At 42.6% G+C, this 288,358-nt stretch overlaps 4 protein-coding genes, 1 long non-coding RNA gene and 13 other non-coding genes across 20 annotated transcripts in view; 17 read left to right on the top strand and 1 right to left on the bottom strand.

Moving 5' to 3' along the window:
• The window catches only part of zgc:171572 (protein bicaudal D homolog 2), a 128,457-nt gene extending 91,310 nt beyond the window's left edge, over positions 1 to 37,147 (top strand). The window contains exons 3-10 of one of the 2 annotated variants that reach the window (XM_060931602.1): positions 2,868 to 3,020; positions 4,823 to 4,978; positions 6,061 to 6,360; positions 11,549 to 11,806; positions 12,000 to 12,749; positions 15,003 to 15,154; positions 31,721 to 31,958; positions 34,854 to 37,147. In XM_060931602.1, coding sequence (XP_060787585.1) covers positions 2,868 to 3,020; positions 4,823 to 4,978; positions 6,061 to 6,360; positions 11,549 to 11,806; positions 12,000 to 12,749; positions 15,003 to 15,154; positions 31,721 to 31,958; positions 34,854 to 34,856 — 2,010 coding nt within the window. In that variant the 3' untranslated portion in view covers positions 34,857 to 37,147. Of the gene's footprint in view, positions 1 to 2,867; positions 3,021 to 4,822; positions 4,979 to 6,060; positions 6,361 to 11,548; positions 11,807 to 11,999; positions 12,750 to 15,002; positions 15,155 to 31,720 lie in introns of both variants that reach the window. The other variant, XM_060931601.1, reaches the window with a different exon arrangement.
• A 6,683-nt stretch (positions 37,148 to 43,830) lies between these two features.
• On the top strand, positions 43,831 to 43,903 carry trnar-ucg (transfer RNA arginine (anticodon UCG)). The gene has a single exon. It is a non-coding gene; the product is annotated as a tRNA-Arg (tRNA).
• A 1,667-nt stretch (positions 43,904 to 45,570) lies between these two features.
• Positions 45,571 to 45,643, top strand: trnar-ucg (transfer RNA arginine (anticodon UCG)). The gene has a single exon. It is a non-coding gene; the product is annotated as a tRNA-Arg (tRNA).
• Positions 45,644 to 48,269: 2,626 nt separating this feature from the next.
• Positions 48,270 to 48,342, top strand: trnar-ucg (transfer RNA arginine (anticodon UCG)). The gene has a single exon. It is a non-coding gene; the product is annotated as a tRNA-Arg (tRNA).
• Positions 48,343 to 49,723: 1,381 nt separating this feature from the next.
• Positions 49,724 to 49,796, top strand: trnar-ucg (transfer RNA arginine (anticodon UCG)). The gene has a single exon. It is a non-coding gene; the product is annotated as a tRNA-Arg (tRNA).
• Positions 49,797 to 51,453: 1,657 nt separating this feature from the next.
• On the top strand, positions 51,454 to 51,526 carry trnar-ucg (transfer RNA arginine (anticodon UCG)). The gene has a single exon. It is a non-coding gene; the product is annotated as a tRNA-Arg (tRNA).
• Positions 51,527 to 54,913: 3,387 nt separating this feature from the next.
• trnar-ucg (transfer RNA arginine (anticodon UCG)) lies at positions 54,914 to 54,986 on the top strand. Its single transcript has one exon. It is a non-coding gene; the product is annotated as a tRNA-Arg (tRNA).
• A 3,387-nt stretch (positions 54,987 to 58,373) lies between these two features.
• trnar-ucg (transfer RNA arginine (anticodon UCG)) lies at positions 58,374 to 58,446 on the top strand. The gene has a single exon. It is a non-coding gene; the product is annotated as a tRNA-Arg (tRNA).
• A 1,381-nt stretch (positions 58,447 to 59,827) lies between these two features.
• On the top strand, positions 59,828 to 59,900 carry trnar-ucg (transfer RNA arginine (anticodon UCG)). The gene has a single exon. It is a non-coding gene; the product is annotated as a tRNA-Arg (tRNA).
• A 5,117-nt stretch (positions 59,901 to 65,017) lies between these two features.
• On the top strand, positions 65,018 to 65,090 carry trnar-ucg (transfer RNA arginine (anticodon UCG)). Its single transcript has one exon. It is a non-coding gene; the product is annotated as a tRNA-Arg (tRNA).
• Positions 65,091 to 68,298: 3,208 nt separating this feature from the next.
• trnaq-uug (transfer RNA glutamine (anticodon UUG)) lies at positions 68,299 to 68,371 on the top strand. Its single transcript has one exon. It is a non-coding gene; the product is annotated as a tRNA-Gln (tRNA).
• Positions 68,372 to 70,125: 1,754 nt separating this feature from the next.
• trnaq-uug (transfer RNA glutamine (anticodon UUG)) lies at positions 70,126 to 70,198 on the top strand. Its single transcript has one exon. It is a non-coding gene; the product is annotated as a tRNA-Gln (tRNA).
• Positions 70,199 to 71,675: 1,477 nt separating this feature from the next.
• Positions 71,676 to 71,748, top strand: trnar-ucg (transfer RNA arginine (anticodon UCG)). The gene has a single exon. It is a non-coding gene; the product is annotated as a tRNA-Arg (tRNA).
• Positions 71,749 to 73,502: 1,754 nt separating this feature from the next.
• On the top strand, positions 73,503 to 73,575 carry trnar-ucg (transfer RNA arginine (anticodon UCG)). The gene has a single exon. It is a non-coding gene; the product is annotated as a tRNA-Arg (tRNA).
• Positions 73,576 to 104,692: 31,117 nt separating this feature from the next.
• On the top strand, positions 104,693 to 226,315 carry fgd (faciogenital dysplasia). 2 transcript variants are annotated; one of them, XM_060931600.1, is made up of 19 exons: positions 104,693 to 104,949; positions 188,978 to 189,139; positions 197,182 to 197,362; positions 199,254 to 199,890; positions 203,330 to 203,425; positions 204,800 to 204,936; positions 205,539 to 205,695; positions 206,600 to 206,738; positions 207,735 to 207,793; positions 208,995 to 209,141; positions 210,540 to 210,599; positions 210,715 to 210,794; positions 210,895 to 210,925; positions 215,559 to 215,663; positions 216,140 to 216,190; positions 216,359 to 216,460; positions 217,089 to 217,223; positions 217,903 to 218,043; positions 225,150 to 226,315. In XM_060931600.1, exons 1-19 carry the CDS (start codon positions 104,901 to 104,903, stop codon positions 225,387 to 225,389), a joined length of 2,709 nt encoding a protein of 902 aa, XP_060787583.1. In that variant the 5' UTR covers positions 104,693 to 104,900; the 3' UTR covers positions 225,390 to 226,315. The 2 variants fall into 2 exon arrangements, with proteins under 2 accessions (XP_060787583.1, XP_060787582.1); XM_060931599.1 differs by having other exon boundaries at positions 210,507 to 210,599.
• Positions 226,316 to 234,863: 8,548 nt separating this feature from the next.
• LOC132892976 (sushi domain-containing protein 3) lies at positions 234,864 to 261,355 on the top strand. Its single transcript, XM_060931598.1, has 5 exons — positions 234,864 to 235,163; positions 243,375 to 243,563; positions 250,598 to 250,736; positions 257,378 to 257,506; positions 258,221 to 261,355. The coding sequence occupies exons 1-5, from the start codon at positions 235,106 to 235,108 to the stop codon at positions 258,309 to 258,311; spliced, it is 606 nt and encodes a 201-aa protein (XP_060787581.1). The 5' UTR covers positions 234,864 to 235,105; the 3' UTR covers positions 258,312 to 261,355.
• A 10,288-nt stretch (positions 261,356 to 271,643) lies between these two features.
• Positions 271,644 to 272,681, bottom strand: LOC132892472 (uncharacterized). Its single transcript, XR_009655433.1, has 2 exons — positions 272,266 to 272,681; positions 271,644 to 271,745 (listed from the first exon to the last, which is right to left on the bottom strand). It is a non-coding gene; the product is annotated as an uncharacterized LOC132892472 (long non-coding RNA).
• A 4,324-nt stretch (positions 272,682 to 277,005) lies between these two features.
• Positions 277,006 to 287,509, top strand: LOC132892471 (kinesin-like protein KIF2A). The gene is made up of 14 exons (XM_060930756.1): positions 277,006 to 277,107; positions 277,366 to 277,461; positions 277,581 to 277,635; positions 277,957 to 278,119; positions 278,228 to 278,318; positions 280,119 to 280,182; positions 280,322 to 280,413; positions 280,599 to 280,741; positions 280,884 to 281,088; positions 281,283 to 281,393; positions 281,487 to 281,554; positions 285,219 to 285,363; positions 285,579 to 285,720; positions 287,354 to 287,509. The coding sequence occupies exons 1-14, from the start codon at positions 277,012 to 277,014 to the stop codon at positions 287,437 to 287,439; spliced, it is 1,557 nt and encodes a 518-aa protein (XP_060786739.1). The 5' UTR covers positions 277,006 to 277,011; the 3' UTR covers positions 287,440 to 287,509.
• Positions 287,510 to 288,358: the final 849 nt, after the last annotated feature.

Genomic DNA, 288,358 nt, shown 5'->3' with positions numbered 1-288,358 from the left:
AATTTGTCCCCCCCCCCTTTGTTTTTTAATTCTTGCCCAGTCTTTCTCTTACCTGTAACCTTATTTGTAACAAGGCCAATAGAGTTTAATGAATTAGCTATGTAGTCTGTAATTAATCAGTTTGCATGCTTGAGAATCATATTTTATGGCTGTTATGCTCTTTCAAAGGCAATAACCTTGTAAAAAAATGTGTACTCTCCAAACAATTTGAGATCAGGGCAAATACAATGCTGCTGTTGCTGTACTATTGATTCTGGGCTAATGAGGCTAAGCTATTGAAACTGTTCCTAAAATAACTGAACAGGAATAAAGTGGGTTTTTTGTTTTGTTTTTGAAAAAGATCTTTTACATAGCTCTGTTCCCGTTATGGATTCAAGTAATCTGGGTTACCGTAAACCTATCATTTATATCTCATCTCATTATCTCTAGCCGCTTTATCCTTCTACAGGGTCGCAGGCAAGCTGGAGCCTATCCCAGCTGACTACGGGCGAAAGGCGGGGTACACCCTGGACAAGTCGCCAGGTCATCACAGGGCTGACACATAGACACAGACAACCATTCACACTCACGGTCAATTTAGAGTCACCAGTTAACCTAACCTGCATGTCTTTGGACTGTGGGGGAAACCGGAGCACCCGGAGGAAACCCACGCGGACAACATGCAAACTCCACACAGAAAGGCCCTCGCCGGCCCCGGGGCTCAAACCCAGGACCTTCTTGCTGTGAGGCGACAGCACTAACCACTACACCACCGTGCCGCCCTATCATTTATATGCTTAACATAATCAATAGCAATGGTTCATTCAAGCTTATTATTTATTCAGTTTGCTAGCAGAACCTGAAAAAAAAGAAAATGTCTTACATTCTTAGGCTAGACTGATATTCCCGTCTTTCAACAGTCTTTGCACTGTGAGTAATTATTCATTCTAAACCTCATAAATGTGAAAGGATTCTTGGTGCTCATGTGTTCAGCGACTCCTTGCAGAATGGCTGTCTCCAGATACTACCAGCTCTAATTCCGTCCCTGTTGAATTTGGAAGCCAATCATTGGTGGATTTACATGATGTCATGACAACTGTTTATTAGCAGGGATTGCAACAGCTGAGTAGAAAAGGGCAGGGTTACCTAGAACTTGAACTGATGTGTACCTTGGCGTTTGAAACGTCTGTGTATGATGCGAGAACGTATTCTAACGCATGCATATTCCCAAGATAAAGCGTTATATGCAGCAGCATGTTCCTCTCTGGGCTTCCTTTGGGTCCTCTCTGATGAGGAGGTGTGGTGGAGAAAAGACAGATGGAGAGTGGGATAAGGAAAAAGTGATAGCATGAGAAATTATGGCTTAAGATGGTCGATGATTGAAGATGGGCACTGGTGGCACACAAAAAGGGCAGGTCTGGAAAATGAAAGGTGAATATATCATAGCGGAAAGAATAAATGTGACCATAAAGTAATGCATCAGGGTCCAGACTGCAGTAGACCCAGGAAAATATTTTTGAGGACTCAACTGAAAAGTGACTATAACATAGTTGTTCATTGTAGCAACTTTAGTTTTCTATACATGGCTTTTATAACTGTAATTTTCACAGATGAGGAATAATTGTCACAGACTTTGATAGAATTTTCATTTCATTTACTCACTGCAGTCTGATTAGTGAAATGATGACTTAAAAAAAATGAATGAATCTCCTCTGAGTCTGGGGTGCTAGGCAAAAAGGGTAAGATGAAGCCCTCGTCTAAGGCCAAGTTTACATTAGACCGTATCTGTCTCGTTTTCTTCGCGGATGCACTGTCCGTTTACATTAAACCGCCTGGAAACGCCGGGAAACGGGAATCCACCAGGGTCCACGTATTCAATCTAGATCGTGTCTGGTCCGGTGCTTTGTAAACATTGAGAATACGCGGATACGCTGTGCTGAGCTCTAGCTGGCGTCGTCATTGGACAACGTCACTGTGACATCCACCTTCCTGATTCGCTGGCGTTGGTCATGTGACGCGACTGCTGAAAAACGGCGCGGACTTCCGCCTTGTATCACCTTTCATTAAAGAGTATAAAAGTATGAAAATACTGCAAATACTGATGCAAATACTGCCCATTGTGTAGTTATGATTGTCTTTAGGCTTGCCATCCTTCCACTTGCAAGTGGTAAGTGATATGCGCTGGGATCACACACACAGCGGCTCAGTCCCGAATCGTGGCTTGTGCACTTCACTCGCGCGCTCTGTGAGCTGCGCAGGCCCGGAGTGCGCACCCTCCAGAGGGCACTCGCTGTTCAGGGCGGAGTGATTTGGAGCGCAGGATGCCTGCGGAGCCGAGCGTATCCGTGTATTGGCGTTGCTGTGTGCACGCGAATCGTGTATTGGCGTTGCTGTGTGCACACTAATCGTTTTAAAAACGTTAATCTGATGATCCGCTGATACGGTCTAATGTAAACCCCACCTAAAACAGAACTTACTGCATTGAATAGGAGAGTCTTATTTATCGCCAAGGACTCCTCATTAATGGTAAAGCATTTAAAGGAAACAGTTGTTACCATTCAGTTCTATTAGTTGCTTATCCAGACCTTTTATGTAACTGGACCTTCACAAATTTTAGTTGAATAACCCTGTAATGCACTGTGCAGGTATATGTTTGTCATTCTGGATTTACTGATTTTATCCGCTTACTGATTTTCAAGTAATCACCATCTGTCTCCTGCTCTCATACACACATACATTGCTCATGTTGACCATCTGTATCAGTTTGGCCATCCAAGTGTGATCCTGAAATGTGTGGTTTCCATGACAACTGAAAATCACCCTCTTTCACTCTCTGCCACAAAAAAAAAAAAAAATCACTCAAACTATCTTTCATTTTTGCCCTGTAGAACAGTCAGGTGGTGGAGCTGCAGAGGTCCCGACTCCGTGATGACATCAAGGAGTACAAATTCCGCGAGGCTCGTCTGCTGCAGGACTACAGCGAATTGGAGGAGGAAAACATTGCGCTGCAGAAACATGTGTCTGTGCTCAAACAGAGCCAGGTAACCTTTATTTATTTATGTTTTTACTCAAGGCATCAATCTAATGAATGCACTAATGCAGGGCTTTTCAAAGTGTGGGGCGCGCCTCCCCTGGGGGGCGCCAGAGTTCTTCGGGGGGGTGCAACGTGAGGAAACATAAGCCAGAATAAGTTACTATTGCGGACATTTAGCGAACTTCAGCTAGCCTTTGCCAGAGACAAAATGGATCGATTTTTAGTACCTAAAGCTACAGTGAGTGAGGAGACAGAGTCTGGGCCAAGCAAAAAATCAGACCCTCCAGGATTTCACGATGTTGCGATTCAACCAATCCCCGCGAATTCAGGGCGGTGTTGCAATTATATCCAATCACCGCAACCTTCCCGCAAATTTGAATTGCAGCAGTCTTGAGGTGACGTCGACAAACTACCTTCCGCCTTACTTCCGTGTATACGTTCAAGAGAAGCAGCATGCGCGCAGTGTTGCCAGATTGGGCGGTTTTAAGTGCATTTTGGCGGATTTTGAACATATTTTGGGCTGGAAAATGTCAGCAGTATCTGGGAACACTGCATGTGCGAGACAATGTTTATGTAGGCTTAAATTCTGTTACTGAAAGTGTGTTATATTTACAGTGAAGGACTGTGTGCACTTTAAATTATTTTTTTACTTAATACAAGAAATTAATGGCTGCCAACATTTTTGCCAAAATGGTATTTTATTTTCCATTGTTTAGGCAGCTTCAGCATCATACTGTGAGATTCTGTTCAAATTGTTTTTTTTTCTTCTATGAAGCCTGAGCCATTTATTTTATTAGTTTATAATTATTGTTTAATTTAGTCTTCAGGAGAGACTGCCTGCACACAGTACTAGTATTAATAGTTTTTCTTCTTACATGAAAGCTGAGGCATTTATATTATATTTGAAGGTAACTTCATGTTGTGCTGTGAGGTTCTATGCACTTTAACTTTTGAACCAACAGGTGCATTTGGATAAGTAAAGCCTATTTTTCTGCATTTTTGTAGTCCTGGTAATCTTTTATATTGGTAAAGTTGTTTATAGGACCATTTCTCAGTGTCTGTTTTTTTAATCAATAGTTTTTCAGTAATAACTTAATATTTAACATATCACTCAATTTTAATCACAAAAAGAGAAAATCGCAACAGTTTCTAGCAACTTTCACTTCCTCCCGCAATGTAATCGCAACAAAAAACTAAAAAACACTGCAACTTTCATCGTAATTTTTTGGAAAACCCCGCAACGTCAGACATTTTAGCCTGCAACAATCACAAAAAAGGCCCGCAAAATCCTGGGGGGACTGGAAAAAGAAGGAAGTATGACCACGATTATTTAAAGTTTGGATTTTCATGGACTGGATCTGAAGATGCTCCACTGCCACAGTGTGTTGTCTGCCAAGAGGTGCTAGCTAACGATGCTATGAGATGTTTAAACTGTGTAAAACAAGATGTTTTAAAAAGAAAAGCACAGATGTTTAAAATGTGTAAAAAAAGATGTTTTAAAAAGCACAGATGTTTAAAATGTGTAAAAGAAAAAAATAAAAATGTGTACAACAACCATTTTTTTTTAAATACGAATGGAACATTAAGTGTAGCAACAACAAAAATTGTGAGGGGGGGCGCTGTTGTTTATTTGCTCTCTGAGGGGGGGCTCACTCTCCCACACTTTGAAAACCCCTGCACTAATGAATTGGCCATCACTGTGCATAAATCATTGAATTCATCTTGTCGTGAGTTATAATGGGTCATAAGAACATGTATAGGCTTCACCTCCACTAAAGTATCACAACTGTTTCACTTTTTGATTTGTAGGTGGAGTTTGAGGGCCTGAAGCATGAGATTCGTCGCCTGGAGGAGGACACGCAGTTCCTGAACAGCCAATTGGAGGATGCTATCCGTCTGAAGGAGATAGCCGAGAGACAGCTGGGAGAAGCTTTGGAAACCATCAAGACTGAGAGGGAGCAGAAGGCAGGAGCTGCAGCAGACACAACACACAAATATTAAAAAAAAAGCAATAAGATACAATACACTCTTATTTAGTTAAATTGCCATCTGAAACACATACATACCATGGCCATGCTGTCACTTCTTCACTATTACTTGATTACGCCTCATTCCTCCAGCATCTCAAGAGGATTCCTGTCAGTTCTAGTCCACTCTTTCGCTATCAGGGTGCAGTTCAGCTCAACGTCATAGCCTGTTTTGGTGTTCCACCTGCTGTTCCAAATAATCCCACAAGTTTTCAGTATCACACAGTATCACAGTATGTTGCTTCATTCTCATCAAGCCAGTCGCACAGATTTGGCTCTATACACCCCACAGTTGTCGCTGTGGAATGTGGGAGTGTCGGTGCTATGTTTTGCTTGGATTTACATTCATCCACCTTTTGACATTGTACATGAAGAGGCTGCTATTGGTGAATGCGGATAATTTTGTGTCATAGGCGCTTATATCAGGCGGCACAGTGGTGTAGTGGTTAGCGCTGTCGCCTCACAGCAAGAAGGTCCGGGTTCAAGCCCCGTAGCTGGCGAGGGCCTTTCTGTGCGGAGTTTGCAGGTGCTCCGGTTTCCCCCACAGTCCAAAGACATGCAGGTTAGGTTAACTGGTGACTCTAAATTGACCGTAGGTGTGAATGGTTGTCTGTGTCTATGTGTCAGCCCTGTGATGACCTGGCGACTTGTCCAGGGTGTACCCCGCCTTTCGCCCGTAGTCATCTGGGATAGGCTCCAGCTTGCCTGCGACCCTGTAGAACAGGATAAAGTGGCTAGAGATAATGAGATGAGGAGCTTATATCCAGCAACCAATACAGTTTTCAGTTCAACTCAGCATAGCATACTTTAAAGTAGTGGTCAAGTGTAGAATCAGGAATCTGTACTAAATTCTGCATGAATAAAAGTCTGTTTCTGGATTTCACCCGAATCTAATTTGATGCAGTCATTATTAATGTTTTAGATACGCTCATGTGAACTGATATATTTTCAAACATCTTGGTTGTACTGCTAAGTAAATTGCCTGTCATCACATATTGCGCATCTTATTTCTTGGTACAGGCGGCCATGAGGAAGGAACTGTCCCAGTACATGAACATTGGGGACTCCATGTACCACAATTCCTTGAGTATCTCTCTGGATGGGTTGAAATTCAGCGAAGATGTGATGATCGAGCCCAACAATGATGACCCCATCCACGGCTATGAAAATGGCTTTGACAAGATCCCGGATGCCGAAGATAACCGGATGTCTACGCCCAAAAAGGACCAGCTGTTCCGTCCAGCCCCCAGCCTTGTGGATGACTTGCTGAGTGAACTCAACATCTCTGAAATCCAGAAGCTTAAACAACAACTTGTGCAGGTATTACACAGCGCTGACCTGTGAGCAGACATCGCCAGACAAACATGATGTATGTTGTAATCTGTGTAGTGTGACGGTACACCAAATATATGGTGCTTCAGTCACTACATGTAATAATACACGCACCACTTCCCTTATCTGCACTTTTGCTTTCGAAATTAGTTTCATAATTTTTACGTCCAGTTTTAGAAGACGGCAAATTTAAATCAAGAATCATGATCAAAACAAGTCATCAGTGTTTCATTTAGCAGGAAGCCAGTGCACTTGTTACTGTGTCCTGAGTATGATAAATGCTCTGTTGTGATTGGGCTGACAGCTATGCTGATTAAATACTATTAGTAGAGCTTGAGCATAGCTGCCCTAGCCCCATACCTCTTTTGGTGCCGCGAACTCTGCCATCTGTCAGGAAACCAACCCATAAACTTCGACCTGGTAGGGCCATCTCCATGGAAACTGAGATGCATTGTGCGTGTTCATTGCAAGTGTGTGTGCATGTTTGTGACAGCAGCCTATTCTGAAAGCATTTTAAAGTTGTATCTTGCTCTCTGAGTACATTAAACTGCTGTCAGCCAGTACAGATGAATGATCAGCACAGTAGTAATGTGATTCTCATCCTTGGTATGCACTCGCTGTCCTTTCCCCAGAGCTCTCAGTCGCCCACCAACCAATCAATCTCGAAGATTTGAAACTAGCCGATTCAAGATGGCCACCGCTGGGAGAGTATAATAGCTCAGTCATTGAGTAGTGCGTGGCATGAGTTCCCATCTTGCCTGATGTATATTTGGGTCTCTCACACACACACATATATATATATATATATATACACAGTGGTGCTTGAAAGTTTGTGAACCCTTTAGAATTTTTTATGTTTCTGCATAAATATGACCTAAAACAACATCAGATTTTCATACAAGTCCTAAAAGTAGATAAAGAGAACCCAGTTAAATAAATGAGACAAAAATATTCTACTTGGTCATTTATTTATTGAGGAAAATGATCCAATATTACATATCTGTGAGTGGCAAAAGTATGTGAACCTCTAGGATTAGCAGTTAATTTGAAGGTGAAATTAGAGTCAGGTGTTTTCAATCAATGGGATGACAGTCAGGTGTGAGTGGGCAACCTATTTTATTTAAAGAACAGGGATCTATCAAAGTCTGATCTTCACAACACGTTTGTGGAAGTGTATCATGGCACGAACAAAGGAGATTTCTGAGGAGCTCAGAAAAAGCGTTGTTGATGCTCATCAGGCTTGAAAAGGTTATAAAACCATCTCTAAAGAGTTTGGACTCCACCAATCCACAGTCAGACAGATTGTGTACAAATGGAGGAAATTCAAGACCATTGTTACCCTCCCCAGGAGTGGTCGACCAACAAAGATCACTCCAAGAGCAAGGTGTGTAGTAGTCGGCAAGGCCACAAAGGACCCCAGGGTAACTTCTAAGCAACTGAAGGCCTCTCTCATATTGGCTAATGTTAATGTTCATGAGTCCATCATCAGGAGAACACTGAACAACAATGATGTGCATGGCAGGGTTGCAAGGAGTAAGCCACTGCTCTCCAAAAAGAACATTGCTGCTCATCTGCAGTTTGCTAAAGATCATGTGGACAAGCCAGAAGACTATTGGAAAAATGTTTTGTGGAGGGATGAGACCAAAATAGAAATTTTTGGTTTAAATGAGAAGCGTTATGTTTGGAGAAAGGAAAACACTGCATTCCAGCATAAGAACCTTTTCTCATCTGTGAAACATGGTGGTGGTAGTATCATGGTTTGGGCCTGTTTTGCTGCATCTGGGCCAGGACGGCTTGCCATCTCTATTGGAACAATGAATTCTGAATTATACCAGTGAATTCTACAGGAAAATGTCAGGACATCTGTCCATGAACTGAATCTCAAGAGAAGGTGGGTCATGCACTAAGACAACGACCCTAAGCACACAAGTCATTCTACCAAAAAATGGTTAAAGAAGAATAAAGTTAATGTTTTGGAATGGCCAAGTCAAAGTCCTGACCTTAATCCAATCAAAATGTTGTGGAAGGACCTGAAGCGAGCAGTTCATGTGAGGAAACCCACCAACATCTCAGAGTTGAAGCTGTTCTGTACGAAAGAAATGGGCTAAAATTCCTCCAAGCCGGTGTGCAGGACTGATCAATGGTTACCGGAAATGTTTAGTTGCAGTTATTGCTGCACAAGGGGGTCACACCAGATACTGAAAGCAAAGGTTCACATACTTTTGCCACTCACAGATATGTAATATTGGATCCTTTTCCTCAATAAATAAATGACCAAGTATAATATTTTTGTCTCATTTGTTTAACTGGGTTCTCTTTATCTACTTTTAGGACTTGTGTGAAAATCTGATGATGTTTTAGGTCACATTTATGCAGAAATATAGAAAATTCTAAAGGGTTCACAAACTTTCAAGCACCACTGTATATATATCCGCAGAAATATTAATTTAATCCAGACACTTAAGGCCTTTAGGGCAGATCATATTACCCCCTTGAATTATTAATGAAGGTGAGTGAGAACTTTGACGCTCAAGAATAAAACATGATCCTCTCTAAAATGGCTTCATGCTACATTTTATTCTGCTTGGTAGCCCAAGAGTCCCTACACACACACACACACACACACCATTGTGTGTAGGAGTGCACATTTTAATGCCACCAAAATCATAATCTCTATAGTATCAGAAAGGAAAAATACCAAACCAAAACTTTCTAAATGTTTTGGTTTCGATAAATGTTACGGCCAGAGAAAACTTATTCTTAGAATAGATACAGGTCTGAAGTGAATATCAGGTGAACAGAGCACTCCAATATACATGCAACCTTAGTACTTGTATAAGCATGTAGTAACAGAACCAGGCCTCAACGTTGCCACCTTGATATACTTCATATTTTCCTGGAAAATGAAAACCATTGAATCGAGCCATGAGCGGTTGTTGGCTTTTTGCATGTCCCAATTTTTTTTTTGGCCAAAATTTCCTCTGGGGGAAAAAAGCAATTGTCAGGTGAGTGCATGTAAATGCAAGTCAGGATGAGAGCGCAGTCATTTTGTAATTCCTCTGAGTCAGTTAAGGCTTTAAGGCAAAGAACTATACAGTACTGTGCAAAAGTCTTAGGCACATGTAAAGAAATGCAGTAGACCAAAAATGTCTTAAAAATAATGAAATGAAATGTTTCAACAAGAAAAAATACTGTAAACAGCAGGAAGCCATAATACGTGAAACAAAGTCAATATTCGGTGTGAGACGACCTTTTGCTTTAAAAAAATATAATAGTCTCAGGTACAGTGAGTGCAGTTTTATAAGGAAATGAGCTGTAGGTTTTACTGAGCATCTTGCAGAACCAGCCACAGTTCTTCTGGACACTTTGACTGTAAAAAATCTCATCTCATTATCTCTAGCCGCTGTATCCTTCTACAGGGTCGCAGGCAAGCTGGAGCCTATCCCAGCTGACTACGGGCAAAAGGCAGGGTACACCCTGGACAAGTCGCCAGGTCATCACAGGGCTGACACATAGACACAGACAACCATTCACACTCACATTCACACCTACGGTCAATTTAGAGTCACCAGTTAACCTAACCTGCATGTCTTTGGACTGTGGGGGGAAACCAGAGCACCTGGAGGAAACCCACGCGGAGAACATGCAAACTCCGCACAGAAAGGCCCTCGCCGGCCACGGGGCTCAAATCCGGACCTTCTTGCTGTGAGGCGACAGCGCTAACCACTACACCACCATGCCGCCACTGTAAAAAATGTAACTTGCAAAATTGTTGAGTGAAAAAAGGATTCTAAGTTGAATGAACAAATTTCCCTTCTAATTGTTCAAGTAACTAAAAAAAAATAGTTGAGACGCCTTTCCTTCGCCACAAGTTCATAGGAATTGGAAAATTAAGTTAAGTGAACTTGTATATTCAAGTGCTGATTGACGCCCCTTAACTGATGCCACTGCGCATGCGCACTTCACAAGTTCGAAAGTTTCAACGGTTGGGTGGAGTGAGAAGTCCGTGGAAACTGACACGAGACGTTATATAGGAGTATAGACTAAGCTTTCCTCAACAGAGGCCAGGGAATTCCCTCCTTGTATGTCGGTATTTGTTTCCGTTTGTGTAATAATAGGCAAAGTGAAGTAGAACTTAAGTGTTGAGAGGTTTGTGTTAACTAAAAAATGTAATGCGCACTAAATCATTGTAAAAAAAAAATAGTCAAGCCAACTTAAAAATGTAACGCAACCTGCTGTCAAAGGATTTTGAGTAAACTCAACTTAGAACCATGATGTGCCAACTTGCTCTTCTAAGTTAATTGGCATTATTATTTCAATTTATTTCAACTAAACAATTTGAATGCAAAGGCAAGTCAAGTCAACATAAAATACTCTTCTATGTGAACTTAAAAGGATAATTTGGGGCGTCATGGCTCAGGTACCATACCATAAATCCGGGACCCCGCATTCGATTCTGACCTAAGGTCATTTCGCGATCCCTCCCCTGCTCATCTTCTGTCTCTACACTGTCCTATCCAATAAAGGTGGAAAAAGTATCTTAAAAGAACAATTTAGGATAACTTAATGCTTTTTGTGCCAACTTGCTTTTCCAAGTTAATTGGAGTGATTATTTCAATTTATTTCAACATCACAATTTGAATGCACTGAACTTGCGAAATAAAGTAAGGTCAACATAAAATACTCATCTGTGTCGACTTAAAAGAGCAAGTCAGCACAACTATTTGGCCCGGAGTTGAGTTTACTCAAAATTCTTTGGCAGCAGGTTGCATTACATTTTTAAGTTGGCTTAACTAATTTTTTTTTTTACAGTGTGTCACACTCGCGTCTTCATTTTGCACCAAAACCCAATAGCCTTCATTATGTTTTCTTTTTTTTTTAATCTGAAAAGGGGTCTCTTATGTAATATACTGCTCAGATACAAACTTTTTTTCTGTAACATTTTGTGCTGGAAAATGACCTAACGTGGAATTCTAAAATGTTTTGTACCGATTCAATAATGTAGAAGTCATAAAATAGAAATCTATAACCGAGTTTGTATGAAAAAAAAAGGTTGCCTGAGACTTTTGCACAGAACTGTGTATTGCTGTATATCTTGATGTTTCATTTTTATCACGTGAAGCCAAAAAATTATTAAATATTCACCATTTGACCACATCTTGTCTTAATCGGTCAGGTGGAGCGGGAGAAGGTGACGTTGCTATCAACGCTGCAGGACTCACAAAAGCAGTTGGAGCAGGCCCACGGGGCTCTGTCAGAGGAGCATGAGAAGGTGAGCCGCCTCACTGAGAATCTGAATGCCATGCGCAAGCTTCACGCCAGCAAGGAGCGCCAGTCAGCCCTGGACAACGAGAAAGAACGTGACAGCAATGAGGACAGCGACTACTATGAGGTGGACATCAATGGGCCTGAGATCCTGGAGTGCAAGTACAAGGTGAGACTAGCGTTGAGTCCATTGTATATGTCGTTGGATGGTATTTGTTTTTGTCACACACTTCTGGACAAGCATGTATGGTTATGGGTACAGAATGAGGTTATGCTGTAGATATGAGTGGACACATTCCAATGGTAAAATGAGCAATATTCAAAAAAACATTAGTTTAACTTGGTACATTTGTAAATCCTAGGTTGCTGTTTCCGAGGCGGGTCACCTGAAAGAGGAACTGAAAACTCTGAAGTCTGAATACTCTGCTTGCCGATCGCAGCTTGAGGAGGAGCGTAGCCGATTGGAGAGCCAGGTGGCGTCACTCCGCTCTGAGCTGAGTACCCTGGAGTGCAGCAGCCGTGCAGAGCGTGAGCAGCTGGCACAGATGGAGAAAGAGTTACGCCGGGCCAGTGAAGCAGCCGGTGAGAGCCAGGGAAGTCTAAGCGTGGCACAAGACGAGCTGGCCACATTCAGTGAGGAGCTCGCCAACCTTTACCACCATGTTTGCATGTGCAACAATGAGACGCCCAGCCGTGTCATGCTTGACTTCTACCGTGAGGGCAAAGCCAACGCTGGCACCAATACCAACAATCGGGGCAGCCCTGAGGGTCGTGGCCGTCGTTCACCCATCCTCCTGACGCGTGGACTCTTCCCCACCCCCGAGGCAGAATCTCCATCCCCTGTCTCTTCCCCAGTGGCTGACCCACGCAAAGAGCCAATGAACATCTACAACTTAGTAGCCATCATCCGTGACCAGATCAGACACCTGCAACTGGCCGTAGACCGCAGCACAGAGCTGTCTCGTCAGCGCCTGGCTTCTGCCGAGCTTTGTCCCACTGCTGACCGTGACCACGAGGCCAATGTGGAAGAGATCCTGAAGCTCAAGTCTCTTCTCAGCACCAAAAGAGAGCAGATCGCCACCTTGAGAACTGTCCTTAAAGCCAACAAGCAGGTTAGTATTGTTGCTACTGCTCCTGATTTGAAGAATAACAGTTGAAATTGAGGTTTATTTTATGAACATAATCCTACTATTCAAATATTAGATGCGTTAAATGTGTGAATAATACTTTAGGATTTAGGAATGATAAAATGAGGGGTGTATTAAAAAATGAGGCACACCTGTTTGTCTGGTCAGCAGATTCCACATGGATCACAGCATCTTTATTGCTGACAGCTAAGCCCGCTGTTCTCTGTACTGTATAAAGATAAGAGCATTAGTGTATGTGCAGATCCTTCAGGGCAGTGTGGGTGTATGTGTCTGATTCTTTGAAGCTGCTAGGTGACCTTTGTTGTTCCATCACACAGCATGAAAGGTGATACGCAGAACCATGGCCTCACTTTCGTTTATAAATGCCTCGAGACCTCAAGAATGGCACAGGAATAGTTTTAAGCGTTAACAATAAATCTAATGTTGTAATTTTTACGATTAAAATGATTCATATAGGTAGCGGTCCGAGTGAATGACATTGACATCCGTAACATCACCGCAGGAAGGTTATCGGACTCATCGCCGTTTCCGCTATACTAAAACACAGAGCTGACTGCAACTCCGAGCCTCCATTTTGAGCTAATTTATCGCCATGCCACGCAGATGTGTTGCTGGCGGGTGCAGCAACACGACAGAAGGTGGATTTACGTTGCAGTCATGGCCCAAGAATGTTCAAACTGCAAAGATTTGGACGCGTTTTGCGAGAAGTTCACGGGCACATTGGGTGCCTACGAAGTGGTCTCTCCTCTGCTCTGCACATTTTACTGAGGACTCGTACGAGACCTCTGATCTGTTGAGGAGCGTTGGCTATAAGCCCGTATTGAAAGAGCGTGCAGTACCAACAATTAAATAAAACTACAAGAAAATTAAAGTATTTATTTAATTAATTAATTAATTAATTAATTAATTTTTTTTTAAAAAAAGGAAAGTAAGTTCAGTTGCACTGGTTCTCCCGGAGTGTGAGCCGAGGGTTGTTGGTAAAACCCGGGACGGAACAGGACGTGACATATTATCGCTCGGGCAATGACATCCCTGCAGTTGTTGCTAAAATCGGTGATGTCCCGTCCTGGGTTTTAGTAATTGCCTGAGCCGAGCAGTAATGGCGGAGTACTCAGTAATGGAGAAAATGGAGAAAGAGTGGAGCAGCCGTCTGATTTCTCTGCTGGATATTGCAGCCATCTTGCCCTTACGTGGAAGAAGCGAATGAACAGAGAACTGAACGAACAACTGAAAGTCAGATTGTTTCAAAAACAATTAGCCACAAGATCGAACTTCAAGAAACGAGAACACAGACGGGTAAGAAGCGACTCTCATTTGGATACAAAACAACAAAAACAACACGTTGTTTACCTGCATTTAGATTAATACATGTAACTTGTATTGTGTGTTTAATTTACCGGTATAAGATTAATTTGCTTCAGAATGTGATCGTCTCAGTTCATCTGATTATTTAATTAGCCTTTTACGTTTTATCAGTGAAAACGCATGCATGTACATGTATGTTGCAGAAGTTATAACACCCATCCTGTTTTAATGAGAGTCCACCCACAATCAGTGAAGTCAAATCAGTCTGAGTTGAGCAAGTCGGTAACAGTATTTCTTACTTTCACCATAAATTTTTGTTTATTTGACTTTGGTCTATAGCTGTCAAAGGCCTCAGCCTTAAAACCGGTTCCTGTGACGTGACACACTCGGGGCTGGCTGGCTCAGCGGGGCAGCTCGAATGCCAACTTTGCGGTTGATTTTAACTCTCAAAAATATTTTTTAATTCCCATTTATGCAGCATACAAGAGTCAAGGATGGAGATACTATCCACTCAGAAATGTATTTAAAAATAAAGGTTCTGCGTATCTGCTTTAAAAGTAGTTAGGCAGCTGGGTAGACATTTCAACATCATGTTCCAGGTTTACTGTAGTTAAATTTAAATTCTCATTAACAGCACGATGGTACTGCACAGCACTAATATTGACATCCTTTAAAGTACCCCAGCACTCACAGTATATATATTTTTAAGTCCTCTTTGGAGCAACTGTTTATTTAACAATTCTCTGTGTTCCCATAAAACAGAAATTTAAAAAGAGTTACATAAGAGCTCAGTTTGTGATGTCATCCAATGCTTGAATCATTCTGAATTGTTAGCTCAGCGTTGATTAGCTGATTTATTGCTTTGTAGATAGCCAGTTTGCCTTATCATATCCCCCTGTCCTTGTCCCTCAGACTGCTGAGGTAGCACTGGCCAACCTGAAGAGCAAATATGAGAACGAGAAGGCCATGGTGACTGAGACAATGATGAAGCTTCGCAACGAGCTCAAAGCCCTGAAAGAGGATGCTGCCACCTTCTCTTCCCTTCGAGCCATGTTTGCCACCCGGTAAGCACCGGCTTTCACTTACTGTTTCACCCAAAGTTTTGCACCTTCAATCTGTAGGCCGTGCCGAATCTTTACCAGCTACCTAAACATAATTTTTTAGATATGACAGTGTTTTCCTAAAGTAATCTGCAGTGAGAAGTGAGTTAGAACAAAAAACACAATTTTACTGAAACCAGAAATCCATCATTTAAGGACTGCATGTGACATCGCTTTACATGAGACATATAACACAAAAAATATGTAATTGACCAATGTGGTGCGGCTCATGAGACCAAGTGTTGGCCCACAATCAAGAGTATTAAAGTGCCATTCCACCATTGGATGTATTCTTTGGCATAAAATACAATATATTTTATGACAACATGACTAGACAGAGAAATCTTTTAGCTTCAAAATGATATATCAAACATAATTTTTTGACAACGACAAGTATATTAATTTTGCGACCAAAGTCACCTACCCTTTTAATTTCCGCGCGGTAGTGAAACGTGATGTCATCGGCAGGTTCCCCTTCTTGTGTACCACGTCACGTGTGACGTGGCACAGATTATCAGCAATGGCGGATAGAACGCGATTTCCACTTGTCGATTGCTGTGCCGATATTCACCATCGACCGTCTCCTTTGGGCATCACTTGCTATTTTCCTTCGCTTCTTTTCCGAAGCTGACAATCGCGTTCTATCCGCCATTGCTGATAATCTGTGCCACGTGGTACACAAGAAGGGGAACCTGCCGATGACATCACGTTTCACTACCGCGCGGAAATTAAAAGGGTAGGTGACTTTGGTCGCAAAATGAATATACTTGTCGTTGTCAAAAAATTATGTTTGAGATATCATTTTGAAGCTAAAAGATTTCTCTGTCTAGTCATGTTGTCATAAAATATATTGTATTTTATGCCAAAAAAATACATCCAATGGTGGAATGGCACTTTAACAAGAGGGCCATATGGTAAAAGACACAACTGTGTTTACATGTAAACATGTAAGGCTGGGCTTCTGGAGGCTTAAGATTAGATAGTGGGCTAAAAATTAGAGCCCTGTCACTGATCAGGCCATCAGTTAGAGATTGTGAGTAGCATATACGGTATGTAGGTAAATCTAAGTCATTTGTGTTTTGACTTTTATCACAAACCACTTGGATGCGGAAGTATTAACAGTAGTAAGATTTTGATGGAGACTCTGTGCCATCATGAGCAGAGTTGTCCTTTTTTTTTTTTAAAGATAACCATGTGATGCAGGATTTAGCTATAACCTTCCAATGTGTTGTGTGTGTATATATATATATATATATATATATATATATATGTATGAGTGATTCCACGCTTATGGGTACTGAAATGGGGACATGAACTTATTCACCTAAAACCATTTCTTTTTTTACCATCAGGTCACAAAACATGTAATCTTTAATGAATGATATGTTAAAAGATAACTTTAATTTTCTGAGATGTAATAAAAACATATTTATATGCCAAAGTCAAGCCTATGAGTTCCAAAATGATGTCTGTTACATTACTTCTGTTACGATTGTCCATCTCGCGTCTGTTACAAATTAATTACAGTCTAGCTATATACCATGTTAATCTTATTGAAAGAATGTGTATGTTTATTCTACTACACATGTTTATTAATTATATTTGCTAAAACATCACCTTCCTAAGGGTGGCACGGTGGTGTAGTGGTTAGCGCTGTCGCTTCACAGCAAGAAGGTCCTGGGTTCAAGCCCCGGGGCTGGCGAGGGCCTTTCTGTGTGGAGTTTGCATGTTCTCCCCGTGTCCACGTGGGTTTCCTCTGGGTGCTCCGGTTTCCCCCAAAGACATGCAGGTTAGGTTAACTGGTGACTCTAAATTGAGCGTATGTGTGAATGTGAGTGTGAATGGTTGTCTGTGTCTATGTGTCAGCCCTGTGATGACCTGGCGACTTGTCCAGGGTGTACCCCGCCTTTCGCCCGTAGTCAGCTGGGATAGGCTCCAGCTTGCCTGCGACCCTGTAGAAGGGTAAAGCGGCTAGAGATGATGAGATGAGATGAGATCACCTTCCTATGTTTCAAAAAGTAATTCTACATTGTTAAAATTGAGAATATATATGTCCACAACACTTCTGTTACGTTCTGACTTTGGCATATAAATATGTTTTTATTACATCTCAGAAAATTAAAGTTATCTTTTAACATATCATTCATTAACGATTACATGTTTTGTGACCTGATGGTAAAAAAAAGAAATGGTTTTAGGTGAATTTTTAAAAATAAGTTCATGTCCCCATTTCAGTACCCATAAGCATGGAATCACTCATATATATATATATATATATATATATATATATATATATAGTCCCACCCTTGGTTTTGGTCTGTCTGGCCTCCTTGTAACTCTCTTGAACATCTCTTGAAGTAATTCTATATCTGCACCTGATCAGAGACTGCTTCCAGCTGCCTTGTAACTTTATATCCATGTCCCTGCAGCAGTCCATTAACGTTGATGATCTAATAGGAGTTATCTTAGTGTAGGTGTTCCATGAAAAGAGTGGTGTGGTTGAAAAGGAGTCAGGATGTTTAGTCGTATTATTGCAATCTTACAGAACACGATGCTGTATTAATAGAACTATACTATAATTTGTGGTTGATATCAACCTTTTCCCCCAACCAACGGATGTTTTTCACTGGGAGGGAGATTAAATTTCAGTCGGTTATATTTCAGGAATGGAAAATGTTAAGAATATAGTTTATTACTGTTTTGGGTATTGTTCAGTGTTCCAGTTTGAGTAGATATGATTTATACGCAAATAGGGAAAATGTTTCCTCAAGGCACAGTCATCTATTTTGAGCACTGTTGTTATGCCAACCAACCAACACACAAAGATAGTCTGCAGAATCTGATATTGCTTTGTACCACAGGGCCAGGGTAGCTGCTGTTGCGAACCATTATCAGCCTGATAGGAAGTGTGGGGGAGAGAGAGAGAATGAGAATATGAAAAAGGTTTTTTTTTTTTTTTGGTGGATTGCAGTGTCTGATCAGATCACATTAGAAAGGAGGCGTCTATGCTGTCGTTAGAACTAGATGCAGACAAAGATTTAGACCCTGAAACCAAAACAGGCTTTACAGAGATCACAGAATTAATACATGTAACGCAGATACACACCTAAGAACATGCTTGCTGTATCAAAGCCGTGCCTCATCCATTTTCATCCCCCCAGTCCGTGTAATATTTTGTCGCTGTCAGTTCAAAACCTGCTATGTGACAATTTAGGTCAATTCTCAAGCATGATTTTTTTTTTTTTGCAATTTACGCTAATATAATGCTGCAATTAGCTATTTTGATGGATATTTAACTGACCAAGCTAATAATAGAACAACTTTTACTGGCTTCTCAGCTTGTTATTTCAGAGTTGTATTCAGTTTTTTACGTCTCCTGTAAAAAAGGAAAAACGTCACATAGCAGGTTTTGACCTGACAGCGACGATTTACAGGATAGGTTTCTCACAACCCCATCTGAGGTTTCGGTTAAAACACTGAACAGTAACGCCTCTGATTGGCTGGCTTTTGTGCATTTAATATTTGTGCTGGCCCAAAAGCGAGATGGCTTGTCTTGCTATGATTTTTAAGCAGAGCCCTGTTTCCCCATCATGTCTCTGTTTGGTAATATGTAATGTTCTAGAAATGGCTCGAGATACATTTAGCGATGCTTCATTCAGAGATGATAAGAGATCAGCGTGTGAGTTTCTGTTACTGTGGGGAGAAATAAATGGACAGTGAAGATTTTAAAGGTTTAGTATTTAAGAATGCGCATATTTGTGGATAGAGAGGAAAACAAAGGGAGAGGTGGGGGAAGAGAGAGAGAGTAAGTAAAAAAGCTTTCACAAAAAATACAACCCCTAGTGTAATTTGCATGATGTGCAGACATACTCTTTTGGCAATAAAACTCACATTAGTGTGTCCTTGTCGGTTTTTTTCCCCTTCTGACTTTCCTGTCTTTCTTTTTTCCATGTCACTATTAATCCACCTCAGTAGCGTGCCATTTCCCATGTTGCCTGAACAGCTGGGGGCTGTTTTATTTGTGTGCGCATTTAAATGTCCTCTAAACGTGCAGCTTCTTTCTGGCTGGCTTATATGCAGTGACCATGCCTCACAATAGGACTCCACCCACCCCCATGGTCCTCCAGAGCTCCACTTTATCGTCTTCTCCCACACATAGTTGTTTTTGTGCCCCCGTCCCCTTTTTCCCGGGAAAAAAGGTCTGCCCACCCCCATTTGAGCTTGTGCATCTTTTGAGCGAGCATTCTCAAGGGAAGACTGTGGCTAATGGAGCCTCACTGATCTTCATTGTCAGTCTGCATGTACGTCTGGGTCAGACTGAGAGCACACACCCCCTCGTGCGTACATGCATACAGACTCTGTTTCACTCACAAACAAGAGGCTGTACGCTTACGTCGTCTACACCAAAGCTGCAGTCCCGGGATCAAAGTTCATTCCCGTGGGAAATGATGGTGAAGCAGTCAGTCAATAAAGACCTGTGCAACCAATAGCACATCATCTTCGACAGAAACACTTGGTCATTGGGAGCAAGCCTGGAGCAGAATTATTCATTTATGGCTCATTCAATCTTCCAGATGTTACTGAGTATATCTACAATGTATAAAATATCCAAAGCCCAAAATGTCTCAGTTTATAAATTTGAACATCAGAAGCCTCAAACAGTCTTGAATCTGAATATATGTACACTAGAACTACAGATCTACGTCGTTTATATTGTACATTTTTACCTTTTATTAAAGGTCCCATGGCATGAAATTTTCACTTTCTGAGGTTTTTTAACGTTAAAATGAGTTCCTCTGACCTTCTTAAGTCACCCCAGTGGCTAGAAATTTCATAATGTGTAAACCAAACTATGCCCAACATTTGAGAATGGCGCGTCAAAACGGCGCGTTGATAAACTCTTCCCTTTACTACGTCAGCAAGGGAGATGATCCCCACGCCCCCCCTCTGGATTCCCACCCACTGTATGGATTGCCCGCCCAGTTGTAGTGAGGAGACCATAGAGGACACAGCAACATGGCATCACCTAAGCAAGCGAAACATGGAAATTGCGCTGTACTTGGATGTGACAACACAGAAAGGAGTCTGTTTTTACTGCCGACGGGAGAGCCCCTGAAGACGCAGTGGCTTAATTTTATTTACTCCAATAATACGCCGTCGAGTCTACCTAAGACGGTGTATGTTTGTCGGAAGCATTTTCCTGAGGAATGTTTCCACAACTTGGGACAGTACAGGGCAGGTTTTGCACATCAACTGTCACTGAAGCCTGGGTCCGTACCAAGCATCCTTGCCGCATCAGCAACAAACACCAAACAGGTAAGGTATAACTGTTAAGTCGTTTTGCCGTGTTTTAAAATCAGTGCCACGTTAGCCTTGCAATGGCTACATTAGCTGTGCAGCTAACCGCTTCCTGCAGTTAGCCAGGTACTCTGTACTACAAAACCAAAAAGCATGCAGCATGCTCTGTTATAATAGCCAATCAAAACAGTTTTTACAAAGACACCCACATTCTTTTTTTTAAGTCACTCGTTCATTTTATTTGTTTGTTTGTTCAGTAAAAACCCAAACATTTGTTGAATTTATTTTATTTCCTCGCGTCGCACCTTAATGACATCAGCGCGCGGTATTTTTCCCTTCGCGGTTTGTTCCTTCTCTCTCGCCATAGTAAGACACCCACATCCGCTTGTTCTGACCCACTGGAGGTAGCGTCACAGTGCTGTTAGCCAATCAGAGGTAACACGTTTACATGTCATGAATATTAATGATAAGACCCGCCCCCACCCTCTACCCTTCCCCGCCTCCTGCTTCTCATTAGCAAAACGACGCACTGGGAAAAGGGCTGAAATGGGGCTTTCTCCCAGGAGGCTATATCTACGTGCCGAGGGTTCATTTCGAGAAAGGCTGCGGATATAACATCCGGAAACCTCCACGAGCCTGTTTAAAGCATCAACAAACCACCATGCCATGGGACCTTTAAGGTCAAAAGTAAAATCAAATGTATAGCCGGAGCATATATTTAGGCATTAAATATAAGGTAAAAGTTTAAAGTTCACTTCAAACACTAATAAGACAATGCCAATAACAGAGCCTCATAAGCATGAAAACATTATTATACAACATTATTATTGTACAAGTATCCAACATTTAAATAATATTGGCTGGCTTTGAGTGGTCTATCAGATATATTCCATTCAGCTAGCATGATACTGAACTCGTCTTCGACTCGTTCAATATCATGCTAGCTGAATGGAATATATCTGATCAGCCATGAAAAAAAGCCAGCCAATATTATTATTATTATTATAATACATACACACACTCTTCATATCAGCATTCTCAAAGGCCAACTGTGACTTGATGCTGTTAGTGCAGCAGTCCAGTTCCCTTCTAGCCAGCGTAGCATTCAGCAGTAGCGTTAGTGAAGGCCAATGCGAGCTTACCCGCGACTCAGTGCTGTTAGCGCGACAGTCCAGTTCCCTTCTAGCCGGCGTAGCATTCAGCAGTAGCGTTAGTGAAGGCTTACGCGCGACTCAGTGCTGTTAGCGCGACAGTCCGGTTCCCTTCTAGCCGGCGTAGCATTCAGCAGTAGCGTTAGTGAAGGCTTACGCGCGACTCAGTGCTGTTAGCGCGACAGTCCAGTTCCCTTCTAGCCGGCATAGCATTCAGCAGTAGCGTTAGCGAAGGCCAACGCGAGCTTACCTGCGACTTGGTGCTGTTAGCACGGCAGTCCAGTTACCTTCTAGCCGGCGTAGTGTCGTGCTTGACAAAGGTGTCCCAAATCCCGAGCCCATGTGGTTCTATCAGCTATAGATGGATGACGGTTCTTGATGCAGTGCTGTCTGAGGGATCGGAGATCACGGGTGTTCAGCTCTCGGCTAGCACCCTTGCCCTTTACACCGAAATTCCTCCAGACTCCTTAAATCGTTTGATATGCACTGTAGCATGTGAAATATTCAAATCCCTTCATATATTTCTTTGATGAACACTGTTTTTAAACATTTTCAATAATTTTCTCACGCATTTGTTGACAAACTGGAGATTCTCGGTACATCTTTGCTCCTCAAAGACTAGGCCTTTGCTGGATACTGATTTTGTGCCAAATCATGATTACACTCACCTGTTGACATAAAAATCTATTTCTAATCACATCATTATTTGTTTTATCTCATTACTATCCCTAAAGTGCCCCGTCCCAACTGTTGCAGGCCTGAAAATTTCAGGCCTGCATGAAAATCCCTCACCTTTCGGCGAAGTTCGCCGTTTTGAAACCAAAATGGGTGACCTAAGTGAATCGTGTAGATCCAATGAGAAAAAAAAATTGGGGGGTTTGATATTGACCCAAAGGACAAGGAGGTCGCTTCGCACCCATAGACAGTTTGTGACGGTTTGCGCCTCCTCCTCCTGCTTTGATATTGACGCCATAGCGATGAGTACATCTCGCTGCGAAGGGCAAGCGGCATCATTTCGCGCCTCTTCTCCTGCTGGCCAGAGCGTGCACACATCAGTCAGAGTGCAGACCAGACCGCTGGAAGCTGGATTGAGTCATCGGACTGAATTTCCTACTTTTTGCTAACTTTCCTGATTTGCCATCAAAACAAACAAAACTTCCGGCTTGATTATGTCAGCATTCGAAAGAGGGTGCGCGCGTCTTTTGACAATCCCTGTGTCCAAAATTGCCCGCTACTCACTATATAGGGCACTGTATAGTGGAGACGCCATTTTGTAAAGCTGTCCGTGCTGAAATAAATCAAATTAAAAGTCTCAAATTTGATTTAATAAAAGACAGCAGCAAAGAAGAAAGTATTCAGCCTTGATTTAAAAAGAGCTGAAAGCTGCAGGTACTTCCATATCTCGGCAGGCTGAGTGGTATGCTGGGGCACCTCTTGCCAGCAGACCAGGATATCCAGAGGGAACTTGTGCAGTTCAGTGTTGACCTGACCATCCCCAGCTTCAAGGAGGGAGAGAGCATCGTGGAGTGGTGGGGTCATGTCTTCAACAAACCAGACAAGTACCCCTCCCTGGGTGCACTGGTTAAGTGTTGCCTCTCCATCTTTCATGGACCTAGAGTCGAGTCCTCATTTAGTCTGATGAATGATGTAATTGATCAAAGGAGTGGCAACATGAACGTGGAAACATTTAGTGCAATACAGACGGTCAAGTACACGCTGATGTCCAGGGGGAAGACAGCTATGCAGCTCTTTAGAAGGGAGGACGTGAAGTTTGGGGAAGTGGACAGAACATTGTGCAAGAACATTAACTCTGCAGCAGCCACATACAAACACCAGCAGAGGGTGAACAAGGAGGAAAAGCAGCAGCAGCAGAGCAAGTATGGCTCTCAAGCAACTTGCAGTGCTCAGCAAGCCAAGAAACAGACTGCTGAAGGAGAGAAGCGGGCAAGGCTGAAACATGTGGCAACTCGGCGAAAGCGGGCCATGGAGACACTGGTGGTCCAAGCAAATAAAAGGAAAAAATGATCACTATTCCTTGTGTGTTCTCCACTTTCTTTGTTCTATTATTCGCATTTTTTTCCAGGGCATAATTTCACTATAACTACATGTATTTGTACTGTATGTCCTTGTGCAAATGTCAATACAATATACTTAGTAAGGAGGCTATAATATTTATTCTGAGGGAGGACCCCCCCCAAACAAAATAAAACAACACCAGAGGCCACGTCACCATTTCGCGCACCCTTCTCACCTTTTTCACCCCGACCCGTTTTCATGCCTGTGAAATGCAGGAATGGGTGTGTATTAACAAATTAAATGAAGTTGATCAAACACAATGTGAAAAGTCTTGGGTTCATACTGTCTGAAATTAAATACAAGTCAAAGTAAATTTAGAAATCACTGCGTTTTTAATTCACATTTTTCATACCATCCCAACTTTTTCTGATTTGGGGTTGTACATGAAGATGCTCACCTTGACCTTTTGCAACGTACATAAGTACATGTTTTGTCATGCACAGTTCAGAGTGCGGGAGTAGCTGCTGAAACCGATTATTAAAGCTTGGTATATCATTGTAGGAATTTGGACACATCATGTTACCTGAAGCCAGAGATGGGGAGAAGTGAAGGAAAGTAAATTGGTAGACACGTGATAAAAATGGTGCAGTGCTAGCTGGGTATTTAGTAATTTTATTTAACAGTGGCGAACCGTTACTATTAGAGCTGGGACTTCAGCGCAGCCAAAACTTAGTCAGACACACCAAAACAGCAACAGGGCAAAGGATTTTGCAAGGGATTAGCAGCAGGCTGCCAGGTTTCTCCGTTGCGTGCCGTCGTCGATGTTGATTTTAAAAGTAACAAAGTAAATTACACAGGGAAATGAATACTTAAGTCTGAGTGAAAAATACTGTAGTGAGCGTGTGTGGAAGAAGAGTCTGGAGACAGAAATCGTAGTTTCTCAGTCGTTAGCCTGTGCTACTTGCTCTCGACTGGCTTGACTGCTTTATTAGCGTTCGCTAGCACTACTTAGGAACGCTACACTGGCTGGAAGGTGACTTCACTGCAGTGCTGATAGTGCTGATTCGTGGTTAAGCTAGCGTTGACCTTCAAGAAGGCCTAGGGTGATAAATTTTTGGTCCCTCCCACTATAAATCAAAATCTGATTGGTTAATTCATCTGTCACTTCGTACATAAACATACACTGCCGTGGCCTTCTGTCCCAGCAATGAAGTCCTAACCAATGAGTGAGCAGCTCGAAACTCTTCTCAGCCTAGACACAACAAACAAACAAAAAAATCTCATTGGATAACTCGATTTGAATGTTTTCAGGACATTAACCCTTTCATTTCTGAAGCAAATTTGATAGAAAATGAGGCCGAACTAAAATTGGAAGAGAATAATTATAATGAAATTATGAAAGAAACTAAATATAACATTTGAAATGATGATATGTTTGGGCCTTCTCTGAAGGTCTAGAAGGCCCTGACGGTTCCCCTCTGTTATTTAATATTAGTATTTTTGAATGCGGGGCGGCACGGTGGTGTAGTGGTTAGCGCTGTAGCCTCACAGCAAGAAGGTCCTGGGTTCGAGCCCCGGGGCCGGCGAGGGCCTTTCTGTGTGGAGTTTGCATGTTCTCCCCGTGTCCGCGTGGGTTTCCTCCGGGTGCTCCGGTTTCCCCCACAGTCCAAAGACATGCAGGTTAGGTTAACTGGTGACTCTAAATTGAGCGTAGGTGTGAATGTGAGTGTGAATGGTTGTCTGTGTCTATGTGTCAGCCCTGTGATGACCTGGCGACTTGTCCAGGGTGTACCCCGCCTTTCGCCCGTAGTCAGCTGGGATAGGCTCCAGCTTGCCTGCGACCCTGTAGAAGGATAAAGCGGCTAGAGATAATGAGATGAGATGAGATTTTTGAATGCAGTATTCCAGTAGAGGAAGAAGATGGAAGAGAATAATAAAGTCTGAGAGAGTGTGCTAAAGAAAGAGCCACATGCAGACTGCTTCAATTTTCACATGTCTGGCTACCACATACAGGGTGCAGTGAGTGTGTGTGTGAGAGAGAGAGAGAGAGAGAGAGTGAGTGTAGGCTGGTGCATACAGAGGAACAAAAACTAAGCATACAAAAATGAATTCCAAAAGGGAATTTGTATTCACTCAAGAGCTTCCCTGTTAATTTTCATCACCATCTCTGCTTCTCTTTGGCATTCTCTCTCTCTCTCTCTGTCTGTTTGAATGGAGAGTGTTGTATCACCCAATAGTTTCTCTCTTTATACATCATTGACCTTTTAGATTCTCCAGTAAAAATGGCCACTGCATATTTTAATATCACATGGTGTAGTACCGAGGTGAATATACATCACTAGGTGATCCATATTTTGTAGTGGATTTGCATACGTCTTATGTGTTGGTATGTTGTCCACCCCCTACAGCACTAGACACATTGTTCACAGAACCAGAATCAAAAATGAACTGTGGGAGTTTTGAGCATCTGAACAATAAGAGGAGTGTTTGCACTTCAAGAGCGCCATCTACTGTTGCACAAGTCATAATCGTGTCAGAAACACGCCCCACAAAGATAAGTGGTGAAACGTGTTTGTGATAGCGCGTATACCGTGGGGTCCAAAAGTGTGAGAGCACAAATGAAAATTAGCTTCTGTTTGGCATTCTTTTTTTAAAATGTAATAGAATCTTTTAAATATTTACGTGAATTTCAGAGTTTCTTAGGATTTGGTATGTCCCCTTTTTTGCTTTAATGACCGTGTACGCTTGAGTCATGTCAGATCAAATCCATCAGAGTGTCTTCTGAGCATGTGCTTCCATAGAAGAGATGAGACTCATGGAAAATCTGGCCTTTCGTACAAAGCAGGTAACATGGTCAATATCACAAATAGATTTATAGAGTGAAACTATAGTAAAAGGAATTTTCACTTTTTTTGTGGCTCGATAAACAAAGTCTAAAGATGCCGTCACATGTTTGACCGAAGATGTAAAGAATTAACATTATTGTCCTATTGTTTTTAGATATTTGAAGCTTTTTACCAATTTAAGCTGCTTTATACTGGGTATGTATAGGAGCCATACCTGGTTCCATTTGTTTAATCAATTGGCCTGAGCCTTCAAATAATTATTCTTGCGAGTTAGACACTTCATCCACTGACCATTTGATGCATATCGTACACTTTGCTGGCCATGACAAAATGTTGACAGTTACAGTCTCATTGGTTATTCATAACTCCAGATGTGCACATCTCAATGTACTGTTTATCAGTCCAAAGCAGAAACGAACAGCTGAACACCAACACAGTATTTATTTGCTGGTCATTACTGTGCCTTGGTGGTTCCAAGTTGTGATATCACCATTTCATTATTATCTCCCCTGCATTTCACATAAATACAGTCAAGTCAAGTCAACTTTATTGTCAAATGTGCTATACATGCTCGACATACAGCACAGATGAAATATCAGTCCTCTCTGACCCACGGTGCAAACAGGCAATGCAATAAATAAAAATAGAATAATTGAAAAAAGCAAACAACAAAATAAACAGTATAAACACTCTAGATAGGAACTAGACATAGACTAAACACTCAGACAATATAAACAGTGTAAACACTTGATGAGAACTACACACAGACTACGTTTACATGCACATCCAAATCGAGCTGCTGTCGGTAATCGAGCTGAAGGTCCCAGCAGGGGTGCCAGAGAAATCCAATCCTACATGCACACAATGAAATCGGGCTATTGTGTGAGGTGCATTGTGCACCTGAGCCACAGGTGGCGCTACACGCCCCATCGTGTTGGTACACTTCCGGTTGTCGTCATGAAGAAGAGCTATTCAAGAGTGTAAACAAAGTTATCAGTTCCGTGTTCTCCATTGCACGTTTTTCTCCCGTCCATGAATTTTAATATATTCAACTCCTTAAGCTGAATGAGCATGAACTCTGTCTCCTCATTGCTCCAGAAGTGCACGTTTCTGCTTGCCTGTGGCAGTGGGGGCGTGGTCAAGCGCCGGTCTGTGACAGGAGGGCGGAGCCAGGGAAGGTGAGTGGCAGAACGATGGTACACCTGACGGTAATTAACCTGTGTGTGTGTCTTCCCAGTAACCGCACCCTATTTAAGGAGGCAGAGGGGACAGCTCATCCCGGGACTAGAACACAGCGTGCGCGCGCGCTTCTCTCAAGAATAAAAGTAGGCTGTTAAACTGAAAAGTCTGACAATAAAAAGCCTATTAGTACCAGAAGCTTTGTCCTGCCGTCCTCTGTGCTCCACCCACACTTCAGAGAGCTCTACATTGCCATTTTCTCTTCTTCGTTTGTTCCTCCTGACCTCTTCTGCTGCTCGCTACTACTGTTGTCATGCCGACCGAGGCTGTTGTGTTTCCCGCTTGTGGTCTCGTCACTCGTCACTTCCGGAAGTAGCTCGACAACTAGCTCGATAGGGTATACATGCACAAAGTAGCTCGGCAGAAATCGCATAAACTAGGTCGTGTAGCTCGATTCCGAGAAATCAAGTTCGGTTCAATTTCAGCCGAATTAAGGTGTATACATGGCATTTTGAACTTCGATTTCAGTCGAGCAACGGCAGAAATTCGATTCTCTCTATGTGCATGTAAACGTAGTGACAGACTAAACACTCAAACAGACAATATAAACAGTATAAACACTCTAGATATGAACTAGACGTAGACTAAACACTCATATGTATATATACACACACACATAAATTGGTTCAAATAACCAAACAGTCAAGGGCACTTGAGGTATAGCAGGTAAACATGAAACATGAAATAAGCAGTATAAACAAACTCGCAGCTGTTAAGGTGAGGTAGTGCGGAATAGTGCAAATGAGCGAGGTAAAGTGAGATGTGCGGTCCCTGAGTTCAGTGTGTTAATGAATGATGAGATGTATGTATGTATGTGTGTGTGTGTGTGTGTGTTGGGGGGGAACTGTGAGGATGACATATCAGATGCTGAAGGGGGGGCAGGGGGGTGTGCGAACAGAATCTATGGCAGGGGGCAGAGGGGGGAGGAGAGGCAGAACAGGGAGGGAGTTGAGCCTCCTGACTGCCTGGTGAAAGAAACTGTCCTTGAGCCTGCTGGTTTTGGCCCGGAGACTCCGCAGTCTCCCCCCCGACGGCAGCAGACTGAAGAGGCTGTGAGATGGGTGGGTGGGGTCACCTGCAATCCTGATGGCTTTGCGGGTGAGGCGGGAGTTATAAATATCCATTAGAGAAGGGAGAGAGACACCAATGATCCTCTCAGCTGCTCTCACGATGTGCTGCAGAGACTTGCAGCAGGACATTCTCAGTCAAATAGTCTTACCTCATTGTTTTCCACATAGTGACTAAATCAGTCAGACTTTTAAGCAATAGCTAGAAGTCTGGCTTGCAAAATCAGCCATTAGCTTTTTGAAGACTGACCAAGTTCTACAGTCCGATGTGCTCCTGCAGCATTGCTGCCCCTTTGCAGAGAACACTGAACGTCCCTGAGGTAGGTACACTGAATCATTCCAAGCCCTTTCCTGGATGATATCTATTAAACACAGATGAGAATTGCAATCTGTATATAGATGCACTGTTTCATGCACCAGCATCTAACAGTTATTTTCTTTAATAAGAGGAATCATATTATCCCAGTTTTATCTTCCCTTCTTTAGTTCCAGTTAAATGTAGGATCCAGTATAATTTTATTGTTTGTCTTAAAGCCCTAAATGGACTGGCCCCCTCTTCCATTGCAGACAAGCTTGGTATACATCCTTCATCGAGACCTTTAAAGGGATCCTCCAGCAGATTTATTCTCAAACTTATTTCAAGTAAAAGTAGTCGCAGATTCCAAAAATCAAACTTTCATTTTCAGAGACCAAATATTTCTTAATTTCCCTGAGGGAACCCTCCCAAAGGGATCAATAAAGTTCTATCTAATCTAAACTAATCTAATCTAAATAGTGTTCGAGAAAAATGAGTTTTCTTTAAAATGCCAGATGGGCTTGACGTATGTGATGACATCAGGTAATGGTTGCTTAGAGCAACTCAGCTATTTATATTCTCTGTTTACATCGTAGCTTTGCTAGTTTTATAAGTACTTTACCAAATTTATCAGTTTATAAATAAGTATGCCTCATTTGTCATTGGTAGCTGCGATGATGGTGCAGCACTAGAATATTCTAGAGTGGTTGAATAGGCCAACTCCAGAGTGACAGTCCTTCCAGCTGCAAATGAAGCCTGATGCGTCTCTGGGAGCAGCCGCTCTAGCTTTCCTCTTCGCTCGTTTTGCAACGAGTTGGTTGTTCTTGTCATGCTCTGCCTTTTGCATGCCGTTTTTTGACCGCAGCCCTCCAGGCTTGACGCGAGTCTGACATGTTTTCCCAGTTATTTATATCGATTCCCGCCAGCTTCAAGTCTCTCTAACACAAATCTTTGAAGCGGAGGTGCGGTCTTTCAACTGGACGTGATCCTTCACGCAGTTCCCCATACAGAATATCCTTTGGAATGCGCCCTGGATCCATACGGCACACGTGACCTAGCCACCTGAGGCACCTCTGGCTATGCCTCATTGAGTAGTATATAAATGCCACAATGATGCTAAAAAGAAAGCACAAGCTGGAACTAGACTGCATTTCCACAGAGAAAATGCCAAGTGTGCTTGCTCAGCCGGAACAGAGGGTCACCGACAGAAACTGGATCAGACATGAGACTTCATGCTGCAAAATCTTTTTTCACATGCTCTACAGAAAGTGTGTGTAGTACCGTATGTGTGGCAAAGTTTCACCAACAGAAACTGGATCAGGCATGAGACTTCATGCTGCAAAATCTTTTTTTTTCCCCACACATGATCGACAGAAAGTGTGTGTGTAGTGTAGTGTGTGTGGCTGTGTGCTCTAAAATCTCTGTTTCAAACCATGCCACACACTCTCTGTTAATTTACCCAGCACCAGCTGTAGTTCATGTAAAAAAATGATTTTGGAGCGTGAAGTGTCATGTTGCACTGCGAGTTGAGCCATTTTAAACCGAGATTTTAAAGCATACAGCCACACACAACACACTCTTTCCCACACACAATTTTTGTAGCTCATGTGAAAAAAAAAAAGATTTTGCAGCACGAAGTCTCATATCTGATCTAGTTTGTGTCAGTGATATTTTGCCACATACAATACACACACACACTATCTGTAGATCATGTAACAAAGATTTTGCAGCATGAGGTCTCATGTCTGATACAGTTTCTGTCGGTGACACTCTGTTCCAGTTGAGCAAGCATACTTGGCATTTTCTCTGTGGAAATGCAGTCTAGTTCCAGCTTGCGCTTTCTCTTTAGCATCATTGTGGCCAGTGGTCGAGTTGTAAAATCAAACCAGGGGGGATGGTGAAATTTTTAGTTGCGTGTCGACCCATCGGTCGGTCCGTCGGTGGGAAACTGGTTTGCTTTTAGGAGGGTTTGCACACAACGTAGGTCTGTGGACCTTGTTCATTTACCAGACATGCAGTATTTTGTGCTGATAAAGTGTGTAGTACACACTGTGTACCCTTTTTATTGTTGTAAAAAACATAATACACTGGTATTTTACTGTAAAACACTATTTACTGTCGAACACTATTTGGTCTCCGAAAATGAAAGTTTGATTTTTGAAATCTGCGACTGCTTTTACTGAAAATAAGTTTGAGAATAAATCCGCTGGAGGATCCCTTTAAGTTCCACCACACTGCTACTGCTGGCTGTTCCTCAGTCTCAGCTGCAACAAAGGTGATGGTGCATTTGCCGTCTCTGCACGGAGGCGCTGGAACAGGCTACTGTTAGACATCAGACATGTTATTCTCTCGTGTCTTCTAAATCAAAGCACTAAATGTATTTTTATTTCATTGCTTTTGAGAATGGTTGAAACCATTTCGTGTGTGTGTGTGTATAATTCGTGTATGTATGTTCTTGTCTAAATCGTTCGAGAGTAGTAGCTTGTGGAAAATACTTGTTTATATATACCACTTTGGTCAGTGGATGTTATTTTAGATGGAGTCTATAAATAAAATTGAATGATTTACATCCATACTTACTCCACTTTCCCCTTCTTTCCCTCCCTCACTTTTGCTAGCTGTGACGAGTACGTCACTCAGCTGGACGAGATGCAGAGGCAGCTGGCAGCAGCTGAGGATGAGAAGAAGACCCTGAACTCACTCCTGCGCATGGCCATCCAGCAGAAGCTGGCCCTCACGCAGCGTCTAGAAGATCTCGAGTTCGACCATGAGCAGACGCGCCGGAGCGGAGCCAACAGCAAGACCAAGTCCGCCTCCTCCCGGGCCAAGGCCACTCACAACCCTGCACAGTCACATGTAAGTCCACCCCTCACTGCCACCTGCGGGGGTCGCGGCGAGTCCAACGGCCTCCTGGGAACACCGGTTGTGTTCTGCAGTGAAAAGTACAAGATCTACTGTGACTAAGTCTTACGTGGCATGTTTTAAACAGTGTACAAAGCCCCACTCATGTGCTTTCTCGCTCATTATTTGCTGTATGGTGTGTATCTTTATGCCTTATGGTAACGTGGCTACCAGTGTGATAGTAGCTAGGTGGAAGACGGCTAATATGACGGCTGCCATTCATGTGTTCTACAGAGGGCAGTTTGCTTCCTTCTGTACTTACGGTGCTGTATTTTAAGTGGCAGCTCCATATCTGAGCGTATGTTAGCGCGCATGTGGTTTTCCTGACCACTCGTAATGCAATGGCGTCGTGTCGTGGTTGTGACGTGTACCTAGCTGCCATCTGCACCTTGGTAGATATCCTTCCCCCTTTTTCCCTTTCTCGAACACATCCTTCCATCCTCTTATTCTTTCCCTCTCTCTCTCCTGCATCAGAAAAGCATTCTTCTAACCCAGCAGCCCGTTGTGTAATCAGGTGACTAATGTTTACATTGTATACATAGATAAACATGTTAATATGCAAATCCCCCACTTCTAACAGTAGGTGTTCTGAAGTGGGGAAAAAAGTGAAAGCAGAACAACGGGTTACTGAAAATTTAGGAGCGTTTTCGGCTCCATCTTGATCAATTGGAGGTGGGCAGAAGTGGGATGATGATGATGATGATATTATTATTATTTCAATTGGCAAGCTTTTGGCCAAGACCCAAATAGCTAATTGTTTGCCTGCAATTTGCTAGACACTTGGCTGCAAAAAAATGTGTATACTACATAGTGTCCTTGGTTCTGTCTCCACCTCGAGCACACGTATGAACAGGGCTCTACATGAGGGGATAATTATTACAGAGGAGCATTTCCTCTCTCTCCATAGATCCAGCCCCAAACCATGGAGAGAGTCCTTCATAGCCATAACACTGGAGCATAAAGGAGGAGAGGAAAATCAGCTCACGTCCTCAAATTCAAGTGCACTTCTGCTAGGGGACTCAGGTTCCATATTTTGCCACACAAAAAGGCAGATTCTGATCTGATTGGTGAAAAAAAAAAAAAAAACCAACACCTTTTGATTTGGTGATGATTCAACTCGATTCAACAAAAAGAGCACAACACACAAGGCACACTGGTTAGGATGCCAAATGATGAACAAAGAGTGACAACAAGCATCACCTTGGAAAAGTGCCTGTCTTTTGCTTTCTATTGGCAACTGTCCATTTCTCAGCGTAAAGCCCTGTCCCTTGTGTCTGAAAGCTAGTGATAATCTGTCATTATGCTGTCTCACCCCAGTGCTTGTGTGCAAGGGTATATTTGCATGTGTGTGCGAGTGGATCCTCTCGTAACGAACATCTTTCCCTTGCTTCTCCTACAGTAACACCATTCTCCTTGTAGATTGTCAGCAGCTTGCTCCCTCTGTCTCGCCGCTTTCCCTTTAAATACAACAAGAAAACCCCTTCCATAGCATTGTCATATCGTGATGCACACTGCGCTCGCATGAACTTCAGTAACGTGCTGGAGCTGCGTGTTCAGGAAACGCACGAGCCGTGTTTAGTGTTTTAGTTTGTGACGCACAAGCTGAATATTTCCACGGCATCATGTCACTTCAAGTAGTTTTGTAAAATAAAGCTTTAAAATAGCAAGCTAATGCTAGGGAAATAAAAAAAAAATAGTGTGGGGCTTGTAGTTATCTTAAACTTATGCCGGCGATGAAAACTTTTATTTATATATATATATATATATATATATATATATATATATATATATATATATATATATATATATATATATATAGCTTTATTAGCCTAAAAGCAGGGTTGAGGAAGGATGAGGAAAAGTAAAAATGATTTAGGTATTATATATTCATAAAAAAAATACTATTCAGGTAAAAACCTTCCCAGGCCAGCTTCCTTCTCACCAGAGGAAGTGTGTGTTGCGCGTGCGTGCGTGCGAGCATGTGTGTGTGTGTGTGTGCGCGCGCGAATGTGGAAGTGGTAAAGACCTCAGTCCTCAACTCTGCTTCTGCCTGTGCTGCATTTAAAGCCCTTGTTAGGCCTTTAGATAATGTACTGTATTAAAGAGACGCAAAGCTATCGCTCTCATCTTTCTCGCACACTCACATGAACACACAGCTTGGCTCTGACCACTCTTTTTTTTTTTGTTCCTTCATGCATCCTCTAAGCGACACGTGAAGGCTTCAGATGGGACTGTTAGACTTTTTAAAAGCTTTTACGATACAAGCAGAGAATGGATGGTTAGAAGTAAAAGGACAAAAATGGGAGAAACTGGTGGATTATTCTTTAAAACGTTCTAATTATTTTCTACACTCGCACCAATTATTCAGATTCTGTTTCTTGTCACATTTAACTTGATGTAGTATTCTGATTATTAATGATGTGCGATCAGTGTTTTGAGGCTGAGGAACTTCTTCCTTCAACTTTGGTACCATATTAAAACACACCCCTGGCTTCCTACTAACATGCATGTCACCTGGGAATCCACCTCAGTGCTGATTTATCATCATTCGAGGACACATTTGTAGGTGGAGTTTTAACAGGGGATGGGCGGGGTTTTATTACTTGTGAGCCAGTGGCTTTCCTGCGCTTGCTATTTTTCCGAACTAAGTCTGAGACTTTCTTATGTTAAAGTCTACAGCCGTCAGCGACAATTCATTTTCTGGTGACTAACCCGCTAATACTCTTGTAGTCAGACTTTTTCATTTGATCTCTGCACCGCTTGTGGGCATTTATTGAACATTCTGGCAGCATGCCTCTGATTTATTCAACTGCTCTAAAATTCATTATTTCTTTTGTTTTCATTTTGCAGTAAAGTTCAGCCCCTAGTTGAGCGGGACAGTCGCCATTCCATCATGCTGATAAATTCACTCTGCTTTTAGCCCAAAGGAAATCCACTGGAAGACCAAAATATCTGATTTTATCTTTTTTTTTTTAACAAATAATTATTTACGGTCTAATTCTTACAGGAAGCATTTGATAAATGATTATGAACTAAATTTAACATGGTTAAAATGGCATCATTACCATTTTATTTTAATATAATATATATATATAATTTTTTTTTTTTTTAGTTCAGTAGGAAGCCTGTGCTCACAGATAATTCAACTCCACCTATAAGAATTTATATTCTGGGTCACTCTAAATTGGAAAACAAAGAAAAGTGTTAAAGAAAAACGATTCTATAATGAGTAGTTATATTTTATTTTGTAAACTGTGCACTTTTATTATAGGTATATTGCTTTCATTATTAATCTAGGGTTAGGTTTGTAGTGCTTTGGTTTGTGAGTATGCTGTATACTGCACATATATTGACAGTAATAGTTTTATTTTTTTTTCATATATGCACTCTGTATGCAAAGAACACAGATCAACTCACATATCCAAAACTACTCACACTGCAAACCAGTCCTGTTGTATTCTGTGAAATGAATCCATGAGCATGTTATCACTTATATTTTTTATAATCACTCGATCATTTAAAATGTTATATCGTGGGGTTTTTTTTTTTTTTTGGACGTTTGTTCTACTGCCATATTTTAAAACAAAATCCCGGGTGGTCAGATGCTGGGCTTTTTTGTCTATTTATTATTCTTAGGAATAGTTCAAAGTGAACATGGAGAAACTTGATGATATTTTTGGCTTAACACAGTAAAGCGTGCTTCAGAAAGAACAAAATCCACAACCGACGGTGTGGATTTTTTCTTTTTTGGTCTTCTAGCACCGCTTTACTTAAGCTTTCTATGGATCACTGATTTCACGAATTCTCTGCAAGCGTAAAAATTAATTCCAAATTGGAATGATCTCATTCTCTCTTTATTTATCGTGCCAAGTCTCGGTACACTGTTTTACGTTTGATACGAGAAAAAAAAAAGAATGGAGATTAGAAAGAAGAGAATTGCTCCCACTTTCATGCCCTCCATTTGATTTTGATTTTTTTTTTGTTTGTTTAGTTTGTTTTGCTGTTTATTCTGACCAGGAGTGCCTTTCATTGTTTCAAGAGAGAATTATAGTTTAGGTTTCAGTTTTTGTAGTTGTTTCCCTCTCCTGAAGGTAAGAGGATTGACCAGGATTTCTTCCTTCAGAGGATGCTTAGAAGCAGCAATAAGTGCAAAAGACACACAATCAGTTTTGCGAGTGTGTGTTTTGTTAGACATTAGATAAATGAAATTGCAGGGAATTCTTGAGATCAGTGACCCTCTTAGCAAATTCAGGGGTTTTAGCAAAAGGTCTTTTTTTAAATCAAGTGATGGGAATCAGAATTAATCCTATTTGCCTCATAACGAACAAAAAATGACAGACACCACATATTTGTGTGATGTTTGCAGGTGGAGACTGGTGTATCTATAGCTTTGTTTGGTGAAGGTAACGTGGTATTGATAGTATTCTTGACAAATGAGTGAACTTGTGTCCTCTTTTTGTCCAATTTATGTTTGCTGTTTTTTTTTTTAAATCTTTTTTTTTGTTTTAACATATTCTTTAAGCATTGTAATTTCAGGAAACAGAAAACATTTTGCATCAACAAGCTTGAATAGTGCCATAAAAGTCACAATTGGTTTGTTGAGGCATAAAAAAAAAAACCCAATTAATGTTTGGGAAGTTAGGGAAAAAAAGGTCAATTAAGTGCAATTCAAACTGCTGATTTCAAAGCAAATGAGCTTTTCTGTTTGCTGGAAGCGATAGTGTTGTGTTATTCAGCAAGCTGATAACTTTATAGTCATATTGTGTTCAGTATTGATCCGCAAGGAGAGTTTGATACCTTGATATAAAATCATGACTTCATCCATATGTTGGTATTTATTTGAAATGTTTTACAGTACTGTTATCAGTAATGTGCATTATGATTGGTTAGTGGCGGAAAATGTCATATGCATGTAATTCTTCAGCTATGGAACTTTTACACAGAACGGAAAACAAACCACTTGAAACAGGTTCGAAAAGAAAAGGGGGGGTTAAATTGATAAAAGAAATGTGTTTAGCTATTAAGTGATGTATTACTGCTGAACTAACCCAGAAAAAGTGTTGTTTTGTTTTCCTGAGAGGGATACTCGTCTGTGTAAAGGTAGTCATGCTGGTTAAAAATCAATAAAAAGGACTAAAAATGTTGGTCAGTTTCCTGGGTTTATTTGCCTGTTTCCTGTTTATGGCTTTGAGCAATTCAGACTGCTATGATTTGATTCAAATTGGTGTCCATTATTCAAGCACCGCCCACCTTTTGTTTCCAGACTGAACAGGGGGTTCCCAGCGGCAGATGATGACCTCATCATCCATCTCTCTCTCTCTCTCTCTCTCTTGCATGCACACACACGCACATTCAAAAAAATGAAACACCCAAGTTTTCAATAATGGATTATACCAGAGCAATGGGAGCTCAGTCTCTTCCAGAAGTAGATGCACATTTCCCAGTTTCACTGGGTTTTAAGGAAAGAGGACATGAATATTTTCTGTAAAATGTGTTGGCAAATCCCATGTTATTTATTTATTTTTTAAATAGTGGCACGGTGGTGTAGTGGTTAGCATTGTCGCCTCACAGCAAGAAGGTGCTGGGTTCAAGCCCAGTGGCTAAGAGGACCTTTCTGTGTGGAGTTTGCATGTTCTTCCTGTGTCTGTGTGGGTTTCCTCCAGGTGTTCTGGTTTTCCCGACAGTCCAAAGACATGCGGGTTAGGCTAATTGGTGACTCTAAATTGACCGTGAGTGCGAATGGTTGTTTGTCTCTATGTGTTGGCCCTGCGATGACCTGGTGACTTGTCCAGGGTGTACCCCCCCTTGCCCATAGTCAGCTGGGATAGGCTCCAGCTTGCCTGCGACCCTGTAGGACAGCATAAGCAGCTACAGATAATGGATGGATGGACAGATAGTGGGGAGCTCTGCTAATCAAACAAAATGGCTGACAGAGCATTACTATGACTCATGCTAATAGTGTGCTGTGATTGGTCAACATGTGTTACCGTACTTTCACTGGAAGTCAGCAACATTCATTAATACTCATTACAGCACACTTTGTTTCTGTGGTGTAACATATGTCAAGGGTGCTTTTATGAGCAGGGCGCAGATGACTTTGCGTATGGCATTGGTATTTGAGGGCAGGACACAAGTTCTGGAGGGCAAGGAGTGGCACCCTGGTAAAATAGACTGGCTGGAACACTGCTGTATATAAACAAAGTATATTATACGATGCCATTCCTTGTCACTGGGGTGGCATCTTTAAGCCATTTTTTGTATGTACAATACTGTGTGCAAAAGTCTTAGGCAGATGCAATGAAATGCTGTAGCGCAATGAGGCCTTCAAAAATAATGGAATTAAATGTTTCTACATTTAAAATATACCATAAAGATCAGGAGGCAGTAATGCATGAAAAAAGTCAATGTTTGGTGTTACGACCCTTTGCTTAAAAAAATAAGAGTCTCGGGTACAGTTAGTGCAGTTTTATAAGGAACTGAGCTGTAAGTTTTACTGAGCATCTTACAGAATCAGCCACAGTTCTTCTGGAGACTTTGACTGTTACACTCCCTTCTTATTTTTTGCAGCAAAATCCAGCAGCCTTCGTTATGTATTTGTCTGAAAAGTGGTCTGCTTTGTAATATGTTGCTTTCTTGACTGACATCCAAACATTTTTATGTAACATTTAATTTTGTGCTGGAAAATTAATGTTTGGAAATCTAAGGTGTTTTTGTACTGGTTCCATAATGTAGAAGTCATAAAATAAAAGTCTATAACAAAGTTTGTACTAAAAACAATAAGGTGCCGAAGACTTTTGCACAGTGCTGTATCTTTTCCCTAGAAAGGTTAATTTAGTGTATCTTTAAAGCTTTACTCCAAAAAGTCCACATGCACGTTTCCAGATGTAAGACATACAAAGGTAAGATGAGCACACCAGCAACAAGGAAATGTACAGTTTAGTACCTTTTTCAGTGAGTATACAGGTTTGGCACCATTTCTAACACTGGTTTTATAGAGCCTTATTCATTTAAATTATCAATAGGTTTTAATTTTCACTCTTCATTAAAAGAATTTGATCACCCCTGTTTTGTGCTTGTCATCACTCTTTCTGCAGATTTGAAAAAACTTTATAGAGCAAATCCAACATCCATCCATTATCTGTAGCTGCTTATCCTGTTCTACAGGGTCGCAGGAGCCTATCCCAGCTGACTATGGGCAAGAGGCGGGGGCCACCCTGGACAAATCACCAGGTCATCACAGGGCTGACAAACAACCATTCACACTCAGTCAATTTAGAGCCACCAATTAGCCTAACCTGCATGTCTTTGGGGGAAAACCAGAGCAAACCCACACAGATCATGCAAACTCCCCACAGAAAGGCCCTTGCCAGCCACTGGGCTCGAACCTAGGACCTTCTTGCTGTGAGGCAACCGTGCAAAACACTACACCACCATGCCACCCCTTGAAGCCAAGAGTTATTTATTTATTTTTTTATTTTTGGACAATGATCCACACAGGAATGGTAGAGCAATTCTCTGACCTAAACGTCTTTGAAAATGTGTGGGGTGAGCGAAAGAGAAGCATGCACAAGAGGGGAGCTAGGACGTCTGATATCTGATGGAGATAAACTCTCCCCTATTCATAGATATGTTACTCTGTTGATATACTGTCATTTATGAGAATATGTAAAAATAATAATAACTGAGAAGTTCATATTTGTGCAGTAAAATGTGATAAATATCACCTTAAAATTATAACTGCAAACGGTGATGAGGGGCCAAGTAGCCCAGAAGGTCATAGTTGCCATGGAAACTTCATAATGTCATGGGCATGGCTATATGTACAGCAAGTTTCATGTCAAATGACCAAAAGATTTGCTGAAATATGAGCTCACTTCCTAGTTGGTGGCTTTGCTGCCAAATTTATTAGGCTGTAACTGATTGATTATTTTAAAAATTAAAAAAAATCCATCTCATAAGTAGTATGAGACTTTGTCTGAAGATCTCATTATCTCTAGCCGCTTTATCCTGTTCTACAGGCAAGCTGGAGCCTATCCCAGCTGATTACAGGCAAGGGGGGGCACACCCTGGACAAGTCACCAGGTCATCACAGGGCTGACACATAGACACAGACAACCATTCACACTCAATTTAGAGTCACCAGTTAACCTAACCTTCATGTCTTTGGGGGAAACCAGAGCACCCGGAGAGAACATGCAAACTCTGCACAGAAAGGCCCTCGCCAGCCACGGGGCTCAGCTCAGACCTTCTTGCTGCAAGGCGACGGCACTAACCACTACATCACCGTGCCACCTGTCTGAAGACCATCTGTGACAAATTTGGTGAAGCAAATTTTTAACCATTGATAAACTCCAACATGCGTACTGCATCAATTATACCCCATTTCCACTCTCAGTGAAAACCGTATATTTTCCATTATGTTGCAGTGGTATCCTGAGGGAATGAGAGTAAAATGACAAAGTTGAAACATTAATCTATCCCCGGTCGGTCTAGTAACATTTCTGGAAATCTTTTGTCATGGCTCCAGTGGGAATCAGAACCATCAGATTTATGTGTTGTGACCAGTCATGACATTGTTGGTGGTGACTGAAATGTAGTGAGATTGTGATGGCACTACTCATACTGTCTCAATGGAAAACAACCGGTGGCCAGCTCAAAACAACAAGCAGAAAACATCAGCAGATACAGTTGGAAAAACGTAGCCGCAGGGGATATGTTGCAAGATCAAAAGCAGATAGCCAAAACCACGGTTAGGAGCAAACCATATATAAAGCTTATTTCATTTGTAAACAACAAACAATGTAACATCAAGAACAGTAACTAGTGATGATTAATATACTGGAATAAAAGTTATATGAATGTGGTGTCTCTCTCATAAATAGGATTCTGACATTTGCAGAGGATATTTTTATCACAGTTGAGGAGATATCACAGAAACAATTACGCTACGTTCACACTGCAAGGCTTAATGCTCAATTCCGATTTTTTTTTTAAATCCGATTTTTTTGTGAGGTCATTCACATTAACAAATATATGCGACTTGTATGTGATCCTCAGTATGAATGAAAAGCGACCTAAAAGTGTTCCGCATGCGCATTGCAGGATACGACGACATCACACAGTGAGCATGGCCAGTGTTTACGGAAGTAAAACCGCCCGGTTGCGGTATGACCCATCCAATCTAGCTTGAATAGCTGTATCCCCCCAAATGGAAATCAGCTCCCTAACCTCTGCGTCCTTCCATTGAGAAGATTCAGAACCTTCACAGCCCGAAGCGTCCCTCGCATTGATGTCATATGCGCCATGTTGTTGTAACTTTTTTTGAGAGACCCGCCGCCTACTTCAGCGCAGAATAGTGACGTTTGTGGCTTGTTGATGACGTGTAAGTCGGATGAATGCGACCTGGCTGTTCAGACTGAAGTCGCATATGAAAAGAGCGGATAGGAATCGGAATTAGGACCACATATCCAAACGGCCTGGGTCGGATTTGAAAAAATCGGATCTGTGTTGTTCATATTGTCAATAAAAGATCGGATACAGGTCACATATGGGCGAAAAGATCGGATTTGAGTCACTTCAGCCTGCAGTGTGAACGTAGCCTTACAGATACTTTTAGTTCAAAGGTGCACCCAGACTTCTGTCTGACCCTGCTGTTCATTGGTGCTGGTTGCTCTGAGCTGGAAAAGCTGGTACTATCAAAGAAGAGTTGCATCCCAACCAACCTGAAGCCCATACAGTTTGGATATTGGCACCACAGACCACTGGATAGTACCATCTCCTTCACTCTTAACTTCACCCTGCTCTGGAACACAGACTGGGGAAGAACGCTTTTTCTGTTCAGAGACCACAGCTCAGCATTTAACACTTCATGAACAAAATGAAGTAGGGTCCTCAAAGATTCTATTTTTATGAACTGCATGTGAGTCGTAGCTTGCACAGACAGTCACAATGCATTGTATTAAAATAACTATTTTGAAGTAACTGGAAGATTGATTCTGGCATGAGACCTTCATTGTATTTTCCAAGTATAAATGACAATAAAACCGTGAAATGCATAAACCTGGCCCTGTAGTGAGCAGAAAGTGTGCCAGTGGTGTAATGGTATCCTCGAGTGGAGGATTGTGGATTCAATCCATGGCTCATCCTCACAGCTTGCATGTCTGTCTGCCAATTCCTGCACTGTCCTTTTGAAACTGTTTTGAAGTAACTGATTCTGGCAGAAGACCTTCCTTGAATTCTCTGAGTACGGATGACAATCAAACAAACAAAGTGGTCCTTAAACTCAGCAACGCTGTTGTTCCAAACAAAGTATTTATTAACCTCAGCAACCTGTGTGGTACCATCTGCTCCTGGGTGTCGGATTTCCTCACCCACCCTGAACCTCAACACAGGCGTGCGCCAAGGCTGCTGCCTCAGCCCCCTGCTGTCGAGTGTATTCACTCCTGCCTCTTCTGCGTAGCTCAGAGAGGACAGCCTAATAAAATTCTATGAGGATACCACGGACATAGGCCTCGGCAGTGGCTGCGACGGGAGCACCCACAGGAGGAAGTCTCAGGATCTGCCTTCACTGTCGCAACAAGAACAATCTCACCTTGATTGTCGACAAGACCGAGGAGCTCAGCATTGACCTTAAGAAAAGCAATGGCCATCCGTTCCCGGCTTGCCTGTCGAGCTGGTCAAAAGCCAGAGATTGCCGGGTTCCTCCCAAAAAACGGACTCGGCGAACCAGCAGCATACTCAGGAAGACACAGCGGCTTTCATGTTTGCGCTGACGATGGGCTCGTCCTCACGGCTTACACGTCTGTCTGCCGGTTCCTGCACTGTCCTTTGGAAACTGTTTTGAAGTAACTGGAAGTAACTGATTCTGGCATAAGACCTTCCTTGTACTCTCCGGGTACGGATGACAATCCAAAACCTGACGCACGTAAAATTGGCCCGGCAGGTGGCACAAAACGTGCCAGTGGTGTACGGTAATGGCATCATGCAAGGTTCCCAGTCTTGTCAGCCGGGTTAGATTCCCGGCAGGTGCAGGCGCTCGTGATCCTTTGCTTCCTTCCGGTCCGTGCTGTGACAACCGACCCGATTCCTCTGAATGTGGAGTCAGTCTGATGCTGTTGATGGATGACATAGGTGAAAAGGTCCTGAGATTTCAAGTGAAGACCGACAAAATGAAGTGGCCTCCTCCAAGATTCTATCTTTGTGAACTGCGTTTGAGTCGTACCTTGCACAGACTGTCGCGATGCCCTGCGTGCTTCCCAGTTCGTGCTGGAAAAAGTCTGAAGAATTGCTGCGAATGTAGACAATCGATCCGAGCCGTTCGTATGACAGTTTCTGTCACGAGCGAGCAAGAGAAGCCCGATTCCTCTGAATGTGGAGTCAGTCTGATGCTGTTGATGGATGACATAGGTGAAAAGGTCCTGAGATTTCAAGTGAAGACCGACAAAATGAAGTGGGCTCCTCCAAGATTCTACCTTTGTGAACTGTGTTTGAGTCGTACCTTGCACAGACTGTCGCGATGCATTGCGTGCTTCCCAGTTCATGCTGGAAAAAGTCTGAAGAATTGCTGTGAATGTAGACAATCAATCCGAGCCGTTCATATGACAGTTTCTGTCACGTGCGAGCAAGAGAAGCATCAAAGCATATGTAGAAACTAGCCTAAGTAAGGGATAATGCATCAGCCTCCAGACCAGCTTTCCAGGGTCCGTCAGCAAAATCGAGAGGGCAGCTGTGAATGTGGAGAATCAATCTGAAAGCATTCGCTCACGTGCGCAGCGCATGTGTGGGCATGAAAAGCATGTAAATGGACCAAGAAGCACAGCTGCATGCAGACCCAGTGGCCTAATGGATAAGGCATCAGCCTTCGGAGCTGAGGATTGTGGGTTCAAGTCCCCCCTGGGTCGATTGAAAGGAAGCTCGTCTCGCTGTACTTTAGTTCAAAAGCGCACCCAGACTTCTGCCTGACCCTGCTATTCTTTGTGGCTGGCCATTTCAGACAACGGCTGAAGCCCACGAGGTTTGCGTGTTGGCGCCACACATCAGTGAATGTCGCGGGAGAAGGCTTATGCTCTGCGTTCAACGCTCTCTTTTCTAAACAAAGTGGTCCTTAAACTCAGCAACGCTGTTGTTTCAAACAAAGTATTTATTAACCTCAGCAACCTGTGTGGTACCATCTGCTCCTGGGTGTCGGATTTCCTCACCCACCCTGAACCTCAACACAGGCGTGCGCCAAGGCTGCTGCCTCAGCCCCCTGCTGTCGAGTGTATTCACTCCTGCCTCTTCTGCGTAGCTCAGAGAGGACAGCCTAATAAAATTCTCTGAGGATACCACGGACATAGGCCTCGGCAGTGGCTGCGACGGGAGCACCCACAGGAGGAAGTCTCAGGATCTGCCTTCACTGTCGCAACAAGAACAATCTCACCTTGATTGTCGACAAGACCGAGGAGCTCAGCATTGACCTTAAGAAAAGCAATGGCCATCCGTTCCCGGCTTGCCTGTCGAGCTGGTCAAAAGCCAGAGATTGCCGGGTTCCTCCCAAAAAACGGACTCGGCGAACCAGCAGCATACTCAGGAAGACACAGCGGCTTTCATGTTTGCGCTGACGATGGGCTCGTCCTCACGGCTTGCACGTCTGTCTGCCGGTTCCTGCACTGTCCTTTGGAAACTGTTTTGAAGTAACCGGCAGGTGGCACAAAACGTGCCAGTGGTGTACGGTAATGGCATCATGCAAGGTTCCCAGTCTTGTCAGCCGGGTTAGATTCCCAGCAGGTGCAGGCGCTCGTGATCCTTTGCTTCCTTCCGGTCCGTGCTGTGACAACCGACCCGATTCCTCTGAATGTGGAGTCAGTCTGATGCTGTTGATGGATGACATAGGTGAAAAGGTCCTGAGATTTCAAGTGAAGACCGACGAAATGAAGTGGCCTCCTCCAATATTCTATCTTTGTGAACTGCGTTTGAGTCGTACCTTGCACAGACTGTCGCGATGCCCTGCGTGCTTCCCAGTTCGTGCTGGAAAAAGTCTGAAGAATTGCTGCGAATGTAGACAATCGATCCGAGCCGTTCGTATGACAGTTTCTGTCACGAGCGAGCAAGAGAAGCCCGATTCCTCTGAATGTGGAGTCAGTCTGATGCTGTTGATGGATGACATAGGTGAAAAGGTCCTGAGATTTCAAGTGAAGACCAACAAAATGAAGTGGCCTCCTCCAAGATTCTACCTTTGTGAACTGCGTTTGAGTCGTACCTTGCACAGACTGTCGCAATGCATTGCGTGCTTCCCAGTTCATGCTGGAAAAAGTCTGAAGAATTGCTGTGAATGTAGACAGTCAATCCGAGCCGTTCATATGACAGTTTCTGTCACGTGCGAGCAAGAGAAGCATCAAAGCATATGTAGAAACTAGCCTAAGTAAGGGATAATGCATCAGCCTCCAGACCAGCTTTCCAGGGTCCGTCAGCAAAATCGAAAGGGCAGCTGGGAATGTGGAGAATCAATCTGAAAGCATTCGCTCACGTGCGCAGCGCATGTGTGGGCATGAAAAGCATGTAAACGGACCAAGAAGCACAGCTGCATGCAGGCCCAGTGGCCTAATGGATAAGGCATCAGCCTTCGGAGCTGAGGATTGTGGGTTCAAGTCCCCCCTGGGTCAATTGAAAGGAAGCTTGTCTCGCTGTACTTTAGTTCAAAAGCGCACCCAGACTTCTGCCTGACCCTGCTGTTCTTTGTGGCTGGCCATTTCAGACAACGGCTGAAGCCCACGAGGTTTGCGTGTTGGCGCCACAGATCAGTGAATGTCGCGGGAGAAGGCTTATGCTCTGCGTTCAACGCTCTCTTTTCTAAACAAAGTGGTCCTTAAACTCAGCAACGCTGTTGTTCCAAACAAAGTATTTATTAACCTCAGCAACCTGTGTGGTACCATCTGCTCCTGGGTGTCGGATTTCCTCACCCACCCTGAACCTCAACACAGGCGTGCGCCAAGGCTGCTGCCTCAGCCCCCTGCTGTCGAGTGTATTCACTCCTGCCTCTTCTGCGTAGCTCAGAGAGGACAGCCTAATAAAATTCTCTGAGGATACCACGGACATAGGCCTCGGCAGTGGCTGCGACGGGAGCACCCACAGGAGGAAGTCTCAGGATCTGCCTTCACTGTCGCAACAAGAACAATCTCACCTTGATTGTCGACAAGACCGAGGAGCTCAGCATTGACCTTAAGAAAAGCAATGGCCATCCGTTCCCGGCTTGCCTGTCGAGCTGGTCAAAAGCCAGAGATTGCCGGGTTCCTCCCAAAAAACGGACTCGGCGAACCAGCAGCATACTCAGGAAGACACAGCGGCTTTCATGTTTGCGCTGACGATGGGCTCGTCCTCACGGCTTACACGTCTGTCTGCCGGTTCCTGCACTGTCCTTTGGAAACTGTTTTGAAGTAACTGGAAGTAACTGATTCTGGCATAAGACCTTCCTTGTACTCTCCGGGTACGGATGACAATCCAAAACCTGACGCACGTAAAATTGGCCCGGCAGGTGGCACAAAACGTGCCAGTGGTGTACGGTAATGGCATCATGCAAGGTTCCCAGTCTTGTCAGCCGGGTTAGATTCCCGGCAGGTGCAGGCGCTCGTGATCCTTTGCTTCCTTCCGGTCCGTGCTGTGACAACCGACCCGATTCCTCTGAATGTGGAGTCAGTCTGATGCTGTTGATGGATGACATAGGTGAAAAGGTCCTGAGATTTCAAGTGAAGACCGACAAAATGAAGTGGCCTCCTCCAAGATTCTATCTTTGTGAACTGCGTTTGAGTCGTACCTTGCACAGACTGTCGCGATGCCCTGCGTGCTTCCCAGTTCGTGCTGGAAAAAGTCTGAAGAATTGCTGCAAATGTAGACAATCGATCCGAGCCGTTCGTATGACAGTTTCTGTCACGAGCGAGCAAGAGAAGCCCGATTCCTCTGAATGTGGAGTCAGTCTGATGCTGTTGATGGATGACATAGGTGAAAAGGTCCTGAGATTTCAAGTGAAGACCGACAAAATGAAGTGGCCTCCTCCAAGATTCTATCTTTGTGAACTGCGTTTGAGTCGTACCTTGCACAGACTGTTGCGATGCCCTGCGTGCTTCCCAGTTCGTGCTGGAAAAAGTCTGAAGAATTGCTGTGAATGTAGACAATCGATCCGAGGCGTTCGTATGACAGTTTCTGTCACGAGCGAGCAAGAGAAGCCCGATTCCTCTGACGATGGGCTCGTCCTCACGGCTTGCACGTCTGTCTGCCGGTTCCTGCACTGTCCTTTGGAAACTGTTTTGAAGTAACTGGAAGTAACTGATTCTGGCATAAGACCTTCCTTGTACTCTCCGGGTACGGATGACAATCCAAAACCTGAAGCACGTAAAATTGGCCCGGCAGGTGGCACAAACCGTGCCAGTGGTGTACGGTAATGGCATCATGCAAGGTTCCCAGTCTTGTCAGGCGGGGTAGATTCCCGGCAGGTGCAGGCGCTCGTGATCCTTTGCTTCCTTCCGGTCCGTGCTGTGACAACCGACCCGATTCCTCTGAATGTGGAGTCAGTCTGATGCTGTTGATGGATGACATAGGTGAAAAGGTCCTGAGATTTCAAGTGAAGACCGACAAAATGAAGTGGCCTCCTCCAAGATTCTATCTTTGTGAACTGCGTTTGAGTCGTACCTTGCACAGACTGTCGCGATGCCCTGCGTGCTTCCCAGTTCGTGCTGGAAAAAGTCTGAAGAATTGCTGTGAATGTAGACAATCGATCCGAGCCGTTCGTATGACAGTTTCTGTCACGAGCGAGCAAGAGAAGCCCGATTCCTCTGAATGTGGAGTCAGTCTGATGCTGTTGATGGATGACATAGGTGAAAAGGTCCTGAGATTTCAAGTGAAGACCGACAAAATGAAGTGGCCTCCTCCAAGATTCTACCTTTGTGAACTGCGTTTGAGTCGTACCTTGCACAGACTGTCGCGATGCATTGCGTGCTTCCCAGTTCGTGCTGGAAAAAGTCTGAAGAATTGCTGTGAATGTAGACAATCAATCCGAGCCGTTCATATGACAGTTTCTGTCACGTGCAAGCAAGAGAAGCATCAAAGCATATTTAGAAACTAGCCTAAGTAAGGGATAATGCATCAGCCTCCAGACCAGCTTTCCAGGGTCCGTCAGCAAAATTGAGAGGGCAGCTGGGAATGTGGAGAATCAATCTGACAGCATTCGCTCATGTGCGCAGCGCATGTGTGGGCATGAAAAGCATATAAACGGACCAAGAAGCACAGCTGCATGCAGGCCCAGTGGCCTAATGGATAAGGCATCAGCCTTCGGAGCTGAGGATTGTGGGTTCAAGTCCCCCCTGGGTCAATTGAAAGGAAGCTCGTCTTGCTGTACTTTAGTTCAAAAGCGCACCCAGACTTCTGCCTGACCCTGCTGTTCTTTGGGGCTGGCCATTTCAGACACCCACGAGGTTTGCGTGTTGGCGCCACAGATCAGTGAATGTCGCGGGAGAAGGCTTATGCTCTGCGTTCAATGCTCTCTTTTCTAAACAAAGTGGTCCTTAAACTCAGCAACGCTGTTGTTCCAAACAAAGTATTTATTAACCTCAGCAACCTGTGTGGTACCATCTGCTCCTGGGTGTCGGATTTCCTCACCCACCCTGAACCTCAACACAGGCGTGCGCCAAGGCTGCTGCCTCAGCCCCCTGCTGTCGAGTGTATTCACTCCTGCCTCTTCTGCGTAGCTCAGAGAGGACAGCCTAATAAAATTCTCTGAGGATACCACGGACATAGGCCTCGGCAGTGGCTGCGACGGGAGCACCCACAGGAGGAAGTCTCAGGATCTGCCTTCACTGTCGCAACAAGAACAATCTCACCTTGATTGTCGACAAGACCGAGGAGCTCAGCATTGACCTTAAGAAAAGCAATGGCCATCCGTTCCCGGCTTGCCTGTCGAGCTGGTCAAAAGCCAGAGATTGCCGGGTTCCTCCCAAAAAACGGACTCGGCGAACCAGCAGCATACTCAGGAAGACACAGCGGCTTTCATGTTTGCGCTGACGATGGGCTCGTCCTCACGGCTTGCACGTCTGTCTGCCGGTTCCTGCACTGTCCTTTGGAAACTGTTTTGAAGTAACCGGCAGGTGGCACAAAATGTGCCAGTGGTGTACGGTAATGGCATCATGCAAGGTTCCCAGTCTTGTCAGCCGGGTTAGATTCCCAGCAGGTGCAGGCACTCGTGATCCTTTGCTTCCTTCCGGTCCGTGCTGTGACAACCGACCCGATTCCTCTGAATGTGGAGTCAGTCTGATGCTGTTGATGGATGACATAGGTGAAAAGGTCCTGAGATTTCAAGTGAAGACCGACAAAATGAAGTGGCCTCCTCCAAGATTCTATCTTTGTGAACTGCGTTTGAGTCGTACCTTGCACAGACTGTCGCAATGCATTGCGTGCTTCCCAGTTCATGCTGGAAAAAGTCTGAAGAATTGCTGTGAATGTAGACAGTCAATCCGAGCCGTTCATATGACAGGTTCTGTCACCTGCGAGCAAGAGAAGCATCAAAGCATATGTAGAAACTATCCTAAGTAAGGGATAATGCATCAGCCTCCAGACCAGCTTTCCAGGGTCCGTCAGCAAAATCGAGAGGGCAGCTGGGAATGTGGAGAATCAATCTGAAAGCATTCGCTCACGTGCGCAGCGCATGTGTGGGCATGAAAAGCATGTAAACGGACCAAGAAGCACAGCTGCATGCAGACCCAGTGGCCTAATGGATAAGGCATCAGCCTTCGGAGCTGAGGATTGTGGGTTCAAGTCCCCCCTGGGTCAATTGAAAGGAAGCTTGTCTTGCTGTACTTTAGTTCAAAAGCGCACCCAGACTTCTGCCTGACCCTGCTGTTCTTTGTGGCTGGCCATTTCAGACACCCACGAGGTTTGCGTGTTGGCGCCACAGATCAGTGAATGTCGCGGGAGAAGGCTTATGCTCTGCGTTCAACGCTCTCTTTTCTAAACAAAGTGGTCCTTAAACTCAGCAACGCTGTTGTTCCAAACAAAGTATTTATTAACCTCAGCAACCTGTGTGGTACCATCTGCTCCTGAGTGTCGGATTTCCTCACCCACCCTGAACCTCAACACAGGCGTGCGCCAAGGCTGCTGCCTCAGCCCCCTGCTGTCGAGTGTATTCACTCCTGCCTCTTCTGCGTAGCTCAGAGAGGACAGCCTAATAAAATTCTCTGAGGATACTACGGACATAGCCCTCGGCAGTGGCTGCGACGGGAGCACCCACAGGAGGAAGTCTCAGGATCTGCCTTCACTGTCGCAACAAGAACAATCTCACCTTGATTGTCGACAAGACCGAGGAGCTCAGCATTGACCTTAAGAAAAGCAATGGCCATCCGTTCCCGGCTTGCCTGTCGAGCTGGTCAAAAGCCAGAGATTGCCGGGTTCCTCCCAAAAAACGGACTCGGCGAACCAGCAGCATACTCAGGAAGACACAGCGGCTTTCATGTTTGCGCTGACGATGGGCTCGTCCTCACGGCTTGCACGTCTGTCTGCCGGTTCCTGCACTGTCCTTTGGAAACTGTTTTGAAGTAACCGGCAGGTGGCACAAAATTTGCCAGTGGTGTACGGTAATGGCATCATGCAAGGTTCCCAGTCTTGTCAGCCGGGTTAGATTCCCAGCAGGTGCAGGCGCTCGTGATCCTTTGCTTCCTTCCGGTCCGTGCTGTGACAACCGACCCGATTCCTCTGAATGTGGAGTCAGTCTGATGCTGTTGATGGATGACATAGGTGAAAAGGTCCTGAGATTTCAAGTGAAGACCGACGAAATGAAATGGCCTCCTCCAATATTCTATCTTTGTGAACTGCGTTTGAGTCGTACCTTGCACAGACTGTCGCGATGCCCTGCGTGCTTCCCAGTTCGTGCTGGAAAAAGTCTGAAGAATTGCTGTGAATGTAGACAATCGATCCGAGCCGTTCGTATGACAGTTTCTGTCACGAGCGAGCAAGAGAAGCCCGATTCCTCTGAATGTGGAGTCAGTCTGATGCTGTTGATGGATGACATAGGTGAAAAGGTCCTGAGATTTCAAGTGAAGACCGACAAAATGAAGTGGCCTCCTCCAAGATTCTATCTTTGTGAACTGCGTTTGAGTCGTACCTTGCACAGACTGTCGCAATGCATTGCGTGCTTCCCAGTTCATGCTGGAAAAAGTCTGAAGAATTGCTGTGAATGTAGACAGTCAATCCGAGCCGTTCATATGACAGGTTCTGTCACCTGCGAGCAAGAGAAGCATCAAAGCATATGTAGAAACTATCCTAAGTAAGGGATAATGCATCAGCCTCCAGACCAGCTTTCCAGGGTCCGTCAGCAAAATCGAGAGGGCAGCTGTGAATGTGGAGAATCAATCTGAAAGCATTCGCTCACGTGCGCAGCGCATGTGTGGGCATGAAAAGCATGTAAATGGACCAAGAAGCACGGCTGCATGCAGGCCCAGTGGCCTAATGGATAAGGCATCAGCCTTCGGAGCTGAGGATTGTGGGTTCAAGTCCCCCCTGGGTCAATTGAAAGGAAGCTCGTCTCGCTGTACTTTAGTTCAAAAGCGCACCCAGACTTCTGCCTGACCCTGCTGTTCTTTGTGGCTGGCCATTTCAGACACCCACGAGGTTTGCGTGTTGGCGCCACAGATCAGTGAATGTCGCGGTAGAAGGCTTATGCTCTGCGTTCAAGGCTGTCTTTTCTAAACAAAGTGGTCCTTAAACTCAGCAACGCTGTTGTTCCAAACAAAGTATTTATTAACCTCAGCAACCTGTGTGGTACCATCTGCTCCTGGGTGTCGGATTTCCTCACCCACCCTGAACCTCAACACAGGCGTGCGCCAAGGCTGCTGCCTCAGCCCCCTGCTGTCGAGTGTATTCACTCCTGCCTCTTCTGCGTAGCTCAGAGAGGACAGCCTAATAAAATTCTCTGAGGATACTACGGACATAGCCCACGGCAGTGGCTGCGACGGGAGCACCCACAGGAGGAAGTCTCAGGATCTGCCTTCACTGTCGCAACAAGAACAATCTCACCTTGATTGTCGACAAGACCGAGGAGCTCAGCATTGACCTTAAGAAAAGCAATGGCCATCCGTTCCCGGCTTGCCTGTCGAGCTGGTCAAAAGCCAGAGATTGCCGGGTTCCTCCCAAAAAACGGACTCGGCGAACCAGCAGCATACTCAGGAAGACACAGCGGCTTTCATGTTTGCGCTGACGATGGGCTCGTCCTCACGGCTTGCACGTCTGTCTGCCGGTTCCTGCACTGTCCTTTGGAAACTGTTTTGAAGTAACCGGCAGGTGGCACAAAATGTGCCAGTGGTGTACGGTAATGGCATCATGCAAGGTTCCCAGTCTTGTCAGCCGGGTTAGATTCCCAGCAGGTGCAGGCGCTCGTGATCCTTTGCTTCCTTCCGGTCCGTGCTGTGACAACCGACCCGATTCCTCTGAATGTGGAGTCAGTCTGATGCTGTTGATGGATGACATAGGTGAAAAGGTCCTGAGATTTCAAGTGAAGACCGACGAAATGAAATGGCCTCCTCCAATATTCTAGCTTTGTGAACTGCGTTTGAGTCGTACCTTGCACAGACTGTCGCGATGCCCTGCGTGCTTCCCAGTTCGTGCTGGAAAAAGTCTGAAGAATTGCTGTGAATGTAGACAATCGATCCGAGCAGTTCGTATGTCAGTTTCTGTCACGAGCGAGCAAGAGAAGCCCGATTCCTCTGAATGTGGAGTCAGTCTGATGCTGTTGATGGATGACATAGGTGAAAAGGTCCTGAGATTTCTAGTGAAGACCGACAAAATGAAGTGGCCTCCTCCAAGATTCTATCTTTGTGAACTGCGTTTGAGTCGTACCTTGCACAGACTGTCGCAATGCATTGCGTGCTTCCCAGTTCATGCTGGAAAAAGTCTGAAGAATTGCTGTGAATGTAGACAGTCAATCCGAGCCGTTCATATGACAGGTTCTGTCACCTGCGAGCAAGAGAAGCATCAAAGCATATGTAGAAACTATCCTAAGTAAGGGATAATGCATCAGCCTCCAGACCAGCTTTCCAGGGTCCGTCAGCAAAATCGAGAGGGCAGCTGTGAATGTGGAGAATCAATCTGAAAGCATTCGCTCACGTGCGCAGCGCATGTGTGGGCATGAAAAGCATGTAAACGGACCAAGAAGCACAGCTGCATGCAGACCCAGTGGCCTAATGGATAAGGCGTCAGCCTTTAGACCTGAGGATTGTGGGTTCAAGTCCCCCCTGGGTCAATTGAAAGGAAGCTTGTCTCGCTGTACTTTAGTTCAAAAGCGCACCCAGACTTCTGCCTGACCCTGCTGTTCTTTGTGGCTGGCCATTTCAGACACCCACGAGGTTTGCGTGTTGGCGCCACAGATCAGTGAATGTCGCGGGAGAAGGCTTATGCTCTGCGTTCAACGCTCTCTTTTCTAAACAAAGTGGTCCTTAAACTCAGCAACGCTGTTGTTCCAAACAAAGTATTTATTAACCTCAGCAACCTGTGTGGTACCATCTGCTCCTGAGTGTCGGATTTCCTCACCCACCCTGAACCTCAACACAGGCGTGCGCCAAGGCTGCTGCCTCAGCCCCCTGCTGTCGAGTGTATTCACTCCTGCCTCTTCTGCGTAGCTCAGAGAGGACAGCCTAATAAAATTCTCTGAGGATACTACGGACATAGCCCTCGGCAGTGGCTGCGACGGGAGCACCCACAGGAGGAAGTCTCAGGATCTGCCTTCACTGTCGCAACAAGAACAATCTCACCTTGATTGTCGACAAGACCGAGGAGCTCAGCATTGACCTTAAGAAAAGCAATGGCCATCCGTTCCCGGCTTGCCTGTCGAGCTGGTCAAAAGCCAGAGATTGCCGGGTTCCTCCCAAAAAACGGACTCGGGGAACCAGCAGCATACTCAGGAAGACACAGCGGCTTTCATGTTTGCGCTGACGATGGGCTCGTCCTCACTTCTTGCACGTCTGTCTGCCGGTTCCTGCACTGTCCTTTGGAAACTGTTTTGAAGTAACCGGCAGGTGGCACAAAATTTGCCAGTGGTGTACGGTAATGGCATCATGCAAGGTTCCCAGTCTTGTCAGCCGGGTTAGATTCCCAGCAGGTGCAGGCGCTCGTGATCCTTTGCTTCCTTCCGGTCCGTGCTGTGACAACCGACCCGATTCCTCTGAATGTGGAGTCAGTCTGATGCTGTTGATGGATGACATAGGTGAAAAGGTCCTGAGATTTCAAGTGAAGACCGACGAAATGAAATGGCCTCCTCCAATATTCTATCTTTGTGAACTGCGTTTGAGTCGTACCTTGCACAGACTGTCGCGATGCCCTGCGTGCTTCCCAGTTCGTGCTGGAAAAAGTCTGAAGAATTGCTGTGAATGTAGACAATCGATCCGAGCCGTTCGTATGACAGTTTCTGTCACGAGCGAGCAAGAGAAGCCCGATTCCTCTGAATGTGGAGTCAGTCTGATGCTGTTGATGGATGACATAGGTGAAAAGGTCCTGAGATTTCAAGTGAAGACCGACAAAATGAAGTGGCCTCCTCCAAGATTCTATCTTTGTGAACTGCGTTTGAGTCGTACCTTGCACAGACTGTCGCAATGCATTGCGTGCTTCCCAGTTCATGCTGGAAAAAGTCTGAAGAATTGCTGTGAATGTAGACAGTCAATCCGAGCCGTTCATATGACAGGTTCTGTCACCTGCGAGCAAGAGAAGCATCAAAGCATATGTAGAAACTATCCTAAGTAAGGGATAATGCATCAGCCTCCAGACCAGCTTTCCAGGGTCCGTCAGCAAAATCGAGAGGGCAGCTGTGAATGTGGAGAATCAATCTGAAAGCATTCGCTCACGTGCGCAGCGCATGTGTGGGCATGAAAAGCATGTAAATGGACCAAGAAGCACGGCTGCATGCAGGCCCAGTGGCCTAATGGATAAGGCATCAGCCTTCGGAGCTGAGGATTGTGGGTTCAAGTCCCCCCTGGGTCAATTGGAAGGAAGCTCGTCTCGCTGTACTTTAGTTCAAAAGCGCACCCAGACTTCTGCCTGACCCTGCTGTTCTTTGTGGCTGGCCATTTCAGACACCCACGAGGTTTGCGTGTTGGCGCCACAGATCAGTGAATGTCGCGGTAGAAGGCTTATGCTCTGCGTTCAAGGCTGTCTTTTCTAAACAAAGTGGTCCTTAAACTCAGCAACGCTGTTGTTCCAAACAAAGTATTTATTAACCTCAGCAACCTGTGTGGTACCATCTGCTCCTGAGTGTCGGATTTCCTCACCCACCCTGAACCTCAACACAGGCGTGCGCCAAGGCTGCTGCCTCAGCCCCCTGCTGTCGAGTGTATTCACTCCTGCCTCTTCTGCGTAGCTCAGAGAGGACAGCCTAATAAAATTCTCTGAGGATACTACGGACATAGCCCACGGCAGTGGCTGCGACGGGAGCACCCACAGGAGGAAGTCTCAGGATCTGCCTTCACTGTCGCAACAAGAACAATCTCACCTTGATTGTCGACAAGACCGAGGAGCTCAGCATTGACCTTAAGAAAAGCAATGGCCATCCGTTCCCGGCTTGCCTGTCGAGCTGGTCAAAAGCCAGAGATTGCCGGGTTCCTCCCAAAAAACGGACTCGGCGAACCAGCAGCATACTCAGGAAGACACAGCGGCTTTCATGTTTGCGCTGACGATGGGCTCGTCCTCACGGCTTGCACGTCTGTCTGCCGGTTCCTGCACTGTCCTTTGGAAACTGTTTTGAAGTAACCGGCAGGTGGCACAAAATGTGCCAGTGGTGTACGGTAATGGCATCATGCAAGGTTCCCAGTCTTGTCAGCCGGGTTAGATTCCCAGCAGGTGCAGGCGCTCGTGATCCTTTGCTTCCTTCCGGTCCGTGCTGTGACAACCGACCCGATTCCTCTGAATGTGGAGTCAGTCTGATGCTGTTGATGGATGACATAGGTGAAAAGGTCCTGAGATTTCAAGTGAAGACCGACGAAATGAAATGGCCTCCTCCAATATTCTAGCTTTGTGAACTGCGTTTGAGTCGTACCTTGCACAGACTGTCGCGATGCCCTGCGTGCTTCCCAGTTCGTGCTGGAAAAAGTCTGAAGAATTGCTGTGAATGTAGACAATCGATCCGAGTAGTTCGTATGTCAGTTTCTGTCACGAGCGAGCAAGAGAAGCCCGATTCCTCTGAATGTGGAGTCAGTCTGATGCTGTTGATGGATGACATAGGTGAAAAGGTCCTGAGATTTCTAGTGAAGACCGACAAAATGAAGTGGCCTCCTCCAAGATTCTATCTTTGTGAACTGCGTTTGAGTCGTACCTTGCACAGACTGTCGCAATGCATTGCGTGCTTCCCAGTTCATGCTGGAAAAAGTCTGAAGAATTGCTGTGAATGTAGACAGTCAATCCGAGCCGTTCATATGACAGGTTCTGTCACCTGCGAGCAAGAGAAGCATCAAAGCATATGTAGAAACTATCCTAAGTAAGGGATAATGCATCAGCCTCCAGACCAGCTTTCCAGGGTCCGTCAGCAAAATCGAGAGGGCAGCTGTGAATGTGGAGAATCAATCTGAAAGCATTCGCTCACGTGCGCAGCGCATGTGTGGGCATGAAAAGCATGTAAACGGACCAAGAAGCACAGCTGCATGCAGACCCAGTGGCCTAATGGATAAGGCATCAGCCTTCAGAGCTGAGGATTGTGGGTTCAAGTCCCCCCTGGGTCAATTAAAAGGAAGCTTGTCTCGCTGTACTTTAGTTCAAAAGCGCACCCAGACTTCTGCCTGACCCTGCTGTTCTTTGTGGCTGGCCATTTCAGACACCCACGAGGTTTGCGTGTTGGCGCCACAGATCAGTGAATGTCACGGGAGAAGGCTTATGCTCTGCGTTCAACGCTCTCTTTTCTAAACAAAGTGGTCCTTAAACTCAGCAACGCTGTTGTTCCAAACAAAGTATTTATTAACCTCAGCAACCTGTGTGGTACCATCTGCTCCTGAGTGTCGGATTTCCTCACCCACCCTGAACCTCAACACAGGCGTGCGCCAAGGCTGCTGCCTCAGCCCCCTGCTGTCGAGTGTATTCACTCCTGCCTCTTCTGCGTAGCTCAGAGAGGACAGCCTAATAAAATTCTCTGAGGATACTACGGACATAGCCCTCGGCAGTGGCTGCGACGGGAGCACCCACAGGAGGAAGTCTCAGGATCTGCCTTCACTGTCGCAACAAGAACAATCTCACCTTGATTGTCGACAAGACCGAGGAGCTCAGCATTGACCTTAAGAAAAGCAATGGCCATCCGTTCCCGGCTTGCCTGTCGAGCTGGTCAAAAGCCAGAGATTGCCGGGTTCCTCCCAAAAAACGGACTCGGCGAACCAGCAGCATACTCAGGAAGACACAGCGGCTTTCATGTTTGCGCTGACGATGGGCTCGTCCTCACGGCTTGCACGTCTGTCTGCCGGTTCCTGCACTGTCCTTTGGAAACTGTTTTGAAGTAACCGGCAGGTGGCACAAAATTTGCCAGTGGTGTACGGTAATGGCATCATGCAAGGTTCCCAGTCTTGTCAGCCGGGTTAGATTCCCAGCAGGTGCAGGCGCTCGTGATCCTTTGCTTCCTTCCGGTCCGTGCTGTGACAACCGACCCGATTCCTCTGAATGTGGAGTCAGTCTGATGCTGTTGATGGATGACATAGGTGAAAAGGTCCTGAGATTTCAAGTGAAGACCGACGAAATGAAATGGCCTCCTCCAATATTCTATCTTTGTGAACTGCGTTTGAGTCGTACCTTGCACAGACTGTCGCGATGCCCTGCGTGCTTCCCAGTTCGTGCTGGAAAAAGTCTGAAGAATTGCTGTGAATGTAGACAATCGATCCGAGCCGTTCGTATGACAGTTTCTGTCACGAGCGAGCAAGAGAAGCCCGATTCCTCTGAATGTGGAGTCAGTCTGATGCTGTTGATGGATGACATAGGTGAAAAGGTCCTGAGATTTCAAGTGAAGACCGACAAAATGAAGTGGCCTCCTCCAAGATTCTATCTTTGTGAACTGCGTTTGAGTCGTACCTTGCACAGACTGTCGCAATGCATTGCGTGCTTCCCAGTTCATGCTGGAAAAAGTCTGAAGAATTGCTGTGAATGTAGACAGTCAATCCGAGCCGTTCATATGACAGGTTCTGTCACCTGCGAGCAAGAGAAGCATCAAAGCATATGTAGAAACTATCCTAAGTAAGGGATAATGCATCAGCCTCCAGACCAGCTTTCCAGGGTCCGTCAGCAAAATCGAGAGGGCAGCTGGGAATGTGGAGAATCAATCTGAAAGCATTCGCTCACGTGCGCAGCGCATGTGTGGGCATGAAAAGCATGTAAACGGACCAAGAAGCACAGCTGCATGCAGACCCAGTGGCCTAATGGATAAGGCATCAGCCTTCGGAGCTGAGGATTGTGGGTTCAAGTCCCCCCTGGGTCAATTGAAAGGAAGCTTGTCTTGCTGTACTTTAGTTCAAAAGCGCACCCAGACTTCTGCCTGACCCTGCTGTTCTTTGTGGCTGGCCATTTCAGACACCCACGAGGTTTGCGTGTTGGCGCCACAGGTCAGTGAATGTCGCGGGAGAAGGCTTATGCTCTGCGTTCAACGCTCTCTTTTCTAAACAAAGTGGTCCTTAAACTCAGCAACGCTGTTGTTCCAAACAAAGTATTTATTAACCTCAGCAACCTGTGTGGTACCATCTGCTCCTGAGTGTCGGATTTCCTCACCCACCCTGAACCTCAACACAGGCGTGCGCCAAGGCTGCTGCCTCAGCCCCCTGCTGTCGAGTGTATTCACTCCTGCCTCTTCTGCGTAGCTCAGAGAGGACAGCCTAATAAAATTCTCTGAGGATACTACGGACATAGCCCTCGGCAGTGGCTGCGACGGGAGCACCCACAGGAGGAAGTCTCAGGATCTGCCTTCACTGTCGCAACAAGAACAATCTCACCTTGATTGTCGACAAGACCGAGGAGCTCAGCATTGACCTTAAGAAAAGCAATGGCCATCCGTTCCCGGCTTGCCTGTCGAGCTGGTCAAAAGCCAGAGATTGCCGGCTTCCTCCCAAAAAACGGACTCGGCGAACCAGCAGCATACTCAGGAAGACACAGCGGCTTTCATGTTTGCGCTGACGATGGGCTCGTCCTCACGGCTTGCACGTCTGTCTGCCGGTTCCTGCACTGTCCTTTGGAAACTGTTTTGAAGTAACCGGCAGGTGGCACAAAATGTGCCAGTGGTGTACGGTAATGGCATCATGCAAGGTTCCCAGTCTTGTCAGCCGGGTTAGATTCCCAGCAGGTGCAGGCGCTCGTGATCCTTTGCTTCCTTCCGGTCCGTGCTGTGACAACCGACCCGATTCCTCTGAATGTGGAGTCAGTCTGATGCTGTTGATGGATGACATAGGTGAAAAGGTCCTGAGATTTCAAGTGAAGAACGACGAAATGAAATGGCCTCCTCCAATATTCTATCTTTGTGAACTGCGTTTGAGTCGTACCTTGCACAGACTGTCGCGATGCCCTGCGTGCTTCCCAGTTCGTGCTGGAAAAAGTCTGAAGAATTGCTGTGAATGTAGACAATCAATCCGAGCCGTTCAGATGACAGTTTCTGTCACGTGCGAGCAAGAGAAGCATCAAAGCATATGTAGAAACTAGCCTAAGTAAGGGATAATGCATCAGCCTCCAGACCAGCTTTCCAGGGTCCGTCAGCAAAATCGAGAGGGCAGCTGTGAATGTGGAGAATCAATCTGAAAGCATTCGCTCACGTGCGCAGCGCATGTGTGGGCATGAAAAGCATGTAAATGGACCAAGAAGCACGGCTGCATGCAGGCCCAGTGGCCTAATGGATAAGGCATCAGCCTTCGGAGCTGAGGATTGTGGGTTCAAGTTCCCCCTGGGTCAATTGAAAGGAAGCTCGTCTCGCTGTACTTTAGTTCAAAAGCGCACCCAGACTTCTGCCTGACCCTGCTGTTCTTTGTGGCTGGCCATTTCAGACACCCACGAGGTTTGCGTGTTGGCGCCACAGATCAGTGAATGTCGCGGTAGAAGGCTTATGCTCTGCGTTCAAGGCTGTCTTTTCTAAACAAAGTGGTCCTTAAACTCAGCAACGCTGTTGTTCCAAACAAAGTATTTATTAACCTCAGCAACCTGTGTGGTACCATCTGCTCCTGGGTGTCGGATTTCCTCACCCACCCTGAACCTCAACACAGGCGTGCGCCAAGGCTGCTGCCTCAGCCCCCTGCTGTCGAGTGTATTCACTCCTGCCTCTTCTGCGTAGCTCAGAGAGGACAGCCTAATAAAATTCTCTGAGGATACTACGGACATAGCCCACGGCAGTGGCTGCGACGGGAGCACCCACAGGAGGAAGTCTCAGGATCTGCCTTCACTGTCGCAACAAGAACAATCTCACCTTGATTGTCGACAAGACCGAGGAGCTCAGCATTGACCTTAAGAAAAGCAATGGCCATCCGTTCCCGGCTTGCCTGTCGAGCTGGTCAAAAGCCAGAGATTGCCGGGTTCCTCCCAAAAAACGGACTCGGCGAACCAGCAGCATACTCAGGAAGACACAGCGGCTTTCATGTTTGCGCTGACGATGGGCTCGTCCTCACGGCTTGCACGTCTGTCTGCCGGTTCCTGCACTGTCCTTTGGAAACTGTTTTGAAGTAACCGGCAGGTGGCACAAAATGTGCCAGTGGTGTACGGTAATGGCATCATGCAAGGTTCCCAGTCTTGTCAGCCGGGTTAGATTCCCAGCAGGTGCAGGCGCTCGTGATCCTTTGCTTCCTTCCGGTCCGTGCTGTGACAACCGACCCGATTCCTCTGAATGTGGAGTCAGTCTGATGCTGTTGATGGATGACATAGGTGAAAAGGTCCTGAGATTTCAAGTGAAGACCGACGAAATGAAATGGCCTCCTCCAATATTCTAGCTTTGTGAACTGCGTTTGAGTCGTACCTTGCACAGACTGTCGCGATGCCCTGCGTGCTTCCCAGTTCGTGCTGGAAAAAGTCTGAAGAATTGCTGTGAATGTAGACAATCGATCCGAGCAGTTCGTATGTCAGTTTCTGTCACGAGCGAGCAAGAGAAGCCCGATTCCTCTGAATGTGGAGTCAGTCTGATGCTGTTGATGGATGACATAGGTGAAAAGGTCCTGAGATTTCTAGTGAAGACCGACAAAATGAAGTGGCCTCCTCCAAGATTCTATCTTTGTGAACTGCGTTTGAGTCGTACCTTGCACAGACTGTCGCAATGCATTGCGTGCTTCCCAGTTCATGCTGGAAAAAGTCTGAAGAATTGCTGTGAATGTAGACAGTCAATCCGAGCCGTTCATATGACAGGTTCTGTCACCTGCGAGCAAGAGAAGCATCAAAGCATATGTAGAAACTATCCTAAGTAAGGGATAATGCATCAGCCTCCAGACCAGCTTTCCAGGGTCCGTCAGCAAAATCGAGAGGGCAGCTGTGAATGTGGAGAATCAATCTGAAAGCATTCGCTCACGTGCGCAGCGCATGTGTGGGCATGAAAAGCATGTAAATGGACCAAGAAGCACAGCTGCATGCAGACCCAGTGGCCTAATGGATAAGGCATCAGCCTTCAGAGCTGAGGATTGTGGGTTCAAGTCCCCCCTGGGTCAATTGAAAGGAAGCTTGTCTCGCTGTACTTTAGTTCAAAAGCGCACCCAGACTTCTGCCTGACCCTGCTGTTCTTTGTGGCTGGCCATTTCAGACACCCACGAGGTTTGCGTGTTGGCGCCACAGATCAGTGAATGTCGCGGTAGAAGGCTTATGCTCTGCGTTCAAGGCTGTCTTTTCTAAACAAAGTGGTCCTTAAACTCAGCAACGCTGTTGTTCCAAACAAAGTATTTATTAACCTCAGCAACCTGTGTGGTACCATCTGCTCCTGGGTGTCGGATTTCCTCACCCACCCTGAACCTCAACACAGGCGTGCGCCAAGGCTGCTGCCTCAGCCCCCTGCTGTCGAGTGTATTCACTCCTGCCTCTTCTGCGTAGCTCAGAGAGGACAGCCTAATAAAATTCTCTGAGGATACTACGGACATAGCCCACGGCAGTGGCTGCGACGGGAGCACCCACAGGAGGAAGTCTCAGGATCTGCCTTCGCTGTCGCAACAAGAACAATCTCACCTTGATTGTCGACAAGACCGAGGAGCTCAGCATTGACCTTAAGAAAAGCAATGGCCATCCGTTCCCGGCTTGCCTGTCGAGCTGGTCAAAAGCCAGAGATTGCCGGCTTCCTCCCAAAAAACGGACTCGGCGAACCAGCAGCATACTCAGGAAGACACAGCGGCTTTCATGTTTGCGCTGACGATGGGCTCGTCCTCACGGCTTGCACGTCTGTCTGCCGGTTCCTGCACTGTCCTTTGGAAACTGTTTTGAAGTAACCGGCAGGTGGCACAAAATGTGCCAGTGGTGTACGGTAATGGCATCATGCAAGGTTCCCAGTCTTGTCAGCCGGGTTAGATTCCCAGCAGGTGCAGGCGCTCGTGATCCTTTGCTTCCTTCCGGTCCGTGCTGTGACAACCGACCCGATTCCTCTGAATGTGGAGTCAGTCTGATGCTGTTGATGGATGACATAGGTGAAAAGGTCCTGAGATTTCAAGTGAAGACCGACGAAATGAAATGGCCTCCTCCAATATTCTATCTTTGTGAACTGCGTTTGAGTCGTACCTTGCACAGACTGTCGCGATGCCCTGCGTGCTTCCCAGTTCGTGCTGGAAAAAGTCTGAAGAATTGCTGTGAATGTAGACAATCGATCCGAGCAGTTCGTATGTCAGTTTCTGTCACGAGCGAGCAAGAGAAGCCCGATTCCTCTGAATGTGGAGTCAGTCTGATGCTGTTGATGGATGACATAGGTGAAAAGGTCCTGAGATTTCTAGTGAAGACCGACAAAATGAAGTGGCCTCCTCCAAGATTCTATCTTTGTGAACTGCGTTTGAGTCGTACCTTGCACAGACTGTCGCAATGCATTGCGTGCTTCCCAGTTCATGCTGGAAAAAGTCTGAAGAATTGCTGTGAATGTAGACAGTCAATCCGAGCCGTTCATATGACAGGTTCTGTCACCTGCGAGCAAGAGAAGCATCAAAGCATATGTAGAAACTATCCTAAGTAAGGGATAATGCATCAGCCTCCAGACCAGCTTTCCAGGGTCCGTCAGCAAAATCGAGAGGGCAGCTGTGAATGTGGAGAATCAATCTGAAAGCATTCGCTCACGTGCGCAGCGCATGTGTGGGCATGAAAAGCATGTAAACGGACCAAGAAGCACAGCTGCATGCAGACCCAGTGGCCTAATGGATAAGGCATCAGCCTTCAGAGCTGAGGATTGTGGGTTCAAGTCCCCCCTGGGTCAATTAAAAGGAAGCTTGTCTCGCTGTACTTTAGTTCAAAAGCGCACCCAGACTTCTGCCTGACCCTGCTGTTCTTTGTGGCTGGCCATTTCAGACACCCACGAGGTTTGCGTGTTGGCGCCACAGATCAGTGAATGTCACGGGAGAAGGCTTATGCTCTGCGTTCAACGCTCTCTTTTCTAAACAAAGTGGTCCTTAAACTCAGCAACGCTGTTGTTCCAAACAAAGTATTTATTAACCTCAGCAACCTGTGTGGTACCATCTGCTCCTGAGTGTCGGATTTCCTCACCCACCCTGAACCTCAACACAGGCGTGCGCCAAGGCTGCTGCCTCAGCCCCCTGCTGTCGAGTGTATTCACTCCTGCCTCTTCTGCGTAGCTCAGAGAGGACAGCCTAATAAAATTCTCTGAGGATACTACGGACATAGCCCTCGGCAGTGGCTGCGACGGGAGCACCCACAGGAGGAAGTCTCAGGATCTGCCTTCACTGTCGCAACAAGAACAATCTCACCTTGATTGTCGACAAGACCGAGGAGCTCAGCATTGACCTTAAGAAAAGCAATGGCCATCCGTTCCCGGCTTGCCTGTCGAGCTGGTCAAAAGCCAGAGATTGCCGGGTTCCTCCCAAAAAACGGACTCGGCGAACCAGCAGCATACTCAGGAAGACACAGCGGCTTTCATGTTTGCGCTGACGATGGGCTCGTCCTCACGGCTTGCACGTCTGTCTGCCGGTTCCTGCACTGTCCTTTGGAAACTGTTTTGAAGTAACCGGCAGGTGGCACAAAATTTGCCAGTGGTGTACGGTAATGGCATCATGCAAGGTTCCCAGTCTTGTCAGCCGGGTTAGATTCCCAGCAGGTGCAGGCGCTCGTGATCCTTTGCTTCCTTCCGGTCCGTGCTGTGACAACCGACCCGATTCCTCTGAATGTGGAGTCAGTCTGATGCTGTTGATGGATGACATAGGTGAAAAGGTCCTGAGATTTCAAGTGAAGACCGACGAAATGAAATGGCCTCCTCCAATATTCTATCTTTGTGAACTGCGTTTGAGTCGTACCTTGCACAGACTGTCGCGATGCCCTGCGTGCTTCCCAGTTCGTGCTGGAAAAAGTCTGAAGAATTGCTGTGAATGTAGACAATCGATCCGAGCCGTTCGTATGACAGTTTCTGTCACGAGCGAGCAAGAGAAGCCCGATTCCTCTGAATGTGGAGTCAGTCTGATGCTGTTGATGGATGACATAGGTGAAAAGGTCCTGAGATTTCAAGTGAAGACCGACAAAATGAAGTGGCCTCCTCCAAGATTCTATCTTTGTGAACTGCGTTTGAGTCGTACCTTGCACAGACTGTCGCAATGCATTGCGTGCTTCCCAGTTCATGCTGGAAAAAGTCTGAAGAATTGCTGTGAATGTAGACAGTCAATCCGAGCCGTTCATATGACAGGTTCTGTCACCTGCGAGCAAGAGAAGCATCAAAGCATATGTAGAAACTATCCTAAGTAAGGGATAATGCATCAGCCTCCAGACCAGCTTTCCAGGGTCCGTCAGCAAAATCGAGAGGGCAGCTGGGAATGTGGAGAATCAATCTGAAAGCATTCGCTCACGTGCGCGGCGCATGTGTGGGCATGAAAAGCATGTAAACGGACCAAGAAGCACAGCTGCATGCAGACCCAGTGGCCTAATGGTTAAGGCATCAGCCTTCGGAGCTGAGGATTGTGGGTTCAAGTCCCCCCTGGGTCAATTGAAAGAAAGCTTGTCTTGCTGTACTTTAGTTCAAAAGCGCACCCAGACTTCTGCCTGACCCTGCTGTTCTTTGTGGCTGGCCATTTCAGACACCCACGAGGTTTGCGTGTTGGCGCCACAGGTCAGTGAATGTCGCGGGAGAAGGCTTATGCTCTGCGTTCAACGCTCTCTTTTCTAAACAAAGTGGTCCTTAAACTCAGCAACGCTGTTGTTCCAAACAAAGTATTTATTAACCTCAGCAACCTGTGTGGTACCATCTGCTCCTGAGTGTCGGATTTCCTCACCCACCCTGAACCTCAACACAGGCGTGCGCCAAGGCTGCTGCCTCAGCCCCCTGCTGTCGAGTGTATTCACTCCTGCCTCTTCTGCGTAGCTCAGAGAGGACAGCCTAATAAAATTCTCTGAGGATACTACGGACATAGCCCTCGGCAGTGGCTGCGACGGGAGCACCCACAGGAGGAAGTCTCAGGATCTGCCTTCACTGTCGCAACAAGAACAATCTCACCTTGATTGTCGACAAGACCGAGGAGCTCAGCATTGACCTTAAGAAAAGCAATGGCCATCCGTTCCCGGCTTGCCTGTCGAGCTGGTCAAAAGCCAGAGATTGCCGGCTTCCTCCCAAAAAACGGACTCGGCGAACCAGCAGCATACTCAGGAAGACACAGCGGCTTTCATGTTTGCGCTGACGATGGGCTCGTCCTCACGGCTTGCACGTCTGTCTGCCGGTTCCTGCACTGTCCTTTGGAAACTGTTTTGAAGTAACCGGCAGGTGGCACAAAATGTGCCAGTGGTGTACGGTAATGGCATCATGCAAGGTTCCCAGTCTTGTCAGCCGGGTTAGATTCCCAGCAGGTGCAGGCGCTCGTGATCCTTTGCTTCCTTCCGGTCCGTGCTGTGACAACCGACCCGATTCCTCTGAATGTGGAGTCAGTCTGATGCTGTTGATGGATGACATAGGTGAAAAGGTCCTGAGATTTTAAGTGAAGACCGACGAAATGAAATGGCCTCCTCCAATATTCTATCTTTGTGAACTGCGTTTGAGTCGTACCTTGCACAGACTGTCGCGATGCCCTGCGTGCTTCCCAGTTCGTGCTGGAAAAAGTCTGAAGAATTGCTGTGAATGTAGACAATCAATCCGAGCCGTTCAGATGACAGTTTCTGTCACGTGCGAGCAAGAGAAGCATCAAAGCATATGTAGAAACTAGCCTAAGTAAGGGATAATGCATCAGCCTCCAGACCAGCTTTCCAGGGTCCGTCAGCAAAATCGAGAGGGCAGCTGGGAATGTGGAGAATCAATCTGAAAGCATTCGCTCACGTGCGCAGCGCATGTGTGGGCATGAAAAGCATGTAAACGGACCAAGAAGCACGGCTGCATGCAGGCCCAGTGGCCTAATGGATAAGGCGTCAGCCTTCGGAGGTGAGAATTGTGGGTTCAAGTCCCCCCTGGGTCAATTGAAAGGAAGCTAGTCTCGCTGTACTTTAGTTCAAAAGTGCACCCAGACTTCTGCCTGACCCTGCTGTTCTTTGTGGCTGGCCATTTCAGACAACGGCTGAAGCCCACGAGGTTTGCGTGTTGGCGCCACAGATCAGTGAATGTCGCGGGAGAAGGCTTATGCTCTGCGTTCAACGCTCTCTTTTCTAAACAAAGTGGTCCTTAAACTCAGCAACGCTGTTGTTCCAAACAAAGCATTTATTAACCTCAGCAACCTGTGTGGTACCATCTGCTCCTGGGTGTCGGATTTCCTCACCCACCCTGAACCTCAACACAGGCGTGCACCAAGGCTGCTGCCTCAGCTCCCTGCTGTCGAGTGTATTCACTCCTGCCTCTTCTGCGTAGCTCAGAGAGGACAGCCTAATAAAATTCTCTGAGGATACCACGGACATAGGCCTCGGCAGTGGCTGCGACGGGAGCACCCACAGGAGGAAGTCTCAGGATCTGCCTTCACTGTTGCAACAAGAACAATCTCACCTTGATTGTCGACAAGACCGAGGAGCTCAGCATTGACCTTAAGAAAAGCAATGGCCATCCGTTCCCGGCTTGCCTGTCGAGCTGGTCAAAAGCCAGACATTGCCGGGTTCCTCCCAACAAACGGACTCGGCGATCCAGCAGCATACTCAGGAAGACACAGCGGCTTTCATGTTTGCGCTGACGATGGGCTCGTCCTCACGGCTTGCACGTCTGTCTGCCGGTTCCTGCACTGTCCTTTGGAAACTGTTTTGAAGTAACTGGAAGTAACTGATTCTGGCATAAGACCTTCCTTGTACTCTCCGGGTACGGATGACAATCCAAAACCTGAAGCACGTAAAATTGGCCCGGCAGGTGGCACAAAACGTGCCAGTGGTGTACGGTAATGGCATCATGCAAGGTTCCCAGTCTTGTCAGCCGGGTTAGATTCCCGGCAGGTGCAGGCGCTCGTGATCCTTTGCTTCCTTCCGGTCCGTGCTGTGACAACCTACCCGATTCCTCTGAATGTGGAGTCAGTCTGATGCTGTTGATGGATGACATAGGTGAAAAGGTCCTGAGATTTCAAGTGAAGACCGACGAAATGAAGTGGCCTCCTCCAAGATTCTATCTTTGTGAACTGCGTTTGAGTCGTACCTTGCACAGACTGTCGCGATGCCCTGCGTGCTTCCCAGTTCGTGCTGGAAAAAGTCTGAAGAATTGCTGTGAATGTAGACAATCGATCCGAGCCGTTCGTATGACAGTTTCTGTCACGAGCGAGCAAGAGAAGCCCGATTCCTCTGAATGTGGAGTCAGTCTGATGCTGTTGATGGATGACATAGGTGAAAAGGTCCTGAGATTTCAAGTGAAGACCGACAAAATGAAGTGGCCTCCTCCAAGATTCTACCTTTGTGAACTGCGTTTGAGTCGTACCTTGCACAGACTGTCGCGATGCATTGCGTGCTTCCCAGTTCGTGCTGGAAAAAGTCTGAAGAATTGCTGTGAATGTAGACAATCAATCCGAGCCGTTCAGATGACAGTTTCTGTCACGTGCGAGCAAGAGAAGCATCAAAGCATATGTAGAAACTAGCCTAAGTAAGGGATAATGCATCAGCCTCCAGACCAGCTTTCCAGGGTCCGTCAGCAAAATCGAGAGGGCAGCTGGGAATGTGGAGAATCAATCTGAAAGCATTCGCTCACGTGCGCAGCGCATGTGTGGGCATGAAAAGCATGTAAACGGACCAAGAAGCACAGCTGCAGGCAGGCCCTGTGGCCTAATGGATAAGGCATCAGCCTTTGGAGCTGAGGATTGTGGGTTCAAGTCCCCCCTGGGTCAATTGAAAGGAAGCTCGTCTCGCTGTACTTTAGTTCAAAAGCGCACCCAGACTTTTGCCTGACCCTTCTGTTCTTTGTGGCTGGCCATTTCAGACAACGGCTGAAGCCCACGAGGTTTGCGTATTGGCGCCACAGATCAGTGAATGTCGCGGGAGAAGGCTTATGTTCTGCGTTCAACGCTCTCTTTTCTAAACAAAGTGGTCCTTAAACTCAGCAACGCTGTTGTTCCAAACAAAGCATTTATTAACCTCAGCAACCTGTGTGGTACCATCTGCTCCTGGGTGTCGGATTTCCTCACCCACCCTGAACCTCAACACAGGCGTGCGCCAAGGCTGCTGCCTCAGCCCCCTGCTGTCGAGTGTATTCACTCCTGCCTCTTCTGCGTAGCTCAGAGAGGACAGCCTAATAAAATTCTCTGAGGATACCACGGACATAGGCCTCGGCAGTGGCTGCGACGGGAGCACCCACAGGAGGAAGTCTCAGGATCTGCCTTCACTGTCGCAACAAGAACAATCTCACCTTGATTGTCGACAAGACCGAGGAGCTCAGCATTGACCTTAAGAAAAGCAATGGCCATCCGTTCCCGGCTTGCCTGTCGAGCTGGTCAAAAGCCAGAGATTGCCGGGTTCCTCCCAAAAAACGGACTCGGCGAACCAGCAGCATACTCAGGAAGACACAGCGGGTTTCATGTTTGCGCTGACGATGGGCTCGTCCTCACGGCTTGCACGTCTGTCTGCCGGTTCCTGCACTGTCCTTTGGAAACTGTTTTGAAGTAACTGGAAGTAACTGATTCTGGCATAAGACCTTCCTTGTACTCTCCGGGTACGGATGACAATCCAAAAGCTGAAGCACGTAAAATTGGCCCGGCAGGTGGCACAAAACGTGCCAGTGGTGTACGGTAATGGCATCATGCAAGGTTCCCAGTCTTGTCAGCCGGGTTAGATTCCCGGCAGGTGCAGGCGCTCGTGATCCTTTGCTTCCTTCCGGTCCGTGCTGTGACAACCGACCCGATTCCTCTGAATGTGGAGTCAGTCTGATGCTGTTGATGGATGACATAGGTGAAAAGGTCCTGAGATTTCAAGTGAAGACCGACAAAATGAAGTGGCCTCCTCCAAGATTCTATCTTTGTGAACTGCGTTTGAGTCGTACCTTGCACAGACTGTCGCGATGCATTGCGTGCTTCCCAGTTCGTGCTGGAAAAAGTCTGAAGAATTGCTGTGAATGTAGACAATCAATCCGAGCCGTTCAGATGACAGTTTCTGTCACGAGCGAGCAAGAGAAGCCCGATTCCTCTGAATGTGGAGTCAGTCTGATGCTGTTGATGGATGACATAAGTGAAAAGGTCCTGAGATTTCAAGTGAAGACCGACAAAATGAAGTGGCCTCCTCCAAGATTCTACCTTTGTGAACTGCGTTTGAGTCGTACCTTGCACAGACTGTCGCGATGCATTGCGTGCTTCCCAGTTCGTGCTGGAAAAAGTCTGAAGAATTGCTGTGAATGTAGACAATCAATCCGAGCCGTTCAGATGACAGTTTCTGTCACGTGCGAGCAAGAGAAGCATCAAAGCATATGTAGAAACTAGCCTAAGTAAGGGATAATGCATCAGCCTCCAGACCAGCTTTCCAGGGTCCGTCAGCAAAATCGAGAGGGCAGCTGGGAATGTGGAGAATCAATCTGAAAGCATTCGCTCACGTGCGCAGTGCATGTGTGGGCATGAAAAGCATGTAAACGGACCAAGAAGCACAGCTGCAGGCGGGCCCAGTGGCCTAATGGATAAGGCATCAGCCTTTGTAGCTGAGGATTGTGGGTTCAAGTCCCCCCTGGGTCAATTGAAAGGAAGCTCGTCTCGCTGTACTTTAGTTCAAAAGCGCACCCAGACTTCTGCCTGACCCTGCTGTTCTTTGTGGCTGGCCATTTCAGACAACAGCTGAAGCCCACGAGGTTTGCGTGTTGGCGCCACAGATCAGTGAATGTCGCGGGAGAAGGCTTATGCTCTGCGTTCAACGCTCTCTTTTCTAAACAAAGTGGTCCTTAAACTCAGCAACGCTGTTGTTCCAAACAAAGTATTTATTAACCTCAGCAACCTGTGTGGTACCATCTGCTCCTGGGTGTCGGATTTCCTCACCCACCCTGAACCTCAACACAGGCGTGCGCCAAGGCTGCTGCCTCAGCCCCCTGCTGTCGAGTGTATTCACTCCTGCCTCTTCTGCGTAGCTCAGAGAGGACAGCCTAATAAAATTCTCTGAGGATACCACGGACATAGGCCTCGGCAGTGGCTGCGACGGGAGCACCCACAGGAGGAAGTGTCAGGATCTGCCTTCACTGTCGCAACAAGAACAATCTCACCTTGATTGTCGACAAGACCGAGGAGCTCAGCATTGACCTTAAGAAAAGCAATGGCCATCCGTTCCCGGCTTGCCTGTCGAGCTGGTCAAAAGCCAGAGATTGCCGGGTTCCTCCCAAAAACGGACTCGGCGAACCAGCAGCATACTCAGGAAGACACAGCGGGTTTCATGTTTGCGCTGACGATGGGCTCGTCCTCACGGCTTGCACGTCTGTCTGCCGGTTCCTGCACTGTCCTTTGGAAACTGTTTTGAAGTAACTGGAAGTAACTGATTCTGGCATAAGACCTTCCTTGTACTCTCCGGGTACGGATGACAATCCAAAACCTGAAGCACGTAAAATTGGCCCGGCAGGTGGCACAAAACGTGCCAGTGGTGTACGGTAATGGCATCATGCAAGGTTCCCAGTCTTGTCAGCCGGGTTAGATTCCCGGCAAGTGCAGGCGCTCGTGATCCTTTGCTTCCTTCCGGTCCGTGCTGTGACAACCGACCCGATTCCTCTGAATGTGGAGTCAGTCTGATGCTGTTGATGGATGACATAGGTGAAAAGGTCCTGAGATTTCAAGTGAAGACCGACAAAATGAAGTGGCCTCCTCCAAGATTCTACCTTTGTGAACTGCGTTTGAGTCGTACCTTGCACAGACTGTCGCGATGCATTGCGTGCTTCCCAGTTCGTGCTGGAAAAAGTCTGAAGAATTGCTGTGAATGTAGACAATCAATCCGAGCCGTTCAGATGACAGTTTCTGTCACGTGCGAGCAAGAGAAGCATCAAAGCATATGTAGAAACTAGCCTAAGTAAGGGATAATGCATCAGCCTCCAGACCAGCTTTCCAGGGTCCGTCAGCAAAATCGAGAGGGCAGCTGGGAATGTGGAGAATCAATCTGAAAGCATTCGCTCACGTGCGCAGCGCATGTGTGGGCATGAAAAGCATGTAAACGGACCAAGAAGCACAGCTGCAGGCAGGCCCAGTGGCCTAATGGATAAGGCATCAGCCTTCGGAGCTGAGGATTGTGGGTTCAAGTCCCCCCTGGGTCAATTGAAAGGAAGCTTGTCTCGCTGTACTTTAGTTCAAAAGCGCACCCAGACTTCTGCCTGACCCTGCTGTTCTTTGTGGGTGGCCATTTCAGACAACGGCTGAAGCCCACGAGGTTTGCGTGTTGGCGCCACAGATCAGTGAATGTCGCGGGAGAAGGCTTATGCTCTGCGTTCAACGCTCTCTTTTCTAAACAAAGTGGTCCTTAAACTCAGCAACGCTGTTGTTCCAAACAAAGTATTTATTAACCTCAGCAACTTGTGTGGTACCATCTGCTCCTGGGTGTCGGATTTCCTCACCCACCCTGAACCTCAACACAGGCGTGCGCCAAGGCTGCTGCCTCAGCCCCCTGCTGTCGAGTGTATTCACTCCTGCCTCTTCTGCGTAGCTCAGAGAGGACAGCCTAATAAAATTCTCTGAGGATACCACGGACATAGGCCTCGGCAGTGGCTGCGACGGGAGCACCCACAGGAGGAAGTCTCAGGATCTGCCTTCACTGTCGCAACAAGAACAATCTCACCTTGATTGTCGACAAGACCGAGGAGCTCAGCATTGACCTTAAGAAAAGCAATGGCCATCCGTTCCCGGCTTGCCTGTCGAGCTGGTCAAAAGCCAGAGATTGCCGGGTTCCTCCCAAAAAACGGACTCGGCGAACCAGCAGCATACTCAGGAAGACACAGCGGCTTTCATGTTTGCGCTGACGATGGGCTCGTCCTCACGGCTTGCACGTCTGTCTGCCGGTTCCTGCACTGTCCTTTGGAAACTGTTTTGAAGTAACTGGAAGTAACTGATTCTGGCATAAGACCTTCCTTGTACTCTCCGGGTACGGATGACAATCCAAAACCTGAAGCACGTAAAATTGGCCCGGCAGGTGGCACAAAACGTGCCAGTGGTGTACGGTAATGGCATCATGCAAGGTTCCCAGTCTTGTCAGCCGGGTTAGATTCCCGGCAGGTGCAGGCGCTCGTGATCCTTTGCTTCCTTCCGGTCCGTGCTGTGACAACCGACCCGATTCCTCTGAATGTGGAGTCAGTCTGATGCTGTTGATGGATGACATAGGTGAAAAGGTCCTGAGATTTCAAGTGAAGACCGACAAAATGAAGTGGCCTCCTCCAAGATTCTATCTTTGTGAACTGCGTTTGAGTCGTACCTTGCACAGACTGTCGCGATGCCCTGCGTGCTTCCCAGTTCGTGCTGGAAAAAGTCTGAAGAATTGCTGTGAATGTAGACAATCGATCCGAGCCGTTCGTATGACAGTTTCTGTCACGAGCGAGCAAGAGAAGCCCGATTCCTCTGAATGTGGAGTCAGTCTGATGCTGTTGATGGATGACATAGGTGAAAAGGTCCTGAGATTTCAAGTGAAGACCGACAAAATGAAGTGGCCTCCTCCAAGATTCTACCTTTGTGAACTGCGTTTGAGTCGTACCTTGCACAGACTGTCGCGATGCATTGCGTGCTTCCCAGTTCGTGCTGGAAAAAGTCTGAAGAATTGCTGTGAATGTAGACAATCAATCCGAGCCGTTCAGATGACAGTTTCTGTCACGTGCGAGCAAGAGAAGCATCAAAGCATATGTAGAAACTAGCCTAAGTAAGGGATAATGCATCAGCCTCCAGACCAGCTTTCCAGGGTCCGTCAGCAAAATCGAGAGGGCAGCTGGGAATGTGGAGAATCAATCTGAAAGCATTCGCTCACGTGCGCAGCGCATGTGTGGGCATGAAAAGCATGTAAACGGACCAAGAAGCACAGCTGCAGGCAGGCCCAGTGGCCTAATGGATAAGGCATCAGCCTTCGGAGCTGAGGATTGTGGGTTCAAGTCCCCCCTGGGTCAATTGAAAGGAAGCTTGTCTCGCTGTACTTTAGTTCAAAAGCGCACCCAGACTTCTGCCTGACCCTGCTGTTCTTTGTGGGTGGCCATTTCAGACAACGGCTGAAGCCCACGAGGTTTGCGTGTTGGCGCCACAGATCAGTGAATGTCGCGGGAGAAGGCTTATGCTCTGCGTTCAATGCTCTCTTTTCTAAACAAAGTGGTCCTTAAACTCAGCAACGCTGTTGTTCCAAACAAAGTATTTATTAACCTCAGCAACCTGTGTGGTACCATCTGCTCCTGGGTGTCGGATTTCCTCACCCACCCTGAACCTCAACACAGGCGTGCGCCAAGGCTGCTGCCTCAGCCCCCTGCTGTCGAGTGTATTCACTCCTGCCTCTTCTGCGTAGCTCAGAGAGGACAGCCTAATAAAATTCTCTGAGGATACCACGGACATAGGCCTCGGCAGTGGCTGCGACGGGAGCACCCACAGGAGGAAGTCTCAGGATCTGCCTTCACTGTCGCAACAAGAACAATCTCACCTTGATTGTCGACAAGACCGAGGAGCTCAGCGTGCTCCTCAACCTTAGGCGTGCTCCAAGTCTGCTGCATCAGTCCCCTGCTTTCAAGTGTATTCCCTCCTGCCTCTTCTGCGTATCTGTGAGACAACAGCCTTATAACATTCTCTGAGGATACCACGGACATATCCAACAGACAACATTGATGCTCATGTTCACATCACTGTCTATAAAGAAAGCACTACCTGATTGTCTTAGACTCCATTGCGGTGTTCGTTCCTTTTCCGTAATATACAAACAGTTATTTTGTGGATGTCATTTCATGAGAGAAATCACCAACAAGACAGTTATCAAAATCAGACATTAACACTAAATATACTTGCATTTATTTATTTAATTATTTGGGTTTTTTAAATTTTGTTACATAGTCAAGAGAGGTGGCAGATAACCGGATCCAGTGTAAATAGCTGCCGGAGCCAACGTCCGAGGTTCCGGAGCGTGCTCCGGCTTGCTCCCCCTCAAATTAAGCCCTGCTTCTGGGTCATCCTGCTACCCCATCTTGACTTGCTGAACAGGAACACTGGCCACAGGAGCGACCATTCGAGTACCTGCCAAGCTCCGTGTCCCCTGCTGATCCTTTGTCTAGATCTCGAATATGGCCTGGAAGCATTGCCCCTGCTCAACGGACAGCATGAGAAGTTCTTTGTGCTGGCATTGGAGGTCATTGATGAGTGTCTGAAAGAGCTACCTGACTGGTTTGGACTCCATGGTGGCATTTGTTCCTCAATCCCAGGTTTCAGAACCAGTGTAACCTTCCTGAGTTGGAGCAGTGAGGAACTGGGAACAGGCATGACAGACCAAGGTGCACTTTATTCTTTATGTTCACTTTTCAGTGAGACTGACACACATGCACACACACACATTGGGGAACACAGCTTTCTCTTTCATTACTGGCCATATGCAAGACACTTACAGTGGTGCTTGAAAGTTTGTGAACCCTTTAGAATTTTCTATATTTCTGCATAAATATGACCTAAAACATCATCAGATTTTCACACAAGTCCTAAAAGTAGATAAAGAGAACCCAGTTAAACAAATGAGACAAAAATATTATACTTGGTCATTTATTTATTGAGGAAAATGTTCCAATATTACATATCTGTGAGTGACAAAAGTATGTGAACCTTTGCTTTCAGTATCTGGTGTGACCCCCTTGTGCAGCAATAACTGCAACTAAACGTTTCCGGTAACTGTTGATCAGTCCTGCACACCGGCTTGGAGGAATTTTAGCCCATTCCTCCGTACAGAACAGCTTCAACTCTGGGATGTTGGTGGGTTTCCTCACATGAACTGCTCGCTTCAGGTCCTTCCACAAAATTTTGATTGGATTAAGGTCAGGACTTTGACTTGGTCATTCCAAAACATTAACTGTAATCTTCTTTAACCATTCTTTGGTAGAATGACTTGTGTGCTTAAGGTCGTTGTCTTGCTGCATGACCCAGCTTCTCTTAAGATTCAGTTCATGGACAGATGTCCTTACATTTTCCTTTAGAATTCACTGGTATAATTCAGAATTCATGGTTCCATCAATGATGGCAAGCCGTCCTGGCCCAGATGCAGCAAAACAGGCCCAAACCATGATACTACCACCACCATGTTTCACAGATGGGATATGGTTCTTATGCTGGAATGCAGTGTTTTCCTTTCTCCAAACATGAGGCTTCTCATTTCAACCAAAATGTTCTATTTTGGTCTCATCCTTCACAAAACATTTTTCCAATAGCTGTCTGGCTTGTCCACGTGATATTTAGCAAACTGCAGATGAGCAGCAATGTTGTTTTTGGAGAGCAGTGGCTTTCTCCTTGCAACCCTGCCATGCACACCATTGTTGTTCAGTGTTCTCCTGATGTTGGACTCATCTCATCTCATTATCTCTAGCCGCTTTATCCTTCTACAAGGTCGCAGGCAAGCTGGAGCCTATCCCAGCTGACTACGGGCGAAAGGCGGGGTACACCCTGGACAAGTCGCCAGGTCATCACAGGGCTGACACATAGACACAGACAACCATTCACACTCACATTCACACCTACGGTCAATTTAGAGTCACCAGTTAACCTAACCTGCATGTCTTTGGACTGTGGGGGAAACCGGAGCACCCAGAGGAAACCCACGCGGACACAGGGAGAACATGCAAACTCCACACAGAAAGGCCCTCGCCGGCCCCGGGGCTCGAACCCAGGACCTTCTTGCTGTGAGGCGACAGCGCTAACCACTACACCGATGGTGGACTCATGAACATTAATATTAACCAACGTGAGAGAGGCCTTCAGTTGCTTAGAAGTTACCCTGGGGTCCTTTGTGACCTCGCTGACTATTACACGCCTTGCTCTTGGAGTGATCTTTGTTGTTTGACCACTCCTGGGGAGGGTAACAATGGTCTTAAATTTCCTCCATTTGTACACATTCTGTCTGACTGTGGATTGGTGGAGTCCAAACTCTTTAGAGATTGTTTTGTAACCTTTTCCAGCCTGATGAGCATCAACAATGCTGTTTCTGAGGTCCTCAGAAATCTCCTTTGTTCGTACTATTATACACTTCCACAAACATGTGTTGTGAAGATCAGACTTTGATAGATCCCTGTTCTTTAAATAAAACAGGGTGCCCACTCACATCTGATTGTCATCCCATCAATTGAAATCACCTGACTCTAATTTCACCTTCAAATTAACTATTAATCCTAGAGGTTCACATACTTTTGCCACTCACAGATATGGAATATTGGATCATTTTCCTCAATAAATAAATGACCAAGTATAATATTTTTGTCTTATTTGTTTAACTGGGTCCTCTTTACCTACTTTTAGGACTTGCGTGACAATCTGATGTTGTTTTAGGTCATATTTATGCAGAAATATAGAAAATTCTAAAGGGTTCACAAACTTTCAAGCACCACTCTATGCCCCTTTTCCACCAAAGCAGTTCCAGGGCTGGTTCGGGGCCAGTGCTTAGTTTGGAACCGGGTTTTCTGTTTCCACTGACAATGAACTGGCTCTGGGGCCAGAAAAACTGGTTCCAGGCTAGCACCAACTCTTTGCTGGGCCAGAGGAAAGAACCGCTTATGTCAGCGGGGGGTGGGGGGGCAGAGTTGTTATGATCAACAACAATTGCAAGACCGCGAAAGGTCGCCATTTTTAAGCGACAAGAAGCAGCAGCTGTACAAACGCGAAGTCATCCATTATTGTTGTTGTTGCTTCTTCTTCTCTGTGTTGTTGCTGCTTCGATGTTCGCACCAAGGTTTATGCAAATGCAGCGACGTAACTAACGTATGCAGCGACGTAACTAACGTATACAGTGATGTAACTGACGTATACAGCGACGTAACTGACGTATACAGCGACGTAATGATGTGGCTCCCCTTAGCACCCTGAGCTATGGAAAAGCAAACTGGTTCTCAGCTGGCTCGCAAGTTGAACGAGTTGTGAACCAGCCCTGGAACGGATTTGGTGGAAAAGGGGTATCAGAGACACAATAGCTGTGGTGGCTGGTGCTAAAAAAATTTGGGGGGAGGGGGTGGGTGCACTATTGAGGCAGAGTTATTGTAGTTTTGAAATTTTCATTAGTTTTTTTATTACTGAGTCTTTTTTGATTTGGTTTTTCATTTCAGTCTAGTTTTAGGAGTGCATAAGTAGTTTTAGTTTGTTTTTTGCTTTTGAGGAATTAAGAGCTAATTTTAGTTGAGTTTTTATTTAGTTTGTGTTAAGAGATATTCACATTATGAGGTAAGCCATTTTTTTTTAAAGAAGCCAGAAAGGTAGAATGAAATAATGCATGCCATTAAATCTGATCTGCAAAACGCTTGTTTATTAAATGATCCCATATTATACACCTTCAAACCAATCAATAAACAAGACCATAATGTTGCGTAAGCACTGTCCAGACACACTGTAACAACAGCCTACAGAATGCCTGTCCCATTCTACAGCCAACAAGCAGTTAACCATGTGAAAGACATTGTGTAAATGCACAAATTAAAGTAACATTTTGAGTGAAGTGTTAATAACATAGTCCAAGTAAATTCTTGCTTGAGTACTGCTTACTGATCAGACTGAGTACATAGAAGCTGCCAGTCTTTAGATTTAAAAACAAGCACTATTTGAACATAAATTTTGCCCTCCTTTCCTTCTGGCCTGCAAATTTCTCAATGACTTTCTGGTTAAAGTTAGTCATCTTCGTCACCAGTCTCTTTTCCATTGATAGCATGGCCAATGCCGATCCTGAAGCCCTCATCTAACTGTTTAGCAGTGTTAAGCCTAACAAAGAAATTTAGCTTCAAAGAGTTAAGATGTCTGTGACTACTTTTGTGCCATTTGCACTTTTCAGTAAGGTGTTTAAGGTCCTGTACCCCCATCATTGTCCGCAATGTTTCGGTGCCAATGCTTTGAAAAAGCAAACAGGGAAAGCAATAAAGCACATTACTCAAAATGCATCCAGCTAGCCAGCTCTGTTTGTCATAACAAGAGCAGGAGAAGCCTCAAGTGTAAGTCCATCCTCGATTACCTGCCTGCTTCTTAATGTTTAATTTGGCCTGGTCCGGTCCAAGCTCCTTTCTTCTCTCTTTTTTTCTTTCAGTGTACGCTGTGTAAAAGGATGTTTCTGTAAATAAATAACAGAATTTTCTCTCAGTGGGCCCACTTGAACTTGCCATCTTGTTTAACCGCTGGTCTAATTAGGAGCAGTGAGCGACAGCCACAAGTATGAAGGTCCATAGAAAACTGTCCAATCACATGGAAAAAACTTTAAAAACAATTCCAGTTGGCTGCTAATAAAAGGAAGCATGTCGGGGCACACTTTGTTGCACCCCAGACCAAATCTTGAAGCCGCCAATTAAAACGCAGCCTCAGGTCACCTGCTCTGCAAAAGTTTGTGTAGCCTCATACACACTCATTTGGCCAGCGCCCTGGCAGGTGGAAGTATACAGGAAGTGTTTGTGTTCAAGTGTAGGTGGATACAGGGTGAAGTAGGATGAGTAAACAATTTTGATTAATAAATACCAATATGTTGTCTATATTCTCATCTCATTATCTCTAGCCACTTTATCCTGTTCTACAGGGTCGCAGGCAAGCTGGAGCCTATCCCAGCTGACTACAGGCGAAAGGCAGGGTACACCCTGGACAAGTCGCCAGGTCATCACAGGGCTGACACATAGACACAGACAACCATTCACACTCATATCTATGGTCAATTTAGAGTCACCAGTTAACCTAACCTGCATGTCTTTGGACCGTGGGGGAAACCGGAGCACCCGGAGGAAACCCACGCAGACATGGGGAGAACGTGCAAACTCCACACAGAAAGGCCCTCGCCGGCCACAGGGCTCAAACCCGGACCTTCTTGCTGTGAGGCGACAGCGCTAATACGAAGCTCCACCGTGCCACCTATCTGTATTCTAATGTGAAAAAAATATGGGTTTATGAGATTTGCAAATCATTGCATTCTGTTTTATTTACATTTTATACAGCATCCTAACTTTTTTGGAATTCGGGTTGTAGACAGCCAGTAATTAGACACAGGTGTAATTCATCACATGTAACCTGCTGTTTCAACCCAACCCCTCACTGTTTACAGCCGATGCTCGACTACACCCTCTCTCCCACATAAATGTATTAATATTATTATTATGTTTTTGTGGAATGGTCGTGGTCATCTAACTGAAACACTATAAACTACAATATTCATGCTATATTACTGCAGTGTGTCAGTCCTGCACGCCTTGGCGCATGCACCTGAAGGCATGCCTCAGGCTGCGCATGCCAAACGAGCTCCAGCACACACGCCATGAACAAGGTGCACCTGTCCTCTATCAATGAACTAAGTGTTGGGCTATTTAAGGACTGCGCTGTTGGTTATGCGACACGAAGTATTACGCCGCGTTCAGTGTGCATTACCGAGCCTTGTTTCCCGTTTTTGTGATCTTCCTGGTTCCTCGACTCTTGTTCCCGATTCTCATTTTGCCTCCGATATCCTGTTTGCGCCTTGATCAACCTTTTGCCTGTTTTCCTGTTTTTGACTTTGCCTGTCAATTTGGACTGTTTGCTGTTGTGTGTTTCCTGCACTTTGTATATAGATCGCACTGTATTATAATAAACACTTCTGCATTTACATCCGCCTCCTTCATGCATCTGACAGAATACTTCACCATACCATGGATGTAGCAGATTTTTTCCAATATGCTATCCCATGCCGCTTCCGGGTTTCCCCTGTCCCTGCCACTCTCCACGTATTTTCGTCAGAAGACTGACTGGAGTTCCCTGGCAGTCTACTATGGAATATATCACCCAAGGGGATTCAAGCTACAGTGTGATCTCTTCTATAAAAACCTCCAAGAGCCCAAGCCACCCAAACCCATCTGGATAAGCTTCATATTGACATTTATTTCTGGACGAGCACGCAGATGGGTTGACTATCTCATTCGGGTGGAACACCCGTGCCTTCGTAATTCTCAGACTTTCTTTGCCATGCTTGAGGTTAATTTTGTATCACTAGTAAAGGAGGAACCCCTTGAAAAATTTTGGGGAGGGGCAATCATGCCTGAGGCCAACCCAGCTGAGGAGGCTGGGACTCCAGAGCTCCCTCTTGTGGTCGACACAGTAGAGGAGGCTGATGCTCTAGAGCATCTCCTAAAGGCAACCACTCAAGTGGCTGACTCAGATAAGGAGGCAGTTATTCCAGAGCTCCCCCCAGTGGCTGATATAGAGACAGCAGAGGAGGCTGCCTCTTTTGAGCCGGTTCCTCAGCCAGTGCCTGCAGCTGTTCCTGTTTCCGTGCCTGCAGCTGTTCCTGTTCCAGCACCTGCTCCTGAGACAGAGGTGGAGCCAGAGTCAGAGCCAGCGCCTGCTCCTGAGCCAGAGATGGAGCCAGAGTTGGAGCCAGCACCTGCTCCCGAGCCAGAGTCAGAGTCAGGGCCAGCGCCTGCTCTCGAGCCAGAGTCTGAGCCAATGCCCGCTCCCGAGCCAGAGCCCACGCCGCAGCCAACATCAGAGCCTGCTCCAGAGCCTGTGCCACAGCCAGCGCCGCAGCCAGCATCAGAGCCCGCGCTGCAGCCAGTGCCGGGGCCCACTCCAGATCCAGTGCCTGCTCTAGATCCAGTTCCTGCTCCAGAGCCCTCTACGGAGCCAGTTCCTGCTCCAGAGCCCTCTACGGAGCCAGTTCCTGCTCCAGAGCCCTCTATGGAGCCAGTTCCTGCTCCAGAGCCCTCTACAGAGTCTGAGCCCAGTCCAGAGCCCTCTACGGAGTCTGAGCCCAGCCAAGAGCCTGAGCCATCTCCAGAGCCTGAGCTGTCTCCAGAGCCCAAGTCCAGTCCTGAAATTGAATCGTCTACAGAACCCGAGCCCAAGTCCTCATCGTCTACAGAGCTCAAACCCAAATCCAGTCCAGAGTCCATGTCGTCTTCAGAGCCCGAGTCCAGTCCAGAGTTCGTGTCAAGTCCCGAGGTCAAGCCTACTCCTAGCCTAGAACCCAAATCATGTCGAGAGCCTGAGCCTGAACCCCCACTGGGGCCAAGTATTATGGATTTTTGCTCCTGGAGGGAGCTCTTTGGGAGGGGATTCTGTCAGCCCTGCATGCCTTGGCACGTGCACCTGAAGGCACGCCACGGGCTGCGTGTGCCAAATGAGCTCCAGCATGCGCGCCGTGAACAAGGTGCACCTGTCCTCTATCAGTGAAAGAAGTGTTGGGCTACTTAAGGACTGCACTGATGGTAATGTGACGTGAAATATTACACCGTATTCAGTGTGCCTTACTGAGCCTTGTTTCCCATTTTTGTGATCTTCCTGGTTCCTCGACTCTTGTTCCCAATCTTGTTCTTGTTATCGTTTTGCCTCCGATATCCTGTTTATTCCTTGATCGACCTTTTGCCTGTTTTTGACTTTGCCTGTCAATTTGGACTGTTTGCTGCTGTGTGTGTTTCCTGCACTTTGTATGTAGATAGCACTGTATTATAATAAACACTTCTGTGTTTACATCCGCCTCCCTCACACACCTGACACAGTGCATGGTGATAATTTAAACAGCACACAGGCAAGATTTTTTATACAAATATTTGGAGATATGATTATTATTTTCGCTGTTTATCACAGTATATTAAATAATGAATATGGGCTCAAAGTGTTGACTTCGTACTTTAATTTTGGGATATTTACATCCAAATATGGTGATCAAAATAGGAAATACCATGTTTTTTATATGGGCTCACCCATTTTTAGGAACCAAGAGTAACTGCACAATTGGCTTCTCAGTCAGCTGTTCTATGGCATGGCCAGATGTGTGTTACTCCCTCATTGTTTCACTTACAAGTAAGCAGATAAAGGGTCTATATTTGATTTAAAGTGTTGCATTTGAAATCTGTTACTGTTAACTCTCAATATGAAGTCTAATACACTGTCACTGCCACTGATTACTCTGAAAAATCAAAACAAACAAGAAAGAGTCAACAAATAATGCAATAAAATAATAAACCATTGGTAAACCTCAAAAGCAGACTACATTAGAGTTTGCTATTTAAGAAAAAAAATTTTAAAAAGCTAGTACAGTTCTGGAATAACATCCTATAGACAGAGGAGACAAAAGACAGACAAGACAAAGTCAATTTGTACCAGAATGATCAGAGAAGAAGAATATGGAGAAGGTAAAAAACTGCTCATGATCCAAAGCATACCATCTCATCTTAATCATTATCACATATGGTTGCCAGTGAAACTGGTTCCCTTGTATTTACTGATGATGTGACTACTGACAAAACCAGCAGGATGAATTCTAAAAAGTGTATAGGGCTATGTTATCTTCGCACATTGAGTCAAATCTTTCAAAACTCATTGAACGGTGCTTCACAGTGCAGCTGGACAATGACCTGAATTATACTTTGAAAGCAATCAAAGATTTTTAAGGTAAAGAAATGGAATGTCCTGCACTGGCCAAGTCAGTCACATGACCTGAATCCAATTGAGCATTCATTCTACTCGTTAGATTAGATTAGATTAGATTAGATTAGATTAGATTAGATTAGATTCACTTTATTGATCCCACATTGGGGAAATTCACGTGTTAGAGTAGCAAGAAAATGCCATACAGATAACAAATAAAAACTGAAATAAAAATTAGACAAACAAAAGATTAAATACAGAGGACTATTTGCATTATCTACCTTGAAAAGTATAGAAATATTGCCTTACTGAGAGGCTCGGAAAAGAAATTTTGCATATTACAGGTAGACTCTGTGTGTAATATATATATTATATATACACACACACACACACACACACACACACATATATATAAATAAAAGTATGTAAAAATAATTTAAGACCTATATTATTGCACATAATAATTGCATCGATGAGGTAGAGGTAGTAGTGGTGAAGTAGTGCAAATAAAACCGACAAACAGGTTATTGGTGCTACATTACAAGTTGTGGGTGTTATACAGTCTGACAGCAGTAGGTATGAATGACCTGCGGTATCTCTCCTTCTTACACCGTGGGTGCAGTAGTCTACTACTAAAAGAGCTGCTTAAAGCCCCCACAGCCTCATATAGGGGGTTAGAGGGGTTATCCATGATTGATGTCAGCTTGGTTAACATCCTCCTCTCACCCACCTTCTCAATGGAGTCCAGAGGATAGTCCAAGACTGAGCCAGCCCTTCTGACCAGTTTATTAGGTTTCTTCCTGTCCCTCTCTGAACTTCCACAGCCCCAGCAGACCACAGTGTAGAAAATCGCTGATGCCACCACAGAGTCATAAAAAGTCCTAAGCAGTGTCCTGCACACACCAAAAGGCCTCAGTCTTCTCAACAGGTGGAGACGACTTTGGTGGAGACCTTCTTGTACAGGACATCTGTGTTGTTTGTCCAGTCCAGTTTGTTGTTGAGGTGAACACCCAGGTATTTGTACTCCTCCACGATCTCAATGTCCAAACCCTGGATGTTCACTGGTGCAATTTGAGGAGCCGTCCTTCTGAAATCAATCATCACCTCCTTTGTCTTGCTGGCGTTGATGCGCAGGTGGTTCAGTTCGCACCAGGCGACAAAGTTGTTGATGACCTCTCTGTACTCCAGATCGTCCCCCTCTGACACACGTCCAACGATGGCTGTATCATCAGAGAACTTCTGGAGGTGGCAGCTGTCCATGTTGTAGCTGAAGTCAGATGTGTAAAGTGTAAAGAGGAAAGGAGAGAGCACTGTACCCTGTGGAGCCCCCGTGCTGCAGACTACCACATCAGACACACAGTCGCGGAGCCTCACATACTGCGGCCTGTTAATGAGGCAGTCGATGATCCATGCAGCCAGGTGGCAGTTGACACCAGCTCCCTCCAGCTTCCCCCTAAGCAGTGATGGCTGGATTGTGTTGAAAGCACTGGAGAAGTCAAAGAACATGACTCTCACAGTGCTCCCAGTGCCCTCCAGGTGTAAAAGTGACCAGTGTAGCAGGTAGATGACAGCGTCATCTACACCAATGCCCAGTCGGTATGTGAACTGCAGGGGGTCCATCTCGCTGTTTAACAGGTGTCAGAGGTGGGAGAGAACAATCCTCTCCATGATCTTCATCAGGTGAGACGTTAAAGCTACTGGCCTAAAGTGGTTGAGCTCCCTGGGGTGCGCAGTCTTGGGAACTGGAACCACACATGATGTTTTCCACAGAAGTGGAATTCTCTCCAGACTGAGGCTCAGGTTGAAGATGTACAGAAGTATCCCACAGAGCTGATCTGCACAGTCCTTAAGCAGTCTGGAGTTGATACCATCAGGGCCAGCAGCTTTCCTCGTCTTGATCCTCCTCAGCTCCTTCAACAACTGATCAGCTGTTATGGAGAGGCGAGGGGTGTAGCCGAGGTGTGAGTCCTGTAGAGTGAGGTCAGGGGTGGAGTGTGTGGATTGGTCTGGCAGGGAGTGGAGGGGGGTGATGTGGTGTGAGGAGGGAGCTGTTGGTGTCAGAGGTATTATGAGGTGAGAGGGGTGGTGGTGGAGTGATATCACAGACAGGTCAAGACTATGGTGAGTGGGGGAGGGTGGGGTGGTACAGTCAAATCTGTTGAAAAAGAGATTCAACTCATTTGCCCAGTCCTGGACCCCAGAGACAGGGCCCCTCCCACTGTCCTTTGTGTGGCCAGAGATGGTTTTCAGGCCTCTCCATACCTCTCCGGTGTTGCTCCCCTTGAGGTGCTCCTCCAGCTTCCTCCTGTAGCTGTCCTTGCCTCTCCTTATCCCCCTCTTCAGCTCCCTCTGCACTCTCCTCATCTCCTCCTTGTTGCCAGATTTAAAAACCCTCTTCTTCTCGTTTAATAGGGCTTTTAGTTCAGAGGTCACCCAGGGTTTATTGTTGGGAAAACACCGCACCTTCTTGACTGACACAGTGTTTTCAACACAGAAATTAATGTAATCCGTGATGCAGGTTGTCAGGCTATCAATGTCATCCCCGTGAGGTTCACACAACACATCCCAGTCCGTGGTGTCAAAGCAGTCCCTCAGTCCCATACTGGTCTCCTCAGACCAGCTCCTTACATACCTCTTGGTGGGTGGTTGTTTATTCACCATATGTATGTATGTAGGGGACAAGTGAACCAGACTGTGGTCAGAACGGCCCAGTGGGGGGAGGGGTGATGAACTATATGCGTCCTTGGTGTTCACATACATTAAATCCAAAGTTCTATTGTCTCTGGTGTGGCATTTCACATACTGTACTGAGTGAAGGTTGGGAGAGTGGAGGACAGGGAAGCATGATTGAAGTCACCGGAGATTAGTAGCAGGGACTGGGGGTGCGATGTCTGAAGCTTTGACACTGTAGTGTGTAAGAGCTCACAGGCTGCAGCAGCATTGGCCACCGGGGGGATGTACACAGTTATTGCAATAACGTGCGAGAATTCCCTCGGGAGGTAATATGGCCGAATGCTAACCGCTAGCAGTTCAATGTTTTTACTGCAGTACTGCTCCTTTATCCTGATGTGCCCTGGGTTACACCATCTATCATTCACAAACATCGCTATACCCCCTCCTTTCCTCTTACCGCTCTCCTTGGCTTTCCTGTCTGCTCTCACGAGTTGAAATCCATCCAGAATGACGTGTGAGTCCGGTGAGAGTTCATTCAGCCAAGTCTCTGTGAAGCACATAAGGCTACACTCCCGGTACTCCCTCTGCAGCCTGGTTAGCGCCGTTAGCTCATCCATCTTATTAGGGAGAGAGCTTACATTTCCCATGATGACAGACGATATGCATGTTTTATACCATCTTTTCTTCTCCTGGCACTTCATTCCAGCTCTGCATCCCCTTCTCCTTAATTACGTGGGGATCACTGGTCTTTCCACGGGGAGTACCTTGGTGTTGCGCAGTGCTAACAGCTGCTCCCAAGTGTAAACAATGGAGCCGTGGCTGAAAGGGTCTGCTGATGCCGATTTAACTAGCCCCAGAAAGAAAAAGAGAAAAATACAAATGCAGTCTCACGAGTAGTACATACCTAGGTGCACACTTCCAACTGAGACTAGTGCAGAAATAAACTCGAAAAAAGTACAAAAACATACCAAAACACAAACACACTCGGAGCTACTGCAACTAGTTGCCACTCTTGCAGTGCCATCTTGTACCTTTAAAGGTAAAAGTTAAAGGTAAGGCTGAATGTGAAATGCCACAAGAACATACAGGAACTGAAACAGCTACAGTAAAGGCCTGACAGAGCATCACTAGAGAATAAACCCAGCCTCTGATGATGTCTGTGTGTTCCAGACTTCAGGCAGTCATTAACTGCGCAGGATTGGCTACCAAGTATTAAGAATGACAATTTAATTTATGATTGTTATTTTGTCCAATTGTCCAATATGCTAGTTTGTCCACATTATAAAAGGTGCTGTCATTCCTGTAACATTCACCCAATTTGCATGCAAATACCCTAAAATTAAACTGAGCGTATACACTTTGAGCTCATATACAGTGGTGCTTGAAAGTTTGTGAACCCTTTAGAATTTTCGATATTTCTGCATAAATATGACCTAAAACATCATCAAATTTTCACACAATTCCTAAAAGTAGATAAAGAGAACCCAGTTAAACAAATGAGACAAAAATATTATACTTGCTCATTTATTTATTGAGGAAAATGATCCAATATTACATATCTGTGAGTGGCAAAAATATGTGAATGTCTAGGATTAGCAGTTCATTTGAAGGTAAAATTAGAGCCAGGTGTTTTCAATCAATGGGATGACAATCAGGTGTGAGTGAGCACCCTGTTTTATTTAAAGAACAGAGATCTATCAAAGTCTGATCTTCACAACACGTTTGTGGAAGTGTATCATGGCACGAAAAAAGGAGATTTCTGAGGACCTCAGAAAAAGCGTTGTTGATGCTCATCAGGCTAGAAAAGGTTACAAAACCATCTCTAAAGAGTTCAGACTCCACCAATCCACAGTCAGACAGATTGTGTACAAACAGAGGAAATTCAAGACCATTGTTACCCTCCCCAGGAGTGGTCGACCAACAAAGATCACTCCAAGAGCAAGGTGTGTAATAGTTGGCGAGGTCGCAAAGGAACCCAGGGTAACTTCTAAGCAACTGAAGGCCTCTCTCACATTGGCTAATGTTAATGTTCATGAGTCCACCATCAGGAGAACACTGAACAACAATGGTGTGCATGGCAGGGTTGCAAGGAGAAAACCACTGCTCTCCAAAAAGAGCATTACTGCTCATCTGCAGTTTGCTAAAGATCACGTGGGCAAGCCAGAAGGCTATTGGAAAGATGTTTTGTGGATGGATGACACCAAAATAGAACTTTTTGTTTTAAATGAGAAGCGTTATGTTTGGAGAAAGGAAAACACTGCATTCCAGGATAAGAACCTTATCCCATCTGTGAAAGATGGTGGTGGTAGTATCATGGTTTGGCCTGTTTTGCTGCATCTGGGCCAGGACAGCTTGCCATCATTGATGGAACAAGGAATTCTGAATTATATCAGTGAATTCTAAAGGAAAAATATCAGGACATCTGTCCATGAACTCAATCTCAAGAGAAGGTGGGTCATGCAGCAAGACAATGACCCTAAGCACACAAGTCGTTCTACCAAGGAATGGCTAAAGAAGAATAAAGTTAATGTTTTGGAATGGCCAAGTCAAAGTCCTGACCTTAATCCAATCGAAATGTTGTGGAAGGACCTGAAGCGAGCAGTTCATGTGAGAAAACCCACCAACATCTCACAGTTGAAGCTTTTCTTTATGGAGGAATGGGCTAAAATTCCTCCAAGCCGGTGTGCAGGACTGATCAACAGTTACCAGAAACGTTTAGTTGCAGTTATTGCTGCACAAGGGGGTCACATCAGATACTGAAAGCAAAGGTTCATATACTTTTGCCATTCACAGATATGTAATATTGGATCATTTTCCTCAATAAGTAAATGACCAAGTGTAATATTTTTGTCTCATTTGTTTAACTGGGTTCTCTTTATCTACTTTTAGGACTTGTGTGAAAATCTGATGATGTTTTAGGTCATATTTATGCAGAAATATAGAAAATTCTAAAGGGTTCACAAACTTTTAAGCACCACTGTACGTTATTTAATTTCTCCAATAAACTGTACAAAACTGCTAAAATAACAAATTGGCCAATGTTTACATATGTATGGACCTGATTACATAAATGATTAGGTTCCCACACTGACTGATGCAGTCATGATCATATAGCCCTATTGAAGCATCAAATATGACCCAATTGTGGATGTGTTTCTTGTTTCACAAGCTTCTAATGGTTTCTAAATACTCCTCAAATTATAGAACAGTGAGGAGTGAGTCAATGAAGACAAATATTCTTTTTATATTTAAGTGTAGGTAATATACAAGCATTAAGGTATTATACTATCATTTCAATTATGATTGTTAAGATTTCTAATGTAAATGTTCCAGAATATACATTCAGTGTATTTTGGTAGCTCCTGAATCTGAGTTCAACAGATACACAAAACTCCCCAATTTTTTCTGCATTACATCATCTGTCTCACCCCTATAAAGAGCCCTTTGAGTTCTTTCCTGGCAGATCAGTGAACCTAAACTGTGCCTAGTGTCTTCTGCTGAAAAAGAATAAAATCAAAGGTTACTCTTCAGCACCTAAAGCTACCAAGCTGATCAGTTACAATACAGACACTTACTACATTATGGATTTGCTTGTGTGTGTGTGTGTGTGTGTGTGTGTGTGTGTGTGTGTAACACAAAAGACTTCTCTTTTCCAGTTTATCATATCATATGATGGTCAGCATACTTGGACCCTGAGGGCCTCTCAGAGTACACAATACACGCAGAACACCATTAAAACCCAAGAAATACAATAAAACCATTACAATAATTTCAGTAAATGTTGTTCTTAAAGCAGATTTTCAAATAGCTGCTCTGGACCATGTTTGGTGAAATCTGAAACAAAACAGCCAGATTGATATCCTCCTAGACCATTTTAATTTTATAGCAATAAATTGCAGAAAAAAATGCAAGAAGACAATGTAAATGAGGAAAACCCTGACCATATACACTATATGGCCAAACATTTATGGACACATGATCATCACACCCATACATGATTTCATTCCAGATTTAGTCCCTCTTTGCTGTTATAATAACTGCCACTCTTCTGGCAAGGCTTTCCACTTTCTAGATTTTGGAAGTGGCTGTGGGGGATTTGCCCATTCAGCCACAAAAGTGAGATCAGGCACTGATGTGGAGATAAGGAGGCCTGGGTCAGCATTCCAATTCATTCTAAAGGTGTTCAGTAGGGTTGAGGTCAGGGATCTTTCACGCCAACCTTTTACAAACCATGTCTTCATGAATGTCACTTTGTGCACAGGGGCACTGTCATGCTGGAACAGGTTTGGGCCCCTTAGTTCCAGTGAAAAGCAATTGTAATGCTACAGCATACAAAGACATCCTACACGTTTATGTTCTTCCTTTTTTTGTCGTTGTCCATCATTTCTGCAATGATGACGATTCCAGCATAGCAATTTGTATTAGCATCTATGAGAACGTTTATGGCTGATCAACCCAATCTTTACAAAACATACATGGCTGCAGATGGCAAAAACAAAAAAGAGATATCTGGTGGGGGTTGTAGTTTATGCTGGCGCTGCCAGTTGTGGCGAGCAAGCCTCTTTGCATATCACACTTCCCTGTGTTCCGCCTCAAAAACTGTGACACCTGAACTTACTGCATTATGCCCAAGCGCACAGTTGGTAGCCGTTTCTTCCCATGTTTGGTGGTCGAGCTTGCAAAGCTTTAGCTGGCACTTGATATTATAGCGCTTTCTCAGTCTGCCTTGAGTTCATTTGCCATTGCTAAGTTAGGAGTAGGCGGCACGGTGGTGTAGTGGTTAGCGCTGTCGCCTCTCAGCAAGAAGGTCCTGGGTTCGAGCCCCATGGCCGGCGAGGGCCTTTCTGTGTGGAGTTTGCATGTTCTCCCCGTGTCCGCGTGGGTTTCCTCCGGGTGCTCCGGTTTCCCCCACAGTCCAAAGACATGCAGGTTAGGTTAACTGGTGACTCTAAATTGACCGTAGGTGTGAATGTGAGTGTGAATGGTTGTCTGTGTCTATGTGTCAGCCCTGTGATGACCTGGCGACTTGTCCAGGGTGTACCCCGCCTTTCGCCTGTAGTCAGCTGGGATAGGCTCCAGCTTGCCTGCGACCCTGTAGAAGGATAAAGCGGCTAGAGATAATGAGATGAGAAGTTAGGAGTAGAAAACACACTTGGGTAGCCAATAGTTGGGCATGCAGATGAGGTGACCTGACCAGTAAAGTTGAGACTTTATAATCTTTGACTTGATACTGATAGAATTTGCGTGAGTTAGGACATCTACATCAAGTATGTGATCTTGCCAGCGAATGCCTGAGTACGCAAGTTGTGTTGGTGAAAGCATTCCAGATCCTTGATGTAGCTGCAGTAGGTGGTCCATGTTTCGCATCCATACAGTAGGGAACGATGACTGAGAACTGAGGGAACTGTGCCGAGAATGACTGCGTTATAAACCTTCAACTTGGTAGATCGTTTCAGTCCTCTCGTCAAAGACACGTTGTCAAGACACGTTGCTACATTGATTCTACTAGTAATCTCTTTATCAATTGTTGGACTGAACACTTCCCAAGTAGGTAAAGCTATGGTCGGCCTTCAGCCTTTCTCCATTGATGGTAATTGATGGCTTGTAATAAGGTTTACCTGGAGGGGGTTGATCCATAACCTTCTTTTTCAAGCTTGCTGTGAGCCTGAAGCAAGAGATAGCAGAAGAAAACTGCTCCACGAGCTGTTGCAGATCCTCTTTGCTGTGGGCCATGAGCACCATGTCGTTTTGCAAAGAGCAGTTCACAGATCAGCTCTTGCTTGACTTTGATGGGAGCCTGTAGCCAACAAAGGTTGAAGACCTTGCTATCAAGGTGGTACTTGATGTAAATCCCTTTGATGTTGTTTTCTTCTTGGGGGACATCCATAAGGATGGTGGTAAAGTATAGGCCAAACAGAAATGGGGCCAGAATGCAGCCTTGCTTTACCCCATTTATGATGGGAAAGGGGTCAGAGACATTGTCGTCAGAGATGATTCTTCCCGTCAGACCGCCATCCAGCTGTTTGATAAAGTTAACAACTTTGTCGGGGTAACCAAATTTCTTGAGCACCATCCAGAGAGTGTTTTCCTATCCACAGAATCAAACATCTTGGTAAGATCAATAAACACTGAGTACAGGCCTATGTACTGCTCACAGCACTTCTTCTGAAGCTGGCAGCAGAGAAAGATCATGTCGATTGTGCGATGGTCTGCCTGAAAACCACACTGAGACTCTGGTAGCACTGCATCTGCCAAGGTGTTGGTCAGCCTAGAGGAGAGGATTCTAGATAAGATCTTTCCTACCACAGAAAGCAAGCCAAGGAAGGCCTAGAATCACTGGGAACTCTGGTGAAGGAATCAGGTGCAGGGATATTTCTTCCTTGTGACCTTGAGACTGGAGAAGTTACTTGGGTGACTCTTCCATCACCTAAGGCTTGGCCATCCAGGGCAGACACAGACAGTGGGATTTCAAGAGGTGCAGTCGGGACATTGATACTTTGGGCGAAGTGAACATCCATAAAGTTTCCAGCCACCCCGGAGTCTAATAAGGCCTGACAAGAGTGGACGAACTCACCCCAGGAGATGGAGACCGGGATGTAGACTCCTTGGCCAGGGAGTTCAGGAGAGAGGGTAGGCCCCGTCACAACCCTCCCTCGGCTGGATGGGGCGGTCCTTTTCCCGAGAGCTCGGGACATGATGCTCAGAAATGGCCAGGCTTGTCACAGTAGATGCAGCACTTGTCCCTCCTTCTGCGCTCCCTCTCAGCTGCAGAGAGACGAGTACGGCCAACTTGCATGGGCTCTGGACAGTCACTGGAGGAGATAGACAGGCTCCAGGTCGAGGCAGGGAGGCCGGGGAAGCTCAGGACTCGGCGGCGCTCTCTAATCCTGTTGTCAAGACGAGTAGAATGTGAGATCAGAGTTTCGAGGTCACTTGAGCATCCGATAGAGGCCAGGCCGTCTTTGATAGGGTCAGACAAACCATGGTGAAAGGCTGAAACCAGGGCTGCTTCGTTCCATCCGCTGACAGCTGCGAGCGTCCGGAACGCGATGGCTTAGTCCGCGACGCTTCCTTCTTGCCGGATGGACATGAGCTTCCTGGCTGCATCTTTACTGGTGTCTGCCTGATCGAAGACACGAAGCATCTCATCTCATCTCATTATCTCTAGCCGCTTTATCCTTCTACAGGGTCGCAGGCAAGCTGGAGCCTATCCCAGCTGACTACGGGCGAAAGGCGGGGTACACCCTGGACAAGTCGCCAGGTCATCACAGGGCTGACACATAGACACAGACAACCATTCACACTCACACCTACAGTCAATTTAGAGTCACCAGTTAACCTAACCTGCATGTCTTTGGACTGTGGGGGAAACCGGAGCACCCGGAGGAAACCCACGCGGACACGGGGAGAACATGCAAACTCCACACAGAAAGGCCCTCGCCGGCCCCGGGGCTCGAACCCAGGACCTTCTTGCTGTGAGGCAACAGCGCTAACCACTACACCACTGTGCCGCCCGACAAGAAGCATCTCCTCCATAAACAACTTGAAATCAGAGCACTCAGGTCCCTGTCTCTGCCAAATGGCCGTTGCCCAAGCTCGTGCCTTACCAGCTAACAAGGTTATCACAAAGGGAATCTTGGCGATCCATAGTGTAGGTGGTAGGCTGAAGCTCAAAGGTGAGTTGGCACTGGGTAAGGAAGTCTCGGCACTCACCATCATACCTCTGTGGTGCAGGAAGGCTGGGTTCTCAAGGTGAAGGAGACAGCATGGTGGGAGGCACTGGAACAGGTGCAGATGGTGGAGCAGGAGCCAGATCAGGAGATGCAGGCAGAGGAGTCAGCTGTGCCAGGATTTTCCCAATTTGCTGAAGCAGTACCTCGTGGCAAGCAAGGGCCTCACAAGTGTTCGTCCACGGTTCGTCCACGAAGTGTGTTAAAGAAGCCATAATTCCCTGAAGGTTAGCCGGGTAGATGCCCCTGCTGAGTCGGTCATGACAGAGTCTTTCTGTTAGGGTTTTGCTGGGATTTGAACCCAGGTCGCTGGTGTGATAAACCAGCAAACCCCCACTAGGCCAATGACTCAAGTGCAGAGGCGTGAGGCAAAAGTAGAGTATCAAAAAACAGTTTATTTACACTATATACAATCCAATGGAAAAAACAAAAAGAAAATCCAAAAGCTCAGAAGATAAACCAAAATAAAAATATCCAAAGGTTAAATGTCCAAAAACAAAAGGAAAGGCAAAATGCTGAACGCTCAGAAGATCAAAAAGGTACAAAGTCCAAAAAAGCAAAAATATCAAAAACACAAGGGCACAGGCAAGATACGTAAGACAGCAGAAACTAGCACAAGACAGCATAGCATAAAGACTCCGTGACAAGGGAACAAACAGAGGGGTATTTATACACAAAACAATTAAGGAACAGGGCGGGGCAGGAAACAGGCAATCAAGACAAACACAAAACACAGTGGCGGCCTCTAGAGGCCAAAACAAACATGACAAGATAAACATAACAGCGGCCTCTGGAGGCCAAAACAGTCCCAGTCCTAACAATTCCTCTGTAATTATCACAGTCTGAACAACTGCCCTTCTTAAACAGGGTAACGATATTGGCATCTTTGAGGTCTTGGGGTATGTGCTCATTTTCCCAGATATTACAGATGAGACAGTGGAGACGACGGAGGCAGATTGGACCTCCGTGTTTCAGGATCTCAGTCGGGATACGATCGGGTCCAGGAGCATTGATTGCCGAGGCAACTTCCTGCTCCATCAGAACTGATGCAATATCCTGATGAATAGAGGACTGTGGAAGCTTATCCACTGCCTTAAACCACTGGTCAATTAGCGGTTTGCGGTCAAAGAGATTTTGAAAATGTTTGGCCCAGCGGCTGAGGATTTCCTTCCTGCCACAAATGAGAGTGCTGCTGATGTATTTTAGTGGAGCAACAGAACAACAGGGAGGTCCAAGTACTGCTTTAATGCCCTCATAGAAGTTATGCATGTTGTTGGAGTCGGCTGCAGCTTGGATATCGTCAGCCGTTTTCTCTCTCCGGGCATCCTCAATAGCGCAAAGCTTGGTTTGAGCTTCACTACGGAGCTGAGTGAAACACTGTTTCTTTTCAGGACAGTCCATATTATTTATCAAGTCATGGAGTCAAGTCGTTTCTCCTCTAAGATAGCCTGAATAGCAGAATCATTATCATCAAACCAACAGCACTTTGCAAAGCCAATGGTATTCACAGATATTTCATAGACTGTTTTGTGGAAGTCATTCCAATTGGTGTTGACATCATTCGGGATGTCAAGGCTTTCAGGCTGTGACAAAACTTCTGTGAGGCTATCAGCAAGTAGTTTCTTGTTCTCAATGTCTTTTAGGCTAGAGATGTTTAAGCGTTTTAACATTGATCTCTGCCTTTTCCAATGTACTGCAACATAAATGTTGAACTTTGAACAGATAAGTATGTGATCTGTCCAGCATTCAGTACCACTGTAGGCGTGTGTGATATTGATGTTTTGTATATCCCTCTGTCTGGTTATGATGTAACTGATCAGGTGCCACCGACCTGACCTCGGATGCTGCCAGAAGGTTTTATGTTTGGCAGGCAGTCTAAATATTTTATTAGTTATGGTAAGTTGATACTCAGAGCAGAAGCTTAAAAGCAGTAGGCCGTTGCTGTTGCATTTACCCATGCCATTGTTCTGAACAATTCCTGGCCACTGTCAGCATCAGTACCAATACGTGCATTAAAGTCACCTAGAAGATAGATTTTATCATCAGTAGGAATGTATTTGATGAGGACATCAAGGTCACCATAGAATTTCTCCTTTAATTCATTGGGGTTAGTCATAGTTAGAGCATAAGCAGATATGAACGTGGCAAGCCTGCCTTTTGCAAGTGGAAGGCAGCAGGTCATAAGGCATTCACTGATCCCCTGGGGCATCTCTGAGAGAGCCTTTACCAGGTTGTTCCTAATTGTGAAACCTACTAGTGTAGTCTATCTTCTTCACCTGGTTTACCCTTCCAACAAAAGTGCAGCCATTCCCCACTTCTGTGAGTTGACCTTTATCAGCAAGGCATGTTTCACTTAATGCAGCTATGTCAATGTCATATTTAGCTAGTTCGTGAGCAAATAAGGTAGTACATCATTCAAGATGTGCGTTCCAAGGATTGTCGACCAGCATGCAAATATTCCAGCTTGCCACCTTGAGTATTACTTTAAAATTCTTCTTGTAATTGTTATGATATCTGTTTCAGCCACTTAGAGAGACTATCTGCCAGCTGCGGCTGGCTGGCTGGAAACATTTTGGACAGGCAATGTTTGGGACACCTTTTCTAGTCCCCTCCCCAGATTGGGGTGACCAGTGCTATCCCTAAATAGGGCTGGTCAGTCAGCTGCCAGATTGTGGTGCTGTCCAGATTCACTTCTTGCTTGGACCGCCTGTGTCCCAAGACCGATCATGTCTGTCAGCTCCCAGCGTCGTCATTGCCTGATGATTCACTACTTGCCCATCACTTGAAATAACATGAAGTGTGATACGTTGCTGCAGTGATAGATGGTAGGTGTGATGCTGTAATGCTGGAAAAATGTGCGTGAAAGGATTACAGTGAGGCAGCCGGTGCACAGCGGCTGCTCTATACACTTGGCCAAGCAGACAATAGTTCTGATGGCAAGACATGTCGAGATGATCGGAAATGCAGGCTTGGTTGCAGTGGATGATTGAACCCCATTGATGCATCTGAGGGGAACACCGTTTAGGCAAACCACAATGCCCTGCTACTTGGCCCGAGACCAAAGCAGACTTGTAACAGGGAGGACCAGATGAGTCATGAATCTCTGGAGGTTTCTGTCAGAGACCTGACCCTTAGCCAGAGCTTCATTAGCTACCCAGCCACGAGGCCAAGAACCTCAGTTTGCACCATGAAGAGGTGAAGTTGGCTTGGCCTGAAAGAAGTGGTGAGACAGCAAAGGGTCTTATAGATGCACTGCTGCCTAGAGACCAAAGTCTCAAGTTGTGCTGTTCAGCCCCTTAAACCCTTGTGTTCTTCCAACTTTGTGCTGGCAGTTTGGGGAAGAACCACATATAGGAGTGATGGTCAGGTGTCCACATACTTTTGGCCATACATTGTATAAACAAAGTCATGACTGTAATCTAAAAATTTAAAAAAGGTCAGACAATTATTCTTTTCAGACATCAGTAATAAAAACATCAATGATTTCCATGGCCTATTTGTCCCTCAACTCCCTCAACACAGATGGGATTGTGTTTGTCTGTCAACGAATTCAATGATTGTGTATAATTTTTAAGAGGCATGAACATAAATATCAGACAGGCTAGACAAACCTCCTTGTCAAATAATGAAACTAAGTCACACTTAGTACCATAAAGTAAAAACCTAATTATTATGTCTCAATTAACTGACATGTACTGCAAAAGGAAAGTGTACAGTGCTTACAACCATCCACCTGCTGCAATGATGCCTTGCCATGAGCTGTTTAAAAAACAAACAAACAAACAAACAAACAAACAAACAAACAAACAAACAAGCAAACAAACAAACAAACAAAAACCTTCAGCTGTCTGGAAAGGGACAATCAGCAAATAGTTAATGCTCGGTGGCATCTTCCCAGAATGACTGAAAACTGGAGTGATTAAGGGCCTCTTAAAAAAAGTACAATTAGACCAATTTTAAACCGACAAAATTATACCCATTTGAAACCTCCCATTCATAGCCTTTCATAGAAATACTCAAACCAGCCAGTCTGGCACCAGCAACCATGCCACAGTCAAAATCTCTTTTGACCTGTATCTGCATGCACAATCATCCTGCTTAATGTGACAATGAAAGTTTTTTTTTTTTTTTAATTGTGTAGTTGGTTGGCCTCTTGAGTGAGAAAAACCTTCTTTATTAAAAGTTTGCTTGCAGTTTCTTATTAAAATGCTGTTATGTTGTTTTGAAATTGACAATATGATTTCAGTCTGGCTCTAGAGATAAAAAGTGGTTTGTTTATTTAAAACTGACCTACTAAGCCTGGAATTTAAAAAAAAGGTGCAACCTGCCTTTATACTAAGCAAGGAATATTAAATTTCATATCATTAAAATTCCCAAACCATTTTTGTACCATGTTATCATGATGTTGTGTATAAAAAGATGTCAATCATTTTTTGAACAATATTTAACCAAGGCATTGCATTCAGGGACTCCCTTTTGTTTCATCACTCCTATTGCTTTTCATATGTGATTTTTTTTTTACAGTCATCCATTATCTTCTCAGCCCTGTGATGACCTGGCGACTTGTCCAGGGTGTACCCCGCCTTTCGCCCGTAGTCAGCTGGGATAGGCTCCAGCTTGCCTGCGACCCTGTAGAAGGATAAAGCGGCTTGAGATAATGAGATGAGATGAGATTATCTTCTCAGTTCTGTAAAAGCACAACTAGACTGTTAATTAAAAATTTATAAAAATGTAATCAAATCATTAACTGATGAACAGAGAACACAACTATAAAAGTAAACTAAGTGCAAGCTTTCAGACAAGCAGTTCACTTGTATTTGGACATAGCTGTTATTATTATTTTTAAACTTTCTTGAGGCAAAAATTTTTATGTTCTGCATATCCGAGTGGAGTTTATTATGAGAGATTGATTAATACACCAACCAGATAATGTTAGGAAGAGGAGAACCCCCCAAAAATGGGCAACTAACCAAAGAAGAGAGTTAATTAACCAAGCTGTTATTGTGTGGTTTGAGTAATGATGTGTGTGCGGCACGTGGGGACTGAGCTGACAAAAAGCAGCAATGAGGCGTAACTAAATTAACCTCCTCCTGCCTCCAGGAAGACTTTGGCAGAACCCTCATAAACTATTCTGTTGACATTTGGTCAGCACCAACTATAGAATTTTGTTAAAGGGGCAGGTCTGGTTTGTAGGTTTCTACTCTTGGGAAGTACAACACTACATGGGAGGACCTACTGTGATAGTGAACACAGTAAAAGTTGGATGTGTGTGTGTGTGAGAGAGAGAGAGAGAGAGGCAAGAACTATCGTAATTTGGCTAAATTGTTAATTTAAAAGAGCTTGATAATATTCAGATATTTGTCTTTGGTGGACCTGGAGCCAGGCAGCATGGTGGTGTAGTGGTTAGCACTGTCACCTCACAGCAGGAAGGTTCTGGGTTTGAGCCCAGTGGCCAACGAGGGTCTTTCTGTGTGGAGTTTGCATGTTGTCCCTGTGTGGTACTCCAGTTTCCTCCACAGTGCAATGACATGCAGGTTAGGCTAATTGGCGGCTCTAAATTGACTGTAGATGTGAGTGAGAATGGTTGTTTGTCTGTATGTGTCAGCTTGGTGACTTGTCCAGGGTCTACCCTGTCTTTTGCCCATAGTCAACTTGGATAGGCTTCAGCTTACCCATGACACTGCACAGGATAAGCGGTTATGGATAATGGATGGATGGATCTGGAGCCAATCCTGGGAACACTGGACATGAAATGGGAATACACAGTGGATTTCCACTAGCCATTCCATCTCAGGACACACACACACACACATCTGGGGAAATTTAAAGTTGAAGGTTGCCAATCCACCTAGTAGTGTGTTTGGGGTGATGGGAAGAAACTGGAGGTCTCATAAAAACCCCACATGGGCACTGGGAGAACACACAGAACTCAACACAGACAGTAACCTGAGTTCAGGACTTTGTGCTGTGACATGACCATGCTACCCACTGCTAATGTGCCACCCTGGATAACATTTTAAAGAATATTAGTACAAAGGCAAAGGTGGTACTGTATATTGGGGTTCAGTAATTCCCTTTTCTCCATTTTCAATACAACCCCGATTCCAAAAAAGTTGGGACAAAGTACAAATTGTAAATAAAAACGGAATGCAATAATTTACAAATCTCAAAAACTGATATTGTATTCACAATAGAACATAGACAACATATCAAATGTTGAAAGTGAGACATTTTGAAATTTCATGCCAAATATTGGCTCATTTGAAATTTCATGACAGCAACACATCTCAAAAAAGTTGGGACAGGGGCAATAAGAGGCTGGAAAAGTTAAAGGTACAAAAAAGGAACAGCTGGAGGACCAAACTGCAACTCATTAGGTCAATTGGCAATAGGTCATTAACATGACTGGGTATAAAAAGAGCATCTTGGAGTGGCAGTGGCTCTCAGAAGTAAAGATGGGAAGAGGATCACCAATCCCCCTAATTCTGTGCCGACAAATAGTGGAGCAATATCAGAAAGGAGTTCGACAGTGTAAAATTGCAAAGAGTTTGAACATATCATCATCTACAGTGCATAATATCATCAAAAGATTCAGAGAATCTGGAAGAATCTCTGTGTGTAAGGGTAAAGGCCGGAAAACCATACTGGGTGCCCGTGATCTTCGGGCCCTTAGACGGCACTGCATCACATACAGGCATGCTTCTGTATTGGAAATCACAAAATGGGCTCAGGAATATTTCCAGAGAACATTATCTGTGAACACAATTCACCATGCCATCCGCCGTTGCCAGCTAAAACTCTATAATTCAAAGAAGAAGCTGTATCTAAACATGATCCAGAAGCGCAGACGTCTTTTCTGGGCCAAGGCTCATTTAAAATGGACTGTGGCAAAGTGGAAAACTGTTCTGTGGTCAGACGAATCAAAATTTGAAGTTCTTTATGGAAATCAGGGACGCCGTGTCATTCGGACTAAAGAGGAGAAGGACGACCCAAGTTGTTATCAGCGCTCAGTTCAGAAGCCTGCATCTCTGATGGTATGGGGTTGCATTAGTGCGTGTGGCATGGGCAGCTTGCACATCTGGAAAGACACCATCAATGCTGAAAGGTTCTAGAGCAACATATGCTCCCATCCAGACGACGTCTCTTTCAGGGAAGACCTTGCATTTTCCAACATGACAATGCCAAACCACATACTGCATCAATTACAGCATCATGGCTGCGTAGAAGAAGGGTCCGAGTACTGAACTGGCCAGCCTGCAGTCCAGAGCTTTCACCCATTTGGCACATCATAAAACAGAAGATACGACAAAAAAGACCTAAGACAGTTGAGAAACTAGAATCCTACATTAGACAAGAATGGGTTAACATTCCTATCCCTAAACTTGAGCAGCTTGTCTCCTCAGTCCCCAGACGTTTACAGACTGTTGTAAAGAGAAAAGGGGATGTCTCACAGTGGTAAACATGGCCTTGTCCCAACTTTTTTGAGATGTGTTGTTGTCATGAAATTTAAAATCACCTAATTTTTCTCTTTAAATGATACATTTTCTCAGTTTAAACATTTGATATGTCATCTATGTTCTATTCTGAATAAAATATGGAATTTTGAAACTTCCACATCATTGCATTCTGTTTTTATTTACAATTTGTACTTTGTCCCAACTTTTTTGGAATCGGGGTTGTATTATACTACTTTATTATCAGGGACTCCTGGCAACAGTGCAGTGATATTGTGATGGAACTACTTACACCTACATAATCGGACCAATTAATCTACAGCCTCACTGTGAAATGACCAGCGACAAATTCAAAACAACAAGGAAAGAAAACATCGGGAGGTATGGCTTGGGCTTTTCATAACAATATGGGCTTGGGCTTTTCATAACAATATAGACTTGTTGCCTTGTGAATTATATGTCATATCCAGTCTTGTGTGTTTTACACATCTTGTAGAGGTTTGTGTTCTGTAGTATCCTGTTAAAAACAGCCAGGTGGGAATACATGACACCTATTAATTTAGCGTTATAGAAGACTGAGTGGGCGGCATGGTGGTGTAGTGGTTAGCGCTGTCGCCTCACAGCAAGAAGGTCCGGGTTCGAGCCCCGTGGCTGGTGAGGGCCTTTCTGTGTGGAGTTTGCATGTTCTCCCCGTGTCCGCGTGGGTTTCCTCCGGGTGCTCCGGTTTCCCCCACAGTCCAAAGACATGCAGGTTAGGTTAACTGGTGACTCTAAATTGACCGTAGGTGTGAATGGTTGTCTGTGTCTATGTGTCAGCCCTGTGATGACTTGTCCAGGGTGTACCCTGCCTTTTGCCCGTAGTCAGCTGGGATAGGCTCCAGCTTGCCTGCGACCCTGTAGAACAGGATAAAGCGGCTAGAGATAATGAGATGAGATGAGAAGACTGAGTGGGAATGAAAATTTGTTATCTATCTATTTTTTGTTTATATTTTTTGTTATATTTTTAATGTAAAGCACTTTGAGCTGTGGTCTCTGTATGAAAAATGCTCTAGGAATAAAATTTATTACTATTACTATCCATCCATCCATTATCTGTAGCTGCTTATCCTGTTCTACAGGGTTGCAGGCAAGCTGGAGCCTATCCCAGCTGACTATGGGTGAGAGGCGGGGTACACCCTGGACAAGTCACCAGGTTATCACAGGGCTGACACAGAGACAAACAACCATTCACACCTATGGTTAGTTTAGAGCCACCAATTAGCCTAATCTGCATGTCTTTGGGGGAAAACCAGAGCACCCGGAGGAAACCTGGGCAGACACGCAAACTCCATACAGAAAGGCTCTCACTAGCCACTGGGCTCAAATCCAGGACCTTCTTGCTATGAGGCAACAGTGCTTACCACTGTGCCACCCTATTATCCATCCATCCATCCATCCATCCATTATCTGTAGCCGCTTATCCTGTACTACAGAGTCGTAGGCAAGCTGGCTATGGACGAGAGGCGGGGTACACCCTGGACAAGTCACCAGGTCATCGCAGGGCTGACACATAGACACAGACACAGACAACCATTCACACCTACAGTCAATTTACAGCCACCAATTAGCCTAACCTGCATGCCTTTGGACTGTGGGGGAAACCGGAGTGCCTGGAAGAAACCCACATGGACACAGGGAGAACATGCAAACTCCATACAGAAAGGCCCTCGTCAGCCGCTGGGCTCAAACCCAGAACCTTCTTGCTATGAGGCGACAGTGCTAACCACTACTCCACCGTGCTGCCCCTGCCCTATTATGCTTTTATCTGATAAATTAACCGGTTTCGTATATGATAGATCTAGGGGCTTAAACTATCCCTAGGTGTAAATGAAAGTGTGTGTGTCATTCCTGCCTTATGCCTAATGTTTCCAGGATAGGCACCACATTCACTGCAAGCCTGACCAGGACAAAGCAGTTACTGGATGAATAAATCTCATCTCATCTCATTATCTCTAGCCGCTTTATCCTGTTCTACAGGGTTGCAAGCAAGCTGGAGCCTATCCCAGCTGACGACAGGCGAAAGGCGGGGTACACCCTGGACAAGTCGCCAGGTCATCACAGGGCTGACACATAGACACAGACAACCATTCACACTCACATTCACACCTACGGTCAGTTTAGAGTCACCAGTTAACCTAACCTGCATGTCTTTGGACTGTGGGGGAAACCAGAGCACCTGGAGGAAACCCACACAGACATGGGGAGAACATGCAAACTCCACACAGAAAGGCCCTCGCTGGCCATGGGGCTGGAACCTGGACTTTCTTGCTGTGAGGTGACAGCGCTAACCACTACACCACTGTGCCGCCCCGGATGAATAAATCTCATTCTCATTATCTCTAGCCGCTTTATCCTGTTCTACAGGGTCGCAGGCAAGCTGGAGCCTATCCCAGCTGACTACGGGCAAAAGGCGGGGTACACCCTGGACAGGTCACCAGGTCATCACAGGGCCGACACATAGACACAGACAACCATTCACACTCACATTCACACCTACGGTCAGTTTAGAGTCACCAGTTAACCTAACCTGCATGTAATGAAAGTTCATTATGTCTACCTATTGAAACTATTCTTTAAATTCGTTTGTCTTAAATTCCTTGTCTTAAGAAACGAATTTAAAGAATACTAACCTGCATGTCTTTGGACTGTGGGGGAAACCGGAGCACCCGGAGGAAACCCACACAGACACGGGGAGAACATAATTTTATTCATTATATATATATATATATATATATATATATATATATATATATATATATGTATATACAGGGTGCGATTTGTCAAAAAACAGAAGGGGGATGTTTTTTTTTTAAATCATGAAACGTCACAAAATTAAGGTAACAATAGGCTAACAGCTCAGTAACATCCGATGATATCAAATGAATAACACTAAATGAAAACGAACACTAAACCAGAGATAGTAAATTCATCTTCCTATCTCTCTGACTAAATACACAAACACAACAAAGTTCGCATTGCTTGTCGCGTTGCTGTGATGTTTCTCTCCCTCCGGATTAAATGGACAGTGACTCGAAAATCACTAAAATACATGAATACTAAATGAACAGTTTGCTCTGATGGCGCAGTTCACATTGTGCGCAGCTTTCCGATTTAAACTGTTTTTTTTTCTCATCCTTATACTTCCTGTTTCATGGACTGTAACGGATTTGCTTATTTAGTAATTTTAATACAGAATTTACTTTGAAATTATAATCAGACACTCCAACGCCCCCCCTAAAAAAAAAAAAATCGGCCGTGAAAAAGGCCAAAAGGCGCGCTGTTTGCATCCCTGCGATACATTGATACATTGTAGATAATAACAATATCTTTGCGTTCTATAAGAACGCAAAGATATTGTTATTATCTACAATGTATCTATTTGCTGGGGATGTTCATGAACATCAAAGCTGCCACTTCGGGTCATTTTGAAAGTGAGTGCAATGTAGACCATAGAAAACTGTGTCACAACATGCCTGTCATGTCAACTTTTTTTTTTTGTTTGTTTGTTTTATTGACGGGGTTGTCCCCGAGGATTTTTTTTTTCAGCAGAGATAAAAACCAGAGGGGGGATGATCCCCCCCCAGCAAATCGCACCCAGTATATATATATATATATATATATATATATATATATATATATATATATATATATATATATATAATCAATATTTATTTATTTATTGTAAAATGTCACACACTTTAGGGTTCTGCAGATATTAATCAGCAATACAGTGATTCAGTCAGAGAGAGAGAGACAGGCAGACAGAAGTGGGAGGGATACAGTGAGAGAAGAAATCCCTCTACAGGAAACCGGACGGAGCTGGGGGAAAGAGTGAACGGATCAATGCACAAATTAAAGAAGGGAAAAAGAGGCTAAACTCTGGAAGCAGGTTTTGTGCTCCAGTCTATCGGGCCCAGTGTGTGTAGCAAATGGAGAAAGTAAACAGGAAAGTTTGGCGTTAATTCGACCCAGACTGAAATAGAGGTGGGAGACGTGTAATACATAGACTACTGTTTCATGATACAATTGAGTTTGGTTGGAAAGATGCAGGAAATCTCAACAGCCGGTGAGTGTTTTTGTTTGTTTACGGAATTTAGCAACATTTCTGCACGTGCGCATTACAGCCTGCCTTTACATGTCTTTGATGTATGCAGTCAGTCAGTCAGCTCGTGGTCATCTTTCTGCGATTTAAATTAAATTTACGCTGCTAAACTAAGCTAGGCTAGGCTAATAATGCACTAAAACTTTTGTAGTGAAGATCATGTTTTGTGTGGTTGTTGGAGTGAATGGTGTCGCCGGGGAAAGGCGCTTATTCATTAGTCAATGCAGGCTATGTGGGTTTGTTAAATTAGCTCTCTTCTGTAGCTCTCGGACAGCTTTTGTTTCATGAAAAACTTTTGTCTCGTGTCCATTTGTATAATTTTAGTCTCTATGTTGTTACAAATGAGCGTTTTGCCGTTAATAAAAGAGAAGTTGAGAAGAGACAAGGCCAGTAGAGAAGTGTGTGGTTGCTGTGGTGTTCTTTCACAACCAGTTTAGCATAAAACTGGACCATAGGCTAAAATTCTTCTGAAAGCTTGAACTGTGCAAACTGCTGCTGAGAATGCACAGTATTGTCCTCACAAATGGTCTTGCAGTCAGTTCCTTTCCCTCAAATCCAAGCTGGATGGCAAATAATTCGAACAGTTCTCAAGTTGAATTGGAGTCTAAAGTCATTGCACCTTCATCTCCAAAGTGAAGTTCAAGTCAAAGCTGCTACTTAAGCCTGGTCTGTTGAAATCCTGAATGGATGACCTAAATGCTTTAAATACAACATTTTGAAGAAATAAGACACTTTCTTCTACTTTGTTAATCATCCTTGGTCAAACTAGTTATGATTCATCAATAGAAAATACCGTATGTATATGGGTCCGTCTCAGAAACTGGTCTCTCATTTGGGACATGATGGTCAAAAAATAAATTTTCTAATTTTTCCTTTTTTTTTCTTTTGCATTTACCTAACACTCAGTGTTTCTTTTGTCATGTTTAATAAGAATAAAGATAGCATCTTGCTTTATCTGGCCTCCACTGTGGAAATTTTTTTTGATTACAATTCAAATTGATTTACAAATAAAATAACTACATCATGAAGCATTAAAGCCCCTCCTTCACAGATGAGTGAAAATATTGAATACATTTCCTCTTTTTGAGTGCTTGGGTTAAAAATGCCAAGTTATGATGACTGAATTGATTATTCACTTAAATATGAATAATATGATACATTTTGGGTATTTGATATGGCGAAATAGGACACAATGGAAAAATCAAGAACGCACCGGAAAGATGAGAAAAATGGCGGTGGTAAAAGAACGGTGACTGTACCGGATGAAGGTCGCGTGGGTCTCTGCTGCGGCGCACGAGCAACGGGACATCACTACCGCACCGGATGGAGCGGGGCGGGGCGAAATGACTGGCCATAGATTCTGTCAAAAGTTCGATCTAAATTGACCATGGTTGCAAAATATTGGCCAAAAATACACAAACACTACAAAATATGAAAGTAAGATGAAAAAGAAAAACATTCTCTTGCCTTATACTGCAAGACTAAAACAAAATAAAACTGTCAAAGCTCACCTTTTCAGTGATAACGTCCGAACAGATCACCCGCGTAACAGAAAGACCGCAAATGGAAGCACAATCAACTTCTAACTGTTGGAGTGGAAAATTCCATTCTACACATGCAAATTGTTAATGTGTGTCCTTCCCCGCACACAAATAACACGCTATGATGAAAAATAGACCACAACTCATTTTATAGCTCAGAAATTCATACAAGACCAGCTACCATCGTAACATATTCTAGACCTAACTTTCAGCTTTCATTTTAAAAAACAAAATCGCAGATTTATAACTAAATTTTTATATGGCGTAGTGATTTTAAGTTACTACTTTTGGTGAGGTAGTGACCTTGACCCTGAGGCTTTCCGTTTAGATCAAAACACATGATCGTATTGGTTTTGGGTATGCGGAAAATGGAGTTACAACGGTGATCAAATATTTTGCATGATGTTTTATTACGGTTATGATTCTGTGAGCGCACCAATCCTTAGGTGTATAAAGTTACAACTTAAAATACAATTGGTGATAACTGTAGACTTTTCAGTGGACTACAACCTTTTTAAGGGAATGCGATGTAGTCAACCATTTATCATGTCCCAGATCAAGCTGCCATTTTTCCACAAATTTGCAGAATTTTTGGCAAATTCTGAAGAGTATTCACATCAAAGATTTAGTTTTATCTGTATTATTTCTTTCTTCATTTTATTTTGATGATGATGATGATGCCCTTTATTGTCACTAGTCACATGTACCAGTGAAATTAGCCGTCAACCTGTCCGTACATATACAACATACAATTGACATAGGGTTGACAGGAAGACAGGGATAAAGATAAAAAGGAAACAAAACATGAGGAGAGATAAGGAAAAAAAGAACCCCCCCCCCCCCCCCCCCCCCCATTATGCTCCTGTCAGGAGTACAGTGTGGGAACATTTAAAAAACCTTTGCACATGCAGTCGGAGGAAAATGTTTGTACACCCTTTGGAATTTTTTACATTTCTGCCTAAATTGGTCATAAAACATCGCCTGAACTCTCTAGCAATCTTAAGAATGAACAAACAGTGTCTGCTTGAACTAAAACCACTCAAACAATTACATGTTATCATATTTTTATTGGCCATAAGATGGAAATATTGACAGGATAGGGAGGCATAAGTAAGTACACCCTTGGTGAAGGCTCATCCAAGAGCTAATTAGATGATTAAACAATTTGACTCAGGTGTGAGCCAACCTGATGTCCAATCACTGAGGTGTGTCGTAAGCTACCCACCCCACTGGAAAACCAGTTAAAAGGTGTGTTTTGATGAGAGGCATGTTCTGTGCATCATGCCTCGCTCAAAGGAGCTGTCTGAAGACTTAAGACCAGGGCTTTGAACCGGTTCAAGGAACGAAAACGAAAACCGGGAACTTTTTCTATTTCACATGGAACAGAAACGAAACCAGAAACTTTATTTTTTATGTTCCAGAACAGAAACGCTTATTAAAAATAATGGTAACCGGTTAATACCGGTTTTTATTTCGTTCCTCAAAGTTTCCGTAGCCTACAAATAAAAAAGTCATTCTTCTCCTGCGCAAGTTTCTATGACCCGCTGGGGTTCACTTCCTATGTGACGTTCGCTGACTGAATGGAGAGAGCGGGAAGGTGGACTACTATCACGTTTCCACGTGATAATAAGTGAGTAAGTGCATTACTGAGTGTCTGAGCAAAGAAGAGCCTGAACGTTGCAACCTCCCTATTGGCTGTTTGTAAAAATGTATCAATTGTTGCCCTTCCCACGGGAATCATCGCGGGCTCGAGAGACGAGACCTGACGAGTTAGTTCGTTGGTAGCAGAACAAAATGTCTGGACATAAATCGGGTTTTCAGAAAAGGAAAGAAAACAAACGGAGGGTCGAAAATACAAAAAAGGAGGCAGAAAATGCAAAACGAGTTTTAAGGTAGGACAAATGGTTACTTTTTAAGGCAGCCCGCTGTGGCTGCAGGCTTTCAGTTGTGTCATTGAATGGTTACTTTTCTGAGGCAGCCCGCCGTGGCTGCCTGCAGGCTTATTTATTATAGCCCATTTAGTTAAAATAGTTTATATAAAATGTTTATAGTTATGTGATGGTTGTCCTGATTTAGACTTTTTTTTTTTTTTTTGGGAGGGGGTTGCGTGATGTTGCACCCGGGTCCAGATTAGGGCAGAACCGGCCCTGGCTACATTTCAGGTGTAGTTTGTTTTATGTATGTATGTACTTGCATAGATGTGTACTTGGTCTTCCAATATGGCGCCTAACAAAATCTCGCGGCACGGTGACGTCATGCGGTAGCCCTCTATAGGGCCTGACTAGCCTTTGGTAACACACTAAACGAATTATCTTTCCTTTTTGGCACTTTTTCTGTTTGTGTAGATGGGAAGACATACTGAGAATCCAAATCGCCAACATTTGAAATAATAATTGTTTTGAATTATTTCTTGTCTTATTTAATGAAGGTTATAATAGAATTAGCCTACATTTGGCTTAAGCTGGATGAGACAGAGACATAATTTTATAGCCATTTGTTAAACAGCTGACAGGGAACGTAATTAACTGTTCCGGGAACGAAATTTTTTTGTTCTAACTGGTTCGGGAACGTCTATTTAATGGTGGAACCCAAAACCAGAAACGTTAAAATTCCGTTTCTGTTCGGAACGAACCAATAGGAAAAAAATTCTGGTTCAAAGCCCTGCTTAAGACACAAAATAATTGATTTGTATAAAGCTAAAAAGGGTTACAAAACCATCTCTAAGACCCTTGGTGTTCATGTGTCTACAATTAGAAAAATTGTGTATAAATGGAGACAATTTGGAACGGTTGTTACTCTGCCAAGGAGTGGCCGCCCTGTGACGATCACTCCAAAGGCACTGCAAGTCATCATAAATGAGGTAAAAAAGAATCCAAGAGTGTCCGCTGAAGACTTGAGGAAATCACTGAAACATGCAGACATCTCTGTGGACACATCTACTATAAGAAAGACACTGAACAAGAATGGGATTCATGGGAGAAGGCCACGGAGGAAGCCATTGCTGTCCAGAAAGAACATTTCTGCTCGTTTGGAGTTCGCGAAAAAGCATTTGGATGCTCCTCAGCGCCACTGGAAAAACATATTGTGGTCTGATGAAACCAAAGTTGAATTGTTTGGGGGGAACACACCACATCATGTGTGGAGGAAAGTCGGTACAGCACACCATCAGCAAAACCTCATCCCCACCGTCAAGTATGGCGGCGGTAGCATCATGGTGTGGGGGTGCTTTGGTGCCTCTGGGCCTGGACAACTGGCTATAATCAATGGGAAAATGAATTCTCAAGTATATCAAGATATTTTTGACAGATTGCCTCAGGTTTTTCTGCAAAAGTTGAAACTCAAAAGAGGATGGGTCCTGCAACAGGACAATGACCTTAATACTGAGAACGAGTTCAAACAGGTGCCATTAATACAGGTAACGAGTGGAGGACAGAGGAGCCTCTTAAAGTTGTTGTTACAGGTCTGTGAGAGCCAGAAATCTTGCTTGTTTGTAGGTGACCAAATACTTATTTTACCGAGGAATTTACCAATTAATTCATTAAAAATCCTACAATGTGATTTCCTGGATTCTTTCCCCCCATTCTGTCTCTCATAGTTGAAGTGTACCTACTGTATGATGAAAATTACAGGCCTCTCTCATCTTTTTAAGTGGGAGAACTTGCACAATTGGTGGCTGACTAAATACTTTTTGCCCCACTGTACAGTGTCTTCAGCACCCTATTTTTAGTACAAACTTTTTTTTATTATAGATTTTTGTATGACTTCTACATTACTGAGTCAGTACAAAACATTTTAGATTTCCAAGCATGAGTTTTCCAGTTTCCAAATGTTGCAGTAAATCAAGGATATTGCACAGTTACATGAAAATCTGAAGTTTATCTTCAAGTGGTGATCGTATTCATGAGTGAGTGAAGTGATCGTTCAGTAACATGCTGGCTGAATGGAATATATCTGATATACCACTCAAAGTTCTTTATATTATAAGAACACAAATGTATTAAAAAAATGCAAGTTAATCAAAAGAATTTTAACTTTGAACCGGTTTGCCATTTTGACAGTGGGTTTAGTCAGTGGGAAAACACTGGGAGAGACATCGTCGGAGTGAAATATCTGAAATTATTATACACGCGGGCCACTTTTTCCATGGAATAAAAACATGTATTCTATTCTCTTCTCGCGGTTTTATTGATGGCATGCAATATTGTTATCCTATCGCTTATCCTCCATGTATTACACCACTCTCCCCAATGGAGAATGGGTGCGCAATATTATTATATTACACGTTGTCAAGACAATACGATATCACACATCAGAGCTCATGCAAAGATCCGATGATGGCTTTTCTGCTACGCATGTGCACAATCATTTCTTTGTCGGCTGGAAAAGAGAGAAGACGAGGCTAATCCAGTGCTACTGCTAGGATTCGCTATGCTATAATTAAGCACTAAATAAATAAACTGAAGACTGAAACTAAAGATGCACTGAACACCCGAAAGGCTACCAAAACTTCATTATATGTCTTTCATGCATATTTACAAGAGAAAAACATACCAACGGATATCGAAAAACTGGAAGAGAGACATGTCGGAGATGTAAAACTTCCGTGATAGCAAGCAATTGTGACAATTTGTAAACAAACATGGCCGTGAGGTCTGCTTCATTAAAAGCGAAAGATTTAGAGAGAATTTTGAAATTGAAAGACACGCTGAATACCCGAAAGGCTACCAAAACTTCACTGGATATTCTTCATGCATATTTACAAGAGAAAAACATACCAACGGACATGGAAAAACTGGAAAAGAGAGCATTAGTGGAAATATTGTCAAAGTTCTACTTGGAGGTGAGGAAAAGTGGACTTTTACAAGAGGACTTCACTCAGCAAAGCCCTTTTGTTTTGAACAACTGCAATGTAACGATTAACTACGACCAAAAGTAACTTTGAACTTGAACTGTCAACCTGGATATGGCTTGTACAGAAGTTGGGTTGTTCAGGGTTTTTCGACTTGTACCATTTTTTATTGTTAGAACTTTGTACATTGGATTGACAGAAAATTGAATTACATTCGATTAGAATCAGCATTCACTACTGGTAAGTTACCCCCCTGTTCTTAACTTTTTGTAAAATCTATAATTGTTCCATCGAATGTGTATGAATAATAATTAATAATAATAATATTGGCTGGCTTATTTCGTGGTATATCAGATATTTTCCATTCAACAAACATGATATTGATCTCGTCTTCGACTCGTTCAGTATCATGCTAGCTGAAAGGAATATATCTGATATACCGCTCAAAACCAGCCAATAGTATTTAAATACGTCACTCAGGTCCCTGATATATTTCATATGAAAAATGTGAGTTTCTCAACACGAGAAGATAAACTTCATATCTTCAAGCCAATGTGTGATGTTCTTTTTATTATACAGACACATTCACAAACAAAAAGTACCTAAATTTATCAAAACAATTAATTGATTTCCTTGCAAGTGACACATAGAGATTTATGTTATGGTTTTGGATCTCCATGTCTCGGATGTAGCACGGATGAAAAATACGAGTGGTATATTTCCCAGTAAAACACTTGTTTCCATATAGAGCGGTGGCTACAATTATTGACACCTTAACGATCTTTTGGCCATTGCAAAAGTAGAAAAGACTTTCAATACATAAATTGTGCATGAACAGTTACTCAAACTTCCACTGGAAAAAAATGAGTTGATTCTCGATTACTTAGCGTATCAGATCACGTGACACCGTTCCACAAGTATTGACACCCAGTTGATTATTTATTAAAAAAAAAAAAAACAGTATGTGGTATTAAGTTAACAAAATATAGTTTTTATTTAAAATTTGTTTTACATAGACATTTGGTAAAAAATATATTTTAAATAAATATATTGGTGTCAGTGCACAAAACACTATTCCATTCAGAATTTTTTTTTTTTTTTGCAGTTTGTTGTAAATATCTACCACATATGAGTAGACATTTTATATTTTGGTTCAAAGACTGACATGCAACCTTTAACAAGTTACTCAAACTTCCACTGGAAAAAAACGAGTTGATTCTCAATTACTTGGCGTATCAGATCATGTTACACTGTTCCACAAGTATTGACACCCAGTTGATTATTTATAAAAAAAATAAATCGGTATGTGGTATTAAGTTAACAAAATATAGTTTTATTTAAAATTTGTTTTACAAAGACATTTGGTAAAAAATATATTTTATATAAATATATTGGTGTCAGTGCACAAAACACTATTCCATTCAGAATTTTTTTTTTTTTTTGCAGTTTGTTGTAAATATCTACCACATATGAGTAGACATTTTATATTTTGGTTCAAACACTGACATGCAACCTTTAACAAGTTACTCAAACTTCCACTGGAAAAAAACGAGTTGATTCTCAATTACTTAGCATATCAGATCACGTTACACTGTTCCACAAGTATTGACACCCAGTTCTCATCTCATCTCATCATCTCTAGCCGCTTTATCCTGTTCTACAGGGTCGCAGGCAAGCTGGAGCCTATCCCAGCTGACTACGGGCGAAAGGCGGGGTACACCCTGGACAAGTCGCCAGGTCATCACAGGGCTGACACATAGACAACCATTCACACTCACATTCACACCTACGGTCAATTTAGAGTCACCAGTTAACCTAACCTGCATGTCTTTGGACTGTGGGGGAAACCAGAGCACCCAGAGGAAACCCACGCGGACACGGGGAGAACATGCAAACTCCACACAGAAAGGCCCTTGCCGGCCACGGGGCTCGAACCCGGACCTTCTTGCTGTGAGGTGACCGCGCTAACCACTCCACCACCGTGCCGCCGACACCCAGTTGATTATTTATAAAAAAAAATAAATCGGTATGTGGTATTAAGTTAACAAAATATAGTTTTATTTAAAATTTGTTTTACATAGACATTTGGTAAAAATATTTTTTATATAAATATATTGATGTCAGTGCTTATGTAAATTAAGTAATTTGAATGTTTGTCAACAAATGAACTGATCATGTTTAATCTGTCAAAAAATCTTTTTGTTCCACTTTCTCCCCACTTTCTAAGTATTTTCGTAGATCACATTTTGTTAATCATTTGTCGTTGTTTTGTATTAATTTCTAGTTTTGTAGTTTATCAATGAACGTCAACAGGCAATTGACATTGTAACCACATGAAAATTCAGGTTAAAGGTTGCATGTCATTCTTTGAACCAAAATATAAAACGTCTACTTGTGGTAGATTTTTACAACAAACTGAAAAAAAAAAATTCTGAATGGAATAGAAAAATCTGAATATTTAAAGTATGTAATTTTTTTATATGCTTGGAATTTAATTCTGGTCTAATTCTATTTATTGCAATAGGATTCCAAATTATAAGCATTCCATTCTGTTATGAATCAGAAAAAAATTATTATAAATTACAGCACATTTATTTATTTATTTATTTATTTAAAAATACATCATCTGCTTCAACAGTGTTACAGAAAGATTGATCCATAAGAGTTGTGTCACTTAATTCCACAGGGTGTCGATAATGGTGGACACTGGTGAAAGTGATCACTATTATTGAAACATCACTTGACTTCTCAAACACGCGTTTGGATACAAAATGGCGACTGTCAAACGAAAGAGTAAGAAGCAAAGTAGGTGTCGACAAGGATATCATGAAATATCGGTGAATTTGATAAGTAACTGCATCATGCCCAGTGTTCCCAGGATAGCCTCCGGGTAATTCCACCCCAAATCACCAGATTTAGAAAAATGTTTGCCACTGACCATCTCAGTGTGCCCAATAAATAGTGTACAAAATTTTAGGCTTGTACCTTCATTAGTTTCTGAGATATAGGGGCTTAAAAAGGGGTGTGGCCCCAATTTCACTGTTAAAACGCGTGCTACAGAAAACGGACCAAACTTCCATAAGTCATTACTTTTAAACTATTCATGCAAGATACGTGAAATTTTCAAGGATTGTTCTTCAATGTCAGACGCCTTTAAATACTAAAATAGAAAGTTCACAGTTCAATATTTGCCAAGTTATGGCTTGCTGAAAATCATAAAGTGCTTTGGAGCAACTTTGACGCCCCATATCTCCACATTAAAGCACACCAGATCTTTCAAATTTTCTTATTTATTACTCATGTTATAGTACTCTTTAGGCAACTAGGTATGTGTTCAAAAGAAATCAAACAAACTTTCTGATTTATTAGGCTTTAAAAAAAAAAATTTGCGCCTATAATTCAAATGCATATTACAAATGTATGACAAGGTCTACCATAAAAACAATTATACCACTGGAAAGAGCTTGTTCTGATTAGCAAATGCACAAAATATGAAGTTGGTACCCTAAGCCAAACTATAAATATTAAGCTATCAAGTACGGCATGCTTTACGATAGACGGAAATGCTGTTTTAAGGCATATTACAATACAATTGCAAACCTACAGCGTAGGAAAAATAACAACCTTAAAAATACTTTATTTGAAGAGCTTAAACAGTGTACTGATTTGCTTTTCCACATCAGATGGAAGTTTATACTGCCTGCCAGTTGATGCAAGTGGGGCATCAATGATTTTCATGACATGCACCAGAGGGACCCAACAGTTATCCTCTCTCCTGGGCCAGCTGTCAGTCTGAGAGGGACCATGAGGATGCATAAATGTTACTTGTACATCTTGTTCCTCCTCTGATAATGCATGAATGTTGCCTATCCACCACTGTCTTTCATACAAACATACAACATATTTACCAGGAATTGTATCTGCCAGAGAGACTGCTGATTTAACAGGGGTTTTATGCATTACTTGTGGCCGATTCCCACTCATATCCACAATGAAGCTAGGACCACCTGACACCCTGCTGACCTGCAGCTGGTTGGACATGATTGGAACGAATGAGTGGTTGTCTCCTTTTCCAGGAATAGTAGCTGACCTTGAAAGTCTCGTCTCCAATGCTTTTTCACTCTCCATAACTTCCCCTGTACCAACCCAGATGAAATGGATGTTCTTGATATGTTTTTCTGCCCACAAAAACAGATCAGATGGGGTTAGTATGTGAACACTCGTGACTGCCTGTAAGCTAGCTCGAGCTGCTGACCGCTTTACAGTGCCTCCAATACCATCATAGGGTGATTTACCATGAGAAGTGGCAAAGAAATGCCATTCTGCCAAAAGTTCAAAATCATCTGCATGCTTTATTAGATTTGTGAAATTTTTATAGTTTTTGTATTGGGCTGCTGATCCGTCACTGAAGTAAATGACCTTTTTCAGCTGGGGATGTAAATGGCATACATATGGTAAAAGCTTTTTTAAGAATGCATGCACGGCCACTGTGTCATGCTTAAGGCAGTCACTTATTATGCAAATAGAGATGCATTTCGTTACTTTTGTACCATCTTCATTCTTTGCTCTAATGTACACTGCAAATGGATGAAGAGTGCATTGGCTGTTGTCCCAGTGGTATCCCTGGGCAGAATCCTGTACGCAGAATGAATAGTTTTCGGCAAAATCCAAAAGCACAATACATTCATCCGCTGACCGATTTTTTTTTTTTTTTTCCTTCAAATTCTTCAAATATCCACTCTGGTGTTTGGCAGTGAAATGCTGTTTTGCTAGTTTGTCTGCTAGTAGATTATATGCCTTAAAACAGCATTTCCGTCTATCATAAAGCATGCCGTACTTGATACCTTAATATTTATAGTTTGGTTTAGGGTACCAACTTCATATTTTGTGCATTTGCTAATCAAAACAAGCTCTTTCCAGTGGTATAATTGTTTTTATGGTAGACCTTGTCATACATTTGTAATATGCATTTGAATTATAGGCGCAAATTTTTTTTTTTTTATTTTAAAAGCCTAATAAATCAGAAAGTTTGATTTCTTTTGAACACATACCTAGTTGCCTAAAGAGTACTATAACATGAGTAATAAATAAGAAAATTTGAAAGATCTGGTGTGCTTTAATGTGGAGATATGGGGCGTCAAAGTTGCTCCAAAACACTTTTTTTTTTTTTTTTTTAAATGATTTTCAGCAAGCCATAACTTGGCAAATATTGAACTGTGAACTTTCTATTTTAGTATTTAAAGGCGTCTGACATTGAAGAACAATCCTTGAAAAGTTCATGTATCCTGCATGAATAGTTTAAAAGTAATGACTTATGGAAGTTTGGTCCGTTTTCTGTAGCACGCGTTTTAACAGTGAAATTGGGGCCACACCCCTTTTTAAGCCCCTATATCTCAGAAACTAATGAAGGTACAAGCCTAAAATTTTGTACACTATTTATTGGGCACACTGACAATATTTCAAGAAAGCATGAAGCAAATCTGAGATGGTCAGTGGCGAGGCCTCTGGTGATTTCACATGGATTGACCCCTCAGGTTTACGACAAAATGGTTTAAAATACATACAGTGCCAGTCAAAAGTTTTGTCACACTTGCTTATTACTATGAATGAGTGTGCCCAAACCTTTTAACTGGTACTGTATATACAATCAAAAAAGCATAGTCTTCCACAATAACCAGTACCCTAGCGAGACTCCATAGACCTTAGCAACTTTTCACATCCACTAAAATTCTTATGGGTAAAATCTTGTGTAGGGAGACATCATCTTCTGAAGAGAAAATGTGTTCTGATTTTTGTTTCATGTTTTTCTTGAAGTGCAGCAGCCTATAGTATACAGTAGTCCTGTTGTTTGAGTAATGAATATTTAATCATTTACATGGCCAAAGGGCTGCATGGCCAAATTGTAATCATGATCAAAATATTTGCCTTATTCAATTAAATTTGGGACTTCTATCTCTTATTAGATTTAGAGACGATTTCCTCACATTTTGATGGCTTTCAATAAAATTTATGCTTGGGGGAGGCTACCCAGGCTCTGTAAACAGGACTGAAACAAGTTATGCAAACTGCCCCTATTTAACCAATCAGCATACAGAGATATCTCTACATGTCTGTCCATTACTTGCCTGTAAATTCAGGAAGCTCCAATTCTTGGATTGGGCAGTGTGTGTGTGAATGTGTGTTGGTGGCTTGATTCTGAGAGTAAACAAACAGCTAGCTTAAGCTAACTGGACCAAATCCCTAAATATACCTTTAATCACATAACTGCAATATTTTTGACGCTAGTTGGCCAGTGGTGGATTTTAGAGTTTTTATTCAAACTGGCATACTGAGATATCAATTCATATGTGTTCACTGTCTGTCCTTACATTGGTGCGCATAAATCAGTAAAAATTTCAAGTTCAGATGACAGTCCGAGTATCATAGGCTCATGTCCAAGACAAGACTTGGTTCATAGTTAAGTGTTCAAATTAAAATCATGAAGACTTAAGGACTACGTTACCAGAAAAAAACACTTTTTTTTGAACTCCGTGTCTCAGTGTAGTTGAATGCTGGCTTTGTATTCATTCTTTGCTCTCAATGACTTAATCTGTATTCAGAAAGTGTTATGACTTGCATGATAACAGCTGCCCATGGCACTGATGATGATAGTGTTGGCAAAATTATGAATGATGAAATGATAAACTACGTCACATTTATATTCTTCTGATAGTCTTGTGGGTAATTTCAGTATTTTTCTAACACAAACAGACCAGCATTACTGACAGTAATAGCAAACTGATTGGACGTTGAAACTTTGAAGTAAACTAGCTAGGTCAGGTTCTTCTTTCGTCTTCTTAAATAATATATTTGTAAATTTTGGGAACAAAAACCCTGCTTGTGCTCAAATCAGCATCAGGTGTTTCCCATAATGACTGGGTCCCAAGTGCACGCACAACGCGCTCTGAAGGATCTCCAAATGTAAATGCACTTTTTAAGTCTCGGTGAAGGTTAAGCTGTGCCGTGCTGCTGTGTTGCTCATGTTCACTTCACTGTATAAGAATGAACACCTTGCTGTAGTTGTGAAATAATTTATTTTAATTTTTTTTTTATTCTTGCCATTGTGGAAATGAAGTGAGCATACCATTGGGTTTTTGACCTCTCCATTCGACACACAGTCCCACTGAATGTCCCCCCGCCTCGTTTTCCCTTCTATGTTTAGATATTTTTCTATTTTTCCCCCTGATGGTGAAGTACTTTTTGTAAATTAAAAAAAAAAAACCTGATATCTTTGCTTTGTTCAAAACGATTTGCACATCCAAAAACGCAGCAAAACCTTCCCATACTGATCAATAACAACTATCTAACTAACCTGTTAATTGAATGAAGCACTACAAGTGTACCCCCTGTCATGGTGGCGTAGTTACCGTTCCTATGGGGTCACGTGACGGTGCAAAGCCTTTACTGGCATTATCTTAACCAGCTTCATGAGGTAGTCACCTGGAATGCTTTTCAATTAACAGGTGTGCCTTGTCAAAAGATAATGGACTTTCTTGCCTTCTTAATGCATTTGAGATCATCAAACAGTACTTATTATACATACAGGCCACTTTTTCCATGGAATAAAAACATGTATTCTTTTCCCTTCTAGTGGGTTTATTGATGGCATGCAATATTATCGCTTATCCTACATGTATTACGCCACTCTCCCCAATGGAGAATGAGCATGCAATATTGTTACAATATTGCATGTTGTCAAGACAACACGATGTCGCATATCAGAGCTCATGCGAATATCCACTGACAACCTTTCTGCTGTGCATGCGCAGAATCGTTTCTTTGTCGGCCGGGAAAGAAAGATGATGAGGCTCATCCAGTGCTACTGCTAGGATTAAGTACTAAATAAATAAATAAACTGAAACTGAAGATGCGCTGAACACTCGAAAGGCTACCAAAACTTCATTATATATTTTTCGCGCATATTTACAAGAGAAAAACTTACCAACGGACATCGAAAAACTGGAAAAGAGATGTCAGAGATGTGAAACTTCCACACTAACGAGTGACTGTGACAATTTGTAAACAAACATGGCCACGAGGTTTGCTTCATTAAAAGTGAAAGATTTTGAGAGAATTTTGGCTGCCAGGTCACTCTGTTGTGTGTAGTTGTCGATTTTGAGTTTAAAAGTAACAAAGTAAATTATATAGGGAAAATAATAATATTTGGCTTGACTGCACTAACAGATTAGATTAGATAAAACTTTATTGATCCCTTTGGGCGGGTTCCCTCATTGGCCTTCGCTAACACTACACCAGCTTGAAGGTAGCTGGATTGCTGCGCTAACAGCACCTAGTTGCAGGTAAGCTAGCGTTGGCCTTTGAGAATGCTGATATGAAGAGCGTGTGTATGAATAATAATAATAATAATAATAATAATAATAATATTGGCTGGCTTTTTTCATGGTCTATCAGATATATTCCATTCAGTTAGCATGATATTGAACTTGTCTTTGACTCATTTTATTTAAATAGCAAATGATAAAAATACAGTAAATGGCCATATTCAACAACTGTAGTAATCCATATTGTCAAGAACCACTCAACTAAATAAAGAGAAATGACAATCCCTTGTTATTTTTAAGACATGTTAAGTTCCTCTTAATTAATAAACAAAGGAAAACCATTGAATTAGGTGTGTCCAAACTTTTTTTTTTTAAAGATTTTTTTGGGGGGCTTTTTCCACCTTTTATTGGATAGGACAGTGTAGAGGCAGGGGAGGGATCGGGAAATTACCTCGGGTCGGAATCGAACCCAGGTCCCCGGATTTATGGTATGGTGCCTTATCCACCTGAGCCACGACACCCCAAGGTGTGTCCAAACTTTTGACTGGTCCTGTATTTCAGAATACTTTGTCCAGTTCACATACTCACTCTGCACTCTCAGAAAACAAAGCAGGGGTACAACAGCTTGGCACTGGGGCAGTACCCTCTAAAGTACTTATTAGTACCATTTTATATACTGATTGGGAACATATACGTACTTTTGTGACCCTAAAAAGGTACATATGGTTACCTTGAAGTCCAATAATGAGCACTAGGGGTACATTAGTGTACACTGTACCTTGGGGGACAGAAATGGACTCCTACTATACCCCTATTTCTGACGGTGAGGTAAAATATTTAAACAATACCACAGTCTGTTTGGCATAAACAACACTTCTTCTATAATTTAACAAGAAACCAAAAATAATTAGCCTAGTTTAAAGCACGTCCACAGGAAAACAGGCCAAACCACACTACTTCAGGTTTAGAAGATTTACAATTAACTTGAAACATGCTGCATTGGCTTCATTACAATACAAGAAGTTTGTTCTTTTTGAAACTGAATTTGAACCCCAGTACATCAGGTTCACTAAAAGCATTTACTTTTAGAAACGAGCCTATAATTATGATAAAGCTTTACCACCGTATTTTGGGCCGATTCAGGTACTTTAGAGTAGAGCCCTGCACTCCCGCGGGAGTCCTGTGGGACCCGCCGCAAAGCAGTGCGGTGCGGGACAAATTTTGAAAGCTCATTGCGGGCGCGGGCGGGAGGGGGAGTGCACATTGCGGGCGAGGGCGGGAGAGGTGATGAGCTGCAGTCCCGCTAACTAAAAATGTGTTTAAAATAAAATTTATAAATTATTAATTTATGTCTATCATGTATAATTTGTGCTGGATATTTTATTTGGCATTAATAAAAACATTTTAAGATGCCTAAATTTGCGGATGTGGACTAATCTCACGTACGCTTCCAATTCCTCCGTGTTTGAGATCTCCGATCTTGGCAGAAGAGCAGAGCTCCTCTAGTGAAGCTCACAGTGCTTCAGAAGTAAGTGCTGCTTTAAAAAGAGGTACATTTACCGTTAAAAAGTCGAGTATTAGTCCTAAGTATTAAAAAGTATTTAAAAAAGTATTAAAAAGTATTAACTAGTATTAAAAAGGACTGTGTATCGCACAGATTTGTTCAATTTAAAGCTAGAAATAGACAGTGTATAATCTGAGGAGCTGGTTGTGGTTGCGCAGCACTTCATATGCGAGGAGAATGAAATTGTGGTTGGAATCATAACGCCACAGACTCGGAAGTGGGAGTGCGAGTGCGCAAAGCGAGAGCTGTCAATCAAAGCGAGAGCTGTCAATCATGAGCGCATGCAGCGCTTAACTTGGAATGTGTCAGCAGAATGTCAGAGTCTAAACAATAAACTTACAATAAATGAATGATTGGTCAGTGGAGAGCTCAGCTAAGCTCGGCATGTTTAATTCCCCAAGCTAATGACAAGAACTTTCGTGAGAAATAACGCAAACGTCTGCATCATGCGGGATTTGCGGGCGGGAGCGGGACAAAATATGGCGGGTGGGAGCGGGACTGAAAATCATAATTCTTTGCGGGAGCGGGCGGGAGCGGGACTGCACAATGCGGGAGTGGGACTGAAAATTCTGTCCCGCGCAGACCTCTACTTTAGAGCCTTGTTAGAATTGTACAAAATTTTACTTGACCTAATCCTTTTAGTTATTAAATAAACAAACCAATTACTGTGCCCTTGTCCTTGATACTTCTTTACTGCATTTTTTAAACAAAGAGGATTATTTAAAAAAAAAAAGTCTAAGTACACTATATGGTAAATGTTCGCGGACATCTGACCATCACATCACTATGTGCTTTCTGAACATCTCATTTCAGATTGTGTGGGACTGTAAATCCCAGCTTGTTGACTTGTAACAGGGTGTGTAATTCCCATGGGTAATAATGGTTCTTCATTAACAGTACGAGTGTACATACAAGCAGGAACTGATCATTTGGAATTGAGGCAGGGATGAATGACCAGAGTGCTAAGCTGCCAAAAGAACAGAGCTGTGTGTGTGTGTGGGGGGGATTTTTCTCTCTCTTTTTTTTCTTTTCTTTTCTTGTCTCCTATTCTGTCATTCTGCTCACAGCAACACAGCAGCAGTGGTATGAGAATCTTTTTTTTTTTTTTGTACTGATAAGCTTTGTTCAAGGGCACTCGCACAATTTTGTAACTGATTTATCGAAGGCCTGGGTAAATTTGTGAATCACTATTTGAAAATTGTATGAAATTGAACAAAATATCTATTTAGATTTTTTGTTTTTCGTTTGTTTAGAATATATTTTTAAACAAATAATTCAGCATGTCTAGAATGTTTGCTTCTGTTTTCTGATATGACATTGACATGCAAATTTTTTATGCTTCCGTAACTATCAGTGGCAACTGGGGTTTTTAAAATGGGGGAAGCACACGTGTCTGTTATTGAAGTGTACAGCGGTGCTTGAAAGTTTGTGAACCCTTTAGGATTTATCTATATTTCTGCATAAATATGACCTAAAACATCATCAGATTTTCACACAAGTCCTAAAAGTAGATAAAGAGAACCCAGTTAAACAAATGAGACAAAAATATTATACTTGGTCATTTATTTATTGAGGAAAATGATCCAATATTACGTATCTGTGAGTGGCAAAAGTATGTGAACCTTTGCTTTCAGTATCTGGTGTGACCCCCTTGTGCAGCAATAACTGCAACTAAACGTTTGCGGTAACTGTTGATCAGTCCTGCACACCGGCTTGGAGGAATTTTAGCCCATTCCTCCATACAGAACAGCTTCAACTCTGGGATGTTGGTGGGTTTCCTCACATGAACTGCTTGCTTCAGGTCCTTCCATGGCATTTCGATTGGATTAAGGTCAGGACTTGGCCGTTCCAAAACATTAACTTTATTCTTTTTTAACCATTCTTTGGTAGAAAGACTTGTGTACTTAGGGTCGTTGTCTTGCTGCATGACCCACCTTCTCTTGAGATTCAGTTCATGGACAGATGTCTTGACGTTTTCCTTTAGAATTTGCTGGTATAATTCAGAATTCATTGTTCCATCAATAATGGCAAGTCATCCTGGCCCAGATGCAGCAAAACAGGCCCAAACCATGATACTACCACCACCATGTTTCACAGATGGGATAAGGTTCTTATGCTGGAATGCAGCATTTTCCTTTCTCCAAACATAATGCTTCTCATTTAAACCAACAATTACAATTACAACAATTGTTAAGGAATTTATTGTTATATAAAAAGTACTTTACACATCTTTCAAAGAATTTATTTTATAATCATGACTTAATATACATGTATTTATCAAAAGTGAGGTGATGTTGGGTGCGGGAGGTTTTTGCATGACCCAATAAAAATAGTAGAAATTTTGAAAACACTTTCACAGTCATAACCCTAGTGTGCAGGGTGATGGTGTTTTCCGCCACACATAGCGCTTTGCATTTAGGTGAAAAAGTTCAACTTTGGTCTCATCTGACCAAAGCACCTTCTTCCACATGTTTGCCATGTCCCCTACATGGCTTCTGGCAAACTGCAAACGGGACTTCTTATGTCTGTCTTTCAACAATGGCTTTCTTCTTGACGCTCTTCCAAAAAGGCCAGATTTGTGGAGTGTACGACTTATAGTTGTCCTGTGCACAGATTCTCCCACCTGAGCTGTGGATTTCTGCAGCTCCTCCAGAGTGATCATGGGCCTCTTGGCTGCTTCTCTGACCAGTGCTCTCCTTGCTCGCTCTGTCAGTTTAGGTGGACGGCCATGTCTTGATAGGTTTGCAGTGCCATACTTTTTCCATTTTTGAATGATTGAACAGTGCTTCTTGAGATGTTCAGAACTTGGGATATTTTTTTTATAACCTAACCCTGCTTTAAACTTCTCCAGAACTTTATCCCTGACCTGTCTGGTGAGTTCTTTGGTCTTCATGATGCCGTTTGTTCTTCAGTGTTCTCTAACAAACCACTGAGGCTTTCACAGAACAACTGTATTTATGCTGAGAGTAAATTACACACAGTAGGACTCTGTTAACTAATTAGATGACTTCTGAAGGCAATTGATTGCACTGGATTGTATTTAGAGGTATCAGAGGACAGGGGGCTGAATACTAATGCACACCACATTTTTCAGATTTTTATTTGTTTAAAATTTTGAAGACCATTTATCATTTTTCGTTTCACTTCACAATTATGTGCTACTCTGTTGGTCCATCATATAAAATCTCAATAAAAAACTTTTAAGTTTGTGGTTGTAAGGTGGAAAAATGTGAAAAAGTTCAAGGGGTATGAATACTTTTTCAAGGCACTGTATGGGAGGAAACCAGAGCACCCAAAGGAAACCCGTGCAGGTACGAGAAGAACATGCAAACTTGACACAGAAAATCCCCAGTTGACTGGCAGGTTTGAAACTAGAACGTGCTTGCTGTGAGGCAACAGTGCTAACCACTGCACCATTGTGCTGCCCATAATGCAAATAATCAAACATAACTTTGTACTTACAACTTACTTATATTTATAATGCATATTGCAATACTTACATGCCTGTTATGTTCATTACTGTTTCAAAGATTTGCAGTTGGTTATGAGGTTCAGCTCCTTTTGATAGGACTTCTAATCATAATCATATGGAGAAGCCGTGTGTCCTGGCAGGACAAAAATGCATTGACAAAAAGCATACTGTGTTTAATAAACCTTTTGAGATTTTTTTTTTTTCCCCCCGTGGTGCAAAACACATGCCTGAAGCTCTCATTCACTCCCAGTGAAGCTGTGTGTCTGGGTTCCACCCAGAATTCTGTGTTGCAAGCCTGTTAACCAATGAACGTGAATCTTTTCTCCATTAAACACAGTGTACTTGAATCTGTCCTAGGATTCCAAAGAAAATGTGTGTCAATGGAGGCTTCAGTGGAGATTTTCATGCAGGCTGTGCTGTCTACCAAAAAACAGCATTAAATGAACAAATGGTGCAGTATTGCAGGGAGATATTTTATAATATATACAGGTAGTCGTCGACTTACGACTGCGTTTGGTTACGACTGACCGGTCGTAAACCGATCTGGTCATAAGTCGGCCTATGTTAAATGAACGTAAGTATATTGTAATGTGTAATGATATTGTAATCATCCTAGTCTTATTTTATCAACATTTTTCTTATTTCATTACCTTGGCTCATTATTTGGTTTAAGTCAGACACTGCATACTACAATACAATTCGTTTAATATGTGCAAAACAAAAAATACGAAATACAGGTGTGAAAAATAGAAAACATTTTAGTTTGAAACATACCAAGATACAAATGTAAAACATAGCAAAATACAAAACTTAGTGACCACTGGCATCACTGGTGCTTGGCTGTGGGTCGTCTACATCATCATCAGCTGGTGCAGTGCTCGGGCTACTGGGAGGATTTGCTCATTTCATAAACCAGGAGCTGGGGCGGAAACTGTTGTACGCGGCGAGAGGCTGGATGCTGGGCGCTGCCAGGAGCTGGGGTGGAAACTGTCGTACGCTCAGCTAGCTCAGCTGGGAAACACTTGCCAGTCATAACCAGACGGTCGTAAAGTCGATCGGTCGTAAGTTGCATAGGTTGTAAGTCGATGACTACCTGTGTGTGTGTGTGTGTGTGTATATATCCTCTTTATCCTTCTGCAGGGTCGCAGGCAAGCTGGAGCCTATCCCAGCTGACTACGGGCGAAAGGCAGGGTACACCCCGGACAAGTCGCCAGGTCATCACAGGGCTGACACAGACAAGCATTCACATTCACACCTACGGTCAATTTAGAGTCACCAGTTAACCTAACCTGCACGTCTTTGGACTGTGGGGGAAACCGGGGCACCCGGAGGAAACCCATGTGGACACGGGGAGAACATGCAAACTCCACACAGAAAGGCCCTCGCCGGCCCCGGGGCTCGAACCCAGGACCTTCTTGCTGTGAGGCAACAGCGCTAACCACTACACCACCGTGCTGCCCTATATATATTGCTAAAATATTGAATTTCACCACGAGTGATGCTGACAGTGTTTCTTCACATTATGCCTTTTTAAGGGTGGCTGTTTTTCCCTTGTAGTCTAAATGCAGTCCCCTGTGCTACCTATGTCGTATGAGTAATTCATCAAATAGGAAGTTTCCCATTTGAAAACTTTTTTTTTTTCTCTTCCTACACCGATCAGCCATGACTTTAAAACCACCTGCATAATATCGTGTAGGCCTTCCCCTTGTGCCATCAAAACAGCTCTTACCGAGGGGAGGTATGAACTCCACCATACCTCTGAAGGTATGTTGTGGTATCTGGCACCAAGACATTAGCAGCAGCTCCTTTAAGTCCTGCAAGTTGTGACGTGGGGCCTCCATGGATCAGACTTGTTTATCCAGCACATCCCACAGATGCTTGATCAGCTTGAAATCTTGGGAATTTGGAGGCCAACTCAACTTGTTGAACTCTTTGTTTCTCAAACCATTCCTGAACAAGTATTGCTATGTAGCAGGGTACATTATGCTGCTGAAAGATGTCACTGCCATTAGGGAATACCATTGCCATGAAGAGTTATACTTGTTCTGCAACAGTATTTAGGTAGGTGGTACGTGTTGGAATAAATTCCTCATGAATGCCAGGACCCAGGGTTTCCAAACAGAACATTACCCAGATCATCACGCTGCCTCGGCCATCTTGCTTTCTTCCTATAGTGCGTCCTGATGCCATCTCTTCCCCAAGTAAGCAATACTCAAGCACCCAGCTGTCTATATGATATAAAAGAAAATGTGATTCATCAAACTAGGCCACCTTCTTCCATCGCTCCCTGGTCTGGTTCTGATGCTCATGTGCCCATTGCAGATGCTTTCAGTGGCGGACAGGGGTCAGCATGGGCACTCTAACTGGTCTGCAGCTACACAGCAAGCTGTGATGTACTGTGTGTTCTGACACCTTTCTATCATATCTATCATTAACTTCTTCAGCAATTTGTGCTACAGTAGCTCTTCTGTGAGATTGGACCAGACAAGCTAGTCTTCACTCCCCACACATGCCAATGAGTTTGGTGCCCATAACCTTGTCATGGGTTCACTGGTTGTCCTCCTTTGGACTACTTTTAGTAGGTACCAATATTGGCATATCAGGAACACCCCAAAAGACCTGATGTTTTATTGTAAGAAAATCACTCTCATAGTGAACAGTTAACAGAAGAGAAGGGGGGGGGGGGAACAGGAAAAAAGAGCGGTCCCTTGATATAGAACTTGCTTTGGTGTCTGTGTGCGTGTCGGCAAAACTGAACTCAGACTTCAGAGAAAAGGAAATGAAATCCAGTTTCAACAGACCTTAACTTCATGGACTGACAAAAGTAATTTACCTGTGTGCGCATGCCTGCCTGTGCGCACTGTCTGGTGGAGTGTTTATATTAAGTGTTACTGTACTATAAACACTTGCTCTCCTTTTTAGAAATGAGAGACATGGAAAAATGGAAGAATAATGGATGTAGAGAATATGATGCAGTGTGTCATACAGTGAACAGAGGATAAATGCATCACTTTCTTTCTATTTGTTGCCCTGTATCTCCGTCCCATACACACTCAGACTTGCGTTCTCTTTTTCCTACACACACCACACACACACTCCATCTCTCCACCAGCCTACTAACCCCTTTCTCTTGACCTTAAGAATGAGTGTCTCTCTCTCGCTCTCTTTTTTTTTTTTTTTTTTAATTAATTGTTGTTGCTTTTTTTTCTGTCACTGTAGAATTGTGTTCATTCTTTCTGTGTCATATGAGTTCAGGCAGTGTGAGGAGACTCAACAGTTCAGTACCATTGCTTTTTGAGTTGGCCCCTGACCTGTGTGTGTGTGTGTGTGTGTGTGTGTCCTTTTTTGGAAGAATCATGTTTTTTCCCCTCGCTGAGTAGACGGAAGGAACAGAAGTTCTCTCCAGTGCTGCTGTCGACTGGACTTTTTGTCAGAGAGACAGTTTATGTGTATGCGAGTGTGACTGGAGAGAAACCAAGAGAAAGACACGGAGCAGCTAATTTCTTAAGAACACAAGTGGCCTATTCATATCACAGACACAAATTTATTATTTTATCATATGATAAAGAACAACCTTACTAAATAATAGACTTCAGTGTACTTGTCAGATGAAATGTCGGTGAAGTGTTTCTGCTTTTGCAAATTGATTTGTGATCAGCAACCTCATTGAACTTGTTCATGCAATTAACATTCAACTTGTATGTTCACATCTCCTCCCTCAGAAAGTGACCTTTCCCCTTAACATTGACTTCAGGAGTTGAATACACCTCATAAGAGGAGAATACACTTTTTTTTTTTTTTTTTTTTTTTTACTGAGGGCTAACATATGACCGACTGGTTAAAGAAGCCCTAATGAATAAAACAGGTTTGGGGCAAAATTCAAACTACAAGAGTTTAAATCAGTAATTTAAAACATTTTTCAATACAAATAACATTGCAGCTTTCCAGCTCACTTGCCTCTTTCTGTGCTGTTCACAGCCTCCCCCCCCCCCCCCCTCAGCTAACTGCTCAGAGAGGGAGATCACATAAATATTTGTGGGATAACAGTGTTCTAGTGTGCCACGTTATTCATTAACCATCTAGCTCTTTATCTTAAAAACACCACCTTCCCACTGCAGCCCCAGGCTAATCCACCCCACACCTCCTACCCAGAAAGAGTTAAAGAACTACTCCTTATGTCACCAACTTTGAAATCATTGACTCTTTCTTGGTATATTCCATGTATTTAGGCTAGCATTATGTGATCTTATTATTAAGCTTGAAATTAAATTCATGCTTTCAAGCTTTCTCTCTGCATTATTAGGAGAAATTCGCAGGTGCTAATACAATTAGAACGATTCTCTCACTCTCAGTATTACTAGTAATTTAATTAAATAATATTGGCTGGCTTTGAGTGGTCTGTCAGATATATTCCATTCAGTTAGCATGATATTGAACAAGTCTCTCTCTCACACACACACACACACACACACACACACACACTGAATTAATTTATTTATTTTTGAATTCTAATGCAGTTGGCATGAAATGAATATACACAAAGTATAGGGGCCTTAATACCTTTGCTAAGTACTTAGTGTGTTTTTTTGCATTTCGCTTTTCATACTGCTGTATGATCATTGTTCCATGGAGTAGAGAGCGTGATTCAGCAGGCTGTGAGGGGCAGATCTTGGATCATGTTCATTTAGCTTTGAAGCAGTGCTGTGGGGGTGAACTGTTTCCAGCCTGGTTACAGAACAACTGTTTAAACTCCACCGTGTTCTCCTGGCCTTAAGCTCTACTTGACCACAGCTGGTTTGGCAGTAATTATTTGGGCCAAGAAGTCGAACATGAGTGTATAACTAACACACGCACGCGCGCGCACACACACACACTGCATTCTCAGGTATTTTGTTTCATGTGTGTGAGCTAGCTTTGCTTTAGTTTTCTTTATTTTCATCTATTTATCCATCCATCTGTATTCTCTCCCTGCTCATTTTTATGGAGTACAGTCCCCCTCCCCTTCTTTCTCTCTCAACTTTCTGTAAACACTAAAATGCCTATTTCTAATGTACTGTACAGGCCCTGTGAAAAGTATTTATTTGAGCCATTGCTTTTTTATGGTCTAAGGAAAGTTATTGATCATGGGCAGTTTCAAGAAGTTAATTAGTGCAATTTTTTTTGCCTTCATAATGTGAGATCATCAAACAGGAAATGGTAAATAATACAGTAAATATTCGACAACTGTAGCAATCCATATCATGTAAAGAAAAATGACAGACCATCATTACATTACATTACATGATTAATTAAAAAAAACAAACAACGTTGAATTAGCTGTGTCCAAAATTGTAGCAAAATGTGAATCAAGGTTAGTACAGTGGTGTTTGTGAACCCTTTTGAATTTTCTATATTTCTGCATAAATATGACCTAAAACATCATCAGATTTTCACACAAGTCTTAAAAGTAGATAAAGAGAACCCAGGTAAACAAATGAGACAAAAATATTGTACTTGGTCATTTATTTATTGAGGAAAATGATCCAATATTACATATCTGTGAGTGGCAAAAGTATATGAACCTCTAGGATTAGCAGTTAATTTGAAGGTGAAAGTAGAGTCAGGTGTTTTCAATCAATGGGATGACAATCAGGTGTGAGTGGGCACCCTGTTTTATTTAAAGAACAGGGATCTATCAAAGTCTGATCTTCACAACACATCTTTGTGGAAGTGTATCATGGCACGAACAAAGGAGATTTCTGAGGAGCTCAGAAAAAGCGTTGTTGATGCTCATCAGGCTGGAAAAGGTTACAAAACCATCTCTAAAGAGTTTGGACTCCACCAATCAACAGTCAGACAGACTGTGTACAAATGAAGGAAATTGAAGACCATTGTTGTCCTTCCCAGGAGTGGTCGACCAACAAAGATCACTCCAAGAGCAAGGCGCGTAATAGTCGGCGAGGTCACAAAGGACCCCAGGGTAACTCCTAAGCAACTGAAGGCCTTTCTCACATTGGTTAATGTTCATGAGTCCACCATCAGGAGAATACTGAACAACAATTGTGTGCATGGCAGGGTTGCAAGGAGAAAGCCACTGCTCTCCAAAAAGAACATTGCTGCTCGTCTGCAGTTTGCTAAAGATCATGTGGACAAGCCAGAAGGCTATTGGAAAAAAATGTTTTGTGGATGGATGAGACCAAAATAGAACCTTTTGGTTTAAATTAGAAGTGTTATGTTTGGAGAAAGGAAAACGCTGCATTCCAGCATAAGTACCTTATCCCATCTGTGAAACACAGTGGTGGTAGTATTATGGGTTGGGCCTGTTTTGCTGCATCTGGGCCAGGATGGCTTACCATCATTGACGGAACAATGAATTCTGAATTATACCAACAAAATTTTTTTTTTAAAAATTAACTTTCTTTATTGGAAGCAATTTGACAGGCAACAAAATGACAGTGCAATGTGACAGAGAGAACTTCCAGTCTATCATTTTTTCCCATTCTTTTTATCCCTCCCGCAATCCCACCTCACCCAGAAGAGAACAGTTCTCAATGTAAATCCAGTGTCAACATGTAAACAATACAGAATATATACAACAAATACATAAATAAGGAAAATAATGAAATAAGTAAACGAAATAAAAATGTTTAAAAATAACAATGAAAAAAGAGAAAATAAATAAAAATAATAATAAGGGGGGGGTTCAATCGTCACAGTCAGGCAGAGATGTCAAAGATTCAATATAATTTAAGAGAGGTCTCCAAGTGGTTTCAAATGAGTTTAAGGAGCCATTGAGGGACAATCTAAGCTTTTCAAGTCTAATGGACAGTAACACCTCTTTCACCCACCTGCTATGAGCTGGAGGATGAGGGTGTTTCCAATTGAGGAGTATGAGTCGCCTGGCCAACAGAGTGGCAAAGGCAAGAACAGTCTGCACGACTTTAGAGGTAAAAGGCTGCAGGGAGACACCAAACAAAGCCAAGAGAGGTTCAGGAGAGATAGTAGTGTTGTATGCTGTGCTAAGGGTTTTGAAGATTTCAGACCAGAATGTGGCAAGCCTGGGACAGAACCAAAACATATGGGAATGGTCGGCTGGAGATTGTTTGCACCTATTACAGGAGTCAGTTACATAGCCTCAAATTAGTGTAGTGAGCTTTGTGTACAACTTTACACTGTAGGAGGCCATGCCTCGCACAGATTGAAGAGGAGTGAACCAACCGTAAAACTTGTTGCCAATAATCATCAGGCAGTGTGGTTCCAAGCTCTTGTTCCTAAGAATCCTTGGGACCAGACGCAGGGGTGTCAATAGTAGAATTGATAAGGCTGTAAATGCTAGAAATTAGTCGCTTTTGTTCAGGATCAAGAGCCAATAATGAGTCAACCAGAGTTTCCGTGGGACGACTAGGGAATTTGGGGTTCTGATTCTGAATAAAATACCTTGTCTGAAAAAACCGAAATAGATGGGATTTAGGCAAATCAAATTTCTTTGAGAGCTCAGAAAAGGACATAAAAGTCCCTTGGTTGTAAAGGTCCTTAAATTTAGTTATCCCTTTGTCAAACCAAGTCCGAAAGGTCAAATCAGTGCAAGAGGGCAGAAATAGGTGATTGTTTACAATGGGGGAGAGGTCTGAGGCCCTATGGAGGCCTAGGCTTTTCCTAATTTGAATCCAGATTCTAACAGAGTTAGCTACCACTGGGTTTGAGGTAAAGTTGGAGGCCATCAAAGGGAGCTGGGAACAAACCAGGGAATGAAGAGAGAGTTTAGAGGCTGTACGTTCCATCTCCACCCATGCAGGGCGCTCTTCATCTGCTGTGTTGGTAATCCAGTATAAAAGTTTATGAATATTACAGGACCATTAATAGTGTAAGAAATTGGGCATTGCTAAGCCACCAAGAGCCTTTGGGAGCTGTAGCACTGATTTTCTGATGTGTGGATTTTTATTGCCCCAAAGGAAGGAACTTTATTAATTGATCGAGTGATCTAAAAAAGACTTTTTAATAAGGATGGGGATATGTGAAAAAAGATATATTAGTCGGCCTGCCAAGACCCTAAAAAAAACTTTTGATGGCATTTTTTGTTAAAAGTTGGCAACCATGCCAGAAGTTATCAGCATGGACTAAGGTTTCAGAATCACCCGGTTGCCAACATGGAACTTGACCTTTTAAGGTGTAATATAGAGGTCAAAAGGTCAACCGAGGTCAAATATCAGGGTTTTTTTTAAATTTTGTGATGTGCTTTCATAAAATACAAATTGCTTGCCATAGATATTGGGTAATTAGTACCTGGGGGATAGGAATTTCAAATATATTGATGAATTATATGGATTAATATGTATATTTAGAATTTATATGGCCATCATTATTGTGGTATGAATAACACAAAACGTTTTCTACAGTGACTGAATAACAAGACTGTATGTCAACAGATTGTTTCTTTGTTCAAGGCAAGAATTCAAATTCAAATGTGATTACAGACTGAATATTTTTGTAGTATTTTCAGTTTTATGTATTTGTAGTAGTTGGGTAGCGTTGCACTTATTGTTGCTGTTATTACAAAAAGGTTGTCTCATCCTTATCATGTTCCATCCCTGCAGTGTTTAAACATCCATCTGCATCACAACCACATGCAGGTATACAGGGCTGTCCATTCTTCAGGCAACTGCAGGCATGTGTACGACACTTGGTTCTACAACCACATGTTATCAGTTCTAAGCAACTATGTGGAACTGGAGGCTTCCTTTGCCACACAGCCACCAAGTGTTGGTCTACCACTTTCCAACCACCTGTCTCCTCAGGGCTTTCATTAACATATACCTTATCAGACTGCAGCCATACCTTTGCCTGATGATTTACACGTGCAAGATGCAATGCCAATGCATCACTCGTTGGCGGTAACATGTCAATTGCTTTTTTGCCTTTCTGAAACAAGTCATGTCTAGCCCTGTCAATACCCGAAGATGAGCATGGTGCTTTGTACAGACGACACAAAAACTCCTCCACGTCTCCTTGAGGCCCATCCCGACCAACACCATGTAAAAGTTCTGGGTGTTGCAGATACACAGTCCAACATGACTTTTTCCCATGTCCAGCAAAGGAGGAGACAGTATCACAACCAGTTAGGGCATGGAAACCAAGTATATTTTCCACAATCTGTTGAGGTAGACTCTCAGTGATAAGGTGTACTGGGTAGCTGTCATGTTCCTTGGAAGTCCCACTCATCATCCACACCTTGCAGAAGGAGGACATCAGTATCACGGCTCTTCACAATGATGTTCTCGTAACCAGCATTAATTGCTTCCAGCATATGCAGGATAATACGTGTATCAGCCTCCTCATGGTTTGCCTGTAGACCAGGAATAATTGAGGTTTTTCACCCACGTGACCAAGTCATGTGATGCTGCCATTTTGGACGTCACGGCTCAAATCAGTTTGAATGCGAGGAAGGCGACAAACGATAAACATAAAAGAAAAAGGAGCGAGATGCAGAAAACACCTTCATTATCCAGTGACTTAGAGCATTTACAGGGCGAGCAGAGGGAGAGGTATTTGCAAAAATTGAGGTTAGCAGGCTTGGAGAACGACGTTTACCTGCTTCCACCAGGATTGTTCACTGATGTACGGAAGTACACGAAGCCCTCGTCTTTACCTGACTTCGGCCCACATGATCTGTATACCTATGTCGTTAAAAACCCATCGCCATACACAGGTATTGATCTGAAAGCGTATGAGTTTGGATGCCTATAAATATTTTGTGTCAGGCTGGGTTACATGCCTACATCAGCGGGTCGTCCCTGGAGCCGGTGGTCACCATCTTATTACAGCTAAGGTTTGTTCACATTTTCATTTACTTTCGGTCCTCAGGATAAACAAAATGTTATTAAATGTCATTGAAATAACTTCTTAGTCTGCTGAGACATGGCCCGTTATAAATTTGCTGTTACCAGGCAATGACCAAGAACTGTATTATTAGGGTCGGTGTAGTTGTAGCAGTGTACTAGCAGCTAGCTGTTAGCACTAGCTAATGTCAACAACAGTAGCTAGTATGTTACTGTAGCAATGTTTACGTTCAGTCATTTGGATGACTGTTAAAACCTTTCAGTCTCAAGTTTTTCCTTTACTGTATTTACTAGTTTACTGTAATTATGATCCGGCAGCTATTTACACCGGATCCAGTGTAAATAGCTGCTGGAGCCGACATCCGAGCTTGCCGGAGCTAGCGCGCTCGGGCAGGCTGGGAGCTAGCGCGCTCGGGCAGGCTGGGAGCTAGCGCGCTCGGGCAAGCTGGGACGTCGGCTCCGGCAGCTATTTACACTGGATCCGGTGTAAATAGCTGCCGGATCATAATTACAGTAAACTAGTAAATACAGTAAAGGAAAAACTTGAGACTGAAAGGTTTTAACAGTCATCCAAATGACTGAACGTAAACATTGCTACAGTAACATACTAGCTACTGTTGTTGACATTAGCTAGCTTGACCTTCAAAATGGCGGACACCGGGGCGTCACGTGACCCTGTGACGTCAGGTGAAAAACCTCAATTCCACATGTCGTGGAAAACCCACTGGGGGTGCTTCCACCAACAACAATCTCTTTGTTTGTCTCACTTGTTTTAGTGAGTCTGCCACTAAGGAACATTGCAAGGTCCTCCTTGTTCTCATCAAGTGCAATGAAGTTCTTCCAGACATGGGGAAGTTGAAGATCATCCCTATCTATCACCTATTTACCTTCAAATTTCACCTTAAATTTGAAATATGATTTTGGCAACCACTAGGTTCTGGAACCTTAGACTTTATTGATAACTTCTAGCATGGTTGCCAACATTTGAAAAAGAATTCCATGAATATAAGGCCCCTAAAAAAGACTAACCATAAAATGCATTGTTTTTGACCTTCAAATTTGACCTTAAAGGTCAAGTTCCATGTTGGCAACCGGGTGATTCTGAAACCTTAGTCCATGCTGCTAACTTCTAGCATGGTTGCCAACTTTTAACAAGACTTTGCCATCAAAAGTTTTTTTTTTTAAGCACTTTTGCTGCTGTTGGCTGGCCGACTATATAGAAACTTGGGTAAAACAACCATTTTAATTAAACTAACACGACCTATTAGGGATAGTGGGAGACCAGACCATCTGTCAAAGTCTAGTTTACAACTCTCAAGGAGAGGAGGAAAATTTTTTGGAGAAAAGTCGATTGATTGTAATATGCACCCCCAAATATTTAAATCCGTCTGTAGCATATTTGAAAGGGAAAAAAGACGCGGGTATATTTTTGGCCAGAGAATTGATGGGAAGACGTTCGCTCTTGTGGAGGTTAAGTTTATGACCTGAATAGGACCCAAATTTGTTGAAGATACGTACAACCGTGGGGAGAGAGGAAGCTGGATTAGACATGTATAAAAGGAGGTCATCGGCATACAACGATAATTTATGAACTTTCCCAGCTCTGGTGATGCCCTCAAACCCACCCTCCTGGCGCAGCCAGATGGCTAGAGGCTCAATAACTGTGGCAAATAAGAGGGGGGGGGAAAGAGGGCAGCCCTGTCTGGTTCCACAATGGAGGGGAAATGCGGCAGACTGGAGTCCGTTTGTGTAGACTGAGGTGACTGGGCTGGCGTAAAGCAATTTGATCCAAGATATAAATTCTGGATTGAAACCGAATTTCTGCAAAAAAAAAAAAGGAAGCTCCACTCTACCCTGTCGAAGGCCTTCTCCGCGTCTAGTGAGATAATCACTTCTGGAATGTTTGAACTAGGAGCACTAATGATATTTAGGAGCCTCCTTGTGTTATGAAATGAGTGCCTTCCAAGCATGAAACCCGTTTGATCAGTTGATATTATACTTGATAGGACCCGTTGTAGGCGTTGGGCTAGGATTTTTGACAGGATCTTTAGGTCAACATTTAAGAGGGAAATGGGCCTATAGACCACTTGCATGTGACGTCACAGCCGATCCAGATTGTAAACAGACACCATCTTGTCGGTCAAACGCCATATTTCCGCCATCGCAATTTACTGACACTGACTTTCGTTGTTTTTCGCCCAAATCTGCAAATATTACTGTGCCACAATGCCGGAGAGTTGTATGGCATATAATTACCCTTGTGGGAAATTGTGAGAGTGATGCAGTGCGTGTAGCAGCCGCAAGTGCAGGAGTTCCACTGAACTGTGTGAATGTGTGACTTGCCCTGATGCTACAAGCCTGTGTCTCTCTGAGAGGGAGCAGCCCCTTCCTCCTGTGTGTGTGTGTGTGTGTGTGTGTGTGTGTGTGTGTGTGTGTGAGAGCGAGCTGTGCTTAGAGACGCAGAAAGGCACACAGAAAGGACAGTATTTGCTCAGAGTGCACCCTCCAAACAACGGGGATTTACACGAAATTGGAAGGAGATATTCACAAAATTCTTTCACATTGAGTGCCACAAGGCTCTCTTGAACACGTTGATGTAATTTTTTTTTTGTCTGTAGTCTAAAAAATGAGGACGCTAGAGCGAGTTAAAAACGAGTGACTTTTTTCTGATTTTGCAGTACAAGCGCTGCCACGTTTATAATGGGAGTCTATGAGGAAGCGCGCCTGTCCTCTCCTTACTCTCAGGCTTCTCATTTAAAAATTGTAGGGGTAATCGATAAGGGTCACTAATCTGTAGGTCGTTTATTTTAGACATGTATCTAGTTATCTGTTCATTAGAAAAATGAGCCGTGTAGTCAGTTGGTTGAAATTGATCCATTTTGTATACGAGTGCAACAATATTCAGCTGTGTTGTTGACCGACAAGATGGCGGCTGTTTACATTCCAGCCGGGATTCGGTCACGTGACTGCAAGAGGTCTATAGCTACTGCACATGAGGTCTTTATCACTTTTAAGCAGGAGAGAAATAGAGGCCTCCAACAGGGTGGGAGGCTGGTGCACTGATGGCAGAGAATAGCTTAAAAAACTCAACAGTGAACCCATCAAGGCCTGGAGTTTTACCATTCTGAAGTGACATAATTGCCTCCTGTACTTCCTTGATAGAAATTGGACTTCCCAGCTCCCTACACAAATCCTCATTTATTTTAGGAAAAACTATCTTGTCTAGAGGGTTGTCTCCATCCCAAACATCTGAAGGACATTGTGAGGAGTAAAGATTAGAGTAGAAAGAACAAAATATCTTATTAATCTCAATAGGATCTGAGGTAACTTCACCTGACGCGGATTTGATCTTGGGGATCAATTTGGATAGTGTGGCTGCACGCGCCTGGTGTGCTAATAATCTTTCCGCTTTATCCCCAGTCTCAAAGAAACGTTGTTGAGCAAGGAATAACTGCTTCTGTGTTTTACTTGTGGATACTAAATCAAATTTGGACTGAAGCTGAAGGCGTTCTTTATAAAGAGCAGGGGTAGGAGCTGAAGCATACAAATTGTCGATTCTAAATATCTCCTTGGTGAGTGCCTCCGACTCCACCCTTTCTGCCTTCTTTAGGGTTGAAACATATAATTTGCCCATGCATAAACGCCTTAAAAGTTTTCCATAGAGTGTGTCTAGAAATCTCTGGAGAATCGTTAGTATCAAAGAACAAGGAGATCTGTGCATGAAGGAAGCCTTTAAAGGAAGCTTGGGCTAGCAAAGAGGAGTTAAGTCTCCACTGTCTGGGGGGGGGACATGCCTAGAAAAGCTAATATCTACAGATACAGGGGGCGTGATTTGAGATAACAATGCTATGGTACTCACATGAGTGGACCTCTGATAAAAAATAATTATCCAAGAGAAAAAAAAAATCTATCCACAAATATGAGTGATGAACGTGTGAAAAAAAGGAAAAAGCTGTCTGAAATAAGATTTAGCTCTCCATGGGTCAAATAAACCTAAACTGATCTTATGTGTCAAGGATTTTAACTGACTTGGATAACATCTGAGGATTAGAGGAAGACCTGTCTAGGGAGGGGTTTTGAATTAAATTTAAGTCGCCGCCAATAATTAAGTAGTGGTCATCAACTTTAGGAAGAGAAGAGAAAAAGCTTGTAATGAATTTATCGTCATCCCATGTAGGTGCATAAACACAGGCCATAACCACAGGTATGTCACATAGTCTACCAGAAATAATTACAAATCGACCATTAGGGTCTTCAATGGAGCTTGATACCTCAAATGGAACACTCTTATGTATGAGGATAGCCGCACCCCTTGCCCTTACTGGGAATTTAGAGTGAAATACATGCCCTATCCAAGGTCGCTTGATACGGTTAACCTTCGAGGAACAGAGGTGAGTCTCCTGTTTAAAAAAAAAAAAATCACCCTTGAGTTGCTTTAAATGAGTCATTACCTTATTACGTTTAATGGGCTGGTTAGTGCCCTTTAGCTTCCAGGAGATAAAGCGAAGATTCTTACCCTGAGTCGTCACATCATAAAGAAACAAGGAGCAATACCTTTCCCAGGCCTGATGCGACTCCCGAGCCAAGGAAAAAGGGGAGAAAACAAAACAAAAACACATAAGCACAACAAACATACAAAAAAGGACATCAAAGCATCCCTCCCACCCCCATTTCCCTTATACAAACCAAACACATCCGCATCTTCAATCCCAACAGGATAACACTTTCTGCTTCCATAACCTTCTCTTGTTCAAGAGGTCATCCAGGTGAACAATATATATAAAACATACACCATGCTTTTAAAGAATGACATGATTACAGAAAAGCAACATTAGTCTTAACATTTAACTAAGGTAAACAGGCCATCAATAAGTTTGCCTCAATATTTGCCTCAAATAGAGAAACCATCCCCCTTAATAAACTCTACTACAGGACAGTGCATGCTGCAGAGAAATAAAAGCAAACAAAAAGAGGTAGTGAGGTTGGAGGAAAATAAATAAATAATTAAATAAAGTGTCTAATAAAGCAACACTTGATATGAGAGAGAGATGAGTGCACTAGAGGCACATCCGCCAAACCGAGGACTCACTGAAACCAACTTAACATGCTTACCATCATAATCGGGACAGAAAAGATGGTGATATCATCACATATGGCATCCACACTGCACAATTGGAAGTAAACAAAGTCCCCAACGTAACAAAGTAAAATACAAGTCTATGTACATCACTCCTGGAGCATGATCAGAGTAAATACAGCTCACGCGCCTACCCGTTTCCATGGTTACCATGATGTTCGTTGAAGATGTCCGCAAAACAGCAAGTCCACGGGGCAGCATACAGTGGCAGGAGCAGACGGCCTCATCCAAACAGGCGGGGAAGAAAACCCCAGGTGTGGGTGACGATGGGGAATACTATACTGCGTTCTACTCTTTGTCCATCACTTGCTCATTGTAAAATGCGTGACCAGGCAGGGGTCTCAGGAATGTTAATTATCCGAAGGTTAACTCTACGGGACCTGTTTTCAAGATCGTCGAGGCGGTCCTGAAGAGACTTGTTCTGGGCATGCAGCATCTTCACTGTTTTTTCCGTGCTTGTTATGCGCTCAAAGTTTCCCCCGGCCAGGGTCTCTGCAGCAGTGAGACGGCCATTAAAGTGATTCACCTTCTTGCAGAGTGCATCCACCGAGGTCTGTAATGGTTTAACAGACTCCTGGATTAACGCTGAGATGTCTTTCCAAAGCGAGGCTCGTTGCTTCTCCAGTTCAGAAACCAGCTGGCTCGTTGATAAAATGTCCAGCAAGTCTTTGACGAGACCAGGTGTGTTGCTAGCATCTGAGCTTGCAGCCGCCATTTTAGCAAGTTTGCTACCTACAGTAGCCACCACGCCACGAGTGACTGGGCAGCTCGGTGTATTACTCGCTTTAAGTTTAGAGCCACTCATTACACCCCCCGAGTTGAAGCTGTAATTGTAATCCGTCACTTTCCCGTATCAATTATAGTGTTTACAGGGATATAAACAGTTCAACCGGGAGACCTCTTCCAAGCGTCTTTCTCCTACATCACCATACCAATGAATTCTATACCAATGAATTCTAAAGGAAAACGTCAGGACATCTGTCCATGAACTGAATCTCAAGAGAAGGTGGGTCATGCAGCAAGACAACGACCCTAAACACACAAGTCGTTCTACCAAAGAATGGTTAAAGAAGAATAAAGTTAATGTTTTGGAATGGCCAAGTCAAAGTCCTGACCTTAATCCAATTGAAATGTTGTGGAAGGACCTGAAGCGAGCAGTTCATGTGAGGAAACCCACCAACATCCCAGAGTTGAAGCTGTTCTGTACGGAGGAATGGACTAAAATTCTTCAAAGCCGGTGTGCAGGGCTGATCAACAGTTACCGGAAACTTTTAGTTGCCGTTATTGCTGCACAGGGGGGTCACACCAGATACTGAAAGCAAAGGTTCACATACTTTTGCCACTCACATATGTAATATTGGATCATTTTCCTCAATAAATAAATGACCATGTATAATATTCGTGTTTCATTTGTTTAACTGGGTTCTCTTTATCTACTTTTAGGACTTGTGTGAAAATCTGATGATTTAGGTCATATTTATGCAGAAATATAGAAAATTCTAAAGGGTTCACAAACTTTCAAGAACCACTGTATGTAGGTAAATGTGGATACAGCCAAAGGTATGTCCAAACTTTTGACTGGCACTGTACCTCCCAGCATAATTGTAAAATTATTTGTCATTATGTTAGGAATAAAATACAGTGGGGCATGCTGTGTAGCCCTGGATGATAAAATAATAGCAATATGTACCGTTGATGGGCACGTCACTGATGGCAGTAAAAAAATTGTTTGATAGAATGTTCAATAATTTCACTTGGCTGTATTAAATGTAAACTACTATAAAAGCACATAATGTGTATGCAAAGTTTGGTTGTATGAACAAACCCCAAACGTGCTCCATATCATATCTCTTGATAATGGAGCATGCTACATTTGCATCATTTAATAGGTGTATTGTTCAGTTGAGCCATCAACATGTAACGACAACAGAAACTGCATGGAGTGAGAAAATGAGCAGTGTTTCCCACAGGTCTGAAATATACTTGCAGTGGTAGCTGACAGAAAGGGCTGATGTTATCTGCTGGTGAAGCAGACAATTCCGTTTCCCTTTATGCCACTATACTACAAATTTGGCATATTTGCCAGGTTACCAGTACATATTTGCAGAAAGTGAAATGGTTAAAAAAAATTAAAATGCTAAGACATTTGAAACTAGTGCCAATATTTTTGGCCCATTTTGCTTTTTGTACATCCAGTTGTGCTTGGGTGCTTCTGAAGGTTCCATCAAGGTTCCTTGCTTCCTCAAGGGGGAACATGAATTCTTAAAAGGAACGGCATCTGCTGCTTCACCGGCACAAAAATGCTCTATCTTGTGATTTCAGATTGCATCTGTATCTACTCTGCTCGCATGGATTGGTATTTGCTCTGCTTGTGCTGCTCGGTAAATCACGCACGTTATCTGTCAGCAACAACCACAGGTTGTATCTTTTTGTATCTGTGTGACTTCTAATAATAAAAATAAAAATGGCCTCTTAATTTCTGTTACTGACATGGGGATAGAATGATTAAAAGTCCACAGACCGTTAATGTCTTTTTTTATAATCAGTTAAAGCTATACGGCCTTTCGATTTCATAAAATAGGTGAAATTTAGTTCCCTCTGAAATTTGGTCATTGTGATGTATGTTTATTTCTGCAATATCTCCAAAAAAAATCCAGGCCATTCTGTGGCTGGGAAGTTATTTAATTTGAGGGGATTCCCTAGCAAATAATGTGCATGAAATCCTTCGCTTCGCGCAGTCAAACAGACAGAGGCAGTCCGGTGTGCACATGCGCAGGTTTACCTGCTTCTTCTTCTTTTGGGTTTTATGGCAGCTGGCATCCAGTGTTGCATTACTGCCATTTGCAGGTTTACCTTTGACCGTGCACTGACTGTTACATCATTGTGTTGCTAAACGAACAGCTGATCACACCGAGGTGCTCGCTGACCACTGATATTTATTAGTTTGGTCCTGTGTTTCCTTTCCTTTGCAACATAGCGTCTCTTCTCGCTTTCCGTTACTGTAGTCGGTCTTTCACGTTTCATTTGCATCCTCCATTTTCCTCTCGTTTCAAATTTGTATCCCACAATGCCTTGTGTGAACATTGAAAGCCCACCATATGATGCATGACATACAACCCCGATTCCAAAAAAGTTGGGACAAAGTACAAATTGTAAATAAAAACGGAATGCAATGATTTACAAATCTCAAAAATTGATATTGTATTCACAATAGAACATAGACAACATATCAAATGTCGAAAGTGAGACATTTTGAAATTTTATGCCAAATATTGGCTCATTTGAAATTTCATGACAGCAACACATCTCAAAAAAATTGGGACAGGAGCAATAAGAGGCTGGAAAAGTTAAAGGTACAAAAAAGGAACAGCTGGAGGACCAAATTGCAACTCATTAGGTCAACTGGCAATAGGTCATTGACATGACTGGGTATAAAAAGAGCATCTTGGAGTGGCAGCGGCTCTCAGAAGTAAAAATGGGAAGAGGATCACCAATCCCCCTAATTCTGCGCCGACAAATAGTGGAGCAATATCAGAAAGGAGTTTGACAGTGTAAAATTGCAAAGAGTTTGAACATATCATCATCTACAGTGCATAATATCATCAAAAGATTCAGAGAATCTGGAAGAATCTCTGTGCGTAAGGGTCAAGGCCATCCTGGGTGCCCGTGATCTTCGGGCCCTTAGACGGCACTGCATCACATACAAGCATGCTTCTGTATTGGAAATCACAAAATGGGCTCAGGAATATTTCCAGAGAACATGATCTGTGAACACAATTCACCGTGCCATCTGCCGTTGCCAGCTAAAACTCTACAGTTCAAAGAAGCCGCCGTATCTAAACATGATCCAGAAGCGCAGACGTCTTCTCTGGGCCAAGGCTCATTTAAAATGGACTGTGGCAAAGTGGAAAACTGTTCTGTGGTCAGATGAATCAAAGTTTGAAGTTCTTTATGGAAATCAGGGACGCCGTGTCATTCGGACTAAAGAGGAGAAGGACGACCCAAGTTATCAGCGCTCAGTTCAGAAGCCTGCATCTCTGATAGTATGGGGTTGCATTAGTGCGTGTGGCATGGGCAGCTTGCACATCTGGAAAGACACCATCAATGCTGAAAGGTATATCCAGGTTCTAGAGCAGGGGTCATCAAACTACGGCCCACGGGCCGACTCCGGCCTGCCACCCCCCCTTTGACCGGCCCCTCTGCCCCCCACCACTTGAACTGGCCCTATGAGGCAATCCCCAAAAGTGGTCATGGCCTATTTTTTTTTTTTTTAATTGCTTTTTGGCAAATAATAACATGTCTGCATCTTGTATTTTGTTGATTTTATCAATTAAAATTGATATTTGGTTATAAAATGAACTATTCATATTTTCCGAATTTTCGTCATATGCTTGCGATCAAGCAGTGACGGGCAGCGCACACGCAGAGAACTGTCAGTGTTCAGGACAGCAAAATGGCTAGCGGTAAGCGAAAAGTTGACAGAGTGCAGAGTTTTTAAAGAACAGTGGACCACCGATTTATTTTTTTTTTTTTGTTCAGTGTAAGGACCGTGCAGTTTGTCTTGTATGTAAAGAAAGTGTGTCGGTTTTCAAAGAATATAATCTGCGTCGTCACTACGAAACCTGCCACAAAGAGTATGCTAGTTTGCGAGGGCAAACAAGAGAAGACAGGATTTGGAGGATGAAATACGGACTGGCTGCACAACAGAATGTATTCCTTCACCAAACCCAGATCAACCAGGCTGCTGTCTGAGCTAGCTATAAGGTAGCTCACCTACTAGCTACCCATGGAAAGCCGTTTACTGATGTGGACTTTGTTAAAGTATGCATGCTTGCTGTGGCCGAGGAGGTGTGTCCCGACAAGAAGGATGCACTCAACGCGGTGAGTCTCTCTGCACCTACTATGACCAGGTGAACCAAAGATTTGGGGGACAACGTGTATGACCAGCTGAATGAGAGAGCGTCAGAATTTGAGTTTTTTGCTTTGGCCATGGATGAGAGCAATGACGTGCAGGACACAGCACAACTGCTGTGATCTATTGCTCATATTATAATTTCACTGTTTTTTTAAATTGTATTTATTTTATAGGCCTATTTATTTGACCTTTATTAAGTGCTGCACACAATTATTATTAATATTATTAATATCAACAGGCCTACCTACAATTTATAATTTTCCACTCACCTTTGCCAGTGTCACTCACCTCAACTAGGCAGATGTTTCTTACCTTGACAGCTTTGATGTTATTTTTATTAGAAAATAAATAAATGGAATATCTGTGGTATTTCAAATTAAAACAAAGTGTGAAGACTCGATTACTACTTTTGCAAACCACTAGTAAAGATAAACAAATATGTGCCAGGAATCAAGTGTTGATATAGTAGTGTGGATATAGTAGTGGGGATGGCTGTGCCAGGCTAGTAATCTCTACTACACAATGAGGCCTGCTGGTGGTCATATTTGTCTGGGCCATACATCTCTGTTATATAGCTGACCTTACCCCAGCCCCCCATCACAGTCAGGAACGACAATGTGGCCCCCAGAGAAAAAAGTTTGGTGACCCCTGTTCTAGAGCAACATATGCTCCCATCCAGGCGACGTCTCTTTCAGGGAAGACCTTGCATTTTCCAACATGACAATGCCAAACCACATACTGCATCAATTACAGCATCATGGCTGTGTAGAAGAAGGGTCCGGGTACTGAACTGGCCAGTCTGCAGTCCAGATCTTTCACCCATAGAAAGCATTTGGCGCATCATAAAACGGAAGATACGACAAAAAAGACCTAAGACAGTTGAGCAACTAGAATCCTACATTAGACAAGAATGGGTTAACATTCCTATCCCTAAACTTGAGCAACTTCTCTCCTCAGTCCCCAGACGTTTACAGACTGTTGTAAAGAGAAAAGGGGATGTCTCACAGTGGTAAACATGGCCTTGTCCCAACTTTTTTGAGATGTGGTGTTTGTCATGAAATTTAAAATCACCTAATTTTTCTCTTTAAATTATACATTTTCTCAGTTTAAACATTTGATATGTCATCTATGTTCTATTCTGAATAAAATATGGAATTTTGAAACTTCCACATCATTGCATTCCATTTTTATTTACAATTTGTACTTTGTCCCAACTCTTTTGGAATTGGGGTTGTAGTATCTTGAATTGGGTCATGGTGAAGCAAGAAAAAATAGCGGAGAATTTAGGGCCATGTGGCCCTAAATTCATTAATTGTTCTATTAAGAAAAAAAAACTTAATGAAATTGGAAGTCTCTGATTCCAATTCAGTAGCTTTCAGTCCACTAAACAAAAACAACTGGGTGTCAGGGAAAATTCAAACTTGAAAAATCTGAAAGGCAGTCTACTTTTAACTAGGCTAGAAAAAAAATCGCTATTGAAAAGCTGAATGCTTTCATGTGGGCAGTCTGCCCAAGTAAACTCTATGGGTGGGAAACACTGTGCAGATAATGAGGAAATTGTTGATAAAAGTCAGTTGTTTAAAATCAAAATAAAGTGGTTAAATTAAACCGTTTTTCTCCTGGTGATTATGAAAAATAGGTCATAAAAATTAATTATCAATAATTATCGACTGAAATAAAACATTTTATTGTGAATTAAAATTTTCAGTTACCCAGCCTTAATGCTGTGTAAAGGAAAATAATGCCACCAATGCTAGGGTGGTATTTAGTGTTTCATATTAGCCTTAATTTATGTCGAGAGCATCATTCAAGATGGCGGCGCGCGTGGTTGCAGCGGCTTACGGCTCTCCTTTTCAGTGCTCTTTTTTTTGTTTTTGTATTTCTTTCTTGCTTGTTTGTGCACCATCGTTTCTGCGAACATCCAGTATACCCGCCAGACACTTTTAGCCATCAGTGACCAACACCAGATATCTGTTTTGAGCGACTTTCTCTTCACGCATAACATCCCAGATGACATAGCGAGACCGCCGGGCTCTCTGTGGATTGTTGTCGGGTCTAGGAGGCGGCGCAGACGGAGGAGGGAGAAGCAGCAGAAGTGGGGCCGCAGGTCTGGTGCTATGCTAAGTGTTACGAATATACACCCAGGTACACATACACTGACACCGTTTGGTTTATTTGTTTACTTTTCTGGCACTGCTGCACAGGCAATGTGTGTAGCTGATGGTCCCTTATGGGGCTCCACCCTCAAATGTATTAATGAGTACACCTGTGCAGAGGAGGTGGGTGGTGTTGGGAATGGCGTTTGGCGAGTGAGCAGAGTCAAGCTCTGAAGACGGCAGTGGAAGTTGTTGAAACGTGTGTCCAGGCCTGGTGAAGTGCCGGAGGCCTCAGACGGCTTTTTCCTCTCCTGGATTGGAGGTGGACGTTTCTGTTTGCTGCGCCGGGTTTTGCTTTTTATTTTTTGCTTGGGTAGGCTAGCCTAGTTTTGTTTTGCACGTCGCTTGAGTTATCCATGCCGGGACAACGCCGAACACCCCAACATCTGTGAGAACTGTACCTGGGGAAACACCCTGTTTTAAAACGATATAAAACAAACCTTGAACTACCTCGACGAGAGGACAACCGAGTGAACTGCGCGGGCTCGCCCGGTGATACTGCGGCCCAGACGGACACGGGCAGAGGTAAGCTCACCCTCCTTTGGGGGACCTCAGTCAAGTGCCAGTAGCGTTTGTTTACAGCCATACACTACAAACACACCACGTTACGTTTCTTTCCCTAACACGCATACATATTGGGGGGTAAACGAGCCAGGAGGGGAACGCAACGTAACATAAGGCTTAGAAAACAACCACATAAGCCACCTCTACCGAGCCTGTATCTTTCCAATGCCAGATCCCTGGTGCATAAAACGGATGATCTGGAATTATAACTCGCTGGAAATCGCTATGTTCGGGACTGCTGTGTTTTAATTATCACAGAAACCTGGCTTCATCCAGAAATATCCGATGCTAGCTTGCAGCTAGCAGGCCGCACTCTGCTCCGCTGGGATAGGAATGAGAACTCCGGTAAGAGCAGAGGAGGGGGGCTCTGTATTTACGTGTATGATAATTGGTGTAACAACAGAACAATTATAGATAAACACTGTTCCCCAGACTTCAAGTACATGTCTGTAAGATGCCGGCCTTTTGTTCTACCGAGAGCATTAACTGTGGTGATTGTCTCAGCTGTGTATATTCCACCTGATGCCAGTGTAAACACAGTGCTCTCTCTCCTGCTGAACACCGTTAACAAACAGCAGCGGGCCCACCCTGACGGTGTTCACATAATAGCAGGAGACTTTAATAAGGGCAACTTGAAGACTGTACTGCTGAAGTTTTACCAACATGTTAAGTATTCTACTAGAAGGGAGAACACTCTGGATCATGTTTACTCCAACATCAAACATGCGTACAGAGCCATACCCCTCCCCCACCTCGACCAGTCAGATCATCTTTCCCTCCTGCTCTCCCAGCCTACACCCCCCTCAGACGCAGAGCCAGGCCCACCACAAGGACTATCACAACCTGTCCTGACAATGCACTCTCCAAACTACAGGACTGCTTTAAACAGACAGATTGGGACTTATTTGAACACCAGAAGCTGGAGACATTCACAGGAACGGTGCTGGACTATATCAAGTTCTGCATTGGGAATGTGACGGTGGATAAAAACATCCGGGTCTTCCCAAACCAGAAACCCTGGATGACCAGCCAGGTCCGCTCACTCTTCAGGGCTCGCGATGCTGCCTTCAGGTCAGGTGATAGAGCTCTGTACAGAGCCGCTCGAGCTGATCTGAAAAGAGGAATAAATAAAGCCAAGGCAGACCACAGGCTGTGCATAGAGTCCCACCTGTCCAGCAACAACACACGGGAGGTGTGGCAGGGCATTCAGGACATCACAAACTTCAGAGACTGTGATGCGCCAACAGGAGACTGGAGTGCGCTGCTAGCAGAGGAGCTAAATCGCTTCTTTGCTCGCTTTGAGACATCTCAGCAGCACTCATCTGCTCCTGCCCTGCCCCCCACCACCACACAGTTCCTACACCACTCCTTTCACTGTACAGGAGCACGATGTCAGACGGGTGCTCCTGGAAGTGAACCCCAAGAAAGCTGCCGGCCCAGGTGGTGTACCTGGTAAGGTGCTCAGAGCGTGCGCCCACCAGCTCACCCCTACCTTCACCACGATCTTTAACCTCTCCCTGGCTCAGGCAGTCATTCCACCCTGCCTAAAATCTGCAACAATAATCCCAGTGCCGAAGAAGTCTCCCGTCACCAGCCTGAATGATTACCGTCCTGTGGCCCTCACCCCGGTAATCATGAAGTGCTTTGAGAGACTAGTTCTTCAGCACATCCAGGACCACCTCCCCCCAGACTTCGACCCCTACCAGTTCGCATATCGCACAAACAGATCCACAGAGGATGCCATCGCCGTAGCTCTCCACTCTGCGCTAAATCACCTGGAGCAGCAGCAGAGCTACGTCTGCATACTCTGTGGATTACAGTTCAGCTTTTAATACAATAATCCCGGACATCCTTATTAGAAAACTGGACACACTCGGCCTCCCCCTCTCACATGTGCCTGGTTAAAGGACTTTCTTACTAACCGGCCCCAGACTGTGAGACTTGGCCCCCACTTCTCCTCCACCCGCACGTTGAGCACCGGCTCTCCACAGGGCTGTGTGCTGAGCCCCCTCCTGTACTGTCTCTACACCCATGACTGTAGTTCAACCCACAACAACAACCTCGTCGTCAAGTTTGCTGAATACACCACAGTGGTCGGACTCATCTCAAAGGGAGACGAGGCAGCCTACAGAGAGGAGGTCCTGAAGTTGGCAGCCTGGTGTTCAGAAAATAACCTCGCTCTGAACACCAAAAAAACCAAAGAGCTCATTGTTGACTTCAGGAAGCACAGCACCGACCTAGCTCCCCTCTACATCAATAACGTGTATGTGGAGAGGGTCCACACCTTCCGGTTTCTCGGCATCCTCATCTCCGCCGATATTTCCTGGTCAGTAAACATCACAGCAGTCATTAAGAAGGCTCAGCAGCGGCTACACTTCCTGAGAGTCCTCAGGAAGTACAACCTAAACTTCAACCTGCTGCTGACCTTCTACCGCTCATCCATTGAGAGCCTGCTGACGTACTGTATTACAGCATGGTACGGCAGCTGCACTGCTGTAGACAGGGAGAGGCTCCAGAGGGTAGTTAAGGCAGCACAGAAGATCATTGGCTGCCCTCTCCCCTCCCTGATGGACATTTACACCTCCCGCTGCCTTAGCAGAGCTAAGAACATTATCAAGGACAGCTCCCACCCTGGCTTTGATCTGTTCGACCTGTTGCCCTCAGGGAGGCGCTACAGGTGCATCAGAATAAAGACAAACCGATTCAAAAACAGCTTCTTTCCAAAAGCCATAACTGCCCTGAACTTGGATATGCTCTGACTTTTTATAGTCTATTTATTTTACTATATGACTCTCCTCATGCAATAATTTATAATGTGCAGTACTTTATAAGGGACTCTGTCTGTGCAATACTTTTTATAATGTGCAATACCTCACTCCATAATGTGAAACACAACACATTCACCTCACCTCAGGACTGTGCACCTTACATACAGCACATGCACCTTACACACAACACATACACCTCAGGACTGTGCACCTACCTTACCTTGCAATACTTCATAAATGTGTAATATTTTTTATAATGTGACTCTCTCGTGCAATAATTTATATGTGCAATGAGCAATACCTCACTCCATAATGTGTAACACAACACATACACCTCAGGACTGTGCACCTTACCCCCTTACACCCCCCCTTGTTTTCCCCCTTCCTCTCTCTCTCACTCTACATGCTGTTTGCACTGTTATTGGAGATGCTTTAATCTCATTGTACATGTGTATAGTGACAAAGGCATTCTATTCTATCTGCCATGCAAAACCTATGAATGAGTTAACTTGGGGTGTGATGCAATGCCATTATCTGTATTTGTATGTTTAGTGCTCAGAATATCTGGTGTGGTCTACAGTGGATGTTTGGGTGTTTTTTGTTACCTCTTTTGCTATAAACTCATCACTGTGCTTTGGAAACACAGAACTATTGACTTGCTGTATGCTAATGTGAGGGATGCATACAGAGCCACACCCCTCCCCCCACTAGGGAAGTCTGATCACAACCTGGTTCTTCTACAGCCAAAGTACAGCCCCCTGGTTCAAAGGCAGCCTGCAACAACTAGCTCCATCAGGAGGTGGTTCCCTGAAATGGAAGATGCCCTCAGGGACTGCTATGACATCACGGACTGGGATGTGCTGCTTAGCCCACACTGTGAGGTCATAGAGGGGCTGACACACTGTCTGACGGATTACCTTAACTTCTGTGCAGACGTGGTCTTCCCCGCTAAGACTGTACGGTGTTACCCTAATAACAAGCCATGGGTAGCAGGAAGTCAAAGCTGTCCTCAACAGGAAGAAGGCCACCTTCAGGAGCAGGGATAGGGAGGCGATAAAAGCAGCACAGCAGGAGGTAAAATGCTACGTGAGGGGAAGCTAAGGACAGCTACAGGAGAAAGGTGGAGCAGAAGCTGAAGGAGAACAGCATGAGGGAGGTCTGGGAAGGTGTGAAAACCATCACAGGCCACAATACAAAGACCAGAGTCGTTGAGGGGACAGTGGAGAGGGCGGATGAGTTGAAATCAAATCAAATCAAGTTTATTTGTACAGCGCTTTTAACAATAAACATTGTCGCAAAGCAGCTTTACAGAATTTGAACGACTTAAAACATGAGCTAATTTTATCCCTAATCTATCCCCAATGAGCAAGCCTGTGGCGACGGTGGCAAGGAAAAACTCCCTCAGACGACATGAGGAAGAAACCTCGAGAGGAACCAGACTCAAAAGGGAACCCATCCTCATTTGGGCAACAACAGACAGCCTGACTATAATATTAACAGTTTTAACAGGTATAACCCTCAACTGTCCTCATGGGGCCGTCCTTCACAGGAGTGGGGCGATAAAACTCCGACCAGACACAGGGCACCAGGATGGATCAAGCAGGTCCGAGGGGCAGAAGAGGCCAGCATCTCAATCCCAGGATCAACATGTAACTCAGAGGGACATATGGGGGGGGAGAGAGAGGTATGCCCTAAAAATGACAAGTATTAAATCTGTGTGGTAGGCTCGCAGAGACGAGAGTCTTTACATCAGGCATGACACACAATGGCATGTTAATATGGTAAAAAAATATATCATGACCTGCTCTGGCTGGATGCTTGATTGGGTGATGGGAGCACACTCCTCAGCAATGATGAGATGCAGATGGGACCCTTAGGCCTGGCCAAGACAATTCAGTTACATTTCACCGGGTCTGGGACATGCGACAGAATGTCTGACGGCCGATTCCCTGCAGGCTACGATAGCCAGTCGAGGTCCCCACCGTCTCCACCAAAAGATTTCCTGTTGACTCCATGTAACTCAGAGGGACAGATTTGGAGTGGGGGGGGAGAGAAAGAAAACACAGGTGGTTAGGTATGCCCAATGTCACCTGAATAAGTAGGAACAGTATACATATTGCACCGAGTACAAGCAGGGACTCCGGCAACTAACTATGACAGCATAACTAAAAGGAGAGAGCCAGAAGGTAACACAGGCATGAGGGAGCCCCGGGACATAAAGCAGCCAGCCACTGCACCATCAACAAACTCGAGTGAGCAAGCGAGTGGGGACTGACAGCATCCATACATCCCAGTTTACCAAAACACTCTATGTCTGAGGACCCTCCAGATCTACTCCTTTACCTCATAAACACCATTAACAAAAGGCTTGACTAAACAGATATGTTTTCAGCCTAGACTTAAATGCTTAAATGCTGATTATGAAATTACTTCTTCAATCGGTTCAACCAGCCCACGTCCCCCCCCACCCTCTCCCTCACTGCAGCCATCTCTCCTTCTTCCCTCAACACACCTCCCCCCAGTCTTCATAGCAGCACCCTCATTCCCCACCTCAACACAGACTCCTCCATGCATTACTGCAGACCAGATCAGAGGTCAACTGAGGAACCTCCACCCCAGGAAAGCAGCAGGCCCGGACAAGGTGTGTCCCCGACTACTGAAGACCTGCGCTGCTGAACTGGGTGAACCACTCCAATGCATCTTCAACCTCAGCCTGCAGCTGGGGAGAGTGCCCACCCTCTGGAAGACATCATGTATCGTTCCAGTTCCCAAAAAGAATCGGCCCAGCGAGCTGAACGACTTCCGACCAGTGGCACTCACTTCACATCTGATGAAGACGTTGGAGCGGCTCTTCCTTAGCCTCCTCAGACCCCAGGTACAACATGCCCGGGACTGTCTGCAGTTTGCGTACCGGGCAGGTGTCGGTGTGGAAGATGCCATCCTCTACCTGCTACACCGAGCCCACTCGCATCTGGATAAGGGAAATGGCATAGTAAGGATCCTCTCCTTGGACTTCTCGAGTGCCTTCAACACCATCCAGCCCCTATTGCTTCAGGACAAACTGAACAGGATGCGAGTAGACCCCTGCCTGGTCACCTGGATCTCCAGCTACCTCACTGACAGGCCACAGTACGTCAGGCTGAAGGACATCACGTCTGACACTGTGATTAGCAGCACCGGAGCACCCCAGGGCACGGTGCTGGCCCCTCTTCTCTTCACCCTGTACACCGTGGACTTCTGCTACAACTCGGAGCTGTGTCACATTTAGAAGTTTGCCGATGGCACAGCCATCATTGGGTGCATCAGTGACGACAGAGAGGAGGAGTATAGGAGCCTGGTGAGGGACTTTGCTGTGTGGTGCAACAGGAACCATCTGCAGCTTAACACCTCGAAGACCAAGGAACTGATCATTGACTTTGGGAGGTCCAGCCCAAGGTCACGACCAGTTCTGATCGAGGGAGTCGAGGTGGAGGCTGTGGATTCCTACAAGTACCTCGGGCTGTGGCTGGACAGGACTTGCAACACCAATCACTTATACAGGAAGGGACAGAGCAGGCTATACTTCCCTAGGAGGCTGCGGTCCTTTAACATCTGCAGGAAACTCCTGTGGATGTTCTATCAGTCTGTGGTCGCCAGTGTCCTGTTTTACAGCTGGGGGGCAGCACATCCAAGAAGGACACATCCAAGCTGGACAAACTGATCAGGCGGGCTGGCTCTGTGGTCGGCATGAAGCTGGAGACTCTGGTGATGGTGGCAGAGAAGAGGTCTATGGACAAACATCATGGATGATGCCAGTCACCCTCTGCACACCGTCATCAGCAACCAGAGGAGCCTGTTCAGTGACAGAATGCTCCTTCCCAAGTGCAGGACGAACAGACTCAAAAACTCCTTTGTCCCTCACGCCATCAGACTGTACAACTCCTCTCTGGGGGAGGGGTAACAGGAGGACAAAGGACGGGAAGGAGCAGTAGCCTAGCCTAACAATAAGCAATACCGGACAATGTGCAATATAAAGTGCAATATCTCTCCTGCCGCCCCCCCCCCTTCTCCCCCCTTTTTTTTCTCCCCCTCCTTCCCCATATCTTATTTTTTTTTATATTTGTATATGTAAATACTTTATTTTAATTTAGCTAGAAATTTTCCTGTATTTCTTTTCTCTGTTCATCTGTAATGATGCTGCTGGAATCTTAATTTCCCTGAGGGAACCCTCCCAAAGGGATCAATAAAGTTCTATCTATCTGTCTGTCTGTCTGTCTGTCTGTCTGTCTGTCTGTCTGTCAAAGAGCTTCTGTAAATAAAGAAGTCTTTTTTTTTTCAACCATAAATTAGAACAACTTTTATTTTGATTTATTTTTGGCTTTTTTTTTTATTTTATTCATTTATTTTTTATTTTTAATATAACCTTTCATCTCCTGAAACACACGTCCTGTGAAACGTTCTGTCAAACTTTCTATCTTCTGTCTAATGTGACTAAGTAAGCAAGCTAACGATGTCAAAGCAATGTCTTTCCTAAAAATCAGTGTACCATTGACAACAGTAGGCATCTTTTTTCATAATCAATTTTTGTTTTAAAGGTCCCATGGCATGAAATTTTCACTTTCTGAGGTTTTTTAATGTTAAAATGAGTTCCTCTGACCTTAAGTCACCCCAGTGGCTAGAAATTTCATAATGTGTAAACCAAACTATGCCCAACATTTGAGAATGGCGCGTCAAAACGGCGCGTTGATAAACTCTTCCCTTTACTATGTCAGCAAGGTTGATGATCCCCACGCCCCCCCCTCTGGATTCCCACCCACTGTATGAATTGCCCACCCAGTTGTAGTGAGGAGACCATAGAGGACACAACATGGCGTCACCTAAGCGAGCGAAACATGGAAATTGCGCTGTACATGGATGTGACAACACAGAAAAGAATCTGTTTTTACTGCCGACAGGAGAGCCCCTGAAGACGCAGTGGCTTAATTTTATTTACTTCAATAATACGCCGTCGAGTCTACCTAAGACGGTGTATGTTTGTCGGAAACATTTTCCTGAGGAATGTTTCCACAACTTGGGACAGTACAGGGCAGGTTTTGCACATCAACTGTCACTGAAGCCTGGGTCCGTACTAAGCATCCCTGCCGCATCAGCCACAAACAGCGAACAGGTAAGTGTATAACTGTTGAGTCATTTTGCCGCGTTTTAAAATCGGTGCCACGTTAGCCTTGCAATGGCTACATTAGCTGTGCAGCTAACCGCTTCCTGCAGTTAGCCAGGTACTCTGCGCTACAAAACCAAAAAGCATGCAGCATGCTCTGTTATAATGGCCAATCAAAACAGTTTTTACAAAGACACCCACATTCTTTTTTTTTAAGTCACTCGTTCATTTTATTTGTTTGTTTGTTCAGTAAAAACCCAAACATTTGTTGAATTTATTTTATTTCCTTGCGTCGCACCTTAATGACGTCAGCGCGCGGTATTTTTCCCTTCGCGGTTTGTTCCTTCTCTCTCGCCATAGTAAGACACCCACATCCGCTTGTTCTGACCCACTGGAGGTAGCGTCGCAGTGCTGTTAGCCAATCAGAGGTAACACGTTTACATGTCATGAATATTAATGATAAGACCCGCCCCCACCCTCTACCCTTCCCCGCCTCCTGCTTCTCATTAGCAAAACGACGCACTGGGAAAAGCGCTGAAATGGGGCTTTCTCCCAGGAGGCTATATCTATGTGCCGAGGGTTCATTTCGAGAAAGGCTGCGGATATAACATCCGGAAACCTCCACGAGCCCGTTTAAAGCATCAACAAACCACCATGCCATGGGTCCTTTAATAGCCACCGATTATTTTATCAAATTTACTTAGTTTTTTGGTTTGTTACATTCCAGAAAGATCAGAAAAGTTCACTGAACATGCCATCAGAATCCTGGTCGCTTTTGGCCAGACCAGGAAAGCTGGACACATTTGGAGTGCTTCTTGGGCCTGCGTGACTCTGTATAATTTTCCAGGAAGATTTTCTTTTAATAATGATGAACAGTCATTTTAAGAACGATTGGTTGGATAGCCCAGCAGAGATATGCTGCCAGCTTTATACAACTCTAATTCCAAAAAAGTTGGGACACTGTGTGTAAAACGTAAATAAAACAAAATGTAGTGATTTTGTGAATCCTTTTTGAGCTACATTCAATAGAAGACAATAAATTGCCCAATCCTTGCTTGTGAACAATTGATACTTTCCAATTAGCAGTTAACCTGTTTACCTGTAGAATGTTCCAGACAGGCGTTTTTGAGCATTCTACAACTTTCCCAGTCTTTTGTTGCCCCATCCCAACATCTTTGGAACGTATTCCAGGCATCAAATTCAGAATGAGTGTTTTGTTTCTACAAAAAATAAAGTGTGTCCATTTGAACATTAAATATTTTGTGTTTGGTATTGTATTCAGTAGGTTGAAAAGGATTTGCAAATCATTGCATTCTGTTTTCATTTACGTTTTATGCAGCGTCCCAACTTTTTTGGAATTGGCGTTGTAAATAGAAGCATTTCTGTTGTTTCTACAGAAATACGGTAGAAATATGGCTTTACTTTGTAGCTCAAGAAGACCGTGTTTTGGCCGGGCTATTGGAACAAATCACTGAAGGAACAAGATATGTTGCGCCTCCGATTTGTTTAATATTTATTCCATGAGCAGGGTTGCCATGTTCTGCATATAATGTCCACATATTGCAGACCGAGTTAATGCAAATCAGAAACGCACATCAGTGTTATGTTGTTTCCCATGAAAAGGCTGAGGACCAATGATTATCCTATGTCCAAAAATATTGGGCTGGTTTCAAGTCTTGTGTGTGTTTTTGAGTTGTCGTTATGGTGGGTAACCTTCCACATAAGATCCGTTCTTTAAATGTGCATGATATGGTCATTGTTAAACACCTGGAACTAATGCATTTTATATAATCTTGGACTTTGTGATTTTTTTTTTTTAATTATTATTGTATTATATTATTGTATAATAAGTATTGTACTTCTTCTCACTCCTTTTTCGAACAATGTGCGGTGTATTGTAATGTCTTAGCTCTTTATGTATTTTTTTTGTCACTTTCTCGTGTTCTTTCTTTTGTATGTACAAATAGTTACATACATTTTTTTAATATACATGTTCGAAATAAATAAATTCAAATTATTATTATTATTATTATTATTATTATTACAGCCAACACTGCTGTCAGAGCTGTTCTATGAAATTAACCAACACCTTTCAGAATTTAACAAGGTTGTGATATGAATTAATCATTGTTTTGAGTGAAACATTTTATTTACAGATTGAAATGACTGATTTAATAAAATCAGCAACTGGTCTTAAAAAATTTAAAGTTCTCAAAAATATGGAACATGGGTATGGAATGAGCTGAAATACTGCCAATTCTTCTTTTGGCTGTTCCCATTATTATCTGCTGTGGCGACCCCGGTCCCTCCAGCTCCTCCTGTCCTCCGTTTCTTTTACTGTCCCACTACCCGTCCTCATGTCCTCCTTCGCCACATCCATAAATGCTATCTTTGCTCTTCCCCTTTTCTTTCTACCTGGCAACTCCATCTCCAGCATTCTTTTCCCAATATACTAAACTAATTAGTAAACTAAGTAATTGGTAAACTAAACTACAACACCAATTCCATAAATTTGGGACACTGTAAAACAAAGTTTAAAAAAAAAAAAAAACAGAACATGATTTTGCAAATCTTGGAAACCCTATATTTCATTGAAAATAGTACAAAGACAACATATCAAACTGAGAAATTTTATTTATTATTATTTTTTTAAATATATGCTCATTTTGAATTTGATGTCAGCAACACATTTCAGAAAAAGTTGGGACAGGGGCATGTTTACCACTGTGTTGCATCACCTCTACTTTTAACCACACTCTAAATGTTTGGGAACTGAGGAGACCAGTTGCTGTAGTTTTGAAAGAGAAACGTTGTCCAATTCTTGCCTGATATACAATTTCAATTGCTCAGCAGTTCAGGGTCTCCTTTGTCATATTTTGAGCTTCATAATGTGCCAAATGTTTTCAATGGGAGACAGGTCTGGACTGCAGGCAGGCCAGTTTAGCACCTGGACTCTTACTACAGAGCCATGCAGTTTTTAGATGTGCAGAAAGCAGTTTGGCATTGTCGCCTTTTTTTTTTTTTTTTCCACAATGAAATACAGGGTTTCCAAGATTTGCAAATCATCATATTCTGTTTTTGTTTTACACAGTGTCCCAACTTTATGGAATTGGGGTTGTAATTAGTAATGGGTTTTACAGGACAAAGATCAGAGATTACATCAAACAGAAAAAAGCCAAAATTTAATTGCAGGAACAGTGCTAGAGTATTAACAATTCCTGATGACAAGTTTCACATCAAAATTATACTTCTCAGTATAATAGCTGCATTTCCAGCCTCCTTGAAACTCTTTGTCTCCATCATGCTGGGTTTGGTTTGATTGGGGGCGGTTTGGCATCCCTTTGTGTGTTCTCTTGCTCCATCTTCTTTGTGGTTCTTTGCTGGGTGACACCAGAAACACTGTAGGCTTTGTTCTTCTTTTCTTTTATCATTGAATCCTCCTTGTCTCTCATTCATGCTCACTACATTTCCACAGTCACATACTTCCTGTGGAAAGCCTGAGAACAGAGCATGAAGCTGTGTGAAAGAGGGTTGAGACATTTCCTGAGTCTCCAGTATGAGGAAGGATATGGAGGATACAAAGGATAGTAAGAGGAAATAAACAAACGTAGTGAGTGTCCGGGATGTACCGAATATGAACATGTTATTCAGAATGATCAGAAAACAGATGTGTGCTCAACAGATACAATACAGACACAAATAGGAAACCTTTTTGGTTTAGACCATGCCCTCTTCTGGTTTGAAACTGAATACAGCCCTAGCTAGATATATAGATATATTTAGTGTACTAAACAGATAGTTACACTGTGTGCGCACGCACACTTACAACCAAATCAGGCTGTTCTGCATCATCAGTTTATCATCGATGTTACCCACTATACAGACTTTAGTTAGTTGTTGGATGTCAGCTTTGATCACACCAGTGTGTTGACTGTGCTACTGCTTCTTTAAACATACAAGTGAAAAATAAAATCATAGAATTTTTTTTTTTGGATCAGTATGCAATTTAAGCTAACCAAGGCCTAGTAGGAACCTAGCCCTAAGTAAACCAAGCCTTAACATTTCATCCTGTTGTCAAAGAAAATGTATGCCATATAATTTGTTTCTGTTTTACTTGGTCAGTTACTTGTTTAGTAACTGACTTGTGCCAACACTTTATAACCATTAGGTGGAGACATTGCAGATGAAATGGAAAAAGAACGACCAGAAAATGGTCTTCATGATCTTGTCCGTTGATGCAGTTCAACGAATGTGGGTGAGAGTTGTGTGCACCTTCTGTATTTATGAGCAATTATTGTCCAAAGACAATTCATACAGTTAAGTTTAGACATACCTACTCATTCATAGGTTTTTTTCTGTATTTTGATTATTTTCTTCATTTATAGAACAATACTGAAGACATCAAAACTATGGAATAACATATGGACCATGTATGGAATTATATGGAAACAAGAGTTTAAAAATGTTTGTTTAAATATTTTCAATTCTTCAAAGTAGCCACCATTTACCTTGACAGATTTGCACGCTTACTGGCATTATGAAGAAGCCACCGGCTTCTTGGGGTAGTTACCTGAAATGTGTTTCAGTTAACAGGTGCGCCTTGTCAAAAGTTATTAGTGGAATTTCTTGTCTTCTCAATGTGTTTTAGACCATCAAACAGTAAATAGTAAGTAATAAAAATAGCCTTATTCCAAAACTGTAGTCATCCATATTACCGGTATGCCAAGAACCACTCAACTAAGTAAAGAAATGACAGTCCATCATTACTTTAAAACATGAAGTGTCTTTTAATTAATCAGAAATAAAGAAAACAATTGAATTAAAATCTGTGTCCAAACTTTTGCCTGGTACTCAACAAAAGAGTACAAACTACGTTTGTTTATTTCCTTTTACTATCCTTTGTATCCTCCATATCCTTCCTATTTGACAGGCAGACAAATACAGGAGGTATAACTTGTGTATGCGTGTGTAACAGTTTTGAGGCTCGTGGGGAATGAAGGACTGGGAGATGAGCTTGCGACAACATGAGGCGCATTTACTCATGGTTTACTTTTGCTTTGTATGCTTTTTCAGCAATTTTAGTAAGCTCGCACGCACTGCTGTGTGTGTGTGTGTGTGTCTGTGTGTCTGTGTGTCTGTGTGTGTGTGTGTGTGTGTGTGTGTGTGTGTGTTTACTGGCTTCTCTCTATGAAGCAACACAAAAGAGAGAGAGAGACAGACACACGCACACAAGTAAATTGCCAGTAACCAAACACAAGTGCAACTCATCATGCGTTACCTACCGGTTCTACCTGACTCCTTGCTGCCTGCAGCTGATACTCGACCATACCCCTGCTGCCATATACCCCTACTGCCTGACTCGGACTGGGATCCGTCCGGCCTGCAGCTGACTCCCCCCTCGGTAGGAGAGGTAATCTGCCACCACCATGTGTGCCCCGGCCTGTGGATCACCTTGATCTTAAAGGGCTGAACAGCTACATACCAATGAGTGATCCACACATTGTCATCCTTCATGCAGGGCATGGTCAGAACAAAGCATGAAAGGGCATCCCAGCAGGTAGTATTGGAGAGTAAAGACTGCCCATTTGATGAGGGAACAACTCCTCCTCGGTTAATCTGTACTTGCTCTCCCGCACCGAGAGCTTGCGTCTGATGTACACCATGGGGCGCTCCGCCCCCTCCACTACCTGGGACAAAATAGCCCTCAGCCTTCTGTCCAGTGTGTCAGTCTGTAAGAGAAAAGGGAGAGAAAAGTCAGGTGGATGCAACAGCGGGCCCCCACACACAAAGGTGCTTTAATTTGGGTAAAAGCCTGTGTGCATAGCTTTGTCCCCTGGACTTGATCTAGCACCCCCTTTTGTCGTGAAGTCAGTCAGTGGGCTGGTTTCCCAGACACTGTAATTACTCCCGCCCAGTTGCACATTTCCTTGGATTTGCTGCGAGTCCTGTGCGGTTCAAGGATCTTAGGACCGTCCTCAAATGTTGTAAATGCTGCTGCCAATCATTACTGTAAATAATGTCATCTAAATAGGCAGCAGCATATGCTCTGTATGGGGCTCCAAACAAGCCAAAACAAAGGGTGACAAATTGGTGTAACTCAAACTGAATGGAAAAGGTATCCCCCCAGGATGAAGTCAGGGGTATCTACCAATATGCCTTAGTCCAGTATTGAATAAAGGTGAGCCCCACATAACCGATTGATCAGTTCATCAACATGAGGTATCAAATATGCGTCAAATTTAGACACTACATTGACGTCTCTAAAGCCTACACAGAACTGGACCATCCCCATCGGTTTTGGGGACCAAAACCATTAGGCTGCTCCATTCACTGTGCGACTCCTTGATTACCCCCATGTTGAGCATACACTTGAGTTCATTCCGAACCACTTTGTGTCTGTGTGTTTGGGGAGCCGATACGGGTGGCTGCATACCACCATCCCTGGAGGAATCTCAATGTGATCCTCTATGAGATTAGTGCGAATGGGTAGAGGCGAAAACGCATCAGATAATTCCTCCTATAACCTGACAGCAACCTGGCAGAAAAGTTGTGTAGAGGGACTGCTTTCAAGTATTGCATTGCATAATCCACTAAGGCTAACACAAAGCGATACCCTTGTGCAGATTAATCAAATGGCTTGATGAGATCCATACCAATTCTTTTTTTTTTTTTAAGATTTTTTTTGGGGGCTTTTTTCACCTTTATTGGATAGGACAGTGTAGAGACAGGAAATGAGTGGGGTAGAGAGAGAGACGGGGAGGGATCAGGAAATGACCTCGGGTCGGAGTCGAACCCGGGTCCCCGGATTTATGGTATGGCGCCTTATCCACCTGAGCCACGACGCCCCCCATACCAATTCTTTTGAAAGGGATCTCAGTAAACAGTCTTCTGCTTCAGGTCTGTTTACTCCAGCAGTTTGATGGCTGGGAGCTGTTGAGGTGAGCTTTCCTTGAAAGGATTAGTAATAGACAGATTACCCACTGCGAGTTTGGCCACAAGCTCACTTCAACGACATGCTCAAACAGTTCCACAAAGGTGTCTGGGTTGTCCTGCAGACCCATCCGATAGAACAGAACATGGGATTTGTCCACAGCATCTGCAGAAGTGGTTGCTAGAGTACCCACAAGCTGGACCAGGTTCTAGATCACCTGCCAGTCCTCTGCATAGGCCTAGAGCTGAGCCTGGAAGTGCTGCTCCTGCTCTGCACACAGCGCAATGAGGGCTTGATGCGTGTTGCTGATGAGGGTCTGGAGGATCTTGCCGACTGGCCGTGATGGCGTTTCTTCCTCAATTCCTGGGGTTCAGCACCAGTGTAACAGTTTCAAGTCTTGTGGGGAATGAGGGACTGGGAGACAGGTTTGCAACAACACGAGGTGTGTTTTATTCACGGTTTATTATTATTATTTTTTTCTCCTCGTACTTTTTATCACACACACACACACACACACACACACACACACACACACACACACACACCTGCTCTGTGCTGCTCAACTCTCTCTCTCTCTCTCTCTCTCTCTCTCTCTCTCTCTCTCTCTCTCTCTCTCTCTCTCCCCTCGCTTCTGTCCCTGGAAGAACACAAGACACACATGAGTAAACTGCCAGTAATCAAACACAAGTGCAACTCCTCACATGTTACCTGCTGGTTCTACCTGACTCCTTTCTGCCCACAGCTGATGCTCAACCATGCCTCCACTGCCACAAAGTGTAAATAAAGCTCTTAACCACAAACGGAGTTTAAAATATAGTAAATCTTAATATTAATTCCATTTCAGTGAACAAAGCAAATAAAAAAAAAACGTAATCATTCAAACACCCAGTTCTTAAATTAACTTTAATTTTTGCTATTTAGTCAAGAATTTGTCTGTATATGAAAACATGCTGAATGTTTTTGCTCCTGTAGGATGTAACTCATTGGTCATAAAGTCAGACTTGATTGTGTGTCAGTAAGCAGGTCTCTCTCATACCAGTATGGTAGTGACCATGTTGTGTTGGGTTACCATGACTACTCTCTGTCTCTGAATAAATAAGACCATACAGGATCTGCCAAAATGTGTGGCTGTTGCCTTGCAATTATACAGGCATTGCTCATTTAAATTGACCAGTGTGCCAAAGTTGTCAGTGTTATTAGATGGTACAAAAGAGTCAGCACCCTACTTCCAAACACTCTGTTATCTCTTCAGTCCTTCTATTCATCCTTCTCAATATACTCCATCTTCTGTTCTCCTTTTAATCCCACTCTCCCTATTTCTTTTCATAGTTCCACTATTTTTTTCCCCCCGTTTAATCTCACTGATCTGTGTGTAATTAATGACCATCTGGGTCACTGTGGGGAGAAAAAGCCTACAGCTCAGCAGATGACCAACACACACACGCCTGCACAAATCTGACAAATCCTGAACATGCAATTCTCCACCCTGTGTTGTAAGCACACAACCGTTAATTCTTATGAAATGGTTTAAGAAATTGTTATAAAGTCAGATATACTATGTTCATTTTTATTATTATAGATGTTGTACAGTATGTATCATGTACAGTTTCACAGGCTGCTGTACTTTATTTATAGAAATGTGGGATATTGTATGATTCAACTGTAATACTGTGCAATTAATTCCTTTTAGCCTGAAATGCATGCCAGCTCTTAATATAAGACCTCTCTTCTTGGCGCAGAAAGTGTGTGTGTGTTTTATGCATATTATGCTAATGGAATGCGACAAATGCCTCTTGCTCAGATCAGTGTTTTGAATTAATAATGTGAAGCCTTTAATTCATCTCCATGAAGTATTAATGGCCATTTCAAATGCCCTCCTCTCCTCTGAGGTTTTCTTCTGAACGAGTACCTGAATAGAAAGCTAATGTGGAGCATATATGTGCGTCTGACCAACTACATTCAGAAAATCTCCTTTGTTTTGTCAGGGGCAAATGAAATGGGGGGGGTGAGATAATGCTAGGAGGAATACAAATACACTGTGTTATTTTGTCATCTATTTTTTGTTCTTTTTTAATAGTATATTTGTATGTGTTGGTAATGCATTAAACCTCATGAGAAAACAAAGTACAGATAGGAAATTCAACAAGAGACATCGCTTGGGTGGTGTGTGTTTTCAGCTGAACAAGTGTAAATAGTTCTACCACTATAGAGATGCTACAGCTGCGTCATTTTGCTGAGTGTAACTAATGTGTGATTATTTTTGTCTGTGACATTTCTGTTTCAGAAGATGAATGGTTTATTAAAAATAGACATATGCCAATATTAAATTTTAATATCACAGTAATTGCCTATTTTGATTTCTCATGGTTTATGCTATCATCTTAAAAGAAATCTGCTTTATTCGTCATTCTAAAATAACACGTTTAATTTAAGGGAAATAACGAATGGAAAGTGAAATGAATAACAAAAAAAAAAATCAAATATGAATTGTCTTAACAACACTCTTTGAAGTAAAGAGAAACCAACCGTAGTGTATCAGAAGTTTAAAGAATAATGTTTTGGTTTGTCCATGATAATCTTGTATTTCCATTATCGTGGCACTACATAGTACATCATTTAACCAACTACTAGTGCATTCCCAGTTCAAAACAATGAGTATTGAGAGAAGCTTTAACTGGATTTGCTCTGATTGCTTAGATTTGGAGTCGATTCAACATGCTATGGAATGTTGGCAGGTTTTCTATGACGGTGGCCAAGCGTCCTCCTTTCCGACACCAACCGGCTGCTCTGAGCCCTCGCCAAGCCACACACGCCAGAATGCATTGCCATGATGGCACATTAATTAATTAATTCATACGTTTATAGGTCTTTACAGACCACTTTTGCTATTTACTTGGAGGTGCCCTTTTTGTGGAACAATAAATCTGTTTTGGGACTTTGGTTAGTGTCTGAGCATGTGTAATTTTGTGTGTTTTGTGGATCCATATGCTGTACTACATACCACATGGCAGGCTTGGAGGTCACTGATAACTCCACTAGACTAAGCCACTTGACTGACCTTGATTGCATCTGTGTGCCTTCTAAACATATTTGTGTTCTCCATACGACTAATGCATTGAAATGGAAACGTGAATGGGGAGGTTTACTCTGAGTATCCATCATGGTGTATCAGTGTAGCTCTGCCTGCCTTTTGATAAATGAAAGTCATTAAAGCTACGGTCACACTATAGCTCGCAATGCTTTGCAATGGGTTATCGATAAAAATGAGGTGTTTTGATGGCAATGCATGGTGATATAGGTGAGCTAAAAGTTGTAGTCACACAGCAGGCGGACACTTGACTGTTATGTTTTCATGCGTTCGAGTGGCCATGCTCGCTCACAGGACCCAGTTGTTATGAGAAATACCTGATGCTGATTTGAGCGCAATCAGCATGCACATATAAGGACTCTGTTTTCACAGAGACTTTGTGAAGTATTATCATTATCACTGTCATGTTTGTTTCTAGCCATGTTTATGACTCTGCTTTTGGTTTCATTTGTGTTTTTGTTACTCTGGCTTTGCCTCATGTGTTGTGGTGTGTGTTTTTTTTTTTTTTTGTAATTATCTCGCCTGCTAATAAACACTCTTCCTACACTTGGGTATCCAGCAGTAGATGGATCTGACAGAATACTTTGCAAAGTCTCTGTGAAAACAGCATCCTTATATGCGCGTGCTGATTGTGCTCAAATCAGCATCGGGTTTTTCCCACAACGACTGGGTCCCAAGCACACGCGCAACGCGCTCTGAAGGATCCCTGAACGTAAATGCACTTTAAGTCTTAGCGAAGGTTAGGCTATGCTGAGCCGCTGTGTTGAGTCTCCCATGAGCATCGGGGACATGGATTCAAAACAAATGCATCTCAAGAGGCTCATAGAAGGTTCCCCAAGCTTCAGGAAATATTCCCAAACCTAACGTATTTGCTGCTTAGTTTGCCGATGAAAACATCGCCACCAAATTTCAATATATGCATTTGAAATTTTTCTTGCCATTCTTGGCCACTCACAAGGCCGAGACACACCAAAAAACAATTTGCGAAGTTTGGAGAACAATCGCCGTGTATTGCACGATTGGTGACAATGCAACCAATTTTTCCATCGCTAAGTATTCACAAACCCATCACGAGCTGTCGTGTGACCAGGGCCTAACGTGATCCTCTCTGTTTCACACCCGCAACAAACATGGAACTCAACCACTGTGCTTCAAGCATCAGAAGCCACATTACAGTGCTGTTTAGTAGCATTATTGTGCACTGAGTCACATGGTGTTCTGGGGGAGGGAGTTTAAACTATAAAATGAGCAGCAGTAGCTTGGTGGTTAAGGTCCTGTGGGGATACTACAGACTCACTGAAATGATCTGAATGAATGAATTAAATTGTATTAGCCAAAGTAAACGTAACTGTTTCGAATTAAATTTTGTAGTTATTTAATTCCTATTTTATTTCAGAAATCATTATAACCCTGACTATTACGTGTTGGGTGAGATTTATGTAGATCGGGATGGAACAATGTTAACTCAGATATAGGCTCTGTTTTTGCAAGCAACTGATTATTGGAGTCCGGCTTGCGTGGGCCTCTTTCTTCATTTTACCCATGCTGATCATTGTGTTCCAACTTTAGTCATGTTTTGAACAGTTGGCCAGTTCTGAGGACCACATGTTGTACAACATTTTTGTGGCTTATATAGTCATACACTATTTCTCAAACAAGCACATGCATACAGAGTCATTTGAATATTCAGTCAGGACACACAATCTACCCTAAATACGAACAGATAAATGTACATGTAGAGACACATGGTGTCAGATCAAATCCTATTTCCCTCATGCAACTTCCTCTTTTAATAAAATGTGTCACCAACCCACTCCCACCACTTCCCCTACTTTCTCCTGCATACCGTTCATTTCCTTTTCTCCCCTTTTCTTTCCCCTCCTCTGTTCTCTAACTAAATCTCACTTCAAAAGGGGGAGGTTTCTGATTGGCTTACTACGTTTCCGTAGTGATCGGACTGATTTACTTGTGAATATGCGTTTGTGCTTGTGGGGCCTGTGACATCACCCATCAGGCTCGCTAAGCGATGGAGGATGGGAGGAAGACATAAAAGGATAAAAGTAGAGCTAATTGTATGTATGTGTGAAAAAGACTCCATGAGACACACTAGCATATGTGGGTTTTCCAGTTTGAGGGTCAGTAATCTTTCTTTCACGCACATGCCCACACCTCAAACAAGTTAATGGAAAGGGTGAAAACATAAGATGATAATGAACAGAGATCTTTTGAATCCTCAAAGCCTTTTTCTGTTGAAGTGAAATATCAGCAGAACTTTATCTCTAGTAAAGCTTGCTCTTTCTCGCTCTCCCTCACACCCTTCTCTCGTTCTCTCCCTCCTGACCCTCACTGTCATTAGTTGCTATGGAGACACTTCCATGGAATTATGGGTCCTCTTGAAAAGACTAGAATGGGAGGAGGGGGCAAATTTTGGGGCTGGACCAATTGTTCGTATAGAGGGTAGGCGGAGGAAAGGATGGAGGGAAGAGGGGAGGAGTAAAGTAGTCAGGATGGAGAAACAGGGTGTGAGTGTGGAATAAGGAGAACAAGCTACATGAGAGTGCATGTATATTTATCCTGTACGATCATGTACAAGTTTGACTGATTTTGAGTTGGGGAGTGTGTGTGTGCGTATGTGCGTGCGTGCACGCTCTTGGGACGAGAGTAACTTCTTGTGGAAAAAGGAAGCAGGTGGCAGATGACAAACAGACCTTAGCTGGTGAGTTCTTTTTGCTGCTGCCCATTACTTTATAGTTAGTGTGTGTGTATATGTGTGTGTGTTGGGGGGGCTGGCTGGCTTCTCAGTCCTATTTATTTGAATTGTTAAAGGTTTAATCTTCATACTGACTACATGCACTTTAACTTTATATGATGAACTTTTTCTTGGAAAATAACTGAACTTGTCACAAGTACGTTTTATTTCTCATAACACATATGATGTACTAGGTTTTATCATTTAAGATGGAATACATGTCTCCTGAAATCTGGACACCTGCACCGGTGTGTGTGTGTGTGTGTGTGTGTGTGTGTGTGTGTGAGAACTGCTGGTTTGTGTAAAGCATTTCAATTTTCCCATGTGCACACAATTGCTCTTTATCGGTTGGATGCTTTATCTAGGAGAAAACAAATCACACTAACATTTGAACAGTATTTAAGATGTCAGCATAATGATGTGTCAAATTTCATGTGAATAACTGAGTTGAAAGAAATAGCACAGCCACTACCACCCGACACAGCCGTGTTGTTACTGTAGTATGCAGTAGGTTTAAGATATAATCTACGTAGTTACCATGTAGCGACACAGTACTAGCTATATGGCTTGAGACGTAACCAATGTGACCGTTGTCTCCCGGACAGCCGTTTCCATGTCGACCCGGCATCAGCTGCCTGACGTTTAATTCATCCATGTCTGCTTAACTAATTTGTGACAAGCTAAAGAATACTCTTGTGTGTGTACAGTAGATAATTTCAGTACTTGCAAGACCATTACAGCTCAACTTTTGTCCAAAATGTTGAGTAAATAAATCTTAATGTTTATTTTGCAAAATACCTGACCTTGTTAGGCTACCAGTTGTATTCAAACAAGAATGATTTTAAGTATGGTGTGTGTGTGTGTGTGTGTGTGTGTGTGTGTGTGTGTGTGTGTGTGTGTGAATAAAGGTTGTAACAGAGCCTTAGCCTGGGAGAGGATCGGGTAGAGCACGGTCGTCATAGTAACAATCACCCCTATGCTTACTCAGTCTGGGGTCTGAACTTTCCCCTTCAAATACCAAGTGCTGTCATGGCTCTTTGTGTGTGGGTGTGTATATGAGTGGGTGTGTGTGGGTATAGGCATGCTTTTATTTCTTGCTGGCACCAAATATCTCTCCAGTGATAGCAGTATCTGATTGTTTTGTCCCTGTGGAGACATTTAGCTGGTCCCCACGAAGAAAACTGCCTGTTTACAAAAAAAAAAACTAGCTTTTATTTAAAACATTAAAAGAGCCCAAATGTTTTTGTTTATTGGTTTGCTCAAGCTAGGTTAAAGTTAGCATTAGCTTTAAGTGTAGTATAGCACTAATTAGCTGTATTAATAATTGCATCCAGGGGCGGCATGGTGGTGTAGTGGTTAGCGCTGTCGCCTCACAGCAAGAAGGTCCGGGTTCGAGCCCCGTGGCCGGCGAGGGCCTTTCTGTGCGGAGTTTACATGTTCTCCCCGTGTCCGCGTGGGTTTCCTCCGGGTGCTCCGGTTTCCCCCATAGTCCAAAGACATGCAGGTTAGGTTAACTGGTGACTCTAAATTGACCGTAGGTGTGAATGTGAGTGTGAATGGTTGTCTGTGTCTATGTGTCAGCCCTGTGATGACCTGGCGACTTGTCCAGGGTGTACCCCGCCTTTCGCCCGTAGTCAGCTGGGATAGGCTCCAGCTTGCCTGCGACCCTGTAGGACAGGATAAATCGGCTAGAGATGATATGAGATGAATAATTAATGGGTGCAAGTTTTCTGGCATGTGACGGAAGCTCCGGTTTTTTCGGTTCTGAAAAAGTCATTTTTCCAAATCATGTAAATCCGTTGAGATTTCCGGGGGGGTATAGGGGTGGCCCTCTCACTGTCTCACTCTGTACCGCGGTAACCCGGTAACACACAGTCTATGCACGAGACAAATCTTTTCATCTCGTCTTCGCCACAAACCTCATTCAATTTATACACCGCTCACCGACGAGCGGTCCTGACTAGCCCGTTGTTTCAGTGTTGTACATGTGTGATATCGTGTTTCACGCACCGTAGCACGTTGTTCGACCAAATCAACACAGCTATTCCCATGAGTCACCGTTTCTTTTGGTGCAAGTTAGAACGGTGCTTTTGATTGGCTCACTGTTAATTGCCGTCCAATGAAACTTCAGCTTTTATAATAAGCCTTATTTCGCTTCACTCCCTTGCGACAGATCCAAGTGCTTTGCCTCTGGTTGCTGATCAAAATATGTAAAAATGAAGTTTTTATCGGAAGGCTCCAATACAAAAGAATTAGAAAAGGCGTCTAGAAATAAATGGAGATGGGAATGGTTAAGCGAGTGTGACAAAAACGGTGACAAATGGGGAATATGGCTGAGAAAACTGGACGTCCCGGGAGTTGCGTATTGTGACTGCTGTTCAAAGACTATCAAGTACGGCTCCAGCGGGAAGAAGGGACTTAAAAGTCACGCCGGTGAGACTAATCACTTTTCTGATTTTTGTGCTATGTAGTAATAAGTGAATTCAAAACATTTATTGGTGATTTAAATTGTCATCTGATATTGTGTGATGTGCAAATGCAATGTGCTTTCTTCTAGAATTGAAATTATTCATCACAAGTATCTGCTTTTATAAACGTGTTGGTTTTTTTTGTTTTTTTTTTTTACATTTGATTACCTTTCAATTATTAAATAAAAGTAAGGTAGGTCTTGAAATAAGTTTATTAGCTTTTTTAAATCATCTTTTCTAATGTGGTTGTTAGGTTGAAAACTCATTTGTAGTCAGTAATAGATTATAAAATATAGATATTTTTGTATATGGAAAAAGCTGAATCTTGTTATTTGCTAAAATCCAGGAGTTTCTGAGGACATCAAGACATGTGGCTCCTTATTTTAACTCAAGCTGTGTATATATTGTAAAAAAGGTATCACAGCAAAAGCATATTAAAAATGGTTGTTTCAACATTTAAATTAGTTGCTAGGTGTTTTGAAATATCAAACCTTGTACTTGAAGTATTATTATTTCAGATGAATTGATGAAATGTATTAAACATTTGATGTGAATATGCAAATCATATAACTATTAATATTATAAATGTTTGCATGAGATTGCATGAGAGACAACCATTTTAACTTGTAATTTAAAATTTTTTTTCGAGCCCTAAGGGGGGCTCACCCCTCTTTGTAAACACCCCACCCCCCCACCCCACCCGCATGGCTGCGCCATGCACGTCTGACTTTGTCAGACTTTTCAGGTTTTTGAAAATTTTATACTTGCACCCATGATAATTGCATCCATATAAGATCCTCACAAGGATTGTACAACAAATGTGTATGAACTTTCTACAAACGGTGTGTGTGTGTGTGAGGGGGATGCATATACTTGGGTAGTTAGAAGATAGCATAAAACTCTCTGTAACCTGCTGGGCCTCTCTCTTTGAACACCTCTCTCTCTCTTATACATACACACACACATTCTGCGTATTTGCTTCAGAGCTTGAATACACCATTAGAGACTACTTGGCCGTGTGTGAGAGAGAGAGAGAGAGAGAGAGAGACAGGTCAAATGTTCAACTAAAGTTATTAAAAATGGCTATGTGCATATAATAGCTACTATAGGCAGAAACGCACGCTGTGAGCTTCACTTTGAACTTCTGCTTTACTCACACTCATAACTGTGTGTGGAGAGATGGAGAGAAATGAATGAATGAATTCCTACTAGGTAACAGAAATAATTGGAACAATACTGCTTGGAGTGGAGTTAAATGGGATAATGTAGTGTGTACCGTATATTGAACTTGTAATGCACTCTCTGAAATATGGTGTGTTCTCTGTGGCTTCTGCTTTCAATAGCATTATGTTTCACAGAGTTAATATTTAATCCTTTTTAAAAAGAAGCCATATTTCACACAGTTGATAGACTTGTTTATTTGGGTATATATTTCTAAAAGGCTGGTCCAGTATCTGTTTGATCAGAGCCAGATGGGCTGGGCATAGGAATTTATCGTCTGCTTCCACTACGTGTTTCCAGCTACTGCTGGCTGGTAAAAGTGCCATTTCAGATCTGAGTCACCTCTGACACAACCCTCTTGAATTCAGATCTGTTTCGGGCAGACATGTTGCTTCTGAGTCATCTTTCCGAATTGTGCTTTACTGGGATAATTATCTAAGAATCTTTTGAGTTTCAGAACCTTTCTTTCTTTATTTATTTTTGCGTTTTCTTAAAATTTCTCATTTGCCATTGTGTTTGGAGACAATTTGGCTCCTGTGTTCATGACGAGATCTATTTGAGACTTGGGTTTGTTTGCATCACAAGAAATGTTCATGAATTGGAGTGGAAAATACAGTATGTCAGACCAGCATATCAATCCGGTATCTTTTGAATCTCTGGTCACTATTAGTTAGTTAGCTGGTATTAACAAGTCAGAATCTACAGTAGCAGTCAAAAGCTTCAACACATACTCAGACTCTGTATTTTGACTCTTTTCTACATTGTAGAACAATACTGAAGATGTCAAAACTATGAAATAACACATGGAACATGTATGGACTGATGTGGTAAACAAACAAGTATTCTATGAAACACATGGGTTTTTTGTTGTTGTTGTTGGGTTTTTATTTTTTAAAGATTCTCTAAAGTAGTTACCATATGATGACGCTTTGCACACACTTGGCATTATCTTAACCAGCTTCATGAGGTAGTCACCTGGAATGCTTTTCAATTAACAGGTGTGCCTCGTCAAAAGTGAATTAGTGGAATTTCTTGCCTTCTTAAAGCATCGGAGATCAAATAGTAAATAATAACAATACAGTAAATAGCCCTATTCCATGACTGTAGTGATCCATATTATGTCAAGAACTGCTCAACTAAGTAAAGTGAAACAATCCATCATTACTTTGGCATGAAGTGTCTCTTAATTTAAAAAAGAAAAACCACTGAATTAGATGTGTTCAAACTTTTGACTGGTACTGTGAATTATTTCCAAAGCTTCTGCATTAAGCATTAAGACAACAATTGCGATAAAATATGCGAATTAGCGACAATTCTGCATTGTTGCATTAAGACAACAATTGCGATAAAATATGCGAATTAGCGACAATTTTCACTTGGAATCACACTGAATTGATATTCGCATATTTTATCGCAATTGTTGTGTCTCCAACTAGTCGCAGGCTGTCGCAGCCCACTGAGATATACTCGCACTTCCTGTCTCACGGAAACTGACTTGAGAAGGGTTCACGACAGCTTTGCGACACCAGCGATGCATTTGCGGCTATTTTGAGAGAAATTTTGTCGCACTAATTTTTTGAACATGTTCAAAATTTCAGCGACGAAGGAGTGACACTTTGCGACTCGTGAGGAAATTGAGAAGCCCCGCGAATGTTTCAAGACCCTTTTGAAACCCTCTCGCGAATGACGTTCGCAATTTGTTGCAAGCTGTCGCAGCCCAGTGAGATGTGCATTACTTCCAAAGCTTTTTTTTTTTTTAAAGGCAGCATTAATCACAGTCAGAATTTCTTACTAAATACCATTTGAAAGAACTTCAGACGAGGATGAGAAGTTCTACTCTGTGTGTGTGTTTAGCTAGACATGTTCTATCTAATTATTTTGGACTCCACTGGGCCAGTAAAGCTTTCATTAAAATGGCAGACCTGGGACACACCTCAGGACATGGACACTTACATTCATATAAACACACACACACACACACACACACACACACACACACACACACACACACGGGCGAGATCGTACGCATCCACTGTGTCAGCAGGGTTGGAGGACGTTTTCTTTTGGGCAAGGTACTTAGGAAGTATTGGCATACCTCTCTTCTCTTCTCTTCTCTCTGCTGACCTGTTTCCGATTTGAGGGAGTTTCTAGGGTGTTGCAGGGTTGGGTTTACTGCCTGTGTGTGTCACACACACTGTATGCCAGCTGATGTGCCAGTGTTTTTGATGACAGCAGGATGTGCTGGGTGGGTTGCAGCACACACAGAGGAGCAACAGCAGTGCCAGTTTGGGTAAAGGTTGTCTGGAGATGTTTTTTTTTTTTGGAAGGGGGGGGGGGGGGGGGGGGGGGGGTCTTAGGCTGCAGTGTGCTGTTCTAATTATCAAGTGGCACATGTGCAGCTGACTGCTTCTTCCTCTCAATATCTTCTCCCTGTGGAGATAATAGTCTACAGTCTCTACTTCCTCTCACTCACTCCTTCTTTCCTATTCCCTATCCCCCCTGCACACAACAGCAGTGTTTCCCACAGACCAGGTAGCAATTTGTGGTGCTCCACTGTGCCGATGAGGGAATCGTGCACGGTGGTGTCGTGGCGGTTGGTGGAGTCGGTCATTGGGGTGTATGCAAAGTGTTTACAGCAGGCGGTGTTCAAACACACAGTATTTTCCTTCAGTGTCACCTGCTGGGACTATTTTAAAGCTACAAGAAGCATTTGAGATTATTCAGTTCAATCTAAATTATTTTAAGTTCTTTAAGAGAAGACAGCTAAAACAATTTTTACCAGAACCCTGCCTGGTTTCATTCCTCAACCCAACTTTACATTACAGGGCAGGCCATTAGTTTGCTGGGCTTGATGTTGGTGGAAAACGTGTCTTTTAAATTTATGAAAATTACTCACCAAAACTGAAGTTAAAGTTTATTTTTTTGCCTTTTTGGTGTCAATCTTTCAATCATTCTTTAGTTGACATTCAAGGAATAAATTGCAAAAAACAAGCTGGAGGTTTTTATTTTAAATATTGAACTTACCTCAACCAATTACTAAAATGAAATAAATAGTATAATGTAACAAAATAATAATAAAGTAAAATATCATAATTAGATGTAAGAAACCACTTAAGGTAACACCAAGGCAACTAACAATAATGAAAAAGCATTACCCTAATTGGTGCAAAGCCTGCATGCCCTATCAGAACATTTAATTCTGCGTGGCTTCCTGAAAAAAAGCTCAAGTGCCCTATCGTAAGGGAAGTCATTGGGTTCGGGACTAGGGATCGACCGATATGTTTTTTTCAGGGCTGATACCGATACCGATTATTGCAATAAGGTGCGATAATGCAATAAGGCCAGTTCCTCGCGTCAAGCTGCTACTGTATGCATCAAAATTGGTTTATAGCCTGACTCAGGGATGTCCGTTTCCTGTAAGCCAAGAAGGCTATGATAAAGCTCATCACGAGCATGACTTAGGCTACCTTTTAAAATAAGGGGTCGGAAGGCCAATCGGGAAGGCTGCGTTATTCAGGGATGAGAATGAAAAATATTAAAGTCTGAAAAAAGCCAGGGGTTTGGGGCCTGCAGGCACCCAGTGGGGCCCAGGGGCAGGGAGCTAATGATTTTTGGCTTTTTTTTTTTTTTTTACCCCAAAACCATTAATTTTATCAGCAAAAAGTTGCAATGTATTTGGAAATAAATTCCCCTTCTTGGTGGACTACCAGGTGAAAATGATTAATATGGTACAAGAGACTTGTTTTGAATCAATTCACATTTGATGATTTCAAAAAATCAATGCACCTTTTAATATAAACGAGCTCTACAGTATTATATTTCTGCATTTTTGCTATTCATGTCTTTGAATACTCTGTGACCACAGATCGTTAACCATACACCCCCCCCGCCCCCCCCCCCCCCCCCCCCCCCCCAAGAATTTCTCAATGGGTTTACATCAATCTCAAAAACGATCATTTTGGTCTGAAAAAGTCGGAAATCCGCCAGTCGGCAGAAAATTCTCATCCCTGGTTATTTTTAATTAGCACGCCTCTCCGTCTGTCTCTGTGTGCGCGCACAAACGAGAAGAAAGAGCACTATGAATGAACAGAACGATACGCAACGGAATTTTTTTTTCAAAATCGCGAGTCTGATTGTGTGGCGCTAGGAATCCATTGTGTGGCGCTGCGCCACACAATGGTCTATGTATGGGAAACCCTGCAACAGGCTGCACACACCCATTTTCCACAGATGAACCAGCAGACATTCCCTCCCAAGTTTGAACTCACCCACACTGGCACCACTTTATGAGCGAAATCATTATATATTAGCTGGATAGTACAGTGGTAATGCTCACTGACTACGACGCAGGAGATCGGGGTTCGAATCCCGGTCGGGTAAGGGTCCTTAGGCAAGACCCCATAGATCAGCCTACCTCAGGAATGAGTGAAGACATAACTGATAGAGTCATACCGGCTCAGACGTCGCCCGGGTCAACAAGGTCTGCGTCAGTTGGTAGGGAACCAGGGCAAACTGATGAGAAATGGGCTACTGGAACAAGACATCGATGGACGAGGACAGAAAATACGGATTTGCTGGAATGCTACTATACAAGCAATCCCAGAGAGAGGGGATATATGCAGCGAATGTGGGACCATTGGATACTTCGAAACCCACAATCAAGGCTAACAAAGAAACAGCTATTAGCCCAGTGTTCAGTGTCCAACATCTGTAATCGAAATCTACTATCACAACTAGAGTATTAATGAAATACAACAACGATGCTACAGCAAGATGTCATCATCCCCACAACCAGAGATTGGGTACCAAGCCCCAACAGCTAACAGCCTCAACACAAGAGCTGCTGACCTGAGAAGGAAAATCGTGACCCAATTGGAAACCTGGAGCCCCCGACGAATACCAAAGCTGAGTTGCCAAGTACCTTCAGAAGATCTACTAGTAGATGTGAATGCTGCTCTGAAGACAATCTCCACAAGAACCATCACTGAGACCAACAAGCTGATACACAGTACAGCAACAGTAATCATGGAGATGCTTGGTGGGCTCGGGACATAACAAACAGTATCCACCATGGAAGAGACGATTAGAGGCCAAGATAAAGGCAGCACGGAGAGAAGTTAGCCAGCTAGCTGAACTACAGAAAGGGAACATGGTGAATAAAGGGCCACCCAGGAAGTACAACTCACTTACTCCATACCAGAGGCACTCGAAACTGCCAAACAGCGACTAACAGCTCTGGCCACCCGGTTGAAGAGATACACCAAGGAGGGAGAGGCCAGGAGAATAAACAAGCTGTTCTTCACTGAACCAGCCAAGGTGTACTCTCAGTGGCAGGGGAACAACAACCGGTCAGACCCACCAAGAGCTGAGGTGGAAAAATACTGGAAAGACATATGGGAAAGAAAGGCATCACACAACACCGATGCCCAATGGTTAGTGGACCTAAGAGCTGACCACAGCAACCTCCCAGAACAAGAACCAGTAACCATCTCAATGGCAGACGTCCAAGAAAGAGTGTCAAAGATGAAGAGCTGGACAGCACCAGGCCCCGATATGATCCATACGTACTGGCTGAAGAAGCTAACTGCACTCCATGAACGCCTAGCAGCACAGATGAACCAGCTGCTGAGGGATGGAACCCACCCAGAATGGCTAACCCAAGGCAGGACAGTCCTAATCATGAAGGACCCCCAGAAGGGACCCATCCCATCCAACTATCGGCCAATTACCTGTCTCTGCACAACATGGAAGGCCCTGTCAGGCATCATTGCGGCAAAAATGAGTAAGCATGTGGCTCAATACATGAGCGAGGCACAGAAAGGAATTGGCAGTAACACCAGAGGAGCCAAACACCAGCTACTGGTCGATAGAACAGTTGCCCGAGACTGTAAGAAGAGACAGACCAACCTGTGCACTGCCTGGATTGACTACAAGAAAGCCTACGACTCAATGCCACACACATGGATACTGGAATGTCTGGAACTGTATAAGATCAACAGGAACCTAAGGACCTTCATCCAGAACTCAATGGAAATGTGGAAGACAACCCTAGAGGCCAACTCAAAACCCATTGCCCAAGTCAACATCAAGTGCGGCATATACCAAGGAGATGCGCTATCACCACTGCTGTTCTGCATAGGCCTGAACCCCCTCAGTCGGATCATCACGAAGAGCGGCTACAGGTACCGATTCCGTAGTGGGGCAACAATCAGTCACCTGCTCTACATGGATGACATCAAGCTGTATGCCAGGAACGAGCGAGAAATAGACTCGCTGATCCACACCACCCGGATCTACAGCGATGACACAGGGATGTCATTCGGATTGGACAAGTGTGGCCGGATGGTCTCAAAGGGAGGCAAGATGATCCGGACTGAGGGGATTGACCTACCAGAGGGCAACATAGGTGATATCCAAGACAGCTACAAGTACCTTGGCATCCCACAGGCTAATGGAAACCATGAAGAAGCCACAAGGAAGTCAACCACAGCCAAATACCTCCAGAGAGTAAGGCAGGTCCTGAAAAGTCAGCTGAATGGTAAAAACAAGGTCCGAGCCATCAACATGTACGCACTACCAGTCATCAGATACCCCGCTGGTATCATAAACTGGCCAAAGGAGGAGATAGAAGCCACAGATATCAAGACTAGAAAGCTCCTCACCATGCATGGAGGGTTCCACCCCAAGTCCAGCACCCTGAGACTATACACTAAGCGGAAAGAGGGAGGCCGAGGGCTAGTGAGCATCAAGACCACGGTCCAGGATGAAACATCGAAAATCCGAGAATACATCAGAAAGATGGCCCCAAAGGATGAACTGCTAAGTGAATGTCTCAGGCAGCAGAACCCTGATGAGAGTGCAGAGGAGGAGGAGGAACAGACAACCTGGAGAGACAAACCCCTACATGGCATGTACCACCGTCAGATAGAGGAAGTGGCTGATATCAAGAAATCCTACCAGTGGCTGGATAATGCAGGACTGACAGACAGCACAGAGGCACTAATCATGGCAGCACAAGAATAGGCCATAAGCACAAGAGCCATAGAGGCCAGGATCTACCAGAGTAGATCAGACCCAAGATGCAGACTGTGCAAAGAAGCCCCTGAAACAGTCCAGCACATAGTAGCAGGGTGTAAGATGCTAGCTGGATCAGCGTACATGGAGAGGCACAACCAAGTGGCTTGGATAGTATACAGGAACATCTGCAACCAGTATGGAATAGAAGTACCCAAGTCCCAATGGGCCATACCACAGAAGGTGGCTGAGAACAACAGGGCCAAGGTTCTGTGGGACTTCAGCTTCCAGACTGACAAACAGATCCTGGCTAACCAACCGGACATAGTGGTGGTGGACAAAAAGCAGAAGAGGGTGGTGGTGATAGATGTGGTGATCCCAGCTGACGCCAAAATCAGGAAGAAGGAACATGAGGAACTTGAGAAGTATCAAGGGTTGAAAGAGCAGCTGGAACGGATGTGGAAGGTCAAGGGTTGCATGGTCCCCGTGGTAGTGGGGGCACTTGGGGCAGTAACCCCCAAACTGGGAGAGTGGCTCCAGCAAATCCCAGGAACAACATCTGAAGCCTCAGTCCAGAAGAGCGCAGTCCTAGGAACATCGAAGATACTGCGCAGAACCCTCAAACTCCCAGGCCTCTGGTAGAGGACCCGAGCTTGAGGATGACATGGATACCCCCCCACCCCCCGCCGGGGGTGAGAAGGAGATTTTTATATATATATATATATATATATATATATATATATATATATATATATATATATATGTGTTTACTAATGAACAGTGTAGGGTGGCACAGTGATATAGTGGTTAACACTGTCCCCTCACAGCAAGAAGGTTCTGGGTTAGAACCTGCTGGTCGACTGGGGCCTTTCTGTGTGGAGTTTACGTGTTCTGTATGTGCCTGTGTAGCTTTCCTCTGGGTGCTCCAGTTTCCTCCCACAGTCCGAAGACATGTGGATTATGTCAACTGGCTACTCTGACTTGCCCATGAGTGTGAAAGGTTTTTCTACCTGGGCTACTAATGGCCTGTAATAGATTGGTGACCTATCCAGATGGGTGGATGACCATTGAATGTTGAATATACTTGTGATAGAAGCTTGAGGTTTGAGAATGTCTGTCTGTTTTTTTGCGTGTGGAAATATATGTATATACACGTATGCAGAAATGGTTTGTGGTTGTTGATTTCTCTAAACAAGGTGTGGGTAAGTTTGCATTCCACTAAGAAAACAATACAGCAAAAAGTAAAATGAATCCACTGTCGGTTTTTCCTCCCATTTGACAGAATTATAGAGCAGGTTGCATACTATGGTAGAAGTATCGTATCTTCCTGTTTTGATGCATGTGAGCAGCGTGTTGTGAAGCTATACACACACTGATGTTTCAGTTTATTGCTTACACCTACAATGCAATTTGTAGGCATATTAGTATTGCTTGTAGCCCAGATATTTGCTCGATATTATATGAATGTTTGAAGGATGAATGTTTGAAAGCCACCATAGGACTGTCACACTGGATACACTTCGACCAACCTGCCATAAACCACGTTTCATAATACAAGTAATGTATGGTCTGTGGTGGTTCATATTCACTGATGTACAGGGCAAGTGACCATTCTGAGTAACATCTGATATACAGTAAGTAATTGCAGAAGCTGTAACTGTATTTTGAGTGAAGATATATAAAAGGTATGTGTATGCTGGCATAAAGTATATGAGGTGAGGCTTCTGGGTGTAACTTTTAATTTTGTATGTATGAAATGACTCTTGTTACAGGCCCGAGGAAACCTTGTGAGATTGTCATCATGTGATGGGAGGGTCAGAGAAAATAGCTTTGCAGGTGTGTTTCTTGACATCATCAGACACCTAGAGGCACATCCTGGACGGATAAACCTTTATCCCAAAGAACAGAAGAGTTGAGCCTCAGTTTATGTTGCTCTGGAGAAGATAATTTCCCGTTGATTTTTTTTTATTCAAACCCGTATACATGTTATGGCAATTTAGTGTCGGATAGTAACAAAAAAAGGTGAGTGCAGATCCTTGAAATGGAGGTATTCAAGACTTTTTTTTTTTTTTAATGGACTGTTTTCTCATGTTTTGTGCTACAGTTCTTTGCTACACAGTTGAATTCACAGTTACTTTGGCCACTTTATATACTACCGTTCAAAAGTTTGGGGTCACCCAGACAATTTTGTGTTTTCCATGAAAAGTCACACTTTTTTATTTACCACCCTAAGTTGTAAAATGAATAGAAAATATAGTCAAGACATTTTTCTGGCCATTTTGAGCATTTAATCGACCCCACAAATGTGATGCTCCAGAAACTCAATCTGCTCAAAGGAAGGTCAGTTTTATAGCTTCTCTAAAGAGCTCAACTGTTTTCAGCTGTGCTAACATGATTGTACAAGGGTTTTCTAATCATCCATTAGCCTTCTGAGGCAATGAGCAAACACATTGTACCATTAGAACACCGGAGTGAGAGTTGCTGGAAATGGGCCTCTATACACCTATGGAGATATTGCACCAAAAACCACACATTTGCAGCTAGAATAGTCATTTACCACATTAGCAATGTATAGAGTGTATTTCTGATTAGTTTAAAGTGATCTTCATTGAAAAGAACAGTGCTTTTCTTTCAAAAATAAGGACATTTCAAAGTGACCCCAAACTTTTGAATGGTAGTATACTTGCAAAAGTAATACTGAAAGAAAAAACATATTTGGTCCCCCCAACTGGTATTGTTTTATAATCAGGCCACCACTCTGAACTATTTCGGTAGCCCTGATTTAGATGACCTGACTCTAGCCTACTTTTGTACTCTTTGTTTGTTCTGTTTTTTTTTTTTAAATCTTTTCCTCTGTCACAGACACACACACTGAATCATTTAGAGACAGGGCGAGACTTAGGCGGAAGAGAAATAGACTGTATCGCTCTCTGGTCTGATTTAAGCAAGACTGCATGTGTGTGTGTGTGTGTGTGTGTGTGTGTGTGTGTGTGTGTGTGTGTGTGCACAGTATCTTTTGACCAGAAAGACCTGTCCTGCTTTTTCTTATTAGCATTTTTCTCTTTTTCAAACATCTTTAAATCCAGCTTTTCTCATTACTTTACCCAAGTTCTGCTTCAGATGACCTGATTTAAAAACAAAACAGTGATACTACTTGTAAAGTTTATATCCCACATGATTTGGAAGATGTGCCTCTAAGATCATAATCAATGACTTTATTTTTGAGAACTGGATGGAAGTTAATTGCACATTTGTCTCTTTCTGCCTTTCTTTCCCTCTCTGTCTTTCTGTTATATTTATGGCGTGTCTGCTGTGTGGTCTCAGGAGCAGGTCAAATAAGGTCTGTAATGGAGTCGTGTATAAAGCAATTATTGAACGAGGTTGAACAAAATATCGTGATTTGTTAGTAGTGAGCAAGCAGTTAATTATTTGCCAAATAACTGCTTGCAAGCCACTAACAAGTCACGATATTTTGTGAAAGCCAAGTTCGATAATTGTTTTATCATTCAAAAATTTTTTTTGAAATACTGATTATAAAGTTTGTGCAACGAGTCAAATGATAAAGAAATTGAGCCATGTTGACAAAAGTGTGAAGTAACTGCTTGTGAGCAGATTATTATTTGCAGCAAAATGGCTTTCCACCGTAATTCGCATGAGCAGACCATTATTTGTAGGCAGTTATTTGCAATTCGCTCAGCTATTCAAAACGGTGTAAAAAATTTTTTTGAGCAATAATACCACTTATAACAACTGCAAAAGAGACAAGTGACTTTCCCACAGTTGCCCGTGATGGTGCAAGGAAACCTTAGAAACAGAATGTGAGAAATGCAAATTTCAGTTCACGTCTCACTTGTCTACAGTAGTTTCCCCCATTTGAGCTATGACAGGTTGGATTGGTGCCACTCTGCAGTGATGTATATTTAAACACGTCTGTGCAGACTGTTGAAGGATGAGATGATGAATAATAGTGCTGCAGGCAGTGGTCTATGGAGCACTTGAATGTGACATCACAGCCGATCCAGATTGTGACAGTCGCCATCTTGTTGGTCAAATGCCATATTTCTGCCTTCTACTTCTGGTTCTACTTCTACCTTTTCTTCTGGAAAACCCTACTATATACAATTCTACTACAACGGCTGCGGCTACAAGCTCTCCCTACCTGTGCACGTTTTTTATGTTTTTTGTGTGTATTTTTGCGTGGTGTTCGTCTGTATCGGACTTCAATATCCACTACAACCGTATGGACTTACTGGACATTGGTTTCCAGCAGAAAATGATGGTTTGTAGCGATTTCCATCGCATGCACAACATTCCGGACGAGATAGCGAGACCAGCGGGGTCTCCGTGGATTGTTATCGGGTCTGGCAGGAGAAGGAGGCGGCGTCGGGAGCGGAAGCAAAAGCGAGGCTGCAGGCAGAGCTGGCCTGTTGACTAAGCTCAGAAAACAGCCACTCAAATCTCCACTGCCAAGCCTCTACCTCTCCAACGCCAGATCCATGGTAAACAAGACGGACGATTTGGAATTACAGCTGGAATTACCTTATTCTATTCTATAATCGGCTGGTCAGTGCTATACTCAATACTAAGGGACTTACCCGTCCAATGAGGATTGTTATTTTCTTGTTTACAAGATGCCACATCTGAGTCGCTGACAAATCCTGAATTTCTGTAAAGATAACTGTCCAGAGATTTATAAGCACGCAGTGCTTCACCACTGAACAGCGAGGGAAAGTTAATGAGGTAATTATACACGTCTGGGTATTCCGCTGGCAGTTCAATATCCACTGACACGGTCGTGAAAACTACGTCCGGTAAGCCATAAGGGTCACTAATCTGTAGATCGTTTATTTTAGACATATATCTAGTTATCTGTTCATTAGAAAAATGAGCCGTGTAGTCCATCGGTTGAAATTGATCCATTCTGTACACGAGTGCAGTAATATTCAGCAGTGTTTTTTACCGACAAGATGGCGGCTGTGTACTTTCCGGTCACGTGACTGCAAGATCTCTGTTATCTGAACTACAGAGATGTGCTGAATGTAAACAGTACAGGAAATGGGTGGGTGGTTATTTGTGTTTTTAAAATGGACTGACATTTGGTAGACTGAATCTTTCTGTGCTCCTATAGTTAACTTCCCAAACCATTTGTAACCATTTAAAGCGAGACAGCCTTTCAATTTCATAAAATCGGTGAAATTTAGTTCCCTCTGAAATTTGGTCGTTGTGATGTGTTCTGTAATATCTCACAAAATATCCGGCCATTTTGTGGGTGGGAAGTTATTTACTTTAAAGGGATTCCCTAGCAAATAATGTGCATGAAATCGCTCGCTTTGCACAGTCAAGCAGACAGAGGAAGTCCGTGTGCTGTGCATGCGCAGGTTTACCTTTGTCTGTGCACTGACAGTTCCATCATTCTGTCGCTAAACGAACAGCTGATCACACCGAGGTGCTTGCTGAGTGCCGATATTTATTAGTTTGGTCCCGCATTTCCTTTCCTTTGCAACATAATGTCTTTTTATTTTTTTCGTGGTCTGGTTTCCATCAAATCCTGCGCTCTGATTGGCTGGCGAGCGGGTTCATATCCTACGATACGGACCCTGGTTACGGACCTCTGGCAACTCGCTCGTTCACAACAACAACAAACATAGCAATTTTTGTCAACATTTGTTTTCGCATTTCTCAGGAGAATAGCATTAATTTTATATCATGGATAGTGACAACAACAGTCTTCACAGCGAAAGCGGGTTTTACTACCCTGATGAAGAAGAAATAAAAGAAAACATTTCAGGAGAAAGCTAAAAACCTCTAACTGTTGCTAACACCAAGCAAAAACATGGCTGAATCCTGAATGACTCAATTTTGTATAAATAGGGGACTACATAGGTGGCAAAATGTAGTTTTTTTTTTTTTTTCCTGCCATGGCAGTGCACTTGTATACCGAGGAGGAAGCCATTTGCATTACAGCCGTGAATGAGGATTCAAAATGGCGGCTCGGCTCGGTTTTCCCTTTCGGGCGCTCTCGTTTTCTGTTAGAATTTGGTAAAGAAAAAAATAAATATATTATTTACCAGCTTAAGGTCGGTCCATATGGTGAAATACCGTGACCCCAGCCTTCAGTACTTTCAAGACCTCGGTCACAGTATGTCATGATACGGACCTCCCAGCTGGTAAATAACATCTTTCTTCTCACTTTGTTACTGTACTCGGTCTTTCACGTTTCATTCACACACTCGTGTCCTCCATTTTTCTCTCCTGTTTCAAATTTGTATCCCACAATGCCTTGCACGTGATGCATGACGTAGTATCTTGAATCGAGTCCCAAAAAAAAAAAGCCAAGGATGGCTCACGTGACATAATAGTTCCACCATTGATTAAACAGTGTATCTAGTGACGTCAAAAATAAATTGAAAAAATGGATATGGTGTTAGTCAGTCATGGTATATCCTGGATATACCATTCACTGATTTCACAGTTTAAAGCTATACGACCAACTCGAGTCTTTTTTTTTTTTTTAAATAAATACAATAAAGACAGACAAAAATAGAATTTGTTAATGCAATTGAAACATTAACATTTAAGTCAGGGGGATTTTCAACTGGACACATTAACCACACAAATCAATAGTTTTAACAGCTTTCTGATTTTGTGAGTTAGTTATTGTTATGTACAGCTTGGTCTCTTTTTCAAATACCAAAAATAACAGTTTAGTAACTGACTCGAGTCACAACTGTGGTCTTGCAAGCATTTGTGTGTGTGTAGATCTATGTATCATGATCATACCTAGCGAAGCAGGTGAGAACATGGTTAAAAAAATGAAATAAATAGGTTAAAAAAAATTTTTTTAATTACATGATAGCATGGTACATTGCACATGCGCAGGTCTAAGGTTGCTCCGACGTAAATAACAAACATGGCTGCCTCCAGTGAGTTTATGCTGAGATTCAATTTCAACACTTAGTTTTTAATTTTTTTTAATGAGGGGTATGAATCGAATATAACATGCACAGAGAGGCACCGGTAATTATGGATTCTGTTTGGTGACTGGCATAGTACTGTTTTTTTTCGGGGCACCCCTCAGAAAATAGTATTATGTCAGTCACCCTCAGAGAATCTGTAATTTCAGCCGGAGCCTCTCAGTGCATGGTATATTTGATTAATATCACATTTAATAGTACTGAAAATGCTTTGTGAGGTGTGCACATTGACCAGGTTGTGTCCATTTGAAAATTATTATTAACACATGGTTGCATGTAGCAACTTTTTTTTTCTTCTTCTATCTTTTTATCTTTCGATCTGATACATTGCATCTTGTAGTTCTGACTGCCGGTTTCATGCATGTTCCCCTTTGTCTGTCTGTCTGTCCTCTCTCTCTCTCGCGCTCTCTCTCTCTCTCTCTCTCGTGCGCGCGCGCGCACACGTACCTTGTAGAGCAGGTTTGGCAGGTGCTTTTTTTTGACTGCTTAAGATGGCAGGTGCAGTGTGACAACATAAGTGATATTTTTGCACTCTCACCTGGCAACAGGAGTGTTTGTGTGTGTATGTGCACACGTGTCTGGGTGTGCGTATTCTGCCCAAACAGCAGGTTTGTAGAGGTAGAGAACTGGATGTACAGTTACTAACATACAAACACCGGCTCCTCACAGGCAGCTTCAGAGGGAGTGTTTATGAAGAAATTGATTGAGCAGGTTTGGAATTGGACGACATTACACAAAAGAGCGAGTGAAACCTTTTCTGTTCTTTTCTGTTCTTAATATCACCTCGGTTTTCTTTATTGATTTCTGGTCTTGGAGAAAATCATTGAGTAGACTGAGATTAGCAAGGTGTACTGGTAAGTAAGCTGACTTGAATAGTTCACCAACAAAGGGTAAACTTTTTTTTTTTTATTAATAAACAGTGGAAAGATTACAATTGATGTTAAACAGATTTAGTTACTCATATTATATGGTTATTTTTCTTATTGTTTTGTTGTTAGTCATTATGAGTAGCTACCAAATTGATTACCACTATTTTATTTAAAGAATATACTGTACTTGCTCTAGCTGGAAGCTTGTACATTTAATAAATGTGACAAAGTGCATATCACGGGTAAAGTCAGGAGCAAGATCAATGTAATTCTATTTTATATTAAACTTTGGTCAAATATCTGTCACATTTTGCATTTTGTGCAGTTTTTTTACCTTGCGCAGTATCAGAAAAATTCAGTTGAAATCGAGCCATTTGAGGCGAGTTGGTCCGCCTCTGAAAAAACTTGGCATTTGAATTTCCCGGCAAACATTGATTTTCGTGACATCGCGTGCGGGACGCCTCCCTCTGAATCCTACGTCAGCGCTAATTTGTTTATGAGAAAACGACATTATCACGTAATTATTAAAATGGTTAACAGATGTATCGTAGGAGGGTGTAGCAACACCAATCTTGATGGGATTAGTACTCATCGTTTTCCAAAAGACCGGACAATGAGAGAGAAACGGGAGCGCTTGGTCTACACAGGCTGTGCACTGAAACTGTGCAAAGCTCACGCAGCCTGCTCGCGCTTCTGCAGTTGACGTCACGAATCTGGCTCCAGACTCCCTTGGAATTTTTCCAGACGCATTTTATTTTATTTTTTTCTGCTGTAGACAGATGGCCTTGTGCAAAATTACCCTTCTGGATGAGTGTGTAAAGGGACATACTTTCATATTTAAAAAAAAATGTAATTGGTCCAAAATATGCACTTTAACATTTGACTTTTATATATAGTGTCCCAAAAATCTGGATCCATAGGCAATTATTTGTTTAAATACAGATATTACAACAGATGTTCAAATTGATGGCCTTGGACTTCACAACACTTGTGTATATGCTGAATACAAGAACGTTGAACATTTCTTAATGTATTACAATTGATGATGATTCATCAGATAAGTAATAAATAAATCCCTGTTGATCCAGACTTTTGGGATGCTCTGTGTACGTATATTGCAGAGCCCTGGATTTAACAACAGTTGTAGTTGAATGACTGACTAGGTCTTGTGTAGTAAAATGGTAATCTTTGAGTGTTTTTCAAGCCAAACAGATTTAGCCTACTTTTTTCTTTCCCCCAGTGACACAAGATTTAGTTTGCCGAAGAGATAGGACTGTTATACAGATAAGAATATAATGATTCCCAAAATATTGTGAAACAGCAATGGTAAGAAGTTGTAGTGTTAACTGAGTCAGTTGTAATAGGTTTATGTAGTTACAGTGTCTGTAAGGGTATAATGGGGACTGATTTATACTTAACAAACTAGAAGCAACACTGTAATAGCTCTGGATATGAAATAGGCCTTGTCCTATTTTACATGAGGGTTCATGCATTTCGAAAATGAAATTGAAATTAATTTGCCCAGTGGCAGATCTGATCTCAGAGAGTTTTCTTTACCCTCAGGAATTTGTCTTTGGAACTGGAATTCCCCCCCCCCCCCCCCCCCTCTTTTTCCTCCCCCTCCACTAGAGACTTGGAGAAATTTCCAGTGCTGCCATTAGAGTATGGCTAGTGGGAATACTGAGGCAGATGGCAGTGTTGGTGTGGAAAGCAAAATAGTTCATTAACTGGAAAAGAGGAAAGCTGATTACACGTTGGCTGAGAGCATTGTGAAAACCCAGGACAACTGGTGTGTGTGTGTGTGTGTGTGTGTGAGGGGTAAATAATAATTTGTGAAATAATACTATGCACTGTTAAATCTAAGCCTTTTGGAAGCAGACGGTACACACAGATATATACGCTCAAATATTCAGTAATGCAGGACTCGTGTGATCATCATAATTATAAAGACTATCATGTAAAGAAAAAGAGTTTATGTAGTGTAAGAGTACGGGCATGTGTAACTGTCTGCATGTTAGTTGTCATGTTTTGTAAGTTTCACTATGTAAAGAAAACAAAAGTCTCATAATGCAGTAAAAATTAATAAATCTGATCATTGGAAACTTCTTGAAGTGAAGCTTTTATTCACTATGACATACTTTTATAAATACATTAGCAAAGTGTGATTTAAACAGAATTTCCTGATTTTTACTTGGGTATAAATAGTTCCTATTAAGTCAGACACTGATACTCAATCTTTAGACAGAGCTAGAGACTCATTTGAGCAATGACCAACTAATCAATAGGCTGTCTCTCTCTCTGCCTGAGAAATATTTTGGCCAGTAAATTGGTGATCTGGTAAAGGTCAAGTGTCTCCTCTAGTTTCAGGTATTTCAGAAGAGAAAGTGTGCGCGTTTTGGATCTTGGATGTTTATTTTTTTATTTTTTGTCTCTTTCTAGAACTCTCATCCTCACTTTTGGAGTATTCTTCTGGGTCATTGGATTTGGTGTTGAAAAAGAAAACCTCACCTCTTCCCAGATCATGTCACAACTACATTGTTGGGAAGGCCTGCCACGATCCCTCAGCTGCACAGAGAAATTCAGCATCACCGAGACCTGAAGGTACATCCAGATCATTACATATTTATCCAGGCATGTGACAAGGGCTTTGTTTTGTTGTGAGGGCTAAATACACATCTACGACCTCATGTGAGGACAGTTCATTTCTGGCAAAGTCGTATGAGCATAACGTGGCGCAATAGAAGTGTGTAAACTCATGCTTGTGTGTCATGCTGCCCTTATTTTATGTTTTGTCTCAAAAATTTTGCTTTCCATTGGCTGTTAACTGTATTTAATTTTAAAAAACCTACAATCTAGTTATAATGATTGTGCAACCTGTAGCTTTATAGAAATTTACTACTCTAATTGTATGATGATTCTGATTGATGAACATAAAAAAAAAACATGAATAACCTATTTATTCACCTCCCCACTATTGAGCTGTGTTGTAATAACAGCTTGGCAATTTCAGCTGTCCCCGTCCCCTGCGTTTCTTTGAAATGGTTGTATGTTTCTCCAAGAGCTGTCTTGAAACTCCTTAAGGAAAATCACTGATTGCTCAGTTTTCAATGGAAGTGTTGGGTTAAACACTTTTTAAAGCATAATTATATATTATTTGTGCATCTCAAACAATTAGATTATCGTGAAAAAGTTTTTAAAAACATTTTGTAATTTAATTCAAAAAGGGGGGCGGCACGGTGGTGTAGTGGTTAGCGCTGTCACCTCACAGCAAGAAGGTCCGGGTTCGAGCCCCGTGGCCGACGAGGGCCTTTCTGTGCGGAGTTTGCATGTTCTCCTCGTGTCCGCGTGGGTTTCCTCCGGTTTCCCCCACAGTCCAAAGACGTGCAGGTTAGGTTAACTGGTGACTCTAAATTGACCGTAGGTGTGAGTGTGAATGGTTGTCTGTGTCAGGCCTGTGATGACCTGGCGACTTGTCCAGGGTGTACTCCGCCTTTCACCCGTAGTCAGCTGGGATAGGCTCCAGCTTGCCTGTGACCCTGTAGAACAGGATAAAGCGGCTAGAGATAATGAGATGAGATGAATTCAAAAAGGTAAACTTTCATAGATTCTATATTCAATACACAAATATTTCAAGCCTTTTTTTGTTTTTATTTTTATTATTATGCTTATAGCTCATGAAAATCAGAAATCCAGTATCTCAAATTTTTAGAATATTTCCTTAGATCAATCAAAAAAGGATTTACAATACAGAAATGTCCAACCTCCTGAAAAAATGTTTGTTTATACACTCAATACTTGGTTGGGGCTCATTTACCACAAATTACTGTATCAGTGCAGCAGAGCATGGAGGCAATCAGCTTGTGGCACTGCTGAGGTATTATTGAAGCCCAGGTTGCTTTGATGGTGGCCTTCAGCTTGTCTGTATTTTCGTGTTGGGTGTTTCTCATCTTCCTCTTAACAATATCTAATAGATTTTTTATGGGGTTCAGGTCAGGCGAGTTGGCTGGCCAGTCAAGCACAGTAATATTATGGTCAGCAAACCATTTGGTAGTAGTTTTGGCACTGTGGGCAGGTGCCAAGTCCTGCTGGAAAAGGAAATCAGCATCTCCATGAAGCTTGTCAGCAGGTAGAAGCATGAAGTGCTTTAAAATCTTCTGGTAGATGGCTGTATTGACTTTGGACTTGATAAAACACAGTGGACCAACACCAGCAGATGACATGGCACTCCAAATCATCACAGACTGCAGAAACTTCACACTGGACTTCAAACACCTTGGATTCTGTGCCTGTCCACTCTTCCTCCAGACTCTAGGACCTTGATTTACAAATTAAATGCAACATTTACTTTCATCTATAAAGAGGACTTTGGACCACTGAGTAACAGTTCAGTTCTTTCTCTCCTTAGCCCAGGTAAGATGCTTCTGACATTGTCTCTGGTTCAGGAGTGGTTTGATATGAGGAATGCGACAGTTGTAGCCCCTTTCCTGAAGACGTCTGTGCGTGGTGGCTCTTGATGCTCTGACGCCAGCCTCAGTCCACTCCTTGTAAAACCCTCCCAAGATCTTGAATCAGCTTTTCTTGACAATCCTTTTGTGGCTGTGGTCATCCCTGTTGCTTGTGCACTTTTTCCAGCCAGCCTTTTCAGTAATGACCTGCTGTGGCTGTCAATCATCTTCTGGACAACTGTCAAATCAGCAGTCTTCCCCATGGCTGTACTGAACTAGACCATGAGATCCATGGTATTTATACTGTTTTACTCAAAATCGAAATGAAAAATTCTCCTATTTTGAGGTTTGTTTTTTTGGCTATAGGCCATAATAATAAAAATTTAAAATGGACAAATGCTTGAAACACTTTAGTTTATGTGTAATGAGTGCAGAAGAGGGCGGCACGGTGGTGTAGTGGTTAGCGCTGTCGCCTCACAGCAAGAAGGTCCTGGGTTCGAGCCCCGGGGTCGGCGAGGGCCTTTCTGTGCGGAGTTTGCATGTTCTCCCCGTGTCCGCGTGGGTTTCCTCCGGGTGCTCCGGTTTCCCCCACAGTCCAAAGACATGCAGGTTAGGTTAACTGGTGACTCTAAATTGACCGTAGGTGTGAATGTGAGTGTGAATGGTTGTCTGTGTCTATGTGTCAGCCCTGTGATGACCTGGCGACTTGTCCAGGGTGTACCCCGCCTTTCGCCCGTAGTCAGCTGGGATAGGCTCCAGCTTGCCTGCGACCCTGTAGAAGGATAAAGCGGCTAGAGATAATGAGATGAGATGAGATGAGTGCAGAAGATATAAAAATTTTACTTGATGGAAGATATTGAACTTTTTCATGATGTTCTAATTGTTTGAGATGCACTAGTGTGTGTATTTATACACAGTATAGTAATGAATATTTGATGTGTATTTTCAGACAGACAAATGTATTAGGATGTCTTAACCTGCCTCACCAGTATCATATTAGGGTTTTGGTTATAATCAGTCATTTTTAGTGTTATGTTTTACAAGAACCAGTCAAGAGAAAGACACTTTAGAAGGAACATCTGGAATGGCTGCCCTCATTTTATTTAAGTGTGCTTTAAGGGAACATGATCAGAACCACTTGGAATGCAGATAGTCACCAGTAGAGAACCAACAGACCAGTGACAAAAGTTTTATTTATTTCAAAACTATACTAACCATCACCTCAGAGCTGCATTGTGAGTACATGAGCATTTTATAGAGATGATGAATCACCTCTTTATTTATTTATGGGGAAGAGTTGTAATATACAGTATGCACCCATGCATGGCAGTACAGACACTGCCTTAGGGTTGCACAAGATACTGAACTGAAAAAGTGTCACATGGCAAATAACTGAAAATGGTAATAGCCTGTTCCTCTGAAACAACAGCGATACGTTCATGTAAAATATAACAATGGGCAATGTTTAGCGTAACATGCATACAATTATAACGTGAGAGCAGCGCCATTTTGGGAAACAAATTTCCAGCATTTCCATGAAAAAAGTATCAAATATGTGGGGTTTTGTTTTTGTTTTTTGTTTTTTGCTTAATTGGTGAGGTTTTTAATCGAAACTCCCTGTCATTGTGGCTTTTAAAATTCAAACTAAAAATTTCAGTTCCTGTCAAGAGCTTTGAACTAATGATAGTTTAAAAAGTACCAAGTTTGTTACCCTATGAAACACTTAATGTATTAGTGCAGGAGCTATAACCATTTAATAAAGCTAAGCTTTATGGTAGTTACTAATATATCATCCACGAATAATATGCAACAATTCAAAAATATTTTATTTTTTTAATCAATAGAGGGTAAAGTGTAAAATCTGTTTCTCAATCTTGCTCATTTTTATGTAAGCATCAAGTCTCCTTCCTTCTTAAGCATACTTGTACGTTTAAAAAAAAAATCTGATCTTAAACATGCAGTGGATATTTTTTCATTGCTGTTTCCTGTCACTTTGCTTTTGCAGTTACTGTTCATGATTAGTTCTGCACAGTTCTTTCTCTGCTATTGTATCATTTTAGTACCAATATTGCTGTACTTAACCTGATTTATAGTGTTTTTTAAAGTAAGAATGTTCATGGTATCTTAGACTTGTTTTCGTGGTTGACCGTCTTTAAAGGAGATACGCAGAACCTTTATTTTTAAATAAATTTGAGCGGATAGTATCTCCATCCTTGACGCTTGTATGCTGCATAAACGGGAATTTAAAAATATATATATTTTTGAGAGTTAAAATCGACCGCAAAGTTGGCATTCGAGCTGCCCCTCTGAGCCAGCCAGCCCTGAGTGCGTGACGTCACTACGTTAATCGGTTTTAAGGCTGAGGCCTTTTACAGCTATAAACCAAAGTCATATAAATAAATAATTTATGGTGAAAGTAAGAAATACCATTACCGACTTGCTCAACTAAGACTGATTTAACGTCATTGATTGTGGGTTGACTCTCACTAAAACAGGATAGGTGTTATAACTTATGCAACATAGATGTACAGTGCTCAGCGTAAATGAGTACACCCCCTTTGAAAAGTAACATTTTAAACAATATCTCAATGAACACAAACAATTTCCAAAATGTTGAAAAGACAAAGTTTAATATAACATCTGTTTAACTTATAACATGAAAGTAAGGTTAATAATATAAACTTAGATTACACATTTTTCAGTTTTACTCAAATTAAGGTGGTGCAAAAATGAGTACACCCCACAACAAAAACTACTACATCTAGTACTTTGTATGGCCTCCATGATTTTGAATGACAGCACCAAGTCTTCTAGGCATGGAATGAACAAGTTGGCAACGTTTTGCAACATCAATCTTTTTCCATTCTTCAACAATGACCTCTTTTAGTGACTGGATGCTGGATGGAGAGTGATGCTCAACTTGTCTCTTCAGAATTCCCCAAAGAAAATAATTTCTTTACACCACAAAGGTGAAGTCTACAAGAAGATCAGCAAAGCTTTACTTATCAGTTAGAATACTATAGCAAAAGTGGTACAAAAATTTAAGAAAGATGGAACTGCAACCATCTCACAGAGACGTCCAAGTCGTCCACGGAAGTTAACACCTCGACAGGGGCATCTTCTGATGAGAAGGGTTGAAGAAAATCAGCATGCAAGTTCACTGCAGTTATCTAAAGAAATAGAAAGCCAAACTGGGGTGACTATTTCCCGTGACACAATACGGCATATGCTGCAGAGGAATGGCATGCATGGATGCCGTCCACGAAAGAAGCCTCTCCTAAAGCCCAGGCACAAAAAAGCCCGCCTAGAGTTTGCCAGGGCCCATGCTGACAAAGATGAAGACTACTGGGACTCTATACTCTGGAGTGATGAGACCAAGATAAATGTTTTTGGAACTGATGGCTTCAAAACTGTATGGCATCGCAAAGGTGAGGAATACAAAGAAAAATGCCTGGTGCCTACAGTGAAACATGGTGGTGGCAGTGTCCTTATGTGGGGCTGCATGAGTGCTGCTGGTGTCGGGGCGCTGCATTTCATTGATGGCATCATGAATTCACAGACGTATTGCTCTATACTGAAAGAGAAGATGCTACCATCACTCCGTGCCCTTGGTCGTCGTGCATTTTTCCAACATGACAATGATCCTAAACGCACATCTAAGGCCACTGTTGGATTTCTGAAGGAGAACAGGGAGAAAATGATTCAGTGGCCAAGTATGTCTTCTGATCTGAACCCAATCGAACACCTATGGGGAATTCTGAAGAGACAAGTTGAGCATCACTCTCCGTCCAGCATCCAGTCACTAAAAGAGGTCATTGTTGAAGAATGGAAAAAGATTGATGTTGCAAAATGTCGCCAACTTGTTCATTCCATGCCTAGAAGACTTGGTGCTGTCATTAAAAATCATGGAGGCCATACAAAGTACTAGATGTAGTAGTTTTTGTTGTGGGGTGTACTCATTTTTGCACCACCCTAATTTGAGTAAAACTGAAAAATGTGCAATCTAAGTTTATATTATTGACCTTACTTTCCCGTTATAAGTTAAACAGATGTTATATTAAACTTTGTCTTGTCAACATTTTGGAAATTGTGTTCATTGAGATATTGTTTAAAATGTTACTTTTCAAAGGGGGTGCACTCATTTACGCTGAGCACTGTACATGCATGTATTTTCACTGATAGAATGTAAAAGGCTAATTAAATAATCAGATGAACTGAGACAATGACATTCTTAAGCAAGTTAAATCTTGTACATCTTATATTAAATAAACTTAAACACACAATACAAGTTACATGTATTAATTTAAATGCAGGTAAACAACGTGTTTTTATCCAAATGAGAGTCGGAGCTTACCCGTCTGTGTTCTTGCTTCTTGAAGGCTGATCTTGTGGCCGATTGTTTCGAAACAATCTGACTTTCAGTTGTTCGTTCAGTTCTCCGTTCATTCGCTTCTTCCACGTAAGGGTGAGATGGCATCAATATCCAGTTTAGAAATACGACCGCTGCTCCACTCTTTTTCCATTTTCTCCATACTGAGTACTCCACCATTACTGCTCAGCTCAGGCAATTACTAAAGCCCGGGACGGAACGGGATGTCACTGGTTTTAGCAACAGCTGCGGGGAGGTCACTGCCCAAGCGATATGTCACGTCCCGTGCCGTCCCGGGTTTTAGCAACAACCCTTGGCTCACTCTGGGAAAACTGGTGCAACTAAACTCACTTTCCTTTTCTTGTAGTTTTATTTAATTGTCGATACTGCACCCTCTTTCAGTACGGGCTTATAGCCAACGCTGCTCAACAGATCAGAGGTTTTGTACGAGTCTTCAGTAAAATGTGCAGAGCAGAGGAGAGACTACTTCATAGGCACCCAATGTGCCCGTGAACTTCTCGCAAAATGCGTCCAAATCTTTGCAGTTTGAACATTCTTGGGCCATGAATGCAACGTAAATCCACCTTCTGTCGTGTTGCTGCACCGACCAGCAACACATCTATGTGGCATGGCAGTAAATTGGCTTAAAATGGAGGATCGGAGTTGCAGTCTGCTCTGTGTTTTAGTGTGGCGGAAATGGCGATGAGACCGATAGACTTCCTGCGGTGACGTTACGGACGTCAAGGTCATTCACTCAGACCGTTACCTATATGAATCACTTTAATCTTAAAAAATACTATATTAGATTTATTGTTAACACTTAAAACTATTCCTGTGCCATTCTTGAGGTCTCAAGACATTTATAAACGAAAGTGAGGCCATGGCTCTGTGTATATGCTTTAAGTCAAAGCAGTATTTAAATAATACTGAAACCTTCAAGGCATCCCACCAGGGGGCATTGTTAGATGGGAAGTACCCCTTTTTATTGGGCCAATCCTTTCAAATGTTTACATTAGTTATGATGATGATGATGATGATAGGTTACTCTAGAATAATTCGCAACATTTAACAATTGTCAGCATCAATTTTTAGTTTTAAAGAAGCGTTAACCATCACATGGTCTCCACTTTGGTATGTTTTTGGAGACAGGTCTTACTGCTGAATGTCCCTTTTTTCCAGAGTAATTCAACTCTATCTCCATTTAAAGGAATTGTTTATTTAAGCACATGAGTTAAAGATGAAAAATAAAGATCGACTTTCTGAAATTCATCACTTCTGTGCGTTGTCGCTCTTATAATTCACGTGTGTGTGTTGTCTTTTTCAGTAGTAGTGAGAGAGAGGAAGGAAGTGTGAAGAGCACAGCTCAGAGTACACATATCTGCACACAACCTTAAGTTTATTTTCTCACTCAAACATGCACTATATCAAGCACGTACCACATGAACATACTAATTTTATACATTTTGCATGTTGTGCATTTATGCAGAGGGACTTCTGAGTTTATGCTGAGAGGTACAAATAAAACTTTGTGGGTTTATGTTCGGGTGAATGTGTTCTTGTGCAACCACAGTATGACTGATTTCTACTTCCTGTTCACAAAGCAGGAAGCTTTTGGTTGTGTGAACGGCTAGTCTGCACCTTTTTGTTGTCTGTTTCGAACTTTGTTCATCTGTAATCAGTGGACTTGGACTTAACAATATGGAAACTTCATCACATGGCCATGTGCTGAGTAACTCAGACTGGTCCTTCACCATGCTGCAAAGACTTGTCTGATTTTTTTTTCCCCTCTCCTCCCTTTTTTTAAAAAATTTGTTTCTTTTTTTTCTTAGTGCCCCCTAAGCCCACATATCTACTGGCTTTGCGACAGGGCAAGCAGCCACAGCAAATCCCTCCAGCGCCTTGTCGCCCTCTCCCAATCCCTCCGCCTAAACAAAAAACGCTCACATACAAGCAGCAGAAACATCCTGCCAAGAGTGTGTGTCTCCTCATTGAGAAGTTTGAAAACTCCAGGTAAGGATAAAGTATTTGTGTATCTTCATGGTGTTTGTGATGTTCATGCAGTGTTATTGGATTATTACTACATGATGATGATGATATCTGCAAAGGTTGTGTGCACTTAACTTTATGTGCTTTTATATGTTCGTCACCAGAAATGTTTTGTAATGACTGCTGGTTACTAATGACTTATTCTGCCTCGATTGCAGTTTTTTCACCTCCTTTGTCCTTTGTATTCTTTCTTTTACATGTATCCATAGCAACATAGTGCTCTATTATAAAGAGAAACAGTAGTCCCACTTTTTAAATTAAAACGTTTCTATGTGTGTAGTTTATACGTAAACTGCAAATGCGGCTAAAATGTAACTACTCTCGGTATGCATTGTTACAGTTGGATTATAATACGCTTTAGTAAATATACCATCACCTTCAATTTTGGCTTATTATAGTTCAGATATGTATCTTGACAGTGGTTATAGCATGTTCTCTTTCCTGTACTTTCATCTGTGTAATAGGGTGCTGGTTTTCAAATAAGACTTTGTTCCTCATAGTATCAGGGAGTGTTTAATGAGCTACATTATAAAAATATAAAAATTTGCAACCACCTAGTTAATGTCAACTTGCTAATGACAACACTTCGCTAGTCCTACTGCTTATAATTACATTGTAATGCAGCCTATATTTGATGACAACAGTTGCCTCATACTAACCATACAGGCACTGTCCATTCTAATGCTCGAATAACAGTTTAATTACTGTACAGTAATTGTACACACAATGGGCAGTACCTGCAAGGCAATGGCAAAAAAAGTAGACGTTTCCTATGCTTTTTCTGTGCAAATACTGTAACGCTACAGTATTTTTTTTTTCCAACTGCATTTGAATTGCTGTACTCAGTGATACAAGTACATCTAGATAAACATTATGTAGGTTGCACAGTAAGTACTTTTCATAATGTCGATCATTCAGATACTACCTGAAGGAAAGGCCTGTTCAAAATTAAGCAGCTTAGACTAAAACAATTAGGCTACACTCTCCACAATAAAGTTACCAAAGTGCACTTTTATGTTGTGTTTTTTCTTTTTAATCTCTGTGGTGGTACCATATTTAACTTGAACAATTAAATATTTTGTACCTTAAGCAACAATTTGGGGCACGTAATCAGACCTTAAGGACCAATTTAAAGATTTAGTCTGAACTATAGTTAGTTATAGATTCACCTCATGCACCTTCCCAAATCAGAGATGCACAATAAAGGTACATGTACCACAGAGATAAGTACTAGTTTGTTACTTTTTTTATTTCTAAGAGTGTAACTCCAAAATCACAAAACGATGAGCAAAAGTTGATGCATATGTATTTCTATAAGATGTAATGCTGTATTCCATCTGTAACAATCATACATCATTAGTGGTGTTATAGTTGCATGTTTAGTTGATATGTCACTAAACAGGTATTAGAGACAGCATGAAGTGGGACTGATTGAGTTATTTGATGTTCTCAGTAATTTTGATTAGCTCACTTCATGTTCAAAGATGCAGCTTGCTTCAGTCTTTTGTTTCAACATGAGCACTTGATGTTGTAACTGGGGCAAAATCTTCTAATAATGCAAAACAGGAGAATTTCAAACAATAACAATTTATTATTTTATTGATTTAATAGACCCATTTATCCAAAGCAAATTACAGCTGAGATATGATCCATACACCGAGCTGAGCAGGTTAAGGTTAAGGGCTTTGCTCAAGGGCCAAGAATTGTGGGGTTGTTTGTTTTGTTGGCCAGTCCTGAGATTTGCTCTATGTAAACAGAGACTTGCTTTGTAGCACCAGCTTTTGAATCCTGCCATTTCATTTACCTGCAAAGAAAAATAACAGATATTGATGTATACATGTTTGTTCCTTCTTAGGGCCCCAATTCTGGGAGTCCAACCCAGAAGTCCCCTCCGTTTGCACTTGAGGATGGAGGATACAGGACCTGAAAGCACAGAACAGCCTCAATTTAATGGATCAGAGGTGAAGGACTCTGGGAACACATACTTCACAGATGAAATTGCACTTAAAAAGGATATGGAATTGCCTGCTTTAGACTTTTTACGAATAGACTGTGTCAGTGACGCAGGCAGTCAAGACAAACTTGACCAAGAGTGCCACAGTGGGGATTTGGACATTGACCAGAACGATTCCGACGATAACCACAGCAATACAGAACATACAGTTAAAGACCTAGATCATAACAATATCGACACAGGACATGGTGTTGGAAGTTTAATAGGTGGCCCATGTGCAGGGGAGGCTAACAGTGTGGCAGAAGCAAACGGAAAGATACCAAATCGTGACAGTGGAATCGACAGCCCATCCTGTGGAGCGGAGGGAGAGGCATTTCCAAATGAGCTTCCCATTGAAGAAGAAAGGAATGACAGTGTAGCTACAGAAACGGAGAGCGTGTCTTGTGTCACCAGTAGTAATAAGCGGGATTCAACACAGGACGAAGATAGCGACTTGGATGAAGGGAGCAGCGAAGAACCAGAGAGCCTAGAAGTCAAAGTACGTAAGACTATATACATACAGACACACACTAATCTAATCGAGACTTATGGCACTTATAAGATTATGCCAGAGTCCACTTACATTAGCAAAGGCATAATGTTCAGTATCATCAATAGCATCTGTACCTCATATCAACTTCCTCTTTCCCCATTTATCTTCCTCCTTAAAGTAGCTGGTGTGGTTTTGATAAATTTAATGTCCCACAAAATGACGTTTTAGAACTGACATCTTAACCACATTATCCTGGCCCTTGGTGGTACATTTTGTATGTATGCATGTCTGTAAAGATAAGCTGACTTGCACCCAAAGAGAATGGAGAACTACTGTTTTATTTGAATTAATTACTTAATTTTGATTAGATTAGACTAAATGCAGTTGGCATCTAACCAGAACTGCAACTAGCAAAAGAGCACTGAGTGATGTGTGGCAAGAAAGAGACAAATGAAGTAGGATGGCTGCAAAGTGACAGTGCAAATGGCATGATATGAGTAACATGAGTCCAGAGACATGGATTAATGTAATCAAATACATTACAGTGCAGATGGATTGGCGTATTAGTGAATATGGATCCAGTTGGATCAGAGTGGAATCCAAAGACACTACGGTACAACTGAATGCAAGGTGCAAGGACAAGAGTATGCAAACTGTGTATAGTTGATTCATGTCCCACAAGCACTCGGGAAATTTGGTGAAGGGGGAATAGCACTGTTAAACAAATTGACAGCTGATGGGATGAAGCTGTTCCTTAGCCTGCTGTTGTGTCACTCTTTATTACCTATGCATTCTTCGTCATCGATATTTGTATTTTTAATCCATTTATATTTGGTATACCCTTAATCCAACCAGCATGTTTATCAATGTATATTTTGATTTCGGAAATAATTACTGTCAAGATGACAAACAGTAAATAGAAATTCATATAAATAGGAAGAACATACTCTTTCTCATGTTTGTATTCTTGGATAATACCGTGTTAGCTGTTTTAAATATTTTAAATGTTTGAGCACATATCAGACAATGACTTCACCAGGCTTCAAAAGAAAATAGATGTCTGGAAAAGACAGGTACCCCGCCTCCTTTGCCTGTCCTGTCTTAGCTCGGTGGAAATGTAATTGTTCTTTCTCTTTAGTACCAAGTTATGTTGATTGGTTTCCGGAGTGGTGGTTGTCATCAGCGTCATTCATTTCATGCCGCCTTTTGTTTGTGCGTTTGTGTCTTCCTGTTTTGAATTCTGACAGCTTACAGGCAAAACCAGTATCAGGCTCTGCTCTTTCTAAAGTATATATTTGTCCAACTGTCCATCTCTTTTTCCTTTTATCCTTCATGGTCTTTCATTCTCAAATAATTTGCATTTTACTGAAAAGCCTCTATGAACCGACATGTTTAAAGTTGACCTAAAATGCAATGCAAATAAGGAACAAGGCATTGCATGCCACCACAGGTACATGTCTGACTTGGTGTTTCGAGAAAGCAAAGACATCTTCAGACTCGGCCTTCATTCTAAAGAAAACAAAACAGCTGTTGGTAAACAAGTTTGTTTTATAAAAAGAAACCGAGATGGTTGAGGACCCTCGTTTGAGAGAATTTTGATCTCTGAGACTGCAACTGCAGTTTTGTTAGAGTTGAATCAATTTAAGCAGCTTAATTACGATAAGGTCTGCATTATAGAAGACATTTTCATAGATCCTTGGAATATTAAAATGTAATTAAAATATCAGTTAGTGAGAGTTGGAGGGAATGTCACTGGAAAAATAAGAGTAGAAGAAACAGTAGCAAGACATATACTGTATGTGAAGTGGTAAGGTTTTTTTTTTTTTTTTAAATAAATCCAGGTGTGTCAGGAAGCATTCGTTCTTTCATTCTGATTCTCTACCAGAAACACCCTACACATATAAGTGCACACAGAACACACCCTAACAGTCTGTGTGTGCCTGTGGGCATATGTTATATCTTGGTGGTGGACCAGATGTCCCACTGAGGATAATAAAAAATTTTGACCATGTGAGGACGTGTGTGTGTGAGGGTGTGAGTGAGAAAGACATGCCATTTTTAGTGTTTCCTCTGTCATGGTGTGGCACGTTTACAGAAGAGAGAGCCTGAAAAAGCAGAAATGGAAGAAAGTCAATGAGTTCCATGTTAACCTAGGGGGTATAGTGAGCCCTAGAGTCAGGTTTGTATGAAGTTAAGCATTTGGTTTTGTTGGCAAACATCTGTCTCTGTGCATTTCTTGATGTACTTTGCCTCCTTTGTGTGTGTATGTGCGCACGCATATACATTGGATGTATACATCACCATCATGGCAAAACTGTAATTAAGAAGAAGAAGGATAAGAATAAGAGTTTTTATTTATATAGCACCTTTCTCAAAGCCAAGGTTACTTTAAATACCTGATAATATGTCAAAAAGGATTTTTTTTTTCTTGCACATGTATGATGAGTACCACTGAGAGCACAAAATCTAATAATGGTGGTGGAGCCATTTTTGTGCTTTTAGAGGATGTGTGTTAATTTTTGTGTTGAATAAAAAAAAAAGATGAATATATAATGTTATGTTGGGCTTTTTATATTACAGTATTTTAATTATTATATGATTTACATTATTTGCAAAAGTTTCATGTTTACGAACAAAGAAAATATTAGTATTGTTTTTCTATTATGGCAAAAGAGGTGGCGGGAGGAAGGGGTGGAGTCAGTCAGGGTCATCTGCTGTTAGAGCAGTAGGTTATGTTGGTAAGGAAGAGAAATAGATTTTAGACCATGGAAATGTGGAATCCACTGTAGAAAGAATTAAACGATACGAAATTGTGAAACGTTTATTCGGATTTTAAGTTCCGAATGTGTTTCAGATTATTCAGTGCAACGTGTTTTCAGCTTTGCCACTATTTCTTGTTCACAATAAACAAGTTTGATCCATTATATTCAAGCACATGTCAGCTGGACGTCCTGCTCCATCAGAGAGAATGACGTTTAAAAACGTAAGAATATTGTTAAGCAGGCTAAATGGTTTGTGATGCATGAATTAGCCCTTTGCTTGAGTAAGGATACAAGCTACTTCTGATTGTGCAAAGAAAGCCTTTTTAACACATTTATACTTGAATATAAAAAGCATAAAATATTGGTAATGAAGAATCAGTTTAAGGTCTAACCAAATACACCATATATCACTTTTGCATTTACATCACTTGAGTCATGGGATACATAAGTTGGGAAACATGTGGGGACTTCAGACCTCTATATTGAAAGAAATATTTACTTTTGTGTAGATAGATGTGATCAGAAGATATTTTATTGTTGACTTTGCAGAATACCTCAATACCTAAGGGGTCTCTTACACCCTGACGCTTGAGAAATTGGTGATGAATGGAGAAGACTTCAGCAACCATCATTCAGTTGCTTATTGTAATAATATCCCCCCCATATCTCATTTCCTTTCACAGGGTTTGCAGTCTGAGTCTCAGAAGCTGTTCAATATCGCAAAAGAACTCCTCCATACAGAGGAAGCTTATGTCAAAAGACTTAACCTGCTAGATCAGGTAAAATATGCATAAACACTGCCTCACTCTCTCTTTCCTGTTTCAGACATCATGCTTCCTTTTGTGAACTCTTGCTTCTAACCCACCCAAGTACACTTTTACCCCCAAACCCCTGCACCATTAGTTACTCATATCTAAGTATTCACTTCAAAAACAAGTCAAATAAATGATCTGTATTTGCAATATCTTCTGTGTTAAAATGACTAAAGTTTAATTTTGTACAAGTGGAACAAATCTAAAATGGATGGTTCCAACCTGTTTGACAGCAAGGTAACAAGGTTAAATCGGTGTATTAAGAATACAGTTCACATGGTGTCCGTCTTTATCCCAGCAACCAACAGTAAGGTTATTAAAAGCACTTGAATGATTTTCTGTGTCTATTTTCACAAATATATAGTTTAATTCCGAATAAACCAACATGGGTTCCTGAGTCAATGGGTACCTCTTGTAGTTAACAGGACACGAGGAATAAAGACTGTGCCTTCATGTAAATAATAAATCTGTGGACTTTTATATCTGACCTACTGTTTTGAGGGTACAGAATTGGTTATTAAAGGAACAGTCCACCGTACTTCCATAATGAAATATGCTCTTATCTAAATTGAGACGAGCTGCTCCGTACCTCTCCGAGCTTTGCGCGACCTCCCAGTCAGTCAGACACAGTCAGACGCGCTGTCACTCCTGTTAGCAATGTAGCTAGGCTCAGCATGGCCAATGGTATTTTTTGGGGCTGTAGTTAGATGCGACCAAACTCTTCCGCGTTTTTCCTGTTTACATAGGTTTATATGACCAGTGATATGAAACAAGTTCAGTTACACAAATTGAAACGTGGCGATTTTCTATGCTATGGAAAGTCCGCACTATAATGACAGGCGTACTAACACCTTCTGCGCGCTTCGGCAGCGCATTGATATCTGAGCTCCGTATCAATGCGCTGCCGAAGCGCGCAGAAGGTGTTAGTACGCCTGTCATTATAGTGCGCACTTTCCATAGCATAGAAAATCGCTACGTTTCAATTTGTGTAACTGAACTTGTTTCATATCACTGGTCATATAAACCTATGTAAACAGGAAAAACGCGGAAGAGTTTGGTCGCATCTAACTACAGCCCCAAAAAATACCATTGGCCATACTGAGCCTAGCTACATTGCTAACAGGAGTGACAGCGCGTCTGACTGCGTCTGACTGACTGGGAGGTCGCGCAAAGCTCGGAGAGGTACGGAGCAGCTCGTCTCAATTTAGATAAGAGCATATTTCATTATGGAAGTACGGTGGACTGTTCCTTTAAAGTACGGAAGCTTGCAGAACTTTTTTTTTTATTGGAAATTGAGGTAACACACTCTCTCTGTCTCTCTCTCTCATACATATATTATAGGTGTTCTGTACCAAGTTGACTGAGGCAAAGATTTCTGTAGATGTGATTAACGGGATTTTCTCAAACATCTCCTCAATCTACCGCTTCCACCATCAGTTCCTGCTGCCAGAGCTACAGACACGAATTACTCAAGAGTGGTGAGAGTTCTTCATTTCTGTCGTGTCACATATGCACAAAAACCGATCACTCATTACATGAATTATGAAAGGAACAACACACATTGTACATTATTTATTTATTTACATTTAATGTACAGTGCATAGCTCATTAGTATAACTGAGAACAAAAGAAGGAACAAAATAAAATATCAACCCACCTTATGGTCATTGGAATATTTCTAAGTGGTTAATGGTCATTGTTTGCTTTAAACATGAGAAGCAGATGCATTTTGGCTGAACTATTCCTTCAAAAAGTTGCCTGTTGGTTGTTACTTGTTATACGTTAAGTTATAAGTAAATGCATTGGCTGTCCAATGTAAATGTTAAATGGTGTGTGCGCGTATGTGAGTGTGCGTGCTTGCTTGCGCATATACTTAAATGCTTATGTACAGTGTTTTTTTTTTTTTTGGTAAGTCTAATAATGGTGGCCCGTGACTCTTTGTCCTTATCTGTGATTAAAGAAATATTTTGTGCATTTGTGTCTGTGGGTGAGTGTCTGGCAAGAAGAATTGCTTTAGAATATCAATTTTGTACACGATTACATGTGCCAGTGTAATTTATGTATCTGATTTGCCTTACAGGAACACGAATCCACGTATAGGTGATATCCTGCAGAAGTTGGCTCCATTTATGAAGATGTATGGGGAATATGTCAAAAACTTTGACTCTGCAATGGACTTGGTCAACACATTGACTCAGAGGTCAACCCAGTTCAAAAGTGTGGTTCAGAATATCCAGGTCAGAGTCAGTGTATAGATGTGTGTCATTTCTGAGCTGAAAAATCTATGGAGTTTTATATAATCATCAAATTTGGGAACAGCTTGACTTCAGATGGACCTGTCAGTAAACTTGGTTAGAATCCTTGAACCTATCCTAATAGTTCAGTAACTGTGCGGGTCCTATTTTCTGTTTCACCAAAGTGAACCTAATAAGCAAGTTTTAGTTTTTTGTCTCGCCTGCGTAACAGTTTTGCGAGACATAGCGGTTACTTTTCCGGATGTCTGTCTGTCCATATGTTTGTAAAAACTTCGACATTTTCAAACATCTCCAAAAGTAAAGGTGATCCTGTGCCCATTCTGCATATGCATATTCGCCATGAGGAGAGCTTCTAAATTTTGACCTTTTGACCTATGGTAAATTTGACAAAAAACTTTGACATTTTCAAATATCTCCAAAAGTAATGAACTGTATGTAATGAAGACCACATTTTAACATCCACCCTAAAGAGGCCTTCTCCTCCAGGTTTTTTTTTAATGTGAACTTTGATCTTTTGTCTTAATGCAATGTGAAATTATGTTTGCTTGCTTCTGAGCAGGCGAGACTTTGCTGTGCTTCTGGTCACGTTTTGGTATTTTCAAAGATTCATGATGAAGCCATGCTCAAATAACCCCCCTTAGTAACTTGATTGCTTATTTTGTGACCTCAGCTGTATGCTGTTTTAGACTAGAATATGCTTGCTGGCTGTCAGTCTTTCTTGTAATAACATTTCACAAGAACTTTGTCCAAAACGCTGAGAGTTAACAACTTTTCCCCCTCCCATCTAGTTGATGAATACTCATTGTGTGCGTGTGTGTGTGTGTGTGTGTGTGTGTGTGTGTGTGTGTGTGTGTGTGTGTGTGTGTGTGCGCATGTGGGCATGCAGAAGCAGGATGTATGTGGTAACTTGACATTGCAGCATCACATGTTGGAGCCAGTGCAGCGTATTCCTCGTTATGAGCTCCTCCTCAAAGACTACCTGAAGAAACTGCCCAGTGATGCACCAGATAGGACAGATGCAGAGAGTAAGTTGACTAGTTGACGAGTCACTAGCTTCTCTACATTCATGTACAATAGTGTGTGTGTGTGTGTGTGTGAGAAAGAGACCAATTTCAACCCTTAAAACACTCCACACTTCCTTCCATCATGCTCCCTTTAAATGCCAGACATCTAAATAAATAAAGGAACATATAAATAAATTAGCTTAAGATTAAATTGGGGCGGCATGGTGGTGTAGTGGTTAGCACTGTCGCCTCACAGCAAGAAGGTCCGGGTTCGAGCTCCGTGGCCGACGAGGGCCTTTCTGTGCGGAGTTTGCATGTTCTCCCCGTGTCCGCGTGGGTTTCCTCCGGGTGCTCCGGTTTCCCCCACAGTCCAAAGACATGCAGGTTAGGTTAACTGGTGACTCTAAATTGAGCGTAGGTGTGAATGTGAGTGTGAATGGTTGTCTGTGTCTATGTGTCAGCCCTGTGATGACCTGGCGACTTGTCCAGGGTGTACCCCGCTTTTCGCCCGTAGTCAGCTGGGATAGGCTCCAGCTTGCCTGCGACCCTGTAGAACAGGATAAAGCGGCTACAGATAATGAGACGAGATTAAATTGGCTTAACAACTTTCCGATATCAGTAAACAGTATTTTTCCTTTCTAGAATTTGGCTTGCGTTTATCTTGAGATTCCACAATCTGAAATATCAACAAATCCCTCAAAATATTGTCAAATAATCTACATGACCGCATTATGCATTTGTAGAGATGACCATCTAATTTTCTCATCGATAATAATTTTCTTGTCACCAGAAATATTCCCAGGAATCTCAAATGAACAATAAGAGTAACATTTTAGCTATCTTGTGTTTGTCTGAGAGTGTCTACCACCATATCCTTCTAGAGTTGTTAAATCCATGTTTATCTTCATCCCGTGTGTTTCGAAACCATGCAATAAATCAGTCATCAGACACTTTAAATCTAATGTGTGTGTGTGTGTGTGTGTTGACTTTTTTTTTTTGTCTCAATCTTTCTTTCAGAGGCTCTGGATTTGATCTCCACAGCAGCTAACCATTCTAATGCTGCTATTAAGAAGATGGTAAGTGTCGCTCTTTCTTCCCCTCATGGTCAACTTGCTGTCAGACGGGAAATACTGTTTCCACTTCCTGTCTATGTTCACTGATAACCTCACAGGCAAATGTGTTTATTCTCGCCTTCTCCCTTCTTTGGCTTTGTTTTCATTGTCTTTCTCTCTGCTTGTCTTTCTCTTTTGGTCTAATTGATTACTCTTTGGCCTTTTTTTTAATGAAAAGGTGAATTTTGTTTTGATTTCATAAAGCAAGTCATTAATCAATTAATTAGCAAATTGATCTGTTTTTAAAATAATTTCCAACATAACTGAATAGACAAATGGGACAGCACTTGTTCTGTTTGTCTATCTGTCTGTTTGTCTGTCTGTCCGTATAGATATGACTGTGCAAAAGTGTTGGACACAAACTTTGTTATAGATTTTTACTTTATGAATTCTGCATTATCTAGTCAGTACAAAGAGACCATATTTCAGAAGCAAAAAAGTTGCTGGGCTTTTCATGCAAAAATAAGTGAGTATGGCAGTCAAAATCTCCAGAAGAACTGTGGCTGGTTCTGCAAGATGGCTCAGTAAAACTTACCAGCTCATTACCTTATAAAAAATTCTTAAAAAAAAAAAATAGCACGGTCGCCTCACAGCAAGAAGGTTCCGGGTTCGAACCCAGCGGCCGGCGAGGGCCTTTCTGTGCGAAGTTTGCATGTTCTCCCCGTGTCTGCGTGGGTTTCCTCCGGGTGCTCCGGTTTCCCCCACAATCCAAAGACATGCAGTTAGGTTGACGTGGGGCGGCCTTGGGCTGAGGTGCCCTTGAGCAAGGTACCGAACCCCTGACTGCTCCCCGGGCGCTCTGGTGTGGCTGCCCACTGCTCTGAGTGTGTGCGTGTGGTCACTGCTTCAGACAGGTTAAATGCAGAGGATGAATTTCACTGTGCTTGAAGTGTGCATGTGACGAATAAAGGTTTCTTTCTTTCTTTTTTTTAAAGCTACAGAAATCGTACCCGAGACTTTTTTTTTTAAGTAAAGGGTCATCACACTAAATATTGTCTTTTTCATTTATTACTGTTTACTGCTCTTTATAGTATTTTATTTAAATGTAGAAATATTTAATTTCATTATATCTGAAGGCATCATGTTTCCTTTTTGTATCTGAGAGATAGCAAAAGAGGCTGTATTGTACAGGCTAAAAGATTTATTGTTGTGTGTGCATCGTTAGGAGAAGATGAATAAGCTGTTGGAGGTGTATGAACGATTGGGTGGGGAGGAAGACATTGTTAATCCAGCTAATGAACTTATCAAAGAGGGTCATATAAAGAAGATGTCTGCTAAAAATGGCACAGCCCAAGACAGATACCTCTACCTGGTGAGTCTTTATTCATGAGTCATGATTCATCTCTTTGTAATCAGGATCCTTCATAAACAGAATCCTAATCCCCACCCTGATTATTGCATTAAGATTCTACAGCAGCAATTTCTGAATGGGTTGAGCAGAAAATTGTCCTCGACATTCATACACAGTTTTAGGCCCTGTCCACACGGCAACGGATTCAGGTGACTCCGATACAATTGCTTATCGTTTAGGCCTGGCGTCCACACGGCACCGGCGTTTTGGGTGCCCCAAAACGCAATCTTTTTGAGAACGGGTTCCAGAGTGGAAAGATCTGGCAACGTTGCCGTTGTGAAGTCGTCTGGATGAGTAAAACGGATTTGTTTACGATGACGTCACAACCACATGACTGTGAGTGCTTCACGCCGGGTAGAAGTGTAACGAATATCACCAGGAAAAAGCCTTACAGAACACTAGTGAGAGTGAAACACGAGCTTGGATATTATTATTATTATTATTATTATTATGTTCAGTGTTAGTTCACAGTAGTAATGCAAGAAGCAGAATAGTGACAGTAATAGTGAAGCAAAAACATGCAATTGTACAAACACTGCAGCTCTACAGCAAAATATTCATTTATGAAATGGTCTGATTCTTAACACCAGTAGTGCCAATGAGCTTCTCATTGCGATGCGAGTTGTCAACAAATCCTATAACTTGGTTCATGAAACGCGCTTACAAAATATTTTCACTGTGAATATTTATTGTGTAATGGTGCAAAGTGAGAGAGAGAGAGAGTCAATCCCGCCAGCAAAAATAGAGAAAAAAAGAGCGATCTCACCTCTTCAGATGTGGGTTTAAGTCCTACAATACATTCCTCAAAAAGGGCGTAGAGGAGCAAATTAATCATTATTTAATTAGCATTCAATTTATTCCGGACCATTAAAGATGCCGCCTTCCGTGTAGAATCATAGGTCATCCTCGCCGCCATTTTGGAGAGGTCAAAGCGGAGAATAAAGATTAGCTGCGTTTAACTGTACCAACAGGTTTGCCATCCAAACGAGATCACATGGGATTACCTTTCACAGGTGAGACTGGAAAAATACTTTTCATTGTATTTGGTCATTATAATGTAATTTTACAAACAGATTTTCCTGACTTTGTGGCTAATATGCATCCTTACTTCTTCTATTGTTCTGGTGTCTCCGAAGGGACCGTCTTACAGCGCCCCTAGAGGTGTGGCATGTGTATTGCATCGTTTTCAGCAAGCGTTGCGTTGCCATATGGACCTGATATTTTACTGATTGTTGCCCATTTGGACGCGATATATTTTTAAATAACATCTCGTTGCCGTTGTCGTGTGGATGTAGCCCTAATTGGCTGTATATGTTCTCTTCACAGTTCAATAACATGTTGCTGTATTGTGTGCCTAAGTTGCGACTGATGGGACAGAAGTTTAGCGTCAGAGAGAGAATTAACATAGCAGGCATGGAGGTATTTAACACTTTCTGGTACGGCTATTTGTGAACGAGAGAACACAGCTGTAAATGCTTTGTGTGTGTGTGGGGGGGGTGTCATTACAAGAACTAATGAATCATCATTATTTCAGGTTCAGGAGAATGTAAAGCAGAACCTTGCTCACACCTTTGCCATCATTGGCAAGCAGCGGTCTCTCGAATTGCAGGCCAGGTGTGTGTGTGTGTGTGTGTGTGTGTGTGTGTGTGTTTTGTTTGTTTGTTTGTTTGTTTGTTTGTTTGTTTTTGTTTACACTTTTTATTCTTATTTACAGAAATGCTGAAGAAAAGCAGGAATGGATCCAGGTAAGGTGTGTGTGTGAGAGAGAGAGATTTATTATTAGGATTAGAATTTATCAATATGGCTTTCTCATACCCCTTTTCCACCAAGGAAGTTCAAGAGCCGGTTCAGAGCCAGTGCGTAATCTCGAACCAGTTCTTTATGTTTTGACAGTCAGAGAACCAGCTCTCAGCCAGGGAAACTGGTTTGCAAGCAGCACCACCAACAATAGTCTAAAACCAAGAATCACTCATGTCAGGGGCTGGGGGCAGGATTATCGTGACCAAGAAGACCAACTAAGACTTTCTGATTGCCATTTGCAAAAACCAGAGCTAGTGTAGCATCTAGTCTGCCTAAGTCAGTAGTCCGCCATTGTTGTTTTTGTGCTCAGTGCTCACGCTACTGGGAAAGTGTGTGTGTGTGTGTGTGTGTGTGTGTGTGTATAATATATATCTCCTTCTCACCCCCGGCGGGGGGGTGGTATCCATGTCATCCTCAAGCTCGGGTCCTCTACCAGAGGCCTGGGAGTTTGAGGGTTCTGCGCAGTATCTTCGATGTTCCTAGGGCTGCGCTCTTCTGGACTGAGGCTTCAGATGTTGTTCCTGGGATTTGCTGGAGCCACTCTCCCCAGTTTGGGGGTTACTGCCCCAAGTGCCCCCACTACCACGGGGACCATGCAACCCTTGACCTTCCACATCCGTTCCAGCTGCTCTTTCAACCCTTGATACTTCTCAAGTTTCTCATGTTCCTTCTTCCTGATGTTGGCGTCAGCTGGGATCGCCACATCTATCACCACCACCCTCTTCTGCTCTTTGTCCACCACCACTATGTCTGGTTGGTTAGCCAGGATCTGTTTGTCAGTCTGGAAGCTGAAGTCCCACAGAACCTTGGCCCTGTTGTTCTCAGCCACCTTCTGTGGTATGGCCCACTGGGACTTGGTACTTCTATTCCATACTGGTTGCAGATGTTCCTGTATACTATCCCAGCCACTTGGTTGTGCCTCTCCATGTACGTTGATCCAGCTAGCATCTTACACCCTGCTACTATGTGCTGGACTGTTTCAGGGGCTTCTTTGCACAGTCTGCATCTTGGGTCTGATCTACTCTGGTAGATCCTGGCCTCTATGGCTCTTGTGCTTATGGCCTGTTCTTGTGCTGCCATGATTAGTGCCTCTGTGCTGTCTGTCAGTCCTGCATTATCCAGCCACTGGTAGGATTTCTTGATATCAGCCACTTCCTCTATCTGACGGTGGTACATGCCATGTAGGGGTTTGTCTCTCCAGGTTGTCTGTTCCTCCTCCTCCTCTGCGCTCTCATCAGGGTTCTGCTGCCTGAGACATTCACTTAGCAGTTCATACTTTGGAGCCATCTTTCTGATGTATTCTCGGATTTTCGATGTTTCATCCTGGACCGTGGTCTTGACGCTCACTAGCCCTCGGCCTCCCTCTTTCCGCTTAGTGTATAGTCTCAGGGTGCTGGACTTGGGGTGGAACCCTCCATGCATGGTGAGGAGCTTTCTAGTCTTGATATCTGTGGCTTCTATCTCCTCCTTTGGCCAGTTTATGATACCAGCGGGGTATCTGATGACTGGTAGTGCGTACATGTTGATGGCTCGGACCTTGTTCTTACCATTCAGCTGACTTTTCAGGACCTGCCTTACTCTCTGGAGGTATTTGGCTGTGGTTGACTTCCTTGTGGCCTCTTCATGGTTTCCATTAGCCTGTGGGATGCCAAGGTACTTGTAGCTGTCTTGGATATCACCTATGTTGCCCTCTGGTAGGTCAATCCCCTCAGTCCGGATCATCTTGCCTCTCTTTGAGACCATCCGGCCACACTTGTCCAATCCGAATGACATCCCTATGTCATCGCTGTAGATCCGGGTGGTGTGGATCAGCGAGTCTATTTCTCGCTCGTTCCTGGCATACAGCTTGATGTCATCCATGTAGAGCAGGTGGCTGATTGTTGCCCCACTACGGAATCGGTACCCGTAGCCGCTCTTCGTGATGATCCGACTGAGGGGGTTCAGGCCTATGCAGAACAGCAGTGGTGATAGCGCATCTCCTTGGTATATGCCGCACTTGATGTTGACTTGGGCAATGGGTTTTGAGTTGGCCTCTAGGGTTGTCTTCCACATTTCCACTGAGTTCTGGATGAAGGTCCTTAGGTTCCTGTTGATCTTATACAGTTCCAGACATTCCAGTATCCATGTGTGTGGCATTGAGTCGTAGCCTTTCTTGTAGTCAATCCAGGCAGTGCCCAAGTTGGTCTGTCTCTTCTTACAGTCTCGGGCAACTGTTCTATCGACCAGTAGCTGGTGCTTTGCTCCTCTGGTGTTACTGCCAATTCCTTTCTGTGCCTCGCTCATGTATTGAGCCACATGCTTACTCATTTTTGCCGCAATGATGCCTGACAGGGCATCATTGGTAATTGGCCGATAGTTGGATGGGATGGGATGGGGTCCTTCATGATTAGGACTGTCCTGCCTTGGGTTAGCCATTCTGGGTGGGTTCCATCCCTCAGCAGCTGGTTCATCTGTGCTGCTAGGCGTTCATGGAGCATCGGTGTTGTGTGATGCCTTTCTTTCATATGTCTTTCCAGTATTTTTCCACCTCAGCTCTTGGTGGGTCTGACCGGTTGTTGTTCTGGCACTGAGAGTACACCTTGGCTGGTTCAGTGGAGAACAGCTTGTTTATTCTCCTGGCCTCTCCCTCCTTGGTGTATCTCTTCAACCGCTGTTGTTGTTGGTCTCAGTGATGGTTCTTGTGGAGATTGTCTTCAGAGCAAGGCTGTGTTGAGGCTGTTAGCTGTTGGGGCTTGGTACCCAATCTCTGGTTGTGGGGATGATGACATCTCCCCGCTGACCTGTCTTCCTGGCTCCCCCTTGCCGTAGCATCGTTGTTGTTGTATTTCATTAATCTCCAGTTGTGATAGTAGATTTCGATTACGGATGTTGGAACACTGGGCTAATAGCTGTTTCTTTGTTAGCCTTGATTGTGGGTTTCGAAGTATCCAATGGTCCCACATTCGCTGCATGTATCCCCTCTCTCTGGGATTGCTTGTATAGTAGCATCCCAGTAAATCTGTATTTTCTGTCCTCGTCCATCGATGTCTTGTTCCAGTAGCCCATTTCTCATCAGTTTGCCCTGGTTCCCTAGCAACTGACGCAGACCTTGTTGACCCGGGTGACGTCTGAACTCTATCAGTTATGTCTTCACTCATTCCTGAGGTAGGCTGATATATCATGAGGGGTTTTGCCTAAGGACCCTTACTGGATGATGTTTTGCCCCGACCGGGATTCAAACCCCGATCTCCTGCGTCGTAGTCAGTGAGCGTTACCACTGTACTATCCAGCTGAGATATATATATATATATATATACACACAGAGAGAGAATGTATATAGTGCCATAATAAGACCGCTCTGTGGTTGCTCCCTAGCCCGTGAAAAAGCAAGCTAGTTCTTAGAAGGTTTGCAAGTTGAACCAACTCCAAAACTAGCATCTAGTTCATGTTGGTAGAAAGGGGGATTTCTGAGTGTTTTTGAAAAACCAGTAGATAGAAAGTACTCAAGATCTTGGTACTAGCGCTAAAAAGTCATCAGGCATTCATATCACATGAACGTTAACCCAATCAGTAACAGACCTGGTTAATCACTACATAATTAATCAACAGAATATGTAATGAGGTTATTAATTGTTCCAAGTAGACAGTGGGGGTTAATGTGTATATCTATAAATGTATGTGTGTGTATATAAAATATATATACAGTACCAGTCAAAAGTTTGGACACCTACTCATTTATAGGTTTTTCTGTATTTTGAGTGTTTTCTACATTGTAGAACAATACAGAAAACATCAAATCTGTGGAACATATGTGGAATTATGTCATAAACAAAAAAGTGTTAAATATGCAAGTTTCATATTTTAGATTCTTCAAAGTAGCCACCGTTTACCTTGATGACGCTTTGCACACTATTGGCATTATCTTAACCAGCGTCATGAGGTAGTCACCTGGAATGCTTTTCAATCAACATGTATACATCGTCAGAAGGTAATTAGTGCGATTTCTTGCCTCCTTAATGCGTCTGAGGTCATCAAATAGTAAATAATAAAAATACAGTAAATAGCCCGATTCCACAACTGTAGTAATCCATATTATGTCAAGAACCACTCAGCTAAGTAAAGAGAAATGACCTCCATCATTACTTTAAGACATGAAGTGTCTTTTAATTAATAAAAATATAGAAAAATATTGAATTAGAAGGTGAGTCCAAACTGGTACTGATATCATTATTATTATTATTATTATTATTATTATTATTATTATGCCAAATATGCTGATGACAGCGAAATTGTAGCAAAATATGAATCAATGTTAGTGTGTCGGCAAATGTGGGTACAGCCAATGGGAATGGTAAAGGACGTTCACAGGAAACAGGCTAAATCATATCAAACATTGAACTCAGAGTTGTATTAAGTGCATATTTAAAAAAAAACTATCTAGCATAGAAAATACATGTACAAATTTTGTTATATTTAAAATGAATGTCAACTGCCCCTAACTCACTCACTCTCTCTCTCTCTCGTGTGTGTGTGTGTGTGTGTGTGTGTGTGTGTGTGTGTGTGTGTGTGTGTGTGTGTGTGTGTTTCTCTCTTCCTTAGGTAATCTTGGCCACAATAGATAAGCAAAAACAGAAAAGTGAGACATTTAATAAAGCCTTCAGTAGCTCCATTTCCCGTGATGATGAGCAAACACCTGACTCACCGGTACAATAATCCTTTTTTTTTTTTGGTCTGTTTCGCTGACCAGTTGTCTGTGTTTATCGTGGGTGTATTTTTTGGGTACCTTTGTCTATGTCTCAGTTGTTCAGCTTTTTAGAATACAAGGTGACCAGTTGATTTTATTAGAGTTAAAATAATGAACTAATTTTTGACTCTAACACAAGTTATTTAAGCATGTCAGACGACTCAAAGTACAGCTTGAATTAGAATACACTCCCCACAGTCAAGTCCACTTCTGGAAGGCTAGACTTTAACTCTGATTAATCACTTTGATTGTTAACTTTCTTTATAATATATTGGTGAATTAAATCATGTGTCTAGAAGCAGAAGAAATACCAAATTGTGCTAGACACTGGCCCTCCAGGTCTAGAGTTGGTCTATAATTACAATAAAAACATCATTATTATAAGGATATTGCCTTGTTTCATTTATGACTGAACCTGATGTTTGTCTTTACACAGATTCCATGGAGTAATACATCTATAGATTCAGATGGAGGTGTGAATGAAAGGGTAAGAAGATATCTGCATACCTGCAGCACAAAGTCTCCATCATCTTTTCATAATTCCAACAAATAAACCATTTGATTTAGTTTAGTGCATTATTAATTTGGTGCACTCTTGTGCTGCATTGAGTGCTTTAAAAGTGTGTGCGTCTGGATGTGTGAATCTTGTGTGCAGAGGAGTTCAAAGAAGCGAGACAAGGAGAAAGAAACTTGTAAGGGCTGCAACGAGACTTTTCACTTCACTAAACGCAAGCACCACTGCAAGAACTGTGGAGCGGTGAGTGGCAGTGCTAAGTAAATGTCTCGTGCTTATGTGGGGCAAAGTTTTTAGATGTGAGCATTTACCATATATTCACTAGGTATGAGGTATTTTCTGCTTCCAGTTAAACAGTACTTCTGCCAGTCATGATTATACATCCAATTTATTGTAAGCAAATTAGTCAACTAACATTGTCATTTAATTAATATCTGCATTATGGATTTATTAGAGATTAGCCAGATTATGGTTATAAGGCTAAAACTAGGTTATATGTATTAGACTATAATCGTGTGTGTGTGTGTGTGTGAGAGAGAGAGAGAGAGGGAGAGAGAGAGGAAAAAAATCCCAGGAGATTACTAATTTCTGAAATGCTCAAACCAGCCCATCTAGTACCCACATATATGCCATGGTTAAAGTCACTGAGATCAGTTTTTCCCCATTCTGATGTTTGAAGTAAACATCACTTGAAGCTCTTGATCTGTATCTGCATGCATCCGCATTTCATCACATGATTGGCTGATTATAAAACTGCATGAATTTATAGGTGTTCCTAATAAAGTGGACAGTGAGTGTATATGGAATTTTTATTTTAAAAATGATTGTGCCATATGTATGACTTTTCTTACATCTCTGTTGCACCCTGCAGGCTGTCTGTGGTAAATGCTCAAAGGTGTCAGAGACCAAGAACGTCCGCCTGTGTAAGCAGTGTTTTGAAGTTCTGCAAGGACCTGATGGGACGCCAGGGGGCAATGTTGAGCAGAAGAAAAAAACAATGGTAGAGGTGAGACACCATTTACGCCCTACATGAGTCATTTCTTGTAAATGTTTGGTAAACTGCTAATAGAAAATAACACCAGAAGACATTTGTTCCACAGTTAATTACCTATGAGTTATGAAACATGAGTAAATGTGTTTCAAAACCTGATACCAGCTACTGTTCCAGTCCTCTTAACAGACTAGCAGCTATCTCACAGCTGGAATGAAACAGTATAGGTATGGCTAAAAGAGATTAGTTATGGCAGTGCAGGATTTCATTTAAAATCATCACTTTAAGGCGAGGGTTTTACGTGGCATAAATGTATATCTAAATATGTATCCAAGCCTAAATACACACACATGTTAGTTCTGTAAACTCTATGCTATTTGTATCACTATCTGCATTGCTATGGCACAGCAGCAGGTAATACACTATAACCCGCTAATACCCAGACAAGTAATCTTGTTATACACACCCAATTATGCCAACAGGGTCATTTTCGCTTCAGAATAGTGAGATGCCTGTACAATTTTTGTGCTAGTATAACATGCAAATACATACTTTTCTATTATTTCTTCCTGGCTTGCATTTAAAATGGGGATTTAGACCACAGTTGGTGTATATGTTTTATGCTGCATTTTCTTTTTTTTTTAAATTGTGGGTCTAATTATTGCTCTGTGTCTAATCTCATGTGATGTTGCAGAAGCAGCTGTCCTTGACAGATGATAGTTATATACTATGCAGCCAGCTCCTGGTTCAGGAGAAAGGAAAGAACTGGACCAAGACTTGGGTGGCCATATCAAAAGCAGAACCACTAACGCTGTACCTACAGACTGGCAGCCAGGTAGTACATTGTCTGTAGTGTTTGGTTATCTGCCTGCTTATTTGGGACGATTGAGGTCAGGTGGATTGCCCAAGTCCTCTCATGACCTCATATTGACTATCTGGGGCTTACTCACATTAGTCTCTCTCTGTCTCTTCACTTGCTTTACTTCCCTGTTTCATGTTTTTATTTTCAATTTTGTTCTTTGATATCTTCTGTTCTTTTCTGTTTTTGATGTTTTTGTCTTTCATACTCTGGCCGTTTTAGAAACTTCTCATAATTTTGTTATAAAACAAAAATGAAGTGATACGTAATTTCCCAGGTATGATACCTTCGAAGCATTAGATTAGGATTACATACAATCAGGTTCAGAATTATTGTGAAGGTTATATTGTCCAAATTATGAGAAATCTCGTCTCGTCGTCTTCCGCTTATCCGGGGCCGGGTCGCGGAGGCAGCAGTCTGAGCATGGAAGCCCAAACTTCCCTTTCCCCAGACACCTCGGCCAGCTCCTCAAGAAGAACACCGAGGCGTTCCCAGGCCAGCCGAGAGACATAGTCCCTCCAGCGTGTCCCGGGTCTTTCCCGGGGGGACATGCCTGGAACACCTCCCCAGGGAGGCATCCAGGAGGCATCCGAAAGAGATGCCCGAGCCACCTCAGCTGATTCCTCTCGATGTGGAGGAGCAGCAGCTCTACTCCGAACTCCTCCCGAGTGACTGTGCTTCTCACCCTCTCTCTAAGGGAGCGACCAGCCACCCTGCGAAGGAAACTCATTTCGGCCGCTTGTATCCGTGATCTTGTTCTTTCGGTCATTACCCAAAGCTCATGACCATAGGTGAGAGTCGGAACGTAGATCGACCGGTAAATCAAGAGCTTCGCCTTTTGGCTCAGCTCCTTCTTCACCACGACAGACCGGTAAAGTGACCGCATCACTGTGGAGGCCGCACCGATCCGCCTGTCGATCTCACGCTCTATCCTTCCCTCACTCGTGAACAAGATCCCGAGGTACTTAAACTCCTCCACTTGAGGCAGGACTTCTCCACCAACCTGGAGAGGGCAAGCCACCCTTTTCTGGTCGAGAACCATGGCCTCTGACTTGGAGGTGCTGATTCTCATCCCAGCCGCTTCACACTCGACTGCAAACCACCCCAGTGCATGCTGAAGGTCCTGGTTTGAAGAAACCAACAGGACATCATCATCTGCGAAAAGCAGAGATGAAATCCTGTGGTTCCCAAACAGGATTCCTTCCGGCCCCTGGCTGCGCCTAGAAATTCTGTCCATAAAGATTATGAACAGAACTGGTGACAAAGGGCAGCCCTGCCGGAGTCCAACATGCACTGGGAACAGGTCTGACTTACTGCCGGCAATGAGAACCAGACTCCTGCTCCATTTGTACAGGGACCGGACAGCCCTTAGCAAAGAGCCGTGAACCCCATACTCCTGAAGCACCCCCCACAGAATACCACGAGGGACACGGTCGAATGCCTTCTCCAAATCCACAAAGCACATGTGGACTGGTTGGGCAAACTCCCATGAACCCTCGAGCACTCTATGAAGGGTATAGAGCTGGTCCAGTGTTCCGCGACCAGGACGAAAACCACATTGTTCCTCCTGGATCTGAGGTTCGACTATTGGCCAAATTCTCCTCTCCAGTACCCTGGAGTAAACCTTCCCTGGGAGGCTGAGAAGTGTGATTCCCCTATAATTGGAGCACACTCTCCAGTCCCCTTTCTTAAAAAGAGGGACCACCACCCCAGTCTGCCACTCCAGAGGCACTGTCCCCGACCGCCACGTGATGTTGCAGAGGCGTGTCAGCCAAGACAGCCCCACAACATCCAGAGACTTGAGATACTCGGGGCGGATCTCATCCACCCCCAGTGCCTTGCCACCGAGGAGCTTGCTTGCCACCGAGGAGCTTGCTAACCACCTCAGTGACTTCGGCTTGGGTAATGGACGAGTCCACCTCTGAGTCCTCAGCCTCCGCTTCCTCAGTGGAAGACGTGACAGTGGGGTTGAGGAGATCCTCCAAGTATTCCTTCCACCGCCCGACAATGTCCCCAGTCGAGGTCAACAGCTCCCCACCCGCACTGTAAACAGTGTTGGCAGAGTACTGCTTCCCCCTCCTGAGGCGCCGGACGGTTTGCCAGAATTTCTTCGAGGCCGACCAATAGTCCTCCTCCATGGCCTCACCGAACTCCTCCCAGTTCCGAGTTTTTGCCTCCACAACTGCCCAAGCTGCGGCACACCTGGCCTGCCGATACACATCAGCTGCCTCAGGAGTCCTGGAGGCCAACATGGCCCGATAGGACTCCTTCAGTTTGACGGCATTCCTTACTTCCGGTGTCCACCACCGGGTTCGGGGATTGCCGCCACGACAGGCACCGGAGACCTTGCGGCCACAGCTCCGAACAGCCGCGTCAACAATGGAGGCAGAGAACATGGTCCACTCAGACTCAATGTCCCCCGCCTCCCTCGGAAGCTGGGAGAAGCTCTCCCGGAGGTGGGAGTTAAAGACCTCCCCGACAGAGTGCTTGGCCAGACGTTCCCAGCAGACCCTCACCATATGTTTGGGCCTGCCAGGTCTGTCCAGCTTCCTCCTCCACCAGCGGATCCAACTCACCACCAGGTGGTGATCAGTTGACAGCTCAGCCCCTCTCTTCACCCGAGTGTCCAAGACATAGGGACGGAGATCCGATGAAATGACAAAGTCGATCATCGACCTCCGACCTAAGGTGTCCTGGTGCCAGGTGCACTTATGGACACCCCTATGCTTGAGCATGGTGTTAGTTATGGACAAACTGTGACTAGCACAGAAGTCCAATAACAAAACACCACTCTGGTTCAGATCGGGGAGGCTGTTCCTCCCAATCACGCCCCTCCAGGTGTCACTGTCGTCGCCCACGTGAGCGTTGAAGTCCCCCAGTAGCACAATGGAGTCCCCAGTCTGAGCACCTCTCAGTACCTCTCCCAGGGACTCCAAGAAGGCCGGATACTCTATACTGCTATTCGGCCCGTAGGCACAAACAACAGCAAGAGCCCTCTCCCCGATCCTAAGGCACAGAGAGGCGACCCTCTCGTTCACTGGGGTAAACTCCAACACATGGCGGCTGAGCTGGGGAGCTATAAGCAAGCCCAAACCAGCCCGCCGCCGTTCACCATGGGCGACTCCAGAGAAGTGGAGAGTCCAGCCCCTCTCGAGGAGCTGGGTTCCGGAGCCCAAGCTGTGTGTGGAGGTGAGCCCGACTATCTCTAGCTGGTACCTCTCAACCTCCTGCACAAGCTCAGGCTCTTTCCCCCCCAGCGAAGTGACATTCCATGTCCCAACAGCTAGCCGCTGTGTCCGGGGATCAGGTCGTCGAGGCTCCTGCCTTCGACTGCCGCCCAATCCACACTGCACCAGCCCCCTACGGCTACCTCTGTGGGTGGTGAACCCACAGGAGGTCGGGCCCACGTCACCGCTTCGGGCTGAGCCCGGCCGGGCCCCGTGGGCAAAGGCCCGGCCACCAAGCGCTCGCATATGAGCCCCAACCCCGGGCCTGGCTCCAGGGTGGGGCCCCGGCTGCGCCATACCGGGCGACGTCACGGTCCTTGATAGATTGTTATCCATAAGGGGTTTTGGTGAACTGCTCTTAGTCTGGCCTGTCACCTAGGACCTGTCTGCCTTGGGAGACCCTAACAGGGGCGTAATGCTCCCGACAACATAGCTCCTAGGATCATTCAAGCACACAAACCCCTCCACCACAATAAGGTGGCAGTTCTAGGAGGGGTATGAATTCCCAGTAAGCGCGGATCATAAGTTTGTGTTGATTAAGTCCCTGTCCTTTGTTATGAGAAATGTTTTTGTGGTTATTTATTTAGCTTAGCATCATGCTGCAAATATTAAAGAAAAGCTATGCTTTAATTAAAGTCAATTTATTCTAAGAAAAAGAAAACCTTGCCAAAAACGCTTAACAAAACAGCATGTCACAATTATTGGCAGCTATGCATTGAGTACTTCATGGACTCGATGCATAATGGATTAAAAGAGGAGTATGCAGTTTTTCAGACAATTTGTTAAAGCAATATTTCACAAACTTGAAATGGAAACACGTTTTTCGCATTTAAGTTGCATGCATGGCATGAAGAAATGGAAACGTTACCTTTCTGAAAAAAGAGCACTCTCTAATAACTGTCATGAGGGGGGAACTGTAGTGAGAGGAGAAAACCCAGCTTTAATCACATAAATATCACTTAATGGAAACACAGACCATTCGTAATTGTGTTTTGTCGAATTAAAAAAAAAATAAAATAAAATATATATAGTTTCTATAAGATGCAAAACTGCAATGGAACTCTGGCTAATGATTTCTTCTATTATGCTTTATGAAACTGGAGAACACAGAGCAAGGAATCTGAGACCAGGCCCCAATACAGAAGGTCTCAAGATCCTCCGGGATCCTAGGTCCTCTCTTATGGACTCTCCACTTTAGCTCACCCCACAGGTTTTCAGTAGTGTTTAGGTCTGGGGACTGGGATGGCTTTGCTTATTGACTTATTGTTATGTGGTTTTGATTCATTGTCCTGCTGGAAGAGCCAGCCAGGATCCAGTTTTAGCTTTGTGGCAGAGGCAGCAAGATTTTCATTTAAAATCTCCTGGTTCTTCATGGAGTCTCTGACACCATGTGTCCTAACAAGGTTTCCATGGCCTCTGGAGGACAAACAGCCCCACCATTTTCCAGATCATCTGTACTTCTGTTTAACAAATAGTGTTTACACCCCATCCACCTAGCGCTTCTGGCCACAGAACCCAGTTCCAGTCAAAGCTCCAGTAGCATTTTGTGAGCTCTGGATGCTTGCATTTTGTGGTTAGATGAAAATAAAGGCTTTCTTCTAGCATTCCTTCCAAAACATTTGTTAGAAAGGAGGTAGCATATAATTATAGTATTGGGGACTTAGTGATCCTAAAATGTTAATCTCCAAGCATAATCCTTTGAGGATCTTTCTGCCACTAATCATCCTTTTTCTGTGTGTGACAGGAAAATACATTTGTGTCCTTTTCTAGGCAGGTTCATTTAAACTCTGGTTGTTTTACACTTTTGTGTTAATTCCCCAAGAAGGCATATTGGCATTTTCAGGCTCATCATTTTTATAGCCATTGCCTGATTGGTAAACCCTTTTTTTTTTTTTTTTATATTTGTGTATTCTCTCATTTCTTCCATGCTGGTGAATGACTAAAGGAATTTGGCCTTTGTGTCACCTCATACTTATAGTACCAAAAAAAGTGCACGGGCACACAGAAACGCATCATTCTAGGGCAGGGGTCACCAAACTTTTTTCTCTGGGGGCCAGATTGTCGTTCCTGACTGTGATGGGGGGCTGGGGTCGGGTCAGCTATATAACATAGAATTGTATGACCCAGACAAATATGACCACCAGCAGGCCTCATTGTGTAGTAGAGATTACTAGCCTGGCACAGCCATCCACACTACTACAGTATATCAACACTTGATTCCTGGCACATATTTGTTTATCTTTACTAGTGGTTTGCAAAAGTAGTAATCGAGTCTTCACACTTTGTTTTAATTTGAAATACCACAGATATTCCATTTATTTATTTTCTAATAAAAATAATATCAAAGCTGTCAAGGTAAGAAACATCTGCCTAGTTGAGGTGATTGACACTGGCAAAGGTGAGTGGAAAATTATAAATTGTAGGTAGGCTTGTTGATATTATTAATAATATTAATAATTGTGTGCAGCACTTAATAAAGGTCAAATAAATAGGCCTATAAAATAAATAAATTAAAAAAAACAGTGAAATTATAATAATATGAGCAATAGATCAATAGATCACAGCAGTTGTGCTGTGTCCTGCACGTCATTGCTCTCATCCATGGCCAAAGCAAAAAACTCAAATTCTGACGCTTTCTCATTCAGCTGGTCATACACGTTGTCCCCCAAATATTCGGTTCGCCTGGTCATAGTAGGTGCGGAGAGACTCGCCGCGTTGAGCGCATCCTTCTTGTCGGGACACACCTCCTCAGCCACAGCAAGCATGCATACTTTAACAAAGTCCCCATCAGTAAACGGCTTTCCATGGGTAGCTAGTAGGTGAGCTACCTTATAGCTAGCTCGGACAGCAGCCTGGTTGATCTGGGTTTGGCGAAGGAATACATTCTGTTGTGCAGCCAGTCCGCATTTCATCCTCCGAATCCTGTCTTCTCTTGTTTGCCCTCGCAAACTAGCATACTCTTTGTGGCGGGTTTCGTAGTGACAACGCAGATTATATTCTTTGAAAACGGACACATTTTCTTTACATACAAGACAAACTGCACGGTCCTTACACTGAACAAAAAAATAATTGGTGGTCCACTGTTCTTTAAAAACTCTGCACACTCTGTCAGCTTTTCGCTTACTGCTCGCCATTTTGCTGTCCTGAACACTGACGGTTCTCTGCGCATGCGCTGCCTGTCACTGCTTGATCGCGAGCATATGACACAAATTTGGAAAATATGAATAGTTCATTTTATAACTAAATATCAATTTTAATTGATAAAATCAACAAAATACAAGATGCAGGCATGTTGTTATTTGCCAAAAAGCAATTTAAAAAAATAGGCCATGACCACTTTTGGGGATTGCCTCATAGGGCCGGTTCAAGTGGTGGGGGGCAGAGGGGCTGGGGGGGCTGGTCAAAGGGGGGTGGCGGGCCGTAGTTGGCCCGCGGGCCATAGTTTGATGACCCCTGTTCTAGGGCATTCACTATTCATCAGTGTATCCTTTGTGGGTTAAGCTGTTCTATTAATATTTGGGAATAGGTCAAAAACAATATTAAAATAGTTCTTATTGTGTTTTATGAAAACCTTGGCAAAAATGACACACAAAATCATAAGGAAATTAATTTATATTGTATAATTTGGCATCTATTGGTATTGGTACGATACCTGATATTTAAAATGGTATTTTCTCATTCATTCATTCCTCAACAAGTGCTTTATCCTGGTCAGGTATACGGTGAGTTTGAAGCCAATCCTGGGATATAAAAATGATCTAATGTGTTAATGTATTTTGATTGGTAAGACCCAGAAACAGTTCACTCATTTTGATAATCGTCTTGCCTAATCAGTGATTTTTCATTCTTCATTAGGATGCCCGTGGAGCCCAGACAATCTCTCTACCTGATTATGAGGTCAGCACATCCTTAACGCCCTCAGAGAAGTCAGAAGGCAAACATGTGTTCAGGCTCAGTCACTCCCAACATGCACTGCTGTTCAGTGCCCAGGATGTAGAATTAATGGACAAGTGGGTGGAGCTTCTGTCCCTTTCTACAAAAGGGGTGGTTTTAGAGACATTGTTAAGCCTGACGGAACACCATAAGAGCCAATGAAAACGAGGCATTGAAGCAACAGAACTTTGTCTTCTAGAAATTGTTACTTGAATTCACATTATCCTCAGCACTTTTTTTCTCCTTTTTTTTTTTTAGTTTTTAGTTAAATTTTTTTTTTATTTGCTCCTTTTACAAAAGCACAGGAGGCATTTGTACACATACAGGCACTGTTCCAACTCCTCTGCCACTGTTGTGCTGGTGTGTGGCTGGTTCCTCAATGCACTGTTTTCTTTCTTTTTATTTCTCAAAAGTTTTTTGTATTATAATAGATAAGGTTGTTGTGGATTTTTATTAAATATTATGAGACAAATGTTTTTATGATTTTGTTAAAGGTTCATGTAAATTGTTATTACTTGTTTAGCATTAACTCACATTCACTTTTGCTGAAATACTGCCTCAGACACCATTTTCTTCACTGTGTGTTAGTTTTTTCCTCTTTGCCTGCACACCATGTTCTGTTCCTGTTCTCACATTGTGGCTTTGTAGCCTCTTTTTATTTTTTTTAAGGTTGGCTGATGAACAAGGAAACTCCATTTTAAGTAAGACAAGCTAAGGTGGCAAGTCATTTAATTATTCTACTGTAATATCTTATTAATATTTTCCCAACTTACTCATTTCCTCCATTTCACTGTTATTCTGTATGACCCTTTAAATAATCTAGCATATGTTCACCCCTTCAGTACATTTACTGTATTTGTACTGTAAGTCTCTTGTCAGTGTCTGAAGATGGATCTCAACATGCTTGTAGTATCCCATATTTATAATGTGTGCTTTTAAAAACCTTTGCAAGCATTTCTGCCTTCTGAACATGGATTTTAACCTACAGAACCAGGATAATTGTGTTCATTTTTAAACCGGAAGTGTTGACAAAAGGAAATGTCTCTACTATATCAGAATAAAACAATATCTGGTTTCCATGTTTCATATTTAATTTCACTTTATAGTTTTTTCTCTCGCATGCCTTTATTTTACTTATCTGCTTTACGTTGTGTTGATGAGTTCTTCTAGTAAGTCCTGTAAATTGTCTCACATACACAATACCCAGAAATGTGTGTGGTATTAGGCATGGTGTGGTGTTAGGCATGTATACAGGTTCAGTTCCTGTTGCTTGTGGTTTGAAGTTGTCTGTTTGTTCTAAAGCTAAAAGTAGCAATTCTGAAAATGTTTGTTTCTACAGTCTCATCTCATCTCATTATCTCTAGCCGCTTTATCCTGTTCTACAGGGTTGCAGGCAAGCTGGAGCCTATCCCAGCTGACTACGGGCGAAAGGCGGGGTACACCCTGGACAAGTCGCCAGGTCATCACAGGGCTGACACATAGACACAGACAACCATTCACACACTCATTCACACCTACGGTCAATTTAGAGTCACCAGTTAACCTAACCTGCATGTCTTTGGACTGTGGGGGAAACCGGAGCACCCAGAGGAAACCCACGCGGACACGGGGAGAACATGCAAACTCCGCACAGAAAGGCCCTCGCCGGCCACGGGGCTCGAACCTGGACCTTCTTGTTGTGAGGCGACAGCGCTAACCACTACACCACCGTGCCGCCTGGTTTCTACAGTGGTATAGTTAATTTTTCATGATGTTTCGGGCCTGTTGACATTCAATTTAGAAAAAAAGCAAATAATTTAATTATCTTGACACACATTATTTTTTTCTTTCTAAATGTATGACAGTACCTACACGTGTGTTGTGTAAATTTGTTAATAGGGTTATCCAGATGTTTGGTCTCATGTCTTCCGTGCTGCTGTATTTAGCAGTGTGATGGATAACATCGCTTCAGTGTCTAAGTAAGTAAAAAATAGACAAGGAGAGTTGACATTGATGACATCTTTCATATTTTTTAACGTTCAATATTTTAGGTTCAGGGCTGAAGCTTATTTTATTCCTTAAAGAAATCTGTAATTTGGCTGTCTGTGCTGCTTATACACTCACCCACCATTTTAATAGGACTTTGTTCTTGATTCTAAGATTCCTGTTTTTGGCTGCCAGGAGTGGAACCCAATGTGGTCTTCTGTGGTTGCATGCTGAGATGCTTTTCTGCTCACCATGGTTGTAAAGAGTTGCTATATCCTTCCTGGCAGCTTGAACTATTCTGACCTCTCATCAACAAAGCGTTTTCACCCACAGAACTGTTGCTTACTTAATGTTTTGTTATTTTTTCACACCATTCTGTGTAAACTCTTAAGACCGTGTATGAAAATTCCAGGAGATCAGCAGTTTTTGAAATACTCAAACCAGTCCATCTGGCACCAACACCCATGCTACAGTGAAAGTCACAGAGATCACAGTTTTTCCCATTCTGATGTCTGAAGTGAACATTAATTGAAGCTCTTGATTTGTATCTGCATGATTTTATGCATTGTGTTGCTGTCGAGGGATTGGCTGATTAGATAACTGCATAAAACAGCAAGCGTATGGGTGTGCCTAATAAAGTGGTGTATGTTTTCTAGTATGAAGCTAATCCAGTTAGTGACTTCTGTAGCACAGAAATGCTTTGCAGAAGCTCAGAATGCAAACGATAAGTCTACCCAGCCAAAATGAACTCTGCTGGGGGAAAAAAAGACGAGGCCCATTTAATGAACAGCAACATAATACATCACTGCAATATAATTGAGAGGGGTGCTAGACAGTGCACCACGAGGGGACTTCATTGTTTTACTGGGGGACTTCAATGCTCACGTAGGCAATGACCGTGAGACCTGGAGGGGTGTGATTGGGAGGAACGGCCTGCTTGATCTGAACATGAGTGGTGTTCAGATGTTGGACTTTTGTGCCATGCACAGTTTGGCCATAACAAACACCATGTTCGAGCATAAGGGTGTCCATAAGTGCACATGGCATGAGGACACCCTAGGCCGCAGATCAATGATTGACTTTGTCGTTGTTTCATCTGATCTACAACCATATGTCTTGGACACTCAGGTGAAGAGAGGAGCAGAGCTGTCAACTGATCACTATCTGGTGGCGAGCTGGATCAGATGGTGGGGGAGGAGACCAGACAGACCGGGCAGGCCCAAACGAGTAGTGAGGGTATGCTGGGAACGTCTGGTGGAGGCTCCCGTCTGTCGGATCTTCAACTGTCACATCCGGCAAAGCTTTAACTGCATACCGGGGGAGAATGGGGACATTGAATCCAAGTGGACCATGTTCCGCACCTCCATTGCTGAGGTGGCCGTGCAGAGCTGTGGCTGCAAGGTTGTTGGTACCTGTCGTGGCGGTAATCCCTGAACCCACTGGTGGACACCTGTGGTGAGGGGAGCTGTCAAACTGAAGAAGGAGTCCTATTGGGCTTGGTTAGTCTGTGGGTCTCCAGAGGCAGTTGACAGATACCGACGGGCCAAGCGGAATGCGACTCTGGCAGTCACTGAAGCAAAAACTCGGGTGTGGGAGGAGTTCGGAGAGGCTATGGAAAGTGACTTTCGGTCGACCTCGAAGAGATTCTGGCAAACCGTCTGGTGGCTCAGGAAAGGAAAACAGTGTTCTGTCCCTACTGTTTACAGCAAGGATGGAGTGCTGTTGACCTCAACTGGGGACATCATCCAATGGTGGAAGGAATACTTTGGGGATCTCCTCAATCCCATCTTCATGTTGTCCAAGGACGATGCAGAGTCTGAGGATGCTTGGGAGGACTCGCCTATCACAGGGGCTAAGGTTGCTGAGGTGGTTAAAAAGCTCCTCGGTGGCCAGGCTCCGGGGGTGGATGAGATTCATCCTGAGTTCCTGAAGGCACTGGATGTTGTTGGACTGTCTTGGCTGACACGCCTCTTCAACATTGCGTGGAGGTCGGGGACAGTGCCTCTGGATTAGCAGACTGGGGTGGTGGTGGTCCCCCTTTTTAAAAAGGAGGACCGGAGAGAGTGTTCCAACTATAGGGGGATTACACATCTCAGCCTCCCTGGGAAAGCCTATGCTGGGGTGCTGGAGAGGAGAGTCCGGTCGATAGTTGAACCTCGGATTCAGGAGGAACAATGCGGTTTTTGTCCTGGTCATGGAACACTGGACCAGCTCTTTACCCTTGCAAGGGCACTGGAGGGTGCATGGGAGTTTGCCTAATCGGTCTACATGTGTTTTGTGGACCTGGAGAAGGCTTACGACCGTGTCTCTTGTGGTGCCCTGTGGGGGGTGCTTCAGGAGTATGGGGTTCAGGGCCCACTACTGCAGGCCATTCGGTCCCTGTATGACTGGAGCAGGAGTTTGGTTCACATCGTTCCCGGTGCATGTTGGACTCCGCCAGGGCTGTCCTTTGTCACCAGTTCTGTTCATAACTTTTATGGACAGAATTTCAAGGCACGCAGCCAAGGGGCGGAGGGTGTCTGGTTTGGTGGCATCAGGATCACGTCTCTGCTTTTTGCGGATGATGTCCTGTTGGATTCATCAATCTGTGACTTACAGCATGCGCTGGGACGGTTTGCAACCAAGTGCGAAGTGGCTGGGATGAGGATCAGCACCTCCAAGTCCGTGGCCATGGCGCTCAACCGGAAACAGGTGGAGTGCCTACTCCAGGTCGGGGGGAGTTGCTACCTAAAGTGGAGGAGTTTAAGTATCTCGGGGTTTTGTTCACAAGTGAGGGTAAGGGGGAGCGGGAGTTGGACAGAAGGATCGGGGCAGCGTCAGCAGTGATGCGGACACTAAACCGGTCTGTTGTGGTAAAGAGAGAGCTGAGCCAAAAGGCAAAGCTCTCAATTTACTGGTCCATCTACGTTCCCACTCTCACCTATGGTCACGAGCTATGGGTAGTGTACCAAAAGAATGAGATCGTGGATACAAGCGGTAGAAATTAGTTTTCTCTGCAGGGTGGCTGGGCTCTCCCTTAGAGACAGGGTGAGAAGCTTGGTCATTTGGGAGAGACTCGGAGTAGAACCACTGCTCCTCCACATCGAAAGGAGTCAGTTGAGGTGGTTTGGGCACCTTGTTAGGATGCCCCCTGGATGCCCTCCCAAGGTAGGTTTTCTGGGCATGCCTCACCAGGAGGAGACCCCAGGGCAGACCCAGGACACACTGGAGAGATTACATCTCTTGGCTGGCCTGGGAACGCCTCGGTATTCCCCCGGAAGAGCTGGCGGAGGGGGCCAGGGAGAGGGAAGTCTGGGCTGCTCTGCTTAGGCTGCTACCCCTGCGACCCAGATCCGGATAAGCGGTAGAAGATGGATAAGACACCATTCTTAGCAAATGTTCAAAATATACTGTATTTTCTATTCAGCATGTACAGTACTAACGGTGCATGGACAACATAAATCTGGTATCAGCTCTCTGTAATCAGATTTATGTCAGAGGTTTCTATTGTGTAATTTTATTATTTAGTTGTTTCACTACTAGGAAGTAATATATATAGAGTACATTCCTATATTTGGGGTGGGTGTGTGCGTGCGTGCATGCATGCATGTGTGCGTGCTTGTCCTGTAATAGACTCAGTGTTCAGCATGACTATGGTCAGTCATTTCATCACAGATCCTAAACATTTTACCTGGTGGTGATAACCAGGACTGTTTTTGTTCTTGGATATTCAAGACAGATTTTGAAGTACTTTGTTAAAATGAAAGCTAATGAACCACAGAATAGTACAACATGTCTGAAATTGTTAATAATAATTGAAATTTAGAACAATATGATAGTCTACAACAAAAAGGGGTTACAAGCTCAAGAAACATCATAGTGATGTCTAATCTATTATTACAGGGGTGGCCAACCAGTTGGAGACCAAGAGCCACATTTTTTATTGTATTACCGCAAAGAGCCACATCATACACATGGGCACACGAACATCCCTTCCTCTCTCTCTCTCTCTCTCTCTCTCTCTCTCTCTCTCTCTCTCACACACACACACACCCCTCTGCTCAGCCAGATTAATAGTAAATGTCACACACCAACATATTTACTCCTACAGTACTAAGACCACAGGCTGAGGCCAGTCATTTTTAACAATGAACATTGTGTGCACTTACTATGCATGCTGCTTAGTGGGACTCATGGCATTACCAAAAAAAAGCCACACCATACACATGACCACACATGAACATCGCCCCCCCTCCCCCTCACAGACACACATGCACACGCTCAAGCACTCATCTCTGCTCAGCCAGATTAATAGTAAATGTCACACGCCAACATGAGAGAAATTTACTCCTTCAGTCAGTACTAATACCACAGGCCAGTCATTTACAGCAATCAATATTGTGTGCACTTACTATGCATGTTGCTTAGTGGACCTTCTGACATTCCTTGCCTTGAACAATCCTCTTCAAATCTGGCTTGTATTCCGTCGTTGCCACTCGAAGCAGTTCTTTCACATGGGTTTCAGTCAGAACAGAACGATGCTTTGACTTCACATGTTTCATGGTAGAGAACACAGACTCGCAGACGTATGTTGACCCAAACATTGACAGTATCTTAAGCGCAGCCTGTTTCACATTCGGGTATTTTTCCAATGGCACACTTTTCCAAAACTCAATGGTGCCTTCCCTCAAAACAGGTTTCAGTTGGTCTTCCTCACGAAGATCGATCATCTCCAACTCAGCCGCAGCCTCATCTGTGACAAGCGGGGCTTTCAAACAGTCCATCTCCGCATTGAATGGGTCGACGAGGAACGTAACCTGTGGCCTTTTCAGTTGTATATCACGGAACCGGGTTACAAAGCTTTCGTGCAGGTTTTCAATTAGTGTTGCATATCTGGCTCCTTGCTTATTCAGGGAGGCGGGAAGCTTTGAAATGAACTAATGACGACTGACATATAAGGCAGAATGGCTTGCCATTACATTCAACAAAAAAGTATAAACTCTCCCACTCTGTTAAAAATGTCCCATGTTCGTCTTCATATTTTCGTTTTGCTGTGCATTTTTTCATTGCCATTTTGAGAGGCTACTTGACACAAGATACACCTTGCCCAAAAACTTAGCGATTATCTCACGCACATGCGCATTTGACATGACCTGAAAATACCGTAATATACCCAAGCAAAGCGAAGATGCATTTGACGAAAATACCATACTGAACTCAAGCAAAGCGCACACGCACATTAAAAAAAAACAAACACAAACTTCGATATGAACGTAAGAGCCGCATGCGGCTCGCGAGCCGCGGGTTGGCCACCCAAGTATTATTAGACTGTTTTTTGTTTTTCTGTCTTTTGCATATTTATTCTACTGTGTGCAATAGAAATATGATTTGCACTGGTATGAATGTATCAGGCATAGCAGCTTTGCTGGGGTGTTGGACACTGTACACTTTTGACATGCCTGCTTTTATCTTTACCCATGCACATTGTGTGATACTCACGTGACTGTTCATGAGTGTTTAGTGTCTGACAAAAGCAGCAATTTTAGCTAGATATTTTTGGTGGGCAGGCTGTTCTTAACCAAGAAGTGAAACTGATGCGTTTAAAATCCTTAATGCTACAGCTGATACCCACATGCTAATCTTGCACACCACAATGTTATTACGCTCATCTGTCACTGCTGTGCTGGGAATAGTGCACCACCCAAATGACATCTGGTTAGGCCTACTGGTCCCTTTCCATTGATAAAATTATAGCTTCTTTCTGTCTCTCTCTCTTCTCAGTCTGTCTGTCTGATCATTAGTTGACATCAGTCTGTCTTTTGATCTGTGTAGCTGTCTGTAGTCAACATTCTCTCTCTCTCTCTAACATAAAATAGTAGGATAGTACAACCTCAGTGGCACAGAGGTGTAGTGGTTAGCACTGTCACCTCACAGCAAGAAGGTCCTGGGTTTGAGCCCAGCAGCTGGCGAGGGCCTTTCTGTGTGGAGTTTGCATGTTCTCCCCGTGTCTGCGCAGATTTCCTCCGGGTACTCTGGTTTCCCCTACAGTCCAAAGACATGCAGGTTAGGTTAATTGGTGGCTCTAAATTGACCGTAGGTGTGAAGGTGTGTGAATGGTTGTGTGTCTCAATGTGTCAGCCCTGCGATAACCTGGCGACTTGTCCAGGGTGTACCCCACCTCTCGCCCATAGTCAGCTGGGATGGGCTCCAGATAGAACTTGTAGAACAGGATAAGTGGCTACAGATGATGGATGGATGGATAGTACAACCCCTAAATCAGACAAAGGTGGGGATGGTATGGCAAAAGCAAATTTAAAAAAAAAAGAAAGCAGTGATTTTTAAATTTACTTTGACTTGTATTTCATTGCAGACAGTATGCAGAACCAAAAATATTTAATGTTTTATCTTGGCCAATTTCATTTCATTTGTTAATATATATTAATTCCTGCATTTTAGGCCGATAACACACGTTAGCGGTGGCTGTCCATAGCTAGCAATGATGACTGCTTCATTAGGATGCGCAGAAACGCAGATGGGCCGCGAGGCCAGCACCAGAGCGACAGAATCGTCCACAGCGGTGGCACGAACAGCGTGGCTGAGCTGCCATGGAATGTCTGGCTTCGTGAGCCCTTGTATACTCCCTTTGACACTTGTCTTCAGTTGCGGACACAGCTTTTAACTATGCTTCGCCATGTTGCTCTGTCCAAGGCATCCCTTTCCCACGTCTGATCAATTCCAAATAACACATTCCAAAAAATTTGGGACAGTATAGGGCTAGTAATGAGGTAAAATGATTAAATAACAATGTGATTTGAAACAACCGGTGTCAACAGGTGATTTATAATCATTATTTGGTACAAAATCAGTATCCAGCAAAGGCCTAGCCTTTGAGGAGCAAAGATGGGCTGAGAATCTCCAGTTTGTCCAGAAATGTGAGAAAATTATTGAAATGTTTAAAAATAGTGGTTCTCAAAGAAAGATACAAGGGGATTTGGATATTTCACCCTCTATGATGCATAATATCTTTTTCCGATTTGGGATTGTATAAAATAATAGCCTCTATCTCTCTCTTTGTCTAAACTAACCATCTGTCCATCAGTTGATGTCTGTCTGCCAATTAGTCGACATTTTTCTCTCTCTCTCTCTCTGTCTCTCTCCTTCATGAGTTCCTGTAGTAAGAACGTCTGCTCCAACCTCATCTGAATTTTCTCTCCTTTTCTCATGCTTATTTTCTTCTTCCTACTGGTTGTAACGGAATTCATCAGTCTCACGTTGAAGCTTTTGTAGCACCTGATCATTTATTTTCTTTAGAATTACTACAGAAATTTTCTGATTTACTTATTTTTTGTCGAACCAGAGAATATGACCTGATATTCATATATTTTTCTTTCTCTCTCTCGCTCTCCTTCATGAGTTCCAGCACTAAGAACACCTGCTGCATCCTCACGTGACTTTTCTCTCCTTCTCATACCATTACTACTACTTCCTTCTGGTTGTAACTGAATTCTTCAACCTTCCCATGTTGAAGAATCTGATTATCAGAAAATATGACCTGATTCTGTGTCTCTCTTTGAAGTAATTACTTTTCATTCTTTGCTGCAAGGTGCAAAAACATCACCATAGTTGCAACCCATGTAAAGTAGAGAAGAGGAGTTGCTCAACCACTTCCTGTCTCATAGGGACTCGTTTGTTTGACATGTAACCGATGATGCGTGCCATTTCACATACTCGTACACTTCTGCTAATCTGAAAAAGGGTGAGATTCGCCTACACAGCCTTGTCGTCGGTCGAGCAAGCTACTCAAGCCGTGTATAGGCGCTAAAGCTATCGCACCCCAGCCTTAAGGCAAAAACCTGCTGTGTTTAAGCTGGACTGCTCGACAGCTTCGGCCTCTGTAAGGGTCAGACTGCTGAGTTTGTGAGATCAGGTGACTGATGGAGTCCACAGTGGCGCCAGAAGACAGAAGCCTCATTGGAACCAGTAACCAACCAGGTAACCATACATACACACACACACACACACACACACACACACACACACACACACACAGACCAATATATGTGGCATATATTTACACATTCCATATGTTCCCTTCCTGTGTATAATCACGCATTTGATCATGTATATGTTATCTTGATCATAACATTAAATAGTAAGCACATACAGTAGGCTACTGTGCAAAAGTCTTAGGCAGCCTTTTATTAGCAAAAACTTTTTGTTATAGATTTTTATTTTATGACTCCTACATTATTGAGTCAGTACAAAACCATTTTAGAATATTGGCGTTTTTTCATATATTACTGTTTACTGCTCTTTATGGTTTTTTAAATGTAGAAATTTAATTTCATTATTGTGAAGGCATCTTTACGGCATTTCTTTGCATCTGCATATGACTTTTACACAGTACTGTATGTGCATAACTTATCCACCTGAATACAGACCATTTTTAATGGCTGTATGATACTTGTATTGTCTTGGTAATACTGTACAAGCTGTCCTGTTACATCAGTGCAACTGGAACAGTTCTAGTGTCTTGCATCTGTATATTTATGTAGCAAAATCATAAACTTAATTGTATTTAAATTAGCTTCAGTTAATAATTGCAGATGCAGAACTGAGTTTGCAAATGACAGCAGGTGTGACTTATGTAATTTGCAGCCTACACGATTAGTTTCAAAGCCTTCAGATAGATTTAGCTCTTGTAACGGTGTGCCTTTATGTAGCAGACACTCATTTGCATGTGTGTCAGAACCAGTAACTGCCAGTCATTCCAGTCATTTTTGTTTTATTAAAATATGTTTGCTGCTACAAGAGAAATATGAAAAAAACTCTGGTATGTTTTAAACTGCTTTAAAGTATATTTACATTTGCTAAATGCACATACACATAACGTGTTAATACACACAACATATGATGTACACAAATAACCCTAGGGTCATTCTACAAAAGGGTACCTGAAAAATAATCATAAATAAATATAATAAAAAATAAAATGTCTGATAAATGTATCCTATTAAAATAATCGCCTATATCGAGTGGATTTTCAGATTAGAAATGTTTTGAACATACCGTCCAACTGTAAACTTTATAGCAATTATGAGCATGGCTTATTTTCAGTCAACAGAAATGAAAATGTATCAACATAGCAATTTATACATTCTGTGTGTCTCGTTAAGTTGAGCCAAACTAGTTCATCAACTGGATAAGACTTCAGAAGATGTACGGAAGGCCAACTTAACCAACAAAATGATTAGGAAGTGGCAGAGGAATCAGCCAATCCTATATTTATTTCAAATTGGTGGAAAAATTAAAAGCTTCTATTTTTACAGACATGTTTTTGCTGAGAGCATGATTCATGGGATGCATTAAGTGGGTAAAAAAGAAAAATAGCTGTCTGTTTGCTTGTGTGTATTTTTTTTAAAAAATTCTCAAAGCACTGCAACAACAGGGGAAGGGTAACCATATTTTTCTGTTAATGGAGAAAAAGGTTAGATAATTGGAATTGGCCAGTAACGTTTATAAATGATACTTGAGTTGCATCCTTAACTCTTGAAATGGCTGCATTTTGACACTAAATTTGAAGGATCTTTGAAAACAGAACATTCTTTCCATAGCCAAGAAATGTAGCTCAGCTGCAGTCTAATCTTTGGGATACTGCTAAAAGTTCAGCTTTGGTCATCACTTCCTTTCAGCTTCCTGTTTCTGACATTTTCAAAGAGATTAAATGGCATCTAGCATTGTTTTCAACCAAAATGTTTAATGATTTGCTAAGGTAACACTAGAATTTTCCTGGTTTGTTTGAGCTTTATAAATAGGCGACCCTGCTTTAAATTTTTTTTTTTTCAGATTTCTATCATGTATACAGTGGTGCTTGAAAGTTTGTGAACCCTTTAGAATTTTCTATATTTCTGCATAAATATGACCTAAAACATCATCGGATTTTCACACAAGTCCTAAAGGTAGATAAAGAGAACCCAGTTAAACAAATGAGACAAAAATATTATACTTGGTCATTTATTTATTGAGGAAAATGATCCAATATTACACATCTGTGAGTGGCAAAAGTATGTGAACCTCTAGGATTAGCAGTAAATTTGAAGGTGAAATTAGAGTCAGGTGTTTTCAATCAATGGGATGACAATCAGGTGTGAGTGGGCACCCTGTTTTATTTAAAGAACAAGGATCTATCAAAGTCTGATCTTCACAACACATGTTTGTGGAAGTGTATCATGGCACGAACAAAGGAGATTTCTGAGGACCTCAGAAAAAGCGTTGCTGATGCTCATCAGGCTGGAAAACATTACAAAACCATCTCTAAAGAGTTTGGACTCCACCAATCCACAGACAGACAGACTGTGTACAAATGGAGGAAACTCAAGACCATTGTTACCCTCCCCAGGAGTGGGCGACCAACAAAGATCACTCCAAGAGCAAGGCATGTAATAGTCGGCGAGGTCACAAAGGACCCCAGGGTAACTTCTAAGCAACTGAAGGCCTCTCTCACATTGGCTAATGTTAATGTTCATGAGTCCACCATCAGGAAAACACTGAACAACAATGGTGTGCATGGCAGGGCTGCAAGGAGAAAGCCACTGCTCTCCAAAAAGAACATTTCTGCTTGTCTACAGTCTGTTAAAGATCATGTGGACAAGCCAGAAGGCTATTGGACAAATGTTTTGTGGACGGATGAGACCAAAATAGAATTTTTGATTTAAATGAGAAGTGTTATGTTTGGAGACAGGAAAACACTGCATTCCAGCATAAGAACCTTATCCCATCTGTGAAACATGGTGGTGGTAGTATCATGGTTTGGGCCTGTTTTGCTGCATCTGGGCCAGGATGGCTTGCCATCATTGATGGAACAATGAATTCTGAATTATACCAGTGAATTCTAAAGGAAAATGTCAGGACATCTGTCCATGAACTGAATCTCAAGAGAAGGTGGGCCATGCAGCAAGACAACGGCCCAAAGCACAGAAGTCGTTCTACCAAAGAATGGTTAAAGAAGAATAAAGTTAATGTTTTGGAATGGCCAAGTCAAAGTCCTGACTTTAATCCAATCAAAATGTTGTGGAAGGACCTGAAGCGAGCAGTTCATGTGAGGAAACCCACCAACATCCCAGAGTTGAAGCTGTTCTGTATGGAGGAATGGGCTAAAATTCCTCCAAGCCGGTGTGCAGGACTGATCAACAGTTACCGGAAAAGTTTAGTTGCAGTTATCGCTGCACAAGGGGGTCACACAAGATACTGAAAGCAAAGGTTCACATACTTTTGCCACTCACAGATATGTAATATTGGATCATTTTCTTCAATAAATAAACGAGCAAGTATAATATTTCTGTCTCATTTGTTTAACTGGGTTCTCTTTCTCTACTTTTAAGACTTGTGTGAAAATCCGATGATGTTTTAGGTCATATTTATGCAGAAATATAGAAAATCCGAAAGGGTTCACAAACTTTCAAGCACCACTGTACATAACATAGAGCAAGAAAATGTAGGCATGGTTAATCAAGCAATAACAGTTCTGTGTATGACTCTGAAAAGGCATGAGGCCTTTTAGGGTTTGGAATGGTTATTAGACTGGTACCAAAATTCAAAAAAGTGCTTATTTAAGGAGTTAAAGGCATTTTTGAGACAAAGTCGGCAAACAGTCTTATTTTGTCAATTTGGGTGTGCCGAATTCAAATCTGCAATATGCCGAGCTCTATCTGACCTCTGTTGACCTCTAGAGGTCATTGAACTTTGGGCCTGTAAACTTCTCAGCTGAACCCAGTTTCTCAGCTTTCTAAGGAATGAAATGTACTAAAATGATTAATGAAGTTAGCAAATGGCCTTGTTTGTTAAATGTTTGGGTGCTGAATTCATTTTTCATTTGTAAAACGACATATGACCTCTGATAACCTCAAGGTCATTAAACTTGGCCTATAGGCCTATGCATTTAACGGCATTTTTAAACTGACTTTACTCCCCCAAAAAGAATATGAACAGACAAAAAACAAATAGAAAGGAACAAATACAACATTAAATGCCAGTCCATGTACATGTGACTTACTTTTCACAATGAGAATGCCTAGGCGATCACCTTACATAACATTGCATTACATTTAGCGGTTATTGTTTATACAAAGCTACTGAAAAAAGGACAGATTCAGCAGCATACAAAATGTGGGGGTATACAGGTTAATCAGGGTTAGTATATATGAGAGTTTTTTTCTTTGTTGTTTGTTTTTTGTAAAGGCTTTACCTCGTTTAAAACAAAACAAAAAACAAACAAAGAAAAAAACTCTCGTATATACTAACCCTGATTTTTTATATACTAACCTTGTTTTTTTGTTTTGTTTTTTTGGGGGGCCTCTCTACCCTCCTCCTCACTGTATGTGGGGTAAACTAAACTTGGGTCCTCTTCCAGACAAGTTTGTAACAGTTCCAGTTGGTGTCCACTTTTTTTTTTAAATTATTGCCCTAACAGTAGAAATGGACATTTTCAGGCGAGTAGCTTTTTTTTTTAATAACCATTCCCTGACTTGGGAAGGTCAACACACATCTTCATTTGGTTTGTGCTTTCTCTTATCTTTCCCATGTTAATGGATGGGAATTTGGCCTCTGTGTCACCTCATATTTGTACCCCAGTTAATCAGGACATCATGGATTACAGCTTGAAAGATCCTACACATTCCAATCAACTCAAAAAAGTACAATTTAAATGGGAAACATGCTTCAGTTACATTGTGTTCACTATAATTTCCAAGGGTGCCAATAATAGTGGCATGTGTTTTTGTTGAAAAATTATTTCTTGATGAGGGATTTGATTTTCCTCTGAATAAATTTATTTCATTTAAAGTTTGGATTTTTTTTTCTTTTTTCTCAGTGTGAAGTGATTATTCATCAAGGTTGTGGGGGAAACTGAAGCCAGTCCCAGCTGTCTTTGGGCAAGAGGCGGGGTATACCCTGGGCAGGCGCCCAAACTTTCCCAGGGCAAACAGAGACACAAACAACCACTGACAGTCAGATTCATACCTATGGGCAAATTAGAGTGGTCGTTTGCAGGCACAGGGAGAACATGTAAACTCCACAAAGAAAGGTCCCAGGTGGCCGTCAGGTTCAAACGTTTACCTTCTTACTGCACTTGCGTACATACACACATGTATGTACATACAGTGCTCAGCATAAATGAGTCCACCCCCTTTGAAAAGTAACATTTTAAACAATATCTCAATGAACACAATTTCCAAAATGTTGAAAAGACAAAGTTTAATATAACATCTGTTTAACTTATAACGTGAAAGTAAGGTTAATAATATAAACTTAGATTACACATTTTTCAGTTTTACTCAAATTAGGGTGGTGCAAAAATGAGTGCACCCCACAACAAAAACTACTACATCTAGTACTTTGTACGGCCTCCATGATTTTTAATGACAGCACCAAGTCTTCTAGGCATGGAATGAACAAGTTGGTGACATTTTGCAACATCAATCTTTTTCCATTCTTCAACAATGACCTCTTTTAGTGACTGGATGATGGATGGAGAGTGATGCTCAACTTGTCTCTTCAGAATTCCCCATAGGTGTTCGATTGGGTTCAGATCAGGAGACATACTTGGCCACTGAATCACTTTCACCCTGTTCTTCAGAAATCCAACAGTGGCCTTAGATGTGTGTTTAGGATCATTGTCATGTTGGAAAAGTGCACGATGACCAAGGGCGTGGAGTGATGGTAGCATCTCTTTCAGTATAGAGCAATACGTCTGTGAATTCATGATGCCATCAATGAAACGTAGCTCCCCGACACCAGCAGCACTCATGCAGCCCCACATAAGGACACTGCCACCACCATGTTTCACTGTAGGCACCATGCATTTTTCTTTGTATTCCTCACCTTTGCGATGCCATACAGTTTTGAAGCCATCAGTTCCAAAAACATTTATCTTGGTCTCATCACTCCAGAGTATAGAGTCCCAGTAGTCTTCGTCAGCATGGGCCCTGGCAAACGATAGGTGGGCTTTTTTGTGCCTGGGCTTTAGGAGAGGCTTCTTTCGTGGACGGCATCCATGCATGCCATTCCTCTGCAGTATACGCCGTATTGTGTCACGGGAAATAGTCACCCTAGTTTAGCTTTCTACTTCTTTAGATAACTGCAGTGCACTTGCATGCCGATTTTCTTCAACCCTTCTCATCAGAAGACGCCCCTGTCGAGGTGTTAACTTCCGTGGACGACCTGGACATCTCTGTGAGATGGTTGCAGTTCCATCTTTCTTAAATTTTTGTACCACTTTTGCTACAGTATTCTGACTGATCAGTAAACCTTTGCTGATCTTCTTGTAGCCTTCAGCTTTGTGATATAAAGAAATTATTATTTTCTTTGGGGAATTCTGAAGAGACAAGTTGAGTATCACTCTCCATCCAGCATCCAGTCACTAAGAAGTCATTGTTGAAGAATGGAAAAAGATTGATGTTGCAAAATGTCGCCAACTTGTTCATTCCATGCCTAGAAGACTTGGTGCTGTCATTAAAAATCATGGAGGCCATACAAAGTACTAGATGTAGTAGTTTTTGTTGTGGGGTGTACTCATTTTTGCACCACCCTAATTTGAGTAAAACTGAAAAATGTGTAATCTAAGTTTATATTGTTTATATTACCTTACTTATATTTATATAAGTTTATATTACCTTACTTTCACGTTATAAGTTAAACAGATGTTAAACTTTGTCTTTTCAGCATTTTGGAAATTGTTTGTGTTCATTGAGATATTATTTAAAATGTTACTTTTCAAAGGGGATGAACTCATTTACGCTGAGCGCTGTATATGGGTGTGTGTAATATACAGAAGATATTACATGGTTGCACGAAGATATGAAGTTTATGTATCTCATGACATAAAAAAAAATGGATATGGTGTGAGTCAGTCATGGTATTTCCTGAAAATACCATGAACTGATATCACAATTTCAAGCTTTATGGCCGATTCAAGTCACAGCTGTAGCTCCACGAGCATTTGTGTGTGTGTGTGTGTGTGTGTGTGTGTGTAGATCTACGTATCATGATCATGCCTAATGAGGCAGAGTTAGACCTCTAATATTTTTTTCAGGTTTATTTCTAATTCTTTGTAGTTAACACTTTTAGTTTGGAATTTTTTGATGAGGGCTATAAATCAAATATACCATGCACTGAGAGGCACCGGTAATTATGGATTCTCTTTGGTGACTACTATTTTCTTTGGGGTTGTGCCCTGCAGAAAATAGTACTATGCCAGTCACTGAAGAGAATCCATAATTTCAGTCGGAGTCTCTCAATGCATGGTGTGTGTGTGTGTGTGTGTGTGTGTAATATAAAATACGAGTTGTACATCAAGAAAATCTTTTATACTCACCAGCCACTTTATTACGAAAACCTGTCCTCAATTATCCAATCTGCCAAATGCCAATCATGTGGCTGCTTGGCTAAAATAGAATAGAGCAGAAGGGCCATACTGATTTGAGCTGACAGGAAAGCTAAGGTAACTCAATTCTTTCCAACTTTTGATAAGCAGAAATACATCACAGAACACACAGTTATGTCAAAACTTGAGAAGAATGGGCTACATCAGCAGAAGACCACAATTGGTTGTCCTGTCAACCAAGAACAGGACTCTGTGGCTACAGTGGGCACAGACTTATAGAAACTAGGCAGCTGAAGACTTGAAAAATGTCATCTGTTCTGATGAACCTTGATTTCTGTTCCAACATGCAGAGGTTATGGTCAGAATTTGGCATCAACAACATGGACCCAATTTGCCTTGTGTCAAAAGTTCAGACTGGTCATGATGGTGTAATGTTATGGTTTTTCTCTCTGGTTGCTTTTAAGAATTTTATTTATTTTTTATTTTTAGATCACCGATCACTAAAATATGAGCTTTCATAGCACAATTCAAAATATATAGCAGCAATCACTTCAAATTTAATCCACCCTTGTGAAGATCTATTATTCTCGATGTCAATTCTTGACATGAGTTCATCTGAAGATTTTTAAGCTGCCTACTAACTGACATCTTTGTACATTGTGTATTTCTCTAAAATTATAATAGGGGAAAAAATATGCTCCACTCGCATGTCTCTTCAAAACCATGGTGATGTGAGAGTTTTAAATGCAGTGATTTTTTTTTTTCCAGGAAAATCTAGTCTATAACACTGTTTAATTTATTTTGGTCTGTGTGTCATTTTCTAGGTCAGTGCACCCCCATGCCTTCTCCACGTTTAGGGAAACTTAACGTAATGGCTGGAAATGGGACCAGTGTGGGAACAGTCATGACCTTGGTGTGCCCTCTTATGCATCGTGCCACCAGTGGTGGCCGGATTACCTGTGTACAGGAACTTAACAGCACAGAATGGAGTGGGGGTATCCCTCAGTGTCAATGTAAGACACACAAAATCCATGACACAGTTCTCTAATTTACTTTAGATATTCACAAGTCCACAGCTATTGGTATACATACAACCCCAATTCCAAAAAAAGTTGGGACGCTGTGTAAACTGTAAATAATTACAGAATGTGATAATTTGAAATCATGGAAACCCTATATTTTATTGAAAATAGTACAAAGGCAACATATCAAATGTTGAAACTGAGAAATTTTATTGTTTTTTGAAAAATATATGCTCATTTTGAATTTGATGTCGGCACCACATTTCAAAAAAGTTGGGACAGGAGCATGTTTACTACTGTGTTGCATCACCTCTACATTTAACAACACTTTTTGTAAAATTTTGGGAACTGAGGAGACCGATTACTGTAGTTTTGAAAGAGAAATGTTGTCCCATTCTTGCCTCATATACAATTTCAGTTGCTCAACAGTTCGGGGTCTCCTTTGTCATATTTTGCGCTTCATAGTGCGCCAAATGTTTTAAATGGGAAACAGGTCTGGACTGCAGGCAGGCCAGTTTAGCACCCGAACTCTTTTACTATGGAGCCATGAAGATTTAATATGTGCAGAAAGTGGTTTGGCATTGTCTTGCTGAAAGACGGAAGGCCTTCCCTGAAAAAAATTTTGTCTGGATGCCAGCACATTGCTCTGAAACATGTATGTATTATTCAGCATTAATGATGCCTTCCCAGATGTACAAGCTACCCATGTCATGTGCACTAATGCACCCTCATACCATCACAGATGCTGGCTTGCACTGATGTTAAGCCAGATGGTCCCTCTCCTCTTTAGCCTGGAGGACATGGTGTCCATGATTTCTAAAAAGAATTTCTACTTTTGATTTGTCAGACCTCGGAACAATTTTCCACTTCGCCTCAGTCCATTGTAAAAGAGCTCAAGCCCAGAGAAGGTGGCGGTGTTTCTGAATATTGTTTATATCTGGTTTTAACTTGCTTTTCTGGATGCAGTAATGAACTGTTTTCACAGATGATGGTTTTCTAAAGTGTTCCTGAGCCCATACAGTGATTTCCACTACAGAGACATGTCTGCTTTTAATGCAGTGTCGCCTGAGGGCCTGAAGATCACAGGCATCCAATGTCAGTTTTCAGCCTTGTCTCTTGCATGCAGAGATTTCTCCAGAGTCTCTGAATCTTTTAATGATGATATGTACCATGGATGATGTGATCCCCAAATTCTTTGCAATTTTACATTGAGGAACGTTATTCTTAAATTGTTGCACTGTTTGCCCACACAGTATTTCAAAGATTGGTGAACCCCTCCCCATCTTTACTTCTGAGAGACTCCGCCTCTCTGGGATGCTCTTTTTATACCCAATCATGTTACTAACCTGTTGCCAATTAACCTTTTTTTTTTTTTAGCATTACACAACTTTTTTCAGTCTTTTGTTGCCTCTGTCCCAACTTTTCTGAAATATGTTGCTGACATCAAATTCAAAATGAGCATATATTTTTCAAAGAATAATAACATTTCTAACAAAGAATAATAACATTCCAGTCCGTTTTAGAATTGATTTTAAACTTCTGTTGTTTTTAATGCCATCAATGGCCTGGCTCCCTCTTACTTGTCTGAGATTTTAACTATTCGTGATCATGGCCCTGCATTCTTTGGGTCAGCTTCTGTTAGAAGTTCCAAGGTCGAGATGTAAACAGTGGGGTGATCATTCTTTTGCTGTCACTGGTCCCAGACTGTGGAACAATCTGCCCCCCGACAATTCGCACCACTATTGATCTCGGCCTTTTTAAATCAAAGTTGAAGACCTACTTTTTTAGATTGGCGTTCAATCCTGACTAGGGGAGTCTTGTTTTTGAGGGGTGCTTTGTTTCGTCTGTTTTATTTCATGTACTTCTGAAAGGCTTTTGGTAATCTGCAGCACTGTGGCACCTTCCGCAGTCAAAACCTGTGTTTTTATGTGTTTTGGTGTTCTGTTTTATGGCTTCGATGTAAAGCACTTTGGGTACCTTTTGGTTATTGTAAAGGGCTATATAAATAAAATTTGATTGATTGATTTCTCAGTTTCAACATTTGATATGCTGTCATTGTACTATTTTCAATGAAATATAAGGTTTCCATGATTTGCAAATCTTCATATTCTGTTTTTATTTGTGTTTTACACAGTGTCCCAACTTTTTTGGAATTGGGGTCATATTATAATTATGGAGTGTTAACTATAATGATGATAATTTACATTTGAGTAAAATGCACTAATGATTTTAAGTAAGCTAGATAGGGAAACTTACCAAAAGAGGTTACTGCTGACTAGTAGGTAAAATAAATTGACAAAAGTTAAAAACACATTTCTATATTAGATACTATGTTTACCAGTCTTACCAAATATTCACCATTTATATAGTTTGTGTTCTAAAAACATAGTTATGAGCCACATGAATCAACATTGCTGTGCTGTTCCAATGGACCAAATGTCTTTGTGTTACTTTCTATTCATAAAGTATTATACAGTGTTTACTGTCTATTGCAAATTTTATATTTTATTATTATCAGCAGTAACTTCCTTTGGTAACTTTTCCTGCCTTGATATTTAAATAATTCTTTGTACTTGGGTAGTATGTGGAAGGTTGTCGCTTATATGTACCAGAACAGTAGAACACAAGAACAAATATGAATGCATATCAAGAACACTGCTTTTTCTTGTAACCTCGAAACTAATCTTGATTAGTTTGCCACTTCACATTTTTGTCACTGCAAAATACACTTAAATTTAGATGTACAACAACTTTTTATTAACTTATTAATTTTCCTTGTCTCTCTGTACTGATGCACAGTATCAGAGTTTGCGAATATCAGACCAATTGTGTGTATTGTACTTTGAGTCCTGACCTTGAAATATATTTATCTGGTATTTGAAAAACACTGGATTGAAAAAAAATACACATGAAAAACGAAGATCATTCAATTTGTTTTGTAAAAAAGTATTTACAACAGATATAGACCCCTTTGCTGGTTGTAAACAAAGTGAGATGTGTGCACAACCTGGTTGCAAAAAGAAGTGAGCAGCCTAGCAAAGTGACGCTAGAATCCATCAAGAATTTTATTGCCCTTAGATACAATGTTGTTGTTATTATTATTATTATTATTATTATTATTATGGATGACTACTAAAGGACAGAGTGCGCTACTGGGCTAAACTAACACCTTCAAATGGTGTAACTTGAGAAGATAATTATGGATTTGCACCCTGCCACTGGCATAGCAGTTTACATTCTGTGTAAACTCAACAGTGGTGTGTGTGTGTGTGTGTGTGTGTGAGAAACTCCCAGGAGCTCAAACCAGCCTATCTGACACCAACAAACATTAAATGGTTAAAATCAAGGAGAGCTTCCTTTTTCTTCATTCTGATGTTTGATGTGAACATTAACTGAAGTGCTTGAGCTGTATCTGCATGTGGCCACACACACACACACACACACACACACACTGCCACATGATTGGCAGATTAAATAATTGCATGAATTGGTAGGTGTTCCTAATACCTGTGAGTGTATATGTGAGTCTATGTGACTGAGTGTAAGGTCTGGAAAAATTAAAAGCCCAGTTTCTCTGCCAGTTTCTCTGGTTTTACTATTTATAGGTATATGTTTGAGAGACATGAGCATTTTTGTTTTATTCCATAAACTACTGACAGTATTTCCCCCAAATTCCACATACAAATATAGTCACTTAGAGCATTTAAGTGCAAAAAATGACAACTGGTCAAAATGACAAAAATGATGAAGTGTTTTCAAACATTGAATAATGCATAGAAATTAAGATTATATTCAATTTTAAACAACACAATACTAATGTTTGAACTTAGGATGAGTTCAGAAATCAATATTTGGTGGAAACCCCCAGATGTTTAATTACAACTTTCATGCATCTTGGCATGTTCTCCACCAGTCTTTCATGTTGCTCTTGGGTGACTTTATGCCACTCCTGGGGCAAAAATTCAATTACCTCAGCTTTGTCTGATGGTTTGTGACCATCCATCTTCCTCTTGATCACATTCCAAAAGTTTTTAATGGGGTTCAGATCTGGAGATTGGGCTGGCCATGATAAGGTCTTGATCTTGTGGTCCTCCATCCACATCTTGATTGACCTGGCTGTGTGGCATGGAGCACTGTCCTGCTGGAAAAACCGATCCTCAGAGTTAGGGAACATTGTCAGAGCAGAAGGAAACAAGTTTTCTTCCATGATTACCTTGTACATGGCTTGATTCGTGTGTCCTTCATAAACAAAAATCTGCCCCATTCCAGCCTTGTTGAAGCACCCCCAGATCATCACCAATCCTCCACCAAATTTCATAATGGGCGTGAGACACTGTGGCTTGTAGGCCTCTCTAGGTCTCAATCTAACCATTAGACAACCAGGTGATGGATAAAGTTGAAAAGTGAACTCATCAGAGAAGATTATCTTACTCCAGTCCTCTATGGTCCAATCCTTATGGTCTTTAGCAAACCTCAGCCTGGCTCTTCTTTGCTTCTCATTGATGATGGGCTTTTTTCCGAGCTTTTCATTACTTCAATCCCACCCAGAGGCGCCTGTTTCAGCTGTGCACTTACCCCAGCTGCCATTTGGCATTCTTTTTGTGGGTCACTTGATGTCATCCTATGGTTGTTGAGTGACATTTGAAGGAGTTCACGATCATCCCAGTCAGTGGAGAGTTGTTTTTGCCCTCTGCCAGTCTGCAACTTTGTTGTCCCCAGTGTCTGCTGCTTAACCTTGTTCTTATGAACTGCTGTCTTTGAAATTTTGAGGATGGAAGCAACCTGATGCTCACTGTATCCCTCTGCCAGTAAAGCCAGAATTGAACCCTTCTTTTTCTCACTCAAAATGTTTCTTTTTAACTCTTTTGGCTTAATGAATAGATATTTGGGTCTTCCAATTAAACTTAAGATACTACTAGCACTATTTTGCCATCTAAACTAGTCCTATTGCAAGAGGATAGTGATGACCACAGCAGTGGTTTTTATACTTTTCCTCATTTAAATAAGCTTTGGTTCAGGTGATCACCTAATCAGTATCTCATTAAGTAAAATGAGGTGTACTTGTGTTGGAATTCCAGCAGAGACACTGGAATGAAATGGCTGCCAGACATAGAAATGCTGATTTAAGAAAAAATTGAAGTGGTCTCTTAATTTTGTCCAGAGCTATATATCATAGAAACTGAGCTCTTATACTAGAGAGAAATTGATGGCATACCAGTCTCTTAATGCTTACACTTTTGTTCTTTGCATGTTTGACATAGGCAACCCCTCAGTAAGAATGTGTCCTAGTTATCTAGCATTGGCTAGATAGTTCCATGATGTAGACTTTGTGAGCTATATAGGTTTGCATTAAAATAATATAAATGTGCTAGCATGGCACATTTATATTATTTATAAACTAGCATGCTAAGCCTGTTAAATTTAGGCTACATCCACACGACAACGGCAACGAGATTTTTTTTTTTTTAAATATCGCGTCCACATGGGCAATGGATCAGTAAAATATCAGGTACATATGGCAACGCAACGCTTGCTGAAAACGATGCAATACACATGCCACACCTCTACGTGCGCTGTAAGACGGTCCCATCGGAGACACCAGAACAATAGAAGAAGTAGACGCATGCGCATAAACCCCTTCTTCTGTAGCATCAGCCACATAAAGTTTTGATTATTAATCAGTAGCGTAAAACGAAAGACGCGGAAAGAGGAATGAATGGGGGTAGATGGAAGCCGGTACGCCAACATTCTGATATCCTCCAGAATTCTTTAATGGTCTGGAATAAATTGAATGCTACACGTTGATGGATTACTTTGTTCTTCTACGCCCTTTTTGAGGAATGTATTGTCGGACTTAAACCAACATCTGAAGAGGTGAGATCGCTCCTTTTTTTTTCTATTTTTGCTGGCGGGATTGTTTTTGGAAAGCGCACGGGCGGTGCACGGTTTGGTACTGCTTCCGCAGTGTTTGGACTAAAAGACTCTGCCCTAAGGGCTATTCTCTCTCTCTCTCTCTCTCTCTCTCTCACTTTGCACCATTACACAATAAATATTCACAGTGAAAATATTTTGTAAGCGCATTTCATGAACCAAGTTATAGGATTTGTTGACAACTCCCATCGAGTTTGTTACACTTCTACCCGGCGTGAAGCACTTACAGTCATGTGGTTGTGACATCATCGTAAACAAATCCGTTCTACTCATCCAGACGATTTCGCAACGGCTCCGTTGCCAGATTTTTCCACTCTGGAACCCGTTCTCAAAAGATTTCGTTTTGGGGCACCCAAAATGCCGGTGCCGTGTGGACGCCAGGCCGAAACGATAAACAATTTTATCAAATTCACCTGAATCCGTTGCTGTGTGGACAGGGCCTTAGTTAGCAAGCCAATTTCACTGATATGTCAGTAAGCTACTTGGCTGAGATGTAATGGGCACTCCGAAGACTGAGTTCCTAATTGCCTGTAACAACAACTGTCTTCTGTTGGCTTGAAAATGTATTAGTTCATGATAGTATGCTGTAAAAACAAAAGTCTGACACTCAAATACACAACACACAATCTTGGACAAAAATATTCTGATGTAGTCTAATAAATTACCCTAATCTTTGGCTATGTTTTTGCAACCAGGAGGCACAGCTGACGTCACAGTGATCTGTCTCACTGGGGGTCTATATCATGGAGAACAATAGAGCTACCAATTAGCAGTCAAAACTATGCAAATTAAATTTTGTTTTGTAAAACCAATTCAAAAAAGCCAATTTACAGAGGTATAGTATAAAAGAGTACAATAGATATTTGAATTACCAATCTTTCATAATATAAAAATATTGAATGTAATGATTTTCTTGATAATACTTTCATCACAATGAGCAAAAATATTTAATTATTACTAAGAATTATATTTTTATGAACTGGTAAAAATGTGAATGGCACTTCCCATTGGTTCTTTTATTTCACAGATTTCCCTTATTCTCTTCTCTTATTCTTATGTACTCCTAAATATCTAATCTAAATATCTCCTATTAGTATATGAAGTCCAGGGCTTCCGCCTGGCTGTGCTTCTGTCCATTGTCAGCACAGCCATCATACTGTTGATGAGCATACTATTCATCACTTCATGTTTGCTGAAGCGTGTGAAGAAAGAGGAGATGAAACAACTAGAAAGGTGAGATTAGGGAACAGAAAATGAGAAAAGTGGGGAAATGAGGGGGGACACCAGCCTGGTCACAGCCTTAATTTGTACATATTTGACTAGAAGACTAGAATTAATATAACGTACAAAACACACTATTTTTCATACATACACACATTTTATTGGCACTCATACTTATGGGTAAAATACCTGCTAAATTTGCCCTCACCGAAAAAATGAAGTACTGTAGAATGGACAACTTTCTCTTACATAGAAATCTACATGATTCGGCAGGTGACCTATTATGAGATTATTCATACTTAAAGTGGCCGTTATGTCAAGTTTATTTGTATACCACTTTTAACAGCAGACATTGTCGCAAAGCAGCTTTACAGAAAATTAAAGACTTTAAACATATGAGCTAATTTTATCCCTAATAAATTTATCACTGATGTGCAAGCCTGTGGCAAGGGAAAACTCCCTTAGATGACATGAAGAAACCTTGAGAGGAACCAGACTCAAAAGGGAACCTATCCTCATTTGGGTGATAACAGATAGCGTGATTATAAATAACTCGCTTCGATAACTGTGTCCTATATAGTCACAAAGTCCAACTGTGTAACCAGGAAAATTCATTTCAGTTTTAGCATGAAGTCTGTTTTGTTGAAGTCATCAACTGTTCATTGATGGAGACTTGAGTGCAAAACTATTTGACAACTGCAGTCCTGAAGTTATCATGGTGATTGTAGTCGTTAGCCATCACAGCAAAACTGTAAGTGTCCAGAGCCATCTTCCAAGTGTGTCTTTCGACTGTCCATGTGGGGCCATCCTCCACAAGAGCAATGTGATGAGACTCCAGCCAGACGTAAGGTATCAGAACGGATCAGGCAGGTCCAAAGAGCAGAAGAGGTCCGCATCACTGGTACCTCAGGATTGACATATAACTCAACAGAGAGACAGACAAAGGGAGAGAGAAAACACAGGTTGTTAGGTATGCCTGGTGTCAACTAACGGTTTATGTGCTATTGTTCGGGCCCCGCGTGGGACATTTTACAACCGGGGAAGTGTTCTGCCATTTATTTAGCTTTGGACTGTATTTGATAGCTTCATTTTTGATAATAATATAAATAAATAGCATAATATAAATAATGGGGGGAGATGTCCAGTTCATCTCATCTCATTATCTCTAGCCGCTTTATCCTTCTACAGGGTCGCAGGCAAGCTGGAGCCTATCCCAGCTGACTATGGGCGAAAGGCGGGGTACACCCTGGACAAGTCGCCAGGTCATCACAGGGCTGACACATAGACACAGACAACCATTCACACTCACATTCACACCTACGGTCAATTTAGAGTCACCAGTTAACCTAACCTGCATGTCTTTGGACTGTGGGGGAAACCGGAGCACCCGGAGGAAACCCACGCGGACACGGGGAGAACATGCAAACTCCGCACAGAAAGGCCCTCGCCAGCCCCGGGGCTCGAACCCAGGACCTTCTTGCTGTGAGGCGACAGCGCTAACCACTACACCACCGTGCCGCCCCATGTCCAGTTCATATGCACATTTTAATAAATAGTGTTTTTCCTCATGCAGCATTTCTCAACTGGTGGGGCCGTTAAGATTGGGCCCAGGATTGCTGAGGAGAAAATAAAATGTTGATAAATGCAAATGATAAAACATAATACAGAAAACCATGGAAAAATATGACAATAAAGCAAATTATTGTTTCAAAAGTTGAAACAATATGACAAGCATGGTTTGTGCAGAACTCAATGTGTTTTGTTTGCTGAGTTATAGGCTCTGGAAAGCTTGAAATTCATACAATAGGTTATTTAGAGACAAAACCCTCAAGCCATAAATACAAACCAGCTAAGCCCCCCCCCTCCCAAAAAAAAAAAAAAAAGAAAGCAAGGGGATCTGGATACATCTCAAAAAAAGATAAAAATGTGGGCACTGTTAAGGAGCAAGCATTTCATACAAATTCTTTCATCATTTTTCAAAATGCAAGAAGCCTCACATAGTTACAGAGGATCTTGTTTTACCCATTGCTGTTGATATGACCAGAGAGATCCTCGGCACAAATCTGCCGCAAATTAGATGGAAAAAAAAAATCTCGATCTCCAATGACACCATACGGAGGAGAATATACGAGATGGACATAAAGGAGCTGAAGGTAACACTCATTAAAGCAAGTGACTATTATGCACTCAAACTAGACAAATCAATAGATGTATCTGATCATAGCATCCTGATTTTGAACTCAAGGCTTGGAGGAGTCACACAGCGATTGGAGCATCCTGGAGGTTTTGGTCCCCAAAACCGACAGGTCAGTCCAGTTCTATGTGGACTTTGGTATCTAAATTTGACTGCTTAATCAGTTTGGTGTGGCTCGCTTTTATTCGACGCTGAATTTGCCTAAGGGATATTGGCAGATTCCCTTGACTCCAATGTCATGAGAAAAAAAACAGCCTTTTCCACTCCGTTTGGGTTATATCAGTTTTTCACCCTTCTGTTTGGGTTGTTTGGAGCCCCAGTGATGTTTCAAAGACCCATGGACAGAATCCTCTACCCACACAGTGCATATGTCAATGTCATTTAGAGAACATGGCTTAATGAAGCCATTGCTTAATGGTTAGAGGAGTAGCTTTGGGACCAAAAGGTCACTGGTTCAATTCCCTGGACCAGCAGAAATGGCTGAAGTGCCCTTAAGCAAGGCACCTAACCCCCAACTGCTCCCCAGGCTGCTAAATGCCTGTAATGTAATAAAATCATCATTTACAGTAATGATTTACAACATCCATGGGCTTTCCTGAGATCCTTAAGACAAGTGGGACCCAAGGAAGTATGCAACTGGGTGGGTCAAAATATGGTATCTGGGCTTCCACTTGAGTCATGGGGAGGTGTCCCCCCAAATTGATAAGACCACAGCAATTGTGACCTGCCCAAGACCCAGGACCAGAAAGGGGGTGAAGCAGTTCCTGAAGATGGCTGGTTATTACAAGAGTTTTGTACCTAACTTTTTGGACATCACCAGCCCACTGACTGACCTCACTAAAAAGGGGGTACCAGATCTGGTCCAGTGGTCAGAGCCATGTGAATGGGCTTTCACCCAGGTTAATGCGGTTTTGTGTAAGGGCCTGCAGTTGCATTCACCCAACTTTCCTCTCCCTTTTTTTCTGCAGACTGTTGCATCAGATAGAGGGTTGGGGGCTGTTTTGTCCCAGGTGGTGGAGAGGGAGGGGTGCCCTGTGCTGTACATCAGACACAAGCTCTCAGTGTGGGAGAGTAAATACAGCACGATAGAGGAGGAGTGTCTGGACATTAGGCCTCCTTCTCTGATACTACTTGCTGGAATGCTGTTTCACTCTGTCCCACTCCAGTGGCTCCATTACATGAAAGATTCCAACAAGTGGATCACTCCTTGGTATTTTGGTGCTCTGATTGGTATCTGGTACTGGTGCTATCTGGTGGTATCTACGGTAGCTCTTCAGCCATTTAAGTTTGAGGTGGTCTGCAGACTGGGGGCACAGAGGGTGGTGGCAGATTACTTCTCCCACTGAGGTGTGTTTGTGTGTGTGTGTGTGGGGTCAACTGCAAGCCAGAAGGCTCCTTGGCTTGAGTCGGGTAGTGGGGATACATGGCAGGTGAGGGCACGGAGAGGAGGCAGATGATGTGTGATGAATTGCACCTGTGTTTGATTACTGGCAATTTACTTAAGTGTGTCTTTTGTGTTCTTTGAGAGAGAAGCCAGTAACCATAGAGAGAGCTGAACAGTCAGTGCCGTGTGTGTGTGTACGCGCTTAGAGTAAAATTAAGTTGCTGAGCAGTCAGGGGTTAGGTACTTTGCTCAAGGGCACTTCAACCCAAGGCCGCCCCATGTTAACCTAACTGAACTGTGGGGGAAACCGGAGCACCCGGAGGAAACCCACGCTGACACAGGGAGAACATGCAAACTCCACACAGAAAGGCCCCTGCTGGCCACTGGGCTCGAACCCAGAACCTAGAAAACGGGAGGAAATTGCATGCTAACTAGCACCGTAGCATGCAAAAAAATGTTAGCTATTTACTTACATGTGAATTGAATGATGCTGTTGAACAGGAGGCGTTCCGAGATGAGATGTGTATGTTGGATATGTTAAAATGAAAGCAGTCATGGTATTGTTAACCAATATTTAAACATTATTTTTTATTATTTTAGGTGTTGAAATTATGGTATTTTGTTAAGCTATAAGATACCAGTTAATGTGTGTTTGCTTTGCAGTCCTTTTAAATAAAGTTTGCAAGACAAAGCATTCTGAACGAGCTTGTAGCCACCTATTTCCTCTACATAACAGAGCGTCCACGAATTTTTATCAGCGTTATTAGCAAGAGGGCGAGAGCAGATGTTGATGCTCTCACTGCATTTGGTGTGAATGTGGGGTTATACAACCCTGATTCCAAAAAAGTTGGGACAAAGTACAAATTGTAAATAAAAACGGAATGCAATAATTTTACAAATCTCAAAAACTGATATTGAATTCACAATAGAACATAGACAACATATCAAATGTCGAAAGTGAGACATTTTGAAATTTCATGCCAAATATTGGCTCATTTGAAATTTCATGACAGCAACACATCTCAAAAAAGTTGGGACAGGGGCAATAAGAGGCTGGAAAAGTTAAAGGTACAAAAAAGGAACAGCTAGAGGACCAAATTGCAACTTATTAGGTCAATTGTCAATAGGTCATTAACATGACTGGGTATAAAAAGAGCATCTTGGAGTGGCAGCGGCTCTCAGAAGTAAAGATGGGAAGAGGATCATCAATCCCCCTAATTTTGCACCAACAAATAGTGGAGCAATATCAGAAAGGAGTTCGACAGTGTAAAATTGCAAAGAGTTTGAACATAATCATCATCTACAGTGCATAATATCATCAAAAGATTCAGAGAATCTGGAAGAATCTCTGTGCGTAAGGGTCAAGGCTGGAAAACCATACTGGGTGCCCGTGATCTTCAGGCCCTTAGACGGCACTGCATCACATCCAGGCATGCTTCTGTATTGGAAATCACAAAATGGGCTCAGGAATATTTCCAGAGAACATTATCTGTGAACACAATTCACCGTGCCATCTGCCGTTGCCAGCTAAAACTCTATAGTTCAAAGGAGAAGCCGTATCTAAACATGATCTAGAAGCGCAGACATCTTCTCTGGGCCAAGGCTCATTTAACATGGACTGTGGCAAAGTGGAAAACTGTTCTGTGGTCAGATGAATCAAAATTTGAAGTTCTTTATGGAAATCAGGGACGCCGTGTCATTTGGACTAAAGAGGAGAAGGACGACCCAAGTTTTTATCAGCGCTCAGTTCAGAAGCCTGCATCTCTGATGGTATGGAGTTGCATTAGTGCATGTGGCATGGGCAGCTTGCACATCTGGAAAAACACCATCAATGCTGAAAGGTGTATCCAGGTTCTAGAGCAACATATGCTCCCATCCAGACGACGTCTCTTTCAGGGAAGACCTTGCATTTTCCAACATGACAATGCCAAACCACATACTGCATCAATTACAGCATCATGGCTGCGTAGAAGAAGGGTCTGGGTACTGAACTGGCCAGCCTGCAGTCCAGATCTTTCACCCATAGAAAACATTTGGCGCATCATAAAACGGAAGATACGACAAAAAAGACCTAAGACAGTTGAGCAACTAGAATCCTACATTAGACAAGAATGGGTTAACATTCCTATCCCTAAACTTGAGCAACTTGTCTCCTCAGTCCCCAGACGTTTACAGACTGTTGTAAAGAGAAAAGGATGTCTCACAGTGGTAAACATGGCCTTGTCCCAACTTTTTTGAGATGTGTTGTTGTCATGAAATTTAAAATCACCTAATTTTCCTTTTTAAATGATACATTTTCTCAGTTTAAACATTTGATATGTCATCTATGTTCTATTCTGAATAAAATATGGAATTTTGAAACTTCCACATCATTGCATTCTGTTTTTATTTACAATTTGTACTTTGTCCCAACTTTTTTGGAATCGGGGTTGTACAATCCTGCAGCTTCTTGAATGTTGCCATAGGTCTCTTGGCAGCCTCCTTGATAAATTTTCTTCTTGATCTTTTGTACATTTTGGAAGGATGTGCTGTTCTTGTTAATGCCACTGTCATGTCCCATTTTTCTCTATTTGCTGATGATGACCTTCAGTGTTCCATTTGGTATGGTACATCTAATGCTTTGGAAATTCCTTTGTACACCTTTCCTGATTGATATCTTTTGACATAAGCCTATACATGCTTTGTAACCTCTTTGCAGACCATGGCTTCAGCTGTGGCATAAAACCAGGAGGACATCAAAAAAATCATACAAAAACAGCGGATCTTTATTTGGGGTGAAGCAGAATCACTGATTAATTGATGACGTATGATAATTACTTTTTATCATGAGGTTAAATGTGATTGGTTAATTCTGGCCACAGTCACAATCCCTTTTATTAAAAAAAAAGTGTGCACAATTACACAACCAGGTTATCCCCCCCCCCCCCCCCCATGTTTATATTTGTTTTTTACTTGAATTTTGTTGCTTGCTATATCACAATAAAGGTGGGAAAAGATCTGACATGATTTACTTTGTTGTTGTTTTTTTTTTTTTCCATAAAAACATGCAAAATGTGCCTGGTTGTACGTTTACAGGGAAAGGATGAGGGAAGCTGCCAGACTTTGGCAACACTTAAATACAGAGGAACAGCAAGAATCTTTCTACAATTATAATGGCAGAAACAACAACAATAACAACAACAGGAGACAGGAGCAACATCCAAGGTACTCAGTTTGTATCTAGCATTTGGATTTTTGCACTGCATTCAGGTATGGCACATAAAGGGAAACTTTTTTTTTTTTAAACCTGAGCTCTATTTTCCCCATCTTTTGGGGCCCCGTTTTTTTTTTTACTAGGGACAAAACCCATGGAAATCTGTCCAGCATTACGTTAGAATGCTATAACTGGCAACCACTAAATGACTATACAAAGTAATAATATGGAGCAAACATTAGTCACTACATCAGAGCACGGAAGAAGAGAAAGGTAAAACAATGATGTAGAAATAGTTATTTCTAGAGTTTCTTTACAGTTATTAAAATAAACAGACAGTTGTATCTTTCTAGGGATCCTTTCCATCTTGTCAGACACTTATAATAACATTATGAGCCTGTCAGTGATAAACAAGCAGTTTACTTTGATGCAGATATTTCCCCCATATTATTACATTGTATAGGCATTTTGCAGTTGCTGGTTATAGAGTTCTAACTCAATAGTGTACTTATTTCGATTGTTGTTGTTCCGAGTAAAAATTTGGACTTAAAAATATGGAAAAATTTATCCCAAGGTGTAAAAAAAAAAAAAAAAAAAATCATGAAGTTTCCCTTTAATATCCATTTAAACACACACAAACCCTAAGTACACACAACAATAATAATTTTAACAATTTTATAACAATCAGACCAGCTCTTATTAAATGTATCTTTCTGTTTCAAAAGGTGTCATCAGAAAAACTACCCTGATCCTCTAAACATCCACCACTTGCAGCCTACCCTGGGACAAATGCCCCCGTCACTGCCTTGTGTATAACCATATACATTAGTTTAATTTATTAAATTTTTTATTTAGCTTTGCCATAGCAATATATATATGTACATACATTTATGGCTGGGAAACCACTACAGCTTGTGCCAATTACAGTAGACCCATTGTATCTAATCTGTATGTCTTTGAATATTAGCTGTACCATACAATCACATAGGTCACACTTTCCAGTTATTCTTTGGGGTGGGATATGACTCCCACTTGGAACATGGAACCAAGCCATATCAACAGCATCAGGTATGCAGGAGGGTCAGGTCTCTGCTGAGACTGGGCAAAGACTGGAGCAGCCACTTTGAAAAGGGAAACACCCACATGACCTGGGTGCCAAATCTCAGCTGTATCTGCATGAGGATTATTCTACTACAATTAATGATAAACCTTTTATACTTAATTTGATTAAAAAATGTCATTGTTATGAACTAGCAGCAACTTAACCAGGAATGAAAATGTGCATTAAACAGTTGTTACAGGAGGTTCTTGCAGCCTAGCTAAGTTGGGCAACCTGAAAGAACCTTCAAAAATCAAAACAGATTTCCATATTAGGTGTTGCTTACACCATTCTAACTGGATATTCATCTGCTATAATTACCATTTTATTTATATATACTTTTGTTCTTAACACTTTTATTTTGAGAATGACCTAAATGTGTATTCCTAAAAGTTCTGCATAGTTATGAATCAACATGGCTGTGTTGATGCAATAAACTTTGGATCCTTTAGTTTGTAATTGTTGTACCATGCAATGCAACCTTGATATCTGGGTATCATAAAGAAAACCATTCCAGTGAGAAACATGGCTGTTCTTGTAATCTTAATTTTATTTTAATCGTAATCTACACATACCTGGGGATTCTTTCAAGACTCTTCAGAATGGTGCTGTATGGCCTGTATGTACTTGTTGAACATCCTATTCCAAAGGCATAGCATTAATATGGAGTTGGTCCCCCAATTGCCACTACAACAGCCTTTACACTTCTGGGAAGTATTTCCTCTAGATTTTTGGAATGTTGCTTGGGGATTTGTGCCCATTAATTCACAAGAGCATTAGTGAGGTTGGGCACAGATGTTGGGCAAGGAGGCCTGATGTGGAGTCAGCATTCCAGTTGATCCCAAAGTTATTCAGGTTATTATAAAGGTTTTCAGTTATTCAGTTATTTTAAAGGCTTTAGCTTTTCCATGTAGGCACATGGAAGGGCATGGAGGTCCCAGAAGAGATACAACTTGTTGCAGATATTGCAATGTAAATAATATTCCTTGATGAAAGTGGTTCTGACAGAAATGCAAGTTAAAACCATATCTAAACAATATCCAGAAACACTGCCACCTTCTCTGGGCCCGAGCTATTTTACAATGGACTGAGGTGAAGTGGAAAATTGTTCCGAGGTCTGACAAATCAAAAGTAGAAATTATTTTTAGAACTCATGAATGCCACATCCTCCAGGCTAAAGAGGAGAGGGAACAGCCAACTTATCAGTGCACAGTTCAAAAGCCAGCATCTGTGATGGTATGAGGGTGCATTAGTGCACATGACATTGGCAGCTTGTGCATTTGGGAAGGCATCATTAATGCTGAATGATATATACATGTTTCAGAGCAATATGTTGCCCTCCAGACAATTTTTTTTTTCTGGACAAAGACAATGCCAAACCGCTTTCTGCACATAATAAAACTGCATGGCTCTGTAATAAAAGAGTCTGGGTGCTAAACTGGCCTGCCTGCAGTCCAGATCTGTCTCCCATTTAAAAGATTTGGTGCATTATTAAGTGCAAAATACAACTAAGGAGACCCTGAACTGTTGAGCAACTGAAATTGGATTTCAGGCAAGAATGGGACAACATTTCTCTTTGAAAACTACAGTAATTGGTCTCTTCAGTTCCCAAATGTTTACAATGTGTTGTTAAAAGGAGAGTTGATGCAACACAGTGGTAAACGTGCCCCTGTCCCTACTTTTTTGAAATGTGTTGCTGACCTTAAATTCAAAATGAGCATATATTTTTCAAAAAACAACAAAATGTCTCAGTTTCAACATTTGATATGTTGCCTTACTATTTTCAATGAAATATAGGGTTTCCATGATTTGCAAATTATTGCATTCTGTATTTATTTACAGTTTACACAGTGTCCCAACATTTTTGGAATTGGGGTTGTATTTTTGACCACATGAATGAAGTGAATCTTGCAATTCAAGGCCCTGCAGTCACCATAATGGACGCTTCAGAAAGACTGCAAGCTTTTCTGGCCAAGCTACCATTGTGGAAGAGGAGGTTGGAGGCAGATAGCTATGCATACTTTCCAATGTTAGAGGAAGTGCTTCTGCAGGATGGAATAAAGAATAACAAAGCCCTGTCAATTTCTCTGCAGTCAGAATTCTGTAGACATCTGGATACTCTGCAGAATTCTTTCAAAGGTTACTTCTGCTCAGGTGACAACGTTGAAACATGGATTTGTAATCCTTTCCTTGCCGACATAGACTGTATCAGTGATGAAGACCTTGCCAAATATGACCTCAGTGACCTGAGGACAAAGGAAATGTTATGAAATAAATTCCACTTGAGAATTCTGGTGTACATTGACACAAGCCTACCTTCATCTGGTAAGGCGAGTTATGGTCGCTTTGATTCCGTTTGCTACTACATACCTTTGTGAGTCAGGATTTTCAGCACTTGTTTCTATCAAAATAAAAAGTCAAACTCAATTGGATGTCAAAGATGATGTGCATTACCTTGTCAAAGATCACTCCATGGTTTCATCTTGTTATTCAAGCCAAACAACAACCACCTTATCATTCAAATGGAGTTTTGCGCAGAATTAACATTTTGTTTTGTTTAATTTGCACAGTATGATTGTATTTTATTTTTGTACGAAGTGGCTGTCAATTTTTGCATTTAAAAGAGTACGATTTTTTTTGTTTACTTTATTCATACTTTGTGTATGTCATACACTGTATAAGGCAATCAATTTTCAATTAAAAAAGTACATTCATTGCATGCAATGTTGTGTTTGTGTTTATGTGCATTTTTCTCGGGAGGGGGGGCCATAACTTTCACCAGATTCCCAAAGGGGTCCGGGACTCCAAAAGGGTTAAGAACCCCTGTTCTATGGCTATAGCTGTTGGAATTTTGAGATATTGCAATGCTGCACACACCGTGTACCTTGTGTCACTGTTTTACTGAGATAAAATGCGTCTGACATTTTATGATTCCGAAAATTGCCAAAGCAAGTGAGCAGCAATGCCACGTGACCACGGTGGGTCATGTTTGACCTACTTTTAACCAAAACAAGTTGGCGTGAGCAAACATGATGGACTCTGCTATCCAGTGAGCTAAAAGCCAGTGGGAAAGAAAAGGAAACCCTACCAAGTGAGTGCAAATGCAAGACAGAGCAAGGTTAGATGACATCATTTTTCTGGACAGATAACTAAATCATTCTCGCTAGCGCTAGCGAGTATGGAGTTATAAGGGCCTTTAACATGATGTCATTGTAACTGTGGATTTGTTTATCCAGCCAAGGAAGGTTTGTGTTTAACAATGACCGGCACAAGTGTACGCAAGTGATTGTAAGCCCAATTCAGTGCATCTACAGATAAACTTGTAGAAGTTACATATAAAAGAACAATGTCAGAGACTTGTAGTGCTTCTGGCTGTAATAACAGACGTGGAGATGAGGAGATGAGCCTGGTTTAAATTTTCACCACTTCCTGGTGAACTTAAAGACTAGAAAAATAGCGAGCTGCAGTTAAAAGGGAAGAGTGGATGGCAACAAAACATTTCCATGTGTGTGGAGAATATTTTATATCGGGTTAGAGTGAAAGCTCTGTGCAATGTTAAAATGTATATCTGGATGTGGGCTTTGGACACGATATATTTTATTAGACCTAATGCTTGGCTAGACTAGCAGCATGTTTATGTACTGATAATGCAAATGTGGCTAAACACCATAAAATATGCTAGATTTAAGCCCTGGCTTTTTTTTTATTACTATTAGAAGTCACATTTGAGCTTCCCTTTGTCATAATGATGTATTTTTCTTTATCAAGAATTTCCCATAACATTCTGGCATGAAACCTGCCTCAAAATACTGGTAGGCATCTGTACTTTTGAGTACCTTTAGCATCTCTGGTGTATTTAGAAGTCCCAAATACTAAATAGTTCCAGTAGCTGGTTTGCTGTATGCTTTTCAAGTGGAATAAATACGTTTGTGGGTAAATTAAGAAGAAGAAGCCTTTATTTTTGTCACATGTACACTTAAGCACAGCGAAATTCCTCCTCTGCATTTAAACCATCAGAACACAGGGAGAGACAGAGCAGTGTGCAGAATAAATAAATACATTTGTAAGTAAATTATATGGATCTGATGCCTGCATGTTTCAGCTTTTCGGTGTCATGTGATCTGCTGTTATAATCTTAATTTTTATATCGGCACGTTTTCCGCACATCGCCATCTTGGTGTGATGCAATTCCATAGTTAAGCTCATTAGTTAAAGCTCCTCGTATTCAAAAAAAAAAAGGTAGGAAACTGGTCTCGAAACGGAGAAAAGCGACCCTCAGCACATCAAAAAGGATCACATTTCATCTGCATCATATTGTTCTTGCGAGACATAGGAAAGTACCATGCACAAAAAAAAAAAAGTATTGCCAGGCAAAACAAACCTCGCCCGGTAGCACTTACTGTATGATGAATCTGAAGGAAGATATTGAAAAAAAAAAAAAGGTATCCTATGGGTACATGTGGCTACTGCTTATAACTAAAATTGTTTTCTGATACCATGTCCATACAGTAAATATAGCATAATTTACTCTGAGGCAGTAGCCACAAAAATTAAGCAAAATCCAAAAATGAACAATTTAAGAATCACAGAAGTAAAATATACCAAGTGTCTGTACTTTACATTATTCTACTCTTACCTCTTACAGTTTTCGAAACTGAAACCTCCGAACCGAGGCTGACATACATACACTGTCGCCATGACTGAAACTCTTATTTCCCAGAAATGGCCCGGTGCTAGAGCTCAGTGGAATGCACTTTCCCTCTGTAATAAGCATAAGCATGTCTGAAAGCGATTTCTTTAGTCTAGTCCATTTATGTCGAATGGTGAACCGAATTGTATACACTCACAGGCCATTTTAATTGGAGCATGTGTATGCACATGTACAGTGTGCAACTGTTACACTCTTACATTCTTACAATATGATGACATAGCGGCTGGCGTCTCTATATGAGGCAGTAGACACAACAAAAATGATTTTGACCTTTTTGGTGACCTTGACCGGATGACCCTCCAAATGTTGGAGGTTCTATTTGAGACCAATGCTCATCTATCCTGAAAGTTTCATGAAGATTGGTCCAGCCTATCCCAGCTGACTACGGGCGAAAGGCGGGGTACACCCTGGACAAGTCACCAGGTCATCGCAGGGCTAACACATAGACACAAACAACCATTCACACCTACGGTCAATTTAGATCCACCAGTTAACCTAACCTGCGCCTGGAGGAAACCCACGCAGACACAGGGAGAAAATGCAGACTCTACACAGAAAGGCCCTCGTCGGCCACTGGGCTTGAACCCAGGACCTTCTTGCTGTGAGGCGACAGTACTAACCACTACACCACCCTCCTGTAGTATCGTTAACAAAAAAACAATGAAACCCGACCGAAAACAATACCTCGCCCTCTGGTGGACTCTGTCCCGGGCGAGGTAATAATTTCAGATGACTTTGCAGTCAGCGGCATGGTGGTGTAGTGGTTAGCGCTGTCACCTCACAGCAAGAAGGTCCAGGTTTGAGCCCCGTGGCCGACAAGGGCCTTTCTGTACGGAGTTTGCATGTTGAACGCGTGGGTTTCCTCGGGGTGCTCCGGTTTCCCCCACAGTCCAAAGACATGCAGGTTAGGTTAACTCAGTCCTTCTCAAATAGTGGGGCGCGGTACGATGCTGGGGGGGGGCGTGTGTGACCCCGGGGAACATGCTTTTGCCGTACTAGAATAAAGTGTAATTGCACATCCACTACAGTAGGTGGCAGTGGCGCTCTCATTGTCAGGGTGTGCGCGGGGAGTATTAGCGCTATGGGGTAGGGTTTTTTTTTGCGTACACAGAGCAGGAGATATGAAGTGCAGTGAACACACATTGATTTTATTTAGTTTTATATATTGTGCTCCTAAGTTAATGTTGCTGATCAATTTGAATTTATTATTTATTGATTTTATTTAATTTTATTTTTCAGTATCAAATGGGGCGCGCCCCACTATTTGAAAAGGATCGAATTAGTCGGTTAAAAAATGTTTATAGTTTAAATAAGTTTTTTTTTAATTTTGCAAATTGCAAGCACTTTGATGGACACTAAAACTTTTCTGTTACAGACTAAAAAACAATGTTAATAAAGTTATTCTTTGCTGTAAGTTGATCTATATTTCTTTTTTTGTTTTCTTTAATGTTAATACGGATACAATATTATGCAGAGGTGTACTTATACTTATATAAGTACACCTAACACCATTGTTATAAGTCTTAACAATTTTATAGACAAATTATACTATTTATAGTCGCGGTGGAGAGTGGAGGGGCGCGAAATGTTTTCTTCTTCCTGGGGGGCGTAACAGAAAATAATTGAGAAGCACTGGGTTCGGACCCGGCGCCATGGGGGGGCGAAAGGGGGCGTTGCCCCCTCGTGGCTACAGCCCCGCCTCCTCGTGGCTACAGCCCCGCCCCCTCAATGGAGACTCAGATCACTTAATTGTTTTCTTATGAAAATATAATGTATTATAGACGTATTAATAATTTGCATTTTCAAAAATGAAATATTAAGTGGTTGCGCATTGCACAAAAATACATTTCACATAAATCACTACTAAAACTGGCACTGACTCGGTGCGAGTCAGGAAGGCTATTACTGGTGCAGCCACGGGGTCTGCTGACTTTTTTAAATTATGATTTTGGCAGCCGAGCCAAGTACCTTAGACTTGCATTGACGTTTTGTTTTCATGCCGTGGAGCTATTTGTATGTATTTTAAATTTAAAGGACTTGCCTGTAGGTTTGTGTGTGTTGTAGGGGCCATGGTTTTGTGGTTGGCCCAGTTAATTGTTTGAAACACGTTGTCAGACCGCCATCACTACTACACACTATTTGAAAAATATTTGCCCCCTTGCGATTTCTAATTGCCCCCTAAACTGTTCCTGGCGCCGGGCCTGACTGGGTTAACTGGCGACTCTAAATTGACCTTAGGTGTGAATATGAGTGTGAATGGTTGTCTGTGTCTATGTGTCAGCCCTGTGATGACCTGGCGACTTGTCCAGGGTGTACCCCGCCTATGGAATCAATTTTGTGCCAAAATGTTCATACAATACTTTTGAAATATCAAACAAAAACGACAAATCAAAATACAAAAAAAAGGTCAATTTTTTTAGACTGGCAAACAAATTATTTGTGTAATCGTGCAAAATATCAGTCTATTACTCTTCTGAAACCTTTTATTTTTGTTCCGCGTCTTTCTCAGTTTTGTTTGACGTAATTTATTTTGCTTGCAATTCCAGCTTTCTCGTTTGCGCTCCCTGACTTTTTGCTTGCAGTTTTGGCACAAACTTCGTGTGGGTGGGCTGTCCAGGAACGCATTCCCGTTGGCTAACTTGTGTTTGACTGACAGCTACGCTCAGCCATTCCCCCGGAAGCTGTTGCGGCCATTTCCTACTCGGATTCTGGCGGACTGTTTGATAAGTGACCGATCCATTGACGGTAAACAAGGATCGAGTGGACTTCAGTGGCGACTATGATATTGAATTAATTCAACAAAGTGTAAGCGCGGGACAATTGTGTTGTATGTGTTGCAGTAGTACACATTATGCAGGTGTTTTGTGGCAAGTCAAATGTTAGCCTTAGCTCCACTACCCAATATAATAGCTGTCTTGCTAACGTTAAACACGCCTGCATAATGTGTACTACTGCAACACATGCAACACATTTGTCCCGCACTTACTTTGTTGAATTAATTCAATATCATAGTCGCCACTGAAGTCCACTCGATCCTTGTTTACCGTCAATGGATCGGTCACTCGTCAAACAGTCCGCCAGAATCCGAGTAGGGAATGGCTGAGCGTAGCTGTCAGTCAAACACAAGTTAGCCAATGGGAATGCGTTCCTGGACAGCCCACCCACACATGAAGTTTGTGCCAAAACTGCAAGCAAAAAGTCAGGGAGCGCAAACGAGAAAGCTGGAATCGCAACCAAAATAAATTACGTCAAACAAAACTGAGAAAGACGCGGAACAAAAATAAAAGGTTTCTGAAGAGTAATAGACTGATATTTTGCACGATTACACGAATAATTTGTTTGCCAGTCTAAAAAAAAATTGACTTTTTTTTATTTTGTCGTTTTTGTTTGATATTTCAAAAGTATTGTATGAACATTTTGGCAGTTCAAACAAGAAAAAATGTCTGCACACTTAGATCCTTTTGTTCATTTAATTGCCAAGCTTTCGGTCAGAGACCTTCCTCAGGGCACAAACAGATGGAGCATACAACAAACTAATCAATTAAGATTCATTAAGGTGCTCAGTCACACCTGCACAGATGAGTTGTAGTCCAAGTGTGGGAGTTGTAGTTTTTCTGTTCTTCCTGGTTTCATATTTCCTCTACCCAAGGTAGCTGGCATTAAATTGACCCCAAATGCACCAATAAAATTACCCACCACAAAAACATACATCTTTTTACATACAAACTTGAGTACATACACACATATAAGCAAATGTAAGTTCAAGATAACTGCATAAACATCAGCAAAAACTTCATAAACTGCAGTTTCAAGACTTAACAAATAGTATACCTCCAATCATAACATAACACTCATGTCAAAGTCTACATTTAACCCTTTGGGCTGTAGGGCATCTAATGTATGGATCCAAAACAATTCCCTTTGACACAGCACTTTATCAATGTTCCCACCCCTTGACAATTTAACTTGCTCAATTCCCTGAAACCGTAGGGAAGAAACAGGGTGGGCACACTCTACAAAGTGACAAGCCACAGGGTAATTAAGATCAACCCGTCTAATCGAACTCTTATGTTCGCTGATCCTTTGTTTTAAGCTCATCTCATTATCTCTAGCCGCTTTATCCTTCTACAGGGTCGCAGGCAAGCTGGAGCCTATCCCAGCTGACTACGGGCGAAAGGCGGGGTACACCCTGGACAAGTCGCCAGGTCATCACAGGGCTGACACATAGACACAGACAACCATTCACACTCACATTCACACCTACGGTCAATTTAGAGTCACCAGTTAACCTAACCTGCATGTCTTTGGACTGTGGGGGAAACCGGAGCACCCGGAGGAAAAGTTTTCATGCGGAGGAAACCCATGCGGACACGGTGAGAACATGCAAACTCTGCACAGAAAGGCCCTCGCCGGCCCCGGGGCTCGAACCCAGGACCTTCTTGCTGTGAGGCGACAGCGCTAACCACTACACCACCGTGCCGCCTTGTTTTAAGCTACGTGTAGTTTTTCCCACATAGACCTTATCACAGGGACATCTTAACAAATAAACAACATTCTTTGTATTGCATGTAATAAAACCCTTCACATTGTAACTTTTACCAGACCTGGGGTGTTTAAAAGTATGAGTCTTATGTGTACTGTTACATTGGGCACAGTTGCCACAGGGGTAGTTACCATCCCTCAGGGGTGCTAAGAGTGTTTGAGCAGGAGCAGATCTTATACATGCTTTAACAAGCTTATTCCTGAGGTTGGGACCCCGTCTGGAGACAAACAACGGGGGGTCCTTAAATTTACCCTGGAGTGAAGGATCGTCACATATTAAATGCCAATATTTCATGACTGTGTTTTTAATTATGTAGGATTTAGGAGTAAAAGTAGTAATGCAAGAAACTGAAAACTTTTTTATCTTTTTTAACACTTTTTGAACATTTTATGAACATTTTGGCACAAAATTGATTCCATACCTTTCGCCCGTAGTCAGCTGGGATAGGCTCCAGCTTGCCTGCGACCCTGTAGAACAGGATAAAGCGGCTACAGATAATGAGATGAGATTCGGCTCTGAATCGACTCACTTACAAGGAGTGAATCAATTATGCCCTGCGTTTTGGAATGAAACTTCTTTGTGTGTGTGCGCGCTGGAAAGAGTTTTATGAAGACGTTTTCATTCTTACACGACCCACCCCTCGGGTTTCGTTGAGCGCAGTCTGCCGACGAGACGGCAAGGCTTCGTGTTCCGATTCACTTCTGTGACGTCATCTAAGTGTGTAAACTGGGCGGTCAGGCTTTTCGGTCTTCGTTCTCAAAATGCAGCAGAGACCAGAGATCAGCTCCTAAGTAAGCTTCTAACATTAAAAAAAATGTGATAAGCCGAAACATTAAAAGGATTTTGTGGTTAAATAACAGAACCCTGAAAAATAGAATTGCAAACTTAAATTTAGTTATTTGGTTTAAGTAATGATGCTGATTTACTCGTAGAAAGTCAAGCAAAAAGTCTTACATGTCTTTAAAATGTAAATGAAACTGTGAAACAGTTACTTTTGGTTTTACAATGGTGTGTTATCTGATTATTTTCACAGATATTGTTTCTGCGCAATGAAACAATTTCTAAACATGAACAGAAATTGTCATCCCAAAGAGAAGCTCCAGCATGAAACTGTGAGGCCCCCCCCCCCCCCCCCACACACACACACACTTTTAATAGTTGAAATGCAAGACTGCATAGTAAATCAGTGTTAAAAATCGTGTGATCATGTTTTATTGTCATATTACAGATGCAGGGAGCAATGGGAACTAAAGCGCCCCCACAGCCCAGGTAGAGACATTACTCCATTTCACACACAGGAGAATTAGTAGGATGAGTTGGATGAAAGAAAAGAAAAAGATAGCACAACTTTATTCATCACACACTTGTGAAATTTCCCATTTAACTCATCTGAAGCAGTGAACACAATGAGCACACACACATACCCAGAGCAGTGGGCAGCCATGCTAACAGCGCTCAGGGAGCAGTTGGGAGTTAAGTGCCTCGCTGAAGGGCACCTCAGCTCATCTCATATTAACCTAACCTGCATGTCTTTGGACTGTGGGGGAAACCGGAGCACCCGGAGGAAACCCACGCAGACACGGGTAGAACATGCAAACTCCACACAGAAAGGCCCTCGCCGGCTGCTGGGTTCAAACCCAGAACCTTCTTGCTGTGAGGCGACAGCGCTAACCACTACACCATGCCGCCCGTGGTTAGGAGGATGTGTGTGTTTAATTTCTGCCAGTGTAGCCAAGTCTGAGAAATTGTGAATGCCAGTTTACTGACCTAATGCCACAATCTGAAAATGCTTGAAAAGTAAAATGTGTGGAAAAGTCTTTGAACTTAAGTGTGTTTTAATTGGAGTGAATGTGTTTGCTTCTTAAAGAACAAGAGAAGGAGCAGCTCCAGGATCGAGTAGCAGGCCTCGACAGGAAGACTGTGGGCAGCAAATGGCAGGACATGAACATGTACCTCAAAACGTCTCAGTAAGCACATCTTTTTTTTTTTTTTAGCAGTTGATGCTTGTTTTATGTTATTAGGTTTATTTGGGGGATGGCACGGTGGTGTAGTGGTTAGCGCTGCCGCCTCACAGCAAGAAGGTCCGGGTTCGAGCCCCGTGGCCGACGAGGGCCTTTCTGTGCGGAGTTTGCATGTTCTTCCTGTGTCCGCGTGGGTTTCCTCCGGGTGCTCTGGTTTCCCCCACAGTCCAAAGACATGCAGGTTAGGTTAACTGGTGACTCTAAATTGACCGTAGGTGTGAATGTGAATGGTTGTCTGTGTCTGTGTGTCAGCCCTGTGATGACCTGGCGACTTGTCCAGGGTGTACCCCGCCTTTCGCCCGTAGTCAGCTGGGATAGGCTCCAGCTTGCCTGCGACCCTGTAGAACAGGATAAAGCGGCTAGAGATAATGAGATGAGATGAGGTTTATTTGGATATTTTGTATGTTTTACTGTGGATGCCACAGAGCTAGATTAGGTAACAGTTTTATAGGTTTTGTGTCAGACCATGTCTGAACCACCTTGGATAAAGCAGACATGATTTGAGGGAAACGTAACAATGATGAATTAAAGTGCATTCAGGAGCAAGATCAATATAATTCTCCTATTTTATATTAAACTTTGGTCAAATATCTGTAACATTCTGCATTCTCTGCAATTTTTTTACCGTGCGCAATACCAGAAAAATTCAGTTGAAATCAAGCCATTTGAGGTGAATTGGTCCGCCTCTGAAAAAACTTTGCATTTGAATTTCCCAGGAAACATTGATTTTCGTGATGTCATCTGCGGGACGCCTCCCTCTGAATCCTACGTCAGTGCTAATTTGTTTATGAGAAAACGACCTGGTGGTTTTCTGCAAATTTCTTCAACGTTATTGCGTAATTATTAAAATGGTTAACAGATGTATCGTAGGAGGGTGTAGCAACACCAATCTTGATGGGATTAGTACTCATCGTTTCCCAAAAGACCAGACAATGCTTCCACAGGTAACGTCACGAATCTGGCTCCAGACTCCCTTGGGATTTTCCAGACATGTCTTATTTTATTTTTTTCTGCTGTAGACAGATGGCCTTGTGCAAAATTACCCTTCTGGATGAGTGTGTAAAGGGGCATTCTTTCATATAAAAAAAACACGAAATTGGTCCAGAATATGCCCTTTAAGCTCTTGTGGAGAAATAATGGGTTGTATTCAGAGCTCAGCTTTGAAATGTTAAATGATGATTTAATACAGTATTTGCACACGTCGGTATTTAGTCATCAGACCTAATTACAGACTTTTTCTTTACAGGAGAGAGCATCAAAGTAACAAAAACACTGGAGTTATTTTATTATTTCCACAAATCATAACATATTTGTATATTTGCTTCAGGCTGAGTTTTGGACAAATCTAAAAATAGCCTCATTTTCATTTTAGGCTTCTGGGAAAGACAACATGGACACGACACATCATGTATGCTCTCTTGATATTAGTGCAGCCAAAAATGGACCAACACACACTATGTTCATGGATCACCGCGTTCAAGGACCCAGTGCTGGTAAGATACGAAATAGTTGTCATGAATACAGGTGACAGAAGGATGAGGTGCAGAATGGAGTTTATTAAGTAACATGATTGCAAACAAATCCAAATGGATGGTCAGTATCCAAATGTGAAACAAGCAGGGTTCAAGAGATGTGCAAACCAGTTATCAAAGGCAGAGGCAATCCAAAGAACAAACATTAGTCAAAATCCAGCAAAGCAATCAGAGATACAGTATAAGGCTTGGTATAAACAGGTACAACCCCTGGCAAAAAGTATGGAATCACCAGTCTTGGATGAGCACTCATTCAGACATTTTATTCTGTAGAACAAACTGAGATCACAAACATGATACAATAATAGTCATTCCAAAGTGCAACTTCTTGGCCTTCAGAAACACTAAAATAAACGAAGAAAATACATTGTGATAGTCAGCAAATGTTACTTTTATAGACCAAGCACAGGGAAAAAAATATCTCATCTCATCTCTAGCCGCTTTATCCTTCTACAGGGTCGCAGGCAAGCTGGAGCCTATCCCAGCTGACTACGGGCGAAAGGCGGGGTACACCCTGGACAAGTCGCCAGGTCATCACAGGGTCGACACATAGACACAGACAACCATTCACATTCACACCTACGGTCAATTTAGAGTCACCAGTTAACCTAACCTGCATGTCTTTGGACTGTGGGGGAAACCGGAGCACCCGGAGGAAACCCACACGGACACGGGGAGAACATGCAAACTCCACACAGAAAGGCCCTCGCCGGCCCCGGGGCTCGAACCCAGGACCTTCTTGCTGTGAGGCGACAGCGCTAACCACTACACCACCGTGCCGCCCCGGAAAAAAATATGGAATCACTCAATTCTGAGGAAAAAATATGGAATCACTCAATTTTCAGGTAGAAAATAAGGACTCACCCAGTCAATTTCCTTTCCCTAAATTGACACATGCCTCAGATTAGATCTGCTCGTTCGTCTGCAGTTAGAAACAGCGCAGTTATCACACCTTGGAGGGCTGCTGGACCAAGTGGATTGGCAAGAACCATGGCTCCAACAAGAGAGATGTCTCTTGAAACAAAAGAGAGGATTGTCAAACTTCTTAAAGAAGGTAACTCTTCACGCATGGTTGCCAAAGATGTGGGCTGTTCACAGTCAGCTGTATCTAAGATATGGACCAAGTACAAACAGCGTGGGAAGGTTTTTAAAGCCAAGCGTACTGGTAGACCAAGGAAGACATCAAAGCGTCAAGACAAAAAACTTAAGGCCATATGTCTTGAAAACCGAAAAAGTACAACAAAACAAATGAAGCATAAATGGGAGGAAGCTGGAGTCAATGTACAAGTATGTGACCAAACCGTGAGAAATCGCCTAAAGGAAATGGGATTTTCATATAGGAAAGCTAAAAGAAAACCATCATTGACACCTAAACAGAAAAGAACAAGACTACAATGGGCTAAGGAGAAGCAATCATGGACTGTGGATGACTGGATGAAAGTTATCTTCAGTGATGAATCACGAATCTGCATTGGACAAGGTGATGATGCTGGAACTTTTGTTTGGTGCCGTTCCAGTGAGATTTATGAAGAGGACTGCCTGAAGAAAACATCCAAATTTCCACAATCCTTGATGATATGGGGCTGCATGTCAGGCAAAGGCACTGGGGAGATGGCTGGCTACTTCTTCAATAAATGCACAGGTTTACATGGACATTTTGGACAGTTTTCTTATCCCTTCAATTGGAAAGATGTTTGGGGATGATGAAATAATTTTCCAAGATGACAATGCATTGAGGGCGGCACGGTGGTGTAGTGGTTAGCGCTGTCGCCTCACAGCAAGAAGGTCCTGGGTTCGAGCCCCGGGGCCGGCGAGGGCCTTTCTGTGTGGAGTTTGCATGTTCTCCCCGTGTCCGCGTGGGTTTCCTCCGGGTGCTCCGGTTTCCCCCACAGTCCAAAGACATGCAGGTTAGGTTAACTGGTGACTCTAAATTGACCGTAGGTGTGAATGTGAGTGTGAATGGTTGTCTTTGTCTATGTGTCAGCCCTGTGATGACCTGGCGACTTGTCCAGGGTGTACCCCGCCTTTCGCCCGTAGTCAGCTGGGATAGGCTCCAGCTTGCCTGCGACCCTGTAGAAGGATAAAGCGGCTAGAGATAATGAGATGAGATGAGACAATGCATCGTGCCATAGAGCAAAAACTGTGAAAGCATTCCTTGGTGAAAGACACATCCAGTCAATGTCATGGCCTGCAAATAGTCCAGATCTCAACCCAATAGAAAACTTGTGGTGGAAATTGAAAAAAATGGTCCACGACAAGGCTCCGGCCTGCAAAGCTGATCTGGCAACTGCAATCAAAGAGAGTTGGCACCAGATTGATGAAGAATACTGTTTGTCACTCATCAGGTCCATGCCTAAGAGACTGCAAGGCGTTATAAAAGCCAGAGGTGGTGCAACTAAGTACTAGTGATGTGTTTTGAATGTTCTTTTGTTTGTCTGTTTTTCATGATTCCATATTTTTTTCCTCAGAATTGAGTGAGTCCATATTTTTTTCTCTGTGCTTGGTCTATAAAAGTAACATTTACTGACTTCCACAATGCTTTTTCTTCATTTCTTTTAGTGTTTCTGAAGGCCAAGAAGGTGCACTTTGGAATGACTTTATTATTGTATCATGTTTGTGATCTGAGTTTGTTCTACAGAATAAAACGTGTGAATGAGTGCTCATTCAAGACTGGTGATTCCATACTTTTTGCCAGGGGTTGTAGTAGCACATTGAGCAATACTTTGCAATGATCATATGTAACCAGTCTGTTTATAGCAGACAAAGAAACGCGGAAGTAATGAGCACCATGTGACAGTAATAACGCAATACTCTGGGGATTCAGCGCATGGTGTGACGGCCATGTTGGAGGGCTGCTGCATGTTCTGGGAGATTCAGTTTTGAGCCTGTGTTGATGTGATAATAGTACCAGCCCTGTCAATAACTTTTGGAGTCGGGACATTTGGAAAAGAGTAGTAGGCAGACCCAAAGTGTAAGCAGAGCCGTGGTGGCATTAGTTGACACCACAATGCAAAAAAGGTGAGTGGTCCTCCCCCAGAAAATTTTTAACATATAGGTGTATAGTAGTGCATTCTGAGTGATCGAGATTGCAACATTCTGCATCTCAGAGTAAATCAAATGTTGTTCTTGATTTCATGATTTAGGTGGGTAATATGTGAAAAATATAAAATTGATGAAAATGAAAGTAAAGCCTCTGATGATTTCATGCCAGTTTGACTTATTTTCAAATTTTTATCCCCCACTGGCTGAAAGGCCCGAAGTCATGGCGATGTCTGTCCGTCCGTCCGTCCATCCTAGGAAAGGGTACTCACTTTCTGAAATCAACTCCTCACAATTTTTGGCGGAATTTCACGAAACTTGACAAGAGGCATTGTTATATGTCAGTAGTACACATATTGTAATTTTGTTCAATTCAGTCACATTTTACCAGAGTTACACCCCTTGATTAACAAAATGATACTTTGACAATTTCATGAGTGTGTTTTCCTTCTGAAATCAACTCCTCTCACAATTTTTGGAGGAATTTCATGAAACTTGGCAAAAGGCATTGTTATATGTCGGTAGTACTCATATTATAATTTTGTTCAATTTGGTCACATTTTACCAGAGTTGTGGTCCTTGATTAACAACCTTGTACTTTCACAATTTCATGAAGGTGTGCTTGCCTTCTGACAGCAACTCCTCTCACAATATTTGGATGAATTTTTCAAAGCTTGGCAGAAGGTCTTTATATGACGGTAATACGCATATTGCAATTTAATTTTGTTTGTGAAAATTTTACCAGAGTTTTGACCCTTGATTAAATAACTTGTACTTTGACAATTTCATGAGGGTGTACGTTCTTCTGAAATCAACTCCTCTCACAATTTGTGGAGGAATTTCACCAAACTTGGCAGAAGACTTTGTTATATGACAGTTATACGCATATTGAAATTTCGTTTAATTTGGGCAAATTTTACCAGAGTTATGCTCTTGATTATTAACAAACTTGTACTTTGGCAATTTCATCAAGGTGTGCTTGCTTTCTGAAATCAACTTCCCTCACAATTTTTGGAGGAATTTCATGTAATTTGGCAAAAAGTTTCTATCCCCCGCTGGCTGAAAGGCCCGAAGGGGGATTATGTCGTGGCAATGTCCATCCCGGGAAGGGTACTCACCTTCTGAAATCAACTCCTCTCACAATTTTTGGAGGAATTTCACGAAACTTGGCAAGATTCTTTGTTATATGTTGGTAATACACATATTGCAATTTCGTTCAATTCAGTCTCATTTTACCAGCGTTATGGCATAGTTGCCAGCGGGGGATATTGTGCTCTCAGAGCACTCTTATTTTTTTAGGTCAGTCATGGGTCAACTTATAATATATGAAATAAATTATTGAATATTCAGTTATTATTGTGAAGGTCTATCTTCAAAATTCTTCTGGGTCTGAGGCTTCAATAGAAAAATGGTAACCCTCAGAAGAGCTTCAAGACTAGAACAATAAAAGACAATAAAGAGATCTCGTGAAACTGAAATATTCAGTAAACTTTATCAGAACTAAAGAGACAAAATATTTTAAATAAGGAACTTGAATTAAAATTTGAGTCAGTGCAAATTATTCTGAATGACTTATACATGAATGTATTTATACTACTATTAAACACTGAACGAAAAATGTTAGTGAAACATCTGTTCAACTGTAATTCTATTAATCTAAACAAATGTTAACACAAATTGCAGGTTTTTATTTTAATTTGTCTATTAACTTTGTACTTCATTAATGACAATAAAAGTTTCAACTGACCGATTCAGGCTGACATCACTTTTGAAAGGCCAGTCCTAGCTACCGCTTGGGAACAAAGATGGGAGGTGAAAACAATCCAGTCACTTTTGTAGGCGGTCACTGTTCATTTAGCATTGTCGCACAAAGATCATTGTTAAGCTCATGGTAGAGCAAGCAGCACAATGAACACAGTCAAATCAGTCAATCAAACCATGTGATTTTTTTTTTAATGGCAACAAAATTTGCAAAACAACAGGCTTCATTTTTTATGAAGTGTAAATCTTGCTCAGCTTGATAATGCATGTGTAGTACTGACACAGGTACAGGTACAGGTAAATGCCCGTTGACATAGGAGCATGATTCTTGCCATTTAGAAAGATAACTTTTTTTCAGTGAATAAAAACAAATAAAGCATGTCACATAAAAATACAAGGAAATAAAAAAATAATAATTCCCCCCCCCCCCCCCCCCCCCCCCCCACACACACACACACACACACACACACACACACACACACACTGTGAGTAGCTGGCAATAACGTGTTTATAGGCGGCAAGCTCACTGGCTGCCGGGAGTGATTTATATAATTTTTTTTTTTCCAATTCCCCCTAGTTTGTATTGATTTGTACACACAGTTTCAGTCTGGCTATTCACTTTAACTGGTATTTAGTCTGTGTTCAATTATTCCTTCATGCAGAATCTTTAGCAGTTATACATTAAATGCAGGCAATATAGGAACAAGGACAGAGCGAGAAGAGGAAAAGATCCTTTAACAAAGGAAGTGAAAGACGCTGTTGTTTAGTCAGGATTGTCTGACTGTGTTGTCATGGTGTTTGGCAGCGAGGATGAAATCCAACTGTGTGAAAGATGTGGAGAAAGTACAGGAGAAAAGAGAGAGGCAGCGACTGCAGCAGCAAGAGCTAAAGGAAAAGAGAGCGCAGGTAAGTGCATGCCTATGATTTTAAAAATACCATAATCAAAATATTATCATCTCTTATCTTGATGTAGAATACGTCCTACTTGCATATACACCCTTATTTAACCTTGGGGCTAAATTTGGGTATTGTGTGCCTTGTGTTTGGTCACTATGATATATTACTTACATTAAAGACTAGCTTTGCAATCTCCCCTATAATAATACCTATAGGCATTTTAATGTCTTGCTGTATGTTATATGATAAATTACTTTTTTTTTTAAGGAAGTGGACACAACAAACCCCAACTATGAAATAATGCAGATGATCAGTGACTTTAGGGAAAGCCTAAATTGCAACCAACTAAACACAGCTGATTTGGTGAGTATGAACTGAAGTACATTTTTATCATCTTGCCATGGATGTTTGCCAGACCTTTTGTGAAATTTTCATGTGCTGATTTTTAGCTGTAATAGTAAAGAGACACTTAATATTGGCAGATCGAAGAGCACCAAATATGTGTTTGCGTGAGGAAGCGCCCTCTTAACGAAAAAGGTAAAAACAGACTTTTGTATGTTTTCTTATTCACTTATTAAAATGCTGTATCACTGTTCTGAATTCTTAATATTTGTGTCATGTGCCCTGTAATCTCAGTTTTCTAATGGATTAACTTCAGCAACCAGTTTAGACTCAAAATATGTAACCCGTTCTAAAGCCTACTAATAATTAGAATTTGCCAGTTGATGCTGAAGCCTTTTGATTCCTTTTAACAGGAATATGAACTCAAATAGCTTAAAATAAACACAACACTGAATGCAACTGATGTCTTTTAAAATCACTGAGTGTGTTAAAGAATGTGTCAATCCTGTGTTGTAGAACTCAGTGGAAAAGAGCTTGATGTGATCACCATCCTTAGTAATGGTGTCGTTATGGTCCATGAGCTTAAGCAGAAAGTGGACCTCACCCGTTACCTGGAGAATCAAAACTTTCGCTTTGATTACGCTTTTGATGACCTTGCAACAAATGAAATGGTTTACAGGTTTGCCTTTTCTTGTCCATGTATCTACAAATTAATTGTAATCCACTAGTGATAAGAGTTTGTTGTCGTCTCGGGTGGACGTGTAATTTAAGAAGTTCTTCTGTGCAGGTTTACAGCAAGACCTTTGGTGGAAGCCATCTTTGAGAGAGGAATGGCTACATGCTTTGCATATGGCCAAACTGGAAGTGGAAAAACGCATGTGAGAGAACATTTTTTTTTTGAATAAATGTATTATACAGGGTTCCTATGCAGTATGGAAAAGTATGGAATTTGATTTTAGTATTTTCCAGGTCTGGAAAAGTATGGAAAATGGAAATCAGGGTATGGAGAAATATTTGTGTTTCCAGACCTTTGCCACTACATAGTAAAATGAAGCTCAACATTCCGACATTCAGTTGAATTTTGCCAAAGAAATGTGTTGAAATGCGGAGGGAGGGAAACGGGTGTTCTGTTGTACTGGCATGCGCTTCGCCACACCCCCTGAACCTGCTTGCTTCTTGCAAGACTTTGGACAAGACACAGGAAAACCCCCTGCTACAAAACACCTCTTGAACACGCGTGAACACACATCATAGCTCCAGTCAGTGTAAAAATGCTTATGGCTTATTTGGCAGTGTTGCCAGAATTTGCTAGAAAAATAAGGCACATGGACCCTGAAAACAAGCGACCCAAGACAAAAAAAAAAACTGCCAACAAAAATATGAAGGCTGTGTGCGCAAACATACATATAAACAAGTTACAACTCTGAATCACCATCCCCAAAATCCGCGACTTCTGATTTTTTTTTTAAGTGACAAAAAAGCAAGCCCAAAGCCGCTTATAACAAGAATAGGCAACCCACGTACGTAGATCAACGTAGGCTACGTTAGGCATAGCCTACTACCAGAGAGAGGAATGTAAACTCGGCAATGGGTAAATGCATGTTTTCTGATGGATGGCTATCCAAACCAGAATACACAGCTTGGCTGAGAAAAGATCCCAAATGGCAAAGTAAGGCTAAATGCAAGCTTTGTATAAAATCATTTGATATTTCCAACATGGGGGAGGCGGCGATTTTAAGTCACATGAAGGGGAAGAAGCACCAGCGCATGGTCACAGCATCATCGTCGAAAGTTTCAACTTATTTTTTTACTCAGTCGAAAGTGGGGCCAAGAACAAACGCCAAGCAATGCACTCCTTCAGGCAACAAATGATGAACGGTGAGAATTTTGTCTTATTATTCTAACAGCTACTCTTCTTCAAGTGCGTAGTAAATATTTATTGAACATCTATCAGCAAACTTGAGCTCATTCTGGCTAACATTCCCTGGGAAACTATCCAGTGAAAACTGCCCATAAAATAAGTAACACAAGGTTATGTTGTAGATATTATATCGTCATTGTCAGCAGTGACTGGACCAGAATGGATGTCAGTTTGAGAACAGGCGGTGACTAAATAATAAAATGTCTGTAAATTCTATTACTCTTTGAAAATTACATGGATTTTAATAAACACATACAGTACTTTACAGTGATTTAAAAGTGTGTATAAATTTTTTTTCGGGACATCCTGTATGTGCTTGACATCTTCACACACGTGTTTTAATGTCTTGAAGTGTGCATCAGATACGTGTGCGTCAGAGTGGCATCCTGTATTTTGTGTAATGTGTATATATATATTTATGACAAAAACAGGGCACTGATACAAATTTTAGGCCAAGCTAAATATGGTATGTATTTTGGTGGTATGTCATAATGTGAGTACCTGTTTGATTTTCAAGTAATTCTTTTAAATATATGAGTAGTTGTTTGTTCGCTGAAGTCTCCAAACCTGAGAATTTGAGTATGGAAAAAGTCTGGAATTTTAAATTTGAAAATGTGTAGGAACCCTGATTATATGACTGTACAGTGCTTAATTCAGGTAGTTCAATTTTGGCTAAGTCTGCATCGCGTATTGCACAGAACTCCACTTACAGTATGCTTGAGTATAAAGTTCACATTGATGTCTTTTGGTTTCTCAGACCATGAGTGGAGACTTTTCAAAAAAGGACCAGGATTGTTCTAAAGGAATCTCTGCCTTAGCTGGTAAATGTTTAAGAATTTGCAGCTCTTCGAGGGTTTTTAAATCCACAGTTATCCTTTTCAAAAATTAGCTACATTTTGAATAGCTTCAAAATAAGCATTCTCAAAAATATGTTTGTTCTGTTACTCTTACTCCATGCAGCTTGTGATGTTTTTCTTATGCTGAAGAAACCCAAATACAAGAAGCTGGATCTTCAAGTCTACACAACCTATTTTGAAATTTACAATGGAAAGGCAAGTGACTCGAACATTTCTGTTCATCCCCCAGAAAATAGTGTTTTGAATGTTGTAAAGCAGTTCTTTCATGGTTATAAAGTGTTAGTGGATGTGGAAGATCACAAAGAGTTTGCAGTACATATGTTTTGTGCCATATCTAGCCGAAGTGAATTACTTTTTGTAAATTTTGGTGCTGTGCCCAGGTGTTTGACCTGCTAAACCGTAAAGCAAAGCTGCGTGTACTGGAGGACGGGAAACAGCAAGTGCAGGTGGTTGGGCTGCAGGAGAGAGAGGTCAAATGCACTGAAGATGTCCTCAAGCTCATTGAGATTGGAAACAACTGCAGGTAACGTGATAAAGCAGTGTGTAATGCTGTCTGATATACAGTAATAAATATTCTGTGTGATTATATGGTGTATCTGCACTTTTTCCCCTTATTGACTGTAACCTGGTGTTAATTTTTTTTTTTTTCACCTCTTGATCCCCAGAATGTCAGGACAGACTTCTGCCAACGCTCACTCGTCTCGTAGCCATGCTGTCTTCCAGATTATTCTGCGCAGGAAGGGGAGGCTGCATGGCAAGTTTTTATTGATTGACCTGGCCGGGAATGAGCGTGCTGCTGATACATCCACTGCAAACCGGCAGACACGGCTGGAGGGAGCAGAGATCAACAAGAGCCTACTTGCACTGAAGGTCAGTCGGTCAGTCACCATAGAAAAGTGCAGTTACAGTTACAGCCAGATTCAAAACCTGTTTTTATAAAGTCAGGACATTAAGGTTTGATTACCTATGAATGGTTTAATACCTTCTGAATTTGAGCATTGAAATGCATCCTAATGCTAATTGATTCTGGTGTCTTAAATGGCTGGTGTTCTGTCTCCATCAAGGAGTGTATTAGAGCTCTGGGTCTGAACAAACCGCACAAACCATTCAGAGCCAGCAAACTTACACAAGTACTCAAAGACTCATTCATTGGGGAGAACTCAAGGATGTGCATGGTGAATAGCCCCTCTGTATTTCACATATCTTTATTTTTATCTTTATGATTTATTTTTGGACAGCTCTGATTATGATTTGTTTTTCCTGATCAGATTGCCACCATCTCTCCTGGAATGGCTTCCTCTGAAAACACTCTGAACACACTACGATATGCCAATAGGTAAAAATGCAGTTTGTTTGGTTTTCTGTATGTAAGTATTTACTGGCTTTGATATTTTGCTTTTTCCTTGCTGCCCCAGAGTAAAGGAGTTTGGGATTAGCCCTTCAGACATCCCATTTTCTCAGGGAGGAAGTCGCTCTGGACTCTCTCCCACTTGCGAGTATCAGCACAAGTTTATTTATCCAGCTTCTCAGCTGCCTGAGCAGCAGATACACACTGTTAAAGCTTTATTTGCATCTAGTTGGCTGATTTTGACCCATGATGCATGAAAAGAAGCTTACACATGGTAGCCGCGGGGTCTTAAAAGTCTTAAAAAAAGTCTTAAATTTAATATTCCAAAATTAAGGCCTTAAAAAGTCTTAAATTGCTTTGCTCAAGTCTTAATTTTTTAAACAAAGGTCTTAAATTTACTCATACTATTCTACAATGTGAAAACGTGGGTTTTGCGTAACATCAGTGAATTTCTTGGAGTATGTGCAAAGAAAGAAACAATATTGATACATTTTCGCGCCGGTGCAATCGTCGGAGTCCGTGGTGGAGAGGAGACTCTGTGAATCGCAGCATGGGGAAGTGTCGTTTTAATCAGCAGTGGCTTTCAGATGAAAGATATCGTGATAGGGTGAGGGAGGTTCCTGGAAGCGACGTTGAAGCAAGATGCTGTGTTTGTCGAAAGACCTTCAAGTTGTCCACTATAGGTCATTTTGCTTTAGTCTCACATGAAGTGCTCAAAGCACATTGCATCTGCCCTCCACCGCCACCAGCCCATCGCTCAGTTCTGCACGGTTCAATCTCCGAATGCACCTGGAGTTGGCACTAGCACCACTGTCGAACGTCAGCAGCATCAGCCAAGCCAGACATCATCGGCAAGGCTAGCAACAACACAAGGGCCGAGCAGTGGCATGATGGGTGTCGGTGGAACCCTGACACTTCAGGCAGAGGTGCTCTGGATTTTAAAAACAATTACGGAACACCACTCGTACAGCTCGAATGAGAGCATAAGCGAACTCTTTAAGGCTGTGTTCCCAGACTTGGAAGTCGCTACAACATCCTCCTGTGGAAAAACAAAACGTCTTACATAACAAAATTCGGTCTTGCTTGTCTTGAATGTGAAGATTCGACAAGCAATGCACATAATGACTTTTAAGTATATAACCTTTATAATAAAAGTATTTTTACTTGAAACATTTGTCATTATTGGGAATTTGATCTGGTGTTCTACGACCGCATAATGGGTGCGATGTAGGTCTTAATTCTCATTTAAGTGGTCTTAAAAAGGTCTTAAAAAAGTCTTAAATTTATGGTGATCAAACCTGGGGAAACCCTGTTACACCTTCATGCTGAATCATATGCACGGATAACATGCACAGCCTCCCCTTAGAGCATATACAGTGGTGCTTGAAAGTTTGTGAACCCTTTAGAATTTTCTATATTTCTGCATAAATATGACCTAAAACATCATCAGATTTTCACACAAGTCCTAAAAGTAGATAAAGAGAACCCAGTTAAACAAATGAGACAAAAATATTATACTTGGTCATTTATTTATTGAGGAAAATGATCCAATATTACATATCTGTGAGTGGCAAAAGTATGTGAACCTCTAGGATTAGCGGTTAATCTGAAGGTGAAATTAGAGTCAGGTGTTTTCAATCAATGGGATGACAATCAGGTGTGAGTGGACACCCTGCTTTATTTAAAGAACAGGGATCTATCAAAGTCTGATCTTCACAACACATGTTTGTGGAAGTGTATCATGGCATGAACAAAGGAGATTTCTGAGGACCTCAGAAAAAGTGTTGTTGATGCTCATCAGGCTGGAAAAGGTTAAAAAACCATCTCTAAAGAGTTTGGACTCCACCAATCCACAGTCAGACAGATTGTGTACAAATGGAGGAAATTCAAGACCACTGTTACCCTCCCCAGGAGTGGTCAACCAACAAAGATCACTCCAAGAGCAAGGCATGTAATAGTCGGCGAGGTAACAAAGGACCCCAGGGTAACTTCTAAGCAACTGAAGGCCTCTCTCACATTGGCTAATGTTAATGTTCATGAGTCCACCATCAGGGGAACACTGAACAACAATGGTGTGCATGGCAGGGTTGCAAGGAGAAAGCCACTGCTCTCCAAAAAGAACATTGCAGCTCATCTGCAGTTTGCTAAAGATCACATGGACAAGCCAGAAGGCTATTGGAAAAATGTTTTGTGGATGGATGAGACCAAAATAGAACTTTTTGGTTTAAATGAGAAGCGTTATGTTTGGAGAAAGGAAAACACTGCATTCCAGCATAAGAACCTTATCCCATCTGTGAAACATGATGGTGGTAGTATCATGGTTTGGGCCTGTTTTGCTGCATCTGGGCCAGGATGGCTTGCCATCATTGATGGAACAATTAATTCTGAATTATACCAGCAAATTCTAAAGGAAAATGTCAGGACATCTGTTCATGAACTGAATCTCAAGAGAAGGTGGGTCATGCAGCAAGACAACAACCCTAAGCACACAAGTCGTTCTACCAAAGAATGGTTAAAGAAGAATAAAGTTAATGTTCTGGAATGGCCAAGTCAAAGTCCTGACCTTAATCCAATTGAAATGTTATGGAAGGACCTAAAGTGAGCAGTTCATGTGAGGAAACCCACCAACATCCCAGAGTTGAAGCTGTTCTGTACGGAGGAATGGGCTAAAATCCTTCCAAGCCGGTGTGCAGGACTGATCAACAGTTACCGGAAAGGTTTAGTTGCAGTTATTGCTGCATAAGGGGGTCACACCAGATACTGAAAGCAAAGGTTCACATACTTTTGCCACTCACAGATATGTAATATTGGATCATTCTCCTCAATAAATAAATGACCAAGTATAATATTTTTGTCTCATTTGTTTAACTGGGTTCTCGTTATCTACTTTTAGGACTTGTGTGAAAATCTGATGATGTTTTAGGTCATATTTATGCAGAAATATAGAAAATTCTAAAGGGTTCACAAACTTTCAAGCACCACTGTACAAATACTGCCTTTCTGTCTCATCTTGAGGGCTGTGCTTGGTGAATATTTTTCATTAGCATCCCACCTATTGGTAATCTGCTTTCATTTCACTTTCTAACTCTGGGCATGTGTGCTGTGTCTTTGTTGTGTGCATTAATAAAGCATCAAATGTAATGACACCATAAGCAGTAAGGTAGGTGGTGGGAAGCATCTAGGCACCTTGGGGCTTGATTAGATTTCAAATCAGCATGCCATACTATAGTTATACAGTTATTGATAGATCTCAGTTTTTTATAGCCTAGATTTGTTTTTTTTCTAGTATGACAACCTGCTGCTTTTAAAATGGTATCATTTGTCACAAGGCTTCCTGTATTTAGAGTTGTCAGAACACATTTTACCATTTCCATACTATTTTAATCATTCAGGGCAAAAGAAAAAAAATATTTAAATGTATGATATACCATATACTGCTTTAGTCACCTAACAGAATGATTTGGCCATAGCATATTATTTAAGATATCTGTATTTCAGCAAAATGGAAAGACAGCCATCGAATGAATCAAGTCAAGACTATGTTCACACTTACAAAATGTCAATACCATCCTTTTTTTTCTGTGCTTGGTGTTATTCACACTAGTATGTCCCCTGCAGATGAATTTGAGCATGCTTTCTCCTGTTCACACAGAGTGAAGGAGCTGACCGTGGACCTGAACAGCATAACCGAAGGAGTCCGACCCAACATCAACGCCATCAACCAGTTGGGTATCATGGAGGGGGAGCTAAGCAGCTCACCTCAGAGAGATAACCTCAAGCTGCTCTGTGAACAGAATGTATGAAACAGACTAAAGCATTCTTTGTCAGAAAGCACTGAAACATAAGATGCTTATATTCAGCAGTTTTAGATCTAACATTTTGGATTAGCCTGATCCAAAGTTTTCTTTTCACATGTATGGAAAGAATGGATGCTATCAGTAATTTTAATGCAGAATGAGTTTTGTTATTTTCAAGACTGTTCTGATGTTTTGTTTTTTAAATTTAATTTTAGGAAGAGGACGTGTCTCCTCAGGTCTCCACCTTCCATGATGTGGTTTCCCTTCTGTTGGAGGTGGAAAAGCAGGTACTAGATTCCTACTCCCAGTTCAAGCAGTTACTCAACCAGAAGATTGATGTCCTGATTGAGCTTGGAGGTAACTCATCCTAAAATCCTCATATTGTTTTTTTATATTTTTGCTGACAATAAACAATCACATCTAAGCTACAAACAGAAGATTTTCACAAATACTCAGATTACTAAAGGGCTAAAGCCCCAGGGAACGTGAATCTGTGATTACTTTCTAACCAGGATTATCTTGGTCTTGTGGACACATATTATACCGTACAAAGTATATAATTGTATAACTATGTAAATGGTAACTAGCAAAATACCAGTAACCAGCCAGTTGTTACAGTATACATGTACTTCATCAGACCATCTGTTAATCTTTGGTACAGCTTGCAGAAGGTCAGTGTCTCTTCTTGTTACCACATAGCTTTTATCACAACTACACATTAATGTTTAAAATTATCTCCAAGTCTGAGTAATCTAAGACCACCCGTAAACATCAGCTATCTGATTCTCAAACGTAATCTCTGTGATCTCCCCTGTTCTGTTCACGCTATGCACCAATGAATGCAGTAGTGCGAATCCAGATATGGTGTATCTGAAGTATTCTGATGACACAGTTATTGTGGACACTTCCAACTCAGCGCAACAACTGCAGTCTGTGATGGATAACTTCTCATTCTGGTGTAAGGAGAATTACCTGAATCTAAACATCTCCAAGACCAAGGAGATGGCCATAGATTTCAGGTGCTCTGCCCCCTGCTCTTCAAGTAGATTGCCAAACAACTGAGAGGGTGGAGGAGTATAAATACCTTGGCTCCATCATTGGCCATCAGCTGACATTTAAAAACAACACCAATCGCATCTTTAAGAAACGTCAACAACATCTGTACTTTCTTCGCAAGCTGCGATGGCTGCAGGTCGATAAGTCCATTCTATAAACATTTTACACCTGCTTCATTCAATCCACCCTCACCTTTGGCATCTTGGCATGGTTTGGCTCCCTATGTGAGTTGAACAAGGGCCCTTTAAATAGAATCATCAAAATGTGTGCAAAGGTTATTGGACAACCTCAGACCACCATTTCAGCCATATTTGAGAAACAAGCCATCAGGAAAAGTAAATTAATTGTATCTGACCCCACTCACAATTTGAACAACCACTTTGTTCTCTTACCCTCTGGGAGAAGCTTTCGGTCCCTGCCCCTAAAAACTAGGCGAACCATGTCTACTTTTGTGCCAGCATCCATCAGACTATTGAACACACATCACTAGTTTTTAAGCTTTTTAGGTATTTCTGTTTTTATTAAGTATTTATTGTGGACATTAGTATGTATGTATGTTTGCCTAACCACAAATGAAGTTCCCTCACGGGAAAATAAAGTTTTCTTGAATCTTGTAATGTACAAGATGTTTCCACCATTGTGTATAGCTGTGCTTGAGTGACATGACAGGCTAGAAATCTTGGACAACCAGATGTCAATCAAGCGTGCTTATCAGAATATTAGGATTATCACCAGACATGTGTTGTGGTTTTTTTTTTTTTTTTGGATCAGTCTGATCTGTGAATTGAACCATTCCAAGTCCACCCCCCCCAACTATATTTCATGGGGCTCTAATGTGATTTTTGTTACCCTTATTTAAAAAGAAATGTTTTAAAATCATCCACCTTTCATACTATGAAATTTGTGCAATATTGTGTCTTCTTTCATTTGACAGATAAAGTGAGTTCGTTCCGCTCAGCCCTGCAAGAGGAGGAACAAGCCAGTAAGCAGATCAATCCCAAGACGCCTCACTGGGACTAAGGTCACAGACACAAGCATGACGGCTAGACACTAAATTACAGCAGTTTCAGCAAATACCAAATAACTGTAATATGTGTCCATGCTTAAACGATCTGCTAATGTCCAGCAGAGTTCCTCAGAAATTAAATGTCTCTTTCTTTGGCTCACGTGAAATATTCAGAATATTAGATCATCGCACTGCTTTAAATTAGCAATGACGGCCTACATGGTCAATGGTAAGGCCTACGTACGTTACAATGGGAAATCAAGTTTTCAAATGCTGCTTACGAATACAAATCATAAATTTTTCTCAGTACAATTAATGTGTTTTGAAAAATAAACAGAGATGCCAGCATACACGATTTGGCCGTAGCGGCTGCGGATTTGAAGCACAATTACGGTGCTACGTGTAGACCTGGATATAATACGTTTTTCCACCGGTTTTGCCTGTGTATCAATCAAATCAACATATTTTCAGTGTTTGGACTGTTCCACGTGTCATTGTTTACACTGAATTGGATAATTCCAGGAATTTCTGTATCCTTATGTTAGCTGCGCTGTGATTGGCTGACCTGATTCATGCTCTCGGCCATTCACAGCGCGTGTTAAACGCAGTGCTCAGAAACACACAGTAGTGATGTGTAGTCGTCTTCCTGGAAGCAAACTGTTTTTGTCAGTCGTGTTCCAGAAATGAAACTTTCAATTTCTGTCACAAACTAGTGTCAGGTGTGACATGAAGACAGACCATGATTTGTGAATGATGGAGTCGCCGCCTAAAAAGAGGAGGCTATGTGAACAGCAGTTTCTAGCTGAATGCGTGACCAAATGGTTGTGTATTGTACAGTCGAAACAGGACAATCACCATGCCTACTATACTCTGTGTACAGTAGGTGCATGTCTGTGAAGATTCTCAGTCATCCAGGTCATAGTAAACTGTGGG

The sequence above is a fragment of the Neoarius graeffei genome, chromosome 10, assembly GCF_027579695.1.
Source record: "Neoarius graeffei isolate fNeoGra1 chromosome 10, fNeoGra1.pri, whole genome shotgun sequence".
In the NCBI taxonomy this organism is placed as follows: domain Eukaryota; kingdom Metazoa; phylum Chordata; class Actinopteri; order Siluriformes; family Ariidae; genus Neoarius; species Neoarius graeffei.
Note: the sequence above shows the minus strand (reverse complement) of the source record. Positions and strands in the feature narration are given on the sequence as shown.

Excerpts from the sequence above, each read along its gene's own strand:
- LOC132892471 (XM_060930756.1), top strand. The coding sequence starts at position 277,012 with ATGAAATCCAACTGTGTGAAAGATGTGGAGAAAGTACAGGAGAAAAGA. Across the intron at positions 280,183-280,321 it reads AGGAATCTCTGCCTTAGCTG|CTTGTGATGTTTTTCTTATG; the intron begins GTAAATGTTTAA and ends TACTCCATGCAG. Across the intron at positions 281,394-281,486 it reads AGAACTCAAGGATGTGCATG|ATTGCCACCATCTCTCCTGG; the intron begins GTGAATAGCCCC and ends TTTCCTGATCAG.
- LOC132892976 (XM_060931598.1), top strand. The coding sequence starts at position 235,106 with ATGGAGTCCACAGTGGCGCCAGAAGACAGAAGCCTCATTGGAACCAGT. Across the intron at positions 235,164-243,374 it reads TGGAACCAGTAACCAACCAG|GTCAGTGCACCCCCATGCCT; the intron begins GTAACCATACAT and ends GTCATTTTCTAG. Across the intron at positions 250,737-257,377 it reads GAGATGAAACAACTAGAAAG|GGAAAGGATGAGGGAAGCTG; the intron begins GTGAGATTAGGG and ends GTACGTTTACAG.
- fgd (XM_060931599.1), top strand. The coding sequence starts at position 104,901 with ATGATACAATTGAGTTTGGTTGGAAAGATGCAGGAAATCTCAACAGCC. Across the intron at positions 104,950-188,977 it reads GCAGGAAATCTCAACAGCCG|AACTCTCATCCTCACTTTTG; the intron begins GTGAGTGTTTTT and ends GTCTCTTTCTAG. Across the intron at positions 215,664-216,139 it reads AGCAAACACCTGACTCACCG|ATTCCATGGAGTAATACATC; the intron begins GTACAATAATCC and ends GTCTTTACACAG.